This window comes from Leptidea sinapis, chromosome 13 (genome assembly GCF_905404315.1).
Source record: "Leptidea sinapis chromosome 13, ilLepSina1.1, whole genome shotgun sequence".
Taxonomy (NCBI): Eukaryota; Metazoa; Arthropoda; class Insecta; order Lepidoptera; family Pieridae; genus Leptidea; species Leptidea sinapis.
This window is the reverse complement of record NC_066277.1, coordinates 139,567-369,831: the sequence shown is the minus strand read 5'-3', so window position 1 is coordinate 369,831 and position 230,265 is coordinate 139,567. Positions and strand designations below refer to the sequence as shown.

Here is a 230,265-nt window from a genome sequence, read left to right as displayed (position 1 = left end):
AATACTATCTTCGCGCCTCAATAAGGCTACTGGAAGCCCAAGCGCTGGCAGCTATTTCGGTCAACGGATCAGCCTTGCTATCCAACGGGGTAATGCTGCCAGTATTCTTGGTACGCTTCCACGTAATGATAGTTTTAATTTTATGTAGTCGTAGTATTGTAAATATAGTTATAAGATTTGTTTTTATAATTAAAATATATACAACGATATATTTAATACAATCTTCTTCTTGAGGTGCCATCTCCTACCGGAGGTCGGCTATCATTAGTACTATTTTTATTTTTGACACAGCAGCTCGGAACAGGGATCCTGTGCTAAGGTTGAACCATTTCCGGAGAATTTTAAGCCACGAAGTACGCCTTCTTCCGGGAGGACGTTTTCCCTGGATTTTTCCTTGCATGATGAGTTGGAGCAGGTCGTATTTATCATTACGCATTATGTGATAAAAGTACTGCAGTTAATACAATATACTTACTAAAAATAAATACATATAAACATCCATGACTCGGAAAAAAACATTCATATTCATCATATAAATGATTGCACCTACCGGGATTCGGACCTCTAGCTTAGTAAGCAGGGTCACTAACCATTGGGCTATAGAGGTCGACGACATATACATATACAAGAGATATGCGTATAATTTATTCAAACAAAACAAATCTTATAACTATATTTACAGTACAATCATTACATAAAATTAAAACTATCATTACGGGGAAGCGTACCAAGAATACTGGCAGCATATCCGCGTTGGATAGCAAGGCTGGCTCCGTTGACCGAAAGATCTGCCAGGGCTTAAGTTGTCAGTAATAGGTTACTGGTAACCCAAGCCCTAGCAGTTGAGGCGAGAAGATGGTACTTTGTACATTCTTCGTGCCTCTGGGCCCCACGGGCCAAGTGTCTCGACACCAAACGGCACAAAGATGTAAGACTCACTAAGACCGACATATTTGCGACGCTTGCTGTCTTCGGAAGTCGAAGCGTATAAAAAATAAGCAGCCCTATATAACAAAAATAGATACAAGAGATTGTATCTATTTTTGTTATATGGAATGTATGCAATAACTAGACTCCACAAAATAGGATTTTAAATAAAAAATGAAGAACTAAGAAAATTTTTTTAGAAACTCAAAGTCTCTAAAGGTAGATTACCTTTATTCCTAACAATCTTAATGAGAATAATACACGTTCATAAAAAAAATACATTTTGTGGAAAAAAATACGAATTAATAATAATAGTAATAATACCCACCTTATTGCAATTATTCGATACCATTTTGGTATCGAAACAGTACAATATAGCGTATTTGTGCTATCTACACATTGCAACTTTATATTTGTAACAAGATTTGCTCTCCTTTATTTTTTGGATGAAACTAAGATCATTCTCTTCGGATCGGATTTGCTATCACTGCCAGGGTATAAGTTTTCATTTTAAAGTTAATGTCAAAGAAATTTTATTCAAATAGGCTTAAACTTAAATTACTGTTACTTAAAATTAATTTACCATATGTTCGTAGAAAGTTGAGCTCGTGAGAAGAACATTATATAATAAACTCAACGGCCACTGTTATCAATCAAATAGAGTATTTTACAATGGCTGTAATATACATAACAAATTAGTTTGTAAGGTGCTGCATCCAATATTTGAGTCGTGTTAAAATAATATAAATTATTACATGAAAAGTAATAAATAAATAAATATATAAATATATATTAACATATATTGGATTGTTTGTGTAAGGATTCTTCGTGAAGATGATGCTCATGATTGATTCATTAACTACAACACTTCGACCTGACACAACAAGCTGCACCCGTTCACGAGTTGACGCATGGACCAGCCATCAATCCCTTCGCACATATTTGAGAGACGACCCGGCACACAACGCAGCAATGCCATTCAGTGAGCATGACGAACCATTTTATTCGAAGAATCATTATTTTTCACCAAAGGTGATAAAATATCTATATTTTAAAATTTTAATCTTTTTGATGTGCACTTATAACAAATTTAAATAGTTATAATAAAATGCTGCTCAATTTTATAGCACTATTCCATACAACGTGGTGTAATGCCACACGCTTGACTTTACACAAGTAACTATCCACTGGCAACTGCTCTCATATTAAATTACAATATCCGGTCGACCGAGCCTTGTCCGGATTTTTAAGAATGTATAAAACGTCAAATAAAACTTATAGGACATCTGGATTCGAACCGGGGTCTTCTGCTTTCCGGATCACCCAATGTTCCATCTGAGCTAATATAGTCTTGTATACAGTGGCGAAATTTATGTTTCTTATTAAAATATGGATAGAACTACATTTTTTTTAATTGAAACCTCGATCGATTTATCGCCCCCCGAAATCCACTGTATACTAAATTTTATGAAAATCGTTGGAGTCGTTTCCGAGATTCAGATTATATATATAAAAGAATTGCTCGTTTAAAGATATAAGATTTTGTTGCCAGTTATTAACAGTTTGACCTTAGATTAAGGAATGGTCTCCGCTCCGCTCCAAATAGATACCGCACTACTTTAGAATAATAAATAGCTTTTATTACGGCAACTATTAGAAACTTGTGTGCGTGGCATCATGACACTCAATGACATCTTTAAAATTTTGTTACATACGCTTCGTTAACTTAACATTAAGATTAATAAAAAAAAAATACAAAATACTTACTGATGATATGTGATCTCAGTGTCTTTCTTATATCTTGTAGTATTATTTTCACTCTGCAACCCATCATTTTAGTTTCAACTATTAGCAAAGTTTAACTAAGCATGTGGTATGTCAACGTCACGCATTGTCCAGACTGGCTCGAGTACGCCAATTTGGGCGTAATATTAGTTGCCACACTTTGCGACTACGCCTGCGGTATCTAGTTGGATCGCAGACCAATCATTAATCTAAGCGTTTGACGTAATTTAAAAGAATCGAGTTTCAAAAATATCACTTTATATACGGAAGGTTAACACACCTTCCGCAAAATTATATTGACCAGCAATAACAGAGCAATTAATTTAATTTAGCCGGTCCAATGTTTTTATGAAAAAAATATTTCTTCATGTTATTGTTTTTAATATTTATAAAAACATTCAAGAACAGGAATTGAAAGTCAGAAAATATTTTTGTATTGTAAATGTTGAACAAAATAAGTATTATAAATTGTTGTACTTTTACAAAGTCGGGATGTGCTGATCTTCTACGACTTGAACCAACGTGTTTTTGGATGCTATTTTTGTGTTCTTGTATAGCTGGAACCGTACTGTCGGATGTTGTGCACATTTTACAATTTATTTCACGGAACCAACTCTGGCATTTGGTCAAATCAAACAAACAAACAAATATTTATTTATTACAACAAAATACAAAATAAAATCAGTGTTGGTGTCTCCTTTTAAGCAAAGAGTTGCCTGTAGTAGGAGGCCCCGCTCTTCCATAGCAAAAACATAATAATGAGGTGTAATAATAGATAAGTTGACCTTAACATATACATAATTAATTAACTAAGGGAAAAAAATCTACTAACAATAATATACTAAAAATTTATTTATTTGTAATCTAAACTTAATGTGCTGTGTGTGTGTGGGTGTGTGTATGTATGTATGTGATTGTATGTATTGGTGAGTGTGTGTGTGTGTGGGTGTGTGTGTTACTTTGAAAGAAAACTTAAAAATTTAGTACGTAACTATAAGTAGGTTTTCTGTGCCTTCATAATTAAATGACCTTATCCACTCAATTATTATTTTCTTGCATTCATAGTATGATTTTTCATATATATTGTTTAGTTTATTTATTTTATTATACAGTAAGGCCGCACGTTTTTCATACTGTATACTTGCAAACGATGTTTTGGTGTGAGGTACATGAGCAACAGTGTGTTTAATTCTCTTATTTAGTAATGTACTATTATAAGGAATAGTTTTATGTATTTTTAGTACCGTATGTACTATATTTAACTTTCTAACTGTTAATAAGTTACTGTCAGAATAGATGCTATGCGTTGGATGACGCCGTTTTTTAAAATACATAATTTTAATTCAAGCACGTAGCGCCCTTTCAAGTTCTAAAAATTTGGATTTTGCTGCGCCTCCCCAGATAGGTATACAATATATGAGTATAGACTGGACTAACGCTACATATATTTTATTCAGAAGATGCTTAGGCGTGTTTGTAGAATTTTCAGGAAGAACGTGTCTTAAACTTCTGAAAATCCAGGTAAGTTTCCGAATTCTCTTAGTAAGTTGCTCAAGATGTGGGTACCAAGATAATCGCTGATCAATCACGATTCCTAAATATTTGGTGCTGGCAACTTTCCTTATAGTGGGGCATTCACAAGTTTTACCATATATTATGTTATCACACTTATGAACTCTAATATCAAAGTTCTTTGGCTGAGAGGGATTAGATATGCTGAAACAGATATAATTAGTCTTAACTGTATTCAGTGTTAATAAATTCATTTGTAACCAATTAGCTACATGTATTATTCCTGATTCAGCTTTTTCTCGAACCTCATTCCAAGAACTTCCGCTAAAGACAATAGCAGTATCATCAGCGTAAGATAGTATACGAGCACCTTCTATATTCATGTTGCAAAGGTCATTTATATAAATCACTGCATTTGTTTCGAGAAATTACATAATCATGGTGTTATTTCAACTTCTGCGGTAGAATGACAATATCACTTTTTTTATCACATCCCTGCGACATATACAACATACTTAAATTATAATTTAGCCGTCGTTCCAAAAACAACTTCATTTAACCTCTATTTTTATTTTTCTCTAATTTTTATCCATCGCCTTTGTATGGTTTTTGTCAAATAAATTTTATTACTCCTACACGTTGTTTGACATTTTGTATGATAGTTTAATCAATGTGTTTATAGATCTACTGTTTTAGGGTTCCTAAGCCAAATGGCAAAAAACGGAACCCTTATGGATTCGTCATGTCTGTCTGTCTGTCCGTGTATGTCACAGCCACCTTTTTCCAAAACTATAAGAACTATACTGTGAATCGATTAACATTTTCACACAAAAATAAAAAAAAAACAATAAATTTTGAGAGTTCTACATACTTACAACTGAAATTCAAACATTTTTTTTCATCAAACACATACGTGTGGGGTACATCTATGGATATTGAGGTTTGTAATATTTTTTTTTCTACATTGAATAGTTTGCGTGAGAGACACATTCAAAGTGGTAAAATGTGTGTGTGTGTCCCCTATAATTCCAATATAAGATATTCATTAGTTTATTATATTTATTAGTACCAATGTACAAAAATATAACAATGAAGATTTTTTTTCAATTAATTTAAATTAAGTTATTTGACAAGGGAGGACAACTCTTGCAATATCATACACAATAGGCAACATTCACCAAATATAAATGTTACTGCTAGGGATAATCATAATATAAAGCTCATAAATATTGTTCACCAGAATATACAAGGTTATAGGAATTAGAAATTGAACTGTTTTTGAGCTGCTGTAATATAGATATATTATGTATTACAGAACATTGGCGTAAGAGTCATCAGCTCCAGTTTAGTTTTAGAGAACATAAAGTAGTCAGTTCGTTTTGTAGAAGTAGGGCAATACATGGAGGTTCCCTAATTATTATTAATAATAGATTAAAATGTAAAAATAGAAGAGATATTGTTAATCTCTCTATAGAACAACTAATTGAGATAGCTTGTATAGAACTAGAGCAATTTATTATTGTAAGTGTATACCGCCCCCCCACTGCATCATATGAACAATTCCAACATAGAATGGAGGAGGTACTATCAAAATTTAGCAAAACCAGCAAGTTAATAATAGTAAGTGGAGATTTTAATATAAACTTGCTTGAACCTTCGGCCAATTGTACTAGCCTTAAAAATTTATTTCAAAGTTTTAATTTGTTCAATGTATTTTGGGAACCTACTAGAATCACTTCTACAACAGCAACCTGTTTAGATAATATTTTTACAAATGTTACTTTTACTAGTAAACTCATAATTAATAATCTTCAGCCCGACCATAGTGGGCAACTTATAAAAGTAAATGCAAGATTGGATAATGTAAGACCAAAAAAGGTGATGATTATACCAGTTACGGGTAGCCGTCTTGAGAGGTTTAGAAATAATTTGGTAAATACGATACCATTTTTACACTGTGGTGAAACTGCTAATTTTCACTATAACTTAGTCTTCAATTCGTTCTGTGAGGAATTTGACAGGATTTTTACTCCAGTAACGGTGACAGTAAACAACAAACATTGTTTTAATGATTGGGCAACAATGGGTATCCACAAAAGTCGTAAACGCTTATATGACCTTTATTATCAGAAACATTACAATAATAGTGAAGAATTTAAAATATATGTAAAAAAATACTCCAAGCTTTTTAAAGTAGTTTGTCATGAAGCGAAAACACGTTTCATTGCAGATAAAATTAAAAACAGTAATAATAAAGTAAAAGCTACTTGGAGAGTAATTAACAATGAAGCTGGTAGATCGAATTGCCGTAACACCTCTATCTGTTTAAATATTAATAATCGCGTTACATATTTGGAAATAGATATTGCAAATGAATTTGATAAATACTTCTCCGAAAACCCGATTATCATGACCAAAGACCTTAAATCTTCACCAAAAGCAGCACATGATATGCTTAAATTACATGTACCAGTATCTTCCACTGATTTGAAATTTAAGTATGTTACAGGTAGCGATATAATAAAATTTTTGAAATTAATTAACTTAAAAATACAAAAGACTTATGGGGCCATTCGACTAATATTGTAAAATACATACTTGACATTATAGCACCAGAATTAGCAATAATATTTAATGGATGCATAGATGAGGGTGTGTTGGTGACCTCATGAAATACAGCAAAGTTATACCATTGTTTAAATCGGGCAGTTCTTTTGATCCTGCTAATTTCAGACCTATTTCAGTGCTGCCTGTTTTTAGTAAAATTTTCGAAAAACCTTTGCTTCAAATGCATTTTTCTAAATTAATGAACAATAATCAATTTGGTTTCACTAGGGGCTTATCAACAATTAATGCGGGTACTAGACTCATTGAGCACATCTTTGACGCCTGGGAAGAGTCACAGGATGCATTGGGCATATTTTGTGATTTGTCAAAAGCATTTGACTTCGTCCACCATGAAACTTCACTCCTAAAACTAAAGCATTATGGAGTGAAAAATAGAGCCTTAAATCTGTTAAAATCATATTTAAGCGAAAGAGTTCAGATAGTCGATGTAAATGGCAAACGGTCTTCGGGTAAACCTGTGGGAATAGGTGTTTGCTGATGAGACTTCACTTATTTTTAAAGTGAAGCGACGTGCGGATATTGATGACGAGGTAAACAATGCACTCTCAAAGATAGTGCGTTGGTTTGAGACGAATAATCTGCACTTAAATAGTAAAAAACAAAGTATTAACGGTTCATTGCACCATACACAACGGAGGTACAAACCAACGTACTTATAAATGACCAGAGATTGGAACTTGTGGACACTACGGTCTTCTTGGGTATCACGTTAGATAAAAAGCTTCAGTGGGGTCCACATATTGCCCATCTAGCAGATAGACTCAGGTCTGCGGCATATGCCGTTACAAAGATTAGAGAGTACACGAATGTTGCGACCGCTAGATTAGTGTACTTCAGTTATTTTCACAGCATCATGACGTAAGGTATTTTACTATGGGGTCATGCTGCTGACATTGACACAGTGTTTGCGCTGCAAAAGAGAGCTGTACGTGCTATATATCAACTTGGTTAAAGACTTTTAAAATTTAAAGAAATAAATATTATGACTGTCATTGTCAGTACATTTATGAAAATTTAATATACGTTCACAAAAATCGTCACCTTTTTGCTCTTAATAGTTAGCTAGAAATAAGGGATTGCTTGTAACTAATTCTAGTAGGCTTCATAAGGTACATAATAGCTTTAAGGGTAATTGTATACACTTCTATAATAAAGTCCCACGCACTGTTCAGGCATTATCTATAAATAAATTTAAATGTTTCATAAAAAAATGGCTCTGCCGTAAATCCTATTACTCCACTGCTGAATATCTAAATGATCGGACAGCCTGGGACTAGATTGTGATTATTTTATAGCGATAAAAATGACTGTACAATATTGTATATTTTTATTGAAAAGACCGCAAAAAAAGAATGCTGGGAGAGTTTCTTGCGCCGCTTCTTCTCTCTCAGAGTGCCATTTGTTTCCGAAGCGGTAGTAGTATCTAGTAGCTATTAGAAATGACATCAAAAAAAATTCTAAAGGAATCAATTTTGAGAAAATAAATGCCTTTTATGCCTTTTAAGAGAATGATAAATATAAAAAAATATATGATGTACATTACCTTCCACCGAAAATTGATTTGAACAAGATCTGGTTAGTAGTTTTTTTAATACGTTTAAATGATGAGAGCTTACTTGTTATGATTTTGATTTTATAGATTCGTCAAAATTTTTTGGCTTTTTCCATTAAAATAATTTAATATCATTTGCTTTCTTCAGAGTCTTTGAAACCAAAAATTTTCCACCTGGGCTATCTTAAATGAGTTTTGTAAGGTGCTGTACACAATGTATGAATAATGTTATAAATAATAAATTTCCTCAATAATGGGTGCATCAACCTTTAGAGCTTGAAATTTGAACTCATTGTTTGTGTAACCCCTCGTTTACACCAAGAAACAAGTCCATAACTTGCTTTATACAAAACTTGTACAGTACTTGTCAAAACATAATTATTTGTTTTTAACATATATAGCAAGTGTCCGACACATTCTTGTGTTCACACTGTGTTTCTAACAAGTTTTAATACAAGTAAATAACACAATAGCGTTCACATATAGATCTGAGACATGTTTGATACATTGACAGCGTTCACACCAGCATAAAACATAGATGTTTTTATCAAGTATTGTTAATTTTATTGAAGTTTATGTATAATACTTACTTCAAACAAGTTTTATACTCTATCCATGCTTGGTGGTTAAAGTTTTAAACATTTACCGGACAGACCGCTTTTTTTAGTGGAAAAGAAAAAGATAAATATAGTGGTCAAACACATAAGCTTTATTAGCAATATTTATCTCGGCTTATATTAAAATATTCTTTCGATACTTTTATAATCGTCTCGCAAGCATGAGTAATGCATTAACTACATTTTGACTATGATATCCGATGCAAATACAAAGAAGAATATGACTCACCAGTAGCAAGAAATCTCAAATAAACAGCTAACAAAAAAAAAGCGCGTACGCCTTCCTTCAAGGCCGGCAACGCTCCTGTGATTCCTCTGGTGTTGCAAGAGAATGTGTGTGGCGGTGATCACCTACTAACGAAGAAAGACAAGAAACGCATTTATCTATGCAATGTTTACGTAAACAATTAACACATAACTTGTTTTGTTTTACTAAGTCCAACCTAACTTGTGAACCTAACGATTGAAATGTGGGGCACTTGTAAATACTGTGCGCTGCACCACAATGATAACATTCTAATGATATACAGCTTTTAGAACGCTTATAATTCTGCGCTCGCGGTGAAACATTTTTGATCTGTTTTCCGCCATAAGATTGAGTAGGCCGCTAACTAACACTAGATGGCTCATTCGCATTCGACGTGTGATAAGTAGTTTCTAAGACTTTGACATAGTCTTGAAGAAACTGCATTAGATCTTGAAAAGTAGGTATGTCTGACTTATTTTGGCACTCGAAGCGGTGTCTCGTATTGTTATCAAGCGCGCGAAACGTTGAGTTAAATAAAATAAAGTCACCTAAATCATCTAGCTTTAAGGCCTTGAGGGCATTGACCGACTCACAAAGAATATTAGTATACGTCTGCAATTCATTAAAATTAGGATTTTTCAAACATGGATATCTATTTATTTGGTCTAAATACGCCACAGCTAAAATTCGTTTATTTTGATAACGCTTCACAAGTTCATTAAAAACCAGTTCGTAACTGTCCCACGTGACCTTGACCTGTTTAGCGATCCCGAGTGCAGATCCTGATAAACAAGACATGAGATAATGAAATTTAGTAATCGGAGCAATCGATGTATTATTATGAATTAATGTCGAAAATGTATCAAAAAAAGTTTGCCAATTTTCAATTTTACTATCGAACTTAGGAAGTTCAGTTCGAGGTTACTTAGCATGTATGACCTTGTCCGTGTCGGACGTGGATGCGTGGTGGCAGGCCCCCGTGGCGCTCGTCTTTGACGCCCCGTCTTTGACGGCTCCGGGCGCACAGCGGACGCAAAACCTAGCACTTCATAGTACAAGTCATCGAATGCAGACATCGCTTGCATGTCAATGGTGTCTTTAGGATTTAATAATAACTTTAAACTATTTATTTTTTCTGTTAAATTTAAATATTCTTCACGAATACTTTCAATTTTAGAAAAATCTAGCATTAAATTGGCTAATTAACGATGCGTTGGGTTTTTCTCGAATCTGAACTGACAAATCTAATATAATTTATATTGCATGAAAAATATATTCACGCTGTGACGTATATATTATAAACAAATTCTCCTCTTTAGACTGCCTAGCGAAATGAATTAATATCTAGCAAGTTATATTTGACCTACGTAACAGTAATCTAGCTTAGTTAGTAGATAAATAATATGTATCTAGTAAATGTTTATGTTCGCAGTCAGTTGTAGTTAAAGAATGCGACGCAGTATTAATCTACCCTCAAGTTGCGATCAGATAGTTGACCGGTAAAACGTTTCAATGCACATACAAAGTTAGCGATGGTATAATATGACGAAATAAGAATGTCATTCTGTCTGAGTAATATATGCACCAAATACAAGCATTCAATTTAAGCGGGTTATAATTGAAATAAATGAGTTACTTTCAAATAAACCACAATCAGTATAAGTAATATCAGTGTTTTAAATAAAAAATAACACTTGATATAATAAAATTAGTTGGACTGTATATATTAAGTTAAGTTAAAATAATATCCTTATCTCGAATGGATCAGAATTTATGTTGGCACATGAACACTTGTACGGATTGGTGCATTACTTAAGTCACCGAAACAAAGAATACCAATAGTTGGCGTCAAATAAGTACAAATATAGTGGCTACAAAACTGGAAGTTTTGGAAGGAATACTCACTGGTAAGGAGCACACCTCTTTTGCCAATTCACACGTCACTAATACATAATGTTTTGGTAAACATATATAAGTACTGGTAGGCTTAGCACTATAACTTGAACGTACACAGTTGTCCAGGCGATTGCTCGATCTTAGACCTTAGATTTCTATACTTTTCGTGAGCGTCGATGCGGTTACGCACGCGGCCATTAAGAGTTATATTTTTGACAGTTCGCCTGGCACCACAAACAGCACCCATTTACGAGTTGACGCATGGACCAGCCATCGTTCCCTTGCATTTGAGAGAAGGAGACGACCAGGCACACGACGGTGCCGTTCATTGTAATGAAAAAAAAAACACAAACACTTATTAAGCCTAATGTAAGAAACGAGAAATGTATTTATAGTATCAATAAGCAATGAACTGCTTAATAAAAATGTAATTCACTTATTTCGAGGAACATTATTGATTCAGTTTAGAAAGGCAGCACCCGCTCTTACTATGTCGTACAGATATTTTGTGGTTTTGTTTTTCTTTGGATTGTGCTGCGGTGATCCGCATTATTTAAATGGTATGTAATATTAAGTATTTATCCCAATTTCAAATAAAAATATTAATGACATCTAAAATAAATTCTTTTGTAAACAGCTTTATGTTAAGTAGGGTCAGCATAGTTTTTAATAGCACTTTTTCATTATAATTTTTTGTTATTTTTGTTATTTTTTTTTTGTTATACGCCCGCGACTTTATCCGCGTAATGTTTTACTTCCCGCTACCGTTTTACCCCGTTTTGTCAAAATTGAATTCTCATCAGATTTCGACGTTCGGAGGCCCTAGGAAGCTTCACTGAATACTCTCGCAAGTTTACAAGATTTTCGCCATTCATCGATCCCTATTTGAGAGAAAGCTTCTTCTGTTAAGGATTTTATATCACTTGTAGGTAATAGTCTATTGACGTTTTTACCTGCAACTTTTTGTTTCATTATTCCCCAGAATAATTATATGGGGTTTAACGTACAATCCATCTAGGCCCTGCCGAAATACTTTTAGATGGGCCTGCAAATATCTTTATTTTGCCAGCATTTGTTCACTGAACATGAACCGTGTATGGAGGTTTGATCTAAATAAACCACATCTAGCTAATCATCGGCTTCTCGATTCTTTTGCATACGCTCCAAATACATGAATCCGTGTATCTTTATGTCATGTCGCTCCATTTAAATTGTCCTTTTTGATTGGCACTTCACGAATTCGAATCCTATGTCGTTCAAAATAAGTTTGAAGACAAAATAAGATTGTTATTACTATGTTTTTATATTATATTCAAACAGAAAGAAAATGAAATTCATTTGTGTTACCTTAATGATTCTCTTCCTCCATTGAAATTTATTTCCTCCCGAAGAATTTGTAGCAATTTGATGACAGTGGGTATTTCTTTTCGTACAGTGTAAAACTCATTTATCTTGTTTCTGATCAATTTTAAATCAAATCTATTCAAGGTTTTTTTGCCACCCTTCCTCTTTTTACCGGGCGTACTCAATACGCCTCTGTTAGATCTGCCTTCAGCAACAATTCGTCTTATGGTAGTATTAGAAACCCCTGAAATAAACCAAAGTTTAGTATACATAATATAATACACACGAAAAATGCAATAAACCAAAGTATCAAGACGTGTCATTCCTACTAACCAGTTTACGCTTGCACATAGCTCAATGACATTTTTTTTTTGTTGCCATAAGAAAATCGCTATTTTTTAAACTTTTTTTTTGTCGTCAGATCCTGGTAGACCTATAGTTTGAAGTATAACTAGAAGTACACTATGGTATTTATTACGCAAAAAATAACATTGAATAAAACCATAAGCTCACCCCATGACGAGTTGTTTCGATTCGATTTTAAAAGATTAACGAGATACTATATTCCTAAAAAATCAATATTTTTAATTAATGTACTATGACGATGGCACTCTTAATCGATTATGATTCGATTAATAGCGATCGATTTTATTATTTCAATCATTTAAAGTATTTTTTTAATGAAATAAAAAACTCGGGATTTTATTTTTATTTTTATCCCGAAACTGAATGTAAAAATGTAATTTATATTATTAAATATATTATTGTCTGACACAACCATGGCCCATGTATTGCCTATCTCCTTTTAGCGGGAAATGCACGAATGGCCCACAGGGTCAACTTTTTTCCTTATTTTATTTATTTTTAAATCGATTTTAATGAAATTAGAACCTCCTTCTTTTTGAAGTCGGTTAAAAAAGAACCATTAGTGACGTTTTGTAATAAAAAAATAGTATCTTATATTATTGTACTTTATTGACCATATACTATTGTTTTATAGGTACGTAAGCATCTAGCCCTTCTCAGTAGTTATTGTAAAAACATCTTATGTGATAGTAATGTCATCGTTGTTCTTGAATATTAAATACCATCAAAATCCAGCCACGCGTCGCTAATCGCTATAATTAAGAATTGTAAAGTGACCATGTCTACCGCACTCCCTCTCGTACGATAACCCGAGTTCATCGGCCGACGCCCGCGCATTAACGAGATATTACTTACTCAGTAGTAGGTATGTAAGTAGTCGATGCGATGCATTTTTTTTAAAGGAATAGGAGGACAAACGAGCGTACGGGTCACCTGTTGTTAAGTGATCACCGCCGCCCACAATCTCTTGCAACACCAGAGGAATCACAGGAGCGTTGCCGGCTTTTAAGGAAGGTGTACGCGCTTTTTTTGAAGGTACCCATGTCGTATCGTCCCGGAAACACCGCACAAGGAAGTTCATTCCACAGCTTAGTAGTACGTGGAAGAAAGCTCCTTGTAAACCGCACTGTGGAGCACCGCCACACATCCAGATGGTGGGGATGATATCCTAACTTGTGGCGTGTCCTGCGAAGGTGGAATTGTTTTAATAGGTATTGTTTCCATCGCTCATTTTATTATGCTTTATGCCTTTTTAATTAATATAAACTAAAATACTGCTAACGCTAATTTATACAAAATAATATTAAAATGGTTTAGTAATAATTATTTATTATCTATATTAATAGTAATCTAAATTAAACCTCAATATTCCGTTCCAACATTCTATAAACAAGAATCTCCTCCATATTCCACTCATGCGTACAAACTGTAGATCACACTCCTTTTAACCACGTACCTACTTCGAATACTTATAACAAACTACAATCATCCGAAATAGATCTTTTTTTTCAAGGAACATATTACACAAGATTATTTTCAGGTCACGGAAAACTAATATAATAATAATATAAGTGTATACTTTAAGTCAATTTAAATTGCAAAAATGCGTAAGATACCTACCTAGTACATAGGAATGCCTTTAATTATTAGTTTAAGCTGTAAATAATTTGTAAAAACGTTAAACAACTATTTAATACTATTTGTGGAGGCTTTTGATTGGCCCATATGTAAACATCTAGATATATGTATTTGTATTGATGGCTGTTAGCCACCCTATGAAAATAAAAAAAAATGTAGAGTGTAAAGAATGAGCTTTAAAATGGCGTCTCTCTGCCTTGAGCATTATGATTTATTATTAGATATGGTTTAATGTTATCAAAGGAACTATTAGTTGTTAACTGATGTTGATATTAGTTACAGATTATTTCTTAATGCCACCGCTGTTTAACCTGGATAGCTATGAAAAATGCATGGCTGGTGAAGACGGTCTATTTTGTGTTGTTGCTGTGGACGTCATAACACAACCTGATAATGACGTAACAAACATCATCAAAGTAAGTGGAGAATTCCTAGATGAGTCGCTCAAAGCACTCGCTAAAAGTGCTTTTTAATTTTTTCTAATTTAAAGTACAGTATCGGTCGTTTTCAATAACATATCTATCCTTAGTTAAACTTACTAGAGCTAGACAAATCTATCCTTTTATGCTTATTTACATTTTCATTAAAAAACATATCGACATAAATTTAAACCATTGGACTATAACTATATTGGATTGATAAGATCTTGTCATTAAACGGTGACCGGTGTATCCATAACTACAGATACGTTATTGTAGACGGCCGTAAGTGTGTGTGTGTAAAGTGACGATAGACAGATTGTCTTACCGCTACTTGTGAAAAGCATCCTTAAAGTTAATGTTTCATTATATCTCAAATGAAACATTAACTTTAAGGACGCTTTCTGCAACTAGCGGAGAGACACTTAAATAAATATTGAATTTTTGAATAAAATAAATATTGATGGTTATTTGTTGCTACTTCGATCTTAAATGTCATAGTTGGTTTGTGTAATATAGTTAAAAAAGTGTGTGCGTGTAATCTTTACGCGCGATTGAGTGAAACTCAATTATAATTAACTTAAGGAATAATTAACAGATACATATATATATATTTTGCTTATCTGAAAGCTCAAAGACAAAATATGTTATTTTCGTTTGCCCTTGTTTGTCCCACCTATTCTAGGACATCCAGTATATAAAAATATTCTTAAAAAGTTGAAAGACAAGAAGATTTAATTTATACCATTAATTATATACTTTCTTTAATTAAAGCCGTGTTATTAATAAATAATTGAATAAAAATAATAAGAAATTGAAGATTAAATTATTATTATAACACATATTAATAAAACATTGTTATTGAATATTAACGAACATGGCTGTATGGGCTGGAACCTTTTGCCTGTCCAATGGACGAGAAAAATAAACGAATGTCGCAAACGTCAGACTGAGAACTTTTATGTATTATTTTTTACAAAAGTAGTCTTAAATAAACAAATACACTTGGAGATTTTCAGAAAATATTACTGAGCAATTTAAAACATTTTTTTTAAACCATTAAATTATAATGGTTAAAAATTTTTTCAATTGACTTTTTTCTGCCGTCAGAAAAATATTCTGAGTGGTAACTCAGAATATTTTTCTGCTTACTTGGGGGTACCCAAGTCACGCCTAAAGAAGTTTTACTTCAAAATTATCGTTATTACAATAAGTAAGTAAGGGCCAAGAACGATTTTGTGACTTCTCTGGTGTTGCCACAGAGTGTGGCCACATTAATCCGCCTCTATCGAAGAGAAAACCGCTCGCCCAGTCACTTTGCCAGATTAACTTGTACGGCAAGTCCATCCTGTGGACTAGTCCAGCTAAATATCTAGGAGTGACGCTTAACGGTAAAATAAGCTTCGCTAAGCGCAGGCGTCGCAAGCTATCGCTCTTACACAAAATGACGATGTAAAGAGTAATTGTATGTCGGATCACATCTTACGCCAGCGTCAAGTTCGCACGCTTAACATATACCCGGAAATAGGGCATACATATTTTTTTAATTTTTGTATGTATACATACAAAAATTAAAAAATATAAAAAAATATTATAATGTATTGCCTTTTACAAAGTTTTACAAGTTAATAAAATAATAACCACTATATTTCTGCCGTGAAGAAGTTATGTGTAAGGAAAGGAGACTCGAACCTCGGACCGGCTGTGGGCTTGGGGTTGATGAGAAAATCGCTCTAATCTATCTGATACTCCGATGGACTTTTGACAAAAGGAAAGTGCGGTGATGTAAAGTATAATGTATGTATGTGTGTTTGCTGATGTTCGGCCGTACCATCTGCAACCTGTTTGCTTCGGATGGCTTGCCCTACGAGATGATAACTTACCTTCCTTTACATGTTTTCTTTGTTCAATCGAATCACAATAGTAATGGCCACACTGTGCCTTTTAATCTTCAACTTTCGTTTTCACATTCTATTCAACTTTCGTTTGGCGATTTGAATAATTGAATACATTATGACGCGAGACAAAAAGACGCATGCCTACTGCCAACAAAAAAAGGCACAGTGTGGACACAGCTATTTATTATTTATTCACCTGTTGAATAAATCGAGTACTTCGTTTACTGTATCCAATAATTTTATTTGCAGAAGTATTCCTTAAATAAGCTAAAACAATTTAACCATTCAAACATAGAACGAGGGATCTGTGTCACGAGAAGTTGCAGAAGACAAAATATTCAAAATTTAAACATGGAGGACCTACAAATAGTACTTTCGGAATGCCTCAATGAAACTATTTACAATGAATATAAAGTAGAAACGAAAATATCAAGAATAAATTATTGCCATAATTCTAAGCGTCGAGTTGATGTAGATGTTGATATTGGAGATCGAATATTTGGAATTGCAATTTTAATAATAGTTCTGCTCAATATTATTGGTACGATGTATGATGCTCAGCTAAATAGAACGAAAAATCAAAGTAAAGGTATGACTCATTAATCATTTAATTATAGGAATCTATGTATACTAATAGATTATTAGATTCTCTGTTGAATGTATTTATGTACGTTCCAAAATTCATCAAACTACGATGTACAACTAGAATAAATATTTTTCAATCCCCTGCCATTTATAAAATCTAAATCCCCTAAAAGTCGAAATAAAAATTGATTCTTGAAAGCTACTTTATTACGTTTTCTCACTAGTATAAAGGAAAAAATAATAATAAATAAATGGTTGCGAAACTGAAGTGGAGGTGGGCAGGGCACATAGTTCGACGGACAGATGGCTGGTGGGGCAGAAAAGTCCTCGAATGACGACCACGTACCGGAAGACGCAGTGTTGGTAGGCCCTACATAAGATAGACCGAAGATCTGGTCAAGATCGCCGGAATGCGTTGGATGAGGGCAGTGCAGGAACGATGTTTCGGGGAGGTATTTGTCATCTTCCAGCTGATGATGATGATGATGATAGGGGGAAAATAACTATAATAGCTTTATGTGATCGATTTCGTGGACGTAAAACTCTTGACTAATGCCTTGTCCACATAGAGCAAACGAAAGCCAGCGAAAGATCTTCCTTCTTTTTCGCTTGCCTAGTCTAAGCACTTTTTCTCTTTCCTCTCTTAGTTTGTTGTATATCTGACTAGATTATCTGATAGACTTAAAATATATACGCGTATAGACAAAAAAGGGCTGCAAGAGAGAAGAAAGTCTCTAACGGAGATATACCAAGAGAGAAGGAAAACGAAGTCGGGTTCCTTTGGTAAAGTGGCGAAGTAACTCGCCAGAGTTAATGAGCAGTCTACCTAATACACACCGTTCCTCTTTGACGACAGCCTACCAAATTTATGTGTGGGATTTAAATGCCCTACCATACTTTATGGTCCTCACGAGCTCAGATATTGTCCAGCATATAATTATCATTATGTAATTAAATTAATAATAATAAAATTTCTTTATTTAACTTCATACGACAACCAATTAGCTTAATATTCATCTTATAAGTTTTGTTCAAGTAAAATGAGTAAAGACAAAATGGATCATGACAAATTATCTAAACAGCTTATTTTGAACGGTGAAAAGGAAATATTCAAAAGAATAAATCGTTTGTATAATTTGTCCGTCAATGTTTCTGGTTTCGATTCACGCAATAATGAAGTTTTTAGCTGATTCAGAAACTATAGATGAGTTGAGGGTAGAGTATAAAAAGTTATTGCATAAGATTATTGATATTGAATTAACTTTAAAACCAGGTTCTTCACCTAATTTTTAAAGCTTAGAATCATTTGATGATTTATATATTAAAATAAAAAGGGTTAGGAATAAAATATTATCGGATCACTTGTCTTTGCCACACACACAGCCGCGCTTGAACAACAATACTCCTTCCACATAAAAGAACTAACAGACTCTCACCGTATCCAATATTTAATGGGTAAGTTAACTGATTCCGCTTTAAAAATAATCGCAGGTATAATACCTAGAGGTGATGCCTATAAAATTATTTGGAATTCACTAGTTAAAAAGTATCAAGATAAATGATCGTTAGGCATACATTACATCTTAGAATTAAAGGGTTGTCCTCATTCCGCATATAGTTTAAATGCTTTTATAGAAAAATATTCGTCATCACTAGCCGCATTAAAGCAATTAGATATAAACGATTTAACAGATTTTATTCTATTGCACTGTGCTTTAAGAAAAATAGATTCTCAAACCGCACATTTTTCGAGTTATCCGTCCGCGATGTTGAAATTTCTTCTTCAAAAGACTTGATAAACTTTATTCAAGATCAAGTTAAGATTTTAGAACGTTCAGATAAAATACGTAATTCTAATATCAACACAGGCTTAGCCCCGGCTGGGAACAAACCTACCGCTGCGACCACGCGTGAATCGAGCGGACGAACCTATAAGTCATTCGTCGCGAGCCACGACTGTACTACTATATTACCTACTTCTCCCGCTTATTCAAATAAAAACACAAAACTTTATAATTGTTTTAAATTTAAAAACGTACCTTCTGTACATGATCGGTTTAATTGAATTAAATCTAAACATGGATGTGTTAATTGTCTTAGTGTTACGCATACCATAACTAACTGTAGGTCGTCGTCTGTTTGCGAATTATGTCAAAAGCGACACCATACACTTTTGCACTTTAATAAAGATAAGAATGATCTTAGTAGACGCGACACACGAACTGTTGCGATGCCATCGCGAGATATGCCGGTGAAGCTCGCGTCACCACCGCCGCCGCCTGGGCCCTCGCTCGCGAATGTCCACCTTCGCCAATACTACCGTCAGAGCTTGGAAACTCTCGTGCTGTTGCATTGCGTCGACTATTGGCCTTGGAGAGGAGATTTCGACAAGATGTTAAGCTAAGAGATAATTATAACAAGGTTATACAAGAATATATAGATAACGGGTATTTGAGTTCGGTCTCGGAGTCCGAAGTTTCGGATACAGGTTATTATATACCGCATCATGCTATCGTTCGTTCCGACAAGCCTATGCCGCGTGTTGTGCTTGACGCTAGCGCGAAAACTCATACGGGACTATCATCAAATGACGTTCTTCATGTTGGCCGTAACATGCAAACCGATTTGTTTCGTTTGTTGTTAGAATTTCGATTATTCACTGTCGCTATAAATGCTGACATTAAACATATTATGTACCTCCGCATTGGGGTTTTTAAGGATCAACGCAAATACATACGAATATTATTTAGATTTAATGAAAATGAAAATATCCGCACATTTGAATTTAACTGCGTTCCTTTCGGTCTCAAGTCAAGCCCATTTTTGGCAATGCGCACAGTGAGACAGCTGGCTTCAGAATTCCCACTTCCCAGAAGCTGCTAAAATTGCAGAATCGAGTCTGTATACAGATGACCTAGTCTACTCCGCTCCCGATGAGGAAACTGCCAAGAGTTTGGCTCAGGACCTGATTAAAATGTTTTCGTCGGGTTCCTTTGATTTGGTAAAGTGGCGAAGCAACTCGCCAGAGTTAATGAGCAGTCTACCTGACACACCGTTCCTCTATACACTTTGACGCTTGTCAAAATGTATCGAAGGTTTTAGGATTATCATGGGAACCTTTGAGTGATACTTTCCGCTTTACTTCCTGTCAAGTTTCCGAGGAATGTACTAAGAGAAAAATACTCTCCGTAGTAGCCCGCTTATTTGACGTGCTAGGTCTGGTCGCTCCCGTCATTATGTACGCTAAATTACTCATTAAAGAGCTGTGGCTGAGCAATATTGGCTGGGATGATCCTACTCCGTTGCACATCACACAAAAATTTAACGCCCTAATACAGGAATTCCTGCTACTAGATAACTTGCGTATTCCGCGTCATGTAGGTGTTACACTTGAGTGCACTTTAAACCTTGTTGCATTCTGTGACGCAAGTATTCAAGGATATAGTTGTTCGATTTATGCCCTCTGCTTTCACATTGACGTTGCTTTGCGCAAAGTCTAAGGCATCACCAACTAAAGTGACAAATACTGACTAATGTCTAAATAAATAATTACCGTGAAGGAGTCTTACTCCAGCCGCTTTCCAATTTCAGAAATTTATGCTTTTTCAGATTCCAAGATTGCTCTATCCTGGATTCACTCATATACCACACCGTTTTTTTGTTTTTGTCAGCAACCGCATCGCCCGGTGTCAAGAAAACTTAAGTCCTGAACATTTCTATCATGTCACTGGAGTTGAAAATCCCAGTTGCCTTTCTCGTGGTTTGCTGCCATTCCAACTTGTATCTCATCTGTTGTGGTGGAATGGCCCCTCTTGGCTGCAGCAACCACCAAACTTCTGGCCCATTCAAAGATTTTCTCCTACGAATTCCGTAGAACTTCCAGAGCATAAAGCTCGTGTTTTAACCGCTATCGCTATGACCGAGCCTCCTATACTATGTGAGTTAGCTCAGCGTATCTCTTCATGGGATAAATTATTGCATACAATATGTTATGTACTCCGCTTTATTAAATTTAAAAATAATCTAACCGCTAATTTGAGTCCTGTTGAAAATATAAATTTGACGGAACGAGTTATGATCCGCACACTACAATCTGTATATTTTTCACAAGATATCGCTTTACTTAAAAACTCGAAATTGCCGTCTAAGAAACTTCGATCATTGGCAGTTTTCTTAGATGAAGAACGCATTTTGAGAGTTGGCGGAAGACTATCCAAGTCAAGTCTTCCCTTTGATGCCAAGCATCCCGCTCTTCTTCCAAAGAATAATCACGTGGTTAATTTGATTATTCGACATTACCACGTAATGAATTGTCATACAGGACCAGGACTTCTTGTATCAATTCTTAGACAGCGTTATTGGATATTGGATGCCAGAACTGTCGTAAGATCTGTTACTCAAAAATGTAATTGTTGTTTTAAATTAAACCCGCATCATCCAACGCCGTTTATGGCAGACCTTCCTACCTATCGTGTCTCAGAGGCTAAAGCATTTGTGCATACTGGAGTAGACTATGCAGGTCCTATTCGTATCACTTTTTCTCTCTCTCGAAGAGGACAACATGCTCAAAAGGCATACATTGAGTTAGTTTCTGATTTAACCACTGATGCGTTCTTAGCCGCTTTCAAGCGTTTTATTTCCCGTCGGGGGCCTGTGTCTTGCCTTTATTCCGATAACGGAACTAATTTTGTTGGCGCTAAGGCACAATTGGATGAGTTATATACATTTTTATTGACTTCAAAATTTAAGACTTCCCTTTCTCAAGAATTTATCTTGCATAAAATTAATTGGAAAATGATACCGCCTAGATCACCACATTTTGGTTCTATGTGGGAATCAAATATTAAGACACATTTATATCGAGTTATTGGGTTGCAGCTTCTCACTTATGAAGAGCTCCAAACAGTTTTATCCCAAGTTTAATGTATCATGAACTCACGTCCTCTTAATGTGGTATCCTCTGATCCATATCCTGAGGTTATTACTCCTGCTCATTTTTTAATGGCTTCACCGCTAAAATATTTTCCTGCTCCAGATTTGTCTGATCAACCTTTCAATTTAGTACAGCGTAAAAATTTGTTAGACAGCATGGTGCAATCGTTTTGGAAGAAATGGCACACTGAATATCTGCATAAGCTTCAGATTCGACAGAAGTGGTCTACTCCTGATAAACCAGAAGTGGTCGGAACTGTCGTATTAGTTGGACAGGACGATTCCCCCCCGCTATGTTGGCCAATAGTTTATTACTATATAGATAATTAGGGAGGTTTTTTCTGGCACCGATAATATTGCTCGAGTTGCAAAGGTTAAGACTAGATTCGGTATTTTATTGTTATTAAAAAAACCTATTAATTAATAGACCACTCTTTGAGCCATTTTGTTTTTACGTTTTTTGTTTTTTGACAGAATTCTAAGTTAATCTCCTTTACCGCTTAAATTTATTTCTTATGGGATTAATTGAGATTTTTCACTAGTAATCATGATACCGCTTAATTAGAGGTAACTATAGATAATTGGTTGTACTCTTTTATTTAATTTATATAATATTACTTCATTCATGTTGAAAGGTCTCCGACCTTCCAAGGCGGGGAGCATGGTGAAGCAGCTCATTGTATAGTTCACTAAAATATTAATGTTTCATTTATGTGGATAAGTTATGACGGCATCTGATGCATTGGGCCTTCTGCTAACTTGAAATTGAATTTAGTTACGCATGAAAGGTCTAGATTGCGCTAGTTGTCGCGCATGCGCGCTGAATACGTGCGAATAATCGACTCGCGCGCCAAAAACCAGTCACACAGTTGTCTTCGAGTTGTCTACCTGTCGTGATTGATTCTATAACCTTTTAATCGTTTTTGTGTGCCACGTGTCCACTACATATATTTTGAAGACTTGCTTGTGACATCAATCTAGTTCCCGAATATACCGTGGATGCTTCCTGATTGCTGTTTTTATCCGCTCTCCTGCGACAACGACAAGCCACGAATCAAGACTGATCTGCGAGTATTCCTCCTTAAGAAACTCTAGATTTAATACAGGTTAGTGGATTGGTTCTTACATTAATTGTCGCCATAATTATCCGCTAATTTTTTTCGATTTACGTTCCCCGCTGTAGACTGTCTATTTACACGACAGCCTACCAAATTAATGTGTAGGTTTTAAATGCCCTACCATACTTTTTAAATTTGAAAGAGAGACATCTCAAGGCAATCTCCTTACATGCGATTATTGGGTTAAGCAGAAAAACAAAGGTTATCAACTGTAAAGTAGGTCCTATGGTTGTGGCATACATACAACAAAACATAATATCACGATATGCGGATCACGCGGGTGGTTGGATTAGTTGGTAGAGCGCTGGGACTGCTTCCAAGAGGCGCGTGTTGGAATCCCGCATCGTCAATAAATTTTGGTATAAATTAAATTTTTATAATATTGAACTGGATAAGCGCACACATTGTCACGCACTATCGAGCGGTCAGGTTGTCTATTATATAGGCTATAATATGTAAATGAGATAGTGATGTCTGTGACGTGTGTTATGTTTTCATGTTTTTGTTCTGTAGTTGTAAGAATTATAAAACGTAATAGAAAACAACGCCCCATATTAATAACAACTGAATTCAGAAATTCACACCAAATCACTAATTTACGTATTAACAATCAGAATTAATTCAATTCGAATTGAAATTAAACAATATTGCACCACGGCATCCATAGTTTGTTGGGAGCCGATGAACTGGGCCCAAACAAAAAAATCGGATACGTAAAAGAGATAGCAGATATTGTAGTGTATCTCGCTTACTCTCAATACCAATCGAATTTATGTGTCTCTATCACATAATTATTGTTATTTTAGTGAAGCATATATTGTTCATATTCTATCTACGAGGCTAGTATTTTCTACTAAGTCTATGATCACTTTTATTTCGAAAAGTTTTAAACTGTTTATTTCTTCTTCTTCATGAGTCTGTTGAAGGTTTTATCAAAGAGAATTTAAACACTGTATGGTTTTATTATAGAGAGTTCATTAAAGTATGTACTGTTTAAACATAATTTAATCATTGTTAAATGTTTACGCCACTAGCTTTAATATATAGGTAATATTCATTACGGTGTAATTATAGGATATTATAATTAAAAAGAGTTTTATCACAAAATAAACGAAATACTACTTAAATATATATATTTTATATTTATATATTTTCAGGTAATCCGTATTTACTATGTTTTTCACTAATCAAAAATTGGAACAAGTATACCTCAAACGAGCATAAAGATCTTAGAATTAAAAGTTTTCAATGTCTACACGTAATAAAGTAAGTATGTGCTGGATTTGCCATCTATATATATAAATATATATATATATATATCCATATATATTGTATAAAAATATTTGTTGTTTTGGATCAATAAAAATGGAAAAAAGTCCTCATGATTTTACGAAATTGCATCCGCATTTTTTTTAAAATTATAAACAGAAAAACGTTTGTCTGGTCTGCTTAGGTTAGGAAGGTTAGGTTAAGTTAGAACAAAAATACATATGAGCCCAGCGCGCAGGCCGGGCCTCAACCAGTATTTATAGTAATATTTCAGGAAACAGAATCTAGATGAGATTAAAGATTATAGGTATACCAAGCTAAAACTTATCTGAAAACAAAATCATTTTCCAGAAACTAAAGGTAGGTTAGGTTAAGTTAGAACAAAAATACATATGATACATATGCCGCAGGCCGGGCAACAACCAGTATTTATTGTAATATTTCAGTATTAACAGAATCTAGATAATACTCAAAGTAATATACCGAATTTAAGTAATTAATAAAACTAATGAAATTGTGTCATTTAAATGTTATTTATTAATTTTTGGACATTGAGGTTATGATATTAAAAATTCTAAATCTGAAACTAAAAGTTTCCTCACCCTGGTAGTGCAGGGGAGGGTAAAGGGGACCCCTCAAATTCATGCCAATGGATTCTTAATTTTTACCAAACTTTCCTAATAATTTAAACTAACTAACTAATAATTGAGACATAAACTTATGATGCCTACTACTCGGCTAAGTCGAGTTAGTAAGTTAGTAGGTCTTTTGTGGTAAAACAAAAGTATAACGTTATTCAAAAGAATTGTTAAAAACGTTTGTGTGGTAAAGGTTACTATAACATAAATGACTTTCTTAATGATACCACCGATTGGGAATGGAGTGACCGCCCTCAGGCTATTAAATAATAAGTTTAATTGTACAATATTACTTTGTAAACATATTTATTCGATGAAAAAAAAAAGCCCGCTGAGTTTGTTGCGCCCATTCTTCTCAGGTCTGAGGCATTCATTTTGGAATGGGTGGTAGTTTTTGACTTTCAATAAGTGATGTCACATCCTATTTTGAATAAAAATATTTGAATTTGAATTTGAATTAAAATAGCGGGTTGCGTAGTAAAACATTGTAAAAATAATAATACAAGAAAAAAGAATGACACTGGGATGACATATCATCAGAAAGTATTTTATTGATTTCAATATAAAATATCACGAAGCGTATGTAACAAAATTTTAAAGCTACCATTGAGTGTCAAGATGCCAAGCACACAAGCATCTAATAGTTGCCGTAATAAAAAAGCTATTGTTCTTAGGTAGTGCGGTATCTATTTGGAGGGCAGCGGAGACCAATCCTTAATCTAAGACCTATACACACATCTGTTCCGTATCTAATTATAATGAAAACATAATTTTGCATTTTTTCACAGAACTGTATTAATATTCTTAATAATCATGGTGCACGTCGTGTGGTTAATGCCATTCACTTTCGTTGACAATCCTCGAGATCTTGAATTGGTAAGATTAAATATTATTTTATTATTAATCTTAGATAATGTTTACAAAACTATTACCAACCTATGTATCTACTTAGCGCCGGTTTCACATTGAAGTAGAACGCGATTACAACACTTTGAACTAAGCTTACGCATGTAAACAAGATTACAGATTCAATACGGATTTCACCAACATAAACTAAACGCAGTTTTAGCCCAAACGTGTTTAAATGCTGACCGCCGTTGGCCGTTCAATAAATTTTATCCCGTTCAAGAGTTGTCATTGTCTTTTTTTTTAATTAAATGGCTCCGTCGACTGGATGTCGACGATTCAGATAACGTCATGGTGGAGAGATTTTTTTATTTTTATTTAGCTGATTGAAGTACAGAAAGAACTAAATAATCGGGAATGATCGGTTGATATAGCTGCGTTTTCCTTTTGTGAACTGAAGAATACAACAAGAGTTAGTACGGTTAGTAATGCATACCCATAATATTAGCTACCCTGTTAGTATCCAATCAAAATTTAAGGGGAAATGTGTGAATGTAAATGGGAATATATTGTGCCTAATAAAAGCGTAGATGGAGGATAAAAAGAAAAATTTAATATCATTGCGGGAAATAAATTTGTAAAGAATCTTTATGAAAGGGGAATTACATAAAGTGAGAACAATAGGAATGTTGATAGGGCGAGGGATATCCTCCGGTAGAAGGTCATAAGTCACTGTCGTTATTGTGATAGAAATATTGATATTTACTCAACAATTTTGATTTTGATCATACTTATCGATGTCAGTTTTGATAGGTATTTGAATTCAATTGCATGATGACATGTAAACTCAGTTTACGTCAACACGCTCAAAAGGTATTAGTGAAATCGCTTAATCGAGATCAAGAATGGCATTTTCACTCATTTACGTAAAGCTTAGTTCTATCAAACTCAGTTTGAAGTATCGGTGTTTAAATCGCTTTGTGTTTAATCAAGATCAAGACTGGCATTTGTACTTGTTTACGTAAAACTTAGTTTGAAATATTGTTGGTGAAATCGGTTTGTGTTTAATCGACATCAAAACTGGGATTTGTACCCGTTTACGTAGAACTTTGTTTTATCAAACTCAGTTTGAAATATCATTGGTGAAATCGAGATTCAAACTGGCATTTTTACTCGTTTACGTAACTTAGTTTTATCAAACTGAGTTTGAAGTATCATTGCTGAAATCGGTTTTTGATCAAGACTGGCATTTGCACTTGTTTACGTAAAACTTAGTTGTATCAATCTTAGTTTGAAGTATTATTGGTGAAATCGCTTTCTGTTTAATCGAGATCAAAACTGGTATTTGTACTCGTTTACGTAAAACTTAGTTTTATCAAATTCAATTTGAAATATCTTTGGTGAAATTGCTTTGTGTTTAATTGAGATTCAAACTGGCATTTGTACGGGTTTACGTAAAACTTAGTTTTATCAAACTCAGTTTGAAATATCATTTGTGAAATCGTTTTGTATTTAATCTAGATCAATAATGACATTTGAACTCGTTAACGTAAAACTTAGCTTTATCAAACTCAGTTTGAAGTATCATTGGTGAAATCGGAGCATATTATTATTATATTTTCTAACTCATTCATTCCTAAACATTACCTGGCAAGCATGACCAATAGTGTCCATAAATCAAACCAAGAATAACGGTTATATTTACCAGTGGGAGTCTCCTTTACACAGGATGCCGGCTAGATTATGGGTAGCATAACGGCGCCTATTTCTGCCATCAATCAGTTATGTGTAAGCATTACTGTTTTTCGGTCTAAAGGGCACCATAGCTAGTAAAATTATTGGGCAAACGAGACTTAAAACCTTATGTCTTAAGGTGACGAGCGCAGTTGTAGTGCCGCTCGAAATTTTTGGGTTTTTCTAGAATCCTGAGCGGCACTGCATTGTAATGGGCAGGGCGTATCAATTACCATCAGCTGAACGTCCTGCTCGTCTCGTCCCTGATTGTCATAAAAAAATATATATTATCTCTATAATTTAGTTCGGACCAACGTGGTATTTACATCTCCAGGTACTGCATGTTCGACCAGTCTGCTCAGAAACACTATTTGATTTCACTTACACTTCTAGTTTTCCAAAGACTATGTTGGTAATGTTGGTAAATCTTACAACGTTATTTAAATTTTGAAATGAAGTATTTTCCTTTTTACAATATATTTCTACCGGCCATGACCTTTTACAAACACCAAATAAACTATTTAATGATTGATTTACTAAATAAGAAGCTTATTCCAAACCAGGGTTATAATAAAAAAGAAGAGCAAACTATATTACAAATATACAAATACACACATCAAAAAAGCACGATATTACAAATTTACCATTTATGTTATTTAATTTCTAAGTCTTTATTCAAAGTGCATAGGTATTTAACCTTTTTTGCTATTGAGGACATACTGGCTGGTTGTAAAAAAAATCTATTATGTTTTGTTTTTTTCCATAAAATTAAATGAAAGAGAATTTGTTTGAATTTAAGTGCGTTTTTATGGCTACGTTAAGTCTTGATTTTATAATTTTACCAACCATTTAAATTAAGTTAGCGACAAAATTGAATTGTTAGATATTCTTTACGTCTTGGAGCGATGTCATTTGACGGCAAATGAAATGCAAAGAGCTGTAGGGATGTTGCAAGCGGGAAGTATTCAATCTCAGGTATCTCGGCATTTTGGCGTTCATAGAAGTGTTATTTGTCGTCTTTGTCAGCGCTACAATAATACAAGGGAACCCGCTGAACAGCATTCAGGCCGTAAAAGGAGTACAACCACTCAGCAAGACCGGTACATACAACTGACTGCAAGACGTCAGCCGATGTTAACCGCTCGAGAGATAGGTTTGAGGCTACAAAATTCAAGTGGTACTGATGTAAGTACCCAAACTGTGCGAAATCGACTGCATGAGTATGGCCTACGGGCCCGACGCACAATTAGGTGCCCACCGATACGTCACGGGAATCGCGCTCGTCGAAATGAATGGTGTAGAGAACACAGAACATGGACCCAGGAAAAATGGGATAAAATTATGTTTTCCGATGACTCACAATTCGGGTTTAGGCGTGATACAAGAAGGGTGCGAGTGTACCGTCGGCCCCAGAAATACTGAAAGGCTCAGGTGCATTCAGGAAGTTCATACATACAGCGGCTGAACAGTTATGGTATGGGCGGGTATTATGAAGAACAGGCGAACTCGTTTTTGTAAATGGAAACATGAACGCTGAAAATTACGTTGAGAATATTCTCAGACCTTATGTCCAACCATTTGCACAAACCTTTGTCTCCGATTTTACGTTAATGCATGACAATGCATGTTCACATATAGCTCGGCGAACCAGTCAATACTTGGCAACGGAGAACGTCTGGGTATTGCCCTGGCCTGCACAATCGCCAGACCTCAACTCCATCGAGCACGCATGTGACATGCTCAAGAGACGTGTTTTGAAGGACTTGGACGGATGACAACAACCCAACAGCTGAAGGATTTGCTACAATTCCATTGGGAGCGAATACCGCAAGATGACAAGTTCTGAATAGCATAGGAGGCCATACTTTGTATTAAATTATCCTATTATTTCACAATAAATTTATATTTATTATTATTTGGAAATTTCATTTTGTTAAAAAAATTTTTAGTTGCTTATGTACCTTAGTTTCTGCAGTATATTCTCATATTTTTAATTTCTGTTATTAAAAGAACTTATAAAGACAACAGCTGTTATTTTTACATTATAGGACCCTAAAAACATTATTTTAAGAATAAAATACAACGTTATAATGTGAAAAACCATCCTTAAATTTAAATTATTGCATGTTGCTTAGACTTTTTGGATGTGTGTAGTATATTATGGTATAAGTGAACTAAGTTGCTCATTATACAGAGGCTGTGGAGCCATGGACGAGAGCAGCCTAGCAAAAAAAAAAGAAAAAAGATTCACTCGATTGTATGAAATTTGCAGTCATTGATAGATTGAGAGATCACGGCTATAATCTTGTTAAAAACGGAGATAGCCGAAATCCACTACGTTATAAGAACGACGAACGAACTATTCGCTTTCAAACTTAGCCAGATTATACTTCGCCGCCAATCGCCAAATGTAATTACTACTATTTCAAACTTTTGTCACAGTGATTTGACATCACGTTTCATACTAAATTAGATTTAAATTTTTGCTTAGGCAGTCCCGCCTCTTTTTACATAGTATTTACATTCTCTTTGGGCGAGGGCATAAATTGGCCGAGTGTCTAGTGAGCAACTTTTATACGCACTTTATCAACACACATGCGAGGAAAAAAACAAACATGTACCTATTGCATTATTTATTTATTATTATCATTATAATTTGGGGATTTCAATGCACTTAAAATCTAGGATCTATTGTGCCCCCTTCTTGCGCTAGCGCGCCTGCTCTCAAGCTTAAAAGTTACGGAGGAGAATCGAGGCTACTAACTAGGATGCGTGTCACTGTGCCGAGATTTAAATTATATCATCGAGACCTATTGCTTTTAGAAATCGTAGGATCCTCAAGGCACGTCCTCTGATTTGAGCGAAGGTGTTTTAAGACACCCCAGCCTGATTCTGGCAAAGGCTTCGCATTCCATAAGAATGTGTATGGGATCTTCAGTGGCTTCGCAGCAGAATCTGCACAGGTTTGATTCACTGAGACCCATTCTGGCTACCTAGCCAGAGGAGAGACCTACCTAGAGAGAGACCATGGGCACCTGCCCATGTAGCTTGCAATGGCCAGATAGGAACCCCGTGAGGGCTCTCAGTTGTGTCCTGTCCAAGCCTATGCATTTTTTGGCATGCTTACGTTGATAGTTGCCTAGGAGTAGCTTAGCTTGCCGATGGCTTGGTAACGAGGACCAGTTGCTGGCTGCCTCCAGCATTTCTTGCTTCTTTAGGACATTGCGGATAAGAGATTCACCGGCTGCACAAAAGGGTTCAGGGCCTGAAGGGGGATGAGGCACCATCCTTAGCTAGCTGGTCAGCTTTCTCATTACCTTCTATTCCTTTGTGCGGTATCCAGGCCAGTGTAACTTTTTTTCTCTTGCAGAGGATATCCAGGTTTTTTCTACATTCCCACACTAACCATGAAGTTATTGTGTAGGATGACAGTGCCTTGAGAGCTGCTTGGCTATCTGACATTATGGCAATGTTCCTTGACTGGTAATTCCTGTCGAGGTTCATTTGTAAGCACCTGTCTAGTGCATATACTTCCGCATGGTATATAGTTGCTGCTTTACCTAAGGGTTCATGATATTTGATTGCTGGGCCGAAAACTCCAACACCGGTACCGGTTTGAGTCCTGGAGCCATCCGTGTACCACTTTATGGTATGACTATCTAGGTTTACCGTGGTGTCACAGTACCTATTCCATAAACCGTTTAGTTTTTAAAACAATTGGTGAATTTACAATTTTCAAAACGATATTATTCCAAAAATGTAAATGTATTTTCAGCAGTATAAAAGCTCTTTGCTACAAAAAAAAAACTGCAATATCCGGTTGAATTAAAAATGCTCTGTTTACACTCATATAATTTGCAGTTAGGTACTAACTTAACTTTGTAGGAATAAATCTGTTATGCAATAGTGTGTAATATTATTATGCATGTTATAGTTCGGTTTATGACCCTAAGAACGATGTCCCTTTTTGAGATGAGCCCTTTTTCTAGTCACTGAAATTATCGACGCTTCCTGGTCTATACATTTACGCGATGGCAAAATTTGTGAAGGAAAATCACAGTGTGCTATACTTACAGCAAAAACATATGACCCACAGTACTAAAATACTTAGGAAAGCTGATAGGTTAGTGACTAGAGTCGTTCCGCATAGCACTTTATCTCAGAACAATTGCTTCTGGATGGGCATGAAAATTTTCAATAAGATGCCTGATTCATTTAAGTTGTTAGGTTTTTCAAGATTTAAAGTATCCTTATACAGTTGGCTACTTCAAAACACATTTTATTCTGTAGAAGAGTTTTTTAGAGTAAAGGATTTTGATTTAGATCTTCAGTGGCTTCGCAGCAGAATCTGCACAGGTTTGATTCACTGAGACCCATTCTGGCTAGGTGCCCATGTAGCTTGCAATAGCCAGATAGGAACCCCGTGAGGGCTCTCAGTTGTGTCCTGTCCAAGTCTATGCATTTTTTGGCATGCTTACGTTGATAGTTGCCTAGGAGTAGCTTAGCTTGCCGATGGCCTGGTAATGAGGACCAGTAGCTGGCTGCCTCCAGCATTTCTTGCATCTTTAGGACATTGCGAATAAGAGATTCACCAGCTGCACAAAAGGGTTCAGGGCCTATGAAGGGGGATGAGGCACCATCCTTAGCTAGCTGGTCAGCTTTCTCATTACCTTCTATTCCTTTGTGCGGCATCCAGGCCAGTGTAACTTTATTTCTCTTGCAGAGGATATCCAGGTTTCTTCTACATTCCCACACTAACCATGAAGGCTTTGGCATTGATTGGCTTCTAAGTGGATTATTCTTATCTTGACTTTAATCAATTTTTTTTATATTATATCAAATTATAATTTTCTGTAAATATAAAATAAATTAATTTGTATTGTAATAAAATTTTTGCCCAAGACCCAGTTTGTATGCTATTGGTAATGGCTAAATAGGAGATACTGCTATTCTAAGACAAAATTTGTACCACCTTATTTAATAGCAAATAAATAAATATGAAAATGAATATGAATATGAATTGTAATAAGGCTCACTTTACGAGCAAGTGTACTGAAATAGTTATTTATCTACACCCATGCTTTAAATCCTCTATTAAAGATTCTGAAACAGTTAGCTTATTGTCAACATTAAAACACCCAATGTTCTAATAACAATTACATCATCCAAAAGAGTGTTGTAATGTTGTACTGAATTTCATAACAACACTCCTATGTTTTTTTTATCCCTTCATGCGCAAAGAGTTTCAACATATAGCCACATTCTTATTGCTCGATGCGTGGTATCTGTATGAATTTCAAAAAAAGAACATTTTCGTGTACGCGCGCTCCACACTACCAGAACGTCGAACGCCGTAAAAAAAAGTAGGTTATTATTCGAATCCCCGCCATTTTTCTTCGATATTTTTATTGTTTTGTTTACAAAAAATGAGCGTTTCATTTTAAACGCTGCAAAAGAACATTATATTCGAGTGAATTTTCATTATTGCACTATACACAATGTAAATTACTACAAAAATATATAATTGTTTCATTAATACTTAGTTTATTTGTATATAATCAGTAATGAATGATATTAGGTTACTACTAGGGACTGGTGTTTTAATGTTAGCAGTAAGGTAACTGTTCCAAAATCTTTTAAAGGATTCATATTATGGGTGTAGATAAAGTCTTGTATGCAACTGTTGATAATTAGGTATTAAAACACTCATGTGATACTATTATCACACTCGGCTTCGCCTCGTGAGATAAAGCCACATTCGTGTTTTGATTACACAACAGTTGCATAAATAACTATTATGCAACTGTTGTGTAATAAGGGGCATTAAAAAACGAATGTGGGTTTATCATTATATCACTTGAGTGTTTTAATACCTAATTATCAACAGTTGCATACAAGACTTTATCTACACCCAGAATATGAATTCTCTAAAAGATTCTGAAACAGTTACTGCTAACATTAAAACAGCCAGTCCTAGTAGTAACGTAATATCATCCATTACTGATTATATATAAATAAACTAAGTATTCATGAAAGAATTATTTATATTAGTAGTAATTTACATTTTATATAATGCAATTATTAAAATTCACTCGAATATTATGTTATTTTGCAGCGTTTAAAATATTCGGCGGTGTGCTGTCATAACTTAAATCACTCATTTTTTCAAGAAAAATGGCGGGGATTTGAATAACCTACTTTTTTTTACAGCGCGTGACGCTCTGGTAGTGTGGAACGCGCGTAAACGAAAATGTTCTTTTTTTGAAATTCATATAGATACCATAAATCCAGCAATAACAATGTGGCTGTCTGTTGAAACTCTTTGCGCATGAAGGGATCGAAAAAGAAACAAAAGAGTGTTGTTATGAAATTCTGTACAACATTACAACACTTGTTTGGATGATGTAATAGTTGTTTATGCAACTGTTGTGTAACTGTTGGGTATTAAAACACGAATGTGGATTTAACACATCACATGAGTGTTTTAATACCTAATTATCAACAGTTGCATACAAGGCTTTATCTACACCCAGAATATGAATCCTCTAAAAGATTCTGAAACAGTTAGCTTACTTACCTTATATCATTCATTACTGATTATATACAAATAAACTAAGTATTAATGAAACAATTATTTATTTTAGTAGTAATTTACATTTTGTATAGTGCAATACTTAAAATTGACTCGAATATAATATTCTTTTGCAGCGTTTAATATGAATCGCTCATTTTTTGTAAACAAAACAATAAAAATATCGAAGAAAAATGGCGGGGATTCGAAAAACCTACTTTTTTTTACGGCGTTCGACGTTCTGGGAGTGTGGAGCGCGCGTAAACGAAAATGTTCTTTTTTTGAAATTCATACAGATACCACGCATCGAGCAATAAGAATGTGGCTGTATGTTGAAACTCTTTGCGCATGAAGGGATAAAAAAAACATAGGAGGGTTGTTATGAAATTCAGTACAACATTACAACACTCTTTTGGATGATGTAATGGTTATTAGAACATTGGGTGTTTTAATGTTGGCAATAAGCTAACTGTTTCAGAATCTTTAATAGAGGATTTAAAGCATGGGTGTAGATAATGGTTATTAGGACATAGGGTGTTTTAATGTTGGCAATAAGCTAACTGTTTCAGAATCTATTTAGAGGATTCATATTATGGGTGTAGATAAAATTGTGAATAAAACGTATGTTTTTAACAGATATGTCTAAGACATTTTTACAAGCATAAATAAAGTATTGATTGTGTTTTAGAACTTCGAGAAGCTGTCTTACCAAATGGTATTCAGTGGATCAGCTTTAACTCAAGTCTACTTCATGATGTCAGGATGTCTCCTCACGCATGCGCTCAAAATCAGTGCGGAGCAACACCGTGTATCGTGGACACTATTCCCATTGATATTAATCAATAGATTAGGAAGGTATCTATAATAATAATAATTGTAGGTTAAATAATGTTATGTTGCACAAATAAAAATTTGAAAAACAAAATTTATGAACGATGCGGGTCTCGAACCCGTGACCTTTCGCATTCTGTGCGAGCGCTCTTATCACTGAGCCTAGCATAGTTCAAGTGACGTGTCGTTGATAAATCTTGTGTGATTTGTTGGACTCTCAGGTTGTGGCTTCATCTACAGTAGATCTTCTACTAGATCTAGGAGTAGTAGTTAGGGTTATCACTAAAAAAAAAAATTAATTATTTAATATTATGGTGTTAAATTTAATGTGTGTCGAAATTAATGGCAATAATTGTAAATCCGTTACTGGTTTCAGCGTGTGCATTAAAATTAATATTTTGTAACTTTTTTTTTTAATGGAATAGGAGGACAAACGAGCGTACGGGTCACCTGTTGCTAAGTGATCACCGCCGCCCACAATCTCTTGCAAAATCAGAGGAATCACAGGAGCGTTGCCGGCCTTTAAGGAAGGTGTACGCGCTTTTTTTGAAGGTACTTATGTCGTATCGTTCAAAAATTCAAAATTCAAATATTTTTATTCAAAATAGGACTTATAATCACTTATTGAACGTCAAAATCTACCACCCATTCAAAAGAGACAGAGAAGAATGGGCGCAAGAAACTCAGCGGACTTTTTTTTTATATAAAATATGGATTACAATGTAATATCGTCCAATAAACATTTATAATTAAAGAGCCTTAGTGTGTTCGCTTTAATCCCACTCCGTGGTGTCATTAAGAAAATTGTTTATGCTATAATAACCTTTCCCACACAAACGTTTTTTAACAATTCTTTTAAATTTCGTAACACATTTGTTTTGTACATTTTCTGGGATCATATTGTAGAAGCATATACATCGCCCAACAAAAGACTTACTAACTCGACCCAACCGAGTAGTAGGCATAACAAGTTTATGTTTGTTCCTCGTGTTAACATTATGAATGTCACAGTTTCTAGAAAATTCCTCAATGTGCTTATGAACATACAAAACATTATCAAAAATGTATTGAGAAGCAACAGTCAAAATGTTTATTTCTTTAAATTTTTCTCTTAATGATTCTTTAGGACCTAGGTTATAAATCGCGCGAATAGCCCTCTTCTGCAGCACAAAGATAGTATTAATATCAGCTGCACTGCCCCATAACAATATACCATAGGACATAATACTATGAAAATAACTAAAGTATACTAATCTCGCCGTATCTATGTCAGTTAACCGTCTGATTTTCTAAACCGCATATGCTGCAGAACTAAGCCTATTCGCCAATCCTTCAATATAGGGTCCCCACTGCAATTAGGATTCAAGAGTAATGCCAAGAAATATAGCAGATTCCACTGGTTTTACCACCTCTCCATTTAATAAAATATTCGCATCTATATTTTTGACATTTGGCGCGGTGAATTTAATATATTTGGTTTTATGATTATTTTACAATAAGTTATTGGCGCTAAACCAGTACACGATGTCAGATAGAGCATTGTTTACTTCGTCATATAAAACTTGGCTTCGTTTCACTTTGAATATAAGTGAAGTGTCATCCGCAAACAATACCACCTTGTGTTTTTTTTCTACAAGGTTAGGTAGATCATTTATAAAAATTAGGAAGAGAAAGGGTCCAAGAATAGACCCTTGTGGTACCCCCATACCGAGAGGAGTCCCAGGAGATCTCCTGCCATTCACCTCGACCCTCTGAATTCTATTATTTAAATATGAGATCAGAAGATCGAGTGCAGATCCTCTTATACCATAGTGGCATAGCTTCCTGACCAGCGTTGAATGTTAAACACAATCAAAAGCCTTAGATAAATCACAGAAGATACCAAGTGCATTCTGTGATTCCTCCCAGGCCTCAAAAATATTCCTGATGAGTTCAAAACCTGCGTCCATAGTCGATCGTCGAGCGTAGTAAAGCCAAATTGTTTTATATGAAGTAACTTATAAGTGTTAAAGTGAGTAAGCATTTGGCTTAAAATAATTTTTTCAAAAATTTTACTAAGGGTCGGCCACACCGAAACAGGGCGATAGTTATTCGGGTCAGAAGTGACTCCCGATTTGAATATTGGAGTAATTTTACTATACTTCAGAAGGTCAGGAAACACGCCATGTTCAATACAGCTATTAAAAACTAGTGCTAGATATGGTGCTATGATGTCAATAACAGAACTTATTATTTTTAGAGATATGCCCCATATATCAGCAGTTTTTTTCATTACTAAGGATCTGAAAGTTTTAATTATTTTTGCTGGGCTAACAACGCTGAATTTGAAATTTTGTTTACATTCCTTAACATTTTCCAAAAGAAGTGACTCGGCAACACTGGTGGAGGTGGAGGAGACAAGGGTGTTTGAGATGGAAACTGGAATGTCAGAAAAAAAATTCTCAAAAGCAGAAGCTACTTCCTGCTTAAAGTGGATTTTTGTATTGTTTATTATTAGATTATATTCAAACTTGCAGTCTTTCGCTCTTCCAGATTCCCAGTTAATAACTTTCCAAGTCATTTTTATTTTATTTGAAGCATTTTTAATTATTTCTCTAATATGCATTGACTTAGCAATTGTACATACTTTCTTAAATAATTTTGAATATTTTTTCACATATACAAGGAAAGATGCATCATGATTACATGATGATCTCTCACTATATAGTTCATATAACCGTTGTCTGCTCCTATGAATACCAGCTGTTGCCCAGTTGTTAAATGACAAGAGACCAGCCGAGTTGAGTGTCTTTGAAGTAAATATAGAAGCAAACTCTGTTTTAATTATTTTAAATAACTTACCATACATCTCATTTGGAGTACTGTTATAATTCAAATACAAGTTTGAGAGTTTTTCTGAAACATTGCCTCTATATTTCTCCATTCGCCTATTGTTTACAGGAACAAACATAAACTTTTTAGTTGAAGTACATTTGTTTCCTTCAATATTAAAAGAGGCTAATTGACCAAAGTGGTCTGAGCTCAGTTTACTAATTATTGATTGAGAAATAGGTTTATAATTATTAAAAATATTATCAATACAGCTTTTAGAGGTGCTGGTTACTCTAGTAGGTTCTAAGAAAATATTTGATAAATTATATGATTTAAACAAAGATTTGAATCTAATACTTGTGGTGGATTTTTCTAATAAGTTAATATTAAAGTCACCACAAATCATAATATATTTCTTAGATTCTGATAATTTTGATAGAACCTCCTCCAATACACTCTCAAATAACTCATATAATGCATCGGGGGGTCTGTATATACTTACAACAATGGCACACTCCAGCTCTGCACAGGCTATTTCAATGGTACGTTCAACAGAGAGGTCCACAATATCTTTACGGTCTTTGAATTTAAATGATTTACTTACAAGTATAAGAGAGCCGCCACGTGTTGCCTTTTCTCTGCTAAACACACTTGCCACCTGATGACCACTGAGTTAAAAATGACCTCATAAGCCAGTGTTCAGTAAGACATAAGATATCAATATTTTCATAGTGCATTTGGTAACTCCAGTTCCAGTTCTTTACCTAACAATCCATGCATATTTTGGTGCATCAGGTTTATAACTTTACAATTATTATGTTTACTATTACTTGTACATTGTGTATTTATATTGCTAGAGGAGTCCCCTATTGTCTTATTGACTAATTTAAATAATTTGGAACATATTCCAAACCAGAAAATAAACTATAAGACTGCTCAATAGAAGCAGTGTCAATCAAATAATTACTTTGCTCAATAGGAGCAGAGTCCAATAAGCTATTATACTGCTCAATAGAAGCAGTGCTAATCGACTTACTAACCTGCTCAATAGAAGCAGGGGATCGGGTTGCCAAATCATTGGCTGAGTTATAAAATAAATAAAAGGATAGCGATTTAGCTATCTGTCTTTTATAAAAATTAGATAGGTGTATACCTATCAAATGTCAACATTTTACATTTATGATTAATTATATTATTAATATCAATTATGTGTATGTTACTACATAATAAATTACCATTATATGTCACATAATTTGAATGAGACAATAGGGTTAACATATTATTTAAATTGTCTCTTGCTTTGTTTTCCTGTGGCAAATCCTGTATAAATGGCAGTGTGAATATTATAAGATTTTCTATTTTTAAACCATTTAACTCATTGTATAATTTTTGTAGAACATTTTTATTTAAATTCCCTCTTCTCCCAATCATAACAATAATAATAATAGAAGTCCCGGAAACACCGCACAAGGAAGTTCATTCCACAGCTTAGTAGTAAAGCTTAGAAGAAAGCTCCTTGTAAACCGCACTGTGGAGGACCGCCACACATCCAGATGGTGGGGATGATATCCTAATTTGTGGCGTGTCGTGCGAAGGCGGAATTCGGCGGCAGGAATCAGGTTAAACAGCTCTTCGGAACACTCCCCGTGATAAATGCGGTAGAAGACACACAATGAATCGACGTCTCTACGCAACGCCAAGTGATCCAGCCGTTCACAGAGCACTGGGTTCCCGACAATTCGAGCTGCTCTACGTTGCACGCGGTCAAATGGATCGAGCTGATAGTGGTGTGCACCATTCCCAAAGATGACAGCAATACTCCATGTGTGACCGGACCTGCACTTTGTAGAGCGCTAGTATGTGGGCCGGCTTGCCGTGCTCTATTAATGACGCCCAGTTTCTTTGAAGCCAATTTGGCTTTACCCTCCTGATGACCACGAAATTGGCAATCGCTCGAGATTTCGAGACCCAGTCTTCCGATACTAGGCGAGGCTTTAAGGGAAGTATTGTCGAAGAGCGGTGATACGACAAATGGGGTTTTTTTAGTGGTAAACGCGCAAACTCGAGTCTTCTGGGGTTACCCCATTCCGTGACCTTCTCGAGAGAGGACTCGATAGAAGACACAAATTTCTCCCGGCACTGGTCGACGATTTCCCGAGAGAGACCTGCATGGCCCATGTATACGGCATCACCAGTGCTGTCGTCTGCATAGCAATTAATGTTGGTGGTGTCCAACATATCGTTGATATGCAGAAGAAACAGCGTGGGAGACAGCACACAGCCTTGGGGCACTCCAGCATTCACGGGCTTCGGGTTCGAGCAATATCCGTCAACAACGACCTGTATGCTGCGCCCAGTAAGGAAGCTGGAGGTCCACTTGCGTAAGCTCTCGGGAAGCCCAAATGATGGAAGTTTTGAGAGGAGCGCCTTGTGCCATACACGATCAAAGGCCTTCGCTATATCCAGGCTAACTGCCAGGCCTTCCCCCTTGCTTTCAATAACCGCAGCCCATCTATGTGTTAGGTATACCAGAAGATCACCTGCCGAGCGACCATGGCGAAACCCGTATTGTCGGTCGTTGATCAACTGGTGACCCTCTAGGTATTCCAAGAGCTGACGGCTTATTATGCTCTCCATGATTTTGGAGACCAAGGAGGTAATAGCAATAGGCCTGTAGTTTGCCGGATCCGAACTGTCTTCTTGTTTTTAGATCGGATGGACAAGGGCTGACTTCCATGGGTCAGGGACTACGCCTTTAGTATAAGAGTGCCGGAATAAACGCGTTAGCACCGGCGTCAACTCAGGGGCACACGTTCTAAGCACGATTGGAGAAATGCCATCCGGCACGCTCGACTTCCTGACGTCCAACGAAAACAGAGCTCGCCTAATAGTTTTCTGTCTGAACTGTACTTCAGGCATAGAGCTCTGACACCGCGGGATGGTCGGCGGTGTTTTTCCGTTGTCGTCCAGAGTCGAGTTGGAGGCGAAAAGAGCGCACAGGAGATCGGCTTTTTCTTTTGCCGTATGGGCCAGGGTGTCATTCCTCATGTGCAACGGTGGCATGGACGGCTGGCTGAAGTTACCAAGAGCAGCTTTCGACAACGACCAGAACTTGCGTGTTCCGGTCGGGTAACTGGAAAGCTGCTCGCCGATTTTGACGACGTGTTTTGACTTTGCACGGGCGATTTGCCGCTTAAAAAATCTCGAGGCACGGTTGTATTTCCTCTTAAGAACTATGCAGTTCGTATCCTTTGTGCCCAGCGCCGCAACCCAAGTTCGATACGTCTGTTTTTTGCAGTCAGATGCTGCTTTAACTGACGCATCAAACCAGGGCTGTGATCTGCCACCGATCGGTGCTACAGAGCTTTGTATAAAAATATCCATTCTACCGCTTAAGTCGGTTTCTATATCTGTATCGATAATGACTAACATTAATAACAAAATACTTTTATGTAAACAATGAAATATTAACATATACAAATAAATAAAATTTATATAAGTTTTAAATAAACGTATTTAGGTCATATTACTAAGAGTCTATACACACTACATAAGTCGGACATTAATCGACTAACGGCTAGTTGCAGAAAGCATCTTAAAAGTTAATGTTTCATGAAATATAATACCGTCACTTTCTTCTTCAATTTGACAGTCAAGGATAGCATGTGATATAACTAAACATTAACTTTAAGGATGCTTTGTGCAACTAGCGGTAAGTGATGGAAAATTATATCGCTGTGTGCGTGCATCATATTTTTTCCCAATGTGTGTACCAGATGTATAACCCTATTTATTAAAATAATGTTATCAGGTTGAGAGATTTTGAAAAGTTTGATGAGATGGAAAGAGCTGGCGACATTGTTAACATAATTATCGCAACTAAAATAGTCACTAAATGTAATAAATAAATCGAATAGTCACTAAACTCGATTTTGCAAATATTCGTCTCGTTCGTCGACCGAATTAACTATGGATATAAAAAAAAATCAGAAATAATAAATAAAATTATACCTCATCATAAACTGGTGCTCCTCCTGTATATTAACTTTTCCCACGGTCAGTCATAATCACAGCCAGAGCTCCTAATAACTAACCAACATGACTTTCATTTCAAGCACAATGTAAAACTACTAAGTTACTTAATATTACTCCTGACCCACAAAACTAAGTAAATCTGATTAATAGAATCCTTGTTGAAAATGGACAAAATCTGGCTAAAACAATAATTGAGCAAACTGGCTCCTACCAAAGTCCCTCTATACATAATTTTCATTCATCTTCTTTTGTACTACTTGATACTGATACTGAAGTGATCAATAGCATACTTATGAGTCTTGACTCTAGAAGCGCTCCTGGCTGGGACGGAATTTCAACGAAATTTCTTAAGCTCTCTAAAGATTACTTGATCCCACTTATAACAAGATTGGCTAATCTCTGCTTTAAATCAGGTATATTTCCTTCCTCTCTAAAGCGTTCCATTGTTACTCCTGTGTACAAGAGTGGGAATAAAACTGATGTAAACAATTATAGACCTATCTCTGTATTGTCTGCTATTTCAAAAATAATAGAAAAATTAATTAACAATAGACTTCTTAAATACTTCAATAAATATAATATTATTTCTAATTGTCAATATGGCTTTAGAAAAGGTGTTTCCACACAAGACGCAATTTTAGGATAAACAAAAACTATAATAAGAGAAGTGGACAAGGGCAATAAATGTCTCGCAGTTTTCCTAGATTTAAAAAAGGCCTTTGACACAGTTTCTATTCCCATTCTTGTGCGCAGTTTGGAGGGCCTAGGCATTCGTGACAAAGCCCTCTCTCTCCTAGACAGCTACCTAACTGACCGAATACAGGAAGTTAAGGTTGACCTATACCACAGCACAATGGAAAATGTGAAATTTGGCGTACCGCAGGGCAGTGTCCTTGGCCCGACACTCTTTTTAATCTATATTAACGACCTATGTAACCTCCAGATCGACGGGGCTAGTATATTCACTTATGCTGACGACACAGCCATTGTTTTCTCTGGTATCTCGTGGGAAGCCGTACAGAGGGTTAAGGCTGAGATGGGCCTTGAAAGAGTCTCAAATTGGCTTAACCAAAATCTATTGTCACTCAATATATCAAAAACAAACTATATATGTTTCTCTCCACATGACAGATACCAGCCCGTTCAAGACTTGTATATCAGAATCCATTCATGCTCCGACCCACACGATTTGAATTGTAATTGTCCCTCCATAGAAAAGGTGAATTGTACCAAATATCTCGGCATCCTGATTGACCAAAGGTTAAGTTAGCATTCCCAAATCGAACTGGTCATAACCAGGGTGAGAAAACTTATGTGGATTTTTAAAACTCTGCGGCACGTTATGAATAGCACAGTCCTCAATAAAATATACATCGCTTTGGCTCAATCAGTGATCACCTACTGCATCCCGGTATGGGGCGGTGCAACTAAGATAAGCCTCTTAGAATTGGAAAGAGCTCAAAGATCACTTCTCAAGGTCATGTACTTCAAACCTTTAAGATTTTCAACTGATTCACTCTATTTGACTTGTAATCTTTTGACAATTAGGAAAGTTTATGTTCTTAACATCATTTCAGCCGTCCACAAGTCACTTCCGCTAGATCACGCCAAATTGATCAGTAGAAGAAATGATAAAGTAGCAGATACCATTACTGTTCGCACTACTTTTGCTGAGCGACAGTTTAGCTGTCAATCAGTGTTCTTATATAATAAAATAAATCTTGTCCTAAATATATATCCTATGACATTACATTTATGCAGAAAAGCTTTACATAATTGGCTAACTTGTCTTGCTTATGAAATGATGAAGTGGAAAATCTTCTGATCAGACTGACATGATAAAAACACGCATTGCATAGATGGACCCAATCAAAGGTCCAATTCAAACCCACATCCATACACTCACTCACTCACTCACACACACACACACACATACACACACACACACACACACAATTAATTGTAAATTGTAAAATTTGGTTTTTAATCATTTCTGTTTATTTCTATATTGTTTACTAAATAAAAAGTTATCTGCTAAGGAAGTTGCGAGATATTCCCAATACAAGTGTCCTAAGACAACTTACTGGGAAGTCTCAACCACTAAAAAAAAATGTATATGTAATCTTTGTAATAAACGAAATTTATTATTATCAATTATTATTATCAATATGAAAACTCACAGACCTGTCACTAATTACTTTAAACTAGTGTCTGCTTCACTTTCCAACGCAGAATCTGTTTGGTCTGGAACACCAACGGAATATCGTCGCTTTTTATACAGACAAACAAAGTAAAAGATTTAGTCAGGTCATCGCAGAAATGTTTGCAAGGAGAACGTATTTCGATAAATCGAAGAAACCGTAAACGGATGTCGCAGTATTCGTGAGTGACATCTACCTTAAAATTTGAAGGTCATGATAATCCAATAGAACACAAATTTATTGAGTATCATTTTACTGAGTTGATAGTAATTATAATGTTAGTCTAAGGTGCTTTGTAAATATTATGTGATATTCTAAATTGATTTTTGAGGTACTTTTTGAAGTGAAAACTCCTTTAGCGGCGTTGAGCACTTTTCTTGGTATGGGAATAAAATTGTTAAACTCGTGTCAGGACAAGTAAATTGATAAAAAATTCGTAAGACAGTTGTTGAAATTATGGATGAAAATCGATTTTTCTGAAAGATAAACTTTTTAATGTAAAATAATTGTAATAGTGAAGTGTTAATTTTTTTATGTAATATAAATTTTGTTTTTGTGTACGATAGCGCAATTAATGAATAGATATTGTATTTAACTACAATAATTGTATTTAACAACATTAATTCTAGTGGATACATTTATACTGATAAGTAAGTTATTTTAATGTATGTAAAACCAGCTGTTGGCTTTCTTAAAAATATTAAATATATAAATAATTAAAATAAAGCATTTCGTGCGAATTTATTCCCCAACCATTCAAAAATTCACAACATTAATGTTCTAGTTTTCACTTCTGCCGGTATTCCTGGAGTGAATCCCGTATTTTTTTCAACTATTAATAAATTATTTGTCAGGCTTATTTACATTATTTCTATGTTTCAGGGTTCTGCCCGCAATAATGATGATCCTCGGTTTCACCACCACGTGGTTTCGTCACCTTGGAAATGGTCCATTGTGGAACTACTACGTTAGTCCGGCCGTCAGCGACTGTCGGCGATACTGGTGGTCACATCTACTATTCGTAAACATCTTTCTTCCTGATACGGAAGATAGGGCCTGCTTAATTCAATCTTGGTAAGTTTGGTACAGAGCTAAATACAATCTACTCACCCGTATTTCATTTTGAACAGAAAAAATTATATTGCCAATTAGGACCAGTAGAGCAAAATTTTACGCTGTCACTCATTCTCCACATTGAAGGCTCTAAAAGTCATCAACATCATTAAGATTTCGTGACGAGCACTTACCACGCGTTCTCATTAACATTAACAACATCTTTATAATTTACATAATATTATAACCAATTCCTGAACAACATCTTTATTTATTATTATTTGACTATCGTATTGTAGCAACAGCTCGTACATAGTCAAATTGGTCCTTCGAGCCGGATTTCTTCAAATAATAAACGTGCTAGCGTGAGTACAGCGATTTTATAATAAGGGAATAAATTGGAACTGGTTTATGTAATATTTTCCCAACTTCTAGCCTAAAAACTAGATACCCCAGAAGTAAAGTCACATGATGTGTTAAAGCTCTGTAATTTAGATTAAAATATTTATAAAAAAAGATGAAATTTGTTTTCAGGCACATCTCGGTGGAAATCCAACTCTTTACGATTGGTTTGTTCATCTATCTGGCCACCAGGAAACGTTTCAGGAGGCTTGCGTTTACCATCATGTTCCTCATTGGGCTGGTTGCACCAGCGCTACATGTGTGGTTCAAGGATGTTGAAGCTACTGTTGTGATTTATCCAGAGTAAGTCTCGTCTCTCTCTCGTCGTGCTTAGATTCTCTAAACATAAAGAATGTTGTTTTGTTTACTTTCCCCTACGGTCACAGATTGTCACAATCTGAAAATGATATCAGATATAAATTGAATTTATCACTTGACATGTTGATATGCAATAATAGAAATAAATTCCATTTGATTGATATAAATAATTATATTAAATCTAATTTCTCTATGAGAAATATTATTCCAATATATTTAAAACAACGATTAGCTATATCGCTATCATTTTATTTTATACAATCAGCCAAAAACTTGGTGTATCACACTGCTTCTATTGAGCAGTCTAAATTTGACATTGATAATAAAAATAAAACTTTGAAAATTATTCCAAACAATTTAAATTAATTTATAAGACAAAAGGGAATACCTCTTGCAATGAACCATGTTATAGTATAGTATCAAACAAATCAAAATTTATTTGTTGTAATAATGTTGTTAATCTGGTACACCAAAATATTCAGGGTATGTTAAATAAGGAACTTGAAATTGAAATATACATGAATTGCAATAACATACATATACTCTGTATTACTGAACACTGGCTTAAATCACATCACATCATGTTTAACTTCACTAATCACCGAGTTGGTAGTTCATTTAGCCGAGTTAATTCAATACATGGTGGCTCATTAATATTAATTAATAAAAATATTAAATTCAAGGAACGAAAGGACATTGTGAGCCTCTCTGTGGAACTAGTGGCCGAGATAGCTTGTATACAATTAGATCAGTTCATTATTATAAGTGTGTATAGACCTCCATCAGCACCATATGAGGATTTTGAAAATGTGATGGATGCAGTCTTGTCTAGAGTTTGTAAGGGCAACAAGGGTTCTGATTTGTGGAGATTTTAATATTAATCTATTAGAACATTCCTCCATGTGTACTAAGTTTAAAAGTCTGTTCATGTCATATAATCTCAGTAGCTTGTTTATAGAGCCAACTAGAATAACACTGACCACAGCTACTTGTCTAGATAACATTTTTACAAATATAAAGCCTAACAGCAAAAGTATAATAAATCAACTAGAATCAGATCACTGTGGACAACTTATTAGTTTTGATTGGCCGACAAAGAAAACTATAACTAAAGACATCACTGTTGTACCAATTACACAGAAGCATAGCAAAATAATACCTTTATTCAAGTCGGGTTGCTCATCAGATCCCTCTAATTATAGGCCTATCTCAATTTTGCCTACCCTGAGTAAAATATTTGAAAAACTAATACTGTGTCAACTACGCGCTCATTTTAACATAAATAAAATTATACATGATAAACAATTTGGATTCACTCGGGGACGTTCAACTGTTGACGCAGGTGTTGCATTAATGGAACATATTTTTAGTGCTTGGGAGGATTCACAAGATTCTTTAGGAATCTTTTGCGACCTTTCCAAAGCGTTTGATTGCGTCCAACATGAAATTCTAATCAGGAAATTGCAACACTATGGCATAAGAGGAAGTGCATTAAATTTATTAATCTCATATTTGAATAACAGGATACAGTATGTTGAAGTTAATAGTGTAAGGTCTTCAGGCTCCGTGTTAGGAATGGGTGTCCCGCAGGGTTCAATTCTCGGACCATTTCTGTTTTTAGTTTATATCAATGACCTACCCTATCTTATAAAGAACACACATGATATAGTATTGTTTGCGGATGATACATCACTATTATTTAAAGTTAATCGACATGCAACTACTATTGAACATGTAAATAATGCTATTTCTAAGGTAGAACAATGGTTCAAAGTAAACAATCTTCTTTTGAATGGTAAGAAAACGAAATGCTTAAAATTCATATTACCAAATGTAAAAAAGATTAACACACATATTAAATTAAATGGAGAAATGTTGGATCTTGTAAATAAGACAGTGTTCTTGGGTATAACTCTAGATGAGAAGCTTCAGTGGGGTGACCATATATCTGCCTTAGCAAACAGATTAAGCTCTGCAGCATATGCGGTTAAGAAGATAAGAGAACTGACTGACATAGATACGGCCAGAATAGTATATTTTAGTTACTTCCACAGCATTATGAGCTATGGTATCCTTTTATGGGGTAATGCTGCTGAGATCGATATTTTTGTGCTGCAGAAGAGAGCCGTTAGACCCATTTATAACATGGGATCTAGAATTTCGTTAAAGAATAAGTTTAAAGAAATAGGTATTATGACAGTGGCCTCACAATACATTTACGAGAATTTGATGTTTGTACAAAAGAATAAAAATAAGTTCACAAAACTAAGTGACTTACATAGTATTAATACTAGAAATAGAGGTAGACTTGTCATGCCTACCACAAGACTCCATAAAGTCAGTAATTCCTTTAGGTGTCAGTGTGTTCGCTTCTATAATAAACTCCCCGAACATATAGCAAATATGTCTATAAATAAATTCAAAGCCTACACAAAAAGTAAATTAAGCAGCAAAGGCTATTACAATATCCAAGATTATTTAAATGATAAAGCAGCCTGGAATTGAATTGATCTACTTAAAATGTGATTTTAATTGTTTGATGTTATTTATATTACTTATTTGATTTGTTTGATTTTAATTTTATCTGTTTGATATTATTTATTTATTATTATGAAATTTAGTGTATGACTGAACTTAAGCCTTTGTAAATCAATGTTATGAGTTCAATAAACGTTTTGATTTTGATTTTGATTTTGTGCTTTGACTAGATTATTCTCCAAGCCAAGCTTTCCCAAAGAAGTTTTAATTCAATTATATTAACATAGAATAGGGAAATATTCTTACGAATGTATTTTATAATAATTATAATTTAATGCTTACACATTACTGCTTCACGTCAGAAAAAAGCCGTTGTGGTACCCATAGTCTAGCCGGTATGCTGTGCAAAGGAGACTCCCACTATAGGAACAATTGAAAAGTTTTGTTGCATGTAAAGTAACCTTAGGGATTAAAGGAGGTTTAAAATTAGATATTGTATATTGATGTGACCTGAGAAGTATGTTAGAGACTGACAATTTAAGTAGACTAAGTATAATATTTCAGATTTATAAGAAAATTGATGAGCGATGAGTTCCGTAATGTACATACCTTGTCTTACAACAACTTGTCAGCTTACGTCATCGGAATGTGTTTGGGACTGTACATACATGACGCACAACGAAATGATAAACAGTTTCCAAAAAGCAAGGTAAGTGAATAAGCCAGTGGCTCGTACTATACTGCCTTTCTGGTACTTATTTTGAATAAAAATTAAAAGATATAAAGGCGGGGGCGTCTTCTCTTTATGCCTATACAACGTAACCGTACCACTAAGGGACTTACTTGTTATTACGTTACTCAGCTCGTAGTGCACACACCAAACCCCGGGGTATGAAATAGTCGTAACACAACACTTAAGTTACTAATTAGTAATTATATTGAGGCGTTTCTGCCAATTTTTTTATAAAACAGCTGACGTGAAGTGGTTTCCATTCTTCACCACAGGTGAAGCGCGGTTACGCTTAAGATTAGGCATTTTTAGTAAATGGCGCGAACAGTAATTTAGAACAAAAATGCATCTCAGTTGAGTTCAGCTTTACATTTTAACATTATAGATATTTTATCCCGAAGTGAAATTGTGAACCAAACGTTTCTAATTAAGAGAAGGGTGGTGTTGCGAAAGTTTTGTTAGTAAGTTTTGACGGAAAGACAGACCTTCACTCACAAAACTTGTAATAAGCCTAAACTTAAGTAAAAATTTAAATTTAAATTAAGCTGTGTATGAAACGTCCAGCGATTTGACATAAGTTTGAATGGTAATTGCAATATAATGGTGACGAACTATAATCCAGCTAAGTTTGAATAAGTTGCATAATACCTAGTGGATTTCAGCCATCTCCGTTTTTTACAAGATTATAGCAGACATCTGTCAATTTATCAATGTATGGAACGTGCGGTACGTTCCATACAATCGAGGGAATCGCCTTTTTTCTTAGAGTGTTTCGCTAGGCTGATGATTTGTAAAATTGCTCAATACCGTTTAGGCCCTATCTCTCTGCCACAGATAAGATCTATTGTGATATCCACTATTAACTATAGCTTACCTACTGCAAGGATCGATTCCTTTCATGAATTTTATTATATCTTTCGCAACGAGCTTATAAATCTCAAACGGTTAAAGGGTTTATCTTTGCAAAGATAAAATGTCAGATATAATTTTATTTGTCAATGATTTGTAGTAAATAGAAAAGAAAAAGAGATCATCATAAACTAATAACGCCCTCCACGTTATTTCTAATTGATTTTCCGCAAATAATCTTTAGATGAATGCAGGAAAAATTTTATGTATTAAATTCTCTCTAACAAATGTAACATTCACCCTAGACTTAGTTTCTGATACACTGTTCTTAGGAGTTACATTATATTCTTAATTGCAATGGAGCTTCCATATTGAGATATTGCCTTCTAAATTAAGTTCAGCTTCCTAAACCGTTTGGAAAATAAGGAAACTATCAGAAATAGCAGCGGCTAGATTGGTATATTTTTCTATTTCCACGGCATTATGTCTTACAGTATTTTGTTATGGGGTACGGCAGCCAATATTGATAGCATTTTCATTTTACAAAAAAGAGCAGTCAAGACTAATTGCAAAACCTGTTTTAAGATATAAATATACCTACAGTGCCATCAGAATATATCTATCAAAATATTATGTAAACTAGAAAAAAAATGCATAAATCTGTTAAAAAGTGTGAATTGTATAACTGCTGTTTTAGAAATAGTCAGGCAAATAAGTTATTTTATGGAAAATAACTGCAAGCTTGGGTTTTAGATAATATAAAAATGGGAAACACTTTTTACAATCTCATAATATAAAGTCAGACTCCAATATAAGCGGAGTGACTTCCAGAAAAGCAAAGTCACATTATCAAGTCGCATAAAAATTAACGATTGCAGCCAGGGGGGGTCACGGCCAAAACAAGTGCATGCTTTGTCTTGTCAATAGCAGAGATCATTTAAGACCAACTAACAAATACCTTTGTAAAAAGATCCTCTGGAAATTTAAAATATTTTTGGAAGTATATTTTTATATGCCAAGCATTAAACATTCGTTCAAATATGTTATCTCTTCACGTGGTTCATCAATTACAAATTACAATTCAAAGATATCGCAATTTGATGAGTGAAGAAATAACTTGAAATGTCAGAAATGTTTATCATATTATTGTTTTTTTGTCTCCAGATTTTATCATTGTTAGCGTGGATGGTAATACCAGCAACATTCCTTTTATTCGGTATTTGTGGAATGTATTCTTTTGGAAGCAATGAACGAGCGCCTTTCCTATTTAGAATAATATTTGCTGCAGCGCATAGACCCATACTTGCCATTTTGTATGCGTTCCTTGTACTCGGTTTGGTATTCAAATTTAGCAGTAAGTATATAATATAAAAGGCTTTGCAGTTTTTTAAGCTATACACATGTATGACACCCTTATATTATAATAATTGCAGAGCTTGGAAGCATTATCGCGTGTTGGAGTGTTTGGCGGTTACCAAGCAGACTTAGCTACATGGTGTATATCATTCACATCAACATTATACAATATTTGCTCGGGACTAGGACTCAGCTGGACCACGTATCGTTCATAAACATAGTGAGTGAATAAATTTTATGTAATTTTAAAATGTATTCCAACGGTTGTCAAGTTTAAGTTAAAGTTTTTTCATAAATACTATTGCAAGTAATACATACTTAATTATTATAGAATAACAATTAACTTATAAATTCAATATATAAACAGAACGAGCGCGCAATGAGCCGTCTTTTAAGTTTATATTTGAAAGTGTTAAAATTTGATACGCTTCCGGGAAAATTTTGCATGCTATACAGGACTGCATTCAGGCGATTCGCGTACCGCAGGTAGTATTTGGTGGTGTCGCATCTTTTCTTATACAGGTGTACTCGAGCGTATAAACCTATCTGCAGTATTAGGAAGCTTGGTTGTGTTAAAAAAATGTTTAATGACACGATGAAAGTTCTACCAGCAAACGTCCGATGGTTAACCAGCTAGTATGCGAACGGCTCGACTTTGTAGGCGACAAACTCGTTCATAGTCCGCGGTAGTTTTATGGAATAGGAGGACAAACGAGCGTACGGACACTGGTGTTAAGTGATCACCGCCACCCACATTCTCTTGCAACACCAGAGGAATCACAAGAGCGTTGTGGGCCTTTAAGGAAGGTGTACGCGCTTTTTTTGAAGGTACCCATGTCGTTTCGTCCCGGAAACACCGCACAAGGAAGCTTTGTAGTACGAGGTACGAGGTAGGTTGGAGGTGTCCAACATATCATTGATATGCAGAAGAAACAGCGTGGGAGATAGGACACAGCCTTGGGGCACTATGGCATTCACGGGCTTGGGATTCGAGCAATAACCGTCGACAACGACTTGTATGCTGCGCCCAGTAAGGAAGCTGGAGGTCCACTTGCATAAGCTTTCGGGAAGCCCAAATGATGGGAGTTTTGAGAGGAGCGCCTTGTGCCATACACGATCAAACCCCTTCGCTATATTCAGACTAACAGCCAGGCCTTCCCCCCTACTCTCGCCTACTATAGCCGCCGCCTATCTATGAGTTAAGTATACCAGAAGATCACCAGTCGACCGACCATGGCGAAAGCCGTACTGTCGGTCGTTGATCAATTGGTGACCCTCAAGGTATACCAAGAGCTGGCGGTTATATAGTTAGTATATACAATAGGCCTGTAGTTTGCCGGATCCGAACTGTCTCCTTTTTTTGGATCGGAAGGGCAAGGGCTGACTTCCATGAGGACGTGCTTCGATTTCGCACGGGCGATTTGCCGTTTAAAAAATCTGGAGGCACGGTTATATTTCCTCTTTAGAACTTTGCAGTTCAGATCCTTTGAGCCCAGCGCCGCAACCCAAGTTCGATACGCCTGTTTTTTGCAGTCAGATGCTGTTTTAACTGACGCATTAAACCAGGGCTGTGATCTGCCACCGATCGGTACTACAGAGCTAGGTATAAAAATATCCATGCCCTGCAGTATCACATCGGCTACTGCAACGGTGCACTAGGATCATCTGCGATGCAAAAAAGGAACGCATCCTATCCCAATCTGCTGACTTATAGTGCCAAACGCGGTGGGTCGCTGGTGGTCTGCGACGTTGGCGTCGGATAGGCACTACACTCCTGACCAGGCAATGGTCGGACGTTCCGAGAGTGTGAGAAAGAGGAGACTACTACAAATGTTTTTTTTTGAGAGGCGGAAAATACATTTTTGTATTGAGTGTCCGAACTGGGGTCCATATGTCGGGCTTGGGTGAAACACCCCCTACCGTCTATAAACCTCCTCTGTGTTGTCAGTCCTAAAGGCTTTTACAGCGAAAGAATGGACTACTAATGGAGCTACAATAGTAAAAATCTTTTTGCTCTTAATAGTGATTTTCATTATTATAACATTAGAATTATGGGAATGCTTATAACTAATTCTAGTAGGCTTTATAAGATACATATAGCTTTAAGGATAAATGTATACAATTTTATAATAAAGTACCAGCCACTGTTCAGGCATTATCTATGAATAAATTTAATTATTTTATTAAAAATAGGCTCTGTCGTAAATCTTACTAGTCCACAGCTGAACATCTAAGTGATCGGTCAGCCTGGGACTAGACTATGATTATTGTATAGCAATAGCAATGTTAGTACAATATTTATATTTAATTGAAAAGAGCGCAAGAAAAGCTGCTGGGAGAGTTTCTTGCGCCACTTCTTCTCTCCCACAGCGCCATTTGTTTCCGAAGCGGTAATAGTAATATTAGAAATCAGATCAAAAAAAATTTTCAAGGTATCAATTTTGAGAAAATTAATGCCTTTTATGCCTTTTTAGTCATTTCTGGGTTCACCTTAAACAACTATTTTTCTTTATCCAAATATACTATTCCTTTCTTTGTAAGCTAAATTAATGCTACTTCAAAAATTTGTTTCAGGCAACAAATTTCGTGGGAGTGATATGTGTATCGTTTTTGACAGCTCTACCATTGTATCTTCTAGTCGAGGCACCATTTAGAAACTTTGTTAAGACTTTAGTGTTTGGAAATCACATTTATCCGGCAAAGGACTCGAAGAAAGAGTAGATTTAAAATCCGTATTTGCTTCCAATTATAATTTAAGTACTTACATTTATGTAGCACTAAGTCGAAGTAATAATTCACAGTCATTTTGTTATAAGACATTTAAGACCAAATTTGGAAGTTCTATCCATGCCGAGGACATCCTGGATCCAGTGTTGAAAAGGAGCTTAGGGGATGATGATAATGGGGAATCAACACTAAAGGCACTTTCAAAAAACTAATAAAACTCAACCAAATTTGAATGAGAATAAGAATAAAAAGGAAAAACGTTAGAAACGCAATTTGTATATAAATTATAATAAAGAAGTCTGAAACAAATATTCTAATTCAATAATCTCAGGCAGAAAAAGAAATAATTTTTAGGGCATTTCAATTAAGTATCACTTAAAGTAATTTTAAAATCGGCTACTACCGTATTGAAAATTATTAAAAGTTGATATATATTTTGTTTTGTTTTATTACTTTTAATTTAAGTGCTAGGTATGTTCATAATGTCAACCCCAGAATAATTATAAACTTATTAAAATAAACTTAAACGGTTGAGTAGGATTAGTCAGTATTTTGTTAGGCGACGTATAATATGCTTTTATGGTGCGTACAGACTAGTGAAACGTAACATGAAATGTATCATGCAATGAAAGAATTCGCCGTACACATCGCTGCAATGTATCATGAAAGGTAAAAAACAGACATTATAACAATTTCTCATAGCTTTCACCGCGCGCGAAGACATACGCAGGAGGTTCGTAGTGAATGCCAGTATGCGTCCACGATTGTAGCAAACATGCAATGAACGGTAGAATGATACATTTCATGTTACCTTACCAGTGGGAGGCTCCTTTGTACCGGATGCCGGCTAGATTATGGGTACCATAACGGCGCCTATTTCTGCCGTGAAGCAGTAAAGTTTAAGTGATCCCAAAAAATGCACAAAACAAATGCGTTAATTAGCCAGTGTTTCAATGTTTGTGTGTGTAATTTAATTTCCAACACTATTTCTTCTGCATTGAAATGTAGTCAATAAATAAAGAAAAATAAATTGGCTATTACAGCAGTTCAATTAAAAAAGAAACAGCGTGTGGATAAGAACACACTATTTCTTTATGGCGACAATGTCTACACAGGATCACAACAACGCTTGTAGGCTAGGGTTGTCACAAGTAAACAACATTTAATATTGTACGTATTTATGTTATCCTTTTAAATCATCATTATCATTACTATTCCTTATCAATGAATTAATTCAAAATTACATTATTCATCTAAGTCAATGAAATGACACTTTGATGAGTGTCAAATAATTTATTTTTCTTTTTACATTTAGCTCCACTTCGGAAAAAGTTGAGCTTTAATGAGAAGAAGTCGTAAGAAACACATTGCCACTATTTAAAATCAACATTTACAGTTCATCGTTTTCACACACATTGTAAAAAAATAAATTTTTAATGGCACGAAGTATTTTATTAGCAATTACAAAAAAACAAATATATAAATATAATAGTATCCACACACGATTGCCGGACATCTATGAAAAATTAGACCAAACGATTGTGGTAAGTGCAGAAATTCCTTGCATGACACAGAGTTTGCAAGAGAAACCTTTAGTATTCTTTACCGACTTACATATGGGCGTAGATAGATTCTAAACCCTTTCTTGGATATGTCAACCGAACTGGATGATCTCCGCATATACAAAAAAATGCCTTTTAGATTTAGCTGCCCATGGTATGCCTAAAATATAATCTTATGCATAAAGTGTCGAAATTGTGTTTTGGAAAATAGAACCAGACTTCAATTAGAAAATGATTTGATTGTTAACATTTCAAAAATTGCACCACGATTTTACATTTTTTTATTAAATAAAACAAGCCCCGCTCACTAAAATTGTGTTTCATTGTAGCCTAACTTGTCTTTTTCATTCTACTGACATTAATAAAACAGTGCTATAAGGCAATTCATACCCTAAAAAAACTACAAATTAAATTATTTCATAGTCACAGTGGTTGCACATTCTTGAGATGATTACAAGTGTTTTTATGTATGGTATGTTTACAAGTTTAGTGCGAGCCACTCAAATATTAAGATACCTTCAAATGTTATATTGAAACCATTTTTAGTAAGTTTTGTTATACTTAAGATTGGTTTATTTAATTATTTATGTTTTAAAGTGATACTTTTATTACATCGTCTCAAACTTTTTCGTCTGTGTGTTGCATGTCGCGTGACGGTCGGGCGGCGCCTATAATTCGCAGCAGCTGACCGTGTAGTGTACATAAAATAATTTGTTTATTTATTGATTTAAACATAATATATTATATATATCGATACATATGTTTATATTAGTAATTATGTGGAAAGAAGTTTCACTTTCATGGTGGTTTCATAAAACCACACAATTGGTTTTTTTGTTGAATATGTAAGTATTGTATTTTCTTTGATTAACGCGAGTGTTACACATTTAAATAAAACACTTTTAAAGAATTAAAACGCGTGTACTTGTAACTGTTTTTATATGAGATTTTTTTGTAAGAGTTACTTTTTTAGTTAAGTTAACCCGACGTTTCAAGACCTTTCCATATCTCGTTTTCAGGGGGACTGCAGACAGTTATAATTAGACGCGTATTAATAATTTAAAAGTGTTTTATTTAAATATTATGTAAGCATTCTTATCCGTTGGAAAGAGCGGTCTTTCCTAACACAGGTTCTGCGAACTTACAAGGGAAGTCCTTCAAATTCTATTTACTAAAATGCTTAATAAGTAAAATTTGATTTTTTTTTGATACCCAGATATCAAAATATCTTATTGTCATAATTATTAATAGCTAAGTAGCTGACCCGACAAACGTTGTTCTGTCAATAGAAAAAAAAGTGATCTTAGTATTCGGGAATAATGTAGTATAAAGCCATATTTTGTAGGTTATCTCCGTTTTTGATAATTACTTAAAAACTCTGGTTTTTGTTGGAAAAATAACAAAATTTTGTTAATTTAAGGAGGCACTTATCTGAAATACGACACTCCATTCTTTTTAAATTTGGATATAATGTTATTTGGACAGTTTTTCACTGAACACTTTCTGATTGCGTGGCGTTGTATATAAAGCGCGGTCAAAACTATCAAATTGACGCGGAGGCAGAGTTTTGATAATTTCAGGTAATTTTTGAGTTTTAATTTAATTCTAGTTGTTTAATGTACGTGAGAAATACGTAAAAATTTGGGGTGCTATTTCTCGTATATATTTTATAATTGCTAATAAAATGGTCGCTAAATACCTTTATTTATTTACGGTGTGTGTGGATTGATGCATCTACTGTACCATGGCCTGGTAGTATTGTTGATACAGTAGTAGTTGGCCGTGACTGTACTCAATACCTGCTTTTACGTATTAAGTTACATTTTTTTTGAGTATTTGTAGTTTGAGTATTATTCCTGCATCACTTTACATATATTGTAACTGAAATGATTTGTGAGTGATTGCCACAAAGAGTTTCTTGCCACTTCTTCTTATTAAAGCTCAACCCTCAAAGGAGGTGGATATAAAAAGAAAAGTCATTTCCTTGACCTGCCTGAATAAGGTGATTTTGATTTGATTACCCTAAAGGATTGAGCTTTTGATTACTGTTAGTAAAAGTATAATATTAATTACAAGTTTAAGCAGAATTGTCAAATTGTAAGTAGAGATATTTGGTGAGTACTGCATGATATGTAGATTAAGATTATTTTATTGTTGTTTGCTGAGCTCTTGTAACAGGTTTCGTCATGCTCGATTAAATGTCACTGCTTGTGGCGGCGACATGGGACGGGTCGTCCCCTTCCCTAAAATATGGTTGAGGGAGGTGATGGCTGGCTCATGCGTCATGCTCGTGAACGGGCGCTGCTTGTGGTGGCAGGATGATCCTGTTGCCGGAGACTCGGTTTCAGATTATTTTATTATTATTTCAGAGAACTATCGAAATATCGTCCGCGTATAGAAATATTTTACTATCCAATGGCTTACAACCAACACTATTAAACTGCTAGAATAAAGGATCCACTTAATCAACACAAGAGACGCAAAGGACAGAAGAAAACGTCTAACAGAATTTAAAAAAGAAATAAAGAAAACTTAGATTAGTTAGGAACAGAAATAAAATCGAGACTATTGAATCACACTAAATAAAAACGGGTGGTATCAAAAAGCATACAAGGAACTAAATCTGGGTAGTAAAAATCAAAAGCAATAGGGGAAAATGGAACTTCGATAGAAAAGGCATATTGCAAATTGCACCATCCTATTACAAAGATCTGTATGCATACAAAAACACATCGCGAGAGCGCATTTGGGATGTTCAAAAACGAAGAGTAAGATCGGTGCAACCCACTCCGCAAAACATCAGGGAGCTTGGGAATGTAATTGCTGCGCAGTAGGAGCGTATTCTACAAGAATTGTCCAAATTAACCCCCAGAAGACTCAAGTTTGCGCGTTTACGACTAAAAAAACCCCATTTGTCGTATCACCGCTCTTCGACAACACTTCCCTTAAAGCATCGCCTAGTATCGGAATACTGGGTCTCGAAATCTCGAGCGATTGCGAATTGCGTGTCCATCCACCACGTACGCTTGTTTGTCCTTCTATTCCATAAATAAAGAAACAATTAGGGACCATCGATAGCATGTTCGGACAAATACAATCTGTCATTTTAGAAAGAGGGGGCCACACTCGATATTTAATTTTACTTTTTACTTTTATGTTAAAAAACTTAAGTTTTTAGCCCACTTTATTATCTAATGAACAGATTCTAACTGTTTAGATTCAGGGATCATGAAATCATCAGGGATAACAAAATTGATATCAACTGCTTTTTGCTTATTTATTTAAAGTATTATAATGATACAAGCAACTTAGAATCATGAAATAATTTGAAGATGCCAGTGAAACAGGTTATTTACCTAGGTGCCCGTTTTTTGTGCCAAAGACTGAATATCACGAGCAGAAACGAAATGATGCTTGATTGTTTGATAAAAAGTGATGTGACGATCCATCCAATCTAAGCAACATTATTAATTTAGTTTTACTAGGCAGCACACGTACCGACTATGAATATCAAATATTTTGTGATTCTGTTGTTCTTTGGATTATGCTGTGGTGATCCACATTTTTTAAATGGTATGTATTCTGTTGTGGTTGTTTATTTGTTTCGATAAAAAGATAAATATTTATTCTATATAAATTCAAGAATACTTTGATTAAAAGCAAAAGACTAAATAAAATACCTTATAGTCGGAAATGTAATTCGAGATCAAAAATGTACCTAAACAAAGAAATGTCACTGTCAATATGATAGTTCAGAGATTATCAACATTTTTCTAGGTACTTTAATTATAAACTTAGTTAGATTTATAATACATAGAACATAAATATATAAAATAAATTATTTACAAATGCCTTATTAGGTATAATGGTAACCAAACATAAAATAAATAATTTGCATATTAATATTCGCTCGCTGATTCGGGGTCTGAAGAGCTTATGATGACGACGATACGGAATTGGTTACTCTCATTATAAATTGTATTTTCCGCAGCCAACTTGTCCAGAGCAAAAGTTTGATAATTTGATTTTTTCTTCTTATGATTTCTATCTTAGCTTTTGTCATACTCTCTTCATAATCTATATTTTTGGATATGAGCCATTCAATAATTTGCGCTTTCCGTCGGGCAGGTGTAGGGTTTGATGCTGACTTTCAGGGGTGGTACGGGACATTAAAACTAATACTGATTTAGTTTTTAGCTTTGGCAGTATGCCCTTTTACCACTTTTGTTAATGAGCAAGTTTTCAGTGTTTTTTTGGATTCAACCATTAATAATGCTCCATCTACAAAACCGTCCTCGCTGCCTATATGAGATATTATAAGACGCCTTCCTTTTCCGGCTGAAGCTAATAGCCTGTGGTGAGGCCCACTAAGAAGGCTCGTTTATGAGTTTTAATTTGAGTATCAAACCACATTTAATATTATTAACTGTATCATAAAATCTCCATATTGTATTAAACCAAAATTTTAAGTCTTCACTTTTTTGCAAATATAAGATACACAATATACCGCTACATAAACATGTAAGTATATAGTATAGTAGTATGTCTTCTTGTCACACACCTTCATTGACCCATGTTTCGTCCTGGTAATATATAAATCTACCTTCTCTACGATATTGATTTATGGTTATGAAGTATCGCTTTCTCCATAATATTATATCTTGTCGATCTTTTAAACACCGCGGCGCTTGCAGGTAGCATATTTAAAATTTATATGTTTTGGGATTGAAAAATAAGGCAGATCAGGATTGGAGTTTACAGCTTGAACAATCTTAAATAATTATTAATATTTTAATCACCAATATCAAATAACTTAGAGTGCATCAGTATCCAACATACATACTAATAACTAAATGTCCAAACTATCATAATAATTAGTCATCATTAGTCATTATCATAGTAATAAATTTAAGTTTTACATAAAATCTATACTGCATACTAACCTTTTTTAATGTGGGTACTTACTTCTGTAAAAGAAAGCATGCAATTTTTGTCTTTTTGGTAAAAGTAAATTCATCAACTTTGTCTCTAATATTATTTTGAGGGCCGGTTTTATGATGTTTAGGTCAATTTTTGTAGACATGCTTATTCATTATGATAATATAATCTGTACCTGACACAGAAATAGGAGTGCGTTATCTCTTTTTCGGCGGTGACAGCATGTTGGTTGTCGGTTGACGACCTGCGTGGTAGACGAACCTGGATTGGTCCATCCGATCCATGATTCGAACAAAATAAAGAAAATTTCACAACAATCAAAAACCTAACAACTACAACGGGAAAGCAAGAAGACTACATTCAATCACGACGGATATCAGAAAAAACGAACAAAAAGATATGGCGACCAGTTATATACCTGTCACTAAGGCCAAGATTTTTGTGTAACATTATTTACGTTTTTCTTGTGTAGACGAGCCAAATGTTCATAGCTTTTATCATATTACCAGTGCCAAAGCAAAGTTCGCACAGTAAAGCATTTTATTTTTGGGTGTATTTTATGCTATATTACAAAAAGAAAACGACTTGTAATAATATTTCGTCGGTTTACTGTAAGAACTCATTAACAGAATAAAACGGAACTATAATTTAAACCACTTTTAGTTTTAGTAATATTGTTTTCCCTATATCATCTTAAATGTTATTATGTTAAAGAAAAGTAAAACACTACTATATTGCTGAATATATTTATTATTAAACACAAGTGAGTTTCTAATGGGAGTTAAAAAAAAAGTAAAGTTAATGAATTCTTGCCATTGGGTCATTTTGATCGAGGTTTGTATTAAGTATTTCTTAAATTCGAAGTCTATTTAAAAAAATACGTACTATTGGAATAGAAATAGTGTTTCTTTTTGTGGAAGAAGAGGGAAGAGTGAAAGTGATTTATCTGATGAAAAGTGATCACAGCATACCCAGAGGGCTTGTAGATGCGTTACTGGCCTTTCAGGAAAAGGTCAGGGAAGGGGAGTAGAGTGGACCTACGGGGCTCTGGGAGAGGAAAAGGAAGTAGACCTACGGGACTGTGGCGGAGGTAAAGGGAGTGGACCTCTCCGGAACTCTGACTGACCAACCGAAACGCGACAAGATAGCTGCCACTTGACGCCGGTTCTCTTCGCATGGAGATTTATCTACAAATCAACCGAGCTCTCTTCAGAGACAATCAATGAAGCTTTCTGCGTTTCAACGCAACGCCAGGTGATCGAGCCGTTCACAGAGCACTAGGTCACCGCCAATTCAAGCAGCTCTGCGTTGCATGTTGTCAAATGGTTCGGGCTGATAATGGGGTTCGCCAGACCAGAGATGACAGCAATACTCCAGATGTCCGCGGAATTGGCAATCGTTCGAGATTACGAGACCCAGTATTCCAATACTGGGTGAGGCTTTAAGGGAGGTGTTGTCGAAGAGCGGTGATACGACAAATGGATTTTTTTTTGTAGTAAACGCGCAAACTTAAGTGTTATGGGGGTCAAATTGGACAAGGTTCATGACCTTTCCGTGACCTTCTCAAGAGAGGACTCGAAGAAAGACACAAGTTTCATCTGGCACTGGTCGACAATTTCCTAAGAGCATGGCCCATGTATACGGAATCTCCATTACTGTCGTCTGCATAGCAAAATATGTCAGGGGTTTCTAACATATCATTGACATACCGAAGTCTATAGTTCCGTCTTGTTCTCTATTTTCTGTTTCATATAGATAATCTTACAACATAACTATGAGTGGCTGAAATATTTTAAGCTTAAAGCATTAAAAATGGTATTAAAAATGTATAAAAAATATTTTTCAATGGAGTCTTCCTCTCCTTTATTACATATCTTACATTTTCCATAAAGAATATAATATTATATTCGCAGTCTTTGTCTTGAAAACGCTCGTCGACTGCCGCCTTCATCTCTTCGTCACTCGGAAATCTTCGCCCTTGGAGGTCGCCATTTTAAAATAGAAAATAATTACTGGGGCTAGGTGGGTGGTTAATTTCTTCAAACCCTGTCAATCTAGTGCACGCATCGCAAATCGCGCTGAGTAAACAGATGCATCAAAAACAGGATACCACTTCACGCAATTTTGTCAACAATGCGGCATAAGCATCCCCATTCATCATAGTTATTTTAGGAATGTAATTGATATGGAAAATCCCTTCACAATACCAAAAAACAGTGGCAATGAGCTTGGATACCGATTTTTTGACTTTCAACAGCGGTGGCTTTTTTCCCGGAGCATATTGTCGGATCCATGTTTCATTAACTGTGACATAAAAATATCATAACGATTATCGCCACAGATCTCCAAAAACTCCTGCGAAATTGTGCTTGACGCTGCATGTCCAGTGGCGTCAGCATTTTAAGCATCTAGCGCGCGCACACCTTTTGCATGTGGAACTGATTATGCAATATTCCACCGATTCATTCCATATAGCTTCAGCTTTCTGCCACAACTTAATTATGTGATTAATTTAGTTACCGAGCGAGTCGGCAGGTTGAAGCAGCCCACCCCGCGCGTTATCCCTTGTTGCACTTGTCCCACCACGCATTTCATTCCTGAGCTACTACTACACTAATATTTATCTATTGGTTTTAAGATAACAAAATTCACTCAATAATAATAGAGGGATAATGAATTCTATCATAACGTACTAACTGATTTAGTCGATATAAAAATGAATTTACTACTTCATTATAAGAGCAATGATCAATCATAAAAAAAACAAAAGTTATTTTTGTGACAAACTATGTTTTATATGACTGCCATAACTTGGTTTGATAGAATAATTTAAAATTGTTTAATATGTCTTTTTATTACATTATTGTTCTTAATAAGATATTAAGCGCAGTTAATGAATTTTAACTAAGTTTCGTACTAAAGTATTTGTATATCATATTAAAAAAAAAGCACGAATTAATAACATAAATGAGCTTTGTAAAAAAGTAATTATCAACTTTATGCATACGTTATATCATCCAAATTAGAACAGCTAGAAATTTGCGAGTTTTTGCATTTTTTAGAGCTCGTCAAGACGATGTTGGCGCAGTTATTAACTTTACTTAATGATTTTTAGCCATTATTGAGTTCTTGCAGTAAACAGACGATTTATTTTTATGTATTTATACTACACTAATTATAATTTTTAAAAGATATTTTAGTATATTTCAACACGCACAATGCAAAATTTTTGAATTTTTAGTTGGCAACACCATTGTTTTGATCTCGAATTACATTTCTAACTAAAGATAATAATATTATATACGTCTATGAGACTCTTGCTGTTAGACAACCAATAAAAACAGACCAGGAATATTTGTTTAGTGTACGTGACAAGCTACGTCTGACACTCGCGATTTGTATGACACTTTGTGTTGGTGTGCGTGAATTACTCAATATAGAGGTTAATTCTAAACTCATTTTTTTTCAACGTTTTTACAGCTGTCATATCTTATAATGTATCTATCTTATCATAAATGTTCTAGGTAAAATACAGAAGGGTTCATAAAGATTCAAAGATATTTATTCTTCCCGTAGGACACAAAGTGCCACTTGGGTATGTCCACAGAACAGTAAGAGATTTACCTGTTCTGTGGGCATGCCAATAGCAAACAAAAATCGAAACTTGTATCGAATGAGTTTATCTATTGCAGTTCATGGCAAAACTTAATGTCTACTAGGAAAAGTAGTATAAAGAAAAAACCAACACAACATTATTAAAATTTTATTTTACAAGCTTTACAATTTTTACTGGTACAAATAAAATTTGAAAGACAACAAAATTTTATGAACGATGCGGGACTCGAACCCATGACCTCCGGCGTTCCGTGTCGGACGCCGGTGCTCTAACCAACTTAGCTAACCATTCCAGTGTCGGTCGTATCTTCATAAAATCTTGTATGCTTTGTTCAACTCTCAGGTTGTGGCTTCATCTACAGGATCTACTTTACAGTTGATAACCTGCTCAACCCCAATATTTGCATATTAGGAAATTGACTTGAGATGTCGTTCTTGCAAATCTTAACAAATTGTTATTTTTTTTTTTTAAAGTCATAACCCTCGCGAGCGCACGTAACGCGAGAGGTCGCGGGTTCGAGTCCCGCATCGTTCATAAAAATTTATTTGTGTAATTAATCCCAGAAGTGAGAGTTATCACATTAAAAAACATAACAAATTATCTAAATCTTATATCTTTAAAAGAGCAATTCTTCTATATATATTCAATCTGAATCTCGGAAACGGCTCTAACGATTTTCATAAAACTTAGTATACACGGATTTCGGGAGCGATAAATCGATCTAGCTTTCATCATGTTTCAGTTTAAAAAAATGTAGTTTTATCCATGTTTTAATGAGAAACAGCTACAATAACATTTGAATACAAAGGTAAATTTCGCCACTATATATACAAGACTATAATAGCTCAGATGGGACATTGGTTGATCCGGAAAGCATAAGACCCCGGTTCGAATCGGGAAGTCCTATTATTGTCTTTTGTTCAAGTTTTGCCTAGTCTTAAAAATCTTTACTTATATGTCTATACTTCAAAGTGTAAGCAAACTGAATATATAAATATTACCGTGACAAATGAAAGTACTGTAGATGCGAATGTTTTGTTAAACGGAGAGTAATAGTAATAAAGTAGTAAGAGTTATTATTACAGTAATTTCGATCATCATGTTCACGAAGCATCCTTACACAAACAATAATAAATAAAAAAAATTCGTTTATTTCAAAGATTACATATACATTTTTAGTGGTTGAGACTTCCCAGTAAGTTGTCTTAGGACACTTGTATTGGGAATATCTCGCAACTTCCTCAGCAGATACATTTTATTTAGTAAACAATATAGAAATAAACAGAAATGATTAAAAACCAAATTTTACAATTTACAATTAATTGTGGTGTGTGTGTGTATGTGTGTGTGTGAGTGAGTGAGTGTGTGCATGTGGATTTGAATTGGACCTTTAATTGGGTCCACCTTTACAATGCGTGTGTTTGTCATGCCAGTCTGATCAGAAGATTTTCTACTTCATATATATAAGCAAGTCAAGTTAGCCAATTATTTAAAGCTTTTCTGCATAGATGTAATGTCATAGGATACGGTTTATTTTATTATATAAGAACACTGATTGACAGCTAAACTGTCGTTCAGCAAAAGTAGTGCGAAAAGTAATGGTGGGAGCTACTTTATCATTTCTTCTACTGATCAATTTGGCGTGATCTAGCAGAAGTGACCTGTGGACGGCTGAAATGATGTAAAGAACATAAAGTTTCGTAATTGTCAAGTCGAATAGAGTGAATCAGTTGGAAATGTTAAAGGTTTGAAGTACATGACCTTAAGAAGTGATCTTTGAACTGTTTCCAATTCTAAGAGGCTCATCTTAGTTGCACCGCCCCATACCGGGATGCAGTAGTAAACAATAAGTTCAAGTTCTAAAGCATCCAATACAGGATTATTTATATTTATATAATTTGTACTTTAGTACTTTTTTTGAAATATTTGATATATAAATGCTTTTAACTTTGAACGCAATTCATATATTGGAAACAAATTTGTTTTGTATATTACAGTAATTGTAAAATACTCTATTGATTGAAAAGAGTGGCCGTTGTGATTCTTGTATTTTCTACTCACGTGCTCTACTTTTTCCGAACATAATATTGTAGATTCAGTTATTTAATAGAAATATTTATAGTGACGATTCAAAAGCGGTTATTGTAAACCTAATTGAATAAAGATTATTTGACTTTGACGGTGGAATATTTGTTATATATCATGGCATTTACATGTCAGGCAACTTAAATTAAATTTGATTGTATCTAAATTTTATAAGAAAAAGCGCGTGAGTTTCTTGCGCCCGTTCTTAGATTTGAAGTATACATTTCCGAATTGTTGGTAGTTTTTGACTTTCTATAAATGTATTCATATCTTATTTGAATAAGAATATTTGAATTGGAATTACTCCCCCCATGGAATTGTGCGCGCGCGCCGAAACAGTAGACAGCGTCTCTTTACGCTTCGTGAATAAATTATAATAATATTACTAAACAATGTTTCTCTAGATAAAAAAAGTGTAAAATACTCAAGTTCGTATTATAAGTCAACATAATATTATAATAAATAGTGCTAAAAACTATAATTTAATTGCAAAAACGCTTCCTCAAACTTTAAGAAAATTATTATTTAAAATTATTATCTTTAATAATTTTACCCAAACAGGTTCTTAAATCTATGCTTACTAATATTGCTACTATTTTATGTATGCAATAAAAACATAAGTGTATTGTTATAATATTAATTAAATAAAATTCTGTGCATGCTGTGATTTCCTGTAAGTGATAAGACACTTAGCATTAATTTAATTGTATTGTTTTTATTGTTGTATTAGTGTACTAGTTACATACAAGTACATACAACATCGTTAGAGCCGAGAGTACGTCATCGTGCTCCACCAGCTATGAAAGAGGTATCCGCCACTAAGCAGTGACCTACGCTATACTACGCCTCGTTTAAACGGACCGCTACGCTCCACTTTAGACCACGGCCGAATACATCTATAAGACACTCAACATTCAATCAATATGGAATCGCAATTTAAATAGTTTTTTGGAAAAATATAGACAGAAATGAACAATCAAACTAAAGAAATTTTATTACGAATACACGAAAAATAAAAACCTCTAGTACTAGAAATTGAAGAACTAAAAAGACATAACAGTAGTTTAAAAAACAAATTGAAAAAGTGTACGAGCGCAGAGTGGAAGAAAAAACTTAATAATCTTAGGCATTAAAAAATGGAACAATCACAGATACAAATTATTAGAATAGACAGACAGAGAATGGTAAGCCCAGACTAATATTAATATCCTTCACAAATTATTGGTTGAGAAATGATCTACTCAAAAATCAAAGAAAATTTAAAATATCACAGTAGATTTCCCCAAAGAAGTACTAGCAATAGAAAAACAAGTACAGGAAAAAAATATGGAAGAAAGAGAGAGGTACTTCACGGTAATAAGTTACGACAAACTAATAATCAAGAAAGATCATAACACAGAAACCAGAAAAACCGCAAAAGGAAAGAATTGACAATACCAGAGGAAGCACGAAATTCACGAAAGCAATACGCTTCATATAACAAAAAAACTACCATGAATAAAAGTCTCATCATATCAACAAAAGTGCACAGTAGTTGCCGAATAGCAATCACCATTAAACCAATACCCTCCATCTAAAACGTGTAAAAGAAATTATAATACTAAGCCAAGTAACAATCTACTAAGGATATGTACATACAATGTAAGATCCTTATCATCTTATGAAAAATACCTAGAGTTATCACACGCTCTTGAAAACATCAATTACAACGTATTGAGACTGTAAGAAGGAAAAACTGCAGCATGGAAGAATACAGTATTATGTAACATAGGCAGACTAAAGGGTTCTCTCTGTAGAAGAGTTGGATTCCTTATAAATAAAACTCATAGTCACAATATAATTAACTTCAAAGGCAGGGTAGCCCTGCTACAGTTAAAATTCGGAAAGCTATCTCTTTCTATCAACGGAAAGTGAAATAGAAATGTTCTATGATAACATCAGAACGGCTCTAGATACCGTGTGATAACACGGTACTATTCTTATTATAGGAGATTTTAACGCAAGGATAGGTAAGTCGAAAGAACATGAACACCCTATTATGGACAGGTACCTCTATGGTAAATTAAATGAAAAAGGTGAGAAACTTATCTCATTTGCAAACAAAATTTAAACTGTCTGCATGTGTTCAATATTATAGTCCGCAAATAAAGAGAGTAGAAAATAAATATACAAATGATTTAGGTTTTCTTTAGTGTTAATTCCGTCAATATAGCTAACACTAAAGAAAACCTAAATCATCTGTATAAATATGGATTTCCGCAAAGTAACGCCTAATTCAATATTTTTTTTTTTTTTTAGAAAATAAATGACATATAAAAAGTCCTATTGGAAAAAGATCAGAACTTATAAAAACAAAACCTAAAGACAGAAATACTAGAGGTGAACTCAGTAAATATTTAAATAAACAGTAAAATAAATTAAACAAGACTACGAAATATATAGAAAAATAATAATAGAAACAAATCTGGCTAAATATAGAATTACAAATAGGGGAAAGAAGGAATTCATATTACTGAAAATGGATACAAAAACTGAGTACGGAACCAATAAAAACAAATTCAAGAATAGACATACTAGAACAGGATCCTGACTTTTACAGGAAGCTCTATAAATGTACAGACTGACACAAAAAAAAGGAAATCTTCGCCTTCTCAAATGTTATCGAAAATTATGTTATGGAAATCAAAGAGCCCGAAGTTACAAAACACAGAAAACAAATTAAATTGAATTAAAGTCCTGGTTGAATGGAATCACAAACGAAGCTATTAAGATAAGAATACCCGCCGTAATAACACATCTTAGGAGTGGTAGTGCCATGTTGGGTCCTCACGGACTTAACCGAATTGGGCCGGCACGCCCGGAGAAATACCACTCCCCCACTCGAAACCGGTGTGAAATAGCGGCTATGCCGCTGTGTTTCGTCCGGTGAGTGGGGTATCCGGAGGCCTACACCCCCCCTCCCAAATACAAATGGCAGCACAGACTAAAAAGAGACTACTCCAGGACGGTACCAGGCTATGCAGCCCTGGAGAATCCGTCCCTGGGCGTCCACAATTAGGGCCTACAGGACTGTTAGGTACACCTAACAGTGGTTGCCCAGGCTGCCCCGCGTATTCTGGAGGGAGCAAATCTGCGCTGACTCGGGGCAAACAGAGCAGGAGGCTCAAACCACCCTCCTCCACACTCGCTGTGGACTTTTGCAACATCAGGGGGCTTCGACCAAATTTAAATGCCGTCCACTTTTACCTGGAGACTGCGAAGCCGGCCCTGCTTTTTTTAACCGAGACACAGATATCCTCCCTGGCTGATTCATCTTACCTTTCCAACCCGGGGTATCATTTGGAACACTCCTTTATACCACAGGGTGGCGTGTGTGTTTACGTCAGGGAGGATGTCTGTTCTCGACGCCTGAGTTTTCTTGAAGGACAGGAACTATACATCATCTGGCTGCGTGTAGACTGCGATGACCATCCGCGAATCTACGCATGCCTGTATAGGATAGCGGTAACGCAGAGACTGACCGTCTCCTCGAACACATCCAAATGGCTACAGATTCCGTGTTGGAGCAGATCCCCACTGCAGAGATCGTATTTCTTGGCGATTTTAACGCCCACCACGCCGAATGGCTATGCTCACGTACCACCGATCATGCAGGGAGATCTGTTCACGACTTTGCCTTAGCATATGGTCTGACGCAACTGGTTATTGTGCCAACGCGAATCCCAGATGTGCAAGATCATACACCTTCACTGTTGGACCTTCTGTTGACCTCACATCCGGACGGCTTCCTAGTTTCCGTTGACCCTCCTCTGGGGTCGTCGGACCACTGCCTGATCCGGAGCACCGTGCCGATCACGCGCCTAACACGGCCCCGCTTCTTAGGCTGTCGCCGCGTGTGGCACTATAGGTCAGCAGAGTGGGACGAGATGCGGTGCTTTTTTGCATCCTACCCGTGGAGGCAGATCTGCTTTTCGCTGGGAGATCCAGATGCCGCTGCTGACGCTGTTGCTGATGTGGTACTGCAAGGTATGGAACTCTTCATTCCATCCTCCTCTGTGCCTATCGGTGACAGGTCCCAACCATGGTTTGGCCGCTCCTGCAAAATGGCCTCTCGCCGAAAGCAGGAGTGCTATCAGGCTTGGGTCAATGCGGTGGTATCTAAGGATGTGAATTCCAGCGAACTTAAAAAACACTTCAATCATGCCTCCAGGTCCTTCAAAAGAGTTATTGATGACGCGAAGTCGAAGCACATTGGCAGAATTGGCGAGAAACTTGCACGCCTTCCCTCGGGAACTCGTGCGATCTGGTCACTTGCCAAGGCTGTCCAAGGAAACTTCTGCCAGCCAGCCATTCCGCCACTGCACAGGGATGATGACTCGCTGGCCCATGACGCAAAAGAGAAAGCTGATCTCCTGGACTACCTCTTCGCGTCCAACTCGACTCTGGATGACCAAGGTGCACCACCACCGCATATTCCGCGGTGCGATTCATATATGCCGGAGGTAAAAATCCGGCATGGTGCCGTGCTTAAGGCGCTTCTCACCTTGGACATTCACAAATCGAGCGGGCCCGATGGCATTCCCCCGATAGTGCTGCGGACATGTGCTCCGGAACTGGCGCCGGTCCTTACCCGTCTTTTCCGGCTCTCCTACTCATCAGGCGTAGTCCCGAAATTATGGAAGGCGGTTTTAGTGCACCCGATCCCTAAGAAACGTGTACGCTCAGATCCGTACAACTACCGCCCCATTGCCATTACCTCCATTTTCTCCAAAGAATTGGAGTCGATCATCAACCGCCAGCTCTTGGGATACCTAGAGGGGCACCAGCTGATCAGCTGCTGACCCGCAAGGCTGCGTGCTATCCCCTACACTGTTTCTTCTGCATATCAATGATATGCTGCAAATCAGATATTCATTGCTATGCAGACGACAGCACAGGGTATGCTTCCTACACCGGCCGTGCCAAAATGTCCCGGGATAGCGTCGACGAGAACCGGAACAAACTTGTGTCTGAAGTCGAGACTATGCTTTCCAAAGTCTCGGAATGGGGCCGACATAAATTAGTCCAATTCAACCCCAAGAAGACACAAGTTTTTGCGTTCACCACTAAAAGTCTCCCTTTGTCGTATCCCCTCGATTCGAGATCACTCCTCTAACTGACACAGCCTGTATTGGCATACTTGGCGTCGATATATCGAGCGACGTTCAGTTCCGTGGTCACTTGGAAGAGAAGGCCAAACTGCCCTCTAAAAAGCTTGGTGTACTCAGTAAGGCGAGACAGTACTTCACCTCATGCCTCACATGGAGTACTGTTCTCACCTCTGGGCGGGTGCTCCCCAGTACCAGCTTCTTCCATTTGACCGCATACAACGAAGAGCGGCTCGAATCATCGACGATCAAGTCATCTCCGATCGGCTTGATTCTCTAGCATTGCGTAGAGATGTGGGTTCTCTCTGCATCTTCCTTCATCATTCCATCATCTTCGGGTTGATTCCAGCGGCCGAATTCCACCATCGGACATTACGTGCAAAGTACCATCCGCATCACGTAGACGTCTGGCATTCCACAACCGCGCGTTTTGTTCGAAATTTCTTGCCTCGCACAGCCACTTTGAGGAATCAACTACCGGCAGCGGTCTTCCCGAACAGATACGACTTAGGGACTTTCAAGAAAAAAGCATGCTCCCACCTTAAAGGCCGGCAACGCATTTCTTGACACACCTGTTGTTGCGGATGTCCATGGGGGGTTGCCTCACCTCTCCCCATCCCGTGAGCCTCTTGCCCGTTTGCCCCCTCTCACATAAAAAAAAAATCTTACTCGACTTTTCAACTTTATATTTACCACAGAAGCCATGCCCTTGCAGTGGACTATTTCAGAAATAGTACAGTTATACAAACAAGGAGACCCTCATAATATAAAAAAACTAATTCATTCACTCATTCTAATGCCAAGTATTTATAAACTGTTTGCATCAATAATACTAAGCCGGATCACAGAACGCACAACCCAAAGAATAGGCTGGCTACCAATCCGCTTTCTCAAAAATGGATCATATACATTCGGTCGAACAATAAATTGAGAAGTACAAATAATATAATAAAACCCTCTATAAAGCCTTTGTGGACTACAGCAAAGCTTTCGACAGCATGAACCACTCAGCCATCTGGAATACTTTAAATAAACTAAAGGTCAACTCAAAATACATAAATATAAATATATAGGTATATCAATAGCGTCTGCAAAGTTAAATTAGAAATTGAAGGAAATGACATCAGGATTGAAAGAGGAGTTAGACAAGGAGATTTGGAGATTTTAGAGATTACTCCTAAATTATTCATAGCCATACTAGAAGAAAGATTTCTTAAGTCATCTCAGATTTGCCGACGGTATAATAATCTTTAATGAGAACCCAAATGGAAACTATGGTTAATCAGTTACATCAGTGACAGTTACATGAGGAAAGTGCCAGAGTAGGCTTGTAAATGAATTTTGAAAAAACAAATATTATGACAAATGGTCTATCAGTACCAATAAGCGCCGGATCACAAACACTGGATATATATACATATATATAGGAACTGGATATATATATAGGAAAGCTAATATCCTTCAATAAAATAAGTCATGAAGAGGAAATAAAACGAGGAATAAATCTAGCCTGGAAAAAATTTTGGAGCCAAAAGGAAATTTAATAAGGAAACAGTTTAGATTTCAAGAAAACGGTAATGGAAATCTGTGTACATCCAACCATGTTATATGGCTGCCAAACATGGGTGTTTACCAAGAAAGTACAACACTTAATTAGGACATGTCAGTGCGGGATGGAAAGAAGCATGCTTAAATTAAGGAAAATGAATAAGGTAACAGCCAAAAGATAAGGAAGACAACAAAACTAACTGATGCCTTAAGTCAAACATTAAAAGTAAAGTGGCAATGGGCCGGACACATTTCCCGACTAACAGACGCTAGATGGACCATTCAGACCACAACATGGATGGGACCTGCACGAAAGAGAAATTTGGGCAAACATTATACAGGCCGATGACATTATAGAGATTGCCTGAACTAACTGGCTCGAAAAAGGAAAAAATAGAAAGGAATGGAGGAAGCCTTTACCCAACTGGGATCCATTTGAAAATTATGAAATTAACTAACATTTTATGGCTAACTACATACTTACACTAAAATCAAATGAACATTAGTAAAAAGGCTTTAATATTATTTTTATACTCCCCCATAATGAAAGATTGGCTTACGGCCGTTCCCAATATTCAGTCTTTCTCTTACTTGAGATAAAAATCGTAACTATCGTTGACTTTTCTGTTCCACGTATAGCTTACCAGCGATGTAAAGTTTGTATGGAAATTGAAATTCACGCTACGGCCGTTCCCAATATACTATTTTCGGATAGATATAAATTACTACTACAGACAGCGTGCACGGATAAGGTGATTTACCGTCGATAAGTTTATTGGGACAGAAAAGTCAACGATAGTTAAGATTTTTATCTCAAGTAAGAGATAGACTGAATATTGGGAACGGCCGTTAGATCTGCAGCAAACGCGGATAAAATATTGGACAGTTAATTGACATACGACGCGACTAGTTTATTTTGTATATTTTCATAGTATTAATAATATGTCCCACAATATATTATTATTGGGCAGTGCAGCTGATATTCATACCGTATTCTTGCTGCATAAGAGGACTATTCGCGCTATCTATAACCTAGATCCTGAAGAATCAAAGCACTTTAAAGAAATAAACATTTAAAGTGTCGCTTCACAATATAATTTGTGTATTTATACATGATATCTTTATTTTATTGTATACAGCCACGCTTCAAAATTACCAAACGGCCCATTTTTTCTTAGGGTTTCGATCTTGATAAACACATCGGAGTTTATTTGCGATTTTATTTCTCTTTAGAAAAAGCAACAAAAAATTTCCATCGAAATCTAACAGTTGTAATTTGATGTTGATATTAGTTACAGAGTACTTCCGTATGCCGCCGCTGTTTGAACTGGATAACTATGAACAATGCATGACCCGCGAAGATGGTATGTTTTGTGTTGTTGCTGTGGATGTCATAACAGAGCCTGATAATGACGTAACAGATATCATCACAGTAAGTGGAGAGCTTGTGGATGAGTTGCTTGCTACATTCTGTAGTTTATAAATATTATCTACCTCCTCTCCCGGATGTGGATAGCCACATGCCGTCCTTATTAGATCTTCTGCTGACTACACATCCCGATAGTTACCAGGTCATTGTCGACGCCCCTCTCGGAACGTCCGACCATTGCCTGGTCAGGAGTGTAGTGCCTATACGACGCCCACGTCGCAGACCACCAGCGACCCGCCGCGTTTGGCACTACAATTTAGCAGATTGGGATAGGATGCGTTCCTTTTTTGCATCCTACCCTTGGAGCAGGGTTTGTTTCCCTTCGGATGATCCTAGTGCCTGCGCCGTTGCAGTAGCCGATGTGATACTACAGGGCACGGATATTTTTATACCAAGCTCTGTAGTACCGATCGGTGGCAGATCACAGCCCTGGTTTGATGCGTCAGTTAAAGCAGCATCTGACTGCAAAAAACAGGCGTATCGAAATTGGGTTGCGGCGCTGGGCACAAAGGATACGAACTGCATAGTTCTTAAGAGGAAATACAACCGTGCCTCCAGATTTTTTAAGCGGCAAATCGCCCGTGCAAAGTCAAAACACGTCGTCAAAATCGGCGAGCAGCTGTCCAGTTACCCGACCGGAACACGCAAGTTCTGGTCGTTGTCGAAAGCTGCTCTTGGTAACTTCAGCCAGCCGTCCATGCCGCCGTTGCACATGAGGAATGACACCCTGGCCCATACGGCAAAAGAGAAAGCCGATCTCCTGTGCGCTCTTTTCGCCTCCAACTCGACTCTTGACGACAACGGAAAAACACCGCCGACCATCCCGCGGTGTCAGAGCTCTATGCCTGAAGTACAGTTCAGACAGAAAACTGTTAGGCGAGCTCTGTTTTCGTTGGACGTCAGGAAGTCGAGCGGGCCGGATGGCATTTCTCCAATCGGTCTTAGAACGTGTGCCCCAGAGTTGACGCCGGTGCTAACACGTTTATTCCGGCACTCTTATTCCAAAGGCGTAGTCCCTGACTCATGGAAGTCTGCCCTTGTCCATCCGATCCAAAAAAAAGGAGACAGTTCGAATCCGGCAAACTACAGGCCTATTGCTATTACCTCCCTGCTCTCCAAAATCATGGAGAGCATAATTAGCCGTCAGCTCTTGGTATACCTAGAGGGTCACCAGTTGATCAACGACCGACAATACGGGTTGCTTCTGGCAGGTGATCTTCTGGTATACCTAACACATAGATGGGCTGCGGCTATTGAAAGCAAGGGGGAAGGCCTGGCAGTTAGCCTGGATATAGCGAAGGCCTTTGATCGTGTATGGCGTAAGGCGCTCCTCTCTAAACTACTAAACCACTAAAAAAACCCCATTTGTCGCATCACCGCTCTTCGACAACACTTCCCTAAAAGCCTCGCCTAGTATCGGAATACTGGGTCTCGAAATCTCGAGCGATTGCCAATTCCGTGGCCATCTGGAGGGCAAAGCCAAATTGGCTTCAAAGAAACTGGGCGTCATTAATAGAGCACGGCAATACTTCAAGCCGGCCCACATTCTAGCGCTGTACAAAGCGCAGGTCCGGCCACACATGGAGTATTGCTGTCATCTCTGGTCTGGCGCACCCCAGTATCTCCTCCGTATAGCTCGATCCATTTGACCGCGTGCAACGCAGAGCAGCGCGAATTGTCGGGGACCCAGTGCTCTGTGAACGGCTGGAACGGCGTTGCGTAGAGACGTCGCTTCATTGTGTGTCTTCTACCGCATTTATCACAGGGAGTGTTCCGAAGAGCTGTTTAACCTAATTCCTGCCGCCGAATTCCACCTTCGCACGACACGCCACAAGTGAGGATATCATCCTCACCATCTGGATGTGTGGCGGTTTACAAGGAGCTTTCTTCCACGTACTACAAAGCTGTGGAATGAACTTTCTTGTGCGGTGTTTCCGGGACGATACGACATGGGTACCTTCAAAAAAAAGCGCGTACACCTTCCTTAAAGGCCGGCAACGCTCCTGTGATTCCTCTGGTGTTGCAAGAGAGTATGGGCGGCGGTGATCACTTAACAACAGGTGACCCGTACGCTCGTTTGTCCTCCTATTCCATAAAAAAAAAATCTACCTTAATTTTTCTGCAACGACCTATTCATGTAAAGACTTATTTAAAAAGTTAAATATTTCACATTGTCCAATATGTATATATTTGAAGCTTGTAAAGTAAAACAATATAAACTATAATAATGATTTATTTAAAAAGGCCATTGAATTAAATCCTCGTTCCACCCGATTACCGGATAGAATAGTTTATGGCCACTGACCCAGAACAATATTATACCTTATTTATGCACACATACGCAATGTGTATAAAATTATTCAATCATCTACCACTAAAAATAAAAAAATTACCACAGAAACTGTTTAAATTGTTAATCGACCAAAATTTTTATGGTGTAAAGGATTTTTTAAATTTTAAGTATACTTTTAGCATGCTAATTTAAATTAGCTGAATTGAAGACGCTACAATAAATAAAGATATATATTTGTATATTGTATTCGACGCATTCAATAAATTTCATTTCATTTCCAAAAAAAACTTGTTGTCCTATGAATCGTTTAAATCTTCTTACTGACCATTTGGCATCATCAGAATGACGGCAGATTGATGGCGACATTAAAGTAAGATCTGAACAAAGCTGAGTTTGTTGCGGCTATTCCTGGGTCAAGGCTTGCCCTGAATAACTCTTGATGCCTAACTAATAACTATCACCATTACGTATTTTTTGTTATATATACAAATTTTTAGTTGACAATAAGGGACGAGACGGGCAGGACGTTCAGCTGATGGTTATTGATATCCTTTGCCCATTACAACACAGTGTCGCTCAGGATTCTTGAAAAAACCCAAAAATTCTGTGCAACACTACAATTGCACTCGTCACCATGAGACGAGATGTTAAGTCTCATTTGCCCAGTAATTTCACTAGCTACGGCGCCATTCAGACCGAAACACAATAATGTTTACACATTACTGCTTCACGGTAGAAAATGGCACCGTTGTGGTACCCATGACCTATTATTACCTACCCATGACAAAGCCTCCCATTGGTAACGGGGCTAAATATCTAATGATAGCTTCATGTACTGTGGGCTACTGTTGTTGCGACATTGCAAGACAACATGGGTGATGGTAATCAGTTCCTTTAAGGAAACTCGAATTTTAATTTCTCATCTTAATGCAAAAAATCAATAATTCTTCATTCTTTTAAATAAAAGAATAAATAAAAATAAATAAATAAAAAAATAAATATTTTTTTTAAGCTCGACCAAAACACATCCAGTATTTTACCCTTAAAACAGCTAAATACTTCGCTTACTGTTTCCGATAATTTTATTTTCAGAAGTTTTCCGTGAATAAGCTAAAACGATTTAATCATTCAATCATAGAGCGAGGGATCTGTGTCACGAGAAGTTGCAGAAGACAAAACATTCACAATTTAAACATGGAGGACTTAAAAATAGTCCTTTCGGAATGCCTTAATGAAACTATTTACAATGAATATAAAGTAAAAACAAAAGTATCAAGAATAAATTATTGCCATAATTCTAAACGACAGGAAGATGTAAATGTGGATATTGGAGATTGGATATTTGTTATTATTATTTTAATAATAGTTCTGCTCAATATTATTGGCACTTTATATGACGTGCAGCTGGATATAACAAAGAATAAAAATACAGGTATGATTCGGGACGGGTCGATCCCATCTCGAAAATATGGAAATAAAGATTGATTCTCGAAAGCTACTTATTGCTTTTTCCCACTAGTATAAGGGAAAAAATAATAATAAATAAATGGTTGCGAAACTGAAGTGGAGGTGGGCAGGGCACATAGTTCGACGGACAGGTGGCTGGTGGGGCAGAAAAGTCCTCGAACGGCGACCACGTACCGGAAGATGCCGTGTTGGTAGGCCCTCCACAAGATAGACGGAAGATCTGGTCAAAAACCCCGGAACACGTTGGATGAGGGCAGCGCAGGAACGATGTTTTGAGGAGGTCTTTGTCGTCTTCCGGCTGATGATGATGATGATGATGATAGGGGGAAATGACTACAATAGCTTTATGTGGTCGATTTCATGAACGTAAAACTCTTGACTAATGCCTTGTCCACATAGAACAAACGAAAGCCAGCGAAAGATCTGCCTTCTTTTTCGCTTGCCTAGTCCAAACACTTTTTCTCTTTCCTCTCTTAGTTTGTTGTATATCTGACTAGATTATCTGATAGACATAAAATATATACGCGTATAGACAAAAAAGGGCTGCAAGAGAGAAGAAAGTCTCTAACGGAGACAGAAGGAAAGCGAATCTTTTGTTACTGTAACCCATTTTGATTTACAGGTCAGTAAATTTGTTTTTTTTTATTGGCATCCGTCACTTCTGGGATTGAGTATACAAATTAAATTTATACCAAAATCCCAGGGCTCTAATAGAGCGAATATAAAATTAAAATAATTACGCATAAACTAACATACTGTTTAAATTTGAAAGATAGACATCTCAAGTCAATCTCCTTACATGCAATTATTGTGTTGAGCAGAAAAAAACAAAAGGTTATCAACTGTAAAGTAGGTCCTATGGTTGTGGCATACATACAACAAAACATAATATCACGATATGCGGATCACGCGGGTGGTTAGATTAGTTGGTAGAGCGCTGGGACTGCTTCCAAGAGGCGCGTGTTCGAATCCCGCATCGTCAATAAATTTTGGTATAAATAATTTTTTTATAATATTGAACTAGATAAGCGCACACATTGTCACGCACTATCGAGCGGTCAGGTTGCCTATTATATAGGCTATAATATGTAAATGAGATAGTGATGTCTGTGACGTGCGTTATGTTTTCATGTTTTTGTTCTGTAGTATGTAAGAATTATAAAACGTAATAGAAAACAACGCCCCATATTAATAACAACTGAATTCACAAATTCACACCAAATCACTAATTTACGTATTAACAATCAGAATTAATTCAATTCGAATTGAAATTAAACAATATTGCACCACGGTATCCATAGTTTGTTGGGAGCCGATGAACTGGGCTCAAACAAAAAAATCGCATACGCAAAAGAGATAGCAGATATTGTAGTGTATTAGCTTACTCTCAATACCAATCGAATTTATGTGTCTCTGTCACATAATTATTGTTATTTTAGTGAAGCATATATTGTTCATATTCTATCTACGAGGCTAGTATTTTCTACTAAGTCTATGATCACTTTTATTTCGAAAAGTTTTAAACTGTTTATTTCTTCTTCTTCATGAGTCTGTTGAAGGTTTTATCAAAGAGAATTTAAACACTGTATGGTTTTATTATAGAGAGTTCATTAAAGTATGTACTGTTTAAACATAATTTAATCATTGTTAAATGTTTACGCTACTAGCTTTAATATATAGGTAATATTCATTACGGTGTAATTATAGGATATTATAATTAAAAAGAGTTTTATCACAAAATAAACGAAATACTACTTAAATATATATAATACTTAATATTGATGTATTTTCAGGTAATCCGTATTTACTATGTTTTTCACTAATCAAAAATTGGAACAAGTATACCTCAAACGAGCATAAAGATCTTAGATTTAAAAGTTTTCAAGGTCTACACGTAATAAGGTACGTATTTGCCATCTATATTGTATAAAAATATTTGTTGTTTTGGATCAATAAAAATGCAAAAAAGGCTTCATGATTTTACGAAATTGCACCCGCATTTTTTTTTTATTATAAACAGAACAACGTTTTTCTGGTCAGCTAGTAGTAATATAAGTCATAAAATCATGATGAATCAACATTCTCTCGCTTATAAAACACATTCTTATAAACTATTTAAAAAACAAAATGTATTTATTTATTTTATCAAAATACACACTCTCATTACAGAATATTCCAATGCGATAGAGGTACATACATTATTACATTCTACATTTTTATATTTAAATTTTATAACATATTACTAATAATACTAATCTCGTACACCCTGAGTGCAACAAAACAGATCCGTTTGTGAGGCTACTTCGTTAATAATAATTGTACGAAATGCACGAGTCATCGCTGCCTGGCTTAACAAGTTGTTACGCGCGACGGCACCATCAGCAACGGCGGCCGACGTCGGCGCCATACGTACTTATCCGGAACAACAAAATGCAGTCTGCCCAATATATCTGCAGGTCCCTTCTAACCTTCCCTCTTACGACGTTGTATAGATATGAGATCAGCGCCAGGTCCCTTCTAACCCTCAAATCGCAACATCCTAACAATCCCAAAATAAATAATGTGGAGTACATAAGCGGATAAAAAGGGTAAACCCCGTAAAGCATCATGTAGAGAGTTTCTTGCGCCGCTTCTTCTCTCTCAGAGCGCCATTTTTTTCCGAAGCGGTAGTAGTATCTAGTATATTAGAAATTACATCAAAAAGAATTCTAAAGGAATCAATTTTGAGCAAATAAATGCCTTTTATACCTTTTATTTACAGGTACCGCGTAAATTTGTTTTGTATACGCTCTAACATTAGAGTGTAAGCTAGTGGCTAGCTTGTATGCTTAGAATCCATTGGCACGATTTTTGATAAAACAAGATTACTACTATATCGGGAAAAAAATCAGGAATCCAATGGTGGTATTCATTTTGCGAGAAATCGTCTACTTTACGAGATATGAATTTTTAAGTTTTTAATATTTCATTGATGATAACCTCTTTATGAAGTTTGACTTTGAAAGTTAGTGATTGCGATGAGAAATATTTTATGATTCTGTTCATATAAAATAATATTAACGCGATCCCTGTATAATTTAAGTTGATCATATAAAATCTTTTGCCAGAAACTAAAGTAGGTTAGGTTTAGTTAGAATGTTAATACATATGGGCAACAGCCAGTATTAATTGTAATGTTTCAGATAACATAATCTAGATGAGATTAAAGATTATAGGTATTCCCAATGATATTTAAAAGTATAGATAGGTTACGTAGAAAACATTCGGTGTTTGCAAATGATACACTAACGCACACATCAATAATTTAACATTGCAATAGCACGATACATTACAATTATACATCAGAGAAGGATAGTAAATGCAATTATCGCAAGCGAAAAACAGATACCTCTAATTTGCTAATTGCTTCGTATTTCTATAGAGAAAATACAGTTAATGCATTAGATATGATTTGTTACCGTACACCGTGATTTATGCCTAAATTACGATTCATTCATGAGTTCATGTAGTAAAAGCTATAAAGTAGTAAAACTGCATTGAAATTAGGTAGTTGATTATATAAAAAAAAATTAATATTGATTATAATATATAGCCACATTGATGATATTAATTATTTATATATAAAATAATAAAAAAACATACAGACACCAAAACAAAACCGAAAGTTATCTACAGTAAGGGTCCCATTTTTACAATTTTACTAACATATAACAACGGCTCCCAAAAAGTTTTAAGATTACAATTATTATTTTTTGTATCTTATATTATTTATGAATGTCTTTTTGTTGAGGGTTTATTACAATATGGTAATGGGAGAAGAAGAAAATGATCCATTGATTCTTCTGCAGTTAGCAAGGGATATACTGAAAAAACTCCTCCGTAAACAAATAGCACTCACTGTCTACATCCGCCACCTACCCTAAAACTTGTTTTAGTAGTTTGATAGTTCAGCTACCTATATACGCACTTGTTTATTAAAAAAAATTCATTCACTGCAGCAATGAATTTTTTTAACATCATTTCCTAAAATATTATACCTCGATCATCCCGCAACAGACAGCATCAATATTTTGTCATTTCTGTACGTTAATCTATGATCGGCTTGGCGGCGATTGGCGTTGTCATGGCAACAATTTTTTTTGTTAGATAAATAATTGAAATCAAATAAAATGTTATAATTTATGAATTCTATGATTTTTTTTTATTTTCGTAATTATTGCATCTTCCCATAACACAAGACGGCATTTTAATGTTGTACCTATATATAATTGTAAACAATTCTGTCAACAACAAACGCATGTGTACCGTTTTTTTATCAAGAGAGCGACTGCAACAAAAGGAACCAATTGACTCAATTTAGGCGATTGTTTAGGGTATTCCAAGCCAAAACTTATCTGAAAACCAAATCCTTTTCCAGAAACTAAAGGTAGGTTAGGTTAAGTTAGAACATAAATACATATTATGAGCCCGGCCGCGGGCCGGGAAACAACTAGTATTTATAGTAATATTTCAGAAAACAGAATCTAGATGAGATTAAAGATTATAGGTATACCAAGCTAAAACTTATCTGAAAACAAAACTATTTTCCAATAACTAAAGGTAGGTAAGTTAAGTTCGAACAAAAATACATATGAGCCCGACCGCAGGCCGGGCAACAACCAGTATTGATTGTAATATTTTAGTATTAACAGAATCTAGATAAAACTGAAAGTAATATACCGAATTTAAGTAATATTAAAAAAATTCTAAATCTGAAACTAAAAGTTTCCTCACTCTGGGAGTGCAGGGTAGGGTAAAGGGGACCCCTCAAATTCATGCCGATGGATTCAAAATTTTTACCAAACTTTGCTAATAATTGAAACTAAAATGCCGGGTTGCGTAGTAAAACTTTGTAAAAATAATAATACAAGAAATAAGAAAGACACTGGGATAATATATCTTCAGAAAGTATTTTATTAATTTCAATATAAAATAACACGAAGCGTCTGCAACAAAATTTTAAAGCTACCATTGAGTATCAAGATGCCAAGCACACAAGCATCTAATAGTTGCCGTCATAAAAAAGCTATTGTTCTTAGATAGTTCGGTATCTATTTGGAGGGCAGCGGAGACCAATCCTTAATCTAAGAAGTACATGCCTATACATACATCTGTTCCGTATCTAATTATAATAAAAACATAATTTTGCATTTTTTCACAGAACTGTATTAATATTCATAATAATCATGGTGCACGTCGTGTGGCTAATGCCATTCACTTTTGTTGACAATCCTCGAGATCTTGAATTGGTAAGAATAAATATTATTTTATTATTAATCTTTGATAATGTTTACAAAACTATTACCAACCTATGTATCTACTTAGTGCTGGTTTCACATTGAAGTAGAACGCGATTACAACACTTTGAACTGAGCTTACGCATGTAAGTAAGATTACAAATTAAATTCGGATTTCACCAACATAAACTAAACGCAGTTTTAGCCCAAACAAGTTTAAAAGCTGACCGCCGTTGGCCGTTCAATATATTTGATCCTGTTCTAGAGTTGTCATTGTCTTTTTTTTAATTTAAATGGCTCCGTCGACTGGATGTCGACGATTCAGCTACGTCAAGGTGGAGAGTTTTTTTTTTATTTAGCTGATTGAAGTACAGAAAGAACTCTAATAAACGGAAATTATCAGTTGATATAGCTGCGTTTTCCTTTTGTGAACTGAAGAATACGCAACAAGAGTTAAAACGGTTAGTAATGTTTACTCATAATTTTAGCTACCCTGTTAGTATCCAATCAAAATTTAAGGGAGAAATGTGTGAATGTAAGTGGGAATATGTGCCTAATAGAAGCGTAAATGGAGGATAAATATTACAATTTAATATTATCGTGGGAAATAAATTTGTAAAGAATCTTTATGAAAGGGGAATTACATAAAGTGAGAAGAAAAGGAATGTTGATAGGGTGAGGGATTTGCTTCGGTAGAAGGTCACTAGGTAGGAAGTCATTATCGTAATAGAAACATTGATATTTACTAAAGAATTTTGATTTTGTTCATACTTATCGATGTCAGTTTTGACAGGTATTTGAATCTATTGTTTATGATATGTAAACTTAGTTTTCGTCAACACGCTCAAAAGGTATTGGTGAAATCGCTTAATCGAAACTGGCATTTGTACTCGTTTACGTAAAACTTAGTTTTATCAAACTCAGTTTGAAGTATCATTGGTGAAATCGCTTATTGTTTAATCAAGATCAAGACTGGCATTTGTACTTGTTTACGTAAAACTTAGTTTGAAGTATCATTGGTGAAATCGGAGCGTATTATTATTTTATTTTCTAACTCATTTATTCCTAAACATTACCTGGTAAGCAAGACCAATAGTGTCCATGTATCAAACCAAGAATAACGTTTATATTTACCAGTGGCAGTCTCCTTTACACACGATGCCGGCTAGATTATGGGTCACATAACGGCGCCTATTTCTGCCGTGAATCAGTAATGTGTGAGTATTACTGTTTTTCTGTCTAAAGGGCACCATAGCTAGTAAAATTATTGGGCAAACGAGATTTAAAATCTTATGTCTTAAGGTGACGAGCGTAGTTGTAGTGCCGCTCGGAATTTTTGGGTTTTTCAAGAATCCTGAGCGGCACTGCATTGTAATGGGCAGGGCGTATCAATTACCATCAGCTGAACGTCCTGCTCGTCTCGTCCCTGATTGTCATAAAAAAATATATATTATCTCTATAATTTAGCTCGGACCAACGTGGTATTTACATCTCCAGGTACTGCATGTTTGACCAGTCTGCTCAGAAACACTATTTGATTTCACTTACACTTCTAGTTTTCCAAGGACTATGTTGGTAATGTTGGTAAATCTTACAACGTTATTTAAATTTTGAAATGAAGTATTTTCCTGTTTACAATATATTTCTACCGGCCATGATCTTTTACAAACACCAAATAAACTATTTAATGATTGATTTATTAAATAAGAAGCTTATTCCAAACTAGGGTTATAATAAAAAAAGAAGAGCAAACTATATTATACACTATACAGCATACAAATACACACATCAAAAAAGCATCATGATATTACAAATTTACCATTTATGTTAATTAATTTCTAAGTCTTTATTCACTCAAAGTGCATAGGTATTTAACCTTAAGGGAATTTGTTTGAATTTAAGTGCGTTTTTATTTCTACGTTTATAATTTTATACGTCTTGATTTTATAATTTTACCAACCATTTAAATAAAGTTAGCGACAAAATTGAATTATTAGATATTCTTTACGTCTTGGGGCGACGTCATTTGACGGCAAATGAAATGCAAAGAGCTGTAGGGATGTTGCAAGCGGGAAGTAATCAGTCGCAGGTATCTCGGCATTTTGGCATTTATAGAAGTGTTATTTGTCGTCTTTGGCAGCGCTACAATAATACAAGGGATCCCGCTGAACAGCATTCAGGCCGTAAAAGGAGTACAACGACTCCGCAAGACTAGTACATACAACTGACTGCAAGGCGCCAGCCGATGTTAACCGCTCGAGAGATAGGTTTGTAGTTTGGCTACAAAATTCAAGTGGTGTTGATGTAAGTTACCAAACTGTGCGAAATCGATTGCATGAGTACGGCCTAGGGGCTCGACGCCCACCGGTACGTCACGGGAATCGCGCTAGTTAAGGGTGCTAACCCTATAGCTTTATGATTTGTCAGCCAAAGTAGAGCATATCAACAAGTCGTAGGTACATTTACTTTACACGTGTAGAACCTTCTGGAAACAATATTGCTGATGTACCAAATTACTTTCCCACAGAAATTATTGCTGATGTACCAAATTACTTTCCCACAGAAATAGGACTCTCTTTGTTAGAATAAGCTATATAATGTAAGTTTCCGTAAAATTAAGTATTCTGTGTTTAGTCTTAGCTCCGTAAACATTGTAAATCGGGTTTATTGAATAAAGTTATTTTTTTATAAAGTAACCATTCAGTTATTCCTTGACTGGCGCAGCCGGTAAGTGACCTTGTCGTTTGGGTCCTCTGTGCCATCGCGAATAAAAATTTTCGGGCAACAAAGCAGACTCCTAACGTTCGTTTTGACGATTAATCGGGTCAACGAACCAAAAATAAATTTGTCAAGAGAAGACACGGCGCGGAGCAAGCTGACCAGAATCACTGATCACAGAAGGAGAGTGGAGAAGCGGGTTATGTGAGTAAATCTTTTCACTATCCTGTCAAATTTCCTTTTATATTTTCCTGGTGATCTTTATATGTGTTTCGTGTAATAATAGGGATTAGAAAAAGCCCGTCCAGCACGTTGCATACATAATTTAGTTAGTAAAGTGATTAAAATCTCACGTTAGTTACTTATTTTGTATTTGAATTTATTTAATAAATAAAAATGGAAGGAATCGTAGTTGTACCTTCGGAAGTTTTGAAAATAATTCCAGTATTCAGTGGAGAGACAAGACTCTTATCGTTGTTCATCCGCAAAACAGAATACATTATTAGTTTATATAGAGGAACTGAAGTACAAAATGAATATCTTTTTAATGCAATTACTAGTAGATTAGGCGGAGAAGCAGCTAACTTAATTGGTGAAAGAGAATCAATACAGACTTGGGTGGAATTAAAACAAATATTACAGGATCATTTTGGGGATCCAAGGACGGAGGGTTGCCTTGTCCTTGAGTTAGAAAGTTTGAAAATAAATAGAGGCGAAAGTTATTTAGATTTTTGTAACCGAATACAACAAATAAGGAGTGTTTTAATAGCCAAAATTAATGAAACTGTCGATGATGCAGCTGTCAGGTTATCTAAACAAAATATATACACGGATCTTTCTATGAAAATTTTCTTGTTTAATTTGCCGAAATATTTAGTAAGGTTAGTGCGATTGAAAAATGTCTCAACATTAGAAGACGCATTAAAAGCTGTTCTAGAGGAACAATATTTTCAAGAAGTTTATGATCAAAAACAAACAAGGTCCACTCAAAGTAATCCAAACTTTCAACGGCGAAATATTCACCAATATAATTTTAATCAACAAGCATCGACAAGTACACACAATAACTCGCCGAAATTGCAACGATCTATTAATAATTTCACCTCTCATCGTAATAATTCACCACATTATGCACTTCAAACAGAAAATGGGAATAGGTCCCGTAATAACTTTTCTCCACATAATTCATTTCAATTAAGAAATAATAATAGGTACCAGAATAATCCTTGGAATCAAAATAATCCATCCTATAATAATTATTATACATTGGAACAAGCGAGGCCGCAAAATGCTGACAACGCTCGTCGCGGCTCGCAACACGTACAGCCAACGCCGGCGACGGGATCAGGTTGCAATACCGATGTAACCATGAGAACAGCTAGTTCGAGACGTGTAAACTATACCGATTATAACGATAATGAAAATAATGTGTTACCAAGTACTTTTAATGATAATGAACAAGTAGGAAATTTTTACATAAGGGCCCCTACACACGAGAATGGATAAAATTAAATTGTAATATATTAAATCTCCCGCATATACGTATACCAGAAATTAATGCTATCTTTATGATTGATACCGGTAGTCAACGCTCGTTTATAAGCCCAAAGTTAGCGAATCAATATTTTTGCGACTTCAAGCGAAACTTAAATTTTGAAGTAGTTAGTACTCATGCTAGTAGGAAGCATAATGAAGTAGTGTTTATACCTTTACCTAGATTATTTAAAAGTGATGAATGGCACAAATTTTATATTTACTGTGTTGATGATAGGTATGACGGCTTAATTGGTAGTGATTTATTGACTCAACTTCACGCAAATATCGATATGAAAAATAAAAAATTATTTACAAAGGGCACTTGCATACCGATTATTTATAGTCCGCCAATACGTGAAATTTATGTATTACCTCCAAGTAGCGAATTAAGGGTCAAACTTCCAGTAAATTTGTTACATGGTGAGGGCATATTAAACTTCACAGAATTTACTGAAGGTGTTATAATGCCAACAGCTTTAGTAAACTGTATACATGGTTACGCGACAACTGTTATTCAAAATTCCAGATCCGAGCAAATGGAATTAACAGTGACTTCTTCTTTTAAAGTCGAACAGTACTCAGGAACGAATTTAGAATTTGATAGGGTAAATTTAAATTTTACTGATAAGTTTAATTATAACATAGATCTACTATTAACAGATAATCTCTCAAAGTTAAGAGTAGATCATATGAATAAGAAGGATTTCGAAATTAATTATAAAAAAGGGTCACCGAACTCAAATGCAGACGCCTTATCTCGCGTAAAAATAAATACATTAAGAGAGGATAGTAATAATATCGTAAGTTCGAATGGCGGACAAATTAGGGAAATAAAGGTTAAAATGTTAGATAATGAAAGCGAATCAATGCAAGTTAATATGGATAGTAAAGAAACTAGTAGAAATTTAGAAGATAAAAATGAAAATGAAGTAAAAATTTGCTTATCAGATTCGGATTCAAATAGGTTGAGCATAGAAAGAAAAATGGTTCCTATCATATACATATCGGAATCAGATGACGGAGCTACTGCTCGCTTAATAACGAATGGGGAACATGAAGGCATACCAATTTTAAATGAAGCAATAGATACCAAACCGCGACAAATACTTGTCTACATTTGGTATAAAAATGACATCAGCGTAAACCTGCAAGATATGAATCAGAATCCGGGAATAGCGCCGTTACGGATAAGTACAGCAGTTATTCAGAATAGCCAGTGGACTATTTTTAAGACGTTAGATTTAGAAACTTTAGCTAAATACTTAGAAACTAATATAAACCAGTATTTTAGATTAAAAGATATGATTTACTCGCAAAATGAGTATCATAATGAACTTGTAGGATTAGCTTCACAGATTGAATCTTTTATGCAACTTACAAAAGATAGATTTAAACAAATTTTGCCCAGTAAAAGGCTAAAAAGAGGCTTAATAAACCCGTTAGGTTCTATTATTAAATTAATTTCAGGCAATTTAGACAATGATGATGCTATTAGATATAATTCCGAGATCACTCAAGGACAGAGAACATTCGGTAGAAAGAAAACTGTCACTTATGCAAAAGGCTTTCGATAAGCTTGTTAATGTTTCAGATGATTTAAAACATAACTTACTTTGACTGAATATTAAAACTTCGCAGCTACGAACATTGCAGTATAATCAGTCAACAATACATAATATAGTCAGTCAAATGAATACTCTTCATCAAATCTCAAATAACTTTCGAACTATCTATAATATTTATATGACTTGTTGCTATGCTCTAGCATAGCAACAAGTCGTAGGTACATCTACTTTACACGTGTAGAACCTTCTGGAAACAATATTGCTGATGTACCAAATAACTTTCCCACAGAAATATGACTCTCTTTGTTAGAATAACCTATATAATGTAAGTTTCCGTAAAATTAAGTATTCTGTGTTTAGTCTTAGCTCCGTAAACATTGTAAATCGGGTTTATTGAATAAAGTTATTTTTTTATAAAGTAACCATTCAGTTATTCCTTGACTCGCTCGTCGAAATGAATGGTGTAGAGAACGCAGAACATGGACCCAGGAACAATGGGATAAAATTATGTTTTGCTATGAGTCGCAATTCGGGTTTAGGCCTGATACAAGAAGGGTGCGAGTGTACCGTCGGCCCGGAAATACTGAAAGGCATTCAGGTGCATTCAGGAAGTTCATCCATACAGCGGCTGAACAGGCGAACTGAGCTCGTTTTTGTAAATGGAAACATGAACGCTGAAAATTACGCTGAGGATATTCTCAGACCTTATGTCCAACCATTCGCACAAACCTTTGCCTCCGATTTTACGTTAATGCATGACAATGCGCGTTCACATATAGCTCGGCGAACCAGTCAATACTTGGCAACGGAGAACGTCCGGGTATTGCCCTGGCCAGCACAATCGCCAGACCTCAACCCCATCGAGCACGCATGTGACATGCTCCAGAGACATGTTTTGAAGGACTTGGACGGATGACAACAACCCAACAGCTACAATTCCATTGGGAGCGAATACCGCAAGATGACAAGTTCTGAATAGCAGAGGAGGCCATACTTTTTAGTAAATTATCCTATTCTTTCACAATAAATTCATTTTCTTTAGAAATTTCATTTTGTTCTAAAAATGTTTAGTTGCTTATGTACCTTAATTTCAGCATTATATTCTAATAGTGTTAATTTCTGTTATTTAAAGAACTTATAAAGACAATAGCTGCTATTTTTACAACCTAGGACCCTAAAACATTATTTTAAAAATAAAATACAACGTTATAATGTGAAAAACCATCCTTAAATTTAAATTAGTACATGTTGCTTAGATTTTTTTGACGTGTGTAGTATATATTATGGTATAAGTAAACCAAGTTGCTCATTATACAGAGGCTGTGGAGCCCTGGGCGAGAGCAGCCTAGCAAAAAAAAAAAGAAAAAAGTGATTCACTCGATTGTAAGAAATTTGCAGTCATTGATAGATTGAGAGATCACGGCTGTAATCTTGTTAAAAACGGAGATAGCCGAAATCCAATACGTTATAAGAACGACGAACGAACTATTCGCTTTCAAACTTAGCCGGATTATACTTCACCACCAATCGCCAAATGTAATTACTACTATTTCAAACTTATGTCACAGTGATTTGACACATCACGTTTCATACTAAATTAGATTTAAATTTTTGCTTAGGCAGTCCCGCCTCTTTTTACATAGTATTTACATTCTCTTTGGGCGAGGGCGTAAATTGGCCGAGTGTCGAGTGAGCAAGTTTCATACGCTTTTTATCAACACACTTGCGAGGAAAAAAACAAACATGTACCTATAACATTATTATTATTATTTGGGAATTTCAATGCACTTAAATCCTAGGATCGATTGTGCGGTGTGCCCCCTTCTGGCGCTGGCGCGCCTGCTCTCAAACTTAAAAGTTAAGGAGGAGAATCGAGGCTACTAACAACGATGCGTGTCACTGTGCCGAGATTTAAATTATATCCTCGAGACCTTTTGCTCTTAGAAATCGTTGGATCCTCAGAGGGTCCAGAAGAATGTGTATGGGGTCTTCAGTGGCTTCGCAGCAGAATCTGAACAGGTTTGATTCACTGAGACCCATTCTGGCTAGGTGGCCATTAACTTGCAATAGCCGGATAGGAACCTCGTGAGGGCTCTCAGTTGTGTCCTGTCCAAGCGTATGCATTTTTGGCATGCTTACGTTGATAGTTGCCTAGGAGTAGCTTAGCTTGCCGATGGCCTGGTAACGAGGACCAGTAGCTGGCTGCCTCCAGCATTTCTTGCTTCCTTAGGACATTGCGGATAAGAGATTCACCAGCTGCACAAAAGGGTTCAGGGCCTATGAAGGGGGATGAGACACCATCCTTAGCTAGCTGGTCAGGTTTCTCATTACCTTCTATTTCATTGTTCCCCAGTGTCCAGGCCAGTGTAACTTTATTTCTCTTGCAGAGGATATCCAGGTTTCTTCTACATTCCCACACTAACCGTGAAGTTATTGTGTAGGATGTCAGTGCCTTGAGAGCTGCTTGGCTATCTGACATTATGGCAATGTTCCTTGACTGGTAATTCCCGTCGAGGTTCATTTGTAAGCACCTGTAGGCGGAAGTATATGCACTAGACATATACTTCCGCCTGGTATATAGTTGCTGCTTTACCTAAGGGTTCATGATATTTGATTGCTGGGCCGAAAACTCCAACACCGGTACCGGTTTGAGTCCTGGAGCCATCCGTGTACCACTTTATGGTATGACTATCTAGGTTTACCGTGGTGTCACAGTACCTATTGCATAAACCATTTAGTTTTTAAAACAATTGGTGAATTTACAATTTTCAAAACGATATTATTCCTAAAATATAAATGTATTTTCAGCAGCTTAAAAGGTCTTTGCTACAAAAAAAAACTGTAATATCCGGTAAAATTGAAAATGCTCTGTTTACTCTCATATAATATTCAGTTAGGTACTAACTTAACTTTGTAGGAATAAATCTGTTATGCACTAGTGTGCATGGATTGAGAGATGAGATGATCACAGTGTGCTATACTTACAGCAAAAACATATGACCCACAGTACTAGAATACTTAGGAAAGCTGATAGGTTAGTGACTACAGTCGTTCCGCATATCACTTTATCTCAGAACAATTGCATCTGGATGGGCATGAAAATTTTCAATAAGATCCCTGATTCATTTAAGTTGTTACCTTTTTCAAGATTTAAAGTATCCTTATACAGTTGACCACTTCAAAACACATTTTATTCTATAGAAGAGTTTTTTGACCACATTATTCTTATCTTGACTATAATCAATATTTTTTAATATATCAAATTATAATTTTGTGTAAATATAAAATAAATTAATTTATATTCTAATAAATGGTAATGGCTAAATAGGAAATACTGCTATTGTAAGACAAAATTTGTACCACCCTATTTAATAGCAAATAAATAAATATGAAAATGAATTGTAATAAGGCTCACTTTACGAGCAAGTGTACTGAAAAATTATGAATAAAACGTATGATTTTAACAGATATGTTTAAGACATTTTTACAAGCATAAATAAAGTATTGATTATGTTTTAGAACTTCGAGAAGCTGTCTTACCAAATGGTATTCAGTGGATCAGCTTTAACTCAAGTCTACTTCATGATGTCAGGATGTCTCCTCACGCATGCGCTCAAAATCAGTGCGGAGCAACACCGTGTATCGTGGACAATATTCCCATTGATATTAATCTATAGATTAGGAAGGTATCTATAATAATAATAATCATAGGTTAAATAATGTTATGGTGCACAAAAAAAATTGAAAAACAAAATTTTAGAACGATGCGGGACTCGAACCCGCGACCTCTCGCATTCTGTGCGAGCGCTCTTACCACTGAGCCAATCGTTCGAGTGACGTATCGTTGATAAATCTTGTGTGATTTGTTCGACTCTCAGGTTGTGGCTTCATCTACAGTAGATCTACTACTAGATCTAGGAGTAGTAGTTAGGGTTATCACTTAAAAAAATAACAAATTATTTAATATTATGGTGTTAAATTTAATGTGTGTCGCAATGGGTAGGCTTTAAATGATTAAAAAAATATGAAGAAATTCAACCATTAATAAAAATTAAATAAATGTTCTATATCTTCTACCGCTAAGGTCGGTTTCTAAATCTGTATCGATACTGGCTAACAAAACAAAAAAAATACTTTTATATAAACAATAAAATATTAACACATACTAATAAATATAATTTATGAAAGTTTTAATTAAACGTAATCACATCACTATATTACTAGGAGTCTTATACACACCTATATAAGAAGAGATTAATCGACTAATCGCTAGTTGCAGAAAGCATCCTTAAAGTTAATGTTTCATTAAATATAATACCTTCTCTTTCTTTTTCATTTTGACAGTCAAAGATAGCAGGTATGGATTGTATGTTTCAGGGTTCTGCCCGCAATAATGTTGATCCTCGGTTTCACCACCACGTGGTTTCGCCACCTCGGCAATGGTCCATTGTGGAACTACTACGTTAGCCCGGCCGTCTGCGATTGTCGGCAATACTGGTGGTCACATCTACTTTTCATGAACATCTTTCTGCCTGATACGGAAGATAGGGCGTGCTTAGTTCAATCTTGGTAAGTTTGGTACTTAGCTAGATATAATTTACTCACCTCCTCCTATTTCATTTTCAATGAAAAAAAATAGTACTGCCAATTAGGACCTGTAGATCAAAATTTTACGATGTCACTCATTCCCCACATTGGAGGCTCTAAAAGTCATAATTGTCAGTAAGATTTCGCGAAGAACACTTACCTCGCGTTCTCATTAACATTAACAACAATAATTTTATAATTTATTATATATTATACCCAATTCCTGAACAATATCTTTTATATGACTGTCGTATTGTAGCTCGTACATAGTCAAATTGGTCCTTCGAGCCGGATTCCTGCAAATAATGTTCGTGCTGGCGTGAGTACAGCGATTTTATAAATAGGAATAGTTAGGAACCGGTTAATGTAATATTTTCCCAACTTCTAGCCTGAATAGAACTAGATATCCCAGAAATAAAGTCACATGATGTGTTATTAGCCCTGTAATTTAGATTATGATGTTTTTAAAAAAGGATGTAATTTTCAGGCATATCTCGGTGGAAATCCACCTATTTACCATTGGTTTGTTCATCTATCTGGCCACCAGGAAACGTTTCAGGAGGCTTGCGTTTACCATCATGTTCATTATTGGGTTGGTTGCACCAGCGCTACATGTGTGGTTCAAGGATGTTGAAGCTACTCTTGTGATCTATCCAGAGTAAGTCTCGTCTCTCTCTCGTCATGCCTTGACTAGATTATTCCCCAAGCCAAGCTTGCCTAAAGAAGTTTTAATTCAATAACATAGAATAGGGAAACATTCTTACGAATGTTTTTTATAATAATTATTATTTCAAGATTAATACCAAGTGAAGTTTAATTACTGGTTACAATACCCACCAAAGCTACTGCAAATTTGATTTTTTTTCGTGACATTAAGGGATGAGACCGGCAGGGTGTCATGTGATAGTGTTGCCCTTTACAATGCAGTGCCCCTCAGGATTCTTGAAAAACCCAAAAACTCTGAGCGGCACTATAATTGCGCTCGTCACCTTGAAACATAAAGTGTAAAATCTAATTTGCCCAGTAATTCCACTAGCTACGACGCCCTTCAAATCGAAACACAATAATGCTTACACATTACTGTTTCACGGCAGAAAAAGGCCGTTGTGGTACCCATAATCTAACCGGCATGCTGTGCAAAGGAGACTCCCACTATATGAACAATTTAAAAGTTTTGTTGCTAGAAACGATCTTTGGGATTAAAGGAGATTTAAAATTAGATATTGTATATTGATGTGACCTGAAGTAATTTAAGTAGAGTATAATATTTCAGATTTGTTCGAAAACTGATGAGCGATGAGTTCCGTAATGTACATACCTTGTCTTACAACAACTTGTCAGCTTACGTCATCGGAATGTGTTTGGGACTGTACATATATGACGCACAACGAAATGATAAAATGTTTCCAAAAAGCAAGGTAAGTTTGAACAAAAATGCATCTCAGTTGAGTTAAGCTTCTTCACATTTTAACATTATAGATTTTTTACCGCAAAGTGTAATTGTGAACCAAATATTTCTAATTAAGAGAAGGGTGGTGTTGCGAAAGTTTTGTTAGTAAGTTTTGACGGAAAAACAGACCTTTACTTACAGAACTCAAAATAAGCCTACGCCTAATTGAAATTTAGTTTTGTATGAAAAGTGATTTAACATAAGTTTGAATTGTAATTACAATATAATGGTGACGAAGTATAATCCGGCTAAGTTTTTAAGTGAGTAGGTGCATAAAACGTAGTGAATTTTTGCCATCTCCGTCTTTTAACAGGATTATAGCCGTCATCTGTCGATTTATCAAGCATTGCACGTTTCATACAATCGAGGGAATCACTATTTTTTTAGAGTGTTTCGCTAGGCTGATGATTTGTAAAATTGCTCAATACCGTTTTGGCCCTATCTCTCTGCCACAGATAAGATTTATTGTGATAGCCAGTATTAACTATAGCTTACCTACTGTTAAGATAGATTCCTTTCATGAATGTTATTATATCTTTCACAGTGAGCTGACAAATCTCAAAAAGTTGAAGGGTTTATCTTTGCAATGATAAAATGTCGGATATAATTTTATTTGCTTATGATAAATCAATTATATTTGAAGTAAATAGGAAAGATAAAGAGATAATTGAAACTAATAACGCCCTCAACGTTATTTCTAACTGGTTTTCGGCAAATTATTTTTTGATGAATGCAGGAAAAATGTAATGTATTAAATTCTCTCTAACAAATGTAATATTTACTGAACATAGGTTAAACTAAATAATATAACCCTAGACTTAGCTTCTGATACACTGTTCTCAGGAGTAACATTATATTCTAAATTGCAATGGAGCTTCCATATTGAGAAATTGCCTTCTAAATTAAGTTCAGCTTCCTACGCTGTTTGGAAAATAAGGAAACTATCGGAAATAGCAACTTCAAGATTGGTTTATTTTTCTATTTTCACGGCATTCAGTGTCTTACACTATTTTCTTATAGGGTACGGCGGCCAATATTGATAGTATTTTTATTTTACAAAACAGAGCAGTCAAAGACTTATTGCAAAAAAAAGCAAAAAATGTTATAAGAAATAAATATACTTACAGTGCCATCAGAATATATCTATTAAAATTTTATGTTGACTAGAGAAAAAAAAATGCATAAATATGTTAAAATTGTGAATTGCATAACTTTACTACCAGACATATTAAAATTTTTATAACTAGCAAGGCAAATAAGTCATCTCATGGAAAATAACTGCAAGCTTGGGTTTTAGATAACATTATAATGGAACGCATTGATAGAAATTCTTACAATCTCATAATATAAAGTTAAACTCAAATATAAATGGAGTGACTTGCAGAAAAGTCACGGCCAAAACAAGTGCATGCTTTGTCTTGTCAATAGCAGAGATCAACAGATCATTAAAGAGTAACTAAGAAATACATTTGTAACATTATTCTCTGGAAATTTTTAATATTATGGGAAGTATATTGCCAAGCATTTTACATTCGTTCAAATATCTCTTTAAGTGGTTCATGAATTACAAATTACAATTCTGTTAATCAATGATATCAAAATTTGATGCGTGTAAAGAAATACCTTGAAATGTAACGCCAAAATGTAAAAATGTTTATCATATTATTGTTTTTTATCTCCAGATTTTATCATTGTTAGCGTGGATGGTAATACCAGCAACATTCCTATTATTCGGTATTTCTGGAATGTATTTCTATGGAAGCAATGAGCGAGCGCCTCTTCTGTTCAGAATAATATTTGCTGCAGCGCATAGACCCATACTTGCCATTTTGTACGCGTTCCTTGTACTCGGTTTAGTATTCAAATTTAGCAGTAAGTATATAATATAAAAGGCTTTGCAGTTTTTTAAGCTATACACATGTATGACTCCCTTAATATAATAATTGCAGAGCTTGGAAGCATTATCGCGTGTTGGAGTGTTTGGCGGTTACCAAGCAGACTTAGCTACATGGTGTATATCATTCACATCAACATAATACAATATTTGCTCGGGACCAGGACTCAGCTGGACCACGTATCGTTCATAAACATAGTGAGTGAAAAGATTTTTTTTGCAAGTATTCTTGGTACCCCTTCGTTCATTTCCCCGTGATGATAGTTTTAATTTAATGTAATCATAGGATTGTAAATATAATTATGAAATTTGTTTTGTTTGAATAAATTATACGGAACTAAAATTTTTCATCAGCCCGGAATATTGTTGGCAATAATTTCGTTGGTTACTCATTTCAATAAGAAGGTACCTACTACAAATGGATTTTTTTTGGAGAGGAGGAAAATAAATTTACGTATTGAAGATCCTAAAATGGGGCCCATATAATGTCGGGCTCAGGTGTAAGCCCTACTGACTAAAAACCTCCTCTGTTCTGTCAGCCCTAAAGGCTTTTACAGCAGAAGAACTACAAATAGAGCTAAACTAGTAAACAATATTTTTGCTCTTAATAGTGATTTTCATTATTGTAAAATTAGAAATAAGGGATTGATTGTAACTAATTCTAATAGGCTTCATAAGATACATAATAGCTTAAAGGATAAATGTATACTCACTTTTATAATAAAGTCCCAGCCACTGTTCTGTTTTATGAAAAAATTGCTGTCGTAAATCCTACTACTCCACAGCTGAATATCTACGGGGTCGGACAGCCTGGGACTAGATGAGAGTACTTTGCATACATACACTATAGAGAAATATACAATATTGTACGCAATGAGAGTACAATATTGTATATTTAATTAAACCGAGCACAAAAAAAGAATGCTGGGAGAGTTCTTTGTGCCGCTTCTTCTCTCCCACAGCTCCATTTGTTCCCAAAGCGGTAGTAGTAGTAGTATTAGAACTGATATCAAAAAGAATTCTAAAGGAATCAATTTTGAGAAAATAAAATGCCTTTTATGCCTTTTTAGTCATTTCTGGGTTCAGCTAAAACAACTATTTTCTTTATCCAAATATACTAGTATACTATTCCTTTCTTTGTAACCTAAATTAATGCAACTTCAAAATTTTGTTTCAGGCAACAAATATCGTGGAGGTGACAGGTATATCATTCTTGACAGCTCTACCATTGTATCTTCTAGTCGAGGCACCATTTACAAACTTTGTTAAGACTTTAGTGTTTGGAAATCACATTCATCCGGCAAAGGACTCGAAGAAAGAGTAGATTTAAAATCAGTATTTGCTTTAAATTATAATTTAAGTACTTACATTTATGTATAAGAGATATATATTGTTATAAGATACTAGCGGACCCGACAGACGTTGTTCTGTTAAAAAAAAACTCTCGCCGATGGAATTTCGTAAAATCCGTTCTTAGCTGACCTCTACTCGACGATAGGAATATTCCTACCAAATTTCAAGTCTCTACGCCTTATGGTTCCAGAGATATCGTGATGAGTGATTATATAAGTCGAAATCTCTTATATATATAAGAGATTTCCACATTGACCATGGGAAATGGATTTTCTAGATTCAGACCACAAACTTTCAAGAATTGGCCTTGAGATTTTTTAATGGTCATGACGAATGCAAGATGGATCGGAAATTAAAAATTTGCGGGCCAACTCGACACGCAAAATGTTCATGAAGTAGTTGCTGCAGATCATGAAGAATTGCTATTATCATTGCTGCATTGATCTCTTCATGTCGTTGTTCCTCCATGATGCCCATGAAATATAATTGTTAAAATTTATGGTGTGCATCTTTGAGAGATTGCAATGATCCAATTTGATGGTGAATCTGTCCTTGTATCTACAAAATCAAAAGCAAAGTCCGTATTACTGATTTGTTAACACTTATTTTTAGAATTAGCATACATAATACATAGGAATAAATATAGTAGGTATGTTATTCTTCTACTATATTGTGTGTAAGAATATAAATAAATTAATACCCTGAATGTCGGATTAAATCGTCGTTCTTAGATAATGGCTGCCTCAAATGAGGACATTTGGAAACAAACATTGCTTTTTTGAGTGTTTGCTAGAAAATGTCGTGATTCGGTAGTTTCCCACTAAGGCAGCACAATCCTGGCGTTTCTCCGGAAAATACTTGCAAATAACGTCCGTTGACCCAATGTGAACGCTAGTATGCAAGAGGTAATCAGTACTGCAATCGTATCGAAACGCTGCTCGATTCAAATCAGTACTTCATAAATTTCTTCTTGTGCGTCGAAAATTATCTAGTTGTTAATCTCTGAGGTTTACTGGCTGCCTCGCTTTGCTCTTGTGATTCAGAAACACAACGTCGAGCCCATACTAACGCGGTGCTTTTTACCTGCAATTTCTTGTTCTTCGTCAGTCCAATTCGCAATGTTTCGAATCCTAGTTGCATTACGTCTATGTCGGGAAAGATGGCACAATAAGCTAATAGAAACGCGAAACAAACACAACCACCCAATGAAATTCTATACATCTTATATATAGAATCTTATATTACGTCATTGCACCCACCAGTCAACTTGAATAACATGACGTGCACTGTCAGTTGTATTTTAATAATACATTTAATAATAATACATTATTACTCATGAAGCGTGAAACTAACAAAAAACTTCATTGAATTCTTTCTATTCTCGAGATGTCATGAAAATGTCAATCCATACAAAATGTATGAGAAAATAAATGTTTTTATAATAATATTTTTTTGTAATTTTTTCGATATTTTATTACTTATTATCCTATTCCGGACTAAGAGAAACCCAAAAAATCAAACAACAGAAAAAATGGTCTAGCCGTTCTTGAGTTATAAATAGTGTAACTAACACGACTTTGTTTTATATATATATAGATTTAAGACCAAAATTGGAAGTTCTATTATTTATGTTACAAAATTTGAATCCATCGAATAGCCTTTTATAAGTTGCCTATTTTATCCATGCCGAGGACTTCCAGGATCCAGTGTTGAAAAGGAGCTTAGAGGATGGTGATAATTATTGGGAAATCAACACTAAAGTAACTAATCACAAACTAATAAAACTCAACCAAATTTGAATGAGAATAAGAGTAAGAAGGAAAAACGTTAGAAACGTTATTTGTATACAAATTATATTAAAGAAATCTGAAACAAATATTCTTATTGAATAATAGGGCTCAGGCAGAAAATGAAATAATTTTTAGGGGCATTTCAATTAAGTATCCGATTTAAAATTACTTTAAGTAAAAGTAATTTTAAATCGGCTACTACCGTATTGAAAATTATTAAAAGTTGATATATATTTTGTTTTGTTTTATTACTTTTAATTTAAATGTTATGTATGTTTAGAAAAATAACTTGGCTATTACAGCAGTTCAATTAAAAAAGAAACAGCGTGTGGATAGAAACACACTAATTCTTTATGGCGACAATGTCTACACAGGATCACAACAACGCTTGTAGGCTAGGGTTGTCACAGGTAAAGAACATTTAATATTGTACGTATTTGTGTTAGTTATCCTTTTAAATCATCATTATCATTACTATTCCTTATCAATGAATCAATTCAAGTCAAAATTACATTATTCATCTAAGTCAAAGAAATGACACTTTGATGAGTGTCAAATGATTTATTTTTCTTTATAAATTTAGCACCACTTCGGAAAAAGTTGAGCTTTAATGAGAAGAAGTCTTAAGAAACTCAGAGTGACTATTTTAAATCGAAATTTACAGCTTCATCGTTTTCACACACATTTAAAAAAAAATAATAATGTCACGAAGCATTTTATTACCGATTATAAAAAACAAATATACAAATATAAAAGTGTAAATCCACACACGATTGCTGGACATCTATGAAAAATTAGAGCAAACGATGGTGGTAAGTGCAGAAATTCCTTGCATGACACAGAGTTTGCATTATTTGCAAGAGAAACCTTTAGTATTACCGACTTACACAGTGGGCGTAGATGGATTCTAAACCCTTTCTTGGATATGTCAACAGAACTGGATGATCTCCGCAAATACAAAAAAATGCCATATAGATTTAGCTGCCGAAAGTGTCGAAACTGTGTTTTGGAAAATAGAAACAGACTTCAATTAGAGAATTATTTGATTGTTAACATTTCAAAAATTTCACCACGTTTTTACAATTTCTGTTTTAAATAAAACTAGCCCTGCTCACTAAAATTGTGTTTCATTGTAGCCTAACTTGTCTTTTGCATTCTACTTGGCAAAAACCTTGCTTGGGGGGTCCCCCCCAAGCAAGGTTTTTGCCTACAAACTAATAAAACAGTGCTATAAGGCAATTCATACCCTAAAAAAACAACAAATTAAATTATTTCATAGTCACAGTGGTTGCACATTCTTGAGATGATTACAAGTGTTTTTATGTATGGTATGTTTACAAGTTTAGTGCGAGCCACTCAAATATTAAGATACCTTCAAATGTTATATTGAAACCATTTTTAGTAAGTTTTTGTTATGCTTAAGATTGGTTTATTTAATTATTTATGTTTTAAAGTGATACTTTTATTACATCGTCTCAAACTTTTTCGTCTGTGTGTTGCATGTCGCGTGACGGTCGGGCGGCGCCTAGAGTTCGCAGCAGCTGACCGTGTAGTGTATAGTTTGTTTATGGATTAAAACATAATATATTATATATAATTTCGATACATATGTTTATATTAGTAATTATGTGGAAAGAAGTTTCACTTTCATGGTGGTTTCATAAAACCACACAATTGGTTTTTTTGTTGAATATGTAAGTATTGTATTTTCTTTGATTAACGCGAGTGTTACACATTTAAATAAAACACTTTTAAAGAATTAAAACGCGTGTACTTGTAACTGTTTTTATATGAGATTTTTTTGTAAGAGTTACTTTTTTAGTTAAGTTAACCCGACGTTTCAAGACCTTTCCATATCTCGTTTTCAGGGGGACTGCAGACAGTTATAATTAGACGCGTATTAATAATTTAAAAGTGTTTTATTTAAATATTATGTAAGCATTCTTATCCGTTGGAAAGAGCGGTCTTTCCTAACACAGGTTCTGCGAACTTACAAGGGAAGTCTTTCAAATTCTATTTACTAAAATGCTAAATAAATAAATTTTTGATTTTTTTTTAATTTTTGATACCCAGATATCAAAATATAGAACAATTGTCATAATTATAAATAGCTAACTAGCTGACCCGACAGACGTTGTTCTGTCAATAGAATAAAAAAATTATCTTAGTATTCGGGAATATTGTAGTATAAAGCCATATTTTGTAGGTTATCTCTGTTTTTGATAAATACTTAAAAACTCCGGTTTTTGTTTGAAAAATAACAAATTATGTTAATTTAAGGAGACATTTATCTGAAATACGACACTCCATTCTTTTTAAATTTGGATATGATGTTATTTGGACAGTTTTTCACTGATCACTTTCTGATTGCGTGGCGTTGTAATCAAAGCGCGGTCAAAACTATCTAATTGACGCGTAGGCAGAGTTTTGCTTCAGATAATTTTTTAGCGTTATTGTAAGTCTAGTTGTTCATTGTACGTGAATGAGAAATACGTAAAAATTTGGGGTGCTATTTCTCGAATATCCACACCTCTTAGCAAGCACTAATTTATTTACTCCGTTATATGTGCAGCTTGTTAACGTTTTTAATGAATTATTAACTTAATTTAATATATCTTAAAAAACGATTCTTGTGTAAAAACTTAAGATGGAATTCCATACGCAAGTGGTCATTGTCCTTTGGCCTTAATAACAATTATTGACGTTTAGGCGCTCGAGAGATCATAGATTGGCTTACAGGCTTTAAAAGTAAACATAATTTTACTGTTTTTTTTACACACTATTTATTAGCTTCACCTGTATGTATGTTTGTTTATAACCGACTCATTTTGGCGCGATTTTGACCCACTTTAAACAACCAGATTTCGTTCAAACTTCTTAGATTTATCGAGGACCGATGAAAATACATAAATTTGATAGAATTAATCAATATTTCAATCTGCAAAATAAGATTTTTGGTAATTTATATAATTTTCATCGATCCTCCTGTTTTAACTACTATTTATTATTGCAACAGACTAAGGCTACATTTAATAAAATGTAGTAAAATAAAAGTTAATAATAATTATATCTATGAGATGATATCAAAATCAAAAGCCATTCTAATTTTTAAATTTATATCGTTTTAATTTCAATATTCATATGTATACTTAGAATATTTAAGCAGCAGTAGGCATGCTCGGCAAAGTCGATTTTACTCTACAGATTTATTATAAGTAAGTATAGATGTAATAAAGAACCAGGTTGAGTTTGTTGCGCCCGTTCTTCTCAGGTCTGAGGCATACCTTTTGGAATGGGTGGTAGTTGTTGAATTCCAATAAGTGATTTTATATACTATTGTGAATAAAAATATTTGTATTTGAATATACTATTAATGGACTTCTGGCACTGGGATTCGATGGGCAAGTGAGGCATACTGTACTTGTTTTTTTTGTGAGTTTCTTGGCCTCTACGCTTGCCTTCTTGTCGTAAACTTTCGTAGCAGTGCGCACTTGCGACGTATAAGTCGATTGCGATGGTCAGTCAAAGGGTTCTTTCCGAACTCATGTGTGGTTACGCCAGGATCGGTAGCACGGCGCTGCTGTAAATTCATCAACTGTATACAAAGGTTCTCACGAAATTTCGTAATTGTATAAGTTTTTGTAGTCAGTCTTTTGCGAGTCTTGTATATCAAGTAGGCATTTACGACAGACGTAGTTAGCAGTAATTCAATTGCCAGTTTTTGAAACCAACGTACTTTTCTTCTTGACGGATTGCAATAACTACCCATCTGATCAGAAAGATCAATCGTGCTTTTGTGTTTCTTGTATTCGGCAATTACTAATGGTTTCAAAGTAGTTTTTCGCCTATTTCGCTTGATTCGGACCGTTACGAATCCAACTGAATGTTTTGTTGATAACGCGAGAACGTCCCTCTTGTCTTTTCACTTTAAAACTAAAATTCCGTCATCATTTTCTTTTGCTATCATCTAACCTTTTTGCAACTTTGTGGAAACAATGTATTTTGGCAACGCTCTTCGATTTTTTCGAACTGTGCCAAGCAAATGCGTAAACCGATTTAAAAGACACTTAGCTAAGTCCACGCTTGTATAAAAATTTCGGTTACAATACTTCGGCCCGCATCTACGTATTTCTCACTCAGTTTCATAACCACATCTTTAGATAAATTTTGGCCAGGCATCGTTTTCTTACCTTCAAATACTATCAGCTCATGTACATAACCATTTTCATCGCATATTTTAAACAGTTTTATCCACAACAACACATTGTCTCATCCACTGTTATTCATATATTCAGATATTCGCCAGGTGTGTTAAAATTCTGATTTTTTTTTGTGATCAAGTCAACCAGACGTCTCACTCGGAGAAGTCTATCACCGCCAGGTGACAAATGATAATATGTATCCTCAAAGTGCCAGCACCGCAGCAGCAATTCAAAGCGATTTCTGCTGATTACTGTACTAGCTACGAGATTTTTGTATACTATATTTTGACTCCAGTTCGGGAATATTTTTACACCAGATGTAAAAGCCAAAGGGAATTGTTTTTGACGAGAGCCAGTTGGTGTGTTCCAATGACCACTATCTACCGATTGTTGTACGCGGCGGTTTTGTTGATGTAAACTCTGCGCAGTGACATCTTCGTCGGTGTTTTCGCTATCGGTATATCCATATCGGTATTACAACTAGAATCCGATGAAGGCACGTAATCGGGATCATAGTCGTCCGACATGTTTTAGACACTATAAAACAATATTCTTCGCAAAAAAAAATCCGAAAGTAGCGAAAGCGCGGGAAAAACACGCACGCAGCAAGCCGAGGGGGGGGGGGGGGCGGCGGCCAACTAACAATTACTTTAGCTGGCTAGCTAGTTAAATTACAAGCGGCGTAACGGACAAAATGTTTTGGAGCGGCCGGCGACCTCCACGGCCTGCTGGTTGATGTTTCTCTAAAATAAGACCGGCCCCTTGCACTCACAAACTTGGGGCCTGCCAGCGGATCCCATGGCAGTGAGAGTGTTAAGTTTATTTTAATAAATTTATAATTGTTCTGGGGTTGATATTATGAACATACATAACATTTAAATTAACAAAACAAAATATATATCAGCTTTTAATAATTTACAATACGGTAGTAGCCGTTCTTAAACTTACTTTAACTGATACTTAATTGAATTGACCCTAAAAATTATTTCATTTTCTGTGTGAGCCCTATTGTTGAATTCAAATATTTGTTTCAGATTTCTTTAATATAATTTATATACAAATAACGTTTCTAACGTTTTTCCTTCTTACTCTTATTCTCATTCAAATTTGGTTGAGTTTTATTAGTTTGTGATTAGTTACTTTAGTGTTGATTTCCCAATAATTATCACCATCCTCTAAGCTCCTTTTCAACACTGGATCCTGGAAGTCCTCGGCATGGATAAAATAGGCAACTTATAAAAGGCTATTCGATGCATTCAAATCTTGTAACATAAATGATAGAACTTCCAAATTTGGTCTTAAATGTCATATAACAAATTTATGATTGTGAATTATTATTTCGACTTAGTGCTACATAAATGTAAGTATTTTAATTATAATTTAAAGCAAATACTGATTTTAAATCTACTCTTTCTTCGAGTCCTTTGACGGATAAATGTGATTTCCAAACACTAAAGCCTTAACAAAGTTTGTAAATGGTGCCTCGACTAGAAGATACAATGGTAGAGCTGTCAAGAATGATATACCTGTCACCCCCACGACATTTGTTGCCTGAAATAAAATTTTGAAGTTGCATTAATTGAGGTTTCAAAGAAAGGAATAGTATACTAGTATATTTGGATAAAGAAAATAGTTGTTTTAGCTGAACCCAGAAATGACTAAAAAGGCATAAAAGGCATTTTTTTTTTCTCAAAATTGATTCCCTTAGAATTCTTTTTGATATTATTTCTAATACTACTACTATTCAATCAATCTGTTATTTTTAATTTTACAATACTGAAAATCACTATTAAGAGCAAAATATTGTTTACTATTGTAGCTCTATTTGTAGTTCTTCCGCTGTAAAAGCCTTTAGGGCTGACAGAACAGAGGAGGTTTTTAGTCAGTAGGTCTTACACCTGAGCCCGACATTATATGGGCCTCATTTTGGGGTCTTAAATAAGTAAATTTTTTTTCCTCCTCTCCAAAAAAAATCCATTTGTAGTAGGTACCTTCTTATTGAAATGAGTAACCAACGAAATAATTGCCAACTTAGACAATAAAATGAATGATGAAAAATTTTAATTCCGTATAATTTATTCAAACAAAACAATTCTCATAATTATATTTACAATCCTATCATTACATTAAATTAAAACTATCATCACGGGGAAATGAACGAAGGGGTACCAAGAATACTTGCAAAAAAAATCTTTTCACTCACTATGTTTATGAACGATACGTGGTCCAGCTGAGTCCTAGTCCCGAGCAAATATTGTATAATATTGATGTGAATTATATACACCATGTAGCTAAGTCTGCTTGGTAACCGCCAAACACTCCAACACGCGATAATGCTTCCAAGCTCTGCAATTATTATATTAAGGGAGTCATACATGTGTATAGCTTAAAAAACTACAAAGCCTTTTATATTATATACTTACTGCTAAATTTGAATACTAAACCGAGTACAAGGAACGCGTACAAAATGGCAAGTATGGGTCTATGCGCTGCAGCAAATATTATTCTGAACAGAAGAGGCGCTCGCTCATTGCTTCCATAGAAATACATTCCAGAAATACCGAATAATAGGAATGTTGCTGGTATTACCATCCACGCTAACAATGATAAAATCTGGAGATAAAAAAACAATAATATGATAAACATTTTTACGTTTTAGCGTAACATTTCAAGGTATTTCTTTACACGCATCAAATTTCGATATCTTTGATTAATAGAATTGTAATTTGTAATTCATGAACCACTTAAAGAGATATTTGAACGAATGTAAAATGCTTGGTAATATACTTCCCATAATATTAAAAAAGGTATATTTTGTTAGTTAGTCTTTAATGATGTTTTGATATCTGCTATTGACAAGACAATGCATTCACTTGTTTTTTCCGCGACCCCCCATGGCTGCTATTGTAAATTTTTATGCGACTGGATAGTGTGACTTTGCTTTTCAGCAAGTCACTCCGTTTATATTTGAGTTTGACTTTATATTATGAGATTGTAAAAAGTGCTATCAATGCGTCCCATTATAATGTTATCTACAACCTAAGCTTGCAGTAATTAGTTTCCATAAAATAACTTATTTGCCTGACTATTCCTAAAACTGGATATGACAATTTATGTCTGGGTGTAGTGGTAAAGTTATGCAATTCACACTTTTTAACATATTTATGCATTTTTTCTTTAGTTAACATAATATTTTGATAGATAATTATAACATATTTTGCAATAAGTCTTGACTTGAAAAGCTATCAATATCGGCCGCCGTACCCTAGAGCAAAGTACTTGTTGAAATTTATGTCAGGTAAACCTCCACACAGTTCACAGACTCTATCAATAAAGTTTACGTCCTAGATGCCTAGATGGCGCTAGTTATATATTAAAACGGACTATGATTGTGCTTTGTGTATTGGGTGGGTAAGGCTTAGTATGGTTGCGCTTAATCTTTGCCACGGCGGTGGATAATAAATAAACTGAAGTGTATGTGTGTATTTCATTGTGAACGTAGATAGTGTATTCAACAAAATTTGGTGTCGAAACCTGGGAAATTCAAAAGGACAACAGATATAAGAAGATAAAGTTTCTATGTGGTAGCGGTGAGTTGAGTGCTAATAAATCAAAGTGAATTTGGACCCTAAAACTGTGAGTAAATTAACTTATAAAATTACTGATATAATTTGAACTTGTAAAATTTTAAAGTAAATTCAAGGACTTCACTAAAAAGTGCACAGACGGGGAATCCATGCCCAAAAATTTTTGAAGTGTTAAGTTCTAAAAAGACTTAGAAAGATTTCGATGAATGCTTCATTGACTTAGCAACTTTTCAACAAATATATTCCATCGACTTAGAATAATTACCTATCTCATTGAATTAAATTTCTCACAACTGACAATATGAGTGTGGAAAAATCAATTGCCATTCAACCGGAAAGACTTACGAAATTAAATCGAGCTGAGGCTAATTACAGAAAAAGTCCTAAGGAAAGGGTCACAAGAGGTTATTTAGAAACAAGGCTGGAAATAGTTGAAAGCTTGTGCCTTCCACAAGTTTAAGGAGACTCATTGGCATATTATTGGAACAGCAAATGAAAGCCAAAGCTCTAGTCTTGACTACTTTACGAAAGGCACGTACGATACGTTTGAAGAAAACTTTACTTATTACAAAGGCTGTTTGAAAGAAGCTATTCATGCCATGATTCGTCGTGACGAATCACAAGCATTGCCACCACATTCGGTGGTTAAAGAGTCTAAGTCCTGTGATGTCAAACTTCCTAAAATAGAGTTACCTAAATTCAGTGGAAAATACGAAGAATGGCAACAATTTTACGATCTTTTTTGCTCACTTATTCACAACAATCGGAATTTGTCAGCCGTTGAAAAATTGCATTATTTAAAGAGCACTTTATCGGGTGATGCGGAAGCGCTTATTCGAAATTTTCCAACAATTGAACTTAACTACAGCGTGGAAAAAACTAACAAACAGATATAATAACAAAAGGTACAATTGTAATGCTATTTTCAAGAGTTTATTCACTCAAAAGCATATCACCAGCGAATCTGCCTACTCCATAAGGTTTGCTAGATGGAACAACATCGTGTATCACGTCTCTCAACAACTTGGGAATTGAAACCAAAGAGTAGGACGCAATTCTCGTTTTCCTAGTCGTGTTAAAACTTGATCACGAGTCACTCCGCCAGTGGGAGATAACTATCAGTGGTGGTTCATCTGACACATTGCATAAATGGGATGAATTAGTAGTATTCCTAGAGTCACGGTTTAGGACACTGGAAATGATTGATAGTAGCAAACAAATGTCTAAAACTCCTCACAACAATGCAAAACGTATAGAGAAAATTAAATCATTCGCAGTTCATGATGACGCTACGAAATATCAATGTATCATGTGTTCAGGAGATCATTTCCTCTATCAGTGCAAGTTTGGACAACTAGCGCCGCAAGAGAGACAAGAATACGTACAGAAAAAATCTCTTTGTTTTAACTGTCTAGCACCCACCCATTCAGTTAAGAAATGTCGTTACACAACAAGCTGTCGTAGATGTGGTAAACAACATCACTCTTTGCTTCATCAGGAAAGAGAAATACAACAAGGGTTCATAAACACACCAGAGAACAACCACACATTCACACAATCAAAGCAACCTAATCAAGAAAACAGTCAACCATCATCACCCAATCAAAGGGTGAACGTCGTTGCCAATTTTGCAAGGGAAGAAACAGTCGTCGGATTGGCCGACGTTCTTTTGGCGACGGCAATTGTGAGAGCATCTTCTGACAGCGGTCAATTCTGTGTTCTACGCGCCTTGATCGACTAAGGCTCACAGGCCTCTTTTGTCACAGAGCAAACAGTACAAAGATTAGGGCTTAAGCGAGTGTCAGTTAGTGGCTGCGTGTCAGGTATAGGGGATGGTCGATTGCGTATAAAGCACATGGTTTCTTTCCAAATAGAGTCGCGTAGTGATCCAAGTAAGTCTATTCAAATTTCAGCATATGTATTAAAATCCCTTATTTCTCGATTACCCACCAACAAAAATCTCGTCACCTGATTGGTTAGATATTGAGAACCTATCACTAGCTGACCCAGGATTCAAATCACCTGGTAGAATTGATATTTTACTAGGAGCTGAAGTGTATGGCGAAGTCCTCTTGAATGACATTATCAAACACCCAAAGGGACACTTATTAGCTCAAAACACCATCTTTGGATGGATAATTTCAAGGAAGGTATCCCAAGTACCTTCAACTGGTGTCAGAAAAATGGTAAGCCTACACGTTCAAGTAAGAGAACATTTTTTATTAAAACAATTCTGGGAGTTAGAAAATGAGCCCAACTTGATTTAAAAGAAACAGAAGAATAATGCGAAGAATTTTACGACTCAACTACTTTCAGGAATGAAGAAGAAAGATTTTTGGTCAGATTACCTTTTAAGAGCGATGATCCACAATGCCAATACGGAGGATTAAAGGAGATAGCAGAGAAAAGATTTTATTATTTGGAAAGGAAACTTCAAAGGAATCCAAAATTTAAGGAAGAATATTGGAAGGTAATGCAAGAGTGTCTGGATTTAAATCATATGATCGAAATAAAGGACGAAATGGTCGAGCCAAAGGCAGTATATTTCCCACATCACGCCGTTGTAAGGGAAGATAAGCAAACTACCAAAGTACGAGTTGTCTTCGATGCCTCTTGCAAAGGTAAGAACGGCGTATCTCTTAACGACAATCTTCATGTCGGGCCCAAACTACAACAAGATCTGAGACACATTCTGGTGAGGTGGCGTATATTTCCTATATGTATCGTTGCAGATTTAATCAAAATGTACAGGCAAGTGCGCCTTAATGATGAGGACACGCGTTTCCAAAGGATCTTATGGAGATTCAACCCTGATGAACCTCTGGGTCAGTACGAGTGGCTCACACTCACCTTTGGAACGGCATTCGCACCTCATTTGCCTCACCTGCCAACCGTTGCAGAGACTTTACGGCCAAATATCCAACCGCATCGGAAATAACGATGAAGGATTTTTATATCGACGATCTCATGACGGGCTGTCAAACTGAAGAGGAAGCAATTGAAATTTGTAAGGGAATGAATAAGCTTATGCAGGCAGGAGGTTTTCAGTTACAGAAGTGGAGCAGCAACAGTAGAGCTTTGTTTCGTATAGGTTAGTGTCGAGGACCGGAGGCCATTTCAATCCTTAATTACACATCCCGATGGTTACCAGGTCATTGTCGACGCCCCTCTCGGAACGTCCAAACATTGCCTGGTCAGGAGTGCAGTGCATATCCGACGCCCACGTCGCAGACCACCAGCGACCCGCCGCGTTTGGCACTACAAGTCAGCAGATTGGGATAGGATGCGTTCCTTTTTTGCATCCTACCCTTGGAGCAGGGTTTGTTTCCCTTCGGATGATCCTAGTGCCTGCGCCGTTGCAGTAGCGATGTGAGCTCTGTTTTCGTTGGACGTCAGGAAGTCGAGCAGGCCGGATGGCATTTCTCCAATCGTGCTTAGAACGTGTGCCTCTGAGTTTACGCCGGTGCTAACGCGTTTATTCCGGCACTCTTATTCCAAAGACGTAGTCCCTGACTCATGGAAGTCAGCCCTTGTCCATCCGATCCAAAAAAAAGGAGACAGTTCGGATCCGGCAAACTACAGGCCTATTGCTATTACCTCCCTGCTCTCCAAAATCATGGAGAGCATAATTAGCCGTCAGCTCTTGGTATACCTAGAGGGTCACCAGTTGATCAACGACCGACAATACGGGTTTCGCCATGGTCGGTCGGCAGGTGATCTTCTGGTATACCTAACACATAGATGGGCAGCGGCTATTGAAAGCAAGGGGGAAGGCCTGGCAGTTAGCCTGGATATAGCGAAGGCCTTTGATCGTGTATGGCACAAGGCGCTCCTCTCTAAATTTCCATCATTTGGGCTTCCCGAGAGCTTGTGCAAGTGGACCTCCAGCTTCCTCACTGGGCGCAGCATACAGGTCGTTGTCGACGGATATTGCTCGAACCCCGTGAGACGAACCGAAGCCCGTGAATGCTGGAGTGCCCCAAGGCTGTGTGCTGTGTCCCACGCTGTTTCTTCTGCATATCAATGATATGTTGGACACCTCCAACATTCATTGCTATGCAGACGATAGCACTGGTGATGCCGTATACACTGGCCATGCAGGTCTCTCTCGGGACCAATCGTCGACCAATGCCGGGAGAAACTTGTGTCTTTTATTGAGTCCTCTCTTGAGAAGGTCGCGGAATGGGGAAAATTGAACCTTGATCAATTTAACCCCCAGAAGACTCAAGTTTGCGCGTTTACCACAAAAAAAACCCCATTTGTCGTATCACCGCTCTTCGAGAACACTTCTCTTAAAGCCGCGCCTAGTATCGGAATACTGGGTCTCGAAATCTCGAGCGATTGCCAATTTCGTGGTCATCTGGAAGGCAAAGCCAAATTGGCTTCAAAGAAACTGGGCGTCATTAATAGAGCACGGCAATACTTCAAGCCGGCCCACATTCTAGCGCTGTACAAAGCGCAGGTCCGGCCACATATGGAGTATTGCTGTCATCTCTGGTCTGGCGCACCCCAGTATCAGCTCGATCCATTTTACCGCGTGCAACGCAGAGCAGCTCGAATTGTCGTGGCCCCAGTACTCTGTGAACGGCTGGATCACTTGGCGTTGCGCAGAGACGTCGCTTCATTGTGTGTCTTCTACCGCATTTATCACGGGGAGTGTTCCGAAGAGCTGTTATACCTAATTCCTGCCGCCGAATTCCACCTTCGCACGACACGCCACAAGTGAGGATATCATCCTCACCATCTAGATGTGTTGCGGTCCTCCACAGTGCGGTTTTCAAGGAGCTTTCTTCCACGTACTACAAAGCTGTGGAATGAGCTTCCTTGTGCGGTGTTTCCGGGACGATACGACATGGGTACCTTCAAAAAAAGCGCGTACACCTTCCTTAAAGGCCGGCAACGCTCCTGTGATTCCTCTGGTATTCCAAGAAAGTGTGGGCGGCGGTGATCACTTAACAACAGGTGACCCGTACGCTCGTTTGTCTTCCTATTCCATAAAAAAAAAAGCTTTATTGCAGTACATTGGCCAAGACAATCAGAGTTCAGCTCCATCTATTCCCATTAAGGCACACAAAATGGTTAAAGTTTAGGGCATTTGTTGGAACAGAGATTCTGACTAGTTTCAGTACACGGTAGATTTGCCCGAAGTTGACAAATTACCAACAAAGCGTCAAGTGTTGTCCGACATTGCTCGGCTATACGATCCAATGGGCTGGATCGCGCCCGTTGTCGTGACTGCTAAGGTATTCATTCAAAAACTGTGGAAGTCAGGTTTGGATTGGAACGATGAGCTTCCTGTAGATTTGCTTAATGAACGGCTAAAATACAGATCACAACTCACTGAGGAAATTAATGATTCTTTACTAGGTTGCATTAAACAAGTTCAGGCATTAAAATTTAAAGAGGAAATCAGGCAACTAAAGTCTGGAGGTCATGTACATAAAAAAAATGAACTGCACATTCTCAACCCGTTTTTAGATGAAATGGGACTTTTGAGAGTAGGTGGTCGAATAACTTTATCTAAGTTGAGTTACGACGAGAAACATCTCATAGTGATGCCTGACGTAAGTCATCTTACCCAGGTCATCGTACAGGACGCTCATATCTCAACAAAGCATGGCGGACCTCAAATCAAATCAAATCATCTTTATTTGCAAGATAAGGTAATAATATGCTGTTGGCTTATAATTAACAAGTGCTCTTATCCTAACCCACAAGGCATGCAAACTTAAAGAGAAATACACAGTTCACGTTTTAATTTCTGTAACAATTATAATATATTGTACAATACTAAAAAAAGATATACATCCCAAGCAAACTTAGATTAACATCAATCATACAATATTTATTATTTCATAGGCTTATTAAGTTTAATTTATAATATAATGTCATTAGCTATACAATGATATTGAGTTCAGTCGAAGTTAATTTTTATTATTTACTATTTTATCGTCAAGAAAATCTTTTAATGAGTAGTATGCTTTTTTTATTAAGTAAGATTTGAGAGACTTTTTAAAGTAGAATATATTTTCGCGCTTAATATTGTCAGGTAATTTGTTGTAAATTGTTGGTCCCATGCAAAAGATGCTGTTTCGATACAACTCTGTTCTGGACTTCAAAGGTCGTAATTTGTTGTCGTTTCGTTTCTAAATTAGCGTTTCATATTTATTGATATTATTCTTTACCATAACTGCTACTTCATAAATATATATTGATGGCATGCTAAGAATATTTAATTTAATAAAGTGAGGTTTACATGATTCGGTTGCTTTTAGTGAGCAGACAGATCTGATACATTTCTTTTGAGCTTTGAATACTTCATAAATCCCTGGAGCATTACCCCAGAATAGTATCCCATATCTCAGAGTGCTGTCTACATACGCATGATATGCTGCTAACACCGCAGTCATATCAACTACTTTCTTCAGCATATGTAGAGCAAATGAGAACCTATTTAGTTTTTTAATGACATAATCAATGTGTGTTCTCCATGACAGATTGTGGTCAAGACAAATGCCCAAGAATTTTGTGGACTTCTCTTCATTAATCACTTTACCGTCATAATTTATATTTAATGAAAAATGCTCAATTACCTCAGAAGTAAGTTTTGGGTAATACATGCCAGGCAGTTAGTTAAAAAATGTTTTCGTTGCGTCCGTTGTGTCACATATATAAGATACTCCCAACGCAAAACCACTCCTCTGATGGGTCAATTACCAGAAGTGCGGAAGCAGCCAAGTAAGGTTTTTAAGTCATCAGGTGTAGACTTTGCGGGTCCCATAAATTTCCGATTCTCTCCTGGTAGGGGAGCCAAATCCTATAAAGGTTATATTTGCCTATTCGTGTGTATGGTGACTCGTGCCATTCATATAGAAGCAGTGTCTGACTTAACTTCAAAAGGCTTCATCGCTGCATTTGGAAGATTCGTTGGTCGACGAGGACGTTGCACTGATCTACATTGCGATAACGGCACAAACTTTGTCGGTGCTGATAAAGAGCTGCGAGAAATATTCCATACAACCAAATCAAAAGTCCCTCAAGAAATTGCGGATGTTTTGGCAATGGAGGGTACAACGATTCACTACATACCTCCTTTAAGCCCAAATTTTGGTGGAATTTGGGAGGCTGGGGTTCGCTCGGCAAAGACACATTTTAAGAAGGTGATAGGTAATTATACTCTAACCTATGAGGAGATGACCACAGTGTTGGTACAAATAGAGTCTTGTCTGAATTCACGACCATTGAGTCAGTTAAGTGACAATCCGGTAGACCCTCTCCCCTTGACACCCGGCCATTTCCTGGTAGGAGAACCTCTTGTTAACGTTTGTGATAGTTATTACATTAATCATGCTGAAAATGTAAATTTAACAAGTTGATGGAAATTAATTCAAAATATTACTAATGATTTTTGGCATAGATGGTCCAAAGATTATTTATTAAATTTAGATAATAGGCATAAATGGACCATAAAAAAATCCGAACCTGATGTTGATGATATAGTTATAATTAGGGAGGATAATTTGCCACCAACAAAATGGATTCTCGGTCGAATAGTTCAAAAACATCCAGGCAAGGATAATGTCACGCGTGTAGTTACTATTAAATGCAAGGATAAATTGTTGAAACGTCCTGTTAACAAGCTTTGTTTCCTACCTAAGTGATAAGCATTCTGATAAATTGGTATAATTTTTGTTATTCATATATTTCTTTTCGTTCTTGTTTCTACCTTGTGTTACGGTGGGCGGTTCATGTCCGTCTTTAAGAGTGTTTTGTTAGTTTAGAATTAATTAGTAAAATAATTAAATTATTTCTTTAGTTTTCAAAACAAATTCTTTCACAAGCTCAATCCCTCACGGTGGGGGGTAGTATTGTATAAGTTTATCATTGTTTCAATTACTTATGCATCTTGTATTATCTATTACAGTTTGTTATGATTAGTTATAAGCTGTTACTCGTATAAGTTAAATTCTAACGTATCTTTGTAGTCACGTTCCATATATTATAATTTAATTTGAAGGGCTAGTCCTTGGTGGGCGGGATGTTGAAATTCATGTCAGGTAAACCTCCACACAGTTCACAGACTCTATCAATAAAGTTTACGTCCTAGATGCCTAGATGGCGCTAGTTATATATTAAAACGGACTATGATTGTGCTTTGTGTATTGGGGGGTAAGGTAGCGGCATGCCCGGCGGCGTCGGTCCCGCGACCGAGGCCACTGGCACCCGCGTCCGCGGCAACAGGTAACCGAGGCGACAGCGCCTTTGCCTTCATGTTCGAGCTGTCAGAGCTGTTCGGCATAGATGAAATCACAGCCCTGGCCAGCAGGCTCGAGGCTGTCCGGGACGACCCGCCGTCGCTCCTGCAAGTTATGGCAGACAACGCCAAAATTTTCCGAGCCCTCACCGATATAGGGCGAAAGTATAAAAACATTCGCGATGGCTAATTACGTAAGCGGACGGGTTAAATCACATACGCTCCGTATAGCGTATTTTAACGCCCAAGGCCTTAAGCCTCAACTAGACTTGGTGAAGGAGTTCGCTCACGAACATCAATTAGACCTATTCTTAGTGCAAGAGACATTTCTAAAACCACGTATACGCGATCCGCGTATCGCTAATTACAACTTAGTCAGAAATGATCGCACCACCCGTATGGGCTGCACCCTCATTTATTTTAAAAGGTCTCTACACTGTATACCTATAGATCCTCCGGTCCTCACTAACATCGAGGCCTCTGCCATCCGAGTCAGTATGGCGAATCACCAGCCGATCACTGTTATTTCAGCTTATCTTCCGCCCAACAAAAAAGTATTATACACAGATATAGAAGCATTACTCGGCCACGGGGCTGCAGTCATAGTGGGCGGCGATCTTAACGCCAAACACTCCAGCTGACACAGTAGAACCACAAATAGAAACGGAATCTTATTAGATTCGCTGACAGACACGCTGAACTTTTCAGTAATAGCAGCCGACGAACCAACACGTTATCCGGATAACGTCGCGCACCGACCCGACATTCTAGACGTTGCGTTACTTAAGAACGTAACGCTCAATGTAAATTCAATCGAGGTTTTTCACGAATTAGAGTCAGACCACCGGCCCGTCGTCCTAAATCTAGGCCCACCGGTTAACTTTCAACCACCGACGAAAACAGTGATCGACTGGCAACGGCTGGAAAAGGATCTCGAGTCTATCAAGCCCGACGACCTTGACCGTATACCGGACGTCATCGACTCGGTCGACACGGCTCACAGTGCTATCTCTAATGTCACGTCACATATACAGAATAGGATCAAGGCCTGCTCCAGGCAGGTTCCGACGATGTAACCGCATCGCCTAAACCTGCCTCCAGAGGTCAGGAACTTACTCACACAGAAGCACAGAGCCACTAGACTTTACGACAGGTATCCGTCGGTCGAGAATAGGCACCACCTCCGCTACCTACAGCGGGTGGTACGGGAACGTATCGCGGAACTCCGCGGCGAACGTTGGGACGGCTTGCTCGGCAACCTTAAGCCATCACATGTGGCTTTCTGGAAGCTGCCTCGCGCGTTCAAACAGGAGCCGCCCACTGTCATGCCTCCTTTGGACAGACCGGGACTGCAGCCGGCGCTCGATGACGATGAGAAGGCTGAATGCCTCGCCGATAGTCTCGAGAGTCAGTGCTCTCCAAATGCAGCAGCCGACCCGACACACGTTGACGAAGTTGATCGTGAAGTTGAACGTCGCTCCGCTCTGATCCCTTCAGGCGATGTAATAAAACCCACCTCTTACAAAGAGGTGAAGCTAATCATTAAGGAGCTTCACTCCAAGAAGGCCCCGGGGCCCGACACCATAAACAATAGGGTTCTTAAATTCCTACCCTCAACTCTTATTACTTTATTGGTTACCATTTTTAATATTCTATTGTATAATAGCGCGTTCCCCGAACAATGGAAGGATTCCATTGTTATCGGTATCCCAAAACCCAATAAACCTAAAGCTAATCCGAGAAGCTATAGGCCTATTAGCTTAATTAACTCGATCGGGAAACTTTACGACAGATTAATTCTCGCGCGTCTTAATCATTACATCGCGGAGCTTAATCTGATACCCGACATACAGTTCGGATTCAGAACCGCTCACTCGTGTCCCCAGCAGGCTCACCGACTCACCGAGTACATTCTCATACGGCGTCAATTTCACGCTACCACGGCAGCCGTGTTTTTCGATGTCGCGAAGGCCTTCGACAAGGTATGGCACAACGGCTTAGTATTCAAGCTGTATCAACTGGGAGTGCCAGACAGGCTCGTGCGCATCATTCGAGCCTACCTTACTGATCGCTCCTTCCGATATCGAGTAGAGGGCACCCTATCCTCACCCAGACCCATCAGGTCTGGCGTGCCACAGGGTTCGGTCCTGTCTCCCACTCTTTTCTCGCTCTTCACGAGCGACATTCCCAAGTTTCCGAGTGTCCAGCTCGCTCAGTACGCTGACGACACGGCACTCTACTTTGGCTCCAACCGCTCAACCTTGAGCAAGAACATTAAAGTGCTTCAAGCCGCCGTCGATGAACTAGGCAACTGGTTCAGAAAATGGCGGATTGAAGTGAACCCCGCCAAGAGTGCAGCGGTGCTCTTCGGTAACGCGAATAGCATCCGCGCTAAAAAACAATCGAAAGACGTTATTAAACTGTATGAAACACCCATACCGTGGGTGAAGGATTACAAATACTTTAGAGTCACGTTCAACAGCAATATGAACTTCAAGAAACATATTGATACGGTATGCAATAGAGCCCGATTTGACCTCAGTCGCCTTTATCCACTTGTGTGTGGGCGAAGCAAACTTCCGCTCAAAATATGCCACGGCGGTGGATAATAAATAAATTGAAGTGTATGTGTGTGTTTCATTGTGAACGTAGATAGTGTATTTAACAGTACTGTTAGACATAATACTGTGGAATTACGAAAAATATATCAATCAATACCGTTGCTATATCCGATAGTTGCCTTATTTTCTAAAGGGCGTAGGAAGCTGAACTTAATTTAGAAGGCAATTTCTCAATAGGGGAGCCCCATTGCAATTTAGAATCTAATGTAACTCCTTAGAACACTGTGTCAGAAACTATGTCTAGGGATATAAAGAGTCAACAAGAACTTTGTTTTCTAAAATAAAATAAAACAAAATATTTTGATAATCCACCATTAATACAGTGAAACAAGTGGGTACTTGAATGCAATTTAGTTATAACTTCCGATTCCGTTTATATAAGCGCAGGTCCGGCCATATATGGACTATTACTGGAATCTCTGGTCTGGTGCTGACCGCATTTATTACTGGGAGTGTTCCAAAGAGCTGTTTCACCTAATTCCTGCCGCCGAATCCCACCTTCGCCCCACACGCCACAAAGCCTAGGTCCAAAGCAGTGCGGGTTTCAAGGAGGAAGGAGCTTTCTTACACATACTACAAGGCAAGATGATTCAAATTTTTATTGTATTACAAAGAGAAAAGTTCGGCAATTATGAATAAAAAATGATATCAGGCAAATGTCCACCATGACCACGCTGACAGAAGTCAATTATTTCATCAATGTTGCTGACAGAAATCAATTCTGTTGATAATTGGTGATTTTAACTTGCCAGACATAAAGTGGCCTATTGAAAAAACCTCAGGCTATAATAAATTACACGAAAATTTTATTGATCTTATAATTGATAATAATCTTTCACAAATGGTAAATCAATGATGAGTCCCTCATTAGTGAAATCAATTATCACCCTCCAATAGGAAAAAGTGATCATGTGATTCTGTTGGCTGAGATACAACTGGTGGGTCAAGTTATAAAAGAATCCACGTCCTATAAACGAGCTTTCAAATATGGTGATTATGATGCAATTAATAAATACTTGCTCACATCTGATATTCCAGAAAATGACTCTATAGATAATACATGGAGGATGTTCAAAGAAAATATCTCTATTACTATTGATAAGTTTATACCAAAAATAAAAAGTCGTAAGGGTTACAGTAAAACCAAATCATGGATTACTAAGGAGATATGTATATTAACGGACAGGAAAAAGAAGCAATGGAATATATATTTACTTGACCGAGATAATGAATCTTATAAAAAATATCGTGCCATAAATAATAAAATAGTACAGTTAACACGTCAAAATAGGATCAATTTTGAATCAAACATTGCTGATAGTGGAGAAAATGCCTTTTATTCATATGTCAGAAAACAAATATCAACAAAAGTTGACATACCACCATATATAAATCACAACAAAGTCAGTAGAGGTAGCTGAAATATTTGCTGATCAATTTGAACACGCATATGTGTGTGAGCCACCTGGGAAATTACCAGATGTGAACATAGAGAGAGTACAGGCATCATTAGAAAACATTGTATTTACACCAGAGAAAGTTCTAAAGGCTTTAAAAACTTTTGATGAATCGACAGCTAGTGGTCCGGATAATATTACTGCTATTATGCTCCAACGGTTACTTTCACTGAATGTCAACAAAACCACTGTATGTAGAACATTGGAAAAAATAATCCCCAAGTATCATATTGGTTAGACAATAAGCAACTAAAAGCGGTTGATACACAAAAAGACCTAGGAGTGATCTTAAGCAATGATTTCAAATGGGAAGCACACATTGTGGCTACTGTGAAGAAAGCCAACTCAATCCTGTACCTAATCAGAAAAGCATTCTTCAACATCACCAAGAAAACATTTCTAAAAATCTATAAAACTTATATCAGACCATTACTGGAGTATTCATTTCAGGTCAGGAATCCATATTTTGTTAAGGATATAGAATTGTTGGAAAGGGTACAGAGCCGAGCCACTAAGTTGCCTAGGGAACTGAAAAATTTTACATATGAACAAAGACTTACACAGCTTGGACTCAGCACCCTCAAAAGCAGACGTGAAAGAGGCGATCTAATTGAAACATACAAAATACTAAATAATTATTATAATGTCCCAAATTTTGAGAGCATGTTTCCAAGGAAGAGCAATCCTAGACTAAGGGGACATGATATGAAGCTAGAATATCAATTAGCATCATCAAATCCATTGAAACACTTTCTGACCAACAGAGTCGTTCATATATGGAATAGATTGCCCAAGGATGTGGTTAAATCAAAATCTGTTAATCAGTTTAAGAATAGACTGGACAAACATTTGGATAGATATGGCAAATGATATAGACGCATCAGCTAAAGCTGCTTAGTCTATTATAAATAATAATAAAAAAATAATAATAATAAATCAAAATTTTTAATCACTTTTTGGCAAAATGTCGGGTCTATTGCGGCTATCACATCACGGATTTTGAGTTTTAAGGCTGCAATCGATTCGATTGGCTCCGTATAGGCTCTGTCCTTAAGATAGCCCAACAAAAAATTATCCAGTGGTGTTAAATCACACGATCTGGTTGGCCATTTAACAGCTGAATTTCAGTTAATTGTGCGATCAGCAAATTTGGTTTGCAATAAATTGATCGTCTCATTGGCTGTGTGGCACGGTTGAACGGCCCGGTCGAACACGCGTTGGTGATGGCACATTAAGTACCGAGCCTGGCGACTCAAATTCTTAAGAGCGGTCTCAGAAGGACGATTATGTTGTCCGAAAATGTCACGAATTTTCCGGAATGTAATTTTAAGAGAACCACCATTTTCATAGTGGGTTTTAATTATTTTAATGCGATTTTCGCGAAATTGAATTCATTGTAACAATTGCCAAACCATCTATACAAATCATCAGCCTAGCGAAACACTCTAAGAAAAAAGCCATTCTCTCGATTGCTTGAAACGTGCAGTCATTGATAATTTGACAGATGACGGCTGTAATCTTGTAAAAAACGGAGATCCACAACGTTTTATGCAACTATTCGCTTTCAAACTTAGCCAGATTATACTTCGTCACCATTATATTGTAATTACAATTCAAACTTATGTCAAATCACTGCACGTTTCATACAAAACTAAATTTCAATTAGGCTTAGGCTTATTTCGAGTTTTGTGAGTGGAGGTCTGTTTTTCTACTTACTAACAAAACTTTCGCAACACCGATCTTCTCTTAATTAGAAATGTTTGGTTCACAATTTCACTTAGGGGTAAAACATCTATAATGTTATAATGTGAAGCTGAAATCAACTGAGATGCATTTTTGTTCAAAATTACTGTTCACGCCATTTACTTAAATGCCTAATCTTAAGCGTGACCACGCTCCACTTGGGGTGAAGAATGGAAACCAATTCACGTCAGCTGTATTATAAAACAAAACCGCGAGTCTTCGCTAGAAACTCCTGCCGACGCTAACGCGCTCGATTAGATTGGCATTGGCAGAACTGCGTCAATATAATTAATAATTAGTAACTTAAGAGTTGTGTTACGACTGATTCATACCCCGGGGTTTGGTGTGTGCACTAGTGATATTATTTGGGAGCACTACGAGCTGAGTATCGTAATAACAAGTAAGTCCCCTAGTGGTATGGTTACATTTTATAGGCATAAAGAGAAGACGCCCCCGCCTTTATATCTTTTAATTATTATTCAAAATAAGTACCAGAAAGGCAGTATAGTACGAGCCACTCAGCGACTGTCGGCAATACTCTTGGTCACTGGTGGTTACTGGTATTCACTTACCTTGCTTTTTGGAAACTGTTTATCATTTCGTTGTGCGTCATATATGTACATTCCCAAACACATTCCGATGACGTAAGCTGACAAGTTGTTGTAAGGCATGGAATGTACATTACGGAACTCATCGCTCATCAATTTTCGAACAAATCTGAAATATTATAGTCTACTTAAATTACTAGTCTCTAACATACTTCACAGGTCAAAATCAAAATTAAAAGATACTTTACATGCAACAAAACTTTTAAATTGTTCCTATAGTGGGAGTCTCCTTTGCATAGGATGCCGGCTAGATTATGGGTACCACAATGGCGCCTTTTTTTTATTTTTTTTTATTTTTTTTATGATAATGAGGGACGAGACGAGCAGGACGTTCAGCTGATGGAAAAATTCTGAGCGGCACTACAATTGCGCTCGTCACCTTGAGACATAAGATGTTAAGCCTCATTTGCCCATTAATTTCACTAGCTACGGCGCCCTTCAGACCGAAACACAGTAATGCTTACACATTACTGCTTCACGACAGAAATAGGCGCCGTTGTGGTACCCATAATCTAGCCGGCTTCCTGTGCGAAGGAGCCTCCCACTGGTAAACCTTTTTCTGCTGTGTAGCAGTCAAGTGTAAGCATTATTGTGTTTCGGTCTGTTCGCCGTAGCTAGTGAAATTACTGGGCAATGGACTTAACATCTTGTGTCTCAAGGTGACGAGCGCAATTGTAGTGACGCTCAGAGTTTTTGGGTTTTTCAAGAATCCTGAGGGGCACTGCATTGTAATGGGCAGGATCATCACATGAACACCCTGCTCGTTTTTGGGAATTAAATTACTTGAAATATGATCAATAATTTCACTTGAAGTATGATTTTATTAACTTGTTTTTAAAATAAAATTTTTGTTTTTCAATATTGACGGGAAGCTTTGAAATATTTGTTTTTAAACTTTGTCCGTTGAAGTTTCACTTCTACTATGTGTCGCAAGCACACATTTCGATCATTTCGTAATTTCATTTCGTTCTTAAACAATTTTCTAAATTGATTTTTTGTTTTATTTCAGTCGTGTAGCTATTCTTTTTTACTATATTTTTACTTTTGTGTAATTATATAATAACACATACATAATATTAAATATAAAGGGCAGCTAAAAATTTATGATGTGTTGGTGTTTCAAGCTCTGTCACAATAAGGTTCTGCTTATATTTTTATCAATTCCACATAATATTTAAAAAAAATGACACAGTTTTGTGCCTTTTTGTTTTTGTTACTAGCAAGGTTTAAATAATAATAACAATTAGATAGCACGCAGGCACAGAAAAACTAACAAATATTTATCTTACTCTGGATAGATCACAAGAGTAGCTTCAACATCTTTGAACCACACATGTAGCGCTGGTGCAACCAACCCAATAAGGAACATGATGGTAAATGCAAGGCGCCTAAAGCGTTTCCTAGTGGCCAGATAGATGAACAAACCAATGGTAAATAAGTGGATTTCCGCCGAGATGTGCCTGAAAATAAATTACATCCTTCTTACAAAATATCATAATCTAAATTGTGCAACTTTAACACATCATGTGACTTTATTTCTGGGGTATCTATTTTTATATAGGCTAGAAGTTGGGAAAATAATACATAAACCAGCGCCTAGCTATTCCTATTTATAAAATCGCTGTACTCACTAGCACGAACATTATTTGAAGGAATCCGGCTCGAAGGACCAATTTCACTATGTACGAGCTACCATACGATAGTCAAATAAAAGATGTTCTTCAGGAATTGAGTATAATATATAAATTATAAAATTCTTGTTGTAAATGTTAATGAGAACGCGTGTTAAGTGTTCGTCACGAAATCTTACTGACAATTACAACTTTTAGATCCTCCAATGTGGGGAATGAGTGACAGCGTAAAAGTTTGATCCAATGGTCCTAATTGGCAGTACCATTTCTTTCGTTCAAAATGAAATAGGGGTGAGTAGATTGTATTTAGCTATGTACCAAACTTACCAAGATTGAATTAAGCAGGCCCTATCTTCCGTATCAGGCAGAAAGATGTTTACGAATAGTAGATGTGACCACCAGTATTGCCGACAGTCGCTGACGGCTGGGCTAACGTAGTAGTTCCACAATGGACCATTGCCGAGGTGTCGAAACCACGTGGTGGTGAAACCGAGGATCATCATTATTGCGGGCAGAACCCTGAAACATAGATTCCATTATCCATCCTTAAAGTTAATGTTTCATTATATCACATGCTAACTTTGACTGTCAAATTGAAGAAGAAAGTGACGGTATTATATTTAATGAAACATTAACTTTAAACATGCTTTCTGCAACTAGTGGTTAGTCGATTAATGTCCGACTTATGTGGTGTGTATAAAAGTGTGACTAAAAGTAATATGACCAAAATACGTTTATTTCAAACGTATATAAATTTTATTTATATGTATATGTTAATATTTCATTGTTTAAATAAAAGTATTTTTTTAGTATCGTTAGTCATTATCGATACAGATATAGAAACCGACTTTAGCGGTAGAACATTTTTTTAAGTTTTATTAATGGTTGGATTTCTTCATATTTTTTTAATCATTTACACCTACCCTGCCTTCTAAGATTTTTCTAATTATTTAAGTCTATCAACAAAATAAGTTACATAATATTAATTTTAATGCACACGTTGAAATCAGTAACGGATTTACAATTATTGTCATTAATTGCGACACACATTAAATTTAACACCATAACATTAAATAATTTGTTATTTTTTTAAGCGATAACGCTAACTACTACTCCTAGATCTAGCAGTAGATCTACTGTAGATAAAGCCACAACCTAAGAGTCGAACAAATCACACAAGATTTATCAACGATACGTCACTCAAACGATTGGCTCAGTGGTAAGAGCGCTCTTACAGAATGCGAGAGGTCGCGGGTTCGAGTCCCGCATCGTTCATAAATTTTGTTTTTCAAATTTAATTTGTGCACCATAACATTATTTTAACTTATAATTATTATTATTATAGTTACCTTCCTAATCTATAGATTAATATCAATGGGAATATTGTCCAAGAAATACGGTGTTGCTCCGCACCGATTTTGAGCGCATGCGTGAGGAGACATCCTGACATCATGAAGTAGACTTGAATTAAAGCTCCTCCACTGAATACCATTTGGTAAGACAGCTTCTCGAAGTTCTTAAAAATAATCAACACTTTATTTATGCTTGTAAAAATGTCTTAAACATATCTGTTAAAATTATACGTTTTATTCATAATTTTTCAGTACACTTGCTCGTAAAGTGAGCCTTATTACAATTCATATTCATTTTCATATTTATTTATTTGCTATTAAATAGGGGGGTACAAATTTTATCTTACAATAGCAGTATCTCATGTGTCAAGTGGGTCATATGTATTTGCTTAAGTGTAGCACACTGTGATTTTCCTTCACAATTTTTGCCATCGTGTAAATGTATAGACCGGGAAGTGTCAGAAATTTCTGTGACTTGAAAAAGGGCTCATCTCAAAAAGGGACATCGTTCTTAGGGTCATAAACCGAACTATAACATGCATAATAATATTACACACTAGTGCATAATAGATTTATTCCTACAAAGTTAAGTTAGTACCTAACTGCAAATTATATGAGTGTAAACAGAGCATTTTCAATTTAACCGGATATTACAGGTTTTTTTGTAGCAAAGAGCTTTTATGTTACTGAAAATAGATTTACATTTTTGTAATAATATCGTTTTGAAAATTGTTAATTCACCAATTGTTTTAATAACTAAACGGTTTATGCAATAGATACTGTGACACCACGGTAAACCTAGATAGTCATACCATAAAGTGGTACACGGATGGCTCCAGGACTCAAACCGGTACCGGTGTTGGAGTTTTCGGCCCAGCAATCAAATATCACGAACCCTTAGGTAAAGCAGCAACTATATACCAGGCGGAAGTATATGTCTAGTGCATATACTTCCGCCTACAGGTGCTTACAAATGAACCTCGACGGGAATTACCAGTCAAGGAACATTGCCATAATGTCAGATAGCCAAGCAGCTCTCAAGGCACTGACATCCTACACAATAACTTCACGGTTAATGTGGGAATGTAGAAGAAACCTGGATATCCTCTGCAAGAGATATAAAGTTACACTGGCCGGGATACCGGGGCACAAAGGAATAGAAGGTAATGAGAAAGCTGACCAGCTAGCTAAGGATGGTGCCTCATCCCCCTTCATAGGCCCTGAACCTTTTTGTGCAGCCGGTGAATGTCTTATCCGCAATGTCCTAAGGAAGCTAGAAATGCTGGAGGCAGCCAGCTACTGGTCCTCGTTACAAGGCCATCGGCAAGCTAAGCTAATCCTAGGCTACTATCAACGTAAGCGTGCCAAAAAATGCATAGGCTTGGACAGGACACAACTGAGAGCCCTCACGGGGTTCCTATTCGGCTATTGCAAGCCAAATGGGCACCTAACCAGAATGGGTATCAGTGAATCAAACCTGTGCAGATTCTGCTGCGAAGCCACTGAAGACCCCATACACATTCTTCTGGAATGCGAAACCATTGTCACAATCAGGCTGGGGTGTCTAAAACCACCTTCACTCAAAGCAGAGGCCGTGCCCTGCCTGGACTCTTTGCTGATCCTACGATTTCTAAAAGCAATAGGTCTCGAGGATATAATTTAAATCTCGGCACAGTGACACGCATCCTAGTTAGTAACCTCGATTCTCCTCCTTAACTTTTAAGTTCGAGAGCAGGCACGCTTGCGCAAAAAGGGGGCACAATAGATCCTAGGATTTAAGTGCATTGAAATCCCCAAATAATAATAACAATGCAATAGGTACATGTTTGTTTTTTTCCTCGCAAGTGTGTTTATAAAGTGCGTATGAAACTTGCTCACTAGACACTCGGCCAATTTACGCCCTCGCCCAAAGAGAATGTAAATACTATGTAAAAAGAGGCGGGACTGCCTACGCAAAAATTTAAATCTCATTTAGTATGAAACGTGATGTGTCAAATGACTGTGACATAAGTTTGAAATAGTAGTAATTACATTTGGCGATTGGTGGTGAAGTATAATCCGGCTAAGTTTGAAAGCGAATAGTTCGTTCGTCGTTCTTATAACGTAGTGGATTTCGGCTATCTCCGTTTTTAACAAGATTATAGCCTTGATCTCTCAATCTATCAATGACTGCAAATTTTATACAATCGAGTGAACCACTTTTTTCTTTTTTCCTCCTCTGCTATACTTGTCATCTTGCGGTATTCGCTCTCAATGGAATTGTAGCAAATCCTTCAGCTGTTGGGTTGTTGTCATCCGTCCAAGTCCTTCAAATCACGTCTCTGGAGCATGTCACATGCGTGCTCGATGGGGTTGAGGTCTGGCGATTGTGCAGACCAGGGCAATACCCGGACGTTCTCCGTTGCCAAGTATTGACTGGTTCGCCGAGCTGTATGTGAACGCTCATTGTCATGCATTTACGTAAAATCGGAGCCAAAGGTTTGTGCAAATGGTTGGACATAAGGTCTGAGAATATCCTCCACGTAATTTTCAGCGTTCATGTTTCCATTTACAAAAACGAGCTCAGTTCGTCTGTTTTGCCGCTGTATGGATGAACTTCCTGAATGCACCTGAGCCTTTCAGTATTTCCGGGCCGACTGCACACTCGCACCCTTCTTGTATCAGGCCTAAACCCGAATTGCGACTCATCGGAAAACATAATTTTATCCCAATGTTCCTGGTTCCATGTTTTGCGTTTTCTACACCATTCATTTCGACGATCGATTTCGATTCCCGTGACGTACCGGTGGGCACTGTTTGGGAACTTACATCAACACCACTTGAATTTTGTAGCCAAACTACAAACCTATCTCTCGAGCGGTTAACATCGACTGGCGCCTTGCAGTCAGTTGTATGTACTAGTCTTGCCAAGTCGTTGTACTCCTTTTACGGCCTGAATGCTGTTCAGCGGGATCCCTTGTATTATTGTAGCGCTGCCAAAGACGACAAATAACACTTCTATGAATGCCAAAATGCCGAGATACCTGCGACTGATTACTTCCCGCTTGCAACATCCCTACAGCTCTTTGCATTTCATTTGCCGTCAAATGACGTCGCCCCAAGACGTAAAGAATATCTAACAATTCAATTTTGTCGCTAACTTTATTTAAATGGTTGGTAAAATTATAAAATCAAGGCTAAACGTAGCAATAAAAACGCACTTAAATTCAAATTACCTTTCATTTAATTTTATGAAAATTTTTATTACAACCAGCCAGTATGTCCTCAATAGCAAAAAAAGTTAAATACCTATGGATTTTGAGTGAATAAAGACTTAGAAATTAATTAACATAAATGGTAAATTTGTAATATCATGATGCTTTTTTGATGTGTGTATTTGTATGCTGTATAGTGTATAATATAGTTTGCTCTTCTTTTTTTATTATAACAATAGTTTGGAATAAGCAATCATTAAATAGTTTATTTGGTGTTTGTATAAGGTCATGGCCGGTAGAAATATATTGTAAACAGGAAAATACTTCATTTCGAAGTTTAAATAACGTTATAAGATTTACCAACTTTACCAACATAGTCCTTGGAAAACTAGAAGTGTAAGTGAAATCAAATAGTGTTCCTGAGCACACTGGTCAAACATGCAGTACCTGGAGATGTAAATACCACGTTGGTCCGAGCCAAATTATAGAGATAATATATATTTTCATGACAATAAGAGACGAGACGAGCAGGACGTTCAGCTGATGGTAATTGATACGCCCTGCCCATTGCAATGCAGTGCCGCTCAGGATTCTTGAAAAACCCAAATTCTGCTCTGAAGTAGTAATGTGTAAGCAATGTGTTTCGGTAGTAATGTGTGAGTAATGTGTTTCGGTCTGAAGGGCGCCGTAGAATCCTGAGCGGCACTGCGTTGTAATGGGCATGGCGTATCAATTACCATCAGCTGTGCGTCCTGCTCGTCTCGTCCCTTAGGTATTATCATTAAAAAAAAACCCGATTGGCACTACAACTGCTCTCGTCACCTTAGGACATAAGATTTTATGTCTCGTTTGCCCAACAATTTTACTAGCTATGGTGCCCTTTACACCGAAAAACAGTAATGCTTACACATTACTGATTCACGGCAGAAATAGGCGCCGTTATGTTACTCATAATCTAGCCGGCATCTTGTGTAAAGGAGACTCCCACTGGTAAATATAACCGTTATTCTTGGTTTGATTCATGGACACCATTGGTCTTGCTTGCCAGGTAATGTTTAGGAATAAATGAGTTAGAAAATATAATAATAATATGCTCCGAAATGATACTTCAAACTGAGTTTGATAAAGCTAAGTTTTACGTAAACGAGTTCAAATGCCATTCTTGATCTCGATTAAATACAAAGCGATTTCACAAATGATATTTCAAACTGAGTTTGATAAAACTAAGTTTTACGTAAACGAGTACAAATGCCAGATTTGACCTCATTAAACAGAAAGCGATTTTACCAATGATACTTCAAACTAAGATTAATAAAACTAAGTTTAACGTAAACAAGTTCAAATGCCAGTCTTGATCTTGATTAAACACAAAGCGATTTCACCAATGATACTTCAAACTGAGTTTGATAAAACTAAGTTTTACGTAAACGATTACAAATGCCAGTTTGAATCTCGATTAAACACAAATCGATTTCACCAATGATATTTCAAATTGAGTTTGATAAAACTAAGTTTTACATAAACGAGTACAAATGCCAGTTTTGATCTCGATTAAACACAAAGCGATTTCACCAATGATATTTCAAACTAAGTTTAACGTAAACAAGTACAAATGCCAGTCTTGATCTCGATTAATCGATTTCACCAATAACTTTTGAGCGTGTTGACGAAAACTGAGTTTACATATCATAAACAATAGATTCAAATACCTGTCAAAACTGACATCGATAAGTATGAACAAAATCAAAAATATTTAGTAAATGTCAATGTTTCTATTACGATAATGACTTTAAAAAAAAAGACAATGACAGCTCTTGAACGGGATCAATTATATTGAACGGCCAACGTTTGGGCTAATTATTTATGTTTGTGAAATCCGAATTGCATCTGTAATCTTGTTTACATGCGTAAGCTTAATTCAAAGTGTTGTAATCGCGTTCTACTTCAATGGTGAAACCGGCGCTAAGTAGATACATAGGTTGGTAATAGTATTGCAAACATTACCTAAGATTAATAATAAAATAATATTTATTCTTACCAATTCAAGATCTCGAGGATTGTCAACAAAAGTGAATGGCATTAGCCACACGACGTGCACCATGATTATTAAGAATATTAATACAGTTCTGTGAAAAAATTCAAAATTACGTTTTTATTATAATTAGATACGGAACAGATGTATGTATAGGTATGTAAATCTTAAATTAAGGATTGGTCTCCGCTGCCCTCCAAATAGATACCGAACTACCTAAGAACAATAGCTTTTTATTACCGCAACTATTAGATGCTTGTGTGCTTGGCATCTTGACACTATGGTAGCTTTAAAATTTTGTTACATACGCTTCGTGTTATTTTATATTGAAATTAATAAAATTCTTTCTGATGATATGTAATCCTAGTGTCTTTCTTATTTCTTGTATTATTATTTTTACAAAGTTTTACTACGGCATTTTAGTTTCAATTATTAGCAAAGTTTGGTAGAAATTTGGAATCCATTGGCATGAATTTGAGGGGTCCCCTTTACCCTTCCCTGCACTCCCAGGGTAAGGAAACTTTTAGTTTCAGATTTAGAATTTTATTATTATCATAACCTCAATGTTCAAAAATTAATAAATAACATTTAAATGACACAATTTCATTAGTTTTATTAATTTCTTAAATTCGGTATATTACTTTGAGATTTATGTAGATTCTGTTAATACTGAAATATTTCAGTAAATACTGGTTGTTGGCTCATATGTATTTATGTTCTAACTTAACCTAACCTACCTTTAGTTTCTGGAAAATGATTTTGTTTTCAGATAAGTTTTAGCTTGGTATACCTATAATCTTTAATCTCATCTAGATTCTGTTTCCTGAAATATTACTATAAATACTGTTTGTTGCCCGGCCTGCGGCCGGGCTCATGTGTATTTTTGTTCTGACTTAACCTGACTTTCCTAACCTAAGCATACCAGACAAACGTTGTTCTGTTTATAATTAAAAAAAAATACGGGTGCGATATTGTAAAATCATGAAGCAATTTTTTGCATTTTTATTGATCCAAAACAACAAATATTTTTATACAATATAGATGGCAAATCCAGCAAATACGTACCTTATTACGTGTAGACCTTGAAAACTTTTAAATCTAAGATCTTTATGCTCGTTTGAGGTATACTTGTTCCAATTTTTGATTAGTGAAAAACATAGTAAATACGGATTACCTAAAAATACATCAATATTAAGTATTATATATATTTAAGTAGTATTTCGTTTATTTTGTGATAAAACTCTTTTTAATTATAATATCCTATAATTACACCGTAATGAATATAACCTACATATTAGTTTTAATATATGTATAGTGGCGTAAACATTTAACAATGATTAAATTATGTTTAAACAGTACATACTTTAATGGACTCTCTATAATAAAACTATGCAGTGTTTAAATTCTCTTTGATAAAACCTTCAACATACTCATGAAGAAGAAGAAATAAAGAGTTTAACACTTTTCGAAATAAGAGTGATCATAGACTTAGTAGAAAATACTAGCCTCGTAGATAGAATATTAACAATAGATGCTTCACTAAAATAACAATAATTATGTGACAGAGACACATAAATTAGATTGGTATTGAGAGTAAGCGAGATACACTACAATATCTGCTATCTCTTTTGCGTATGCGATTTTTTTGTTTGGGCCCAGTTCATCGGCTCCCAACAAACTATGGATGCCGTGGTGCAATATTGTTTAATTTCAATTCTAATTGATTAAAATCTGATTGTTAATATGAAATTGAGTGATTTGGTGTGAATTTATGAATTCAGTTGTTATTAATATGGGCGTTGTTTTCTATAACGTTTTATAATTCTTACATACTACAGAACGCAAATATGAAAACATAACGCAGGTCACAGACATAACTATCTCATTTAAATATTATATATATATAATAGACAACCTGACCGCTCGATAGTGCGTGACAAAGTGTGCGCTTTTCTAGTTCAATATTATAAAAAAATAATTTATACCAAAATTTATTGACGATGCGGGATTCGAACACGCGCCTCTTGGAAGCAGTCCCAGCGCTCTACCAACTAATCCAACCACCCGCGTGATCCGCATATCGTGATATTATGTTTTGTTGTATGTATGCCACAACCATAGGACCTACTTTACAGTTGATAACCTTTTTTTTTCTGCTTAACACAATAATTGCATGTAAGGAGATTGACTTGAGATGTCTATCTTTCAAATTTAAACAGTATGTTAGTTTATGCGTAATTATTTTAATTTTATATTCGCTCTATTAGAGCCCTGGGATTTTGGTATAAATTTAATTTGTATACTTAATCCCTGACGGATGAAATTATAAGGAGCTAATTCCAAGCCTAGCTAACTGCTTACGACCTGTCAATCAAAATGGGTTACAGTAACAAAAGATTCGCTTTCTTTCTCTCTTGGTATATCTCCCTTAGAGACTTTCTTCTCTCTCGCAGCCCTTTTTTGTCTATACGCGTATATATTTTAAGTCTATCAGATAATCTAGTCAGATATACAACAAACTAAGAGAGGAAAGAGAAAATAGTGTTTTTACTAGGCAAGCGAAAAAGAAGGAAGATCTTTCGTTTGCTCGAATCTAATAATCTATTAGTATACATAGATTCCTATAATTTAATGATTAATGAGTCATACCTTTACTTTGATTTTTCGTTCTATCTAGCTGAGCATCATACATCGTACCAATAATATTGAGCAGAACTATTATTAAAATTGCAATTCCAAATATTCGATCTCCAATATCAACATCTACATCAACTCGACGCTTAGAATTATGGCAATAATTTATTCTTGATATTTTTGTTTCTACTTTATATTCATTGTAAATAGTTTCATTAAGGCATTCCGAAAGTACTATTTGTAGGTCCTCCGTGTTTAAATTTTGAATATTTTGTCTTCTGCAACTTCTCGTGACACAAATCCCTCGTTCTATATTTGAGTGGTTATATTGTTTTAGCTTGTTTAAGGAATACTTCTGCAAATAAAATTATTGGATACAGTAAACGAAGTACTCGACTTATTCAATAGATGAATGAAGTACTAAATAGCTGTGTCCACACTGTTCCTTTTGTTGTTCATCAAGGACATACATCATCGCCCAGCCACAGTGCAGTAGGCATGCCCTACAAGCGAAGCGGGCCCCCGTTGTCCCGCGTCGGGTGGATTTCTGTGGATTCAAGGTGTTCATCAACACCGACGGAACTAAATGACTATATTGGCAATGGGTTTTTATAATGTATTCAATTATTCAAATCGCCAAACGAAAGTTGAATAGAATGTGAAAACGAAAGTTGAAGATTAAAAGGCACAGTGTGGCCATTACTATTGTGATTCGATTGAACAAAGAAAACATGTAAAGGAAGGTAAGTTATCATCTCGTAGGGCAAGTTACCATCCGAAGCAAACAGGTTGCAGGTGGTACAGCCGAACATCAGCAAACACACATACATACATTATACTTTACATCACCGCACTTTCCTTTTGTCAAAAGTCCATCGGAGTATCAGATAGATTAGAGCGATTTTCTCATCAACCCCAAGCCCACAGCCGGTCCGAGGTTCGAGTCTCCTTAAAGGACGCTCCGCGACTGTTGTTGAGTTGAAGCAGCCACCATGGCCCACGTCCACGTCCTACCCAGTAATTTCACTAGCTACAGCGCCCTTCAGACCGAAACACAATAATACTTACACATAACTTCTTCACGGCAGAAATATAGTGGTTATTATTTTATTAACTTGTAAAACTTTGTAAAAGGCAATACATTGTACTATATACATACAAAAATTAAAAAAATACATACGCCATATTTCCGGGTTAAGCGTGCAAACTCGACGCTGGCGTAAGATGTGATCCGACATACAATTACTCTTTATATCGTCAATTTGTGTAAGAGCGATAGCTTGCGACGCTTGCGCTTAGCGAAGCTTATTTAACCGTTAAGCGTCACTCCTAGATATTTAGCTTGACTAGTCCACAGGATGGACTTGCCGTACAAGTTAATCTGGCAAAGTGACTGGGCGAGATTTGTCTACCTAGTAAGTTTAACTAAGGATAGATATGTTATTGAAAACGACCGATACTGTACTTTAAATATGAAAAAAATAAAAAGCACTTTTAGCGAGTTCTATGAGCGACTCATCTAGAAATTCTCCACTTACTTTGATGATGTTTGTTACGTCATTATCAGGTTGTGTTATGACGTCCACAGCAACAACACAAAATAGACCGTCTTCACCAGCCATGCATTTTTCATAGTTATCCAGGTTAAACAGCGGTGGCATTAAGAAATAATCTGTAACTAATATCAACATCAGTTAACAACTAATAGTTCCTTTGATAACATTAAACCATATCTAATAATAAATCATAATGCTGAAGGCAGAGAGACGCCATTTTAAAGCTCATTCTTTACCCTCTACATTATTTTTTTTTTCATAGGGTGGCTAACAGCCATCAATACAAATACATATATCTAGATGTTTACATATGGGCCAATCAAAAGCCTCCACAAATAGTATTAAATAGTTATTTAACGTTTTTACAAATTACTTACAGCTTAAACAAATTAAAGGCTTTACTATGTACTTGGTAAGTAGGTATCTTACGCATTTTTGCAATTTAAATTGACTTAAAGTATACACTTATATTATTATTATATTAGTTTTCCGTGACCTGAAAATAATCTTGTGTAATATGTTCCTTGAAAAAAAAAGATCTATTTCGGATGATTGTAGTTTGTTATAAGTATTCGAAGTGGGTTCGTGGTTAAAAGGAGTGTGATCTACAGTTTGTACGCATGAGTGGAATATGGAGGAGATTCTTTTTTCTAGAATGTTGGAACGGAATATTGAGGTTTAATTTAGATTACTATTAATATAGATAATAAATAATTATTACTAAATCATTTTAATATTATTTTGTATAAATTAGCGTTAGCAGTATTTTAGTTTATATTTTTTAAAAAGGCATAAAGCATAATAAAATGAGCGATGGAAACAATACCTATTAAAACAAACCAAAGTGACGCATCGACTACTTACATACCTACTACTAAGTAAGTAAAATCTCGTTAATGCGCGGGCGTCGGCCGATGAACTCGGGTTATCGTACGAGAGGGAGTGCGGTAGACATGGTCACTTTACAATTCTTAATTATAGCGATTAGCGACGCGTGGCTGGATTTTGATGGCATTTAATATTCAGAACAACGATGACATTACTATCACATAAATTAATCAATATTAAATATTATGTGATCAATTTTTAATCTTAATTGGCTAATCTATCGCAAACTTTTGAACATATTTAGAACAGAAAAGAAAACTTAAACTTAACGTAAATCTATGTTTGTAAAATCAACGTCAAAATAATAGTCCTTGAGTCCTTTTTATGCTCCCAGTATACCCACCCTTTTCTCCTTTGCAATGTAATAATTAATTAATTGCAAATTACTTTGACAATGTAATAAATATTTTTACTCTTCACTTTAAATAATACTTATACGAAGTCCCCTTCTTTTGGCAATTTATCAGGATTAATGACTTGAAACTCAGCTTCCTCTTCAAACACAGGTTCTTCTTCCGAATAGATGCTCATTTCTTTGTCTTCTTCACTGGAGCTATTATTTAAAACTTTTCTTTTCATAACAGCTTTAGCCTGTATCTTAGTCTTTTTTCCCTTATGTATATCTTCTGCTCTTTTTAGATTTGGTCTTTTTCGGGTGTATCTGTAGCAATCATGGTTTTACCTTTTCGTCTTGCTGCTCTACTACCTTTTCTAGGATCAGCTTTTAGTAAGCCACAAAATTCTAAAGGACTAATGAATTTCCTAGTTTGTGCATTTGAGACTATAAATGTGCTAGAAGTTGGCGTTGGGCCATTAAATGAAGTGCAAGGTGGTTCTACAGGTAATTGTTTGACTGGTGTACAAGAAGCTGGTTCAGTTAAAAGTTGATGAACGAAAATATTTTCTGAAGGAGATATCAATGGCATTAGTTCGACGTCATTTAAGGTTTCAATATCTTTCGAAGCTGATTTGGCAAATTCTGCAGATGATGTATTTTGAGGGTCGGCTAAAGACGATGTTTCGTCATGAACAATTGCCGATGATAGTTCTAAAGGCAGAATTGTTGGTGAAGGAGTTCTTGTTCTGTTCTCGTCATTGTCGTCTCTGAAAATATCTTCATGTTGTCTGTCGTCTGGATTTTGATAGTGTGGCCTGTCAGTAACTTCACTGGGTCCGAAATCTTCGTCAGTAAAAATATCTCTGTTGAAAGGGAAAATCCCTGTTTCGCGAAAGGCATTGCATATGTTAGCCGGCGTCATTGCTTTCAAATGGGCATCTCTAACACACCCAGCAACTTCATAAATTGAGAATGTTTTCCCTGGATTGCGCATCATCCAGTTGTTAACAGCCTTGTTGTAGGCAGTTTTTAATAGCCTAAAAACACCAACGTCTAGAGGTTTCATTTTACCGGTTGAATGCGGTGGGACAGTAATAATAGTCACCCCATTTTCTTTTGCTAAATTTAGTGCCTCAATATAAATGTGCTCATGATTGTCCAGTATTAGAAGGCTAGGATTAATTTTACTTGAATTTGTGTGAGTTATAAAATGATGTAATGTCTTTGCAAATAATTCTTCATTTATCCAGCCAGATTGTTTTGCGAGTCCTAAAGTGCCAGGTGGTGCGTCATTTATTATGTGTTGCTTAAAATGGACCCTTGGAAAGATCATTACGGGTGGCAGAGTATTACCCAGTGCACTCACTATGTAACATGTAGTTACTAGTGTTCCGCGCTCTGCACTGGTAACTTTGGAAACCTATTTTTGGCCTTTGGGGGCGAGTACTTTGGCTGATTTTTGAACTGTCATGGTGTTGGTTTCGTCTAAATTGAAAACCCTGGTTTCGTTTCCAAACACAATTTCTCTCGACATAACTTTTTCTAAATTGTCAAAAAACATTTTTACGTTATGGCGGTTGAAAAACGTGGCACGGCTCAAACTGCAACCTTCAGGTGTTCTTAGGCTTAGATCAGGATGTCATTTCCTAAAGCTATAAACCCTACCAGTTTGGTATCATGGCATTTTTGTGGTACCTGGATATCATTTAGCAACGCCATCTCGTATGCAAGCTTACGTATACGTGGCATTTTAACCTGTAAAAAAGTCACTTTGAAGATCGAAGCTCTTTGGGGTACAATAGATCGTGATCCAACGAAACCCATAATAACATGATTCACTGTAACCCAAGTACCAAAAACACAAATAATATTTTTTACATTAAATAATTTGCTTTTTTCCTGAACCTCAGTACGGTTCTATACGATTGAGTACATATATATAAAGAAAAAATGCATTTAATAAAAAAAATCCAAGTATTTTTGCAGTAAGACAATTTTAAGTAGCACGTAAAAAATTTTTTGCGTACTTACCTCACTGATTGATGCGCTATCGCGTGTCCTCCCGCTATGATGGAAAGATTGCGACTAGTTGGGCTGCGCGGGGTATGGAAGAGTGTTATTGAAACAATCGCGTGTATGTGTGGGTGCTATAGATACAGAACTATATTAAATGATTCACTGTTCCCCGTGATCCACTGATACCCATGTTCCCCCACACTGATTACTCTGAGATTTATGATCCGATTTACGTAATTCTTTAGTTTGATGCGGAATAGATGCCATTTGGTCCCATAACAATTTTATATAGTTTGGCCCAGTAGTTTTCATTTTATGAAAATTTTTGTTTACGTGGATGATATAATTGTTTTTTATGTAAGTGGCTTTTTAAGGAGTTTTTATTCAGGTTGATTATATATAATTATTTAGGACTGACACTAAAAAGTAAAAAAGAAAAAACAAACCACGCTTAAAAAATGACTTCAAAAACTGAAAAGAAACAAATAACTAAAAATTTAATTTAATACACCTGTTATGCAAACCTTTACCTTTAATATTAATCAAATACTGTTATTTGTATGTGCTACATATTGATAGCTTTAAGGTAAGCCAAATGTAATAGTAGGTACCTACACTCGCCACGCGTGACTTTGAGCGGGATAGCTTCGTCTAGAACAAAACAAACCAAGCGGACATACACACGTGGCCAGACAACCTTAATAATTACAGTAAGTAAGCTGTTTATAATATTAAGTGTTATTTTGTTTAGGGCTTGGCACCGACTTAAAACCTATCAATAGGTAGCACATATAAATAATAGTATTTTATTAATATTAAAGGTAAAGGTTTGCGTAAGAGGTGTTAATATTAAATTAAATTTTTATTTATTTTATGATGTATTGTGTCAAGCTGCTGCCTAAGGGCCATCCGTGCATTTCCCGCAAAAGGAGATAGGCAATACATGGGCCATGGTTGTGTCAGACAATAATATATTTAATAATTTAAATTACATTTTTACATTCAGTTTCGGGGTAAAAATAAAATGCTTCCTATCCCGAGTTTACATTTTATTTTAAAAGTATTTGACATGATTGTAATAATAAAATCAATCGCTATTAATGGAATCATAATCGATTAAGTGTGCCATCGTCATAGTACATTAATTAAAAATATTGATTTTTTTAGGAATTTAGTATCTTGTTAACCTTTTAAAATCGAATCGAAACAATTCGTCATGGTTGGTTGTGGTGCACGTAGTGTGTTTTTATGGTTTTATTCAATGTCTTTTTTGCGTAATAAATACCATAGAGTACTTCTAGTTATACAAACAATACTTCAAGCCGGCCCACATTCTAGCGCAGTACAAAGCGCAGGTCCGGCCACATATGGAGTATTGCTGTCATCTCTGGTCTGGCGCACCCCAGTATGAGCTCGATCCATTTGATCGCGTGCAACGTAGAGCAGCTCGAATTGTCGGGGACTCAGTGCTCTGTGAACGGCTGGATCACTTGGCGTTGCGTAGAAATGTCGCTTCATTGTGTGTCTTCTACCGCATTTATCACGGGGAGTGTTCAGAAGAGCTGTTTAACCTTATTCCTGCCGCCGAATTCCACCTTCGCACGACATGCCACAAGTTACGATATCATTCCCACCATCTGGATGTGTGGCGGTCCTCCACAGTGCGGTTTTCAAGGAGCTTTCTTCCACGTACTACAAATCTGTGGAATGAGCTTCCTTGTGCGGTGTTTCCGGGACGTTACGACATGGGTACCTTCAAAAAAGCGCGTACAATTTCCTTAAAGGCCGGCAACGCACCTGTGATTCCTCTGGTGTTGCAAGAGATTATGGGCGGCGGTGATCACTTAACACTAGGTGACCCGTACGCTCGTTACTCCTCCTATTCCATAAAAAAAATAAAACTAAATACCTCCACGTAACAGAAAAGGATATTTGAAAATTATTTCAATCTATTGCCGTTGTTTTGTGTTTTTTTACGTCGAGTTGAGATACTTATTACATTTCCTTTGTATATGCGAAAACTATTACAGTCAATGTTATTTACTATGAAATAACTACGTAGTGTAAACTCGCCAACAAACTGTTGCAACAGTTTGGCGAGATGTAAAATTTAAGTACCAACTGTGCATATATTTATGATTAAATAAATTTATAAAAAAAAGTACGAAGTATTGTACATACTTACAACAAGACTTTATTTATTATTAAAAAAAAACTTACAACTATATTTACAATACTAGCTGACCCGGCAAACGTTGTTTTGTCATATAAATTATTTTAAGAGTTAGACCGTTTCTTAGACATTGTAACATGGCTTTATCTTTCTAAAATAAAATATTTTTTTCTAAAATAAACGTAGCCTAATTTAAAATTTGTTATTTTGGTGTATGTACCGTATATATATTCATATACATGTAGTTAAAAAATTGTTGTTTCAATATTACAAATAGACACTCCAATTTTTTTTATATGTATTGATGTATAGACTATGACTACTTAAAATTAAAACTATCATTACGTGGAAGCGTACCAAGAATACTGGCCGTTATACCGCGTTGGATACTACTATATACCTATATATTATCTACTTACTTTATTCAAATTTATATTCAAAAAATCTTTATTCACTGTAAAACTTTATAAGTTATTTAGTGTAAGTCAGGATGAAGTGTAAAAGTTACAATATCATTCACATTTGTATAACAATATTCAATAAACAAATTTAGAAACATTAATTCCAACTATCTTTATCATTCAAATAATCTTTCACAGTATCATAGGTCTCAGATGTTAATTTATTTTTTACGATACATTTAAATTTTAATTGGTAATATTTTAATATCATTTTGGAGTTAAATATAAAATATAACACAATTTATTTATTAATTAAGTGATTAGTTACCTATTTAAAGGTATACGTGACTTTTAAACTATTCTCTAAATGATGATTGGTTAATGGTTCAGAATCAAATCAAATCAAATCAAAATCAGTTTATTCACGTAGGTCATATATGTTTCTTATTGAATCTACCGCTACTTCGTAAAGGGTTGAGCTAATGAGAAGAAGTAGCAAGAAACTCATTGCCACTCTTTTATATCAAGATTACAGATTAAAAAGCGTGGGATGTAGAAGAATTATTATTTTAATAATATCTTAAAAAGCACCCCACGCTTTTTTTATAATGAAATATATAATATTTTTTACACTATTTTCAATTTAAATTTATTTTCTATTTTTTAGTTGAATTTTATATAAAGCGTGTTCTTTAGTTTTTTAAACTATTATTTATTATAAACATACACTAAATTTTAATATATATATTGGTTAGAAACAGTCATAATTTTAAAATCTTTAAATTTAGATCTAAGCGACTCTCTTGGTCCCATACCATAAATTGACCGAACAGCTCTTTTCTGCAGCACGAAAATAGAATCAATATCAGCAGCATTACCCTATAGAATCACTCTGTAAGTACCTCCTAGGTTCCCACCATAGGTAGTAAAGTTCATCCAAACGAGCGCTACCTTCTTAACAACCTAACCTAATCTAACATAACAGTCATTAAAATTATTTTTCACTGAATCTGAGATTCCAACCAGCAAAATATGTGAATGAAAATAGAATTGTCAAGCTTTATTTTATGCTAACATTTATCGAGACACAATAATATTTGTTCGTAGCCCATGCTCCATACAATGCTGGTCATTCTCCTTTTTCTAATACGTCGTTTTTGAGCTTTTTGAGCTTAATAAGTAAAGTTTAATAAAACACTCTTTTTTGTAATTTCAAACTGCAATAACTTTTGAATGAATGATCCGATTTTCATGCGGTTGGCGGCGACGCAGTTTTTAAGCCTCTCAAACGATCTTTAAGTTTGAATTGATTGAACCAGGAATTTCGGAATTCGGAGTAATTCCCAAAAAAACACTGTTTTTTTGTTTTCTTTCGTTCACGTTTTTGGTTCGTCGTTCGGTAAAGCCGTTTCAAAGTTATTCCAAAATAACACTGAATTTCAAAGAAAATGATTTCGTAGTTTTTTGAGATTTCTTAATCTAACGGTTCGATTCGGTCCAAATTATAATTGATAATTGATTGACAATAGAATGGCTAATCCCTATTGAATGGCGCTAACTGCAATGAAATCGGTCAAACCGTTCAAAAGTTATCGGAGGTTCACACACACAGACATAGAGACACCCTTGCGAGAGTAGTCAGTGAAGCTTCCTAGGACCTCAGAGCGTCGAAATCTGATGAGAATTCAATTTTTACAAAACGGGGTAAAACCAATAACTTCCTTGAAAATTTTCAATCTTCGTAGTGGGAAGAAAAAATTTACGCGGATAAAGTCGCGGGCGTATAACAAAAAAAAAAAATAACAAAAAATTATAATGAAAAAGTGCTACTTATTAAGGATTTTGCTGACAGAAAGCTGTTTACAAAAGAATTTATTTTAGATGCCATTAATATTTTTATTTGAAATCGAGTTAAATACTTAATATTACATACCATTTAAATAATGCGGATCACCGCAGCACAATCCAAAGAAAAACAAAACCACAAAATATCTGTACGACATAGTGAGAGCGGGTGCTGCCTTTCTAAACTGAATCAATAATGTTCCTCGAAATAAGTGAATTACATTTTTATTAAGAAGTTCATTGCTTATTGATACTATAAATACATTTCTCGTTTCTTACATTCGGCTTAAATAAGTGTGTTTTTTCTTCATTTTAATGAATGGCACCGTCGTGTGCCTGGTCGTCTCCTTCCCTCAAATGCAAGGGAATGATGGCTGGTCCATGCGTCAACTCGTAAATGGGTGCTGTTTGTGGTGCAAAGTCGAACTGTTATAGTTAATATTGTATTTGTAACATGCGATTACTAATTATGACAGTAATCATGTTAACGAAGCTTTCTAACCCCTCGTTTACACCAAGGTATTATACACGTATTTGACAAGTTTCATGCAAATTACAACTACATGTTGAATGCAATATTTTCAAAATACAAAAACATTAAACTTGTCGTGGACAATATTTGTATGAAACTTGTCTGATGAAATTGTTTGTCACCTATGAGTTGTCTACATGTATATGACCTCATGTTTTATACTTGTTGTCGGCTTGTAGCTAAACTTGTTTAAGACATGTCAGTCAACACAATTTACTATTGGTACAGACAATAGAAAGTGAAGGTACTGCGGAACTTTGCTTCATGAGTGCATACTTACATTTCGTATACTTGTACATTGTACAGAATGAAGGAAATTCAAGAAAGCCACGCAAGTACTGGTCGCGATCATTTTTGAGAAGACGACATCATGAAGGGGCCTACCGTTCCTAATGGAATGATTTAAGAATAGAAGACAGACGTGGATTCAAAAATTGTAGAATGAGACCAGTAAATTTGGTGAATTTGCTTCAAAAAGTTGCACCACACTTTTCTATGCAGAATTCACAGTATCGAGATGCCTTCACTCCAGAAGAGCACTATGGAAAAGGAGGACAAACAAGTGTACGCACGGGTCACCTGGTGTTAAGTGATCACCGCCACACACATTCTCTTGCAACACCAGAGGAATCACAGGAGCGTTGCCGGCCTTGAAGGAAGGCGTACGCGCTTTTTTTTGTTAGCTGTTTATTTGAGATGTCTTGCTACTGGTGACTCATATTCTTCTTTGTATTTGCATCGGATATCATAGTCAAAATGTAGTTAATGCATTACTCATGCTTGCGAGACATTTATAAAAGTATCGAAAGAATATTTTAATATAAGCCAAGATAAATATTGCTAATAAAGCTTATGTCTTTGACCACTACATTTATCTTCTGCTTTTCCACTAAAAAAAAGCGGTCTGTCCGGTAGATGCTTAAAACTTTAACCACCAAGCATGGATAGAGTATAAAACTTGTTTGAAGTAAGAATTATACATAAACTTCAATAAAATTAACAATACTTGATAAAAACATCTATGTTTTATGCTGGTGTGAACGCTGTCAATGTATCAAACATGTCTCAGATCTATATGTGAACGCTATTGTGTTATTTACTTGTATTAAAACTTGTTAGAAACTTCAAAATCATACACTTCAAATAAGCTCTCATCATTTGAACGTATTAAAAAAACTACTAACTAGATCTTGTTCAAATCAATTTTCGGCGGAAGTTTGCATGGTAATGTACATCATATATTTTTTTAGATTTATCATTCTTTTATTTTAGAAGTTGTAGGGGACACACACACACACATTTTACCACTTTAAAAGTGTCTCTCGCGCAAACTATTTAGTTTAGAAAAAAATATATTAGAAAACTCAATATCATGAAGACCTATCCATATATGTCCCCACACGTATTGGTTTGATGAAAAAAAAATTTTGTGTTTCAGTTCTAAGTATGTGGAACTCCCAAAATTTATTGTATTTTTTTTTTATTTTTGTGTGAAAATGTTAATCTATTCACAGTATAGTTCTTATAGTTTTGGGAAAAAGGTGGCTGTGACATACACGGACAGACAGACAGACATGACGAATCTATAAGGGTTCCGTTTTTTGCCATTTGGCTACGGAACCCTAAAACAGTCAATCTATACACACATTGATTAAACTATCATACAAAATCTCAAACAACGTGTAGGAGTAATAAAATATATTTGATAAAAACCATACAAAGGCGATGGACAAAAATTAGAAAAAAATAAAAATAGAGGTTAAATGAAGTTGTTTTTGGAACGACGGCTAAATTATAATTTAAGTATGTTGTATATGTCGCAGGAATGTTATAAAAAAGATATATGGTCATTCTGCCGAGAATGTTAAAATAACATCATGATTATGTCATTTCTCGAAACAAATGCAGTCATTGGATTAAATGCCAGAGTTGGTTCCGTGAAATAAATTGTAAAATGTGCACAACATCCGACAGTACGGTTCCAGCTCTACAAGAACACAAAAATAGCATCCAAAAACACGTTGGTTCAAGTCGTAGAAGATCAGCACATCCCGACTTTGTAAAAGTACAACAATTTATAATACTTATTTTGTTCAACATTTACAATACAAAAATATTTTCTGACTTTCAATTCCTGTTCTTGAATGTTTTTATAAATATTAAAAACAATAACACGAAGAAATATTTTTATCATAAAAACATTGGACCGGCTAAATTAAATTAATTGCTCTGTTATTGCTGGTCAATATAATTTTACGGAAGGTGTGTTAACCTTCCGTATATAAAGTGATATTTTTGAAACTCGATTCTTTTAAATTACGTCAAACGCTTAGATTAATGATTGGTCTGCGATCCAACTAGATACCGCAGGCGTAGTCGCAAAGTGTGGCAACTAATATTACGCCCAAATTGGCGTACTCGAGCCAGTCTCAAACAATGTGTGACGTTGACGTGCCACATGCTTTGTTAAGCTTTGCTAATAGTTGAAACTAAAATGATGGGTTGCGGAGTGAAAATAATACTACAATATTTAAAGAAAGATCACATATCATCAGTAAGTATTTTGTATTTTATTTTTTATTAATCTTAATTTCAGTAAACGAAGCGTATGTTGCAAAAATTTTAAAGATGTCATTGAGTGTCAAGATGCCACGCACACAAGCATCTAATAGTTACCGTAATAAAAGCTATTTATTATTCTAAAGTAATGCGGTATCTATTTGGAGGGGAGCGGAGATCATTCCTTTATCTAAGGTCAAACTGTTGATAATTGGTAAAAAAATCTTATATCTTTAAACGAGCAATTATTTTATATATATAATCTGAATCTCGGAAACGACTCCCAACGATTTTCAGTTCGTCTCGCGACGCGGTCGTTATCGGTCGCGCGCATCGATCGGCAAATAGTGCGCGTGTTTCGTTTCATTGCAACTCTCATAAGTTATGAGTCATAACATGTCATAGACGTTGCTTGGCCCAAGTGTTGGATGAGTTAAGTATTATACAGATCTGTGCTTCCAACTTCTCGGATGTGGAAATTGAGGACGGAAAGCAAGCGTTATACAGCGCATGTGGTGACAAGGTGCGAAACATAAATAGAAAAGGAGATGATAAGAAAAAAAAAGAACATTAAAGACATCATCAAGTTAATGAAAGAAGTGGACCTTGACGTGCAACCAACCTTCGTTGCAAGAGACCTGAATAAATTACCACCGGTATCTTTTGACCATGTCGATGTAACGCGACTTCTTAAAGACATGACTAGTATGAAGACTGAGCTTTCTGACTTCAAGACGAGATTGAGTATAGAACTCATTGAGTTGCGCAATGTGCTGGACCAACACAAGACTAAAAGTACCGATGTTAGCATAATGGTCGTAACTCCCAAGCCCGGCAACATGAAATCGCTACCGCTTGCGCCCGCACCACAAGACAAGTCAACTTACGTAATCTGTGACGTAAGCGAGCCGGTTGAGACTACATTTACACCGATGTACAGAGACATTGTGCGTAATGACTCGCGACCGCAGCGTGCTAAAGTCGCCCGTACGCTTAAGACACAAACGGGTGAGAATCGCGTGCAGGACGACGGCAGTTTGAAGGTTAAATCGAATATCCTAATTAAGCAAAAATTACCTGAATGTGAAGACAATTTTACCATCGTTAGAAATACGAAACATAAATGCAAAATTAATAATTTGCGAGGAACTTTAGAATGTACTGGCAAGATACGAGTGGTAGAATCGGAGTGCTCCATCTATGTCTCAAGAGCAATGAAGTCCGTGTCTGAGAACGATATAAAAGATCACATAAAAGAAAGGGGTGAATTGTGTAGTAATGTGGAGTTGCTTCCCCAGTACAAGGAAACTTCTTTCAATTCCTTTAAGGTCACAATACCAGCGAGTAAATTAGACACCTTTCTCGACACTAACTTCTGGCCCGCCGGGCTAGTTTACCGCCGTTTCCGTGAACGTAGAAATACAGCCGCCTCTTACAAAACACTTAATGGACAGTATAAAAGAAATTGTAAAAATGATTACGTTTAACTGTAGTGGTTTAAAGAAATCCGTTGCGCACGTGAGGGCCCTGTGTCGTTCGGCGGATATTGTAGCATTACAGGAAACATGGCTGTGGCCCCACGACCTTAGTTTTGTGAATGAAGTTAGCGACGATTTCGGTTGTTTTGCTAAATCCTCTGTTGACGACTCGAAAGTTGTTAGGGGGCGCTCGTAACGTGGCCTGGCAATTCTGTGGAGAAAATCGGTATTCTCAAACGTAACTGTGATACCCTGTGCGAACGAAAGGTTGGCGGCTGTTGAAATTAATTTGGGCTGTCGTCAACTTCTGATCTTAAGCGTTTACCTTCCGACGGACTCGGAAAAGAATTTAATTGATTTCACAGATTGTCTGGCCGGTATGGCGGCGTTAATTGAAGAAAGAAGTGTAGAAGCTGTTTATGTCCTAGGAGACTTTAACGCGTACCCGGGTACCAGGTTTGGAGGCGAATTACAGTCCTTTTGTTCGGACCACTCCTTGCTATGTGTTGATATCGAATTGTTACCAACGAATACACACACTTACATCAGTGAGGCGCATGGCAGTAGGAGGTGGCTCGATCACTGTGTGGCGACTAGTGCAGCCCGCTACACTGTCAAAACCGTGCACGTCGAGTATGGTGTTTACTGGTCGGACCACTTGCCCCTCGTGATAACTTGAGAAGAGAAGTGAAGATGAGTGCTATTATAAGTAAAGTTAATTTAACGGCCTTTGACTCCTTGCAAGGAATCAAATGGGGGCATAGGCGGGATGCTCAAATTGATGTTTACAATAAGTATTGCTGTGATAATTTAAGTATTCCAAATATATCTAGTCATTGTGATAACTGCTTAGTTTTTAAGTGTACTCAGCATTTGTATAAAATTGACGAATATTATAATAGGATAGTCTCTGTACTTCAGACGGGCGCTAAAATTAGCGCGGGTAGCCTAACTGGTGCACTGAAGAGGCCTAAGAAGATCTTTGGTTGGAACTACCACGTCAAAGATAGTCATCAAGTGGCTAAAATGTATTATGAGTATTTTTTGTTAAGTTCTGGCGATCGACAAACTCTTTAAACTACAAAAAGAATGTACCTGTGACAGTCGAAGGTGAAAGTGACAGAAGTAAGATTGCCAACTTATTTTCACATCACTTCAGGGTCAACCCGATATCGGCCCGGACTGCTTGTATGCCCAATGAGCGACTTACTAGTGATACTGACAATGTATGTTTTACTGCTAATGACGTGGCTACGGTGGTTCGAAAGATGAAGAGGGGAAAATCTCCGGGTTTCGACGGACTTAGTCTGGAACATATTCTGTATGCTGGTGAGTCAATATATGGGGTTTTAGCCAACCTATATAATAGTTGTATCAATTTTTGTTATTTACCGAAACAGCTTATGAAAACTGTGGTAGTTTCAATCCCAAAGAACAAAACGGGTGACCTTTCTAGTGTCAAAAACTACAGACCGATTTCGCTAGGCACTGTGATAGGGAAAATACTGGAAAGTATGCTTCATCCAAGTCTGAAGGAAGGCATCGAGGTAAATGATGCTCAGTTTGGTTTCCGACCCGGTCTCTCGACGGATTCAGCAATTTTCTGTCTTAAAGCAACCATCAACCATTACGTCAGCAGAGCAACATCTGTTTACGCATGCTTTCTCGATTTGAGTCGTGCTTTCGACCTCGTAAATTACAATTTACTGTGGGAGAAATTACGCGCCTCGAATGTACCAACGAAAACGGTGAATCTGTTGGGATATTGGTACGGAAACCAAACAAACAGTGTAAGATGGGGCGACGCGACCTCTAGCGAATATAGGCTAGAATGCGGCGTGCGCCAAGGAGGTTTGACCTCTCCCGACCTTTTTAGCCTGTACGTGAATGACCTGATTGCGGAACTGAGAGGCACCAGGGTCGGCTGTCACATAGGCTCCACGTGTATGGTGCTTCTGAGTACCTCAATTAAGGGTCTCCGTAAACTGTTAGCGATCTGCGAACGCTATGCCGCAGAACACGGTTTAAAATATAACGTTAAAAAGACAGTTGCGATGGTGTTCCGTTCAGGCAGAGGTCCGGAGTCGATCCCCGAGGTTTTCTTGGATGGAGAGAAAATCGAGAGGGTTGAGCGGTTCAGATATCTAGTACCTCAAGGACGACTTATACGATTATTATTATTATTATTATTATTATTATTATTATTATTATTATTATTATTATTATTATTATTATTATTATTATTATTATTATTATTATTATTATTATTATTATTATTATTATTATTATTATTATTATTATTATTATTATTATTATTATTATTATTATTATTATTATTATTATTATTATTATTATTATTATTATTATTATTATTATTATTATTATTATTATTATTATTATTATTATTATTATTATTATTATTATTATTATTATTATTATTATTATTATTATTATTATTATTATTATTATTATTATTATTATTATTATTATTATTATTATTATTATTATTATTATTATTATTATTATTATTATTATTATTATTATTATTATTATTATTATTATTATTATTATTATTATTATTATTATTATTATTATTATTATTATTATTATTATTATTATTATTATTATTATTATTATTATTATTATTATTATTATTATTATTATTATTATTATTATTATTATTATTATTATTATTATTATTATTATTATTATTATTATTATTATTATTATTATTATTATTATTATTATTATTATTATTATTATTATTATTATTATTATTATTATTATTATTATTATTATTATTATTATTATTATTATTATTATTATTATTATTATTATTATTATTATTATTATTATTATTATTATTATTATTATTATTATTATTATTATTATTATTATTATTATTATTATTATTATTATTATTATTATTATTATTATTATTATTATTATTATTATTATTATTATTATTATTATTATTATTATTATTATTATTATTATTATTATTATTATTATTATTATTATTATTATTATTATTATTATTATTATTATTATTATTATTATTATTATTATTATTATTATTATTATTATTATTATTATTATTATTATTATTATTATTATTATTATTATTATTATTATTATTATTATTATTATTATTATTATTATTATTATTATTATTATTATTATTATTATTATTATTATTATTATTATTATTATTATTATTATTATTATTATTATTATTATTATTATTATTATTATTATCATTATCATTATCATTATCATTATCATTATCATTATCATTATCATTATCATTATTATTATTATTATTATTATTATTATTATTATTATTATTATTATTATTATTATTATTATTATTATTATTATTATTATTATTATTATTATTATTATTATTATTAAATTTAGTATACAGGGGAATTCGGGGGCGATAAATCGATCGAGGTTTCAACTTAAAAAAATGTAGTTCTATCCATATTTTAATAAGAAACAGCTACAATAACATTAGAATACAAAGGTAAATTTCGCCACTGTATACAAGACTATATTACCTCAGATGCATTGGGTGATTCGCAAAGCAGAAGACCCCGTTTCGAATCCAGATGTCCTATAAGTTTTTTTTGTTCAAGTTTTATACATTCCTAAAAATCCGAAAATTTATTGAATTAGGCGTTACTTTGCGGATATCCATAATTATACAAATGATTTAAGTTTTCTTTAGTGTTAATTCTCTCGTGTTAATCTCGTGCCAGATTTGGGCGAGACAACACATCCTGAGGATGCCTCGTGTAGAGCCCAAACACGCGTCGAATTGTTTTAAAAACAAATATTGGCGGAATTAACACTAAAGAAAACTTAAATCATTTGTATCTTAAAAATACAGACAAGGCTTGGTCGTCCAGATATTGTAATTTAATATGAGAGCAGTTGCCAGTGGATAGTTACTTGTGTAACACCACGTTGTATGGAATAGTGCTATAAAATTGAACAGCATTTTATTATAACTATATTATTAATATAAATATTATATCACCTTTGGTGAAAAATAATGATTCTTCGAATAAAATGGTTCGTCATGCTCACTGAATGGCATTGCTGCGTTGTGTGCCGGGTCGTCTCTCAAATATGTGCGAAGGGATTGATGGCTGGTCCATGCGTCAACTCGTGAACGGGTGCAGCTTGTTGTGTCAGGTCGAAGTGTTGTAGTTAATGAATCAATCATGAGCATCATCTTCACGAAGAATCCTTACACAAACAATCCAATATATGTTAATATATATTTATATATTTATTTATTTATTACTTTTCATGTAATAATTTATATTATTTTAACACGACTCAAGTATTGGATGCAGCACCTTACAAACTAATTTGTTATGTATATTACAGCCGTTGTAAAATACTCTATTTGATTGATAACAGTGGCCGTTGAGTTTATTATATTATGTTCTTCTCACGAGCTCAACTTTCTACGAACATATGGTAAATTCAGTTATTTAAAAGAAATATTTATAGTGACAATTTAGAAGCGCTTAGTTTAAGCCTATTTGAATAAAGTTTCTTTTACTTTGACTTTAAAATGAAAACTTATACCTTGGCAGTGATAGCAAACCCGATCCGAAGCCAATGATATACAAGCCAAGTAAGAGATAAACTGAATATTGGGAACGGCCGTAAAGAAACAAGCCGCTCTAGTTGCTTGGACGTTTCAATGGTTAATGAAATGTCATTCATTTCATTACATAGGTATATATATATGTGTGTGTATGTGATGTATGTAAACCTCTTATTACTGTTGAACGGTTAGACCAATTACATCGCGGTGACGCTATTCGAAAGGGCTTGACCAAACTTAGATTTTGAATACAATTTAAGAATATATTTTAAGAAATCTCCAAAATACTACGAATTTTTTTTTATTTTTTTTTAATAACTTTTCTACGGCTTTATCAATCGATTCCAATACCAACCAGCTCGTTACATTAAAGAAACATTTCGATCGCCACCAGGCCGCTCAAAATCAATCGATTTGCGATGACGAAAAAAGTCGAAAAATAGTGACTTTTTCGATTTTCTCCATCATTTTCGGACTGATCAATTTGTGTTTCAAAGTATCTCATAGGGGTTTGAACAACTGCATTGAATGCTGCCAACCGCATGAAAATAGGTGTATTTATTCCAAAGTAATTGCAGTTAGACAGATAAACCACTAATGGTTCAAAACTCAAGTCAATTAAATTCCTCGGAATATTATTGTAATGATGTTACAACTAATATATTAACTGGTATTTATAAAAACAATAATAAAATTAAGCATGTATATTAAAAACTAAAGGGTGTCCCAATAGGACTGCCCGAGAGCTTACAGAATCCGCACGTGATTCATCCATTTGGTGCACTTTCACGACCGAAAATTAAGCGCAGTTTGCGAGCGGTTTCAACGTAGCTTTCCCCATTTTTGTAATGGGTTTTCACAATGATAACGCGTTGTTCTTTTGCGTAACGCTCCATATTTAATAATCGGAACAATCATAGATGACAGCTGTCAAGTTTCAGAGCTGCCACTTGCACAGAAAACAAATGGCACCAAATTTAAATCGGGCACTCTTATTGGGACACCCTTAAGGTATATATATTACAGATTCAAATATTATGTTAGTAACATAAAAATTATACCTTAATGTAATGTTACTCCTTATAAAATTATAATCCGGGTACATGCCTTCTCTATCTTTTTCCAAAACTCCCTATTTTTTGCTTTTTCCAGCCAGTTTTGACCTGCCAGTGTAAAAAGGTCATAACTCCACCTCATTTTGGGTTTACCTCGGTATCTGTTTCCTGAGGGATTAACTGGTATAATAACAGTATAATATATATGTGTTCGATTTGTTTCCAGGCATATCTCAGTGGAAAACCACTTATTTGCCATCGGGTTATTCATTTATTTGGCCACCAGGACCCGTTTCAGGAGCCTTGCGTTTACCATAATGTTCCTCATCCGGTTGGTTGCACTAGCTCTACATGTAGGGTTCAAGGATATTGAAGCTACTATTATGATTAATCCAGAATAAGTTATTTATAAAAAAAAATATTACACTTATAAGACTAAGAAATCACACATTTTGAGAACAAAAAAATACTGAAGTGTAAGACTGAACATATATAGCACATTTATTTAAGAAAAAACATCAAAGGTCAAACTGCACTTACATATTCGATAGATACTTTAACAAAACATTGTCTTCACATGTTGAATATAAAATACATCTTTTGGTTGGTATTTCTAAACAAAGTTAAAATTCTATTCCACGCATTTAATTATTTACATAATATAAGAGTATGCTACAGTAGCGAATTCATATAATATGGAAAGACTGCGTCTCAATTCGGTAAATGGTAAAATTATTAGTATATAAATTTTATCTACACCCATACTTTAAATCCTCTATTAAAACGACGTTAGCTTATTGCCAACATTATCCAAATGATTTGAGTTTTCTTTAGTGTTAATTCGGCCAATATTTGTCTTTAAACAATTCGACACGTGTTTCGCCTCTACACGAGGCATCCTCAGGACATGTCTAGTCGCCAAAATCTAGCACGAGACTCAGGAATTAACACTAAAGAAAACTCAAATCATTTGGATAGTTATGGATTTCCGCAAAGTAACGCCTCCTACAATAAATGTTATTGCCAACATTAAAACACCCAATATCCTAATAACCATTAACATCATCCAAATGAGTAATGAAATTGAGTATAACATTATATCATCTGTTTTCATAATAACACTCCTTTGGATGAACTGCTTCAGAATCATTTATAGAGGTTTCATATTGTGGGTGTAGATAAAGTCTTGTATGCAACTGTTGATAATTAGGTATTAAACACTCATTTGATACTATTATCACACTCGATTTTGCCTCGTGTGATAAACCCACATTTGTTATTTTTTTTCGAGAGGAATAAAATAAATTTACGTATTTAGGCCCCGAAACGGGGCCCATATGTCGGACTCGAGTCCGTCAGTCAGTCCGTGTGTGAGGACTAACGTCTCGTCGGGTATCAAAACAATTTGTATTGTATCTAGGTTGCGGGCCGCTGGCCATCGTCAGAGTGATGAGTGCCAGCGGTTTGCTGCGGTAGACCGCGCCTACGCCTGCGAAGGCGGTGTGTGCGCGTCTGTGTCGATGTTTGTGTGGGTGTCGCGTTCGCGATGGTGATGTCGTCATCAACGTCGTCGTGACGTCTTAGTGGGTTGGGACTATGCTGAAGCTGGGTGTACCCTCATGCCTTCCTAACCAAGATATTTGGATGGTTAGACGCCTTGTCAAAGAAGCGTCGCGATATCTCGTTAAAGTTGAGCTATCGTCGAAAGCTCAAGATCGCGGTAAAGATCCACGTTTCGGATGAAACACGGGGCTCCGGTTGCCGTTCGCGTGAATTTATTTTGAACTACTTGCAAAGAGTTCGATTCAGGCAGGCAACGCGAGCACACGTGCCGCGTTATCTATCCTCCTTCGAATATTTTTATTACCTGCGTTATCGCACTATCTGCTCGGGCCACCTGGGCTAGCTATTGTTATCGCGCGCTATTGTTCGGGACTCTTTGAGTCTCGCACCTGTTGCGTTCCTTCGCGGAATGTAGCTTAGTTATTATCTGTGTTAATTACCCGGTTTTACGATCGTGTTAGTTAGCACCTGTGCTATGTTTCGCGATTCTGCACGCTAATCGTGTGTTTTGTGAGTTGCAGTTCGTGCCGTGTGTGTCTTCTCCGCGGGGGCCTGCACAGCGTGCATCGGGGTTCCGGCCCAGCCAGTCTACATCCAGAAAAGCTAAGTCTTAGGCTTAATTATTATTATTAATTTCTTTTAATTTTGCATATTTTATTATTATTAATATTATTTATTAATGTGCAAGTGTACAACTTAACTATAGTTGTCCACTTAATTATTATATTCCCCCTCTGCCTGACTCGGGCAGCGGGGGTTGTTGCTCGCCCAACCTAGTTAATAAATATGACAACCATGGCTTCACCAATGGTTCCCGACGAGGCCTTTTTCAGCGCTCTCTTAGATTGGTTATTTTCGGAGAAGATCCCTCCGCTTATTAAAAAAACAATAGATCAGACAGTGGATCCCACTTTTAGAGTGAAATCCAAAAAATATAACTCGTCATCTGACGTTTCGGGTTCCGACGGGGAATCTGAAATGGAACTAGGTAATGACTCCGACGCAAGCTCCGTAGCCTCGGTCAAACCAAGGAAAATGATCACCCAATCAGCCCGTCCGCCTGTCCTTCAGGCGTACTTTGACGCGCAGGCGACCCGCTTCACCGGCCCAGCTGGAAACCGCTCTACCGTCGAGAGCGAAGAGTGTCGCGTCGGATGCTGACGGCTTCATCACCGTCAGTCGCAAGAAGAAGCGCGGTCGCGAATCGCCTTCTCTTGATGGCACACCCGCCAAGAAACCCGCGGCCACGACTGGCTCCACTCCCGCTAAAGCCCGCGTACCGCCTCCGACCAAGCGCCCGCCTCCTATTTTTATAGGAGACCGAGGCCGCTGGTTGGTTATCAAAAATAGGATCCCGAAGACGCTCTCCTTCCAGGCGAGGGCGTACCAATCTCTCATCAAATTAGAGACCAAAGAGGTAGCGGACCACCGCGCCTTGACATCTCTTCTTAGAGAGCTGAGTGTGGGTTTCCACACGTACGCCCTGCCTGAGGAGAAGCGTCTGAGGGTCGTTATTAGGAACGTCCCCAGAGAGTTAGACGAGGCCGACATTCTGTCGGACTTCAAAGAGCAGGGTTACCCTGCCCACGAGGTGCACCATATGCGCGGAACCACCAACAAACAACCATTTAACATGGTTCTCGTCGTCCTCGACCTCACGCAAGAGGGAAAGGAAATCTTTAATATTAAATCGGTTTGCTCCCTTCAGGGCAACCGCGGGGGGCCTGGTCAGTGTCACAGATGCCAGTTATACGGGTACTCGGCACGCAACTGCGAACACACCCCGAGGTGTGTGAAGTGCCTCGTAAAACACGGCACGCCGGAGTGCCCTCGACCAGCGCAATGCGCGGAGCCCCCGGCCTGCGTCTTGTGCGGGGAGAAGGGGCACCCCGCGAGCTATCGCGGGTGTCCCAAGGCACCCAAACACAAGCGTCACCCAGGGCGCCGCCAGCCCCAAGGCAGAGCAGAGAAGGTGGAGTTCACTCCGACCTTCAAACCTGCGCCACCTCCGAAGGTAAACGCCTGGGCGAGGTCTCCTCCGGCTGCCAACGCTGCCACAGAGGCCACTCTCGCGGCCCCCGCGCCCCTCCGGCCACCGCTAGCGTCCCGCCCGGCGGCGTCAGCCCCGCGACCGAGGCCACCGGCGCCCGCGTCCGCGGCAACAGGTAACCAAGGCGGCAGCACCTTTGCCTTCATGTTCGAACTGTCAGAGCTGTTCGACATAGATGAAATCACAGCCCTGACCAGCAGGCTCGAGGCTGTCCGGGACGACCCGCCGTCGCTCCTGCAAGTTATGGCAGACAACGGCAAAATATTCCGTGCCCTCACCGATATAGGGCGAAAGTAGAAAAACATTCGCGATGCCTAATTACGTAAGCGGACGGCTTAAACCACATACGCTCTGTATAGCGTATTTTAACGCCCAAGGCCTTAAGCCTCAACTAGACTTGGTGAAGGAGTTCACTCACGAACATCAATTAGACCTATTCTTAGTGCATGAGACATTTCTAAAACCACGTATACGCGATCCGCGTATCGCTAATTACAACTTAGTCAGAAATGATCGCACCACCCGTGTGGGCTGCACCCTCATTTATTTTAAAAGGTCTCTACACTGTATACCTATAGATCCTCCGGTCCTCACTAACATCGAGGCCTCTGCCATCCGAGTCAGTATGGCGAATCACCAGCCGATCACTGTTATTTCAGCTTATCTTCCGCCCAACAAAAAAGTATTATACACAGATATAGAAGCATTACTCGGCCACGGGGCTGCAGTCATAGTGGCCGGCGATCTTAACGCCTCACACTCCAGCTGACACAGTAGAGCCACAAATAGAAACGGAATCTTATTAGATTCGCTGACAAACACGCTGAACTTTTCAGTAATAGCACCCGACGAACCAACACATTATCCGGATAACGTCGCGCACCGACCCGACATTCTAGACGTTGCGTTACTTAAGAACGTAACGCTCAATGTAAATTCAATCGAGGTTTTTCACGAATTAGAGTCAGACCACCTTTCCGTCGTCCTAAATCTAGGCCCACCGGTTAATTTTCAACCACTGACGAAAACAGTGATCGACTGGCAACGGCTGGAAAAGGATCTCGATTCTATCAAGCCCGACGACCTTGACCGTATACCGGACGTCATCGACTCGGTCGACACGGCTCACAGTGCTATCTCTCATGTGACGTCACATATACAGAATAGGATCAAGGCCTGCTCCAGGCAGGTTCCGACGATGCAACCGCATCGCCTAAACCTGCCTCCAGAGGTCAGGAACTTACTCACACAGAAGCACAAAGCCACTAGACTTTACGACAGGTATCCGTCGGTCGAGAATAGGCGCCATCTCCGCTACCTACAGCGGGTGGTACGGGAACGTATCGCGGAACTCCGCGGCGAACGTTGGGACCGCTTGCTCGGCAACCTTAACTTTAACTTAACCTTAAGCCATCACATATGGCTTTCTGGAAGCTGCCTCGCGCGTTCAAACAGGAGCCGCCCACTGTCATGCCTCCTTTGGACAGACCGGGACTGCAGCCGGCGCTCGATGACGATGAGAAGGCTGAATGCCTCGCCAATAGTCTCGAGAGTCAGTGCTCTCTAAATGCAGCAGCCGACCCGACACACGTTGACAAAGTTGATCGTGAAGTTGAACGTCGCTCCGCTCTGAGCCCTTCAGGCGATGTAATAAAACCCACCTCTTACAAAGAGGTGAAGCTAATCATTAAGGAGCTTCACTCCAAGAAGGCCCCGAAGCCCGACACTATAAACAATAGGGTTCTTAAAATCCTACCCTCGACTCTTATTACTTTATTGGTTTACCATTTTTAATATTCTATTGTTTAGACAATAGGGAACGCACTATTAGTAGTGCGTTCCCCGAACAATGGAAGGATTCCATTGTTATCGGTATCCCAAAACCCAATATACCTAAAGCTAATCCGAGTAGCTATAGGCCTATTAGCTTAATTAATTCGATCGGGAAACTTTACGAAAGATTAATTCTCGCGCGTCTTAATCATTACATCGCGGAGCTCAACCTGATACCCGACATACAGTTCGGATTCAGAACCGCTCACTCGTGTCCCCAGCAGGCTCACCGACTCACCGAGTACATTCTCGTACGGCGTCAACTTCCCGCTACCACGGTAGCCGTCTTTTTCGATGTCGCGAAGGCATTCGACAAGGTATGGCACAACGGCTTAGTATTCAAGCTGTTTCAGTGGGAGTGCCAGACAGGCTCGTGCGCATCATACGAGACTACCTTACTGATCGCTCCTTCCGATATCGAGTAGAGGGCACCCTATCCTCACCCAGACCCATCAGGTCTGGCGTGCCACAGGGTTCAGTCCTCTCTCCCACTCTTTTCTCGCTCTTCACGAGCGATATTCCCAAGTTTCCGAGTGTCCAGCTCGCTCAGTACGCTGACGATACGGCACTCTACTTTGGCTCCGCTCTATTGAACCGCTCAACCTTGAGCAGGAACATTAAAGTACTTCAAGACGCCGTCGATGAACTAGGCAACTGGTTCAGAAAATGGCGGATTGAAGTGAACCCCACCAAGAGTGCAGCGGTACTCTTCGGTAACGCGAATAGCATCCGCGCTAAAAAACGACCGACCGACGTCATTAAATTGTATGAAACACCCATACCGTGGGTGAAGGATTACAAATACTTAGGAGTCACGTTCAACAGCAATATGAACTTCAAGAAACATATTGATACGGTATGCAATAGAGCCCGATTTGTCCTCAGTCGCCTTTATCCACTTGTGTGTGGGCGAAGCAAACTTCTGCTCAAGCACAAAGTGACGCTGTACAAAACTATCGTACGGCCCATACTGTCATACGCAAGCGTCGTTTTCGCGCACACCCGACCGAGCTACTTATGTCGTTTGCAAGTAGTTCAAAATAAATTCACGCGCATGGCAACCGGAGCCCCGTGGTTCATCCGAAACGTTGACCTTCACCGCGACCTAGAGCTTCCGACGATAGCTCAACACTTTAAAGAGATCTCGCGACACTTCTTTGACAAGGCGCCTAACCATCCCAACATCTTGGTTAGGAAGGCATGCGGGTACACCCCCCTTCACCATAGTCTCAACCCAATAAGACGTCCCAGACACGTAATGGTAGACCCGGATGACGACATCACCATCGCGAACGCGACACCCACACAAACACCGACACAGACACGCACACACCGCCTTCGCAGGCGTAGGCGCGGTCAACCACCGCAAACCACTGGCACTCGGCGCTCTGACGATGGCCAGCGGCCCGCACCCTAGATACACCACACATTGTTTTGATACCCGACGAGACGTTAGTCCTCGCCCTGTAATCGTTTCACTACACTCACTCACACACGGACTGACATACACCACTTACACAATCACAAACACACTCCACAAACAGACACAAACACAAACATACATGCACACTAACATTTACACTACTTACACACATACAAACATACATACATACAATCATAAACACATATACACTTACATACATTACACTAAACATCACCACACTCGCCGGCGAGTGTGTTCTTCTCATCTTTTCATCTTCATTTCATCTTCATTTTCATTTTCATTCTCTCTCCTTCCCACAAGCACACAGCCGGTCTGAGGTTCGAGTCTCCTTAAGAGACGCCCCGCGACTGTTGTTGCGTAGTCTTTGCGGCCTCCACGGCCCACGTCCTACTTCGCTGTGAAAGCCAGGGCTGCTAACAGCACAGAGGAGGTTTTAGTCGGTATGGGGCGTCCGTTTACGCGGACACTCGAGTCCGACATATTACGCCCCGTTCCGGGGCGTAAATACGTAACAGTATTTCCTCCTCTCAAAAAAAAAACTACTTGCAAACGGTGTAAGTAGCTCGGTCGGGTGTGCGCGCTAATACGCGCTTGCGTATGACAGTATGGGCCGTGATGGTTTTGTACAGCGTCACTTTGTGTTTGAGCGGAAGTTGGATTCGCCCACACACAAGTGGATAAAGGCGACTGAGGACAAATCGGGCTCTATTGCATAACGAATCAATATGTTTCTTGAGGTTCATATTGCTGTTGAGCGTGACTCCTAAGTATTTGTAATCCTTCACCCACGGTATGGGTGTTTGATACAACTTAATTATATCGGTCGGTTATTTTTTTAGCTCGAATGCTATTCGCTTTACCAAAGAGTACCGCTGCACTCTTGGTGGGGTTCACTTCAATCCACCATTTTCTGAACCAGTTGCCTAGTTCATCGACGGCGGCTTGAAACACTTTAATGTTTTTGCTCAAGGTTGAGCGGTTGGAACCAAAGTAGAGTGCCGTGTCGTCAGCGTACTGAGCGTGGTAGCGTGGAATTGACGCCGTTTGAGGATGTACTCGGTGAGTCGGTGAGCCTGCTGGGGACACGGGTGAGCGGTTTTGAATCCGAACTGTATGTCGGGTAACAGGTTAAGCTCCGCGATGTAATGATTTAGACGCGCGAGAATTAGTCTTTCGTACAGTTTCCCGATTGAATTAATTAAGCTAATAGGCCTATTTATAGCTACTCGGATTAGCTTTAGGTTTTGGGATACTGATAACAATGGACTCCATCCATTGTTCGGGGAACCCGCTGTAAGATAAAAGAATATTAAAAATGGTAACCAATAACGTAATAAGAGCCGAGGGCAGGATTTTAGGAACCCTATTGTTTATAGTATCGAGCCCTGGAGCCTTCTTGGAGTGAAGCTCCTTTATAATTAGCTTCACCTCTTCGTAAGAGGTGGGTTTAATTACATCACCTGAAGGGCTCAGAGCGGAGCGACGTTCAACTTCACGATTAACTTCGTCAACGTGTGTCGGGTCGGCTGATGCATTTGGAGAGCACTGACTATCGAGACTGTTGGCGATGACTGCGTTAATATCCGTGTCTTATGTTTCTTTATTAGGCGGAAGATAAGCTGAAATAACAGTGATCGGCTGGTGATTCGCCATACTGACTCGGATGGCAGAGGCCTTGATGTTAGTGAGGGCCGGAGCATCGATAGGTATACAGTGTAGAAACCTTTTAAAATAAATTAGGGTACCACCCAAATGGGTGGTACGATCATTTCTAACTAAGTTATAACTAGCGATACGCGATCCGCGCAGACGACGCAGCGAGGTTTCTCCTCGCAGTTGCGGGCAGAGTGGCCGTATTACTGGTAGCGATGGCACTGCTCTGGACCGCCGCTTTTGTGCAAAGCCTCCACTTTGATGCCGTGTAGAGAACACACGGCCTTCAAGTCGAAGATCGCCTTGCCCTCTATAGTGAGGTCGAGAACGACCAGCACCAGGTTTAGCGCCGACTTATCTATGCGTTTGTGCATGCGATGCACTTCATTTAGAGGGTAGCCCTGCTCTTTGAGGTCGGCGTGGATTCCTTTAATATCTAATTCCTTTGGGATGTTCCTAAGAACAACCCGCAATTTTTTGTCCTCAGGGAGGGCGTACGTGTGGAAACCGACACATAGCTGCCTGAGTAGAGATGTTAACGGGCGGTGGTCCGCAATTGCCTTCAGCTCTATCTTAATAGAGCTGGTATACGCCCTGGCCGTGTATTGCAGCGACGAAGGAATTGCTCTGCGTACTGCAAGCCTCTGGGCCCTGTCGCCCTTGAATAGAGGCAGGGGCCGCACGGGTTGCGGATGTTCGCGCGGTGCGCGTTTAGCGGGCAGCGGTCTGGTCAAACTTGTTTAGTCGTTGAGAAAATGGAATTGACTCGAGAAAATTCTAGAGCGATGATTTATTATGACTTTCGAAGTGGTTTAACACAAAAACAGTGTGTTGACCGGATGATTTCTGCATTTGGTGATGAAGCCCCATCCAAAACCACAATTTATTGCTGGTTTGCTGAATTTCAACGTGGACGTGTGAAGCTCAGTGATGATCCCCGTCAAGGTCGTCCAAAAACTGCAGTCACCAAAGAAAACGTTGATGCTGTGCGTAAGCTGATTGATGAAGATCGACATGTGACATACCGCGAAATTCAGGCAACTTTAGACATTGGCATGAGTCAAACTCAAAAAGCCTTAGGTGTAAAAAAGTTGTTTTCCCGATGGATACCGCATTTGCTCTGTGAAGAGCAAAAAGCGGCTCGCGCTACTTGGTTCGTCAGAACTTTCGAAAGATTCCACGCAGGATCCTCAAATGCTGTATACAACATCATATCAGGTGACGAATCCTGGATATATCCGTACAAACCCGAAACAAAAAACCAGTCACGAGTTTGTACGAAACGTTTTTTGTAAACGTTGTTTGTCACGAAACCACCATGCGTATGAAGAGATTTAAAAGTTTGCATTTAGCTTCATACCTGCTTTGTATAATGCAATCACAGCGATTCGGTTCTCTATATCACCCCACTCCATTTTAATATCGCAAAATATTGTACTATGTATTAGCGCCAAAATGAGAAAACTCAATGAACAATCACATAAAAATGACATATTCCAAATTCAAATGTAATATTTTGTTTATTCTTAATTTTAACAGTATTTATGGCTAGACTAATTATTTAAGTTAATAGGAAATTATATTTTCTGTGGAAGAAATCTCTTACTGATCAGCTATAACAAACAAGTGAAAAATGTCATTTGTGTGACTAAAAATGACCATTATTTATACAATTCTTGACAGGTGAGAAACCCTTTTCACACCTTTTTGAAACCTTAGCTAATACGTGGAATTAACTGTTTTTCTATACATCATTGTCTTAATTTTGTTTTTTAAATAGACCAATAAATTATTGTAATATAAACCCATTTTAAGGCACTTCAATAAACTGCACGTTTTTGTATACCACTTAAAACATATATTTTATTTTTTTAAATTGTTAGCAAACATGTAGGTATTTTTTTGTATTTATTTTGTTTAAAGTTGTATAAAGATAGAAATATTTTTTTTATTAAAACAGTGTGTTTTCTTTAAAGATGTTAGCTTGAAGCCAGAATGAAGTTCGATATTGAATTCATGTATTTCTGATATATTTTGTAAAGTTAATTTAAAAACATACAAGAATTCAGGAAGAAAAATAGTTAAAATGTTGTCAAATTAATACAGTTTATCTCCAGTTGCAGAAAGCATATGAAAAGTTAATATTTCATTACATCACATGCTATCTTTAACTGTCAAAATGAAAAAGAAAGTGACGGTATTACTCGTATATTTAATGAAACATTAACTTTAAGAATGCTTTCTCCAACTGGCGGTTAGTCTAGCTGCGAATGATAAAACCGTGTGTCTCGACTGTCAACGCCACCACCACACGTGAGATATTTTCTAAACCATGGTCGAAACCTGAGGGGTTAAATCAACGAAACGAATTTGAATGAAGATTTTTTAGTTAACAGTTAACAAATGTTATTATCTCGAGCAGAAACAAGATGCTGATTTTTTATGAGAAAAACGGATGTGACGAACAAGTCGTTCATGTAATATTAAGTGATAATAATACAGTGTCCCTCATGATTCTTGATTTAAATTCTAAGTGCTAATATAATCAGGCTCGTCACCTTGAGACAAGATATTAAGTGTTTCAGCCTAATATCACCAGCTAGCCAGCCAAGATCGTCGCCTTCCGACCGAAACACAATAATGATTGCTTGACGGCAGAAGAAGGCGACGCAGACCCAAACACATGTGGCCGGCATTCTGTACGCATAAGTTTGTCATTGGTCAAAATGTGTTTGTATTAATTATAAAGCAAAACATATTCAATCAAAATATATAATCTACCCAGTCTAAGCAACATTATTATTTTAGTTTTACTAGGCAGCATACGTACTAACTATGAATATCAAATATTTTGTGATTCTGTTGTTGTTTGAATTATGCTGTGGTCATCCATAATTTTTAAATGGTATGTATTCTGTTGAGGTCGTGTATTAATTCCATTAAAAGTTATATATTAATTCCATATAAAAACAAGGATTTTTCATTAAAAGCAAAAGCTTACGCAAATTAAGCTTAAATGTGTGTCTGAAATAAACATTTTTTATTATAAAAATTACAAAGAGTTCGTATAGTAAGCATTAATTGTAAACAAGTTGTTATGTTTTAAAGTGATAACTCTTACTTCTGGGATTAATAAATAATAACAACATAACAAATAAATAAAATGTAATATGTTTAAATAATTATAAATTATTAATTAAATATAATTTTAATAAATTACAAATTTTTTGCAGAACTGTCAAACTTGTAAGTAGAGATATTATTTAGTGGTTATTGCATAAAATGTAGATGAAGATTCTTTTTTGTTATTTGGCTGAGTTCTCGTGACAGGCTTCGTCAAGTTCGCTTAAATATCACTGCTTGTGGCAGCGACATGGGACGGGTCGCCCCTTCCATAAAATATGGTCAAGGGAGGCGATGGCTGGCCCATGCGTCATGCTCGTGAACGGGCGCTACTTGTGTCGGCAGATATTGCCATCACGTTGGTATCATAGTAGGTATTTAAAATATCCTCGTAAAAATTAGCATATGATATAGTTTAGATAAGATAAGCAAATAAAAATGCCTCACACCTCAGAAGAATGGGCGATAGAAACTGAGCGGGCTTCTTTTTTTTTAATAAGCTCCTCCCTAATTAAGAAAGTTATTTATGTTATAGTTACCCTTACCACATAATATACCACATTATTCTTTCACAATATATTATTATTATTAAACATGTCCTACATATAGATGCAAGAGTTTACAAATCGCTCAACAAAATAAATACTAACTCGACTTAGCCGCGTAGAAAGCTTAACAAGTTCATGTTTGTTCCTGGTTTGGCTATAGCCATAAATGGGTTTGCCTGTCGGCACAGATGATAAAAAAAAATTGGCCTCAAAGCTGAAAATTCGTCTTGATTTGTTATTTACATACCTACGTTATTTACATAAATATAAATGTAATAATTATTAAAATGAGTTTCAATGGTTCAGAGAGTGAAATGGAGATTGATTTTACTCCACCAGATTTAATAAAGATTTTTCTGATATCGATGTTCTTGGGTTACCTTATAAAGAATTTAGAAAGAAATTAATTCTCAAACATCAATCTTGTTACGAATGGGGTAATATTTAAAGTTATTGTAATGTACACATTTATTGTTAATGTTAACTCTTTATAATATTTTTGTTTAGCACTAGGTATGTAATTTAACATTGTAATTTTCAGCAATATAAGTCTTCTCTTTAGTAATAATATAATATTAATCCACTTGTTACTAGATCCTTTTTAACGGAACACCTCACGAAAAATCTTACGTGGATTGAAGGTAGTTTAGGATTTATTTTTGGTTACTGATCTGCTGATTAGGTGTCTAGCATTGCATTGAATGTGATTTCAGAGTATTCAAATAGTGCTTTTTGTGTGTATATTTGAAAGGTTTTATGAAAAATAATTACGATGTATCTTAAAACGATTTTGTGATCATTCTACAAATCCAAAATGGCCACCGCACAAAATTATAATTTCAGCAATATGGATATCGTGTCCGAGATTCTCGAGGATGCAGAGAACGATTTGGCGATCATTTTTCAAATCCAACATGGCTGCCGCACAATATTATGATTTTAGTAATATAGATATCGTGTCCGAGGTTCTCGAGGGTGCAGAGAACAATTCTGTAATCATTTTTGAAATCCAAGAGGGCTGCCGCAATCAATTATGTTTTCAGCAATATGGATATCGTGTCCGAGGTTCTCGAGGGTGCAGAGAACGATTTTGTCAAATCAAAAATCACAAAATCGTTCTTTGCATCCTTGAGAACAATTGTGTGCGGTTTGAAAAATGATCACCAAATCATACTCTGCACCCTCGAGAATCTCGGACACGATATCCATATTGCTGAAATCATAATTTTGTGCGGTGGCCATCTTGGATTTGTAAAATGATAACAAAATCGTTCTCGGCACCCTCGAGAACCTCGGATACGATACCGATAATGTTGTAATCATAATTTTGTGCGGTGGCCATCTTCGTTTTCAAAAATGATCCCAAAATTGTTCTCTGCACCCTCGACAACCTCGGACACGATATCCATATTGCTGAAAACATAATTGCGTGAGGCAGCCATCTTGAATTTCAAAATGATCACAGAATTGTTCTCTGCACCCTCGAGAACCTCGGACACGATATCCATATTGCTGAAATCATAATTTTGTACGGCGGCCATCATGGATTTCAAATATGATCACAAAATCGTTCTCTGCGCCCTTGAGAACCACGGACACGATACCCATATTGCTGAAAACATAATTGTTTGCGGCAGCCCTCCTGGATTTCAAACATTATCACAGAATTGTTCTCTGCACCCTCGAGAACCTCGGACACGATATCCTTATTGCTAAAATCATAATTTTGTGCGGCGGCCATCTTAAGAAATCTTATCATCAGAAATGATTACAGAATCGTTCTCCGCACCCTCGAGAGCCTCGGATACGATACCCATGTTGTTGTTATCACAATTTTGCGCGGCGGCCATCTTGGATTTCAAAAATAATCCCAGAATCATTCTCTGCACATTCGGGAACCTCGGACACGATATCCATATTGCTGAAAAGATAATTGTTTGCGGCAGCCCTCTTGGTTTTCAAAACTGATCCCAAAATCGTTCTTTGCACCCTCGAGAACCTCGGACACGATATCCATATTGCTAAAATCAAAATTTTGTGCGGCGGCCATCTTGGATTTGAAAAATGATCACAAAATCGTTCTCTGCACCCTCGAGAACCTCGGATACGATATTCATAATGTAGTAATCATAATTTTGAGCGGTGGCCATCTTGGATTTCAAAAATGATCACAAAATCGTTCTCTGCAGCCTCGAGAAACTCGGACACGATATTCATAATGTAGTAATCATAATTTTGAGTGGTGGCCATCTTGGATTTCAAAAATGATCACAAAATCGTTCTCTGCACCCTCGAGAACCTCGGATACGATATTCATAATGAATTAATCATAATTTTGAGCGGAGGCCATCTTGGATTTAAAAACTGATCACAAAATCGTTCTCTGCAGCCTCGAGAATCTCGGACACGATATCCATTTGTTTTTATGGAATAGGAGGACAAACTAGCGTACGGGTCACCTGTTGTTAAGTGATCATCGCCGCCCACAATCTCTTGCAACACCAGAGGAATCACAGGAGCGTTGCCGGCCTTTAAGGAAGGTGTACGCGCTTTTTTGAAGGTACCCATGTCGTATCGTCCCTGAAACACCGCACAAGGAAGCTCATTCCACAGCTTTGTAGTACGTGGAAGAAAGCTCCTAGAAAACCGCACTGTGGAGGACCGCCACACATCCAGATGGTGAGGTTGATATCCTAACTTGTGGCGTGTCGTGCGAAAGTGGAATTCGGCGGTAGGAATCAGGTTAAACAGCTCTTTGGAACACTCCCTGTGATAAATGCGGCAGAAGACACACAATGAAGCGACGTCGTTCTTTGCAGCCTCGAGAAACTTTGACACCATATCCATATTGCTGAAATCATAATTTTGTGCGGTGGCCATCATGGATTTGAAAAATGATCCCAAAATCGTTCTCTGCACCCTCGAGAACCTCGGATACGATACCCATAATGTAGTTATCATAATTTTGAGCGGCGGCCATCTTGGATTTCAAAAATGATCACAAAATCGTTCTTTGCACACTCAAAAACCTCGGATACGATACCCATAATGTTGTAATCATATTTTTGTGCGGTGACCATCTTTGTTTTCAAAAATGATACCAAAATCGTTTTCTGCACCCTCGAGAACCTCGGATACGTCAACCATAATGTTGTAATCATAATTTTGTGCAGTGGCCATCGTCGTTTTCAAAAATGATCCCAAAATCGTTCTCTGCACCCTCGAGAACCTCGGACACGATATTCATATTGCTGAAATCATAATTTTGTGCGACAGCCATCTTGGATTTCAAATATGATCACAAAATCGTTCTATGCACCCTTGAGAACCTCGGACACGATATGCATATTGCTGAAAACATAAATGTGTGCAGCGGCCATCTTGGATTTGAAAATATGATCACAAAATCGTTCTCTGCACCCTCGAGAACCTCGGATACGATACCCATAATGTTGTTATCATAATTTTGTGCGGTGGCCATCTTCGTTTTCAAAAATGATACCAAAATCGTTCTCTGCACCCTCGAGAACCTCGGATACGATACTCATAATGAATTAATCATAATTTTGAGCGGCGGCCATCTTGGATTTAAAAACTGATCACAAAATCGTTCTCTGCAGCCTCGAGAATCTCGGACACGATATCCATTTGTTTTTTATGGAATAGGAGGACAAACTAGCGTACGGGTCACCTGTTGTTAAGTGATCATCGCCGCCCACAATCTGTTGCAACACCAGAGGAATCACAGGAGCGTTGCCGGCCTTTAAGGAAGGTGTACGCGCTTTTTTGAAGGTACCCATGTCGTATCGTCCCTGAAACACCGCACAAGGAAGCTCATTCCACAGCTTTGTAGTACGTGGAAGAAAGCTCCTAGAAAACCGCACTGTGGAGGACCGCCACACATCCAGATGGTGAGGTTGATATCCTAACTTGTGGCGTGTCGTGCGAAAGTGGAATTCGGCGGTAGGAATCAGGTTAAACAGCTCTTCGGAACACTCCCTGTGATAAATGCGGCAGAAGACACACAATGAAGCGACGTCTCTACGCAACGCCAAGTGATCCAGCCGTTCACAGAGCACTGGGTCCCCGACAATTCGAGCTGTTCTGCGTTGCACGCGGTCAAATGGATCGAGCTGATACTGGGGTGCGCCAGACCAGAGATGTCAGCAATACTCCATGTGTGGCCGGACCAGCACTTTGTAGAGCGCTAGTATGTGGGCCGGCTTGAAGTATTGCCGTGCTCTATTAATGACGCCCAGTTTCTTTGAAGCCAATTTGGCTTTGCCTTCCAGATGACCATGAATATGGCAATCGCTCGAGATTTCGAGACCCAGTATTCCGATACTAGGTGCGGCTTTAAGAGAAGTGTCCTCGAAGAGCGGTGATACGACAAATGGGGTTTTTTTTTGTGGTAAACGCGCAAACTTGAGTCTTCTGGGGGTTAAATTGATCAAGGTTCAATTTTCCCCATTCCGCGTCCTTCTCAAGAGAGGACTCAATAAAAGACACAAGTTTCTCCCGACATTGGTTGACGATTGGTCCCGAGAGAGACCTGCATGGCCAGTGTATACGGCATCACCAGTGCTATCGTCTGCATAGCAATGAATGTTGGAGGTGTCCAACATATCATTGATATGCAGAAGAAACAGCGTGGGACACAGCACACAGCCTTGGGGCACTCCAGCATTCACGGGCTTCGGGTTCGAGCAATATCCGTCGACAACGACCTGTATGCTGCGCCCAGTGAGGAAGCTGGAGACCCACTTGCACAAGCTCTCGGGAAGCCCAAATGATGGAAGTTTGGAGAGGAGCGCCTTTTGCCATACACGATCAAAGGCCTTCGCTATATCCAGGCTAACTGCCAGGCCTTCCCCCTTGCTTTCAATAGCCGCTGCCCATCTATGTGTTAGGTATACCAGAAGATCACCTGCCGACCGACCATGGCGAAACCCGTATTGTCGGTCGTTGATCAACTGGTGACCCTCTAGATATACCAAGAGCTGACGGCTAAATATGCTCTCCATGATTTTGGAGAGCAGGGAGGTAATAGCAATAGGCCTGTAGTTTTCCGGATCCGAACTGTCTCCTTTTTTTTGGATCGGATGGACAAGGGCTGACTTCTATGAGTCAGGGACTACGCCTTTAGAATATGAGTGCCGGAATAAACACGTTAGCACCGGCGTCAAATCAGGGGCACACGTTCTAAGCACGATTGGAGAAATGCCATGTCCAACGAAAACAGAGCTCGCCTAACAGTTTTCTGTCTGAACTATACTTCAGGCATAGAGCTCTGACACCGCGAGATGGTCGGCGGTGTTTTTCCGTTGTCGTCAAGAGTCGAGTTGGAGGCGAAAAGAGTGCACAAGAGATCGGCTTTCTCTTTTGCCGTATGGGCCAGGGTGTCATTCCTCATGTGGAACGGCGGCATGGATGGCTGGCTGAAGTTACCAAGAGCAGCTTTCGACAACGACCAGAACTTGCGTGTTCCGGTCGGGTAACTGGAAAACTGCTCGCCGATTTTGACGACGTGTTTTGACTTTTCACGGGCGATTTGCCACTTAAAAAATCTGGAGGCACGGTTGTATTTCCTCTTAAGAACTGTGCAGTTCGGATCCTTTGTACCCAGCGCCGCAACCCAAGTTCGATACGCCTGTTTTTTGCAGTCAGATGCTGCTTTAACATCAAACCCTGCCCCAAGGGTAAGATGCAAAAAAGGAACGCATCCTATCCCAATCTGCTGACTTGTAGTGCCAAACGCGGCGGGTCGCTGGTGGTCTGCGACGTTGGCGTCGGAAAGGCACTACACTCCTGACCAGGCAATGGTCGGACGTTCCGAGAGGGGCGTCGACAAAGACCTGGTAACCATCGGGATGTGTAGTCAGCAGAAGATCCAATAAGGACGGCATGTGGCTATCCACATCTGGGAGCCGCGTTGGCGACTCAACCAATTGGGACAGACTATACGCCAAAGGAAAATTATGCACAGATCGCCCTGCGTAGTCTGTGGTACGTGATCCAAGCCATTCGGCATTGTAACCGTTGAAATCACCCAAGACTACGATTTTAGCGGAGGGGATCTGTGCAAGTACGTCGTCAATTGCCGCTTGAATACCCATAATGTTGTAATAATATTTTTGTGCAGTGGCCATCTTTGTTTTCAAAAATGATACCAAAATCGTTCTCTGCACCCTCGAGAACCTCGGATACGATAACCATAATGTTGTAATCATAATTTTGTGCAGTGGCCATCTTCGTTTTCAAAAATGATCCCAAAATCGTTCTCTGCACCCTCGAGAACCTCGGACACGATATCCATATTGCTTAAAAACATAATTGTTTGCGGCAGCCCTCCTGGATTTCAAACATTATCACAGAATTGTTCTCTGCACCCTAGAGAACCTCGGACACGATATCCATATTGTTAAAATCATAATTTTGTGCGGCGGCCATCTTGAATTTAAAAAATGATCACCAAAACGTTCTCTGCACCCTCGAGAACCTCGGGTAAGATATCCATATTGCTGAAATCATAATTTTGTGAGGCGGCCATCTTGGATTTCAAATATGACCACAAAATCGTTCTCTGCACCCTCGAGAACCTCGAATACGATACCCATAATGTAGTTATCATAATTTTGAGGGGCGGCCATCTTTGATTTCAAAAATGATCACAAAATCGTTCCGTGCACTCTCGAGAACCTCGGATACGATACCCATATTTTTGTAATCATTATCTTGCACGGCGGCCATCTCGGATTTAAAAATGATCCCAAAATTGTTTTCTGCACCCTCGAGAACCTCGGACACGATATCCATATTTCTGAAAACATAATTGATTGCGGCAGCCCTCTTGGATTTCAAAAATGATCACAGAATTGTTCTCTGCACCTTTGAGAACCTGGGACAAGATATCCATATTGCTGAAATCATAGTTTTGTGCGGCGGCCATCTTACATTTCAGAAATGATTACAGAATCGTTCTCTGCACCCAAGAGAGCCTCGGATACGATACCCATGTTGTTGTTATCACAATTTTGCGCGGCGGCCATCTTGGATTTCAAAAATGATCACAAAATCGTTCTCTGCACCCTCGAGAACCTCAGATACGATATTCATATTGTAGTTATCATAATTATGAGCGGTAGCCATCTTGGATTTCAAAAATGATCACAAAATCGTTCTCTGCAGCCTCGAGTATCTCGGACACGATATCAGTATTGCTGAAATCATAATTTTGTGCGGTGGCCATCATGGATTTGAAAAATGATCACAAAATCGTTCTCTGCACCCTCGAGAACCTCGGACACGATATCCATATTGCTGAAAACATAATTGTAGGTGGCAGCCATCTTGGATTTCAAAAATGATCACAGAATTTTTCTCTGCACTTTCGAGAACCTCGGGTACGATATCCATATTGCTGAAATCATAATTTTGTGCGGCGGCCATCTTGGATTTCAAATGTGATCACAAAATCATTTTCTGCACCCTTGAGAACCTCGGACACGATATCCATATTACTGAAAACATAATTGTTTGCGGCAGCCCTCTTGTATTTCAAATATGATCAAAAAATCGTTCTCTGTACCCTTGAGAACCTCAGACACGATATTCATATTGCTGAAATCATAAATGTGTGTGGCAGCCATCTTGGATTTCAAGAATGATCACAGGTTTGTTCTCTGCATCCTAGAGATCCTCGGACACGATATCCATATTGCTGAAATCATATTTTGTGCGGCGGCCATCTTGGATTTCAAATATGATCACAAAATCGTTCTCTGTACCCTCGAGAACCTCGCACACGATATCCATATTGCTAAAATCACAATTTTGTCCGGCGGCCATCTTGGATTTAAAATGTTCACAAAATAGTTCTCTGCACCCTCTAGAACCTCGGATACGATACCCATAATGTTGTAATCATAATTTTGTGCGCTGGCCATCTTCATTTTCAAAAATGATCCCAAATCGTTCTCTGCACCCTCGAAAACCTCGAATACGATACCCATAATGTTGTCATCATAATGTTGGGCGGCGGCCATCTTGGATTTCAAAAATGATCACAAAATAGTTATCTGCACCTTCGAGAACCTCGGGTACGATACCCATAATATAGTTATCATACTTTTGAACGGCGGCCTTCTTAGATTTGAAAAATTATCACAAAATCGTTCTCTGCACCCTCGAGAACCTCGGACACGATACCCATATTGCTGAAAATATAATTATGTGCGGAAGCCCTCTTGGATATCAAAAATGATCACAGATTTGTTCTCTGCACCCTCGAGTACCTCGGACACGATATCCATATTGCTGAAATCATAATTTTGTGCGGCGGCCATCTTGGATTTCAAATATTATCACAAAATCGTTCTCTGCACCCTTGAGAACCTCGGACACGATATCCATATTGCTGAAAACATAATTGTTTGCGGCAGCCCTCTTGGATTTCAAAAATCATCACAGAATTGTTTTCTGCAACCTCGAGAAATTCGGACACGATATCCATATTGCTAAAATCATAATTTTTTGCGGCGGCCATCATGGATTTGAAAACTGATCACCAAATCATTCTCTGCACCCTCGAGAACCTCGGATACGATACCCAAAATGTAGTTATCATAATTTTGAGCGGCGGCCATCTTGGATTTCAAAAATGATCACAAAATCGTTCTCTACACCCTCGAGAACCTCAGATACGATACCCATAATGTAGTTATCATAATTTTGTTCGCTGGCCATCTTGGATTTCAAAAATGATCCCAAATAGTTCTCTGCACCCTCGAGAAACTCGGATACGATACCCATAATGTAGTTATCATAATTTTGAGCGGCGGCCATCTTGGATTTCAAAAATAATCCCAAATCGTTCTCTGCACCCTCGAGAAACTCGGATACGATACCCATAATGTAGTTATCATAATTTTGAGCGGCGGCCATCTTGGATTTCAAAAATGATCACAAAATCGTTCTCTGCAGCCTCGAGAATCTCGGTATACGATACCCATAATGTTGTTATCATAATTTTTAGCGGCGGCCATCTTGGATTTCAAAAATGATCACAAAATCGTTCTCTGCACCCTCGAAAACCTCGGATACGATACCCATAATGTAGTTATCATAATTTTGAGCGGCGGCCATCTTGGATTTCAAAAATGATCACCAAATCGTTCTCTGCAGCCTCGAGAAACTTTGACACGATATCCATATTGCTGAAATCCTAATTTTGTGCGGTGGCCATCATGGATTTGAAAAATGATCACAAAATCGTTCTCTGCACCCTCGAGAACCTCGGATACGATACCCATAATGTAGTTATCATAATTTTGAGCGGCGGCCATCTTGGATTTCAAAAATGATCACAAAATCGTTCTCTGCACCCTCGAAAACCTCGGATACGATACCCATAATGTTGTTATCATATTTTTGTGCGGTGACCATATTTGTTTTCAAAAATGATACCAAAATCGTTCTCTGCACACTCGAGAACCTCGGATACGATAACCATAATGTTGCAATCATAATTTTGTGCGGTGGCCATCTTGGATTTCAAATGTGATCTCAAAATCGTTTTCTGCACCCTTGAGAACCTCGGACACGATATCCATATTGCTGAAAACATAATTGTTTGCGGCAGCCCTCTTGTATTTCAAAAATGATCCCAAAATCATTCTCCGCACCCTCGAGAATCTCGGACACGATATCCATATTGCTGAAATCATATTTTGTGCGCCGGCCATCTTCGATTTCAAATATGATCACAAAATCGTTCTCTGCACCCTTGAGAACCTCGGACACGATATTCATATTGCTGAAAACATAATTGTGTGTGGCAGCCATCTTGGATTTCAAAAATGATCCCAAAATCATTCTCTGCACCCTCGAGAATCTCGGACACGATATCCATATTGCTGAAAACATAATTGTAGGTGGCAGCCATCTTGGATTTCAAAAATGATCACAGAATTTTTCTCTGCACCTTCGAGAACCTCGGGTACGATATCCATATTGCTGAAATCATAATTTTGTGCGGCGGCCATCTTGGATTTCAAATGTGATCACAAAATCGTTTTCTGCACCCTTGAGAACCTCGGACACGATATCCATATTGCTGAAAACATAATTGTTTGCGGCAGCCCTCTTGTATTTCAAAAATGATCCCAAAATCATTCTCTGCACCCTCGAGAATCTCGGACACGATATCCATATTGCTGAAATCATATTTTGTGCGGCGGCCATCTTCGATTTCAAATATGATCACAAAATCGTTCTCTGCACCCTTGAGAACCTCGGACACGATATTCATATTGCTGAAAACATAATTGTGTGTGGCAGCCATCTTGGATTTCAAAAATTATCACAGATTTGTTCTCTGCACCCTCGAGAACTTCGGACAGGATATCCATATTGCTGAAATCATATTTTGTGCGGCGGCCATCTTGGATTTCAAATATGATCACAAAATCGTTCTCTGTACCCTCGAGAACCTAGCACACGATATCCATATTGCTAAAATCACAATTTTGAGCGGCGGCCATCTTGGATTTTAAATGATCACAAAATAGTTCTCTGCACCCACGAACCTCGGATACGATACCCATAATGTTGTAATCATAATTTTGTGCGCTGGCCATCTTCGTTTTCCAAAATGATCCCAAATCGTTCTCTGCACCCTCGAAAACCTCGAATACGATACCCATAATGTTGTCATCATAATGTTGGGCGGCGGCCATCTTGGATTTCAAAAATGATCACGAAATAGTTATATGCACCCTCGAGAACCTCGGGTACGATACCTATAATGTAGTTATCATACTTTTGAGCGGCAGCCATCTTAGATTTGAAAAATTATCACAAAATCGTTCTCTGCACCCTCGAGAACCTCGGACACGATACCCATATTGCTGAAAACATAATTGTGTGCGGAAGCCCTCTTGGATTTCAAAAATGATCACAGAATTGTTCTCTGCACCCTCGAGAATCTCGGACATGATATCCATATTGCTGAAATCATAATTTTGTGCGGCGGCCATCTTGGATTTCAAATATGATCACAAAATCGTTCTCTGTACCCTCGAGAACCTAGCACACGATATCCATATTGCTAAAATAAAAATTTTTCACGGCGGCCATCTTGGATTCAAAAATGATCACAAAATAGTTATATGCACCCTCGAGAACCTCGGGTACGATACCCATAATGTAGTTATCATACTTTTGAGCTGCGGCCATCTTAGATTTGAAAAATTATCACAAAATCGTTCTCTGCGCCCTCGAGAACCTCGGACACGATACCCATATTGCTGAAAACATAATTGTGTGCGGAAGCCCTCTTGGATTTCAAAAATCATCACAGAATTGTTGAAAAATGATCACCAAATCGTTCTCTGCACCCTCGAAAACCTCGGGTACGATATACATATTGCTGAAATCATAATTTTAACCGGCGGCCATCTTGGATATCAAATATGACCACAAAATCGTTTTCTGCACCCTTGAGAACCTCGGACACGATATCCATATTGCTGAAAAAAAAATTGCTTGCGGCAGCCCTCTTGGTTTTCAAAACTGATCCCAAAATCGTTCTTTGCACCCTCGAGAACCTCGGACACGATATCCATATTGCTAAAATCAAAATTTTGTGCGGCGGCCATCTTGGATTTGAAAAATGATCACAGAATCGTTTTCTGCACACTCGAGAACCTCGGATACGACACCCATAAAGTAGGTATCATAATTTTGAGCGGCGGCCATCTTGGATTTCAAAAATGATCACAAAATAGTTATCTGCACCCTCGAGAACCTCGGATACGATATTCATAATGTAGTAATCATAATTTTGAGCGGTAGCCATCTTGGATTTCAAAAATGATCACAAAATGGTTCTCTGCTGCCTCGAGAATCTAGGACACGATATCCATATTGCTGAAATCATAATTTTGTGCGGTGGCCATCATGGATTTGAAAAATGATCACAAAATCGTTCTCTGCACCCTCGAGAACCTCAGATACGATATTCATATTGTAGTTATCATAATTATGAGCGGTAGCCATCTTGGATTTCAAAAATGATCACAAAATCGTTCTCTGCAGCCTCGAGTATCTCGGACACGATATCAGTATTGCTGAAATCATAATTTTGTGCGGTGGCCATCATGGATTTGAAAAATGATCACAAAATCGTTCTCTGCACCCTCGAGAACCTCGGACACGATATCCATATTGCTGAAAACATAATTGTAGGTGGCAGCCATCTTGGATTTCAAAAATGATCACAGAATTTTTCTCTGCACCTTCGAGAACCTCGGGTACGATATCCATATTGCTGAAATCATAATTTTGTGCGGCGGCCATCTTGGATTTCAAATGTGATCACAAAATCATTTTCTGCACCCTTGAGAACCTCGGACACGATATCCATATTACTGAAAACATAATTGTTTGCGGCAGCCCTCTTGTATTTCAAATATGATCAAAAAATCGTTCTCTGTACCCTTGAGAACCTCAGACACGATATTCATATTGCTGAAATCATAAATGTGTGTGGCAGCCATCTTGGATTTCAAAAATGATCACAGGTTTGTTCTCTGCATCCTAGAGATCCTCGGACACGATATCCATATTGCTGAAATCATATTTTGTGCGGCGGCCATCTTGGATTTCAAATATGATCACAAAATCGTTCTCTGTACCCTCGAGAACCTCGCACACGATATCCATATTGCTAAAATCACAATTTTGTCCGGCGGCCATCTTGGATTTAAAATGTTCACAAAATAGTTCTCTGCACCCTCTAGAACCTCGGATACGATACCCATAATGTTGTAATCATAATTTTGTGCGCTGGCCATCTTCATTTTCAAAAATGATCCCAAATCGTTCTCTGCACCCTCGAAAACCTCGAATACGATACCCATAATGTTGTCATCATAATGTTGGGCGGCGGCCATCTTGGATTTAAAATGTTCACAAAATAGTTATCTGCACCTTCGAGAACCTCGGGTACGATACCCATAATATAGTTATCATACTTTTGAACGGCGGCCTTCTTAGATTTGAAAAATTATCACAAAATCGTTCTCTGCACCCTCGAGAACCTCGGACACGATACCCATATTGCTGAAAATATAATTATGTGCGGAAGCCCTCTTGGATATCAAAAATGATCACAGATTTGTTCTCTGCACCCTCGAGTACCTCGGACACGATATCCATATTGCTGAAATCATAATTTTGTGCGGCGGCCATCTTGGATTTCAAATATTATCACAAAATCGTTCTCTGCACCCTTGAGAACCTCGGACACGATATCCATATTGCTGAAAACATAATTGTTTGCGGCAGCCCTCTTGGATTTCAAAAATCATCACAGAATTGTTCTCTGCAACCTCGAGAAATTCGGACACGATATCCATATTGCTAAAATCATAATTTTTTGCGGCGGCCATCATGGATTTGAAAACTGATCACCAAATCGTTCTCTACACCCTCGACAACCTCGGGTACGATATACATATTGCTGATATCATAATTTTGTGCGGTGGCCATCATGGATTTGAAAAATGATCACAAAATCATTCTCTGCACCCTCGAGAACCTCGGATACGATACCCAAAATGTAGTTATCATAATTTTGAGCGGCGGCCATCTTGGATTTCAAAAATGATCACAAAATCGTTCTCTACACCCTCGAGAACCTCAGATACGATACCCATAATGTAGTTATCATAATTTTGTTCGCTGGCCATCTTGGATTTCAAAAATGATCCCAAATCGTTCTCTGCACCCTCGAGAAACTCGGATACGATACCCATAATGTAGTTATCATAATTTTGAGCGGCGGCCATCTTGGATTTCAAAAATAATCCCAAATCGTTCTCTGCACCCTCGAGAAACTCGGATACGATACCCATAATGTAGTTATCATAATTTTGAGCGGCGGCCATCTTGGATTTCAAAAATGATCACAAAATCGTTCTCTGCAGCCTCGAGAATCTCGGTATACGATACCCATAATGTTGTTATCATAATTTTTAGCGGCGGCCATCTTGGATTTCAAAAATGATCACATAATCGTTCTCTGCACCCTCGAAAACCTCGGATACGATACCCATAATGTAGTTATCATAATTTTGAGCGGCGGCCATCTTGGATTTCAAAAATGATCACAAAATCGTTCTCTGCAGCCTCGAGAAACTTTGACACGATATCCATATTGCTGAAATCCTAATTTTGTGCGGTGGCCATCATGGATTTGAAAAATGATCACAAAATCGTTCTCTGCACCCTCGAGAACCTCGGATACGATACCCATAATGTAGTTATCATAATTTTGAGCGGCGGCCATCTTGGATTTCAAAAATGATCACAAAATCGTTCTCTGCACCCTCGAAAACCTCGGATACGATACCCATAATGTTGTTACCATATTTTTGTGCGGTGACCATATTTGTTTTCAAAAATGATACCAAAATCGTTCTCTGCACACTCGAGAACCTCGGATACGATAACCATAATGTTGCAATCATAATTTTGTGCGGTGGCCATCTTGGATTTCAAATGTGATCTCAAAATCGTTTTCTGCACCCTTGAGAACCTCGGACACGATATCCATATTGCTGAAAACATAATTGTTTGCGGCAGCCCCCTTGTATTTCAAAAATGATCCCAAAATCATTCTCCGCACCCTCGAGAATCTCGGACACGATATCCATATTGCTGAAATCATATTTTGTGCGCCGGCCATCTTCGATTTCAAATATGATCACAAAATCGTTCTCTGCACCCTTGAGAACCTCGTACACGATATTCATATTGCTGAAAACATAATTGTGTGTGGCAGCCATCTTGGATTTCAAAAATGATCCCAAAATCATTCTCTGCACCCTCGAGAATCTCGGACACGATATCCATATTGCTGAAAACATAATTGTAGGTGGCAGCCATCTTGGATTTCAAAAATGATCACAGAATTTTTCTCTGCACCTTCGAGAACCTCGGGTACGATATCCATATTGCTGAAATCATAATTTTGTGCGGCGGCCATCTTGGATTTCAAATGTGATCACAAAATCGTTTTCTGCACCCTTGAGAACCTCGGACACGATATCCATATTGCTGAAAACATAATTGTTTGCGGCAGCCCTCTTGTATTTCAAAAATGATCCCAAAATCATTCTCTGCACCCTCGAGAATCTCGGACACGATATCCATATTGCTGAAATCATATTTTGTGCGGCGGCCATCTTCGATTTCAAATATGATCACAAAATCGTTCTCTGCACCCTTGAGAACCTCGGACACGATATTCATATTGCTGAAAACATAATTGTGTGTGGCAGCCATCTTGGATTTCAAAAATTATCACAGATTTGTTCTCTGCACCCTCGAGAACTTCGGACAGGATATCCATATTGCTGAAATCATATTTTGTGCGGCGGCCATCTTGGATTTCAAATATGATCACAAAATCGTTCTCTGTACCCTCGAGAACCTAGCACACGATATCCATATTGCTAAAATCACAATTTTGTGCGGCGGCCATCTTGGATTTTAAATGATCACAAAATAGTTCTCTGCACCCACGAACCTCGGATACGATACCCATAATGTTGTAATCATAATTTTGTGCGCTGGCCATCTTCGTTTTCCAAAATGATCCCAAATCGTTCTCTGCACCCTCGAAAACCTCGAATACGATACCCATAATGTTGTCATCATAATGTTGGGCGGCGGCCATCTTGGATTTCAAAAATGATCACGAAATAGTTATATGCACCCTCGAGAACCTCGGGTACGATACCTATAATGTAGTTATCATACTTTTGAGCGGCAGCCATCTTAGATTTGAAAAATTATCACAAAATCGTTCTCTGCACCCTCGAGAACCTCGGACACGATACCCATATTGCTGAAAACATAATTGTGTGCGGAAGCCCCCTTGGATTTCAAAAATGATCACAGAATTGTTCTCTGCACCCTCGAGAATCTCGGACATGATATCCATATTGCTGAAATCATAATTTTGTGCGGCGGCCATCTTGGATTTCAAATATGATCACAAAATCGTTCTCTGTACCCTCGAGAACCTAGCACACGATATCCATATTGCTAAAATAACAATTTTTCACGGCGGCAATCTTGGATTCAAAAATGATCACAAAATAGTTATATGCACCCTCGAGAACCTCGGGTACGATACCCATAATGTAGTTATCATACTTTTGAGCTGCGGCCATCTTAGATTTGAAAAATTATCACAAAATCGTTCTCTGCGCCCTCGAGAACCTCGGACACGATACCCATATTGCTGAAAACATAATTGTGTGCGGAAGCCCTCTTGGATTTCAAAAATCATCACAGAATTGTTGAAAAATGATCACCAAATCGTTCTCTGCACCCTCGAAAACCTCGGGTACGATATACATATTGCTGAAATCATAATTTTAACCGGCGGCCATCTTGGATATCAAATATGACCACAAAATCGTTTTCTGCACCCTTGAGAACCTCGGACACGATATCCATATTGCTGAAAAAAAAATTGCTTGCGGCAGCCCTCTTGGTTTTCAAAACTGATCCCAAAATCGTTCTTTGCACCCTCGAGAACCTCGGACACGATATCCATATTGCTAAAATCAAAATTTTGTGCGGTGGCTTTCTTGGATTTGAAAAATGATCACAGAATCGTTTTCTGCACACTCGAGAACCTCGGATACGACACCCATAAAGTAGGTATCATAATTTTGAGCGGCGGCCATCTTGGATTTCAAAAATGATCACAAAATAGTTATCTGCACCCTCGAGAACCTCGGATACGATATTCATAATGTAGTAATCATAATTTTGAGCGGTAGCCATCTTGGATTTCAAAAATGATCACAAAATCGTTCTCTGCTGCCTCGAGAATCTAGGACACGATATCCATATTGCTGAAATCATAATTTTGTGCGGTGGCCATCATGGATTTGAAAAATGATCACAAAATCGTTCTCTGCACCCTCGAGAACCTCAGATACGATATTCATATTGTAGTTATCATAATTATGAGCGGTAGCCATCTTGGATTTCAAAAATGATCACAAAATCGTTCTCTGCAGCCTCGAGTATCTCGGACACGATATCAGTATTGCTGAAATCATAATTTTGTGCGGTGGCCATCATGGATTTGAAAAATGATCACAAAATCGTTCTCTGCACCCTCGAGAACCTCGGACACGATATCCATATTGCTGAAAACATAATTGTAGGTGGCAGCCATCTTGGATTTCAAAAATGATCACAGAATTTTTCTCTGCACCTTCGAGAACCTCGGGTACGATATCCATATTGCTGAAATCATAATTTTGTGCGGCGGCCATCTTGGATTTCAAATGTGATCACAAAATCATTTTCTGCACCCTTGAGAACCTCGGACACGATATCCATATTACTGAAAACATAATTGTTTGCGGCAGCCCTCTTGTATTTCAAATATGATCAAAAAATCGTTCTCTGTACCCTTGAGAACCTCAGACACGATATTCATATTGCTGAAATCATAAATGTGTGTGGCAGCCATCTTGGATTTCAAAAATGATCACAGGTTTGTTCTCTGCATCCTAGAGATCCTCGGACACGATATCCATATTGCTGAAATCATATTTTGTGCGGCGGCCATCTTGGATTTCAAATATGATCACAAAATCGTTCTCTGTACCCTCGAGAACCTCGCACACGATATCCATATTGCTAAAATCACAATTTTGTCCGGCGGCCATCTTGGATTTAAAATGTTCACAAAATCGTTCTCTGCACCCTCAAGAACCTCGGATACGATACCCATAATGTTGTAATCATAATTTTGTGCGATGGCCATCTTCATTTTCAAAAATGATCCCAAATCGTTCTCTGCACCCTCGAAAACCTCGAATACGATACCCATAATGTTGTCATCATAATGTTGGGCGGCGGCCATCTTGGATTTCAAAAATGATCACAAAATAGTTATCTGCACCCTCGAGAACCTCGGGTACGATACCCATAATATAGTTATCATACTTTTGAGCGGCGGCCTTCTTAGATTTGAAAAATTATCACAAAATCGTTCTCTGCACCCTCGAGAACCTCGGACACGATACCCATATTGCTGAAAATATATTTATGTGCGGAAGCCCTCTTGGATATCAAAAATGATCACAGATTTGTTCTCTGCACCCTCGAGTACCTCGGACACGATATCCATATTGCTGAAATCATAATTTTGTGCGGCGGCCATCTTGGATTTCAAATATTATCACAAAATCGTTCTCTGCACCCTTGAGAACCTCGGACACGATATCCATATTGCTGAAAACATAATTGTTTGCGGCAGCCCTCTTGGATTTCAAAAATCATCACAGAATTGTTTTCTGCAACCTCGAGAAATTCGGACACGATATCCATATTGCTAAAATCATAATTTTTTGCGGCGACCATCATGGATTTGAAAACTGATCACCAAATCGTTCTCTACACCCTCGACAACCTCGGTTACGATATACATATTGCTGAAATCATAATTTTATGCGGTGGCCATCATGGATTTGAAAAATGATCACAAAATCATTCTCTGCACCCTCGAGAACCTCGGATACGATACCCAAAATGTTGTTATCATAATTTTGAGCGGCGGCCATCTTGGATTTCAAAAATGATCACAAAATCGTTCTCTACACCCTCGAGAACCTCAGATACGATACCCATAATGTAGTTATCATAATTTTGTTCGCTGGCCATCTTGGATTTCAAAAATGATCCCAAATCGTTCTCTGCACCCTCGAGAAACTCGGATACGATACCCATAATGTAGTTATCATAATTTTGAGCGGCGGCCATCTTGGATTTCAAAAATAATCCCAAATCGTTCTCTGCACCCTCGAGAAACTCGGATACGATACCCATAATGTAGTTATCATAATTTTGAGCGGCGGCCATCTTGGATTTCAAAAATGATCACAAAATCGTTCTCTGCACCCTCGAGAATCTCGGTATACGATACCCATAATGTTGTTATCATAATTTTTAGCGGCGGCCATCTTGGATTTCAAAAATGATCACAAAATCGTTCTCTGCACCCTCGAAAACCTCGGATACGATACCCATAATGTAGTTATCATAATTTTGAGCGGCGGCCATCTTGGATTTCAAAAATGATCACAAAATCGTTCTCTGCAGCCTCGAGAAACTTTGACACGATATCCATATTGCTGAAATCCTAATTTTGTGCGGTGGCCATCATGGATTTGAAAAATGATCACAAAATCGTTCTCTGCACCCTCGAGAACCTCGGATACGATACCCATAATGTAGTTATCATAATTTTGAGCGGCGGCCATCTTGGATTTCAAAAATGATCACAAAATCGTTCTCTGTACCCTCGAAAACCTCGGATACGATACCCATATTGCTAAAATCACAATTTTGTGCGGCGGCCATCTTGGATTTTAAATGATCACAAAATAGTTCTCTGCACCCACGAACCTCGGATACGATACCCATAATGTTGTAATCATAATTTTGTGCGGTGGCCATCTTGGATTTCAAATGTGATCTCAAAATCGTTTTCTGCACCCTTGAGAACCTCGGACACGATATCCATATTGCTGAAAACATAATTGTTTGCGGCAGCCCTCTTGTATTTCAAAAATGATCCCAAAATCATTCTCCGCACCCTCGAGAATCTCGGACACGATATCCATATTGCTGAAATCATATTTTGTGCGCCGGCCATCTTCGATTTCAAATATGATCACAAAATCGTTCTCTGCACCCTTGAGAACCTCGTACACGATATTCATATTGCTGAAAACATAATTGTGTGTGGCAGCCATCTTGGATTTCAAAAATGATCCCAAAATCATTCTCTGCACCCTCGAGAATCTCGGACACGATATCCATATTGCTGAAAACATAATTGTAGGTGGCAGCCATCTTGGATTTCAAAAATGATCACAGAATTTTTCTCTGCACCTTCGAGAACCTCGGGTACGATATCCATATTGCTGAAATCATAATTTTGTGCGGCGGCCATCTTGGATTTCAAATATGATCACAAAATCGTTCTCTGCATCCTTGAGAACCTCGGACACGATATCCATATTGCTGAAAACATAATTGTTTGCGGCAGCCCTCTTGTATTTCAAAAATGATCCCAAAATCGTTCTCTGCACCCTCGAGAATCTCGGACACGATATCCATATTGCTGAAATCATATTTTGTGCGGCGGCCATCTTGGATTTCAAATATGATCACAAAATCGTTCTCTGCACCCTTGAGAACCTCGGACACGATATTCATATTGCTGAAAACATAATTGTGTGTGGCAGCCATCTTGGATTTCAAAAATTATCACAGATTTGTTCTCTGCACCCTCGAGAACTTCGGACAGGATATCCATATTGCTGAAATCATATTTTGTGCAGCGGCCATCTTGGATTTCAAATATGATCACAAAATCGTTCTCTGTACCCTCGAGAACCTAGCACACGATATCCATATTGCTAAAATCACAATTTTGTGCGGCGGCCATCTTGGATTTTAAATGATCACAAAATAGTTCTCTGCACCCACGAACCTCGGATACGATACCCATAATGTTGTAATCATAATTTTGTGCGCTGGCCATCTTCGTTTTCCAAAATGATCCCAAATCGTTCTCTGCACCCTCGAAAACCTCGAATACGATACCCATAATGTTGTCATCATAATGTTGGGCGGCGGCCATCTTGGATTTCAAAAATGATCACGAAATAGTTATATGCACGCTCGAGAACCTCGGGTACGATACCTATAATGTAGTTATCATACTTTTGAGCGGCAGCCATCTTAGATTTGAAAAATTATCACAAAATCGTTCTCTGCACCCTCGAGAACCTCGGACACGATACCCATATTGCTGAAAACATAATTGTGTGCGGAAGCCCTCTTGGATTTCAAAAATGATCACAGAATTGTTCTCTGCACCCTCGAGAATCTCGGACATGATATCCATATTGCTGAAATCATAATTTTGTGCGGCGGCCATCTTGGATTTCAAATATGATCACAAAATCGTTCTCTGTACCCTCGAGAACCTAGCACACGATATCCATATTGCTAAAATAACAATTTTTCACGGCGGCCATCTTGGATTCAAAAATGATCACAAAATAGTTATATGCACCCTCGAGAACCTCGGGTACGATACCCATAATGTAGTTATCATACTTTTGAGCTGCGGCCATCTTAGATTTGAAAAATTATCACAAAATCGTTCTCTGCGCCCTCGAGAACCTCGGACACGATACCCATATTGCTGAAAACATAATTGTGTGCGGAAGCCCTCTTGGATTTCAAAAATCATCACAGAATTGTTGAAAAATGATCACCAAATCGTTCTCTGCACCCTCGAAAACCTCGGGTACGATATACATATTGCTGAAATCATAATTTTAACCGGCGGCCATCTTGGATATCAAATATGACCACAAAATCGTTTTCTGCACCCTTGAGAACCTCGGACACGATATCCATATTGCTGAAAAAAAAATTGCTTGCGGCAGCCCTCTTGGTTTTCAAAACTGATCCCAAAATCGTTCTTTGCACCCTCGAGAACCTCGGACACGATATCCATATTGCTAAAATCATAATTTTGTGCGGCGGCCATCTTGGATTTGAAAAATGATCACAGAATCGTTTTCTGCACACTCGAGAACCTCGGATACGACACCCATAAAGTAGGTATCATAATTTTGAGCGGCGGCCATCTTGGATTTCAAAAATGATCACAAAATAGTTATCTGCACCCTCGAGAACCTCGGATACGATATTCATAATGTAGTAATCATAATTTTGAGCGGTAGCCATCTTGGATTTCAAAAATGATCACAAAATCGTTCTCTGCTGCCTCGAGAATCTAGGACACGATATCCATATTGCTGAAATCATAATTTTGTGCGGTGGCCATCATGGATTTGAAAAATGATCACAAAATCATTCTCTGCACCCTCGAGAACCTCGGATACGATACCCAAAATATATATATCATAATTTTGAGCGGCGGCCATCTTGGATTTCAAAAATGATCACAAAATCGTTCTCTACACCCTCGAAAACCTCGGATACGATACCCATAATGTTCTAATCATATTTTTGTGCGGTGACCATATTTGTTTTCAAAAATGATACCATAATCGTTCTCTGCACCCTCGAGAACCTCGGATACGATAGCCCATAATGTTGTTATCATAATTTTGTGCGGTGGCCATCTTCGTTTTCAAAAATGATCCCAAAATCGTTCTCTGCACCCTCGAGAACCTCGGACGCGATATCCATATTGCTGAAAACATAATTGTAGGTGGCAGCCATCTTGGATTTCAAAAATGATCACAGAATTTTTCTCTGCACCTTCGAGAACCTCGGGTACGATATCCATATTGCTGAAAACATAATTGTTTGCGGCAGGCCTCTTGTATTTCAAAAATGATCCCAAAATCATTCTATGCACCCTCGAGAATCTCGGACACGATATCCATATTGCTGAAATCATATTTTGTGCGGCGGCCATCTTTGATTTCAAATATGATCACAAAATCGTTCTCTGCACCCTTGAGAACCTCGGACACGATATTCATATTGCTGAAAACATAATTGTGTGTGGCAGCCATCTTGGATTTCAAAAATGATCACAGATTTGTTCTCTGCACCCTCGAGAACCTCGGACAGGATATCCATATTACTGAAATCATATTTTGTGCGGCGGCCGTCTTGGATTTCAAATATGATCAAAAAACCGTTCTCTGTACCCTCGAGAACCTCGCACACGATATCCATATTGCGAAAATCATAATTTTGTGCGGCAGCCATCTTGGATTTCAAAAATGATCACAAAATCATTCTTTGCACCCTCGAGAACCTCGGATTCGATACCCAAAATGTAGTTATCATAATTTTGAGCGGCGGCCATCTTGGATTTCAAAAATGATCACAAAATCGTTCTCTACACCCTCGAAAACCTCGGATACGATACCCATAATGTTCTAATCATATTTTTGTGCGGTGACCATATTTGTTTTCAAAAATGATACCATAATCGTTCTCTGCACCCTCGAGAACCTCGGATACGATAGCCCATAATGTTGTTATCATATTTTTGTGCGGTGGCCATCTTCGTTTTTAAAAATGATCCCAAAATCGTTCTCTGCACCCTCGAGAACCTCGGACACGATATCCATATTGCTGAAAACATAATTGTAGGTGGCAGCCATCTTGGATTTCAAAAAATGATCACAGAATTTTTCTCTGCACCTTCGAGAACCTCGGGTACGATATCCATATTGCTGAAATCATAATTTTGTGCGGCGGCCATCTTGGATTTCAAATGTGATCACAAAATCGTTTTCTGCACCCTTGAGAACCTCGGACACGATATCCATATTGCTGAAAACATAATTGTTTGCGGCAGCCCTCTTGTATTTCAAAAATGACCCCAAAATCACTGCACCCTCGAGAATCTCGGACACGATATCCATATTGCTGAAATCATATTTTGTGCGGCGGCCATCTTCGATTTCCAATATGATCACAAAATCGTTCTCTGCACCCTTGAGAACCTCGGACACGATATTCATATTGCTGAAAACATAATTGTGTGTGGCAGCCATCTTGGATTTCAAAAATGATCACAGATTTGTTCTCTGCACCCTCGAGAACCTCGGACAGGATATCCATATTGCTGAAATCATATTTTGTGCGGCGGCCTTCTTGGATTTCAAATATGATCAAAAAATCTTTCTCTGTACCCTCGAGAACCTCGCACACGATATCCATATTGCTAAACTCATAATTTTGTGCGGCAGCCATCTTGGATTTCAAATATGATCACAAAATCGTTCTCTGCACCCTTGAGAACCTCAGACACGTAATTCATATTGCTGAAAATATAAATGTGTTTGGCAGCCATCTTGGATTTCAAAAATGATCACAGGTTTGTTCTCTGCATCCTCGAGATCCTCGAACACGATATCCATATTGCTGAAATCATATTTTGTGCGGCGGCCATCTTGGATTTCAAATATGATCACAAAATCGTTCTCTGTACCCTCGAGAACCTCGCACACGATATCCATATTGCTAAAATCACAATTTTGTGCGGCGGCCATCTTGGATTTTAAATGATCACAAAATAGTTCTCTGCACCCACGAACCTCGGATACGATACCCATAATGTTGTAATCATAATTTTGTGCGGTGGCCATCTTGGATTTCAAATGTGATCTCAAAATCGTTTTCTGCACCCTTGAGAACCTCGGACACGATATCCATATTGCTGAAAACATAATTGTTTGCGGCAGCCCTCTTGTATTTCAAAAATGATCCCAAAATCATTCTCCGCACCCTCGAGAATCTCGGACACGATATCCATATTGCTGAAATCATATTTTGTGCGCCGGCCATCTTCGATTTCAAATATGATCACAAAATCGTTCTCTGCACCCTTGAGAACCTCGTACACGATATTCATATTGCTGAAAACATAATTGTGTGTGGCAGCCATCTTGGATTTCAAAAATGATCCCAAAATCATTCTCTGCACCCTCGAGAATCTCGGACACGATATCCATATTGCTGAAAACATAATTGTAGGTGGCAGCCATCTTGGATTTCAAAAATGATCACAGAATTTTTCTCTGTACCTTCGAGAACCTCGGGTACGATATCCATATTGCTGAAATCATAATTTTGTGCGGCGGCCATCTTGGATTTCAAATGTGATCACAAAATCGTTTTCTGCACCCTTGAGAACCTCGGACACGATATCCATATTGCTGAAAACATAATTGTTTGCGGCAGCCCTCTTGTATTTCAAAAATGATCCCAAAATCATTCTCTGCACCCTCGAGAATCTCGGACACGATATCCATATTGCTGAAATCATATTTTGTGCGGCGGCCATCTTCGATTTCAAATATGATCACAAAATCGTTCTCTGCACCCTTGAGAACCTCGGACACGATATTCATATTGCTGAAAACATAATTGTGTGTGGCAGCCATCTTGGATTTCAAAAATTATCACAGATTTGTTCTCTGCACCCTCGAGAACTTCGGACAGGATATCCATATTGCTGAAATCATATTTTGTGCAGCGGCCATCTTGGATTTCAAATATGATCACAAAATCGTTCTCTGTACCCTCGAGAACCTAGCACACGATATCCATATTGCTAAAATCACAATTTTGTGCGGCGGCCATCTTGGATTTTAAATGATCACAAAATAGTTCTCTGCACCCACGAACCTCGGATACGATACCCATAATGTTGTAATCATAATTTTGTGCGCTGGCCATCTTCGTTTTCCAAAATGATCCCAAATCGTTCTCTGCACCCTCGAAAACCTCGAATACGATACCCATAATGTTGTCATCATAATGTTGGGCGGCGGCCATCTTGGATTTCAAAAATGATCACGAAATAGTTATATGCACGCTCGAGAACCTCGGGTACGATACCTATAATGTAGTTATCATACTTTTGAGCGGCAGCCATCTTAGATTTGAAAAATTATCACAAAATCGTTCTCTGCACCCTCGAGAACCTCGGACACGATACCCATATTGCTGAAAACATAATTGTGTGCGGAAGCCCTCTTGGATTTCAAAAATGATCACAGAATTGTTCTCTGCACCCTCGAGAATCTCGGACATGATATCCATATTGCTGAAATCATAATTTTGTGCGGCGGCCATCTTGGATTTCAAATATGATCACAAAATCGTTCTCTGTACCCTCGAGAACCTAGCACACGATATCCATATTGCTAAAATAACAATTTTACACGGCGGCCATCTTGGATTCAAAAATGATCACAAAATAGTTATATGCACCCTCGAGAACCTCGGGTACGATACCCATAATGTAGTTATCATACTTTTGAGCTGCGGCCATCTTAGATTTGAAAAATTATCACAAAATCGTTCTCTGCGCCCTCGAGAACCTCGGACACGATACCCATATTGCTGAAAACATAATTGTGTGCGGAAGCCCTCTTGGATTTCAAAAATCATCACAGAATTGTTGAAAAATGATCACCAAATCGTTCTCTGCACCCTCGAAAACCTCGGGTACGATATACATATTGCTGAAATCATAATTTTAACCGGCGGCCATCTTGGATATCAAATATGACCACAAAATCGTTTTCTGCACCCTTGAGAACCTCGGACACGATATCCATATTGCTGAAAAAAAAATTGCTTGCGGCAGCCCTCTTGGTTTTCAAAACTGATCCCAAAATCGTTCTTTGCACCCTCGAGAACCTCGGACACGATATCCATATTGCTAAAATCAAAATTTTGTGCGGCGGCCATCTTGGATTTGAAAAATGATCACAGAATCGTTTTCTGCACACTCGAGAACCTCGGATACGACACCCATAAAGTAGGTATCATAATTTTGAGCGGCGGCCATCTTGGATTTCAAAAATGATCACAAAATAGTTATCTGCACCCTCGAGAACCTCGGATACGATATTCATAATGTAGTAATCATAATTTTGAGCGGTAGCCATCTTGGATTTCAAAAATGATCACAAAATCGTTCTCTGCTGCCTCGAGAATCTAGGACACGATATCCATATTGCTGAAATCATAATTTTGTGCGGTGGCCATCATGGATTTGAAAAATGATCACAAAATCATTCTCTGCACCCTCGAGAACCTCGGATACGATACCCAAAATATATATATCATAATTTTGAGCGGCGGCCATCTTGGATTTCAAAAATGATCACAAAATCGTTCTCTACACCCTCGAAAACCTCGGATACGATACCCATAATGTTCTAATCATATTTTTGTGCGGTGACCATATTTGTTTTCAAAAATGATACCATAATCGTTCTCTGCACCCTCGAGAACCTCGGATACGATAGCCCATAATGTTGTTATCATAATTTTGTGCGGTGGCCATCTTCGTTTTCAAAAATGATCCCAAAATCGTTCTCTGCACCCTCGAGAACCTCGGACACGATATCCATATTGCTGAAAACATAATTGTAGGTGGCAGCCATCTTGGATTTCAAAAATGATCACAGAATTTTTCTCTGCACCTTCGAGAACCTCGGGTACGATATCCATATTGCTGAAAACATAATTGTTTGCGGCAGCCCTCTTGTATTTCAAAAATGATCCCAAAATCATTCTATGCACCCTCGAGAATCTCGGACACGATATCCATATTGCTGAAATCATATTTTGTGCGGCGGCCATCTTTGATTTCAAATATGATCACAAAATCGTTCTCTGCACCCTTGAGAACCTCGGACACGATATTCATATTGCTGAAAACATAATTGTGTGTGGCAGCCATCTTGGATTTCAAAAATGATCACAGATTTGTTCTCTGCACCCTCGAGAACCTCGGACAGGATATCCATATTACTGAAATCATATTTTGTGCGGCGGCCGTCTTGGATTTCAAATATGATCAAAAAACCGTTCTCTGTACCCTCGAGAACCTCGCACACGATATCCATATTGCGAAAATCATAATTTTGTGCGGCAGCCATCTTGGATTTCAAAAATGATCACAAAATCATTCTTTGCACCCTCGAGAACCTCGGATTCGATACCCAAAATGTAGTTATCATAATTTTGAGCGGCGGCCATCTTGGATTTCAAAAATGATCACAAAATCGTTCTCTACACCCTCGAAAACCTCGGATACGATACCCATAATGTTCTAATCATATTTTTGTGCGGTGACCATATTTGTTTTCAAAAATGATACCATAATCGTTCTCTGCACCCTCGAGAACCTCGGATACGATAGCCCATAATGTTGTTATCATATTTTTGTGCGGTGGCCATCTTCGTTTTTAAAAATGATCCCAAAATCGTTCTCTGCACCCTCGAGAACCTCGGACACGATATCCATATTGCTGAAAACATAATTGTAGGTGGCAGCCATCTTGGATTTCAAAAAATGATCACAGAATTTTTCTCTGCACCTTCGAGAACCTCGGGTACGATATCCATATTGCTGAAATCATAATTTTGTGCGGCGGCCATCTTGGATTTCAAATGTGATCACAAAATCGTTTTCTGCACCCTTGAGAACCTCGGACACGATATCCATATTGCTGAAAACATAATTGTTTGCGGCAGCCCTCTTGTATTTCAAAAATGACCCCAAAATCACTGCACCCTCGAGAATCTCGGACACGATATCCATATTGCTGAAATCATATTTTGTGCGGCGGCCATCTTCGATTTCCAATATGATCACAAAATCGTTCTCTGCACCCTTGAGAACCTCGGACACGATATTCATATTGCTGAAAACATAATTGTGTGTGGCAGCCATCTTGGATTTCAAAAATGATCACAGATTTGTTCTCTGCACCCTCGAGAACCTCGGACAGGATATCCATATTGCTGAAATCTTATTTTGTGCGGCGGCCTTCTTGGATTTCAAATATGATCAAAAAATCTTTCTCTGTACCCTCGAGAACCTCGCACACGATATCCATATTGCTAAAATCATAATTTTGTGCGGCAGCCATCTTGGATTTCAAATATGATCACAAAATCGTTCTCTGCACCCTTGAGAACCTCAGACACGTAATTCATATTGCTGAAAATATAAATGTGTTTGGCAGCCATCTTGGATTTCAAAAATGATCACAGGTTTGTTCTCTGCATCCTCGAGATCCTCGAACACGATATCCATATTGCTGAAATCATATTTTGTGCGGCGGCCATCTTGGATTTCAAATATGATCACAAAATCGTTCTCTGTACCCTCGAGAACCTCGCACACGATATCCATATTGCTAAAATCACAATTTTGTGCGGCGGCCATCTTGGATTTAAAATGATCACAAAATAGTTCTCTGCACCCTCGAGAACCTCGGATACGATACCCATAATGATGTTATCATAATTTTGTGCGCTGGCCATCTTCGTTTTCAAAAATTATCCCAAATCGTTCTCTGCACCCTCGAAAACCTTGAATACGATACCCATAATGTTGTCATCATAATGTTGCGCGGCATCATGGTCATTGTCATCATAATTTTGTTTGGTGGCCATCATGGATTTGAAAAATGATCCCAAATCGTTCTCTGCACCCTCGAGAAACTCGGATACGATACCCATAATGTAGTTATCATAATTTTGAGCGGCGGCCATCTTGGATTTCAAAACTGATCACAAAATCGTTCTCTGCACCCTCGAGAACCTCAGATACGATATTCATAATGTAGTAATCATAATTTTGAGCGGTAGCCATCTTGGATTACAAAAATGATCATAAAATCGTTCTCTGCAGCCTCGAGAATCTCGGACACGATATCCATATTGCTGAAAACATAACTTTGTACGGTGGCCATCATGGATTTGAAAAATGATCACAAAATCGTTCTCTGCACCCTCGAGAACCTCGGAAACGATAGCCATAATGTAGTTATCATAATTTTGAGCGGCGGCCATCTTGGATTTCAAAAATGATCACAAAATCCTTCTGTGCACCCTCGAAAACCTCGGATACGATACCCATAATGTTGTTATCATAATTTTGTGCGGTGACCATCTTTGTTTTCAAAAATGATCCCAAAATCGTTCTCTGCACCCTCGAGAACCTCGGACACGATATCCATATTGCTGAAAACATAATTGTAGGTGGCAGCCATCTTGGATTTCAAAAATGATCACAGAATTTTTCTCTGCACCTTCGAGAACCTCGGGTACGATACCCATAATGTAGTTATCATACTTTTGAGCGGCAGCCATCTTAGATTTGAAAAATTATCACAAAATCGTTCTCTGCACCCTCGAGAACCTCGAACACGATACCCATATTGCTGAAAACATAATTTTGTGCGGCGGCCATCTAATATTTGAAAAATGATCACCATATCGTTCTCTGCACCCTCAAGAACCTCGGGTACGATATCCATATTGCTGAAATCATAATTTTGTGCGGCGGCCATCTTGGATTTCAAATGTGATCACAAAATCGTTTTCTGCACCCTTGAGAACCTCGGACACGATATCCATATTGCTGAATACATAATTTTGTGCGGCGGCCATCTAATATTTGAAAAATGATCACCATATCGTTCTCTGCACCCTCAAGAACCTCGGGTACGATATCCATATTGCTGAAATCATAATTTTGTGCGGCGGCAATCTTGGATTTCAAATGTGATCACAAAATCGTTTTCTGCACCCTTGAGAACCTCGGACACGATATCCATATTGCTGAAAACATAATTGTTTGAGGCAGCCCTCTTGTGTTTCAAAAATGATCCCAAAATCGTTCTCTGCACCCTTTAGAATCTCGGACACGATATCCATATTGCTGAAAACATAAATGTGTGTGGCAGCCATCTTGGATTTCAAAAATGATCACAGGTTTGTTCTCTGCATCCTCGAGATCCTCGGACACGATATCCATATTGCTGAAATCATATTTTGTGCGGCGGCCATCTTGGATTTCAAATATGATCACAAAATCGTTCTCTGTACCCTCGAGAACCTCGCACACGATATCCATATTGCTAAAATCACAATTTTGTGCGGCGGCCATCTTGGATTTAAAATGATCACAAAATAGTTCTCTGCACCCTCGAGAACCTCGGATACGATACCCATAATGTTGTAATCATAATTTTGTGCGCTGGCCATCTTCGTTTTCAAAAATGATCCCAAATCGTTCTTTGCACCCTCGAAAACCTTGAATACGATACCCATAATGTTGTCATCATAATGTTGCGCGGCATCATAATCATTGTCATCATAATTTTGTTTGGTGGCCATCATGGATTTGAAAAATGATCACAAAATCGTTCTCTGCACCCTCGAGAAACTCGGATACGATACCCATAGTGTAGTTATCATAATTTTGTTCGCTGGCCATCTTGGATTTCAAAAATGATCCCAAATCGTTCTCTGCACCCTCGAGAAACTCGGATACGATACCCATAATGTAGTTATCATAATTTTGAGCGGCGTTCATCTTGGATTTCAAAAATGATCACAAAATCGTTCTCTGCACCCTCGAGAACCTCAGATACGATATTCATAATGTAGTAATCATAATTTTGAGCGGTAGCCATCTTGGATTTCAAAAATTATCACAAAATCGTTCTCTGCAGCCTCGAGAATCTCGGACACGATATCCATATTGCTGAAAACATAATTTTGTACGGTGGCCATCATGGATTTGAAAAATGATCACAAAATCGTTCTCTGCACCCTCGAGAACCTCGGAAACGATACCCATAATGTAGTTATCACAATTTTGAGCGGCGGCCATCTTGGATTTCAAAAATGATCACAAAATCGATCTCTGCACTCTCGAAAACCTCGGATACGATACCCATAATGTTGTTATCATATTTTTGTGCGGTGACCATATTTGTTTTCAAAAATGATACCAAAATCGTTCTCTGCACCCTCGAGAACCTCGGATACGATACCCATAATGTAGTTATCATAATTTTGAGCGGCGGCCATCTTGGATTTCAAAAATGATCACAAAATCGTTCTCTGCACCCTCGAAAACCTTGGATACGATACCAATAATGTTGTTATCATATTTTTGTGCGGTGACCATCTGTGTTTTCAAAAATGATACCAAAATCGTTCTTTGCACCCTCGAGAACCTCGGATACGATAACCATAATGTTGTTATTATAATTTTGTGCGGTGGCCATCTTTGTTTTCAAAAATGATCCCAAAATCGTTCTCTGCACCCTCGAGAACCTCGGGTACGATATCCATATTGCTGAAATCATATTTTGTGCGGCGGCCATCTTGGATTTCAAATGTGATCACAAAATCGTTTTCTGCACCCTTGAGAACCTCGGACACGATATTCATATTACTGAAAACGTAATTGTGTGTGGCAGCCATCTTGGATTTCAAAAATGACCACAGATTTGCTCTCTGCACCCTCGAGAACCTCGGACACGATATCCATATTGCTGAATCATATTTTGTGCGGCGGCCATCTTGGATTTCAAATATGATCAAAAAATCGTTCTCTGTACTCTCGAGAACCTCGCACACGATATCCATATTGCTAAAATCATAATTTTGTGCGGCAGCCATCTTGGATTTCAAATATGATCACAATATAGTTCTCTGCACCCTTTAGAACCTCGGACACGATATTCATATTGCTGAAAAAATAATTATGTGCAGCGGCCATCTTGGATTTGAAAAATGATCACAAAATCGTTCTCTGCACCCTGGAGAACCTCGGATACGATACCCATAATGTTGTTATCATAATTTTGTGCGGTGGCCATCTTCGTTTTCAAAAATGATCCCAAAATCGTTCTCTGCACGCTCGAGAACCTCGGACACGATATCCATATTGTTGAAAACATAATTGTAGGTGGCAGCCATCTTGGATTTCAAAAATGATCACAGAATTTTTCTCTGCACCAACGAGAACCTCGGATACGATATCCATATTGCTGAAATCATATTTTGTGCGGCGGCCATCTTGGATTTAAAATGATCACAAAATAGTTCTCTGCACCCACGAGAACTGCGGGTACGATACCCATAATGTAGTTATCATACTTTTGAGCGGCGGCCATCTCAGATTTGAAAAATTATCACAAAATCGTTCTCTGCACCCTCGAGAACCTCGGACACGATATCCATATTGCTGAAAACATAATTTTGTGCGGCGGCCATCTTGGATTTCAAATATTATCACAAAATCGTTCTCTGCACCCTTGAGAACCTCGGACACGATATCCATATTGCTGAAAACATAATTGTTTGCGGCAGCCCTCTTGGATTTCAAAAATCATCACAGAATTGTTCTCTGCAACCTCGAGAAATTCGGACACGATATCCATATTGTTAAAATCATAATTTTATGCGGTGGCCATCATGGATTTGAAAAATGATCACCAAATCGTTCTCTGCACTCTCGAAAATCTCGGGTACGATATACATATTGCTGAAATCATAATTTTGTGCGATGGCCATCATGGATTTGAAAAATGATCACAAAATCGTTCTCTGCACCCTGGAGAACCTCGGATACGATACCCATAATGTGGTTATCATAATTTTGTGCGGTGGCCATCTTCGTTTTCAAAAATGATCCCAAAATCGTTCTCTGCACCCTCGAGAACCTCGGACACGATATCCATATTGTTGAAAACATAATTGTAGGTGGCAGCCATCTTGGATTTCAAAAATGATCACAGAATTTTTCTCTGCACCAACGAGAACCTCGGATACGATATCCATATTGCTGAAATCATATTTTGTGCGGCGGCCATCTTGGATTTCAAATATGATCACAAAATCGTTCTCTGTACCCTCCATAACCTAGCACACGATATCCATATTGCTAAAATCACAATTTTGTGCGGCGGCCATCTTGGATTTAAAATGATCACAAAATAGTTCTCTGCACCCACGAGAACTGCGGGTACGATACCCATAATGAAGTTATCATACTTTTGAGCAGCGGCCATCTCAGATTTGAAAAATTATCACAAAATCGTTTTCTGCACCCTCGAGAACCTCGGACTCGATACCCATATTGCTGAAAACATAATTGTGTGCGGAAACCCTCTTGGATTTCAAAAATGATCACAGAATTGTTCTCTGCACCCTCGAGTACCTCGGACACGATATCCATATTGCAGAAATCATAATTTTTTGCGGCGGCCATCTTGGATTTCAAATATTATCACAAAATCGTTCTCTGCACCCTTGAGAACCTCGGACACGATATCCATATTGCTGATAACATAATTGTTTGCGGCAGCCCTCTTGGATTTCAAAAATCATCACAGAATTGTTCTCTGCAACCTCGAGAAATTCGGACACGATATCCATATTGTTAAAATCATAATTTTATGCGGCGGCCATCATGGATTTGAAAAATGATCACCAAATCGTTCTCTGCACCCTCGAAAATCTCGGGTACGATATACATATTGCTGAAATCATAATTTTGTGCGATGGCCATCATGGATTTGAAAAATGATCACAAAATCATTCTCTGCACCCTCGAGAACCTCGGATACGATACCCAAAATGTAGTTATCATAATTTTGAGCGGCGGCCATCTTGGATTTCAAAAATGTTCACAAAATCGTTCTCAACACCCTCGAAAACCTCGGATACGATACCCATAATGTTCTAATCATATTTTTGTGCGGTGACCATATTTGTTTTCAAAAATGATACCATAATCGTTCTCTGCACCCTCGAGAACCTCGGATACGATAGCCCATAATGTTGTTATCATTATTTTGTGCGGTGGCCATCTTCGTTTTCAAAAATGATCCCAAAATCGTTCTCTGCACCCTCGAGAACCTCGGACACGATTTCCATATTGCTGAAAACATAATTGTAGGTGGCAGCCATTTTGGATTTCAAAAATGATCACAGAATTTTTCTCTGCACCTTCGAGAACCTCGGGTACGATATCCATATTGCTGAAATCATAATTTTGTGTGGCGGCCATCTTGGATTTCAAATGTGATCACAAAATCGTTTTCTGCACCCTTGAGAACCTCGGACACGATATCCATATTGCTGAAAACATAATTGTTTGCGGCAGCCCTCTTGTATTTCAAAAATGAACCCAAAATCATTCTCTGCACCCTCGAGAATCTCGGACACGATATCCATATTGCTGAAATCATATAATGTGCGGCGGCCATCTTCGATTTCAAATATGATCACAAAATCGTTCTCTGCACCCTTGAGAACCTCGGACACGATATTCATATTGCTGAAAATATAATTGTGTGTGGCAGCCATCTTGGATTTCAAAAATGATCACAGATTTGTTCTCTGCACGCTCGAGAACCTCGGACTGGATATCCATATTGCTGAAATCATATTTTGTGCGGCGGCCGTCTTGGATTTCAAATATGATCAAAAAATCGTTCACTGTACCCTCGAGAACCTCGCACACGATATGCACATTGCTAAAATCAAAATTTTGTGCGGCGGCCATCATGGATTTGAAAAATGATCACAAAATCGTTCTCTGCACCCTCGAGAACCTCGGATACGATACCCATAATGTAGTTATCATAATTTTGAGCGGCGGCCATCTTGGATTTCAAAAATGATCACAAAATCGTTCTCTGCACCCTCGAAAACCTCGGATACGATACCCATAATGTTGTTATCATATTTTTGTGCGGTGACCATATTTGTTTTCAAAAATGATACCAAAATTGTTCTCTGCACACTCGAGAACCTCGGATACGATAACCATAATGTTGTAATCATAATTTTGTGCGGTGGCCATCTTCGTTTTCAAAAATGATCCCAAAATCGTTCTCTGTACCCTCGAGAACCTCGGACACGATATCCATATTGCTAAAAACATAATTGTAGGTGGCAGCCATCTTGGATTTCAAAAATGACCACAGAATTTTTCTCTGCACCATCGAGAACCTCGGGTACAATATTCATATTGCTGAAATCATAATTTTGTGCGACGGCCATCTTGGATTTCAAATGTGATCACAAAATCGTTTTCTGCACACTTGAGAACCTCGGACACGATATCCATACTGCTGAAAACATAATTGTTTGCGGCAGCCCTCTTGTATTTCAAAAATGATCCCAAAATCATTCTCTGCACCCTCGAGAATCTCGGACACGATATCCATATTGCTGAAATCATATTTTGTGCGGCGGCCATCTTCGATTTCAAATATGATCACAAAATCGTTCTCTGCACCCTTGGGCACCTCGGACACGATATTCATATTGCTGAAAACATAATTGTGTGTGGCAGCCATCTAAGATTTCAAAAATGACCACAGATTTGCTCTCTGCACCCTCGAGAACCTGGGACACGATATCCATATTGCTGAAATCATATTTTGTGCGGCGGCCATCTTGGATTTCAAATATGATCAAAAAATCGTTATCTGTACCCTCGAGAACCTCGCACACGATATCCATATTGCTAAAATCATAATTTTTTGCGGCAGCCATCTTGGATTTCAAATATGATCACTAAATCGTTCTCTGCACCCTTTAAAAACCTCGGACACGATATTCATATTGCTGAAAACATAAATGTGTGCATCGGCTATCTTGGATTTGAAAAATGATCACAAAATCGTTCTCTGCACCCTGGAGAACCTCGGATACGATACCCATAATGTTGTTATCATAATTTTGTGCGGTGGCCATCTTCGTTTTCAAAAATGATCCCAAAATCGTTCTCTGCACCCTCGAGAACCTCGGATACGATATCCATATTGCTGAAATCATATTTTGTGCGGCGGCCATCTTCGATTTCAAATATGATCACAAAATCGTTCTCTGTACCCTCGAGAACCTAGCACACGATATTCATATTGCTAAAATCACAATTTTGTGCGGCGGCCATCTTGGATTTTAAATGATCACAAAATAATTCTCTGCACCCACGGACCTCGGATACGATACCCATAATGTTGTAATCATAATTTTGTGCGCTGGCCATCTTCGTTTTCCAAAATGATCCCAGATCGTTCTCTGCACCCTCGAAAACCTCGAATACGATACCCATAATGTTGTCATCATAATGTTGGGCGGCGGCTATCTTGGATTTCAAAAATGATCTTAAAATAGTTATCTGCACCCTCGAGAACCTCGGCTACGATACCCATAATGTAGTTATCATACTTTTGAGCGGCGGCCATCTTAGATTTGAAAAATTATCACAAAATCGTTCTCTGCACCCTCAAGAACCTCGGACTCGATACCCATATTGGTGAAAACATAATTGTGTGCGGAAGCCCTCTTGGATTTCAAAAATGATCACAGAATTGTTCTCTGCACCCTCGAGAACCTCGGGTACGATATCCATATTGCTGAAATCATAATTTTGTGCGGCGGCCATCTTGGATTTCAAATGTGATCACAAAATCGTTTTCTGCACCCTTGAGAACCTCGGACACGATATCCATATTGCTGAAAACGTAACTGTTTGCAGCAGCCCTCTTGTATTTCAAAAATGATCCCAAAATCATTCTCTGCACCCTCGAGAATCTCGGACACGATATCCATATTGCTGAAATCATATTTTGTGCGGCGGCCATCTTGGATTTCAAATATGATCACAAAATCGTTCTCTGCACCCTTGAGAACCTCGGACACGATATTCATATTGCTGAAAACATAATTGTGTGTGGCAGCCATCTTGGATTTCAAAAATGATCACAGATTTGTTCTCTGCACCCTCGAGAACCTCGGACACGATATCCATATTGCTGAAATCATAATTTTGTGCGGTGGCCATCATGGATTTGAAAAATGATCACAAAATCATTTTCTGCACCCTCGAGAACCTCGGATACGATACCCAAAATGTAGTTATCATAATTTTGAGCGGCGGCCATCTTGGATTTCAAAAATGATACCATAATCGTTCTCTGCACCCTCGAGAACCTCGGATACGATAGCCCATAATGTTGTTATCATAATTTTGTGCGGTGGCCATCTTCGTTTTCAAAAATGATCCCAAAATCGTTCTCTGCACCCTCGAGAACCTCGGACACGATATCCATATTGCTGAAAACATAATTGTAGGTGGCAGCCATCTTGGATTTCAAAAATGATCACAGAATTTTTCTCTGCACCTTCGAGAACCTCGGGTACGATATCCATATTGCTGAAATCATAATTTTGTGCGGCGGCCATCTTGGATTTCAAATGTGATCACAAAATCATTTTCTGCACCCTTGAGAACCTCGGACACGATATCCATATTACTGAAAACATAATTGTTTGCGGCAGCCCTCTTGTATTTCAAATATGATCAAAAAATCGTTCTCTGTACCCTTGAGAACCTCAGACACGATATTCATATTGCTGAAATCATAAATGTGTGTGGCAGCCATCTTGGATTTCAAAAATGATCACAGGTTTGTTCTCTGCATCCTCGAGATCCTCGGACACGATATCCATATTGCTGAAATCATATTTTGTGCGGCGGCCATCTTGGATTTCAAATATGATCACAAAATCGTTCTCTGTACCCTCGAGAACCTCGCACACGATATCCATATTGCTAAAATCACAATTTTGTCCGGCGGCCATCTTGGATTTAAAATGTTCACAAAATAGTTCTCTGCACCCTCTAGAACCTCGGATACGATACCCATAATGTTGTAATCATAATTTTGTGCGCTGGCCATCTTCGTTTTCAAAAATGATCCCAAATCGTTCTCTGCACCCTCGAAAACCTCGAATACGATACCCATAATGTTGTCATCATAATGTTGGGCGGCGGCCATCTTGGATTTCAAAAATGATCACAAAATAGTTATCTGCACCCTCGAGAACCTCGGGTACGATACCCATAATATAGTTATCATACTTTTGAGCGGCGGCCTTCTTAGATTTGAAAAATTATCACAAAATCGTTCTCTGCACCCTCGAGAACCTCGGACACGATACCCATATTGCTGAAAATATAATTATGTGCGGAAGCCCTCTTGGATATCAAAAATGATCACAGATTTGTTTTCTGCACCCTCGAGTACCTCGGACACGATATCCATATTGCTGAAATCATAATTTTGTGCGGCGGCCATCTTGGATTTCAAATATTATCACAAAATCGTTCTCTGCACCCTTGAGAACCTCGGACACGATATCCATATTGCTGAAAACATAATTGTTTGCGGCAGCCCTCTTGGATTTCAAAAATCATCACAGAATTGTTTTCTGCAACCTCGAGAAATTCGGACACGATATCCATATTGCTAAAATCATAATTTTTTGCGGCGGCCATCATGGATTTGAAAACTGATCACCAAATCGTTCTCTACACCCTCGACAACCTCGGTTACGATATGCATATTGCTGAAATCATAATTTTGTGCGGTGGCCATCATGGATTTGAAAAATGATCACAAAATCATTCTCTGCACCCTCGAGAACCTCGGATACGATACCCAAAATGTAGTTATCATAATTTTGAGCGGCGGCCATCTTTGATTTCAAAAATGATCACAAAATCGTTCTCTACACCCTCGAGAACCTCAGATACGATACCCATAATGTAGTTATCATAATTTTGTTCGCTGGCCATCTTGGATTTCAAAAATGATCCCAAATCGTTCTCTGCACCCTCGAGAAACTCGGATACGATACCCATAATGTAGTTATCATAATTTTGAGCGGCGGCCATCTTGGATTTCAAAAATAATCCCAAATCGTTCTCTGCACCCTCGAGAAACTCGGATACGATACCCATAATGTAGTTATCATAATTTTGAGCGGCGGCCATCTTGGATTTCAAAAATGATCACAAAATCGTTCTCTGCAGCCTCGAGAAACTTTGACACGATATCCATATTGCTGAAATCCTAATTTTGTGCGGTGGCCATCATGGATTTGAAAAATGATCACAAAATCGTTCTCTGCACCCTCGAGAACCTCGGATACGATACCCATAATGTAGTTATCATAATTTTGAGCGGCGGCCATCTTGGATTTCAAAAATGATCACAAAATCGTTCTCTGCACCCTCGAAAACCTCGGATACGATACCCATAATGTTGTTACCATATTTTTGTGCGGTGACCATATTTGTTTTCAAAAATGATACCAAAATCGTTCTCTGCACACTCGAGAACCTCGGATACGATAACCATAATGTTGCAATCATAATTTTGTGCGGTGGCCATCTTGGATTTCAAATGTGATCACAAAATCGTTTTCTGCACCCTTGAGAACCTCGGACACGATATCCATATTGCTGAAAACATAATTGTTTGCGGCAGCCCTCTTGTATTTCAAAAATGATCCCAAAATCATTCTCCGCACCCTCGAGAATCTCGGACACGATATCCATATTGCTGAAATCATATTTTGTGCGCCGGCCATCTTCGATTTCAAATATGATCACAAAATCGTTCTCTGCACCCTTGAGAACCTCGTACACGATATTCATATTGCTGAAAACATAATTGTGTGTGGCAGCCATCTTGGATTTCAAAAATGATCCCAAAATCATTCTCTGCAACCTCGAGAATCTCGGACACGATATCCATATTGCTGAAAACATAATTGTAGGTGGCAGCCATCTTGGATTTCAAAAATGATCACAGAATTTTTCTCTGCACCTTCGAGAACCTCGGGTACGATATCCATATTGCTGAAATCATAATTTTGTGCGGCGGCCATCTTGGATTTCAAATGTGATCACAAAATCGTTTTCTGCACCCTTGAGAACCTCGGACACGATATCCATATTGCTGAAAACATAATTGTTTGCGGCAGCCCTCTTGTATTTCAAAAATGATCCCAAAATCATTCTCTCCACCCTCGAGAATCTCGGACACGATATCCATATTGCTGAAATCATATTTTGTGCGGCGGCCATCTTCGATTTCAAATATGATCACAAAATCGTTCTCTGCACCCTTGAGAACCTCGGACACGATATTCATATTGCTGAAAACATAATTGTGTGTGGCAGCCATCTTGGATTTCAAAAATGATCACAGATTTGTTCTCTGCACCCTCGAGAACTTCGGACAGGATATCCATATTGCTGAAATCATATTTTGTGCGGCGGCCATCTTGGATTTCAAATATGATCACAAAATCGTTCTCTGTACCCTCGAGAACCTAGCACACGATATCCATATTGCTAAAATCACAATTTTGTGCGGCGGCCATCTTGGATTTTAAATGATCACAAAATAGTTCTCTGCACCCACGAACCTCGGATACGATACCCATAATGTTGTAATCATAATTTTGTGCGCTGGCCATCTTCGTTTTCCAAAATGATCCCAAATCGTTCTCTGCACCCTCGAAAACCTCGAATACGATACCCATAATGTTGTCATCATAATGTTGAGCGGCGGCCATCTTGGATTTCAAAAATGATCACGAAATAGTTATATGCACCCTCGAGAACCTCGGGTACGATACCCATAATGTAGTTATCATACTTTTGAGCGGCAGCCATGTTAGATTTGAAAAATTATCACAAAATCGTTCTCTGCACCCTCGAGAACCTCGGACACGATACCCATATTGCTGAAAACATAATTGTGTGCGGAAGCCCTCTTGGATTTCAAAAATGATCACAGAATTGTTCTCTGCACCCTCGAGAACCTCGGACACGATATCCATATTGCTGAAATCATAATTTTGTGCGGCGGCCATCTTGGATTTCAAATATGATCACAAAATCGTTCTCAGTACCCTCGAGAACCTAGCACACGATATCCATATTGCTAAAATAACAATTTTTCACGGCGGCCATCTTGGATTCAAAAATGATCACAAAATAGTTATATGCACCCTCGAGAACCTCGGGTACGATACCCATAATGTAGTTATCATACTTTTGAGCTGCGGCCATCTTAGATTTGAAAAATTATCACAAAATCGTTCTCTGCGCCCTCGAGAACCTCGGACACGATACCCATATTGCTAAAAACATAATTGTGTGCGGAAGCCCTCTTGGATTTCAAAAATCATCACAGAATTGTTGAAAAATGATCACCAAATCGTTCTCTGCACCCTCGAAAACCTCGGGTACGATATACATATTGCTGAAATCATAATTTTAACCGGCGGCCATCTTGGATATCAAATATGACCACAAAATCGTTTTCTGCACCCTTGAGAACCTCGGACACGATATCCATATTGCTGAAATCATAATTTTGTGCGGCGGCCATCTTGGATTTCAAATATTATCACAAAATCGTTCTCTGCACCCTTGAGAACCTCGGACACGATATCCATATTGCTGAAAAGATAATTGTTTGCGGCAGCCCTCTTGGATTTCAAAAATCATCACAGAATTGTTTTCTGCAACCTCGAGAAATTCGGACACGATATCCATATTGCTAAAATCATAATTTTTTGCGGCGGCCATCATGGATTTGAAAACTGATCACCAAATCGTTCTCTACACCCTCGACAACCTCGGTTACGATATACATATTGCTGAAATCATAATTTTGTGCGGTGGCCATCATGGATTTGAAAAATGATCACAAAATCATTCTCTGCACCCTCGAGAACCTCGGATACGATACCCAAAATGTAGTTATCATAATTTTGAGCGGCGGCCATCTTGGATTTCAAAAATGATCACAAAATCGTTCTCTACACCCTCGAGAACCTCAGATACGATACCCATAATGTAGTTATCATAATTTTGTTCGCTGGCCATCTTGGATTTCAAAAATGATCCCAAATCGTTCTCTGCACCCTCGAGAAACTCGGATACGATACCCATAATGTAGTTATCATAATTTTGAGCGGCGGCCATCTTGGATTTCAAAAATAATCCCAAATCGTTCTCTGCACCCTCGAGAAACTCGGATACGATACCCATAATGTAGTTATCATAATTTTGAGCGGCGGCCATCTTGGATGTCAAAAATGATCACAAAATCGTTCTCTGCAGCCTCGAGAATCTCGGTATACGATACCCATAATGTTGTTATCATAATTTTTAGCGGCGGCCATCTTGGATTTTTAAAATGATCACAAAATCGTTCTCTGCACCCTCGAAAACCTCGGATACGATACCCATAATGTAGTTATCATAATTTTGAGCGGCGGCCATCTTGGATTTCAAAAATGATCACAAAATCGTTCTCTGCAGCCTCGAGAAACTTTGACACGATATCCATATTGCTGAAATCCTAATTTTGTGCGGTGGCCATCATGGATTTGAAAAATGATCACAAAATCGTTCTCTGCACCCTCGAGAACCTCGGATACGATACCCATAATGTAGTTATCATAATTTTGAGCGGCGGCCATCTTGGATTTAAAAAATGATCACAAAATCGTTCTCTGCACCCTCGAAAACCTCGGATACGATACCCATAATGTTGTTACCATATTTTTGTGCGGTGACCATATTTGTTTTCAAAAATGATACCAAAATCGTTCTCTGCACCCTTGAGAACCTCGGACACGATATCCATATTGCTGAAAACATAATTGTTTGCGGCAGCCCTCTTGTATTTCAAAAATGATCCCAAAATCATTCTCCGCACCCTCGAGAATCTCGGACACGATATCCATATTGCTGAAATCATATTTTGTGCGCCGGCCATCTTCGATTTCAAATATGATCACAAAATCGTTCTCTGCACCCTTGAGAACCTCGTACACGATATTCATATTGCTGAAAACATAATTGTGTGTGGCAGCCATCTTGGATTTCAAAAATGATCCCAAAATCATTATCTGCACCCTCGAGAATCTCGGACACGATATCCATATTGCTGAAAACATAATTGTAGGTGGCAGCCATCTTGGATTTCAAAAATGATCACAGAATTTTTCTCTGCACCTTCGAGAACCTCGGGTACGATATCCATATTGCTGAAATCATAATTTTGTGCGGCGGCCATCTTGGATTTCAAATGTGATCACAAAATCGTTTTCTGCACCCTTGAGAACCTCGGACACGATATCCATATTGCTGAAAACATAATTGTTTGCGGCAGCCCTCTTGTATTTCAAAAATGATCCCAAAATCATTCTCTGCACCCTCGAGAATCTCGGACACGATATCCATATTGCTGAAATCATATTTTGTGCGGCGGCCATCTTCGATTTCAAATATGATCACAAAATCGTTCTCTGCACCCTTGAGAACCTCGGACACGATATCCATATTGCTGAAAACATAATTGTAGGTGGCAGCCATCTTGGATTTCAAAAATGATCACAGAATTTTTCTCTGCACCTTCGAGAACCTCGGGTACGATATCCATATTGCTGAAATCATAATTTTGTGCGGCGGCCATCTTGGATTTCAAATGTGATCACAAAATCATTTTCTGCACCCTTGAGAACCTCGGACACGATATCCATATTACTGAAAACATAATTGTTTGCGGCAGCCCTCTTGTATTTCAAATATGATCAAAAAATCGTTCTCTGTACCCTTGAGAACCTCAGACACGATATTCATATTGCTGAAATCATAAATGTGTGTGGCAGCCATCTTGGATTTCAAAAATGATCACAGGTTTGTTCTCTGCATCCTCGAGATCCTCGGACACGATATCCATATTGCTGAAATCATATTTTGTGCGGCGGCCATCTTGGATTTCAAATATGATCACAAAATCGTTCTCTGTACCCTCGAGAACCTCGCACACGATATCCATATTGCTAAAATCACAATTTTGTCCGGCGGCCATCTTGGATTTAAAATGTTCACAAAATAGTTCTCTGCACCCTCTAGAACCTCGGATACGATACCCATAATGTTGTAATCATAATTTTGTGCGCTGGCCATCTTCGTTTTCAAAAATGATCCCAAATCGTTCTCTGCACCCTCGAAAACCTCGAATACGATACCCATAATGTTGTCATCATAATGTTGGGCGGCGGCCATCTTGGATTTCAAAAATGATCACAAAATAGTTATCTGCACCCTCGAGAACCTCGGGTACGATACCCATAATATAGTTATCATACTTTTGAGCGGCGGCCTTCTTAGATTTGAAAAATTATCACAAAATCGTTCTCTGCACCCTCGAGAACCTCGGACACGATACCCATATTGCTGAAAATATAATTATGTGCGGAAGCCCTCTTGGATATCAAAAATGATCACAGATTTGTTTTCTGCACCCTCGAGTACCTCGGACACGATATCCATATTGCTGAAATCATAATTTTGTGCGGCGGCCATCTTGGATTTCAAATATTATCACAAAATCGTTCTCTGCACCCTTGAGAACCTCGGACACGATATCCATATTGCTGAAAACATAATTGTTTGCGGCAGCCCTCTTGGATTTCAAAAATCATCACAGAATTGTTTTCTGCAACCTCGAGAAATTCGGACACGATATCCATATTGCTAAAATCATAATTTTTTGCGGCGGCCATCATGGATTTGAAAACTGATCACCAAATCGTTCTCTACACCCTCGACAACCTCGGTTACGATATACATATTGCTGAAATCATAATTTTGTGCGGTGGCCATCATGGATTTGAAAAATGATCACAAAATCATTCTCTGCACCCTCGAGAACCTCGGATACGATACCCAAAATGTAGTTATCATAATTTTGAGCGGCGGCCATCTTTGATTTCAAAAATGATCACAAAATCGTTCTCTACACCCTCGAGAACCTCAGATACGATACCCATAATGTAGTTATCATAATTTTGTTCGCTGGCCATCTTGGATTTCAAAAATGATCCCAAATCGTTCTCTGCACCCTCGAGAAACTCGGATACGATACCCATAATGTAGTTATCATAATTTTGAGCGGCGGCCATCTTGGATTTCAAAAATAATCCCAAATCGTTCTCTGCACCCTCGAGAAACTCGGATACGATACCCATAATGTAGTTATCATAATTTTGAGCGGCGGCCATCTTGGATTTCAAAAATAATCCCAAATCGTTCTCTGCACCCTCGAGAAACTCGGATACGATACCCATAATGTAGTTATCATAATTTTGAGCGGCGGCCATCTTGGATTTCAAAAATGATCACAAAATCGTTCTCTGCAGCCTCGAGAATCTCGGTATACGATACCCATAATGTTGTTATCATAATTTTTAGCGGCGGCCATCTTGGATTTCAAAAATGATCACAAAATCGTTCTCTGCACCCTCGAAAACCTCGGATACGATACCCATAATGTAGTTATCATAATTTTGAGCGGCGGCCATCTTGGATTTCAAAAATGATCACAAAATCGTTCTCTGCAGCCTCGAGAAACTTTGACACGATATCCATATTGCTGAAATCCTAATTTTGTGCGGTGGCCATCATGGATTTGAAAAATGATCACAAAATCGTTCTCTGCACCCTCGAGAACCTCGGATACGATACCCATAATGAAGTTATCATAATTTTGAGCGGCGGCCATCTTGGATTTCAAAAATGATCACAAAATCGTTCTCTGCACCCTCGAAAACCTCGGATACGATACCCATAATGTTGTTACCATATTTTTGTGCGGTGACCATATTTGTTTTCAAAAATGATACCAAAATCGTTCTCTGCACACTCGAGAACCTCGGATACGATAACCATAATGTTGCAATCATAATTTTGTGCGGTGGCCATCTTGGATTTCAAATGTGATCACAAAATCGTTTTCTGCACCCTTGAGAACCTCGGACACGATATCCATATTGCTGAAAACATAATTGTTTGCGGCAGCCCTCTTGTATTTCAAAAATGATCCCAAAATCATTCTCCGCACCCTCGAGAATCTCGGACACGATATCCATATTGCTGAAATCATATTTTGTGCGCCGGCCATCTTCGATTTCAAATATGATCACAAAATCGTTCTCTGCACCCTTGAGAACCTCGTACACGATATTCATATTGCTGAAAACATAATTGTGTGTGGCAGCCATCTTGGATTTCAAAAATGATCCCAAAATCATTCTCTGCAACCTCGAGAATCTCGGACACGATATCCATATTGCTGAAAACATAATTGTAGGTGGCAGCCATCTTGGATTTCAAAAATGATCACAGAATTTTTCTCTGCACCTTCGAGAACCTCGGGTACGATATCCATATTGCTGAAATCATAATTTTGTGCGGCGGCCATCTTGGATTTCAAATATGATCACAAAATCGTTTTCTGCACCCTTGAGAACCTCGGACACGATATCCATATTGCTGAAAACATAATTGTTTGCGGCAGCCCTCTTGTATTTCAAAAATGATCCCAAAATCATTCTCTGCACCCTCGAGAATCTCGGACACGATATCCATATTGCTGAAATCATATTTTGTGCGGCGGCCATCTTCGATTTCAAATATGATCACAAAATCGTTCTCTGCACCCTTGAGAACCTCGGACACGATATTCATATTGCTGAAAACATAATTGTGTGTGGCAGCCATCTTGGATTTCAAAAATGATCACAGATTTGTTCTCTGCACCCTCGAGAACTTCGGACAGGATATCCATATTGCTGAAATCATATTTTGTGCGGCGGCCATCTTGGATTTCAAATATGATCACAAAATCGTTCTCTGTACCCTCGAGAACCTAGCACACGATATCCATATTGCTAAAATCACAATTTTGTGCGGCGGCCATCTTGGATTTTAAATGATCACAAAATAGTTCTCTGCACCCACGAACCTCGGATACGATACCCATAATGTTGTAATCATAATTTTGTGCGCTGGCCATCTTCGTTTTCCAAAATGATCCCAAATCGTTCTCTGCACCCTCGAAAACCTCGAATACGATACCCATAATGTTGTCATCATAATGTTGAGCGGCGGCCATCTTGGATTTCAAAAATGATCACGAAATAGTTATATGCACCCTCGAGAACCTCGGGTACGATACCCATAATGTAGTTATCATACTTTTGAGCGGCAGCCATGTTAGATTTGAAAAATTATCACAAAATCGTTCTCTGCACCCTCGAGAACCTCGGACACGATACCCATATTGCTGAAAACATAATTGTGTGCGGAAGCCCTCTTGGATTTCAAAAATGATCACAGAATTGTTCTCTGCACCCTCGAGAACCTCGGACACGATATCCATATTGCTGAAATCATAATTTTGTGCGGCGGCCATCTTGGATTTCAAATATGATCACAAAATCGTTCTCAGTACCCTCGAGAACCTAGCACACGATATCCATATTGCTAAAATAACAATTTTTCACGGCGGCCATCTTGGATTCAAAAATGATCACAAAATAGTTATATGCACCCTCGAGAACCTCGGGTACGATACCCATAATGTAGTTATCATACTTTTGAGCTGCGGCCATCTTAGATTTGAAAAATTATCACAAAATCGTTCTCTGCGCCCTCGAGAACCTCGGACACGATACCCATATTGCTAAAAACATAATTGTGTGCGGAAGCCCTCTTGGATTTCAAAAATCATCACAGAATTGTTGAAAAATGATCACCAAATCGTTCTCTGCACCCTCGAAAACCTCGGGTACGATATACATATTGCTGAAATCATAATTTTAACCGGCGGCCATCTTGGATATCAAATATGACCACAAAATCGTTTTCTGCACCCTTGAGAACCTCGGACACGATATCCATATTGCTGAAAAAAAAATTGCTTGCGGCAGCCCTCTTGGTTTTCAAAACTGATCCCAAAATCGTTCTTTGCACCCTCGAGAACCTCGGACACGATATCCATATTGCTAAAATCAAAATTTTGTGCGGCGGCCATCTTGGATTTGAAAAATGATCACAGAATCGTTTTCTGCACACTCGAGAACCTCGGATACGACACCCATAAAGTAGGTATCATAATTTTGAGCGGCGGCCATCTTGGATTTCAAAAATGATCACAAAATAGTTATCTGCACCCTCGAGAACCTCGGATACGATATTCATAATGTAGTAATCATAATTTTGAGCGGTAGCCATCTTGGATTTCAAAAATGATCACAAAATCGTTCTCTGCTGCCTCGAGAATCTCGGACACGATATCCATATTGCTGAAATCATAATTTTGTGCGGTGGCCATCATGGATTTGAAAAATGATCACAAAATCATTCTCTGCACCCTCGAGAACCTCGGATACGATACCCAAAATATATATTTCATAATTTTGAGCGGCGGCCATCTTGGATTTCAAAAATGATCACAAAATCGTTCTCTACACCCTCGAAAACCTCGGATACGATACCCATAATGTTCTAATCATATTTTTGTGCGGTGACCATATTTGTTTTCAAAAATGATACCATAATCGTTCTCTGCACCCTCGAGAACCTCGGATACGATAGCCCATAATGTTGTTATCATAATTTTGTGCGGTGGCCATCTTCGTTTTCAAAAATGATCCCAAAATCGTTCTCTGCACCCTCGAGAACCTCGGACACGATATCCATATTGCTGAAAACATAATTGTAGGTGGCAGCCATCTTGGATTTCAAAAATGATCACAGAATTTTTCTCTGCACCTTCGAGAACCTCGGGTACGATATCCATATTGCTGAAATCATAATTTTGTGCGGCGGCCATCTTGGATTTAAATTGTGATCACAAAATCGTTTTCTGCACCCTTGAGAACCTCGGACACGATATCCATATTGCTGAAAACATAATTGTTTGCGGCAGCCCTCTTGTATTTCAAAAATGATCCCAAAATCATTCTATGCACCCTCGAGAATCTCGGACACGATATCCATATTGCTGAAATCATATTTTGTGCGGCGGCCATCTTCGATTTCAAATATGATCACAAAATCGTTCTCTGCACCCTTGAGAACCTCGGACACGATATTCATATTGCTGAAAACATAATTGTGTGTGGCAGCCATCTTGGATTTCAAAAATGATCACAGATTTGTTCTCTGCACCCTCGAGAACCTCGGACAGGATATCCATATTACTGAAATCATATTTTAAGCGGCGGCCGTCTTGGATTTCAAATATGATCAAAAAACCGTTCTCTGTACCCTCGAGAACCTCGCACACGATATCCATATTGCGAAAATCATAATTTTGTGCGGCAGCCATCTTGAATTTCAAAAATGATCACAAAATCATTCTTTGCACCCTCGAGAACCTCGGATACGATACCCAAAATGTAGTTATCATAATTTTGAGCGGCGGCCATCTTGGATTTCAAAAATGATCACAAAATCGTTCTCTACACCCTCGAAAACCTCGGATTCGATACCCATAATGTTCTAATCATATTTTTGTGCGGTGACCATATTTGTTTTCAAAAATGATACCATAATCGTTCTCTGCACCCTCGAGAACCTCGGATACGATAGCCCATAATGTTGTTATCATATTTTTGTGCGGTGGCCATTTTCGTTTTTAAAAATGATCCCAAAATCGTTCTCTGCACCCTCGAGAACCTCGGACACGATATCCATATTGCTGTAAACATAATTGTAGGTGGCAGCCATCTTGGATTTCAAAAATGATCACAGAATTTTTCTCTGCACCTTCGAGAACCTCGGGTACGATATCCATATTGCTGAAAGCATAATTTTGTGCGGCGGCCATCTTGGATTTCAAATGTGATCACAAAATCGTTTTCTGCACCCTTAAGAACCTCGGACACGATATCCATATTGCTGAAAACATAATTGTTTGCGGCAGCCCTCTTGTATTTCAAAAATGATCCCAAAATCACTGCACCCTCGAGAATCTCGGACACGATATCCATATTGCTGAAATCATATTTTGTGCGGCGGCCATCTTCGATTTCCAATATGATCACAAAATCGTTCTCTGTATCCTCGAGAACCTCGCACACGATATCCATATTGCTAAAATCATAATTGTGTGTGGCAGCCATCTTGGATTTCAAATATGATCACAAAATCGTTCTCTGCACCCTTGAGAACCTCAGACACGTAATTCATATTGCTGAAAATATAAATGTGTTTGGCAGCCATCTTGGATTTCAAAAATGATCACAGGTTTGTTCTCTGCATCCTCGAGATCCTCGAACACGATATCCATATTGCTGAAATCATATTTTGTGCGGCGGCCATCTTGGATTTCAAATATGATCACAAAATCGTTCTCTGTATCCTCGAGAACCTCGCACACGATATCCATATTGCTAAAATCACAATTTTGTGCGGCGGCCATCTTGGATTTAAAATGATCACAAAATAGTTCTCTGCACCCTCGAGAACCTCGGATACGATACCCATAATGATGTTATCATAATTTTGTGCGCTGGCCATCTTCGTTTTCAAAAATTATCCCAAATCGTTCTCTGCACCCTCGAAAACCTTGAATACGATACCCATAATGTTGTCATCATAATGTTGCGCGGCATCATAATCATTGTCATCATAATTTTGTTTGGTGGCCATCATGGATTTGAAAAATGATCCCAAATCGTTCTCTGCACCCTCGAGAAACTCGGATACGATACCCATAATGTAGTTATCATAATTTTGAGCGGCGGCCATCTTGGATTTCAAAACTGATCACAAAATCGTTCTCTGCACCCTCGAGAACCTCAGATACGATATTCATAATGTAGTAATCATAATTTTGAGCGGTAGCCATCTTGGATTTCAAAAATGATCACAAAATCGTTCTCTGCAGCCTCGAGAATCTTGGACACGATATCCATATTGCTGAATACATAACTTTGTACGGTGGCCATCATGGATTTGAAAAATGATCACAAAATCGTTCTCTGCACCCTCGAGAACCTCGGAAACGATAGCCATAATGTAGTTATCATAATTTTGAGCGGCGGCCATCTTGGATTTCAAAAATGATCACAAAATCCTTCTGTGCACCCTCGAAAACCTCGGATACGATACCCATAATGTTGTTATCATAATTTTGTGCGGTGACCATCTTTGTTTTCAAAAATGATCCCAAAATCGTTCTCTGCACCCTCGAGAACCTCGGACACGATATCCATATTGCTGAAAACATAATTGTAGGTGGCAGCCATCTTGGATTTCAAAAATGATCACAGAATTTTTCTCTGCACCTTCGAGAACCTCGGGTACGATACCCATAATGTAGTTATCATACTTTTGAGCGGCAGCCATCTTAGATTTGAAAAATTATCACAAAATCGTTCTCTGCACCCTCGAGAACCTCGGACACGATACCCATATTGCTGAAAACATAATTTTGTGCGGCGGCCATCTAATATTTGAAAAATGATCACCATATCGTTCTCTGCACCCTCAAGAACCTCGGGTACGATATCCATATTGCTGAAATCATAATTTTGTGCGGCGGCCATCTTGGATTTCAAATGTGATCACAAAATCGTTTTCTGCACCCTTGAGAACCTCGGACACGATATCCATATTGCTGAATACATTATTTTGTGCGGCGGCCATCTAATATTTGAAAAATGATCACCATATCGTTCTCTGCACCCTCAAGAACCTCGGGTACGATATCCATATTGCTGAAATCATAATTTTGTGCGGCGGCCATCTTGGATTTCAAATGTGATCACAAAATCGTTTTCTGCACCCTTGAGAACCTCGGACACGATATCCATATTGCTGAAAACATAATTGTTTGAGGCAGCCCTCTTGTGTTTCAAAAATGATCCCAAAATCGTTCTCTGCACCCTTTAGAATCTCGGACACGATATCCATATTGCTGAAAACATAAATGTGTGTGGCAGCCATCTTGGATTTCAAAAATGATCACAGGTTTGTTCTCTGCATCCTCGAGATCCTCGGACACGATATCCATATTGCTGAAATCATATTTTGTGCGGCGGCCATCTTGGATTTCAAATATGATCACAAAATCGTTCTCTGTACCCTCGAGAACCTCGCACACGATATCCATATTGCTAAAATCACAATTTTGTGCGGCGGCCATCTTGGATTTAAAATGATCACAAAATAGTTCTCTGCACCCTCGAGAACCTCGGATACGATACCCATAATGTTGTAATCATAATTTTGTGCGCTGGCCATCTTCGTTTTCAAAAATGATCCCAAATCGTTCTTTGCACCCTCGAAAACCTTGAATACGATACCCATAATGTTGTCATCATAATGTTGCGCGGCATTATAATCATTGTCATCATAATTTTGTTTGGTGGCCATCATGGATTTGAAAAATGATCACAAAATCGTTCTCTGCACCCTCGAGAAACTCGGATACGATACCCATAGTGTAGTTATCTTAATTTTGTTCGCTGGCCATCTTGGATTTCAAAAATGATCCCAAATCGTTCTCTGCACCCTCGAGAAACTCGGATACGATACCCATAATGTAGTTATCATAATTTTGAGCGGCGGCCATCTTGGATTTCAAAAATGATTACAAAATCGTTCTCTGCACCCTCGAGAACCTCAGATACGATATTCATAATGTAGTAATCATAATTTTGAGCGGTAGCCATCTTGGATTTCAAAAATGATCACAAAATCGTTCTCTGCAGCCTCGAGAATCTCGGACACGATATCCATATTGCTTAAAACATAATTTTGTACGGTGGCCATCATGGATTTGAAAAATGATCACAAAATCGTTCTCTGCACCCTCGAGAACCTCGGAAACGATACCCATAATGTAGTTATCACAATTTTGAGCGGCAGCCATCTTGGATTTCAAAAATGATCACAAAATCGATCTCTGCACTCTCGAAAACCTCGGATACGATACCCATAATGTTGTTATCATATTTTTGTGCGGTGACCATATTTGTTTTCAAAAATGATACCAAAATCGTTCTCTGCACCCTCGAGAACCTCGGATACGATACCCATAATGTAGTTATCATAATTTTGAGCGGCGGCCATCTTGGATTTCAAAAATGATCACAAAATCGTTCTCTGCTCCCTCGAAAACCTTGGATACGATACCCATAATGTTGTTATCATATTTTTGTGCGGTGACCATATTTGTTTTCAAAAATGATACCAAAATCGTTCTCTGCACCCTCGAGAACCTCGGATACGATACCCATAATGTTGTTATCATAATTTTGTGCGGTGGCCATCTTTATTTTCAAAAATGATCCCAAAATCGTTCTCTGCACCCTCGAGAACCTCGGGCACGATATCCATATTGCTGAAATCATAATTTTGTGCGACGGCCATCTTGGATTTCAAATGTGATCACAAAATCGTTTTCTGCACCCTTGAGAACCTCGGACACGATATTCATATTACTGAAAACGTAATTGTGTGTGGCAGCCATCTTGGATTTCAAAAATGACCACAGATTTGCTCTCTGCACCCTCGAGAACCTCGGACACGATATCCATATTGCTGAATCATATTTTGTGCGGCGGCCATCTTGGATTTCAAATATGATCAAAAAATCGTTCTCTGTACTCTCGAGAACCTCGCACACGATATCCATATTGCTTAAATCATAATTTTGTGCGGCAGAGATCTTGGATTTCAAATATCATCACAAAATCGTTCTCTGCACCCTTTAGAACCTCGGACACGATATTCATATTGCTGAAAACATAATTGTGTGCGGTGGCCATCTTCGTTTTCAAAAATGATCCCAAAATCGTTCTCTGCACCTCCGAGAACCTCGGACACGATATCCATATTGTTGAAAACATAATTGTAGGTGGCAGCCATCTTGGATTTCAAAAATGATCACAGAATTTTTCTCTGCACCAACGAGAACCTCGGATACGATATCCATATTGCTGAAATCATATTTTGTGCGGCGGCCATCTTGGATTTAAAATGATCACAAAATAGTTCTCTGCACCCACGAGAACTGCGGGTACGATACCCATAATGTAGTTATCATACTTTCGAGCGGCGGCCATCTCAGATTTGAAAAATTATCACAAAATCGTTCTCTGCACCCTCGAGAACCTCGGACACGATACCCACATTGCTGAAAACATAATTGTGTGCGGAAACCCTCTTGGATTTCAAAAATGATCACAGAATTGTTCTCTGCACCCTCGAGTACCTCGGACACGATATCCATATTGCTGAAATCATAATTTTGTGCGGCGGCCATCTTGGATTTCAAATATGATCACAAAATCGTTCTCTGCACCCTTGAGAACCTCGGACACGATATCCATATTGCTGAAAACATAATTGTTTGCGGCAGCCCTCTTGGATTTCAAAAATCATCACAGAATTGTTCTCTGCAACCTCGAGAAATTCGGACACGATATCCATATTGTTAAAATCATAATTTTATGCGGTGGCCATCATGGATTTGAAAAATGATCACCAAATCGTTCTCTGCACCCTCGAAAATCTCGGGTACGATATACATATTGCTGAAATCATAATTTTGTGCGATGGCCATCATGGATTTGAAAAATGATCACAAAATCGTTCTCTGCACCCTCAAGAACCTCGGATACGATACCCATAATGTTGTAATCATAATTTTGTGCGGTGGCCATCTTCGTTTTCAAAAATGATCCCAAAATCGTTCTCTGCACCCTCGAGAACCTCGGATACGATACCCATAATGTAGTTATCATAATTTTGAGCAGCGGCCATCTCAGATTTGAAAAATTATCACAAAATCGTTTTCTGCACCCTCGAGAACCTCGGACTCGATACCCATATTGCTGAAAACATAATTGTGTGCGGAAACCCTCTTGGATTTCAAAAATGATCACAGAATTTTTCTCTGCACCAACGAGAACCTCGGATACGATATCCATATTGCTGAAATCATATTTTGTGCGGCGGCCATCTTGGATTTCAAATATGATCACAAAATCGTTCTCTGTACCCTCCATAACCTAGCACACGATATCCATATTGCTAAAATCACAATTTTGTGCGGCGGCCATCTTGGATTTAAAATGATCACAAAATAGTTCTCTGCACCCAAGAGAACTGCGGGTACGATACCCATAATGTAGTTATCATACTTTTGAGCAGCGGCCATCTCAGATTTGAAAAATTATCACAAAATCGTTTTCTGCACCCTCGAGAACCTCGGACTCGATACCCATATTGCTGAAAACATAATTGTGTGCGGAAACCCTCTTGGATTTCAAAAATGATCACAGAATTGTTCTCTGCACCCTCGAGTACCTCGGACACGATATCCATATTGCAGAAATCATAATTTTGTGCGGCGGCCATCTTGGATTTCAAATATTATCACAAAATCGTTCTCTGCACCCTTGAGAACCTCGGACACGATATCCATATTGCTGAAAACATAATTGTTTGCGGCAGCCCTCTTGGATTTCAAAAATCATCACAGAATTGTTCTCTGCAACCTCGAGAAATTCGGACACGATATCCATATTGTTAAAATCATAATTTTATGCGGCGGCCATCATGGATTTGAAAAATGATCACCAAATCGTTCTCTGCACCCTCGAAAATCTCGGGTACGATATACATATTGCTGAAATCATAATTTTGTGCGATGGCCATCATGGATTTGAAAAATGATCACAAAATCATTCTCTGCACCCTCGAGAACCTCGGATACGATACCCAAAATGTAGTTATCATAATTTTGAGCGGCGGCCATCTTGGATTTCAAAAATGATCACAAAATCGTTCTCAACACCCTCGAAAACCTCGGATACGATACCCATAATGTTCTAATCATATTTTTGTGCGGTGACCATATTTGTTTTCAAAAATGATACCATAATCGTTCTCTGCACCCTCGAGAACCTCGGATACGATAGCCCATAATGTTGTTATCATTATTTTGTGCGGTGGCCATCTTCGTTTTCAAAAATGATCCCAAAATCGTTCTCTGCACCCTCGAGAACCTCGGACACGATTTCCATATTGCTGAAAACATAATTGTAGGTGGCAGCCATTTTGGATTTCAAAAATGATCACAGAATTTTTCTCTGCACCTTCGAGAACCTCGGGTACGATATCCATATTGCTGAAATCATAATTTTGTGTGGCGGCCATCTTGGATTTCAAATGTGATCACAAAAGCGTTTTCTGCACCCTTGAGAACCTCGGACACGATATCCATATTGCTGAAAACATAATTGTTTGCGGCAGCCCTCTTGTATTTCAAAAATGATCCCAAAATCATTCTCTGCACCCTCGAGAATCTCGGACACGATATCCATATTGCTGAAATCATATAATGTGCGGCGGCCATCTTCGATTTCAAATATGATCACAAAATCGTTCTCTGCACCCTTGAGAACCTCGGACACGATATTCATATTGCTGAAAATATAATTGTGTGTGGCAGCCATCTTGGATTTCAAAAATGATCACAGATTTGTTCTCTGCACGCTCGAGAACCTCGGACTGGATATCCATATTGCTGAAATCATATTTTGTGCGGCGGCCGTCTTGGATTTCAAATATGATCAAAAAATCGTTCACTGTACCCTCGAGAACCTCGCACACGATATGCACATTGCTAAAATCATAATTTTGTGCGGCAGCCATCTTGGATTTCAAATGTGATCACAAAATCGTTTTCTGCACCCTTGAGAACCACGGACACGATATCCATATTGCTGAAAACATAATTGTTTGCGGCAGCCCTATTGGTTTTCAAAACTGATCCCAAAATCGTTCTTTGCACCCTCGAGAACCTCGGACACGATATCCATATTGCTTAAATCAAAATTTTGTGCGGCGGCCAGCTTGGATTTGAAAAATGATCACATAATCGTTCTCTGCACCCTCGAGAACCTCGGATACGATACCCATAATGTAGTTATCATAATTTTGAGCGGCGGCCATCTTGGATTTTAAAAATGATCACAAAATCGTACTCAACACCCTCGAAAACCTTGAATACGATACCCATAATGTTGTCATCATAATGTTGCGCGGCATCATAATCATTGTCATCATAATTTTGTTTGGTGGCCATCATGGATTTGAAAAATGATCACAAAATCGTTCTCTGCACCCTCGAGAAACTCGGATACGATACCCATAGTGTAGTTATCATAATTTTGTTCGCTGGCCATCTTGGATTTCAAAAATGATCCCAAATCGTTCTCTGCACCCTCGAGAAACTCGGATACGATACCCATAATGTAGTTATCATAATTTTGAGCGGCGGCCATCTTGGATTTCAAAAATGATCAAAAAATCGTTCTCTGCACCCTTGAGAACCTCGGACACGATATTCATATTGCTGAAAACATAATTGTGTGTGGCAGCCATCTTGGATTTCAAAAATGATCACAGATTTGTTCTCTGCACCCTCGAGAACCTCGGACAGGATATCCATATTGCTGAAATCATATTTTGTGCGGCGGCCGTCTTGGATTTCAAATATGATCAAAAAATCGTTCTCTGTACCCTCGAGAACCTCGCACACGATATCCATATTGCTAAAATCATAATTTTGTGCGGCAGCCATCTTGGATTTCAAATGTGATCACAAAATCGTTTTCTGCACCATCGAGAACCTCGGATACGATATCCACATTGCTGAAATCATATTTTGTGCGGCGGCCATCTTGGATTTCAAATATGATCACAAAATCGTTCTCTGTACCCTCCATAACCTAGCACACGATATCCATATTGCTAAAATCACAATTTTGTGCGGCGGCCATCTTGGATTTAAAATGATCACAAAATAGTTCTCTGCACCCTCGAGAACCTCGGATACGATACCCATAATGTTGTAATCATAATTTTGTGCGCTGGCCATCTTCGTTTTCAAAAATGATCCCAAATCGTTCTTTGCACCCTCGAAAACCTTGAATACGATACCCATAATGTTGTCATCATAATGTTGCGCGGCATTATAATCATTGTCATCATAATTTTGTTTGGTGGCCATCATGGATTTGAAAAATGATCACAAAATCGTTCTCTGCACCCTCGAGAAACTCGGATACGATACCCATAGTGTAGTTATCATAATTTTGTTCGCTAGCCATCTTGGATTTCAAAAATGATCCCAAATCGTTCTCTGCACCCTCGAGAAACTCGGATACGATACCCATAATGTAGTTATCATAATTTTGAGCGGCGGCCATCTTGGATTTCAAAAATGATTACAAAATCGTTCTCTGCACCCTCGAGAACCTCAGATACGATATTCATAATGTAGTAATCATAATTTTGAGCGGTAGCCATCTTGGATTTCAAAAATGATCACAAAATCGTTCTCTGCAGCCTCGAGAATCTCGGACACGATATCCATATTGCTTAAAACATAATTTTGTACGGTGGCCATCATGGATTTGAAAAATGATCACAAAATCGTTCTCTGCACCCTCGAGAACCTCGGAAACGATACCCATAATGTAGTTATCACAATTTTGAGCGGCAGCCATCTTGGATTTCAAAAATGATCACAAAATCGATCTCTGCACTCTCGAAAACCTCGGATACGACACCCATAATGTTGTTATCATATTTTTGTGCGGTGACCATATTTGTTTTCAAAAATGATACCAAAATCGTTCTCTGCACCCTCGAGAACCTCGGATACGATACCCATAATGTAGTTATCATAATTTTGAGCGGCGGCCATCTTGGATTTCAAAAATGATCACAAAATCGTTCTCTGCTCCCTCGAAAACCTTGGATACGATACCCATAATGTTGTTATCATATTTTTGTGCGGTGACCATATTTGTTTTCAAAAATGATACCAAAATCGTTCTCTGCACCCTCGAGAACCTCGGATACGATACCCATAATGTTGTTATCATAATTTTGTGCGATGGCCATCTTTATTTTCAAAAATGATCCCAAAATCGTTCTCTGCACCCTCGAGAACCTCGGGCACGATATCCATATTGCTGAAATCATAATTTTGTGCGACGGCCATCTTGGATTTCAAATGTGATCACAAAATCGTTTTCTGCACCCTTAAGAACCTCGGACACGATATTCATATTACTGAAAACGTAATTGTGTGTGGCAGCCATCTTGGATTTCAAAAATGACCACAGATTTGCTCTCTGCACCCTCGAGAACCTCGGACACGATATCCATATTGCTGAATCATATTTTGTGCGGCGGCCATCTTGGATTTCAAATATGATCAAAAAATCGTTCTCTGTACTCTCGAGAACCTCGCACACGATATCCATATTGCTAAAATCATAATTTTGTGCGGCAGAGATCTTGGATTTCAAATATCATCACAAAATCGTTCTCTGCACCCTTTAGAACCTCGGACACGATATTCATATTGCTGAAAACATAATTGTGTGCGGTGGCCATCTTCGTTTTCAAAAATGATCCCAAAATCGTTCTCTGCACCTCCGAGAACCTCGGACACGATATCCATATTGTTGAAAACATAATTGTAGGTGGCAGCCATCTTGGATTTCAAAAATGATCACAGAATTTTTCTCTGCACCAACGAGAACCTCGGATACGATATCCATATTGCTGAAATCATATTTTGTGCGGCGGCCATCTTGGATTTAAAATGATCACAAAATAGTTCTCTGCACCCACGAGAACTGCGGGTACGATACCCATAATGTAGTTATCATACTTTTGAGCGGCGGCCATCTCAGATTTGAAAAATTATCACAAAATCGTTCTCTGCACCCTCGAGAACCTCGGACACGATACCCACATTGCTGAAAACATAATTGTGTGCGGAAACCCTCTTGGATTTCAAAAATGATCACAGAATTGTTCTCTGCACCCTCGAGTACCTCGGACACGATATCCATATTGCTGAAATCATAATTTTGTGCGGCGGCCATCTTGGATTTCAAATATTATCACAAAATCGTTCTCTGCACCCTTGAGAACCTCGGACACGATATCCATATTGCTGAAAACATAATTGTTTGCGGCAGCCCTCTTGGATTTCAAAAATGATCACAGAATTGTTCTCTGCACCCTCGAGAAATTCGGACACGATATCCATATTGTTAAAATCATAATTTTATGCGGTGGCCATCATGGATTTGAAAAATGATCACCAAATCGTTCTCTGCACCCTCGAAAATCTCGGGTACGATATACATATTGCTGAAATCATAATTTTGTGCGATGGCCATCATGGATTTGAAAAATGATCACAAAATCGTTCTCTGCACCCTCGAGAACCTCGGATACGATACCCATAATGTGGTTATCATAATTTTGTGCGGTGGCCATCTTCGTTTTCAAAAATGATCCCAAAATCGTTCTCTGCACCCTCGAGAACCTCGGATACGATACCCATAATGTAGTTATCATAATTTTGAGCAGCGGCCATCTCAGATTTGAAAAATTATCACAAAATCGTTTTCTGCACCCTCGAGAACCTCGGACTCGATACCCATATTGCTGAAAACATAATTGTGTGCGGAAACCCTCTTGGATTTCAAAAATGATCACAGAATTTTTCTCTGCACCAACGAGAACCTCGGATACGATATCCATATTGCTGAAATCATATTTTGTGCGGCGGCCATCTTGGATTTCAAATATGATCACAAAATCGTTCTCTGTACCCTCCATAACCTAGCACACGATATCCATATTGCTAAAATCACAATTTTGTGCGGCGGCCATCTTGGATTTAAAATGATCACAAAATAGTTCTCTGCACCCAAGAGAACTGCGGGTACGATACCCATAATGTAGTTATCATACTTTTGAGCAGCGGCCATCTCAGATTTGAAAAATTATCACAAAATCGTTTTCTGCACCCTCGAGAACCTCGGACTCGATACCCATATTGCTGAAAACATAATTGTGTGCGGAAACCCTCTTGGATTTCAAAAATGATCACAGAATTGTTCTCTGCACCCTCGAGTACCTCGGACACGATATCCATATTGCAGAAATCATAATTTTGTGCGGCGGCCATCTTGGATTTCAAATATTATCACAAAATCGTTCTCTGCACCCTTGAGAACCTCGGACACGATATCCATATTGCTGAAAACATAATTGTTTGCGGCAGCCCTCTTGGATTTCAAAAATCATCACAGAATTGTTCTCTGCAACCTCGAGAAATTCGGACACGATATCCATATTGTTAAAATCATAATTTTATGCGGCGGCCATCATGGATTTGAAAAATGATCACCAAATCGTTCTCTGCACCCTCGAAAATCTCGGGTACGATATACATATTGCTGAAATCATAATTTTGTGCGATGGCCATCATGGATTTGAAAAATGATCACAAAATCATTCTCTGCACCCTCGAGAACCTCGGATACGATACCCAAAATGTAGTTATCATAATTTTGAGCGGCGGCCATCTTGGATTTCAAAAATGATCACAAAATCGTTCTCAACACCCTCGAAAACCTCGGATACGATACCCATAATGTTCTAATCATATTTTTGTGCGGTGGCCATCTTCGTTTTCAAAAATGATCCCAAAATCGTTCTCTGCACCCTCGAGAACCTCGGACACGATTTCCATATTGCTGAAAACATAATTGTAGGTGGCAGCCATTTTGGATTTCAAAAATGATCACAGAATTTTTCTCTGCACCTTCGAGAACCTCGGGTACGATATCCATAATGTTGTAATCATAATTTTGTGTGGCGGCCATCTTGGATTTCAAATGTGATCACAAAATCGTTTTCTGCACCCTTGAGAACCTCGGACACGATATCCATATTGCTGAAAACATAATTGTTTGCGGCAGCCCTCTTGTATTTCAAAAATGATCCCAAAATCATTCTCTGCACCCTCGAGAATCTCGGACACGATATCCATATTGCTGAAATCATATAATGTGCGGCGGCCATCTTCGATTTCAAATATGATCACAAAATCGTTCTCTGCACCCTTGAGAACCTCGGACACGATATTCATATTGCTGAAAATATAATTGTGTGTGGCAGCCATCTTGGATTTCAAAAATGATCACAGATTTGTTCTCTGCACGCTCGAGAACCTCGGACTGGATATCCATATTGCTGAAATCATATTTTGTGCGGCGGCCGTCTTGGATTTCAAATATGATCAAAAAATCGTTCACTGTACCCTCGAGAACCTCGCACACGATATGCACATTGCTAAAATCATAATTTTGTGCGGCAGCCATCTTGGATTTCAAATGTGATCACAAAATCGTTTTCTGCACCCTTGAGAACCACGGACACGATATCCATATTGCTGAAAATATAATTGTTTGCGGCAGCCCTATTGGTTTTCAAAACTGATCCCAAAATCGTTCTTTGCACCCTCGAGAACCTCGAATACGATACCCATAATGTTGTCATCATAATGTTGGGCGGCGGCTATCTTGGATTTGAAAAATGATCACATAATCGTTCTCTGCACCCTCGAGAACCTCGGATACGATACCCATAATGTAGTTATCATAATTTTGAGCGGCGGCCATCTTGGATTTTAAAAATGATCACAAAATCGTACTCAACACCCTCGAAAACCTTGAATACGATACCCATAATGTTGTCATCATAATGTTGCGCGGCATCATAATCATTGTCATCATAATTTTGTTTGGTGGCCATCATGGATTTGAAAAATGATCACAAAATCGTTCTCTGCACCCTCGAGAAACTCGGATACGATACCCATAGTGTAGTTATCATAATTTTGTTCGCTGGCCATCTTGGATTTCAAAAATGATCCCAAATCGTTCTCTGCACCCTCGAGAAACTCGGATACGATACCCATAATGTAGTTATCATAATTTTGAGCGGCGGCCATCTTGGATTTCAAAAATGATCACAGATTTGTTCTCTGCACCCTCGAGAACCTCGGACAGGATATCCATATTGCTGAAATCATATTTTGTGCGGCGGCCGTCTTGGATTTCAAATATGATCAAAAAATCGTTCTCTGTACCCTCGAGAACCTCGCACACGATATCCATATTGCTAAAATCATAATTTTGTGCGGCAGCCATCTTGGATTTCAAATGTGATCACAAAATCGTTTTCTGCACCATCGAGAACCTCGGATACGATATCCACATTGCTGAAATCATATTTTGTGCGGCGGCCATCTTGGATTTCAAATATGATCACAAAATCGTTCTCTGTACCCTCCATAACCTAGCACACGATATCCATATTGCTAAAATCACAATTTTGTGCGGCGGCCATCTTGGATTTAAAATGATCACAAAATAGTTCTCTGCACCCACGAGAACTGCGGGTACGATACCCATAATGTAGTTATCATACTTTTGAGCGGCGGCCATCTCAGATTTGAAAAATTATCACAAAATCGTTCTCTGTACCCTCGAGAACCTCGGACTCGATACCCATATTGCTGAAAACATAATTGTGTGCGGAAACCCTCTTGGATTTCAAAAATGATCACAGAATTGTTCTCTGCACCCTCGAGTACCTCGGATACGATACCCATAATGTAGTTATCATAATTTTGAGCGGCGGCCATCTTGGATTTCAAATGTGATCACAAAATCGTTTTCTGCACCCTTGAGAACCTCGGACACGATATCCATATTGCTGAAAACATAATTGTTTGCGGCAGCCCTATTGGTTTTCAAAACTGATCCCAAAATCGTTCTTTGCACCCTCGAGAACCTCGGACACGATATCCATATTGCTAAAATCAAAATTTTGTGCGGCGGCCATCTTGGATTTGAAAAATGATCACAGATTTGTTCTCTGCACGCTCGAGAACCTCGGACTGGATATCCATATTGCTGAAATCATATTTTGTGCGGCGGCCGTCTTGGATTTCAAATATGATCAAAAAATCGTTCACTGTACCCTCGAGAACCTCGCACACGATATGCACATTGCTAAAATCATAATTTTGTGCGGCAGCCATCTTGGATTTCAAATGTGATCACAAAATCGTTTTCTGCACCCTTGAGAACCACGGACACGATATCCATATTGCTGAAAATATAATTGTTTGCGGCAGCCCTATTGGTTTTCAAAACTGATCCCAAAATCGTTCTTTGCACCCTCGAGAACCTCGGACACGATATCCATATTGCTTAAATCAAAATTTTGTGCGGCGGCCATCTTGGATTTGAAAAATGATCACATAATCGTTCTCTGCACCCTCGAGAACCTCGGATACGATACCCATAATGTAGTTATCATAATTTTGAGCGGCGGCCATCTTGGATTTTAAAAATGATCACAAAATCGTACTCAACACCCTCGAAAACCTTGAATACGATACCCATAATGTTGTCATCATAATGTTGCGCGGCATCATAATCATTGTCATCATAATTTTGTTTGGTGGCCATCATGGATTTGAAAAATGATCACAAAATCGTTCTCTGCACCCTCGAGAAACTCGGATACGATACCCATAGTGTAGTTATCATAATTTTGTTCGCTGGCCATCTTGGATTTCAAAAATGATCCCAAATCGTTCTCTGC

General features: G+C 37.7%; 2 protein-coding genes and 1 non-coding gene across 4 annotated transcripts; 1 reads left to right on the top strand and 2 right to left on the bottom strand.

Annotated features, from left to right (window-relative positions):
- The first annotated feature begins 11,626 nt into the window (after window positions 1–11,626).
- LOC126967704 (O-acyltransferase like protein-like) lies at window positions 11,627–100,715 on the top strand. Its single transcript, XM_050812306.1, has 10 exons — window positions 11,627–11,724; window positions 14,789–14,928; window positions 17,079–17,418; window positions 35,211–35,377; window positions 45,283–45,474; window positions 45,988–46,158; window positions 49,216–49,360; window positions 97,213–97,402; window positions 97,480–97,622; window positions 98,602–100,715. The coding sequence occupies exons 4-10, from the start codon at window positions 35,235–35,237 to the stop codon at window positions 98,746–98,748; spliced, it is 1,131 nt and encodes a 376-aa protein (XP_050668263.1). The 5' UTR covers window positions 11,627–11,724; window positions 14,789–14,928; window positions 17,079–17,418; window positions 35,211–35,234; the 3' UTR covers window positions 98,749–100,715.
- Window positions 93,252–93,324, bottom strand: Trnas-aga (transfer RNA serine (anticodon AGA)). Its single transcript has one exon. It is a non-coding gene; the product is annotated as a tRNA-Ser (tRNA).
- LOC126967703 (nose resistant to fluoxetine protein 6-like) lies at window positions 94,685–143,278 on the bottom strand. Of its 2 annotated transcripts, XM_050812304.1 has the most exons (12): window positions 143,187–143,278; window positions 135,421–135,560; window positions 133,898–134,237; window positions 132,314–132,422; window positions 131,255–131,342; window positions 126,020–126,186; window positions 124,998–125,189; window positions 124,329–124,499; window positions 123,004–123,148; window positions 107,193–107,382; window positions 106,973–107,115; window positions 106,082–106,320 (listed from the first exon to the last, which is right to left on the bottom strand). In XM_050812304.1, the coding sequence occupies exons 1-12, from the start codon at window positions 143,254–143,256 to the stop codon at window positions 106,174–106,176; spliced, it is 1,902 nt and encodes a 633-aa protein (XP_050668261.1). In that variant the 5' UTR covers window positions 143,257–143,278; the 3' UTR covers window positions 106,082–106,173. The 2 variants fall into 2 exon arrangements, with proteins under 2 accessions (XP_050668262.1, XP_050668261.1); XM_050812305.1 differs by lacking the exons at window positions 106,082–106,320; window positions 106,973–107,115; window positions 107,193–107,382 and adding an exon at window positions 94,685–94,797.
- Between the last annotated feature and the right edge of the window lie 86,987 nt (window positions 143,279–230,265).

Excerpts from the sequence above, each read along its gene's own strand:
- LOC126967704 (XM_050812306.1), top strand. The coding sequence starts at position 35,235 with ATGGTATTCAGTGGATCAGCTTTAACTCAAGTCTACTTCATGATGTCA. Across the intron at positions 45,475-45,987 it reads GCCTGCTTAATTCAATCTTG|GCACATCTCGGTGGAAATCC; the intron begins GTAAGTTTGGTA and ends ATTTGTTTTCAG. Across the intron at positions 46,159-49,215 it reads ACTGTTGTGATTTATCCAGA|ATTTATAAGAAAATTGATGA; the intron begins GTAAGTCTCGTC and ends ATAATATTTCAG.
- LOC126967703 (XM_050812304.1), bottom strand. The coding sequence starts at position 143,256 with ATGTCGTACAGATATTTTGTGGTTTTGTTTTTCTTTGGATTGTGCTGC. Across the intron at positions 132,423-133,897 it reads AACGAAAAATCAAAGTAAAG|GTAATCCGTATTTACTATGT; the intron begins GTATGACTCATT and ends ATGTATTTTTAG. Across the intron at positions 107,383-123,003 it reads AACAGTTTCCAAAAAGCAAG|ATTTTATCATTGTTAGCGTG; the intron begins GTAAGTGAATAC and ends TTTTATCTCCAG.